This window comes from Mus musculus, chromosome 2 (genome assembly GCF_000001635.26).
Source record: "Mus musculus strain C57BL/6J chromosome 2, GRCm38.p6 C57BL/6J".
NCBI lineage: Eukaryota > Metazoa > Chordata > Mammalia > Rodentia > Muridae > Mus > Mus musculus.
The window spans coordinates 139,439,493-139,727,850 of NC_000068.7; the positions used below are offsets into that span (position 1 = coordinate 139,439,493).

A 288,358-nucleotide genomic window follows, 5' to 3' on the forward strand; every position below is an offset into this window, starting at 1 on the left:
CCTCCTCCTGGCTGAAGGTGAAGGCCCAAAACAGGATCTTTCCCAGAAGCTGTGTTGCTTTGGCCAGGAAGGTGGCCGGTTGTCTGGAGTCGAAGATGTCGCCACCTCAGAAGCTCTGTGGCTCTCGCCAGGAAGGTGGCCGGTTGTCTGGAGCTGAAGATGGCGCCGCCTCAGAAGCTCTGCGACTCTTGCCCGTACCAGAAACGGCTGGCCTCTGTATTCCACAGGGTCACCCGTGCAGCCTGCCCTCCACGGAGTCCCGGAGCCAAGAAGGCTCCCGCCGGCGCCTGTGACACAAACCTCTCAGGCCGGGCCAATAGTGATCACTTTTAAAGATAGTAATCTAGTCATGCAGGAATACTGGGTGTGGTGGTATGAGTATATGTGGTGGTATGATGTGTTTGAAAGCTTGACCCATAAGGAGTGGCACTATTAGACGATGCACCTTTTTAGTGTAAGTGTGGTCTTGTTGAAAGAAGTGTGTCACTGTGGAGGCAGGCTTTGAGGTGATAATATGCTCAAGCTGTGACCAGTGTTGTATACAGTCTACAGTCTTCTGTTGCCTGCAGATCAAGGCATAGAATTTTCAGCTCCTTCAGCACCAGACCTGGCTGCACAGGGATGATATTGGACAAGATTTCTTTTTTTTTTTTTTTTTGAGTTTTTATTATTATTTTATTTTTTAATTACGTATTTTCCTCAATTACATTTCAAATGCTATCCCAAAAGTCCCCCACACCCTCCCCCCTCCACTCTCCTACCCACCCACTCCCACTTTTTGGCCCTGGCGTTCCCCTGTACTGGGGCATATAAAGTTTGCCTGACCAATGGGCCTCTCTTTGCAGTGATGGCCGACTAGGTCATCTTTTGATACATATGCAGCTAGAGTCAAGAGCTCTGGGGTACTGGTTAGTTCATAATGTTGTTCCACCGATAGGGTCGCAGATCTCTTTAGCTCCATGGATACTTTCTCTAGCTCCTCCATTGGGGGCCCTGTGATCCATCGAATAGTTGACTGTGAGCATCCACTTCTGTGTTTGCTAGTCCCCAGCCTAGTCTCACAAGGGACAGCTATATCATGGTCCTTGCAACAAAGGCTTGCTAGTGTATGCAATGGTGTCATCGTTTGGAGGCTAATTATGGGATGGATCCCTGGATATGGCAGTCTCTAGATGGTCCATCCTTTTGCCTCAGCTCCAAACTTTGTCTCTGTAACTCCTTCCATGGCTGATTGTTTCCAATTCTAAGAAAGAGCAAAGTTGGACAAGATTTCATAAGTAAGCCAGATCCAAGTAAATGTTTTCCTTTATAAGAGTTACTGTGCTTATGGTATGTGTTCACAGCAATGAAACACTAAGTAAGACACTGGGAATCAAGCACGGTGCCCTGAGCACTAATTAAGGAAAATGACACCTTGACACTACCGCATCATAGTTCTTCTTGAACACTGAAAAGAAATGAAGCTCACTTCAATGAAAATTCAACCAACAATCACTACAATTCTCAACGCAAAAAGAAGAAAAACAAAGACAAGACATCTCCACAAATTACCAGTTCCAAAATAATGGTCCTAATGAGAATGAGTCAGATGAAATTCTAAATATAAAAAATAACAACAAAAATTCAAAAATGTTCAAAGAAAAAAAGGACATGAATAAACTTGTTAATTTGAAGAAAATGGTTAATAACGAAGTCAGCTGAGAGAAATATGAAAGTCAAAGTAGGGTATAAAAATGGAATTCAATAAAGATAGAAATACTGAAGAATATATCAAGCTGAGACGCTGGAAATGAAGATTTCAATGTCAAATTAAAAGTTCAGTGGAAGCCGGGTATAGTGGCACATGCCTTTAATCCCAGCACTTGAGAGGCAGGGGCAGGTGAACTTCTGAGTTCGAGGCCAGCCTGGTCTACAGAGTGAGTTCCAGGACAACCAGGAAGAAACCCTGTCTCGGCAAAAAAAAAAAGTTCAGTGGAAATTTTCACCACAAAGGACAATGTGGGGACAGAATATTTGGGCTTAAAGACATAGTAGAGGAACAGGAACTTGAGAGAGTGTCGGAGTAGTATGAACAGAAAAAATATGTGAACCTGAGCACAGAAGATTTTCATGCCAAAAGAATGGGAAACATTTTCAATAAAATTGTAGGAAAAAAATTCCAAACCTAGAGAGAAAAATACCCTAAGAGTAAGAGACTGATGTTTAGAGTACCAATAAGCCAAGAGAAGAAAATCATCACTATCTACTGTAGGTAAATTATTAAATGTGCTGAAACAATGAAAGTGCAGAAGTGCAAGAGAGAACCACTACACCACTTATAAAAGAGAGGGCCATCTAAACAACAGAAATGTTAAAAGCCAAAACCTCTTGAAATTGTACATTTTAAGTTCTGAAAGACACTGGCTGCAAACCAGTACTATTACAATCAGCAAAATAATTCTTGATCATTAAAGAAAGAAAACATGTCCCTGATGAGAAAACAAAGACTAAACGAGTTCATAACTACTAAGCCTCTCTAAAGAAGACTCTCTGAAGGCTCCTAGAGACACATAAATGAATGAAACTACAGGGAAAACCCACATAGAATAGCAGTTAAGAAAATGTAGACTATGAAATCACGAAACACTACAAATCAACAAAATAACAATAATTAATATGTACTTAAGTATGTTTTGAATATTAATGGTCTTAATTAACAAACCCAAAGATGCTGGCTACCAGATGGCACTAAGAGACAAAATGCATGTATTTATTGTCTCCAAGAAACGTGTCTCACCCTCAATAACAGGTTGCAAGATGGAAATTGTTATTACAGAAATAGAACTAGGAAACAAGCAGGTGTTGTTGATCAAATATTTGATGAAATTGACTTCAGACCAAAACTAGTTAGAGGGATTAAATTTGCTGATTAACACAAATCAAAAGATATTGCAGTTATAACCCTATATGCACAAAAATGTATACACCCAATTTCAAAAAAGACAAGCATTCCTAATGTAAACATTAACCAGTGCACAATAACAGTAGGTAAATTCAAAACTATACCCTCATCATAAAAAGCCCTTGACAAAAACTAGGCAGAGAAGCATCTATTAAATGACATCAAAGACATTTACAGAACATTTCATCTACATGTGACAGAATACACATTCTGCTCAGCAGTCATTAGAGTTTTCTCTAAAATACATCATCCAATGGGACACAAAATAAGTTCAACAAACATAGGAAAATGGAGAGAATTGTACTATATCTGAGCACAGTGGTGTAAAGCTAAAACTAGGCAAAAGAAACTAACAGACATATACAAGACACTGAAGATTTAACAGACATTTTCCAATCTGAGCAGCGCAGAAGCAGAGGTTCCTGATTGAAAAGGTTTCCTGTCCTGGACCATTATTAAACCTCCTGCCGTATTCTGAACCATTGATTCCCCTTCTTATGTATGGAAGAGGGGCTTAGGTGCTTCCTTCTGTCATTTCACCTGTTCCCTTCACTTCACTGTCTGATTCTTCATATGCTCTCCATGCTTAGTGTTAGCAGAGATCTCACATAACATGTGCTCTTTCTCACATGCTGCCTGCTGCAACAAAGAACAAGCCAAATCTTGCACCTCAACTTTTTTTCTACTTTTCCTGAAAAAACAAAAAATCACGGGGCAACGTAGAGGACAGTATCGTTGAATCCTTTTCTCATTGTGATTCCTCTATTACATGGGTTGTCAGCCCGGCCACTACTGTGTTTCTTATTATAAAAAGCAACAGGCATTCAACTGTAGCCATGGCCTGCTTACACTCCATTCCACACGTGCTACCTTCAGGGACAGTACCATTTTCTCTCTTGGCACTTTGAAAGACATTCCTATAATCCCATGACCAATCTCATTAATCAAGATGTCATACCATACCACAGTACATAGAGGAATATGGTCACCCAAAAATTCTCTTCAACGCATCTCCATTTTCAGACAGCTCAGAATTGCTTGCATGTCTTACAACAAATTCAGGGAGCGTGCATCTGACACTACAGGAAGGATGCATACCACATGGGAAAGGTTGCCATACTGGGATTGCCTCTGTGACTATTTATATCCCCAGGCAGGTCAGCCTTTATTATATGTCCTAACATCCATAACAAGGTACATACAACTGCTCCTCCACTACTCATGGCTTGGTTCTTTTGGTCTCTGTTCAGGCAGCAATAGTTTTATGTGGTTACTCCTGGAGGGACATGCATAAATGTTTATTAACCTTAGACAAGACACCATGCCAGACATCCAAATCTATCTTAGTGAAGCAGTGAATTTGCTGGAGAGTTACTAGGGAAGCATGTTTAAGGTATGATACCTTCTTTATAAAATTTATTTTCAGAAATTATGGAATAAATTCTTACTCAAATGAATTGATGCAAAGATTCACTAAGTAAACAATATTTATCCAATTATTTCCTAGATATAGTCAGAGAAAGATTTTTGATTTGGTTTAGTTTGATCTAGTTTGGTTAGTTGGTTTTGTTTTGTTTTGCTTATTTGTTTGTTTGTTTGCTTGCTTGCTTGCTTGCTTACTTGCTTGCTTTAGCAGCTGTGGCAGGGGATTCCCTGAATGCTGTCTGTCTCTGTCTCTGTCTCTGTCTCTGTCTCTCTCCCTCTCCCCTCTCCCCTCTCCCCTTCCCTCCCCCTCCCCCTCCCTCCCTTCCTCCCCCTTCTTCTCTCTCTCTCTCTCTCTCTCTCTCTCTCTCTCTCTCTCTCTCTCTCTCTCTCTCTCTCTCTTCTCTCTCTCTCTCTCTCTCTCTCTCTCTCTCTCTCTCTCTCTCTCTCATAAATAGAATCTTATCTTATTCGATGAATCCTAAGCACATTTCCTCCTCTCTCCAACCCTCCCAACTCCACCCTCCCTCCCATCTACCCCAGACACATTCTCCCTTCATTTCCACTTCAGAAAGGATCAGGCCTTCAAAACAAGTCAAAAGCTCTTATAGCAAGGTTGGACAAGGCAACCAACCCAATAGGAACTAAAGAGTCCCAATACCATGCAAAAGAGTCAGAGATTCATCTGCTGCTACTTGTAGAAGTCCCACAAAAACACCAAGCTTACAGCCATAACAAACACAGAGAACCTGGGTTTGCACCAGGTTCTCAGAGAAGCATTTTCAATTATATTTATTTTATTTATTTACTCTGTGTGTGTGTGTGTGTGTGTGTGTGTGTGTGTGTGTGTGTGTGTAAGTGATTAAATGTGTGTGCACAAATGCTGCAACACTTATGTAGAGGTCAAGGAAAAACTTGCTGGAGTAAGTTCTCTATTTGTACCACACGGATTCCAGGGATCAAACTTGGTTGTCAGGTTTGGTGGCCAGCACCTTCATCTACTGAGCCTCTAGTACCATTACACAATGATTCTGTATTATTCACAGTTGTTCTGCATTATTTTTCTCAACCTTCTCTCTCACTATTCTTCCCTGTTCCTTTAAATGTAACTTAGATAACTAGAGTTAACTATTGTCATAGCAATACAATGTCTCATCCTATAAATACAATGCAAACTCGGGTTTTATCTAGGCATTTTTTGTTACTTTTTGCTTATTGTTTAGGTTTTGTGGTTATTTTTTTCTACAAACAATTCAGTGAAAACATGATGCACATAGCTTTGAGATTTGGTGTGGCTGGTGACACATGATAGATTCTTAAAAGCAAGATCACTGGGATAAAGGACACATGTATTTTTATTTTATCAAGTGTTACACCTCTTCTATGTAGTAATATGAACTTTAAAAGATTAAAATCTATCATCTACTGCTTGTCAGAATCCCAAAATTCTTAGACCAGCCTGGAGCCCAGACTAAGAAAATACGAATTTCTACATTGAAGTCCTTAGGGGCTTTTTATTTTGTCTGTCAAGATAACCTAATATCAAATCAACCAGAAAACATTCTTATTTTATATTTGCTTTCAAAGTCCTCCTACATCTTCTAGACAACTTTATTTCCTTTATTAGAAAAAAATTTTTTTGCTTGAAACTTCCTCTTTCTGATTTGAAAAGCTGTGTTTTTCACAGCTTTAGTCTTGATTTCTGTTTCGGTTTCTTTCTTTTTATATTAATAAATGCTGTTCTTTGACAATTTCATACATTCTGGTTACTTTCTCCCAACCCCTTATTTTCCTTCAGGGCCTGCCAGTCTGACTCCTTCCATATAAATCCCTGCAACATTCATTTGGTTTTTGTTCTGTCTAGTATCCAGTGGGGTTTTACTAGGAACTGCCTGTATAATCCTGGGTTTTGCAACTAATTGTCAGAGATCTGTGGGCTCACTGGTGTGTATAAAACTGGGTGGTATCTATATTAGCTGCAAATAGATCAGCAGGAAGTTGAAGGCCCCAAGCCTCTTCTTAGTCATACATGACTTTTAATAAGACCTGATTTGCATGGAATCAATGCCAGTTGTCACACATACTCTTGAATTCATGATCTCTATGGCTGTGCTGTGCTGTGCTTGAAACATGGCAGTTTTGAAGCCCTTCTTCTTATCCTTCTGCTCTTCAATTTCAATCCTCTCTTCCGAAAGGTTCTCTAAACATTTAAAGGAGTGGAATGAACTTCCTTTTCAGCCATGTGCTTTTTCTATGTTTATGGCACTATACATAAATCTTCTCTTGTAGAGCAGGCCTCAAATTAAAGAAGGCAGTAGTTGGTTACCCCTGTAATAGAAATGCCATTATCACACAAAATATCTGTATCTTTACTGGCAGGTTTATATGTAATTCACAGAATTCACAGATTGATATGATCTTTGACCCCTTTATTGCTAACCTCCCAAAGCCTTTGTATTACATCCAACAATAGCTATAAGGGAAGAAATTTCTAGTTTGTTTAAAGCTAAATTTCTCTAGATATGGCATCCAAGGTATGTGGCATCTTCAGCAATAGAGCAGTGTCAACAGGTTCCAGTAATTGAGTAATCAGGATAAATAAGATGCTTCATTATTTTAGGAGCTTCTTAGATCTTCCTGTCAACAACTTCTATGGAGGTGTTCCACACCTTGCACTCAGTTTTTTTTAGTGAATCCAGAAACAGATAGAAAACTGTTGACTGATCTATTATCAGAAATCTTTTTCTAAAACAGTGTTGGTGAAGAAAGATCTGAAACAAAATTACAACCTTTATACTTTGCTAATTGCACATAAAGTATTTCTTCATCCAACTTGGAGAACAATCTGGCAATTTCTAAAACTGGGGTGCACAGATTTATGCAATTTCCTTCTATAACATTATGTTATTATGATCAACCATGCCAACTGCAGACTAAGCCCATGTCACTTGCTCATTCAGTCCATTCTTCTAGGATTCTAAGGCTGAAGTCCTCATTTAAACTCTTATACTCTGGCAGATATCCTAATCCACAAATCCATGATGTCAAAAACTAGTTGTAAAAAAAAAAATCTCTAAAGCCAAGTAAGATCAAGTTTGCTATTTTGGGCACATGAATGACTCTGATCATTTTATCATTAGCCAGTTCTTACTAGTAGAGACTAAATAATAAAACACAGAAAATGTGTTTGACATCAAAATGCTGTTTTAACTGCAAGCAAATATTTTGATCCTCACAATGTCTTTGAGCATGTGCAATTAATTTCTCTCTCAATTAGACAAATTTTGATCTCACACTTGTCTACAAAACAGAGGAGGCCTTCAGCATCAGTCCAAGGAAGACTTGACTTTGCAATTCTGTGAAATCACCTTGCTGGCTCATCCTGTGTGCTTATGCCAGCAGGTAAAGAGCACCCACAAGATATGGCACTGTCAAAGAAACCTGTCACAAGCATCTAACCATCACATTTCACTGCTGTACTAGTGTAGATTTGACTACCAAAAGTATAATGTCCTGTGCCTACATCCCACAGATTTGCAGAAAAGTCTTTGGGATTCTGAACAGAGGAGTCTGCATCTTTGTAATAATGTATATAAAATACCATTACTGAATTATGATGAGGTCTCAAAGGTTTCATACTTCAGTCTCAAATAAGTTTCACATAAACCTTCTAATATATCTGAGTTATTCTATGATTTATGTGGTGAGATACTACGATCAGGAAACTTGTAGAAGAGTTACAGTTTCATAGGATGAGTCCATGGCTGTCATGGTGGGGAACATGGCAGCAAGCAGGTAGACATAGGCTAGAGCAATCTCTGAGAGTTTACATCCTTATCCACAAGTAAGAGACAGGGAGCCACATGTCACTGCTGCCAATTTTGGCTGCTTGCTTATAAAGAGGCAGAGAGATGGATATACTGGGAAAGGGCTTTTTAAAACCTCAAAGTCTATTCCCAGTGACACACTTCCAAAAAGGCCACAAATCCTCCCCCTTTTCCAAACATTCCTACGAACTGGTGACCAAGTATTCCAGTATATGTACTTATGGAAGTTATTCTTGTTATAGTCACTACATTCTACTCTCTGTCCTCAAGAGGCTTATGGCCTTATCATAATTCAAAATACATTTAGTTCAACTCCAATAGTCTTTCAATGTCTTAACACAATTTAAAGGTTTAAAATCTCTTCTGAGGCTGGGCAGTGGTGGCGCACGCCTTTAATCCCAGCACTTGGGAGGCAGAGGCAGGTGGATTTCTAAGTTCGAGGCCAGCCTGGTCTACAGAGTGAATTCCAGGACAGCCAGGGCTACACAGAGGAAAAAGAAACTCTTCTGAGGTTAATTGTAACCCTCTATAAAATCAAAAGGCAAATTAAATCCTTCCAACATACAATGGCACAGAATATATATTACCATTCCGAGATGGTGGAATATGGCTATAGGGAGAAAATACTATACCAAACTCAGATGAGAACTCAGCAGATCAAACTCCAAATCCTGTAACTTCATGTCTGATGTTAAAGGACTTCACTGGCTCTACTCTTCCAGCTTTTCTTCCTGCAATCTGTTCCTCTGTCTCTCTTGGACTAGTTCCACAGCCTGTCTGCTGCAGTCCTTATGAGATATCTCAGGGCTCCATCATCTCCAGCATCTTTGGATCTCCAACACAATGGAAGCTTCACTTTCCCAGCTTTACACAGCGCCCTCTCTAGGCTTCTATGCACAAACTCCCCTACCAAACTCCTCCTGCCCATGGGACCATTCCTTAAACATGCAGGAAGGTTTCACAGCCCTTTGCCTTTTGCATTCTTCATAACTCAAAATGTGGAACGATAGGTCCTGCTGCTGCCAAGTTTGGCTGTTTGCCTGGCAAATAACCTGTTCTATCCTGAAATTATATTTGCATAAGCTTTGACATGTTGAGGCTTTTCCTTTCACAAGTTGAAAGATTGACTGGGTGGTGTCTTCTCCTTAGGGCTCCCTTTAGTGCATTACTCTTTGCTTCTTTCAGCACAAGCCTTTGCTCCAACATTAAATATTCTGGTGCCTCTTTTCAATTCAAACTGTACATTTTGTATTTCCTCTGCCCTTTATGCTTTTTTTTGTCACTGTAGATCGGCAAAAAAGTGTTTACCAATAACCAAGTAACAGATTCAATATTAGGCAATCTTAAAATCTCCTTTGCCAAGGAAAGTAGTCAATAGCTTTCCTATTCAGCCTCAGGCATAGTATTAAGACATTGACAATGTCAGCAATTTGTTGGTTTTTGTTTTTGTTTTGTTTTGTTTTGTTTTGCCAAAATAGCACAAGAATGTTTTTGAGCCAGTTACTATTATTGTTTGTCTCTGAAACCTTTTGGGTTGAGCCTCCAGAGTTCACACTACTACCAGCATCATTATCTCCTAAGCTCCTATTATGAAAGCTTATTTTATCCCACCTACAACATTAAAGTTCTTTCATAATCTAAAATCCCAAGGTCTTCCCCATTCCTTCAAAAAGTAGCATGGTCAGGCCTATGACAGCAATTGCCAACATCCTGGTATCAACGTCTGTCTTAATTAAATTTTAATTGCAGTGATAAGACACCATGAACAAGACAACTTGTAGAAGAGTTTATTGGGGAATAGTTACAGCGTGTTAGAATCCATGACCATCAAGATGGGGAGCATAGCTGAAGGATGGCAGGCATGGTGCTGGGGCAGCAGCTGAGAGCTTACAATTCCTATGCACAATCACAAGGCAGAGATTGTACCTGCAAATGTCATAGGCTTTTAAAACCTCAAAAACCAGTTTCCAGTGACCCACTTCCTCCAACCAGGCCATACTTCCTGTACCTTCCCAACTAGTTCCACCAACTGGGAACCAAGTATTCAAACATATGAGCCTCTGGGAACTATTCACATTCAAACCACACACAATACAAAGCATTCTGAATAGAATCATCTATCTGTCAGCTCAAATATTTACATATGATGTGTCACATGTCTAAGCAGACATATATTACCTTATTCAGTGCTTGGAAGCAAAGCAGAAAATGAGTAAAGTTTTATTTAACAAACAAAAAAATGGATATCTAGTGTAAGAAGTTGGATGAGATTTTATTTGAAGAGAGTCTGGAGGTTAAGGGAGATAGGCCTTGGCAAACCTGCCCCACTCAGACAAACTGGAAGATTCGGAATTTCATTATCTGTCAGATCTGGTAGAGGAAGGAATATAAATACTGTATCAAGCTGTGTCTTAAAAGACTTTCTCCCCATAAGGTTAGAGACCTGTTTACCTGACTGAGTGCCTTGGAATCCAGGGTCTGGGTTTATACTGGCTAAACTGCTCAGTCAGGTGTAGAGGTACCAAGAAAAAATCAAAATAGCTCCAGTCAGTGGGGGATCATTGAGTCTCTTCAAAACAGCTTCAAGGCAAATAGGTGGAGGAATTTAGAGCCCAAACTTGGGTTCTATAAACAGGTTTAGGAAATAGAAATCTATGTCTTGTCTTGGAGTTAAAGCATAAGTTGGAAAGTGGCCTGGGGAAAAGACTTTTTCCCCCTGAAACCTAAGCCAATCTTATGTCACTGTCCAGTGCTTTGACTCTGAAGCTCTTGGAAGATGCTTCCAGGACCAGAAAAGGATGCTTTAACAAAAGATCCACCAAGGTCCAGCTATCAAAGTATTGAATGAAGTCCAGTAACCAAAAGCTACCCGAATTATCATGCACAATCAAAATTAATCAACTCATTCTAACATAGGGCTCCCATTTTTCCTTCATAAACTGCCATTTCCCATGGACCATGTCTGTCTCCTCTGTATCCAAAGTCCTTCCTTTGTCCCTCCTGGGAACTTTTACTCCTTCTCTGTCTCCCCTATTCCATTTCCCTTCTCCCTTGGTCTTCTATATCTTATTTTTTCTTCTCTTATTCCCTGCCCTTTGTCCCACTGGGGAAAACTCTTTATACTGAGAAGTTGGTCTTGGAGTACTTAGGCTGACTTTTAGGTCCCTTGCAATGATAAAGCTTCTGTGGGTGGGGTGTGTGTGGGTGTGTTTTGTGTATTTACCTAAGAAAATAGAAATATATTTTAGAAAACCATTTCCACATAAAAACACATTATTTATACTCTCCAAAAAGATGAAAACAATCAATGTTCATAAGTTTGTAAATGGATAAAGTATGATCTATCTACATGATGTATTATTACTCAACTGAAGAAAGGAATAAAACATTCATGTACACTAAAATGTAGATGAGCATTAAAATATGCTGCTAAGTGAGAGAATAAGAAATGCCTTTCACACATACACACACAAAAAAAATTACTCTGGTTCTGTTTATATAAAATGTTCAGAATAAAGTAAAACTCTATAGGAAAAATAAATGAAATGGTGTCTGATAGAGAGTAGAGGTTAAGAAAAATGAGAGTTACTGCTAATAGATATGATGTTTCCTTTTGGTAGTGAGAAAAAAAAAACATTCTAAAAATGAACTCTGACTATCATGAGGGTGCTACATCAGAAACAAATATGAGTGTATTTGGGCCTTCCACATGTGAAATTTTTCCTGAATAGCAGTAATTCACAAGTTATGTTGGTTTCCATGGCAGCCATTTGCCAAGTAGTTACAGTTAGCCTAAAGGCTGGCTGAGACAAATTCAGGCTCTTTTATTTCAATACTAAAAATTAACACTAATTCTCAGGTCACATAAATTATGGAATTCACCTAGGTATAGATAGATAATTAGGAAGATAAAAATAGATAGATGGACAGACAGACAGACAGACAGACAGTGAGACAGATAGATGATATTACATTTGGGTTATGAAAGAACTTTTTATTGGATATTTTATTTATTTACATTTCAAATGCTATCTCCTTTCAAAGTTTCCCTTCCAGAAACCCCCTATCCCTCCTCCCTCCCCCTGCTTCTATGAGATTGCTCCCCCACAAATAAGTCCATACCCACCTCATCACCCTGACATTCCCCTACACTGGGGCATTGAGATTTCACCAAGGGAGCATGTGTCCTTGTTATATGTTAGAGCATCTTTTGAGTATATGCCCAGGAGAGGTATAGTTGGGTCTTCAGGTAGTACTAAGTCCAATTTCTATTGCACTGATCTACCCACCCATCTCTATACCAACACCATGCAGTTTTTATCACTATTGCTTTGTGGTAGAGCTTAAAGTCAGGGGTGGTGATTCCCCAAGAAGTTCTCTTATTATTGAAAATATTTTTTGCTATCCTGGGTTGTTTGTTGCTCCAAATGAATTTGAATATTGCTCTCCCTAGCTCTGTGAAGAATTTAGTTGGAATTTTGATGGGGATTGCACTGAATCTGTAGATTGCTTTTGATAAAATAGCCATTTTTACTATGTTAATCCTGCTGATCCATGAGCATGGGAGATCTTTCCATCTTCTGACTTCTTCAGTTTCTTCCTTCAGACACTTAGAATTCTTGTGATATAGTATAGATATTTTACTGGCTTGGTTAGAGTCACACCAATATATTTTATATTTTTTGTGACTATTGTGAAGGGTGTCGTTTCCCTAATTTCTTTCTCAGCCAGATTATCCTTTGAGTAGAGGAAAGCTACTGGTTTGTCTGAATTAAGTTTGTATTCATCCATTTTGCTGAAGTTGTTTATCAGATGTAAGAGTTCTCTGGTCAAATTTTTAAAGTCACTTAACTATACTATCATATCATCTTCAAATAGTGATATCTTGACTTCTTCCTTTTCATATTGCATCCTTTTGACCTCCATTTGTTGTCAAATTGCTCTGGTGGGTACTATATTGAATACATAGGGAGGTGGGGGACAACCTTCTTAATCCCTAATTTTAGTGGGATTGCTCAAGTTTCTTTCCATTTAGTTTAATGTTGGCTTTGGTTTGCTGTTTATTGCTTTTAGTATTCTTAGGTATGGGACTTAAATTCCTGATCTTTTCAAGTCTTTTAACATGAAGGGGTGTTGTATTTTGTCACAGCCTTTTTCAGCATCTAATGAGATGATCCTGTGTTTTTTTTTTCTTTGAGTGTGTTTATATAATAGATTACACTGATAGATTTCTGTATATTGAACCATTACTGCATCTCTGGGATGAAGCTTACTTGATCATGTTAAATGATCATTTTGATGTGTTCTTGGATTCAATTTGCAAGAATTTTATTGAGTATTTTTGCATCAATATTCAAAAGGAAAATTGGTCTCAAGTTCTTTTCTTTTGTTGGGTCTTTGAGTGGTTTAGGTATAAGCATAAATGTGACTTCATAGAAAGAATTGGGTACTATTCCTTCTGTTTCTATTTTGTGGAGTAGTTTAAAAACTATTGGTACTAGGTCTTATTTGAAGGTCCGGCAAAATTCTGCACTAAAACCATCTGGTCCTGGGGTTGGAGGTGGGGGATGGAAAACTTTTAATGACTACTTCTGTTTCTTTAGGGATTATGGGACTGTTTAGATGGTTTAATCTGATCCTGATCTAACTTTGGTACCCTGGTCTACAAATTTGTCCATTTCATCTAGACTTTCCAGTTTTGTTGAGTATAGGTGTTTGTAGTAGGATCTGATTATATTTTTTTTCAAAAACAATTTTTATTAGATATTTACATTACAAATGCTATCCCGAAAGTCCCCTGTACCCCACCAGCCCTGCTCCCCTACCCACCCACTCCCACTTCTTGGCCCTGGTGTTCCCCTGTACTGGGGCATATTAAGTTTACAAAGACAAGAACTTCTCCCCCCAATAATGGCCGACTAGGCCATCTTCTGCTACATATACAGCAAGAGACATGAGCTCTGGAGGGACTAATTAGTTCATATTGTTGTTTCTCCTATAGAGTTGCAGACCCCTGTACCTCCTTGGGTATTTTCTCTAGCTCCTCCATTAGGGACCCTGTGTTCCATCCAATAGATGACTGTGAGCATCCACTTCTGTATTTGCCAGACAAAGGCATAGTCTCACAAGAGCTTTATCAGATCCTGGCAGCAAAATCTTTCTGGCATATGCAATAATGTCTGGGTTTGGTGACAGTTTATGGGATGGATCCCTGGGTGGGGCAGTCTATGGATGGACCTTCCTTCCATCTCAGCTCCAAATTTGGCTCTGTAACTCCTTCCATGTGAATTTGTTCACCATTGTAAAAGAGAAATGAAGTATCCACTCTTTGGTCTTCCTTCTTCTTGAGTTTCATGTGTTTTGCAAATTGTATCTTGAGTATTCTAAGTTTCTGGGCTAATTTCCACTTATCAGTGAGTGCATATCATATGAGTTCTTTTGTGAATTGATTCCTTCACTCAGGATGATATCTTCCAGATCCATACATTTGCTTAAGAATAGAAAAAAAATTAATTGTTTTTAATAGCGGAGTAGTACTCCATTGTGTAAATGTACCACAATTTTTTTTTATCCATTCCTCTGTTGAGGAACATCTAGGTTCTTTCCAGCTTCTGGCTATTATAAATAAGTCTGCTATGAACGTAGTGGAGCATGTGTCCTTATTACAAGTTGGAACATCTTCTGGGTACATCCCCTGGAGAAGTATTTCTGGATCTTCTGGTAGTACTATGACAAATTTTCTGAGGAACTGCAAAACTGATTTCCAGAGTGGTTGTACCTGTTTGCAATCCCACCAGCAATGGAGGAGTGTTCCTCTTTCACTGCATCCTCACCAGCATCTGCTGTCACCTGAATTTTTGATCTTAGCCATTGTGACTGGTGTGAGGTGAAATCTCAGGGTTGTTTTGATTTTCATTTCCCTGATGATTGAAGATGTTGAACATTTTTTTCAGGTGCTTCTCAGCCATTTAGTATTCCTCACTTGAGAATTGTTTAGCTCTGTACTCCATTTTTAATGGGGTTATTTAATTTTCTGGAGTTTTTTGTATATATTGGATATTAGTCCCCTATTGGATTTATGACTAGTAAAGATCCTTTCCCAATCTTTTGGTGGCCTTTTTGTCTTATTGACAGTGTCTTTTGGTTACAGAAGAAGCTTTGCAATTTTATGAGGTCCTATTTGTCAATTCTCGATCTTACAGCACAAGACATTGCTGTTCTTCTCAGGAATTTTTCCCCTGTGTCCATATCTTTGAGACTTTTCCCTACTTCCTCCTCTATAACTTTCAGTGTCTCTGGTTTTAAGTGGAGTTCCTTGATCCACTTAGACTTGAGCCTTGTACAAGAAGATAAGAATGGATCAATCTACATTCCTCTACATGATAACCACCAGTTGTGCCAGCACCATTTGTTGAAGATGCTGTCTTTTTTTCCATTGGATGGTTTTAGCTCCCTTATCAAAGATCAATCAAGTGACCATAGGTGTGTGGGTTCATTTCTGGGTCTTCAATTCTATTATATTGATCTACCTGTCTGTAGCTGTACCAGTACCATGCAGTTTTTATCACAATTGCTCTGTAGTACAGCTTGAGGTCAGGCACGGTGATTACACCAGAGGTTTCTTTATTGTTGAGAATAGTTTTTGCTATCCTAGGTTTTTTATTATTCCAGATGAATTTGCAAATTGCCATTACTAACAGTGAAGAATTGAGTTGGAATTTTGAGGGGATTGCATTGAATCTGTAGATTGCTTTCAGCAGGATAGCCATTTTTACTATATTAATCTTGCCAATCCATGAGCATGGAAGATCTTTCCATCTTCTGAGATCTTGTTCAATTTCTTTCTTCAGAAACTTGAAGTTCTTATCATACAGATCTTTCACTTCCTTAGTTAGAGTCACACCAAGGTATTTTATGTTATTTGTGACTATTGAGAAGGGTGTTGTTTCTCTAATTTCTTTCTCAGCCTTTTTATTCTTGGTGTAGAGAAAGGCCATTGACTTGTTTGAGTTAATTTTATATCCAGATACTTCATTGAACCTCTTTATCAGGTTTAGGAGTTCTCTGGTGGAACTTTTAGGGTCACTTATATACTCTATCATATCATCTGCAAAAAGTGATATTTTAACTTCTTTTCCAATTTGTATCCCCTTGATCTCCTTTTGTTGTAGAATTGCTCTGGCTAGGACTTCAAGTACAATGTTGAATAGGTAGGGAGAAAGTGGGCAGCCTTGTCTAGACCCTGATTTTAGCAGGATTGCTTTAAGTTTTCTCCATTTAGTTGGATGTTGGCTACTGGTATGTTGTATATTGCTTTTATCATAGGCCTTGAATTCCTGATCTTTCCAAGACTTTTATCATGAATGGGTGTTGGATTTTGTCAAATGCTTTCTCTGCATCTAACAAGATGATCATGTGTTTTTTGTCTTTGAGTTTGTTTTATAATGTTGATGGATTTCCGCATATTAAACCATCCCTGCATCCCTGGGATGAAAGCTACTTGATCATGATGGATGATCATTTTGGTGTGTTCTTGGATATGGTTAGCAAGAATTTTATTATTTTTGCATCGATATTCATAAGGGAAATTGGTCTGAAATTCTCTTTCTTTGTTGGGTCTTTGTGTGGTTTAGGTATCAGAGTAATTTTGGCTTCATAGAATGAATCGGGTAGAATACCTTCTGTTTCTATTTTGTGAAATAGTTTGAGAAGAATGGGAATTAGGTCTTCTTTGAATGTCTAATAGAACTCTGCACTAAACCCATCTGGTCCTGGGCTTTTTTTGGTTGGGAGACTATTAATGACTGCTTCTATCTTTTTTTTTTTTTTTTTTTTAGGGGAAATGGGACTGTTTAAATCGTTAATCAGATCCTGTTTTAACTTTGGTACCTGGTATCTGTCTAGAAAATTGTCCATTTCACCCAGGTTTTCCAGTTTTGTTGAGTATAGCCTTTTTTTAGTAGGATGTGATGATATTTTGGATTTCCTCAGGATCTGTTGTTATGTCTTCTTTTTGATTTCTGATTTTGTTAATTAGGATACTGTCCCTGTGCACTCTAGTTGGTCTGGCTAAGGATTTACCTATCTTGTTGATTTTCTTAAAGAACCAGCTCCTGGTTTGGTTGATTCTTTGTATAGTTCTTTCCCCCACCCACACACACTTGGTTGATTTCAGCCCTGAGTTTAATTATTTCCTTCTGTCTACTCATCTCGGGTGAATTTGCTTCCTTTTGTTCTAGAACTTTCAGGTGTGCTGTCAAGCTGCTTGAGTATGCTCTCTCCAGTTTCTTTTTGGTGGCACTCAGAGCTATGAGTTTTCCTCTTAGGACTGCTTTCATTGTGCCCCATAAGTTTGGATATGTTGTGGCTTCATCTTCACTAAACTCTAAAGAGTCTTTAATCCCTTTCTTTATTTCTTCCTTGACCATGTTATCATTGAGTAGAGTGTTGTTCAGCTTCCATGAGAATGTTGGATTTCTATTATTTATGTTGTTATTGAAGATCAGTCTTAGTCCGTGGTGATCTGATAGGATGCATGAGATAATTTCAAAATTTTTATATCTGTTGAGGCTTCTTTTGTGACCAATTATATGGTCGATTTTGGAGAAGGTACCATGAGGTGCTAAGAAGAAGGTATATCCTTTTGTTTTAGGAAAGAATGTTACTTAGTTATCTGTTAAATCCATTTGTTTCATAGCTTCTATTAGTTTCCATGTGTCTCTGTTTAGTTTCTATTTCCAGGATCTGTCCATTGTTGAGAGTAGGGTGTTGAAGTCTCCCACTATTACTTTTTTTTAATTTTTTATTAGGTATTTAGCTCATTTACATTTCCAATGCTATACCAAAAGTCCCCCATACCCGCCCACCCCCACTCCCCTACCCACCCACTCCCCCTTTTTGGCCCTGGCGTTCCCCTGTACTGGGGCATATAAAATTTGCGTGTCCAATGGGCCTCTCTTTGCAGTGATGGCCGACTAGGCCATCTTTGGATACATATGCAGCTAGAGTCAAGAGCTCCGGGGTACTGGTTAGTTCATAATGTTGTTCCACCTATAGGGTTGCAGATCCCTTTAGCTCCTGGGGTACTTTCTCTAGCTCCTCCATTGGGAGCCCTATGATCCATCCATTAGCTGACTGTGAGCATCCACTTCTGTGTTTGCTAGGCCCCGGTATAGTCTCACAAGAGACAGCTACATCTGGGTCCTTTCGATAAAATCTTGCTAGTGTATGCAATGGTGTCAGCGTTTGGATGCTGATTATGGGGTGGATCCCTGGATATGGCAGTCTCTACATGGTCCATCCTTTCATCTCAGCTCCAAACTTTGTCTCTGTAACTCCTTCCAAGGGTGTTTTGTTCCCACTTCTAAGGAGGGGCATAGTGTCCACATTTCAGTCTTCATTTTTCTTGAGTTTCATGTGTTTAGGAAATTGTATCTTATATCTTGGGTATACTAGGTTTTGGGCTAATATCCACTTATCAGTGAGTACATATTGTGTGAGTTCCTTTGTGAATGTGTTACCTCACTCAGGATGATGCCCTCCAGGTCCATCCATTTGGCTACGAATTTCATAAATTCATTCTTTTTAATAACTGAGTAGTACTCCATTGTGTAGATGTACCACATTTTCTGTATCCATTCCTCTGTTGAGGGGCATCTGGGTTCTTTCCAGCTTCTGGCTATTATAAATAGGGCTGCTATGAACATAGTGGAGCATGTGTCCTTCTTACCAGTTGGGGCATCTTCTGGATATATGCCCAGGAGAGGTATTACTGGATCCTCCGGTAGTACTATGTCCAATTTTCTGAGGAACCGCCAGACTGATTTCCAGAGTGGTTGTACAAGCTTGCAATCCCACCAACAATGGAGGAGTGTTCCTCTTTCTCCACATCCACGCCAGCATCTGCTGTCACCTGAATTTTTGATCTTAGCCATTCTGACTGGTGTGAGGTGGAATCTCAGGGTTGTTTTGATTTGCATTTCCCTGATGATTAAGGATGTTGAACATTTTTTCAGGTGCTTCTCTGCCATTCGGTATTCCTCAGGTGAGAATTCTTTGTTCAGTTCTGAGCCCCATTTTTTAATGGGGTTATGTGATTTTCTGAAGTCCACCTTCTTGAGTTCTTTATATATGTTGGATATTAGTCCTCTATCTGATTTAGGATAGGTAAAGATCCCTCCCACTATTACTTTGTGAGGTGCAATGTGTGCTTTGAGCTTTACTAAAGTTTCTTTAATGAATGTGAGTGCCCTTGTATTTGGAGCATAGATATTCAGAATTGAGAGTTCATCTAGGTTAATTTTACCTTTAATGAGTATGAAGTGCCCCTCCTTGTCTTTTTTGATAACTTTGAGTTGGAAGTCTATTTTATTCGATATTAGAATGGCTACTCCAGCTTCTTTCTTCGGACTGTTTGCTTGGAAAATTGTTTCCCAGTCTTTTACTCTGAGGTAGTATCTGTCTTTGTCCCTGAGCTGGGTTTCCTGTGTGCGGCAAAATGTTGGGTCCTGTTTATGTAGGCAGTCTGTTAGTCTATGTCTTTTTATTTGGTAATTGAGTCCATTGATATTAAGAGATATTAAGGAAAAGTAATTGTTGCTTCCTGTTATTTTTGTTCTTAGAGTTGTAATTCTGTTCTTGTGGCTGTCATCTTTAAGGTTTGTTGAAGGATTACTTTCTTCCTTTTTCTAGGGCATAATTTCCCTGCTTATGTTGGTGTTTTCCCTTTATTATCCTTTGAAGAGCTGGATTCATGGAAAGATAATGTGTGAATTTGTTTTTGTCATGCAATACTTTGGTTTCTCCATCTATGATAATTGAAAGTTTTGTTGGTTATAGTACCCTGGGCTGGCATTTGTGTTCTCTTAGAGTCTGTATAACATCTCTCCAGGATCTTCTGGCTTTCATAGTCTCTGGTGATTAGTCTGGTGTAATTCTAATATGTCTGTCTTCATATGTTACTTGACCATTTTCCCTTATTGCTTTTAATATTCTATCTTTATTTAATGCATTTGTTGGTCTAATTATTATGTGTCTGGAGGAATTTCTTTTCTGGTCCAGTCTATTTGGAGTCCTGTAGGCTACTTGTATGTTCATGGGCATATCTTTCTTTAGGTTAGGGAAGTTTTCTTCTATAATTTTGTTGAAGATATTTACTGGCCCTTTAAGTTTAAAAACTTCATTCTCATCTATACCTATTATCCTTAGGTTTGGTCTTCTCATTGTGTCCTGCATTTCCTGGATGTTTTGAGTTAGGATTTTTTTTTTGCATTTTACGTTTTCTTTGATTGTTGTGTCCATGTTTTCTATGTAGTCTTCTGCACCTGAGATTCTCTCTTCCATCTCTTGTATTCTGTTGTTGATGCTTGCATCTATGGCTCCTGATTTCTTTCCTAGGATTTCTATCTCCAGAGTTGTCTCCCTTTGTGGTTTCTTTATTGTTTCTACTTCTGTTTTTAGATCTTGAATGGATTTGTTCAATTCTATCACCTGTTTAGCAGTGTTTTCCTGTAATTCTTTGAGGGATTTTTGTGCTTCCTCTTTAAGGACTTCTATCTGTTTAGCAGTGTTCTCCTGTATTTCTTTAAGTGAGTTATTAATGTCCTTCTTAAAATTGTCTACCAGCATCATGAGATGTGATTTTAAATCCGAATCTTGCTTTTAAGGTGTGTTGGGGTATCCAGGACTCGCTGTGGTGGGTGTAATGGATTCTGATAATGCTGAGTGGTCTTGGTTTCTGTTAGTAAGATTCTTACATTTGCCTTTCACCATCTGGTAATCTCTGGTGTTAGATGTTCTAGGTATCTTTTGCTGGAGCTTGTTCCTCCTGTGATTCTGTTAGCCTCTATCAGCACTACTGGGAGTCCAACTTTCTCCTGAGTTTCAGTGGTCGGAGCACTCTCAGCAGGCAAGCTCTCCTCTTGCAGGGAAGGTACACAGAGGTCTGACGTTCATACCTGCCTCCTGCCTGAAGATGAAGGCTGAAGGGGATCCTGACCAAGAAGCTCTGTTGCTTCTGAGGCCCACACAATCTCCTGTGGGGACTAGTCTCTGAGAGACCCTTGGATACAAGATGGCATTCTCACCTGAGTCCCAGGGTCAGAGCTCTCTCTGGAGGCTGACTCTCCTCAGTGATCCTAAGATCCTGGGTGTGCTAAGGCACCTTCGGTGTGGAGAAACCTCTTTGGACCATAGGACCATCCTCTGAGTTTGTGCCCAAGGTTGCGCAGGGCTGGTGCTGAGGATATTTTGAATTTCCTCAGTTTCTGTTGTTTTGTCTCTTTTTCATTCCTGATTTTGTTAATTTTCATACTGTCTCTGTGCCCTCTGGTTAGTCTCATAAAGTGTTTACCTATCTTGTTGATTTTCTCAAAGAACCAGCTCTTGGTTTTGTTGATTCTTTGAATAGTTCTTTTTGTTTCTACTAGGTTGATTTCAGCCCTGAATTTGATTGTTTTCTGCCACCTACTACTCTTTGGTGTATTTTCTTCTTTATGTTCTAGAGCTTTCAGGAGTTCTGTCAAGCTGCTAGTGTAGGCTCTCTCTGTTTTCTTTTTGGAGGAACTTAAAGCTATAAGTTTTCCTCTTAGCACTGCTTTCATTTTGTCCCATAAGTTTCAGTATAATACGCCTTCATTTTCATTAAATTATAAAAAAATCTTTAATTAATTAATTTATTTATTTCTTCCTTGACCAAGGTATCATTTAGTAGAGCATTGTTCAGCATCCATGTGTATGTGGGCTTTGGGTTGTTTTGGGTATTATTGAAGACTAGCCTGAGGGATTATTTCAATATTCTTGTATCTGTTAAGGCCTGTTTTGTGACCACTTATATGGTCAATTTTGGAGAAAGTACCATGAGGTGCTGAGAAGATAGCATATTGTTTTGTTTTAGGATGAAATGTTCTATAGATATCTGTTAAATCAGTTTGGTTCATAACTTCTGTTATTTTCACTCTTTCTCTGTTTAGTTTCTATTTATATGATCTGTCCATTGATGAGTGGGTTGTTGAAGTCTCGCACTATTACTGTGTGAGTTGCAATGTGTGCTTTGAGCTTTAGTAAAATTCCTTTAGGAATGTGGATGCCCTTGCATTTGGAGCAATTGAGAGTTCATCTTAGTAGATTTTTCCTTTGATGAGTATGAAGTGTTCTTCCTTATCTTTCTTGATAACTTGTGGTTAAAGTTGATTTTTTTAATATTTATAATAACTTTTTAATTAGGTATTTATTTCATTTACATTTCCAATGCTATTCCAAAAAATCCCCCACACCCTACCCCCTCCCACTCCCCCACCCACCCACTCCCACTTCTTGGTCCTGGTTTTCCCCTGTATTGAGGCATATAAAGTTTGCATGACCAATGGGCCTCTCTTTCCAGTGATGGCCAACTAGGCTATCATCTGATACATATACAGCTAGAGACACAAGCTCCGGGGGGTAGTGGTTAGTTAATATTTTTGTTCCACCTATAGGGTTGCAGATTCCCCCCAGCTCCTTGGGTACTTTCTCTAGCTCCTCCACTGGGAGCCCTATGATCCATTCAATAGCTGACTGTGAGCATCCACTTCTGTGTTTGCTAGGCCCCTGCATAATCTAACAAGCGACACCTATATCCGGGTCCTTTCAGCAAAATCTTGCTAGTGTATGCAATGGTGTTAGCGTTTGGTGGCTGATTATGGGATGGATCCCTGGGTATGGCAGTCTCTAGATGGTCCATCCTTTCATCTCTGCTCCAAACTTTCTCTCTGTAACTCCTTCCATGGGTGTTTTCTTTCCAATTCTAAAAAGGGGCAAAGTATCCACACTTTGGTCTTCATTCTTCTTGAGTTTCATGTGTTTCACAAATTGCATCTTATATCTTGAGTATTCTAAGTTTCTGGGCTAATATCCACTTATCAGTGAGTACATATCATGTGAGTTCTTTTGTGATTGGGTTACCTCACTCAGGATGATGCCCTCCAGGTCCATCCATTTACCTAGGAATTTCATAAATTCATTCTTTTTAATAGCTGAGTAGTACTCCATTGTGCAAAAGTACCATATTTTCTGTATCCATTCCTCTGTTGAGGGGCATCTGGGTTCTTTCCAGCTTCTGGCTATTATAAATAGGCTGCTATGAATGTAGTGGAGCATATGTCCTTCTTACCGGTTGGAACATCTTCTAGATATATGCCCAGGAGAGGTATTGCAGGATCCTCCAGTACTTCTATGTCCAATTTTCTGAGGAACCGCCAGACTGATTTCCAGAGTGGTTGTACAAGCTTGCAATCCCACCAACAATGGAGGAGTGTTCCTCTTTCTCCACATCCACGCCAGCATCTGCTGTCACCTGAATTTTTGATCTTAGCCATTCTGACTGGAATGAAGTGGAATCTCAGGGTTCTTTTGATTTGCATTTCCCTGATGATTAAGGATTCTGAACATTTTTTCAGGTGCTTCTCAGCCATTCGGTATTCCTCAGGTGAGAATTCTTTGTTTAGCTCTGAGCCCCATTTTTAATGGGGTTATTTGATTTTCTGGAGTCCACCTTCTTGAGTTCTTTATATATATTGGATATTAGTCCCGTATCTGATTTAGGATAGGTAAAGATCCTTTCCCAATCTGTTGGTGGTCTTTTTGTCTTATTGATGGTGTCTTTTGCCTTGCAGAAACTTTGGAGTTTCATTAGGTCCCATTTGTCAATTCTCGATCTTACAGCACAAGCCATTGCTGTTCTGTTCAGGAATTTTTCCCCTGTGCTCATCTCTTCGAGGCTTTTCCCCACTTTCTCCAGTATAAGTTTCAGTGTCTCTGGTTTTATGTGGAGTTCTTTGATCCACTTAGATTTGACCTTAGTACAAGGAGATAGGAATGGATCAATTTGCAGTCTTCTACATGATAACTGTCAGTTGTGCCAGCACCATTTGTTGAGAATGCTGTCTTTTTTCCACTGGATGGTTTTAGGTCCCTTGTCAAAGATCAAGTGACCATAGGAGTGTGGGTTCATTTCTGGGTCTTCAATTCTATTCCATTGGTCTACTTGTCTGTCGCTATACCAGAAACTAGGTGGAAATAACCATTCTAATATCGAATAAAATCAACTTTATGAATTTGGAGATTGCATTGAATCTATAGAAAGGCTATTTACAGCTATTTTCTTGGGAACCACTTGCTTGAAATTTTTTTCCAGCCTTTTACTCTGATTTAGTGTCACTGAGGTACATTTCCTGTATGCAGCAAAGTGCTGGGTCATGTTTATGTGTTCTGTCTGTTAGTCTATGTTTTTTTATTGGGGAAATGAGTCCATTGAGGTCAAGAGATATTAAGGAAAGGTGATTGTTGCTTCCTGTTATTTTGTTGTTGGAGGTAGAATTACATTTGTGTGACTATCTTCTTTTGGGCTTCTTGAAAGATTAATTTCTTGTTTATTCAAGGCTATAGTTTCCCTCCTTGTGTTGGAGTTTTCCAACTATTATCCTTTGTATGCCTGACTTTGCGGAGAGATATTGTGTAAATTTGGTTTTGTCATGGAATATATTGGTTTCTCCATCTATGGTGATTGAGAGTTTTGCTGGGTATAGTAGCCTGGGCTGGCATTTTTGTTCTCATAGGGTCTGTATGACATCTGCCCAAGATCTTCTGGTTGTTAGGGTTTCTAGTGAGAAATCTGGTGTAATTCTGATGAGTCTGCCTTTATATGTTACTTAACCTTTTCCCCTTATTTCTTTTAATATTCTTTGTTTTGTACATTTGGTGTTTTGATTATGATATGACAGGAGAAATTTCTTTTCTGGTCCAGTCTATTTGGAGTTCTGTAGGATTCTTGTATGTTCATGGCATCACTTTCTTTAGCTTAGCAAAGTTTTCTTCTAAAAATTTGTTAAAGATATTTACTGGCCCTTTAAGTTGGGCAACTTTGCTCTCTTCTATACCTATTTTCTTTAGGTTTGGTCTTCTTGTTGTGTCCTGGATTTCTTGGATGTTTTGGGTTAAGATCTTTTTGCATTTTGCATTTTCTTTGACTGTTGTGTTCATGTTTTCTATGGGATCTTCTGCACCTGAGATTCTCTCTTCTATCTCTTGCATTCTGTTGGTGATGCTTGCGTGTATGAATCCTGATTTCTTTCCTAGGTTTCCTATCTTCAGGGTTGCCTCCCTTTGTGATTTCTTTATTGCTTCTACTTCCGTTTTTAGATCCTGGATAGTTTTGTGCAATTTCTTCACCTGTTGGGTTGTGTTTCCTGTAACTCTTTAAGGGATTTTTGTGCTTCCTCTTTAAGGGCTTCTACCTGTTTACCTGTGTTCTCCTACATTTCTTTAAGGGAGTTATCTATGTTCTTCTTAAAGTCCTCTATCATCATCATGAGATATGATTTTTTAATCTGAATCTTGCTTTTTCTGGTGTGTTGGAGTGTCCAGGACTTGCTGTGGTAGAATAATTGATTTCTGATGATGCTAAGTATCCTTGGTTTCTGTTGCTTAGGTTCTTGTGCTTGCTTCTTGCCATCTGGTTATCTCTGGTATTAGTCAGTCTTCTGTCTCTGACTAAAGCTTGTACCTCCTGTGAGTCTGTGATCTTAGATGTGTCAGCCCACCTGGGAAACCAGCTCTTTCTGTGTGGGATTTGGGTGTAGAGAGCTGTGTCACAGGGCTAGCTCCAGGGTGCTGCTGGAAACCGGAATGATCCTGTCCCTGGCTGCTTCGTGGTACCTGTGCCCTCTGGGCTCCTGACAGGTCCCTCTTTGGCCAGTTATTGGAGCAAAAGTGGTGGTCTCACCTGTGAACTTAGGAGTGACAACACTCCAGGGAGACCAGCTCTCTCCAGGCGGGATATTCTGTTTCGACTTATGTATTCTTTGTAATCAGTCTCACATTTTCCATTCTGTTTTCATTTCTGTATTATGTCAGTTTACACTAAACAGGGACCTGTCTATTTTATTCACCTGTGCAGACTAGACCCAGAAATTATGATACTTGGTAGGTGCTCAATAAATATTGCTAAATGAATAGTTACAAGTGTACATATGAAGGAAATAAAAGAGACTCATGATGAGGGAGCATCCAAGACTGTCAAAGGATTAAAATGTGAGGAATGATAAATGGATCCTAAAGGTGGGTGATGAATAAGACAGTGGGCAGTTGTTAAGTACTTAGTCTTTAGTCCAACTCTCCAACAAGGGTCTCAGCAGCTGTGAATAGAAGTCCAAGAATCTAGCAGTTGCTCAGTCACACAAGGCAAGCAGGTGAAGAAGAAAGCATAGAACTTTAAAGTGTTAAACAGACCAGAGCAGTGTCAAAGAGTTCTAAATGACAAACAGAAACAGGAAGTGAATAGTAATACACAATACATCCCTGCTGTGTAGGCAGTGGGTTCTGTTGGAAGATTGCTGGAAGCATGCCTATAGACTCAAGCCTCAGGCTCAAGTAGACCTAGAAAAGTAAAATGTAGGACTCATGAGGACTTAGAGGTAAATGACTAGAACAGACACATATTTGTAGACAGGTGGATGAAGAGATAATAAGTTAAGTCGACCATGTCAACAATTAGGACCAAGTAGATCTGAAGTCCTAAGACAGAAAATTCCTCTACTTGTTGGTCTCTTGACACACACACTGGGTGACAGAAGACAAGTCAGTAAGGACCACAAGTTTCATGATAGGAGATTTCTTGTTTATTGGATCCCAGGAGGGTATTGTTTCTTTTCTTCAGTCTAGGGTGTCAATTCTTCAGCTTGGTGTGTCAGTAAGTCTGACTTTGACATTTTTATATGATTTTTAATCACCCTTGATTGACAAAAATGAGATGGTGGTATTCTTTTTCATTGTAAAAATATGTTATTTATCACTCAGTTCTTTGTAAATAGTAGTCGAGAGTATGTTAATCAGAAGCCCATTGAAGTACAGAACCATCCTGCCTCTGTGTTTGCACTCAAAATTAATCCCAAGTCTCAATTTAATAGAGATGGAGAAGCACGTGGAGTAGCATTTTCTTAGATACAACAGCAGAGAACATCTCCAGTGAAAACGTGAATGAGGTTGGAATCATTTTATCAAATTTCCACCATTAATTTGCATTGTCTTCACAAGAATCATATGTATTGTTTGACACTTTTTCCACCTTAAGTTCTTTTCATACAGAAGGATAGAATAATCAACAGAGAAGCAACAAAATAGAATAGAATCCTATCTTTATCAACATGATGCCTGCCCTCCAGGAGAATTATCTAGACTTTCATCTACTATCCACTAAAACAAACTTTGTCATTTCAATCATAATTTTTCACATAGCCCAATGCATGCATATATAGTTAGTTAGTTAGTTAGTTGGAAACTACTTAAAATATCTAAAATGCTATGCACCCATTTCAAATGTATAGTGAGATGATATATTTGTTGTCATGTTCGTGTTTGTTGTCAGGGGTAAGATAGGTAGGTGAGTTATCATAGACTATTAATCTAATCCACTAACTGACTGATATCATTTTCAGTTTTTCTTCCTTAACAGAAGATGAACCAATCTATTCTCCTTTAACTAGAAGGAAAAAATACACAACAGAATGCCATGGTAATAAAAAAAAAAAAAACAACAGCAAACCCTTTGGGATATGTGTATTACAAAAGTGAGTGCTTTAGGGTAGTGGTTTGCAACTTGTGGATTATGACCTGCTTTGGCAAACATCTAGCTACAAAAAAAATATTGATATTACAATTTGTAACAGTAGCAAAATTATACTTGTGTAGTAGTAACAAAAATAATTTTATGGTTGGAGGACACAATAGCACGAGAAACTGTGTTAAAAGGTCACGGAATTAGGAAGGTTGAGAATCACTGCTTTAAAGGAACACAGAGACAACATGAACGACAGTAGCAGGATTCAAGAAAAAGGAATACTGTCAGCGGACTGGAAAGGATGTCCCTCAGGGTTTGGGAGGGAATAAAAAGTGAAAAGTTAACTTTTATATCAATGAACAGCAATGTGCTCAGTGCAGAAGCATTAGTGAGCAGAAGCAGAAGGGCTTAATCTGTCTCTTAAGTATCAGAGAGGAGGGGTCCTGAATGGAGAATAGCTACAGAGGGATTCTATGTTAGACAGATCTTTTTTTCAAGCTAACTTTTTTGTGGTTTTGTTCTTATTTTTGTTTTTCCTGCATTCTTTTACCCTCTGGAAAATTACAACTTCCTGTTACATTCCTGTGATGAAGTGAAGCGCAACACGTCAGGACCTGTGTGGGACAAGGCCGTGGAGAATGCGATTTACAAGCTCATTCCTACTTGAGGGATGGCACCACCTGCAAGAGCTTAGAGAAGAACATCAGACTCATGATGCCACACACCTGTGGAAGGCTGTGAAGACTCTCTTCTCTGTTGTAACCAACTTGTCCTTTAGTCACTAGGTAGGTGGGTTCTAAAACAAGTGGCACATACCAAGTCCATGAACCCTATGATCCACAGACCTTGCTAATTTTCTGGCCTGTGCCTGTATATCTCAACTGTCACTGGAGGGGCGCTGATAGGAGCATAAAATAAATGGTTTTCTCTCTTTATCACAAGAGGTTTAATTTACCCAATCCCTTCCTTTTTATTTTTTTTAAAGTGTTCAGTTACAGTGATACACTTCAGAATTATAGCATACAATGAAATAGCAAGTTTCCCAATGTCTTTAAATTCCTGGCATTGCTATTCTCTGAGATTCAGGAATAATAAATCAGTATTCTTAGAAACTACAATATTATGATTACTTTAAATACTCCTCTAATAATCTTTATGCTCTGGTCTCTGTCTACTGATGTAGAAGCTCTTTTGATGAAAGGTGACAGGTACACTCATCTGTGGGTGTAAGAGTAAGTATTGAGAAGGCAGTTAAAAATTATACTGGTTTGGGGGATTATACTACCACTCATCACAAGTGCTGGACTACATTTATAGCACCAGGCATGATTTTCCTCCTACTGAGCTAGCCTTAAATCCAGTTGGACGATTCTTGGTTATATAAAGACTATAAGTGCTTTTAAGTCATAGATATCTTGTTGTGTCAGAGGCATCGTAGCTAAGTAGAGCTCTTGATTACTTTCTTCTCTTGTCAGTTTGCACCAGTCTAGTACTAGAAAAGCTAGTCCTCGGAGAGGAAGCTTTCAAAAGTCAGTGCCAGCTCAATTCCTCTTTATCCTGTGTCTAACATGCATAGTTATCATCAGTAATGGGGACTTACCATCAACTTCTGGAAGGCAACCAAGGGCAACAACAGTAGCTCCTCTTGGTTTTGAGAATTTCTTGGATTCTTCTGACCAGCAAATTGAAAAGAGGTTCCTCATATTTGCCAGGAAGAGTTTAATAGATGGTCTATGGACCCTTCAAAGTGCATTTTCTCCCCAAATGACATAACCTCATTTAATCTAAATACATATACACATATATCTGCACAGTTACACATTTTGTATATAATTTAAGTGAATATATAAAGTGATATGATTCCCTGCGGCTTTTCCAAATATCCTTAGTGCTTTTTATCATTTCTCCTTCTTTGTTATCTATTCTCTCCCATGCTCAATTAAAATACCATTTCCCCATTTTCTATTCACTTGTACCCTGCTATTTCCTTCCCTAATGACCTCTCCCATGTTTGTTGTTGATGTTTTGTTTGTTTGTTTGTTTGTTTGTATCACTTATTTCTACAGTTATTTTATGCTGTCAGATTTGGAGATTTGGAGCTAGCAACTACAGATGAGAGAGAACATGTAGTGTTTGTATTTCTGAGTCCGGCTTACCTCATTTGACATAATTTTCTAGTTCCATAGTCTAAAATTCATTTTGAAATTATTCCTCTTTCTTTTACAGCTGCAAATACACAGATACAAATCTCCAGAGGTGGATTATTTCTCAGACATTCCCATTTTTTCTATTGCTTCAGGGTCTCTTTTAGAGAAATTCATTGGATAAGGATGGATCATGTCAGGACATTGTGTGGTATCCTTTGTGTTTCTTTTAAAGTTTTATATACCTTTCATTTTGGCTTCCTCTTCCTGTGAGCCTCTTTGGATGTTTTGTTTTCCATGATTTTTTTCCTGAGGGATATCTTTATAAAGTTCAGCTATGAGGACTGATGAAATTTTGTGTCAAATGGCAATGGAGTCAGTGAGGTAAACTCATCTCAGCTATGTACCAACTAGGCTAAAGGGTAGATACACACAAGCCCTAAGGAAACCAAATAGAGTCAAAACCTCAGTCATCTCTTGGATTCTGTGAATCATCTAGGATAAGGAGACCAAATGTCAGATACATAGTTTCCTATGTTCTACTTGGGCCATGTGATTAGATTCAAAGTTCCATAATAGCCTTGAGGTCACAGTAAATAGACTCACAGTCTTTCAGTGACAACTGGAACCTCAGAAGTCAGAACTGCACACTCAAACTGATCTTATTGACCACAAGAGCAAAGTTCCAGTCTCTCAGGTGACCCTGGACACATGAGAGCTGAAGCTCTGACCCGGCACTGAACTCTGAAGCTATTGAGATTGGATGCCTGGTAGCAAGGTGCTCCTAGACCCTATTGGAGTTGGAAATCTACTCCTGGGGTGCACTCTTGCCCCTCTGGAGCAAGAAGCCTGATGGCAATTATTAATTATTTGGAATCTTTTTTTTTCCATTTTTTATTAGGTATTTAACTCATTTACATTTCCAATGCTATACCAAAAGTCCCCCATATCCAACCACCCCCACTCCCCTGCCCACCCACTCCCCCTTTTTGGCCCTGGTGTTCCCCTGTACTGGGGCATATAAAGTTTGCAAGTCCAATGGGCCTCTCTTTCCAGTGATGGCCGATTAGGCCATCTTTTGATATATATGCAGCTAGAGTCAAGAGCTCCGGGGTACTGGTTAGTTCATAATGTTGTTCCACCTATAGAGTTGCAGATCCCTTTAGCTCCTTGGCTACTTTCTCTAGCTCCTCCATTGGGAGCCCTATGATCCATCCATTAGCTGACTGTGAGCATCCACTTCTGTGTTTGCTAGGCCCCGGCATAGTCTCACAAGAGACAGCTACATCTGGGTCCTTTCAATAAAATCTTGCTAGTGTATGCAATGGTGTCAGCGTTTGGATGCTGATTATGGGGTGGATCCCTGGATATGGCAGTCTCTACATGGTCCATCCTTTCATCTCAGCTCCAAACTTTGTCTCTGTAACTCCTTCCATGGGTGTTTTGTTCCCAAATCTAAGGAGGGGCATAGATTCCACACTTCAGTCTTCATTCTTCTTGAGTTTCATGTGTTTAGCAAATTATATCTTATATCTTGGGTATCCTAGGTTTGGGGCTAATATCCACTTATCAGTGAATACATATTCTGTGAGTTTCTTTGTGAATGTGTTACCTCACTCAGGATGATGCCCTCCAGGTCCATCCATTTGGCTAGGAATTTCATAAATTCATTCTTTTTAATAGCTGAGTAGTACTCCATTGTGTAGATGTACCACATTTTCTGTATCCATTCCTCTGTTGAGGGGCATCTAGGTTCTTTCCAGCTTCTGGCTATTATAAATAAGGCTGCTATGAACATAGTGGAGCATGTGTCCTTCTTACCTGTTGGGGCATCTTCTGGATATATGCCCAGGAGAGGTATTGCTGGATCCTCCGGTAGTACTATGTCCAGTTTTCTGAGGAACCGCCAGACTGATTTCCAGAGTGGTTGTACAAGCCTGCACTCCCACCAACAATGGAGGAGTGTTCCTCTTTCTCCACATCCTCGCCAGCATCTGCTGTCACCTGAATTTTTGATCTTAGCCATTCTGACTGGTGTGAGGTGGAATCTCAGGGTTGTTTTGATTTGCATTTCCCTGATGATTAAGGATGTTGAACATTTTTTCAAGTGCTTCTCTGCCATCCGGTATTCCTCAGGTGAGAATTCTTTGTTCAGTTCTGAGCCCCATTTTTTAATGGGGTTATTTGATTTTCTGAAGTCCACCTTCTTGAGTTCTTTATATATGTTGGATATTAGTCCCCTATCTGATTTAGGATAGGTAAAGATCCTTTCCCAATCTGTTAGTGGTCTTTTTGTCTTATTGACGGTGTCTTTTGCCTTGCAGAAACTTTGGAGTTTCATTAGGTCCCATTTGTCAATTCTCGATCTTACAGCACAAGCCATTGCTGTTCTGTTCAGGAATTTTTCCCCTGTGCTCATCTCTTCGAGGCTTTTCCCCACTTTCTCCTCTATAAGTTTCAGTGTCTCTGGTTTTATGTGAAGTTCCTTGATCCACTTAGATTTGACCTTAGTACAAGGAGATAAGTATGGATCGATTCGCATTCTTCTACACGATAACAACCAGTTGTGCCAGCACCAATTGTTGAAAATGCTGTCTTTCTTCCACTGGATGGTTTTAGCTCCCTTGTCGAAGATCAAGTGACCATAATTGTGTGGGTTCATTTCTGGGTCTTCAATTCTATTCCATTGGTCTACTTGTCTGTCTCTATACCAGTACCATGCAGTTTTTATCACAATTGCTCTGTAGTAAAGCTTTAGGTCTGGCATGGTGATTCCGCCAGAAGTTCTTTTATCCTTGAGAAGACTTTTTGCTATCCTAGGTTTTTTGTTATTCCAGACAAATTTGCAAATTGCTCCTTCCAATTCGTTGAAGAATTGAGTTGGAATTTTGATGGGGATTGCATTGAATCTGTAGATTGCTTTTGGCAAGATAGCCATTTTTACAATGTTGATCCTGCCAATCCATGAGCATGGGAGATCTTTCCATCTTCTGAGATCTTCCTTAATTTCTTTCTTCAGAGATTTGAAGTTTTTATCATACAGATCTTTCACTTCCTTAGTTAGAGTCACGCCAAGATATTTTATATTATTTGTGACTATTGAGAAGGGTGTTGTTTCCCTAATTTCTTTCTCAGCCTGTTTATTCTTTGTATAGAGAAAGGCCATTGACTTGTTTGAGTTTATTTTATATCCAGCTAGTTCACCGAAGCTGTTTATCAGGTTTAGGAGTTCTCTGGTAGAATTTTTAGGGTCACTTATATATACTATCATATCATCTGCAAAAAGTGATATTTTGACTTCCTCTTTTCCAATTTGTATCCCCTTGATCTCCTTTTGTTGTCGAATTGCTCTGGCTAATACTTCAAGTACTATGTTGAAAAGGTAGGGAGAAAGTGGGCAGCCTTGTCTAGTCCCTGATTTTAGTGGGATTGCTTCCAGCTTCTCTCCATTTACTTTGATGTTGGCTACTGGTTTGCTGTAGATTGCTTTTATCATGTTTAGGTATGGGCCTTGAATTCCTGATCTTTCCAAAACTTTTATCATGAATGGGTGTTGGATCTTGTCAAATGCTTTTTCTGCATCTAACGAGATGATCATGTGGTTTTTGTCTTTGAGTTTGTTTATATAATGGATTACATTGATGGATTTTCGTATATTAAACCATCCCTGCATCCCTGGAATAAAACCTACTTGGTCAGGATGGATGATAGTTTTAATGTGTTCTTGGATTCGGTTAGCGAGAATTTTATTGAGGATTTTTGCATCGATATTCATAAGAGAAATTGGTCTGAAGTTCTCTATCTTTGTTGGATCTTTCTGTGGTTTAGGTATCAGAGTAATAGTGGCTTCATAAAATGAGTTGGGTAGAGTACCTTCTACTTCTATTTTGTGAAATAGTTTGTGCAGAATTGGAATTAGATCTTCTTTGAAGGTCTGATAGAACTCTGCACTAAACCCATTTGGTCCTGGGCTTTTTTTGGTTGGGAGACTATTAATAACTGCTTCTATTTCTTTAGGTGATATGGGACTGTTTAGATGGTCAACTTGATCCTGATTCAACTTTGGTACCTGGTATCTGTCCAGAAATTTGTCCATTTCGTCCAGGTTTTCCAGTTTTGTTGAGTATAGCCTTTTGTAGAAGGATCTGATGGTGTTTTGGATTTCTTCAGGATCTGTTGTTATGTCTCCCTTTTCATTTCTGATTTTGTTAATTAGGATTTTGTCCCTGTGCCCTTTAGTGAGTCTAGCTAAGGGTTTATCTATCTTGTTGATTTTCTCAAAGAACCAACTCCTCGTTTTGTTAATTCTTTGAATAGTTCTTCTTGTTTCCACTTGGTTGATTTCACCCCTGAGTTTGATTATTTCCTGCCGTCTACTCCTCTTGGGTGAATTTGCTTCCTTTTTTTCTAGGGCTTTTAGATGTGTTGTCAAGCTGCTAGTATGTGCTGTCTCCCGTTTCTTCTTGGAGGCACTCAGAGCTATGAGTTTCCCTCTTAGAAATGCTTTCATTGTGTCCCATAGGTTTGGGTACGTTGTGGCTTCATTTTCATTAAACTCTAAAAAGTCTTTAATTTCTTTCTTTATTCCTTCCTTGACCAAGGTATCATTGAGAAGAGTGATATTCAGTTTCCACGTGAATGTTGGCTTTCCATTATTTATGTTGTTATTGAAGACCCGTCTTAGGCCATGGTGGTCTGATAGGATACATGGGACAATTTCAATATTTTTGTATCTATTGAGGCCTGTTTTGTGACCAATTATATGGTCAATTTTGGAGAAGGTCCCGTGAGGTGCTGAGAAGAAGGTATATCCTTTTGTTTTAGGATAAAATGTTCTGTAGATATCTGTCAGGTCCATTTGTTTCATAACTTCTGTTAGTTTCACTGTGTCCCTGTTTAGTTTCTGTTTCCACGATCTGTCCTTTGAAGAAAGTGGTGTGTTGAAGTCTCCCACTATTATTGTGTGAGGTGCAATGTATGCTTTGAGCTTTACTAAAGTGTCTCTAATGAATGTGGCTGCCCTTGCATTTGGTGCGTAGATATTCAGAATTGAGAGTTCCTCTTGGAGGATTTTACCTTTGATGAGTATGAAGTGTCCCTCCTTGTCTTTTTTGATAACTTTGGGTTGGAAGTCGATTTTATCCGATATTAAAATGGCTACTCCAGCTTGTTTCTTCAGTCCATTTGCTTGGAAAATTGTTTTCCAGCCTTTCACTCTGAGGTAGTGTCTGTCTTTTTCCCTGAGATGGGTTTCCTGTAAGCAGCAGAATGTTGGGTCCTGTTTGTGTAGCCAGTCTGTTAGTCTATGTCTTTTTATTGGGGAATTGAGTCCATTGATATTAAGAGATATTAAGGAAAAGTAATTGTTGCTCCCTTTTATTTTTGTTGTTAGAGTTGGCATTCTGTTCTTGTGGCTGTCGTCTTTTTGGATTGTTGAATGATTACTTTCTTGGTTGTTCTAGGGCGTGATTTCCGTCCTTGTATTGCTTCTTTTCTGTTATTATCCTTTGAAGGGCTGGATTCGTGGAAAGATATTGTGTGAATTTGGTTTTGTCGTGGAATACTTTGGTTTCTCCATCTATGGTAATTGAGAGTTTGGCCGGGTATAGTAGCCTGGGCTGGCATTTGTGTTCTCTTAGTGTCTGTATAACATCTGTCCAGGCTCTTCTGGCTTTCATAGTCTCTGGTGAAAAGTCTGGTGTAATTCTGATAGGCCTTCCTTTATATGTTACTTGACCTTTCTCCCTTACTGCTTTTAATATTCTATCTTTATTTAGTGCATTTGTTGTTCTGATTATTATGTGTCGGGAGGAATTTCTTTTCTGGTCCAGTCTATTTGGAGTTCTGTAGGCTTCTTGTATGATCATGGGCATCTCTTTTTTTTATGTTTGGGAAGTTTTCTTCTATTATTTTGTTGAAGATATTAGCTGGCCCTTTAAGTTGAAAATCTTCATTCTCATCAATTCCTATTATCCGTAGGTTTGGTCTTCTCATTGTGTCCTGGATTACCTGGATGTTTTTAGTTAGGATCCTTTTGCATTTTGTATTTTCTTTGACTGTTGTGTCGATGTTCTCTATGGAATCTTCTGCACCTGAGATTCTCTCTTCCATTTCTTGTATTCTGTTGCTGATGCTCGCATCTATGGTTCCAGATCTCTTTCCTAGGGTTTCTATCTCCAGCGTTGCCTCACTTTGGGTTTTCTTTATTGTGTCTACTTCCCCTTTTAGTTCTAGTATGGTTTTGTTCATTTCCATCACCTGTTTGGATGTGTTTTCCTGTTTTTCTTTAATGATTTCTACCTGTTTGGCTGTGTTTTCCTGCTTTTCTTTAAGGGCCTGTAACTCTTTAGCAGTGCTCTCCTGTAATTCTTTAAGTGACTTATGAAAGTCCTTCTTGATGTCCTCTATCATCATCATGAGAAATGTTTTTAAATCTGGGTCTAGATTTTCAGTTGTGTTGGGGTGCCCAGGACTAGGTGGGGTGGGAGTGCTGCGTTCTGATGATGGTGAGTGGTCTTGATTTCTGTTAGTAGGATTCTTACGTTTGCCTTTTGCCATCTGGTAATCTCTGAAGCTAGCTGTTTTAGTTGTCACTGTTAAGAGCTTGTTCTTCAGGTGACTCTGTTAGCCTCTATGAGCAGACCTGGAGGGTAGCACTCTCCTTAGTTTCAGTGGGCAGAGTATTCTCTGCAGGCAAGCTCTCTTCTTGCAAGGCAGGTACCCAGATATCTGGTGTTCGAACCAGACTCCTGGCAGAAGTTGTGTTCCACTCACTAGAGGTCTTAGGATCACGTGTGGAATCCTGTGTGGGCCCTTGCGGGTGTCAGGCGACTCAGCTGGCAAGGTAGCCCGGGGCTCGAGTGGAGTGGAAGGGGTTTGTGCCCCATATTAAGCCCGGGTAGCCTGCTTCCCTATGTACCGCAGTCTCAAGTTCCGCGAGATTGGATTGGGGCAGGCGCTGTGTTCCACTCACCAGAGGTCTTAGGGTCCCGTGGGGAGTCCCGTGTGGGCCCTTGCGGGTGTTGGGCAAGACTCTGCTGGCAAGGTAGCCCGGGGCTCGAGTCTCGAGTCGAGCGGAAGGGCAATTATTTGGAATCTTAAATTTCAAACAAGTTTCTATCTTGAAAATAAAAACATTGAATTTAACCTTAAGATTTTTGTATTTAACTACTGTCAAGTCTATGTTATAATAGTAGCACACAAATCATAATGAGATGAGATACTTAAAGTATGTCCCAGCATATGGCCCAGTAAGCTTACATCTGGATAGGCATCCAATAGAAAGGCATTATATGGTTGTCAGTATTGATAATTTTAACTCCTAAAACTTTGAAATAGCTCAAATGACCAGAATACATTAAGGAATAAATTGTACTATGTACATAAAATACAGTATTATAGCACAATAAAAATAAGTAAGTGAATGTTACATATTTTTTCAGTTGCAAACTGAAAATTTTTCTCAAGCAAATTAGGAGAAAATAAGCAGGCAATAAGTATACTATGTAGTGTGTGTTTATGACAGAAGAGATAGCTCCATTGCTACGGTGCTTGCTATACAAGCACAAGCACCAGGAAGAAAGAAAGAAAGAAAGAAAGAAAGAAAGAAAGAAAGAAAGAAAGAAAGAAAGAAAGAGGGAGGGAGGGAGGGAGGGAGGGAGGGAGGGAGGGAGGGAGGGAGGAAGGAAGGAAGGAAGGAAGGAAGAAAGAAAGAAAGAAAGAAAGAAAGAAAGAAAGAAAGAAAGAAAGAAAGAAAAACCTGTACATGGCAACATGTCCTTATAATCTCAGTGCTGGGGAAGGGGAGATAGGAAGATTGCTGAAGCTCATTAACCAGCCAGTCCAGCCCAAACAGTAATCCCTAGGTGTAAAACATAAGGTAGAAAGTAATTAAGACATTCAGTATCAACCAACCTCCACATGTGCATACACACACACACACATTCAAGCAAGTATGTACAACCACAACCACACATACAGAGTAAAAATAATAAATTCTATGTAATTCTGTTTATATAGTATCAGACAGAAATCATATATGGCGTTATGGATTAAGACAGTAGTTTCTTTAGGATTATAGAATTTGTAAGTGGGGCATGGAATTAAGATATCTAAAATGATGAAAATATCCTATACATTGGTAAGGGTGGGAGTTCCCATGTGCACTTACATTTTTAAGTTTATTAATCTACATATTTAAACTGCATACTATTGTTTATGTAAATTCAATTGTAACAAAAAAAGTGCTAAAAGGTATTTGGGGTGCTCAACTTGACAATACAAATGTAACTTGTATAACCATTAATAATCTATATCTTCAAGCTGAAAGGATGGCTTACCACTTAAGAGCTCTTGCTGCTCTCACAGATGATCTGAATTCAGTTCCCAGTACCTCTATCAGAGGGCTTGCAACCACCTATTAATATTATGAAAATGTCTACACTAACAATATTAATTTGAAGAATCAATGCAATATCTATCAAATTCCCCATGTCAGAGTTCACAGCTTTAGGGAAAAAAAACAAGATTCATATGGGACCACAAAGAACACAAGCAATTAAAACAATCCTAATTAATAAGAACAATATTAGAGGCATTATAATGCTTGACCTCAAATTACACTATAGAGCTGTAATGATAAAGACAACCTGTTACTGGCATTAACAAAAAGACAGGTGAGTCAATGGAATAGAATGAAGGAAAAAATAAAATATTAAAGCTATATCCACTTAATTTTTGGTAAAGAGACAAAAATATGCTTTGGGATAAAGATAGCACAGTCAACAAATGATGATGGCAAAATTGAATTTCTATCTGCAGAATAATAAAATTCAATATATATCCTTCATCTTGTACAAAAGTCAAAATGGATCAAATTCCTTAATTTAAAAGAAACACTGACACTTTTAGAAGAAAACACAAGAGACACCTTTCAAGGTACTGGAATAAGTAAGAACCTTTTAAAGAGAATGCCAACCTTACAGGACCCAAGTCCAAGAACAACAGATAAGACTACAAGAAAATAAAAGGTTTCTGTATAGCCAAGGAAAAATCATCATAGTCAGCAGCCCATGGAATGGAAGAAAATCTTTGTCAGCTGCAGTTCAGACAAGAATTTAATGACCGGAACTTTTAAGGAACTGCAGAAATTAAATGCCAAGGGAAACTACATAGTCTTTAAAGGAAAAATCCACCAAGATGGCATTTCAATTCTTAATATCTATTCCCTAAATTAGGGCAGCCTAATTTGTGATGTAAACACTACTATAGCTTAAATCACATATTGACCCTCACACACTGATAATGGGAGACCCAACTCTCATCAATGGACAGATCATCCAGACAAACACTAAATGTAGAAATACTTGACCCAACAGACTGTATAAAACAAATGGGCCTTTACAGATTTCTACAGAATATTTCACCAAAATACAAAAGAATGTACCTTCTCCGTACCTCATGAAACTTTCTCCAAAACTGACCACATTTTCAGACACAAAACAAGTCTCAACAGATCAAAGAAACTGAAATAACTCCTTACTTTCTATCAAGCCACAGTGGATTAAAACTAGATATTAACAACAGAAATAACAGATGGCTTACAACTAATAGATATCAAACAACTCTCTACTAAGTAAAGTCTAGGTCAAGACAGAAATAAAGAAATTAAAATATTTCAAATAATGAAAACAAATGCACAGCATACACAAACTTATGGGGCACAATGAAAATGGTTCCAAGAGCAACATTTATAGCACTAAGAACCTGCATTAAAAAGTAAAGAAGGGATTGAGAGATGGTTCAGTGGTTAAGAGCACTGACTGCTCTTCCAGGCATGCTGAGTTCAATTCCCTGCAACCACATGGTGGCTCACAACCATCTGTAATGGGATCTGATGGCCTCTTCTGGTGTGTCTGAAGACAGCTACAGTGTACTCATATAAATAAAATAAATAAATATTATTTTTTAAAAAGAAGTTTCATAGTATCACACCGGAAAGCTCTAGAAGAAAAAGAAGTAAGCACAACCAAGACAAGTAGAGGTCAAGAAATGTACTGAGAGCTGAAATCAATAAAAATAGAAAAGAAACTAACAACACAAAGTATCAGTGAAACAAAGTGTTGATATTTTGAAAAAAATCAACAACCTATACAAGTCCTTATCCAAACCAACTCAAAGACAGAAAGTGAATATACAAATTAGCAAAATCGGAAAAAAAGGGGGGGACAGAAAAACAGACACCAAGGAAATCATAAAAACAGACTTTAAAAACATGTACTCCACAAAATTGTAAAATCTAAAAGAAATGGATAATTTTCTCAACAACTACCACTTATCTAAGTTAAATCAAAATCAGATGAACAATAAAACAAGTCTAAAACTTAAGGTTACACCTGTTACCCTTAAGGAAATAGAAGCAGTCATTAAAAGTCTCTCAACACCTTTAATCCCAGCACTTGGGAGACAGAGGCAGGTGGATTTCTAGTTCGAGACCAGCCTGGTCTACAGAGTGAGTTCTAAGACAGCCGGGGCTACACAGAGAAAGCCTGCCTCAAAAAAAAAAAAAAAAAAGAAAAAAGTCTTTGAACAACAAAAATTCTAGGGCCAGAAGGAACATTGTCCATTTCATTTTATGAAGCTACAGTTACTCTGATACCAAACCACATAAAATCTCAAAAAGAAAGAGAATTACAAATTTCTCTAGTTAACATACATGTAGCAGAATTTTCCCTAATTGATTAAAATAATAAGTACAAGAAGCCAATTACTGTGGCCAATGAAGAAGAAGGCAAGACTTCTGGGTCTGAGAGGAAGAGGGAAGGCAGGAGAGAGGACGGTCCTTTGGACTGTGGAAGCAAGGAGACACGATGTAGGCCAGAGGCTATTAGTTCGGGTGGCAGATCCACTAAGGTCCACCACTGGAAGATTTCTAACTTAGAATAGTTGGTGAAATTAGGATACTAGGTTCTGTGACCAGCGATTGTGTTCTGTTGATTCTAAACTAAGATTGTCTGGTGTTTTCCTTCTCACAGTGATTCAACTGCACTCCAGGGGAAGGTAACTGCGGCAGAGAGTGGGTTTGTGAAAGTGCACCCCAGCTAACCATGGAAATTTGAGAGTGCTGAGTGGATTTGGCAGCAGCCAGTGTGGAGAGGAGAGAGCAATCTCAGAGCTCTGGAAAGCAGAGCCAACTTAGGTGGGACAGGATTTGGCAAAGGGAAAACATGAGATTTCAGCCTGTGTGCTGGACTGGGAACAGACTGAGACCACCAGCCGGTGCCTAGCCGGCGATAGCGTGAGTTGATTTTTAATATTATGCACAACATATAGATGCAAAAATACTCTATAAAATACTTGCAAACTGAATCCAAGAATGCATCAAAAAGAGAAGAGACCATGGTAAATTAGGCTTTATCCCAGATTTGCAGGGATGGTTCAATATATGAAAATCATTAAGTCTACCCACCATATAAATAAATTGAAAGAAAAGAGCCACATGATCTTATTAGATTCAGAAAACGTCTTTGACATAATCCAACATGCCTTCATGACAAAAAATCATGGAGAGATTAAGAATACAAGGAACATACCTACACATAATAAAGGCCATTTACAACAATCCCAAAGCCAACATCAGATTAAATGGAAACTAGAAGCAACTCCACTAAAATTAGGAATGATATAAGGTTATCCACTCTCTACAAATATGGCCAATATAGTAATTGAAGTTTTAGCTAGAGAAATAAAACAACTGAAGGAGATCAAGGGTTTACAAATTGGAAAGGAAGAAGTAAAAGTATCGCTATTCACAGATCAGACAATCGCATGCATAAGTGACCACAAAATACCATCAGGGAATTGCTATAGCTGATAAACACTTTCAGTGAAGTGGCAAATTTTATAAGATTAAACCACAAATTAGTCATCTTCCTATTTTAAAATGATAAATGAACTGAGAAAGAAATCAGAAAAATGCCTTGCACAATAGCCTCAAATAAAATATCTTCGGTTACCTCAAACCAAGCAAGTGAAAGACTTTTAGAATACCAACTTTAAATCTTTAAAGAAGAAAATTGAAGAAGCTATAGAGAAGATGGAACAATCTCCTACACTCATGGATTGGTAAGATCAAAATAATAAAAATGGCCATCTTAGTACAGGGGAATGCCAGGGCCAAGAGGTGGGAGTGGGTGGGTGGGGGAGTGGGTGTGGGAGGGTGTGGGGGACTTTTGGGATAGCGTCGGAAATGTAAATGAAATAAATACCCAATAATAAATAAATAAATATTTTTTAAATGGCCATCTTACCAAAAGCAAACTACAGATTCAATGTATCAAGATTCCCCCATCAAGATTCAAATACAGTACTTTACAGACCTGGTAAGGACAATACTCAAGTTCATAAGGGGAAAAAAAAGGATATCTAAAGACAGTCCTGGCAATAAAAGAAGAACAGTAAAAGTACTACAGGTCTCACCATACTACAAAGCTATTGTAATAAAAACCACATGCTGTTGGAATAAAAATAGACACTGTGGTCAATGGAGTTGAACTGAAGACCAAGACATAAATCTACACTCATGTGGACACCTGATTTTTGATAAAGAAGCCAAAAACACACTGAGAAAAAGACATCTTCAACAAAAGATGCTGGTATAAATGGATGTCAGCATGTAGAAGAATGCAAATAGATCCATGTTTATCACCCTGCACAAAACTCAAGTTCAAGTGGATCAAAGACTTCAACATAAAACCAGACACACTGAACCCAATAAGAAAAAGCAGGAAATAGCCTAGAACACATTAGCACCTAAGGCAACTTCCTGAACAGGATTCTGATAACACAGGCACTAAGATCAACAATCAATAAATGGGACTTTATGAAACCAAAAGGCTTCTGTAAGGCAGAGGGCACCAACAATTGGACAAAGCAGGATCATGTAGAGTCGGAAAATATTTTTTTAAAAAACTCTATATCTGATAGCAGACTACTCTCCAAAATATATATTAAAAATTCAAGAAACTAGATATTAAAAAAGCAAATAATCTAATATTAAAATGAGATACAGATCTAAACAGAAAATTCTCAGTAAAGTAATCTCAAATGGCTAAAAAGCACTTACAGAAATACTCAACATCTTTAGCCATCATGGACATGCAAATCAAAACTACTTTCAGATTCCATCGTACACCTACCAGATGACTAAGATCTCACATGTGATAGCTAATGCCGAAGAGTATGAAAGCACAGAGACACTCTCCTCCACTACTAATGTGAATGAAAACATGTACAGCCACTATGTAAATCAATCTAGCAGAAAAATGAGACTCAACCTACCTCAAGATTCAGATAAGCCACTCTTGGTCACACACCCAAAAGACACTTCATTTTACCACTTGCTCAAACATGTTCAATGTGGCTTTATTCATAACAGCCAGAAACTGGAAACAACCTAGATTTTCCTCAACAGAAGAATGGATTTAAAATGTGATACATTTACACAGTTGAGTATTCCTCATCTGTTAAAAGAAAAATGACATCATGAAATTTACAGGCAAATGTTCAAACTAGAAAAAAAATCATTCTAAGTGAAGTAAAACAGATCCAGAAAGACAAATATGGTATTCATTCACTTATAAGCATATATTAGCAATTAAGAAAATGATAATCAAGCTACAGCCCATAGACTCGGAGAGGTCAAATAACGAGAAGGACTATGGTGGGGAATGCATGAATCCCCCTGGGAAGGGGAAATAGAATATATTTTATGGATGAACCAGAGATTGATAGAGACGGGGATGAGAGGGATTTGGTGTGTGCAAGGGGATGGGATGTGGGGAGAAAGTGCAGAGACAGATGATTAAATTTGGGGAGTATTTGGGTGGTGGCGTAGAAAGCTAGTGCAGTGGAAACGTCCTGGAATCTATAATGGTGACCCTAATGAGGACTCCTAGTGACGAGAGACACAGAGCCTCAACTAGCCTAATCTTACAGCAGGTCATGGCTTCAGGTAGAGAGACTGGGTTGCATCCAATTGAGTTGTTGGTCAAGGGGGTTCCATGGAAATCACCAAAACAAAACAAAACCAAACCAGGCATATGCTAAGACAAAGAGTTGCTCTCCTCAAACTGACAGTAGGCCCAATTGCCAAGGACAATATCCACACAACTCATTGAACATAGAGAAGACAAGGTAGTCTACATGGAGCCTTCACCCCTATTCTGAAGAAAGTTATTCTTCAGGCTACCAAAAGTGAAATATGAACAACAACATAGCCACAAAACCTTTGACCTACAATCTATCTAGCCTGCAAAGTATGCTAGCTCAGTGGTGGCACAGGACTCGTGTAAGTAACCAACTATTATCTGATTTGACTTAAGACTTGCTCCATGAGAAGGAACCCATATCTGACACTACTTGAGAAACCAAGACCCAGAGACTAGACAGTCCAGAGACCTAGGATAAAACCAATTTGTATTATTATTACTATTATTATTCTAAATAGTATTTTTCTATACTCATAGATCAGTGCTTTAGTCGGTCATCATCAGAGAAGCTTCCTCCAGCATCACATGGAAACAGGTGCAGAAACTCACAGCCAAATATTATGCAGAGAGAGTCTAAATAGTAGGTCTTTATCAAATCTCTCCTCTCAGATTTTAGGGACTCATGCAGAAGAGGAGGCATGAAGATTTTAGAAGTCAGAGGGGAGGAAAGAAACCAGGAAAACATGGCCTTCTGAGTCAACTAAGCAAGGTTCATGACACTGAAGCAGCAAGCACAGGCTCTATATGGATCTGTACTAGGTCCTCGGCATATAAGCTACAGATATTAGCTTAGTATTTCTATGGGACTCCTAATTATGAAAAAGTGGGTATTTGACTCTTTCACCTGCTCTTGGGACATCTTTCCTCCTGTTGGATTGCGTCTTCCAATTTTGATATGAAAAGTCTTTGCTTCACCTTTTTTAAAATTTTATTTTGTCATTTTTGGTTGTTACCTCTTAGAAACCTGTTTATTTCTAATGAGAAGCCCCAAGGACTAGATCCTGTGAGTAGGGAGAGGAACTGGGTAGAGTAAAGGAAGTGGAAACTATAATCTAGATATATTGCATGATAAAAGAATCTATCTTCAATAAAAAAGAAAAAAAAAGACTGAATGCAGGTAAATAACACAAATTATGTAAAAGTATATATAAAAGTATATATAACATATACAGAAAGTGTTTTTCTAGTTCTAATTCTGTCATGGATATTTGGGGTTTGGTGGTGGATAAATGTACAAAATATTTAATAATAAAGTGTAAAATTTGATGTGAAACCCCACAATTCAAATATGAATGCCTAGTCTAACTGTATAGAAATTCATTTAGTTGTATAGACTTTGGTCTACTTAATTTTGGGGTATGATGTTTTATTTATTTTCAATATTATAATAAAGTTTATTTTAAAATAAAATTTAATAAGTAAATATTAAAAATATACATTTCAAACATCCCTAATATGGATGATATACCGACCCTTTGTTATGCTTTACATACATAAAATTAATTGAAATAATAGTGTGGTCAGCAGAGTAACTCTTCCCTCAATTTTTCCATACCCCAATAACTGTATATTACCTTACATGATAAAATTGGTTTTAAAAAGTGTTAAAAGACACAAAAAAAATCAGTTAAATTGGAATGTTTGATAGATCTAATTCAATACGATGCTATAGTTAGAAGCAATGTACAATACACTGGCCAATTACTAAAAGATTAGCTGTTAAGTGTTGTCCCACACACAGTAAAGTGTGGTAAGAAAATATATGTCAATTATCTTGTCTATGCCATTCTACAGTGTATGAGTATGTTGCAAGACCCATCATGATGCACAATATAAATAGTAAATTTATTTTATTTTATAAAAGGGGAACTTGGTTGATCATAATAGATTATCCATATAATTACGCACTTCGGGCTTTTTCAAAGCACTCCACATTTTCTGGGAATATCAAACAGAGGTTTGTCACAAAAGAAAATAAAATATATGTGACATTCCTAGCTTGAATATGAGAGGAAGACACAATGGCTGAGTGATTTGAATGACCCAATAATGGTAGAAAACTGAGGAAACCAGATTCTCCCTGTCTGAGTGTACAGAGGGAGTACACTAGGGTTGGGCTGTTGTTCTTAGGGTAGTTAACTCCATCTACATTCACATCAAATACATCTGTTCCTGATGAAAGTGAACATTTCATTTATTTACCATGCCTTACTAAGTAGGAATAGAAATGGATTTTTTTCTAGGACAGTATTGGGAAAAAACAATTCATTTTATTTCTTTTCTATTCACAAAACTTGCTCTAGAAGATATTTCAGGACCTATACCTCATTCCAATTGTAGGTTTTCATATGATGATTCAAAGTCAATAATGTTCCTCTTCAATTCAGATTGTAGGCACTATCTCCATGTCCGGTTCACAGTTCTTTCTTATCAGAGACATAAGAGAACTTTGTTTCCAAATTTCCTGAGAGTTTATTCAAAGAATGTGTAGAACTTCCCATTCATGCCTCTCTCTTAATCTTCAGGGTAATCTAATATTGATCACTCAAAAAACAGTTATACTTCAGATCAACATATCTGACTGGACTATATGGAGTACATTTGTTCTAATTTAGGTTCATGCACATAGTCTCAGAGACAAAGATTTGAGCTCAAGGACTTACTTGGGAGGTGTTCAAGAAAAATGGGTAGGTAAAACAAAGAAACAATGCAAGCTGATAACAGTTTCACAAATATTGCTATTACTGAGGACAACTGGCTGCCATACCACTGGCCATTACATAAACACACGTCAGAATAAAGAAGAAGAGAACAGGGACAGATTCTTTGCTCATGACTCCTGTGCCCTCTTGGCACAACTCTGATGCCATAAATGTGAAATTCACAGTACACATGACTCACACTACAGAGCACAGGGCATCTATCGTCACATAACCTGCCCAGACAAAGAGAGAGACATGACACATAATAAACTGTCTCTCAAGTACCACCACCTAAGCTTAAGCAATCTAAAGGAAATGCCGGTAGAACCTGTAGCTATAGCTTTAGCCAGGGTGTATTTTGGAGCAAAGCTGTGAGAAGGATTTTTATTGCAGATAATCTTCCTAATCTCAGTAGGCCACAAAATCTGGAGATATGAAAACTAAATCTATCTTGATCTTTATTAAAAGCTCTAAACCTAAGCTGATTAAAATCTATAATTTCCATGAGAAAATAGGCAAGTTGATGTAGTTGCTTTCTGTTTTCTCAATCAATGTCAATGACTTCTGGCTCAATCCAGATTTGATATTTGGCCACATATAGTTTGTGGGGCAATGGGCTATACACAGACAGCTTGGACTCCGGTTGAGCTGAGGTCTGAACCCTGGTGAAACCTGGTGGTGATAATTCCCACCCACATGGGACGGTAGGCATTCCCTCATGTCTCCTGGATCCCTGGCTTCTGTCAAAGTCACTGCCCCCAAAGCCCCCCACAGGAGAAGCATGGCTTTTAATCCCGTACACAATGTCCCAAGCTTCTGACCTTCAGGCTAGACTCCTCCGAGTTACCTAGCAACTACAAGATAACACAGTCCACTATAATAGGGGCTGCTTGGCCCCACCTTGCTCTCTTTCCTCACTCTCTTAAGCTTTCACTTACTCTATTTAACATTTCTTACTCTCTAACTCTTTTTCTCTCTTTCCTTTCCCCCTTCTCTCCTCTTGGCCATGGCCGGTGTCTTAGAGTTTCTATTCCTGCACAAATATCATGACCAAGAAGCACTTGGGGAGGAAAGGGTTTATTCAGCTTACACTTCCATATGGCCATTCATCACCAAGGAAGTCAGGACTGGAACTTAAGCAGGTCAGGAAGCAGGAGCTGATGCAGAGGCCATGGAGGGATGTTTCTTTACTGGTTTGCTTCCCCTGGCTTGCTCAGCCTGCTCTGTTATAGAACCCAAGACTACCAGCCCAGAGATGGTCCCACCCACAAGGGGCCTTTTCCCCTTGATCACTAGTTAAGAAAATGCCTTACAGCTGGATCTCATGGAGGCATTTCCCCAACTGAAGCTCCTTTCTCTGTGTTAATTCCAGCTTGTGTCAAGTTGACACAAAACTAGCCAGTACAATTGACCCCTTGTCAACTTGACACACAAACACATCACTAGTAAGCCTCAACCCTTAGTTTCTTATTCATCCCCAAGATCTAAACAACTTTAAATATCCCACAGTCTTTACATATTAAAAGTTCAATCCTTCTAAAATATTCAATATCCTTTAAAATCCAATTAAAAGTCTCTTAACTGTGGAATCCACTAAAATACTTTCTTCCTTCAAGAGGGAAAAATAGCATGGTACAGTCACAATCAAAAGCAAAAATTAAACTCCAACTGCCCAATGTCTGGGATCCAACTCACCATCTTCTGAGCTCCTCCAAGGGCTTAGGTCACTTCTCCACCCCTGTCCTTTGTAGTGCACAGCTTGTCTTTTAGGCTCCAGCTGCCTATACTCCACTGCTGCTGCTGTTCTTGGTGGTCATCTCATGGTACTGGCATCTCCAAAACGCTGCTGTCTTCTACTGTAACTTGGCTTCAACAATAGCCTCTTATAGGCTCCCTTCATGGTGCCAAGCCTCAACTCCTTTGCATGGCCCTTCAGTCCTGGGCCATCAATTACAACTGAGGCTAAACCTTCACCAACGGCCTTCCATGGCATTTCATATTGCTAAGCCTCAGCGGTTCTTCATGACCCCTCATGCCTTCAAAACTAGTACCACCTGGGTAACTCTTACACATTACTAAGTCCAGCCACAGCACAAGGTACAACCTTGGATATCTCTGGAACACAGCCTCTCTGTGCTTTCAGAAAACATTTCCCAGAAGATGTCACCTCAATGATGCTGGTCTCTTCTTAATCATAGCTAATTTCTTAGCTCCAGCTAACCAGCATCAATAGTCCCAGTAATGCAAAGTTTTTGATTTAGTAGTTCTGGTATCTTGTTAATCACAGCTGATTCTTCAGGCCCAGTTAACCAGAACCACAGAATCTTCACAATCAAAATAGCAATGGCTCTGATAAGAGTCTTTAATCAGCTGGATCTCATGGAGGCATTTCCTCAACTGAAACTCCTTTCTCTGTGATAACTCCAGCCTGTGTCAAGTTGACACAAAACTAGCCAGTACAGCCAGTTTCTCTCTCTCTCACTCTCTCTCTCTCTCTCTTTCTCTCTCTCTCTCCTTCTCTTTCCCCCTGCCTTTCTACAATAAAGCTCTAAAACCATAGACTGTCTCTGTTCATCAAGGCCTGCTGTGCTTGGATGATAAGATAGGCTTTCTCCTAACTAGCCATGCCTAATCTCCCATCAGAAGGCCTTCCTGTATTCCAGCCATAGACTTGACTAAGGACTCTTGCCTGCATGGGGAACCTCCCTCCCTCTGCTTTCTCTCCCGTATCTCGGAGCTGAGGGTGTCGCCCTGGGGCCCCTGGTATCTGAGACTGCCCCTTGTCCACCCCCTGCCTTGTGGGGTCAGTGGCTTAGATGTTCACCCTGGGGCGGAGTGTAAACAACCAACAGCCCTCCCGCTTCCACCTGCCAAGAACACAGGAACTCTGGAGGGACACAGGCATTTTCTCCCTCCCCCTAATCCCCCACACCCCTCAGTCCAACAATAGTTTACATTTTTATGCCACTGTGACTAAATCTTGGTGTTGAGGCAGTTTTTGAAATGAAATTATCTACACCAATGAGAGTTTTTCCAGACTTAATATTTCAGGAAAATTAAGTTCTAGGTAGATTTATTAGGCAACACCAAGATGTCATTAATTCTTCATAACTACTTAATGTGTTGCAAGATTTTACTGTACTGGAAAGGCAAAATAAAGTATTTACCCATTGTTTGGTCACATTATTTCTTTCCTTGGTGGCTAATGCTCGTCAACTCTATATCCAAAGGAAAGGCATCCATGGTAGGTACACTGGTATCCAGATGTTTTAAGTTCGTGAGCTTCCTTTGCATATTATTCCCATGACATTGAGAAGTCACCTAACCTGTTGAAATGTTAGTTTCCACATCAAACCTGCTCTATCAAATAGATAAAGATTAATTGATGGATAAGTCGTAGATTTGCACTGATCTAATTTTGTACAATTCTAACCATTCATTTCCTTCACTTTGTAACAACTCTCATATAGTTAGAGCTTTCTTCAGAATATACTGAGAAACCTCTGAGCATCTCTTTATTGTCTTTCTACATTCTTTTGTCTTTCCTTGTGTCTGCTTAATTAACAGGTTTTTTTTGTTGTTGTTGTTGTTTTGTTTTTGTTTTTTTTTTTTTTGACACAGACTTCTGGGCAAAACAAAGAGTCATCAGAAAACATAAAACTATCATTGACTTGATTCATTTTTGCTATTTGCCATGCAGGGGCAGGCTTACTTTTATCTTCAATAATGACAACCATCTCAAATAGTGACTGTGAAGGCACTCCTAAATATTAATTCTTAGAAAGAGCCTGGGGGTGTTGCATTGATTGCTGTATCTGAAGACACAGCAGTAGTTATTCAAACCATTATCAGGTTTTCTGATTAACCTAAAATTCACTTAATTAATTAAAAGCACTAAAATTTTGCTAAATATTTACTATTTTACTGTTAAACCCAAAGGATCCCTTCATTTGAACAGAATGTCACATTTACTTTGATAGATGGTACAAAGCAATGACCCACCACTGACTTTACTCCCAGAAGTAAACCAATGCAAAGGATAGGTAAACTAAGGAGATTTTGAGCATGCTGCAATGCATATACATTGCAAAGTGTCAGAAAAGGTTCAGGAGTGAGGATGGGGAAAGACTCATTCAGCAAAATGCTTGCTGTATTCAAGCTTGCTGGTTACTTACATAAAAAGTCAACATTGGTAGAGACAGGGGATCATGACTCTGTCTCAAAAAAAAAAAAAAACGGAAAACAAAAAACAAAAAAAAACAAACAAAAAAACTAAGGGACATCAACAACAGACATACCAAAGTAGACAGGGGAAAGCTCACATGGCCTTAACCCTGCAAAAGCACTATGGACTACTAAGGAATGCAGAGAGCAGGAGAATTAGACTTCTCCAAGGAAGAGCACACTAATTGATTTTTCCAGTACAAAAATGGTCAACCCTGAAAACATACACATGAACAACAATGCACAAACAGAGCAGATTACATTTAGAAATATATATGCATATGTATGCACATATGGGCATGTGACAATAATTAATGAATAAAGAGGACATGAATTTGAAAGAGAGCTAGGAGAGCTATGGTAGGGGATGTGAAGAAGAAAGAGAAAAGAGAAATGACATAATTAGAATCTCAAAAACAAAACAAAAACAAAAACCTAAGTTGGAAAGAGATTGAAGACACCTAATACTGAACTCTCTCCTCCATGTACACCTGCTTACACATAACATATATAAACATACATGACTCCACATGCAAACACACATGTTCAAGACTGAGACCTTGTAATAGATCTCTCTTAAAGGCCTATGTGTAATTACAAAATTTGATACATGGGAACAGAGGGAAACTTAATGTGCTTTTGAGATGTTTTCTTTACATGTAACTTTTGACTCTGTATAGAAAGCAAGTAAAGAAAAATATGAGGATGAAGCGAAGTATAAATAAAATGGGAAACATGCAGAAGAGGAGAGGAAGAAAGATCTTCTGCTCTCTAAATTGTTAGTTTGATCTTAAAATTCCCCATTCAAAGTCTAGTTTTAGAAGTTATGGATAGTGCTTTATAAGAGTCACCACAACGAGCAGTTCAAGGCTCAAGGTTAAGTCTCCAGCATCAAGATTAAATTATCATTATCAATCCTGTACAGAACAATAGCACTCAGTCAAAAATAACATAATGTCTTCACATTATCTTTCTGGGTAATGTGAGGTAGTCAGTCAGGCCAACAACAGGCAGTACTTTCTCCTAGTTCTTTATCACTCTGTTGTGCAAAATTTAGTAGGAAGTGAGCCAGCAAAGATTTAATGCCCACTACCCACTGTAACAGCCTCAGAAGAAAGAAACCAGTAGAAAGTTCATTCTGCTCTGATGACAGTTGGGACAAATGCAATAAAAACTCTGAGATGGAAACAAATTTGTTGGACATAGACTTAGCATTTACTCAATATCATTGTGCTCCAGACTTTGTCTTACTCATCCAGACATAAGGGAAACAGGGATACTTGGATGAAATTTGTGGTCACATTATCATTATCATTGCTTCTTCTGGGAGACACTTTATTTTGCAGAGAAATAAGACAATTTACATCAGGATATAAGGCTCTGGCAACAGAAGTCATTATTTTATTTATTTGTTTGCTGTCTGTTCATTTATTTGTGTCATTGGCCCAATAAGTGGACTTCATTTCTATGTACTTGGTGTTTAAAAGTCTTGATTCTGTACTAAGACAGGAAAATGAGCAATCCCTTCCCTATACTAAAGGGTAGTAACATAGTAAATTAACAAGAAAACACAGCCAATATAATAAATTATAGATTTATATGACATAGTGTCATTCAAGTGGATGATTCAAAGATTCAAGGTAGATTGCCCAGAGTTTTGCTATTCATTTTACACTCGGTTAAGAAACTCAGCAAGACCTATAGATTCAGTCTTCTTAGTCTCTCTCTTAGCATCTTTCCTCCCAAGTATGGGACAAAGCACCTGAAAGAGAGTCATGTGGTCTACTGCAAGACGAAGTATGCCAGAGAAATTTATGGTGAGCTCCAAAACAGCAAGCATGTAAAGAAAGATTAATTGCTAAGACTCATCTCAAAAGCAGAAGCTTAGTTTCACATGTTCAGGAGAGGAATCAGACTGGGATGGGGTGAAGAAACAGAAATATAAAAAAAAAAAGTTAAGAGAGGGCCTCAATTTGTAGTGTGGTCTAGGCTGGAACTCACTATGTATTCTTTTTTCTTTTTTTTTTCAATTTATTTTTTTAATTAGGTATTTTCTTCATTTACATTTCAAATGATATCCCAAAAGTCCCCCAAACCCTACCCCCCCCAATCCCTTACCCACCCACTCCACTTCTTGGCCCTGGGGTTCCCCTGTACTGAGGCATATAAAGTTTGTAAGGCCAAGGGGCCTCTCTTCCCAATGATGGCCGACTAGGCCTTCTTCTGATACATATGCAGCTAGAGACACGAGCTCCGGGGGTACTGGTTAGTTCATATTGTTGTTCCACCTATAGGGTTGCAGACCCCTTTAGCTCCTTGGGTACTTTCTCTAACTCCTCCATTGGGGACCCTGTGTTCCATCCAATAGCTGACTGTGAGCATCCACTTCTGTGTGGAACTCACTATGTATTCTAAGCTGCCAAATTAACCTAGAATTAGCAATTGCTGTGCCTCCAGCTCCTCAATAATGGGATTACAGGAGTGTACCACCATACCCTGTTACTTCTTTAGTCTCAGATATAATTGTCTGATATCAACAGAGGAAAACCACAAAGATAGGCTCAGAAATATCAACAGGCTATATAAATGGTTGGTATTACACAACAAACCATAGTGCCCTTTGATGAAAACTGAAAGAAACAGGCCTCTGATGATTGTTGTATTGAAAGAATAGGGGTAGTGGGTAAACCAGAGGTATTTGTAGAGCATTAATCTATGGTCACCATATGCCTTACAATAACAGTCAATGGAAAACTTAAGTTCAAGCGTCATTTCCTACTGTGCTTCAGATATATTGTCTCATTTTATATACAGAAAACTGAAATATAGAAAAGATAAATGGCTCTTTTAAGGTCATACGATAAAAAATGATGCATTCCTCGAAAGAAATAGAGTGTTCTGATAGAGAAGGTAATGGCTCCTGTAAGGTTATAATATGATATATAAATTTCTTTTAAGAAATAGAATGTTCTGTTTCACAGATTTCTGTCTCTCCTAAATTTTAAATGCCCTGGGAGCCTTCATCATTTCATCCTTTGGTATGTTGTATGGTGCATATGTTTCTATGTGGGTTATGAATAATGCTGTTGCAATTTAATATTTACCATGGCCAGTGATAAGTGTTGACCATTTGAATCATGTTACATGATTTAGTCACCTTACATATATATTCACACATTTTTCAGTAAACAATGACCACCAGCTTTTCTCCCACCCCAATTGAAACCTGGTACCCACTGACCAATTCACTGCTCCTTTGTCCTGTAGCTCCTAGAAGTCACTTGCAAATGCAATTTTCTGGCACAAAGAATATTTGGGTTTTTTTTTTAAGTTTAGCTTAACAATGAAAAAAAACACTGTAACTTTATGCAAAGGGGAGAGGATTCATGAAAGAGAAAGCTTTGTAAGTACTTTGTGCTTCAGTACTTTGAACCCTTTGAGTGAGCTGTGTATATCTTTAAAAGTCTCTCCACCTCTCAGCCCGCCTCCTCAGTATTTGTCCCTGGATTTTTTTTTCTTTTGTCTCCAAATCACCTTAGCCTCAAAAAGCAGCTAGCAGGGTAAACTGTACTCTCAGAAACAGGTTTGTTGCCATGCAACACACAATGCCACTGGAGTAGACTAGTAAAAGGTAACAGCTAAAGATCTAGTCAATAGATAGGCTGTGGTTCTTCTTCTGGAAATTCCTGACCGGTTGGATTCCTTTAAAGGCTCTGCCCTACAGTGCTTTATGTCATTACTTCAGTTACTTGAAAACTGAAGTTCCAGGAGACTGCAGAAAGCGAACCTGCCTTGGCTCCAGCACATCCGACCAATGGCCAATCTGAACGACAGTGCTGTTACAAATGGGACTCTACACAATCCTAAGACCCAGCAAGGAAAAAGGCAAAGCACTGGTTGTGTGAAAAATGGAATCTCAAAGGAAGCCCAGGTAAGAGGCTATCTTTTACATCTCTAATCTACACAGCTAAAATATTTCCGTATTTCTTTGCAGCACTGTTTAAAACAGTTTTTTACTCAAAGGGGGAAAAAAAGTTTCTTTCTTGAGATGTTTTATTGTGTTGTTTCTCTGTTTTGTCTAATCCTTTATGTGTGGTTGCTACGAAGCTTTGAAGTGGAAACGGAACTTCTTCTCTAGACAAGAGAAGATGCGTACAGAGTCACAAGATCCTAGTGTGGACTTTGTAAGCTTTTTGTTTACCCTCGAGCATTTTGGGGGACATGATTGTAAAAAGATTAAACTCTTTGGCTCGTGCCAAACAGCCTTCTACACTCAGGATGCTTCCGAAGTAAAAGGGAAGTGAGGGTAAATCTTGCGGAGATTGTAATGGTAGATAACCCTTGTCCCTGATGGACATGAAATGTTGCTCTGGTTGGAAGGATCTTTTGGATGTTTAACAGAGCATTGTCACAGTCACTGCCTGATTACAGGCTACAGTCTCTCTTTGAAATTTGACACCCCCCACCCCACCCCCACCCCTAGTATTCTTTTCTTAAAAAACACTTCAGAAAGTGTAGCATAGGGTGTTCCGGAACTCTGAAAGCAAAGCAGCATCTTTAAAACAAACTTTTTAGTTATTTCCATACCACACTTTTCTTCCTCGTTTTTGGAATGAGGCTGGGGCTGTTGCAAAATATTTGAGGAGGTGTGCTAGGCAAGAGAAATTTAAGAACGTATTCAAAATAGTGTCCCAAACTTATAAGGTTCTTGAATAAAAGCAAGTGTGCGTGTTGCATACCAGGCCCGGACTCTCTGGTTTGAGTCCCATGGTGAGCTATTCTTCATTAAGACAAACTTGAATAGACAGATAGACAATCTAACTGGGGTAAATTAGGAAAGCTGTATATGGAACCCCATGCAATCTTTCCCTTGTTCAGTCACCCTAAGAAGCCAGCCTGTACTGGGGGAAAGTTCAGATTGTGTTAAGCACACAAAACAGACAAGGCTGGCTGAGAATCAAATTTGCTGGCCCAGTTGGGAGGTGCAAGAGAATGTACTCAAGAGTCTGGCTTGTGTAGTAAAATGATACAGTCCCCCAAACATATCCCTCTCTTACCAGAAGACATTGGGAAGCGTCTACCAAAAACCTCAGTCTGGAGCAGGATGAAGAGAATGGGCATAAGAGAAAGCACAGCACAACGCACCATCCACTCAGATCATTGCTAAGATGGCCCTTGCCCCTGAAGTACCTGTTTCACTAGCCTCTGTTTACCTTCTAGGTTATTCTGATCCGTGGGTATCTTATTTGAGCATAGATGCCTTCAAACAAGTTTTCCTTTTCTTTATTTATCATGGTTTTAAAACTACATTCTAGTGCTTGAAAATGGAAGGGTAAAGAGAAGAGAAGAGACAGTCATTAGATCCCAGAGGTACATAAGTATAACAACTGTACAAGACCACCACACCCTTAGTCATGGAAGCTTCCTTAGGAGCAGCTGACGGGGTCACTGCGGTGGCCTTTCTTGACAGCTCTTTCTGACTAGCCATCCTGATCCTGTTTGCTAAGATATATTTAGAAGTTTCTAAGTTGAAATTGGCTTCCACTGAGAACCTCAATTGTGCTTAAATATTTTCCTGAAATAATAAGCTTGCCTGAGATCCTGACAGGATGAAGCAACCAAAAGCCTATTTTCTCCTTCCAAAGTATGAATAAAGTTGTCTTTATTATCATGATCCTCAGGAAAAATTTGACCCCATGAGCCCCTTCACAAGCTATGCATTGACCAACAACCTTGCCTTTTGACAAAAACAATTCGAGCATGTAGGTACCTGAGGTCAGTGATCTTCCAAATGCTTTGCTGGGACTTAGGTCCTATGGGACAGTGCCTCAAACCCTTTCAGCTTCAAGGAAGATCCCTTTACAGTTTCTTTTTCTGCTTCTTTGTGCTCACACCAAATCACAGTTACCTTTTTCACATACAGCTACGATGTAAGATTTTGTTGGCTAAAGATTTCCCAGCATAGTAAACTAAACATAAACACTGGTAGGCAGTTTCTTAGGAATGTCCTTCATTTTCTTCCAGGGTAGATTGGTGTGACCTTTGTGGCTCCAGCATGTGGACTCAGTAGCCAAAATTCACAAATCACCAGAAGCCAGAACTGTTCCGTTTTGGAAATCATTTAGAGTTTTCTTTCTGGAGTTTTTCTGATCCTTAATCCTATTGCCTTTCTTTCCTCTTTCAGCCCCATATGCACCAGGGATGAGCTGAAACGGGCTTTTTATCGCTGGTTAAGCCCATTCTTTGTTTAAAAGGCATTGGAGGAATCAGAGGGACTGCTACCACTATCTTAGGAAAATGTGAATAACCAATGAGCTATGTAGACTGTGCTTGAGATGTAGTCATAAGCTAACCACCACAGGCTTATGCTATTAAGTAATGTAAAGAAAAAAATCAAGAAAAAATCTTACCCACTGAGTTTAAAGATAACATATCAAATTCAAATCATTTTCATGGATTTTCACCTTTGCACTAAAGCAGAAGGAATAGGCAAGAATGTGAAAAGATCAGCAATGTTTAAAGTATTTACAACTTTACACAGCATCATAAGATACTGAAAACTTCAAATGGACTGTAGAGTTGGCTCAGTGGATAATAGCACTTGCTTTTCTTTCAGAGGACCAGAGGTCAAGTCTTAGCACCCACACGGTGGCTCACAATCCCCCTAACTCTATTTCTAGGAGATCTGGCACCATCTTCTGGACTCCCCATCACTGGGGTCATGTGCTATACACCTTCATACATAGATGCAAAACACATAAAATAAAAGTAAATAAATCTTTAAAATATATTATTGAAGTGAGAAGTCCCTTTATAATAGCACCAAAATAAAAACGGGAATATTAAGACATTTTAAATTAGTAAAAAATAATTTAGAGAGTGACAAGATACTAGGGAGAGGCATAAAATAAAGCTAGAATAAAACAAAATCCATATAATATCAATAGAAACAACAAGATAAAACATTTGCAATTCTGTCTATGGCAGTTTATAAATTTCATGTGGGTAGAACATGTCTTCAAACAGGCAAATAACTTTAAAATTATGTAGAAAATAAATAGAAAAATTGCTTGAAAAAATAATGAGGAGTAATAAGCACTATGTTATACATGAAATAGCTAAAGACTTTTAATGATAACAAATGAGTATACCCTAAATATTAGAGGTGATTATAAATCCATACATAAAAGTAATGGAATATATAGGTTTTTAAAATAGTATTTACATAAAGAAAGCCATCATTTCTATAGCATAAAACTCAAGATCCACAAAAGAAGAGGTTTAAAATTTACCAAGAACATTTCTCTCTGAATGACATCAAAATTTTTAAAAAAACACATAAAATCAATAGGCATATTATAGTCTAGAAAAGTGTTTACAGTTCACAGCATAAAGTAAAAAAAAAAAAAAAAAACACAATCTACGAAGACATTTTAGAACCCAACATCTAAAAAGTCTAAATCCAGAGACAACAATGGGAAAATATATGAAAAAATATAGAAGGTGAGAGGGGCTGAAGAACAGATCATCATAGAATCACAAAGAAAGACCCACTTTCTCAGTGGTATCTATGAAGTGCAAAATCAAGATGGAATGTAGTTTAAAGAATCTAGTAATTTCTAGTGAGTACAGCACCAATGGTAAGACTAATAAAATTATCAGTCTCTGCTTGCTGTCACAAGCACATTTAGTATAATGTGCCTCACTTGATTCTCATAATCACACTGCTAAACCCCTATTTATTTCTATTATTTTTATATAGATAAGGAAGTTGAGGTGCTAAGAACATAAGTAACTTCTCAAGTTTATAAATGCTAGGGAAAAAGAAAAAAAGAAAAAAGAAAAAACAACTGTACCATGAGACCATTCTCCTGAGAAGCCTTGGACAGTGATTGTAAGCACAGGATCCAAGAACACTCTGCTGTTCTTCCTGCTCCACACATTCTGTAGTTGAAAGTGTTAAAGGTCATAAAAAAAATTATTATTATACTGCTCTCCAACATGGATTTAGCTGTTTGAGACCACTGGGTATTCTAAATGTTTTTCATCCACCATCTCATTACATTTCAACTTGACTTACTTCAGCAGTGAGGAAACAGTTTAATCAAGGTCATTCACTCATAATCAAACAAAGTTTGGAAATTAGGTTTGCCCAATCCCTAATCTCAAGGCTTTGTTCCTTAATTCACACTGCCTCTCTAAACACAAAATAGTATTAGGAATAAGATTCATTACTCCCATTATGAAGAAGCCCAAGGCATTCAACATTATAAAATAATGTTAGTATGGATTATGGGTATTATGGGTTGCTTTTTCCTTTCTATTTGGTTCTTCATAAAAATGTGAGATAATTTTCACAGATTACTCCAAACTCACATATTAGAGCTTTGTACATATAGCACGCCCAACCACAAACACACCACAGCAGTGACCTATTCTATGCTTCCCTTTAAACAATTCTGAGTTATAGACCGTAGTTACATTTGTGACCTTGTGTCATTTTGGATTCAGAGATAAGTACATAGGGAGTCCTGGAAATAAGTTGCCTGGTACTATAGAATGCCTGCCACTTCTAGAAGCATAGCTTCCCTGAATATGTGGCTCAGTGTATGCAATTTTTGTTCTGAAAAGATTGTTATCAGTAAATGATAGATGACAAAAGTAAATGAATGGTGAGTATAAATTATGTATGACATTTCTCATTTTTACCTCTCAAGGAGGTAGCATCTCATGTTGTTCCCATTGAACCTAGATGCCACCTAATGTTTTACATAGATAATAGAGTATGACTATAAGGAGCACTCTGGGACTCTTCAGGAAGACTTACAGCTTGAACCCATGAAATAATCACTCTTGGAACTTAGATAGCATTCTTGGCAGGAACTTCAGTAGCTAAGAACTCAAGTAGGAAGAACAAAGTGTTTGTGCTGCATTCTTATCTGAGATGTCTCAACAACTTGCCCACTATGGAGTAAGCTAGCTTCATGGTGGCTCCGCTCTCCTTGGAGCCTGTCTATTTCAATTGATCCTTGTGTCCCAACTGAGCTCTGACAAATGACAGATTTCCAAGTTGTGGTTCTTTTAAATGTGATGGCACTTTATGAGTCAGCAAAAGTAACTGAACATGTGAGCATTCTATTGGTTTGCAATATATAGGGAAATCACTCTTTCATAACCATTTTACATACTTGCACATATTTTGAGGAGTTTGTTTTATTACCCATTGCTCTCAAGTTTTGGTCATGATTCCTTCCCCTGTAAAGAAACATTTACCCTATTTTGCTCAGTTTTGTTTTGTTTAAAATAAAGGATTGTGTGTTTTAAGCTAGATATGTATCTGACTGTAAAATCCAAATACATCACCTCAAATATATTCTACACAAAATCAAAATTATTTGCATAATTGTTCATCCTGGGGAGACAATAAATGATTTGTCCATCTTCACCTTTCTGGGCTGTTGTACTAACCTCTGATGCTGGAATACACATGCTGGAAGAACTCTTTTGATTGTCTCCAGACAGCACTAAATGTCGTTAGGAAATTCATTTCTTTTTTACTATCTACAGGAGATACTTAGTTGTATCTATTAAACGTAGCCATTAAACCTTTCCCCTCTACTACTATTGTGGGAAAGTGCTCAATAATGTCTGAAATACAGTAGTAGCTTAGTAAATTCTAGACAGAAACTCTGAATTCCTTCATCCAATGGAAACTTATCAATCTTCACATTGTTTGGTATTTGTCACAAATATTCACTCTCCCTTACCACAATCTGAATATTGACTGAGTGTTTTCCCCAACAGTTGACATGTGTACTGATACTCAGTATGGTGGTACACAGGTAATGGGACTTTCAAGAACTAAGCCTAATGAAGTCATCACATGACTAGAGATAGCTCTTGGAGTAATAAAGATAGTTCTTTTGGCACCATGAGTTGGTTCTCATCAGATGGAACTACAAGCATAAATACAATCCCTAAGTCATTCTGTCTCTTTGTCTATATGTGATCTCTTGTTCTTCACCATGAGGTAATAGAAACAAGGGAGCCATTGTCAGGGCCAGCAATCTTATTTAAAGACTCAGTCTTCAAGACTGTCCATGATATAAACTTCTTTTTAAAATACTTAACGTCAAGTTTGCAATGAGCAATGAAAACAGATACATTTTTTCATTAAGACATTTCTTCTCTTGTTTTTTTTAAGATATACTACTCTTGTTTTTTTCTCCTTTATCAATAACTATTCTTTTCTAGCTTCTGATCTTATTTACTGCTCAGGTCTTTGACCTATAAACAATGGCAACCCAGGGGTCAACCCTTGCATCTTTACTCTTTTCCAATCCAATCGAATTGACTCTCATAGACTGTTTTTCATGATAATTTGACTTTGTCACCTCACTATACCTACAGTAGGTATTTACAAATGCTATCACACACACACACACACACACACACACACACACACACACACTTGATTCCCTACTTAATCTCTAACCTTGAATATTCAAAAAGTTCTTAAACATAACTTATGAACAACTGAGTTCTTCTTTCCATTCCTTAAACCTGCTCTGGTTATGGCCCTTCACTTCTCAGTAAACAACAACTCCATCCTTCTTGTGGCTCAGACCAAAAACCTAGGCATCAGTATTGATTTTCTTCTTTCATTCTATCCCTTTTACATTCAGTGTGTGTGTGTGTGTGTGTGTGTGTGTGTGTGTGTGTGTGTGTGTGTGTGTGCATATGTGTGCATTTGGAGTACAAAAGAGCACATTGGATTCTCTGGAACCTGTGAACTGCCTGGTATGTTGAGAATCAATATTCTGATCCTTTGCAAAAACAGTAAGTACTATGACTAATTTAGGATTAAATGTTTAAAAAAAACTGATTGAATTAATTGATTCATTGTAACTATCAAAATTCTATACCCTGCTATTATATATGCCGCTGTACTTGTAACATGATGACTAACAACTATCTTCTTCAACTGGAAATGATAGCCCACACCTATATCCCAGCACAGAGGAGAGAGAGATGTGAAAGTCAAAATATCAAAGCCATCTGAGCCTACAGACTGAGAATCTGTCAGAAGAAAAGAGGAAGGAAGGAAGGAAGGGAGGGAGGGAGAGAGGGAGGGAGGGAGGGAGGGAGGGAGGGAGGGAGGGAGGGAGGGAGGGAGGGAGGGAGGGAGGGAGGAGGGAAAATACCATCTTTGTAAAAGTCGCTAGGCACAAGATCATTTTTGATGACCAGGTACTAGAAACTTTGGGGTGGCATGTAGACACTACGTGTGTTCTAGCCCAAGCCCAGGGATAGGTTCGAGCCTTTAAAAGTAGGATGTTTTCAAGAAAATAAAGATAGAAATAAAATCTAATTCATCATGTCAATATAATTCTTATGGCTTCTTAGAAGAAAAAAAATGCCTAGATTAGCAAAGAAGCTGGCTAATCCCTCAGATATGTGTACCTGTCACCAGGTGCTAATAAATTCTGCATTCCTCAGAATCTGATATCTATGAAAAGTCAGTTTAATCTTTTATGATCAATTACTCCACATGCAAAATAATTTTATAAAAATATAACTAATAAACTTTTACATTGCCCTATAGTTAAGAACTTTACTAGTAATAATTTGTTCCATCCTCAATTAACCACGTGGGCTTAAAGTGGTTTTGTCCCATATTATAGATGAAGAAATAGAGTCTTAGCAAAGTTACCTGGCTAAACATCTAGTAATATATACAGGCTGGTCCTTTTGTCTAATTCTGTCATTAGACAAAAAGTTGTTTACGATAGCATTTTATTATAAATATTTGCAAATTTATGAATTTTTAAAAATTCTATAAGAAATGCTCAGATATCTATCATTTATATTCTACATCTGGTATTTTGTTATATTCTATTGTAAATCTACTCATTATCTCTCCTTCTACTCATTCATCAATCCACATATTTTATGTATTTTAAAGAAGTTGTAGAGCAATTATACTGTGTCCCTAAACCACTCAGCATGCATACCACTAACTAGACTTCAATATTGGCCCATAGTTCTCTTTATTTGAGGTAAAATTTATAAATATATATTGTATATATTTCAGTTAATTTTTACCTAGACTGTCTTCTGATTAATTTTACTAGATAGATTTTCCTAAGACCATTTGATTGGAGTCTTTCAACTTCTTAACATGGAAACCAATCTGTAACACAGGAACCAACTTACAGATTATCATCTGATTGGGTAGAGGAGGGACTTACTTGTTGATTTTTGACTAGAGAAATGTCGATTTTTTTTTAGATCCATAATCCCATTGGGATCAAAACTACTTTTATTTTTGTTTTTAGAGCATACCAGCTAGTGAAAGGTATTCTGAGGTTAGAAATCCTCACAATTCTAATACAGAGGAACAGCCATGTAACCAGGCGGCCACTGTCTTCCATTATCACCAATATGAGTCCTAGACTCTTGATATTTAGGACAAGGCCCTTCCTGGAAAGTTCCAGGAAGTTCCCTTTTTTAAATAAACAAAAAACAAACAAACAAAAAACAAAAACAAAAAAAAAAACTCAGTTTCACAACTGATATAATAAACCTAGAAGAGGCAGCATGAAAGAATGAAAAGAAATCCTATGATAGGGGAAAGAGGCACTTCCAAGGAAGCAGAGGGGAGCTACAAGGACAGGAGTGGGATATAACAGAGATAGGGTACAAGGGAGAGTCAACAAATGTGATGTGTGTATATGAAAACGCTATAGTAAAACTCTTTACTCTGTATGCCCATCTTGCCCGAGCTATAGACCAGCACTTAGGAAAAGTTAAAAATCACTAAAGAGAGACAGAACAATGTGAAAGGGTTGCTTCTACATTTGTCAAACTCTGATGCCACAGTTACTCACTCCTACATCTGTTTAAAACAACACCATTTTGCACCATTCCAGGGAAACACCACCTTGGTACACTCCTCTTCTTTCTGTTGTTGTGGCTTTTGTTTGAGTAAACAACTGCAGCCACTTGCCTAAGACCTCAAGATGACCTATGGGAAAATATATTTGTCCCATTAGCAGTTTCTAGTACCTGTAAACAACACACACCATGATATTGCCAAAAATCCCAAACCAAACCTTAGAGAAGCCTGGGATTTAATGTTTGTCAGGCAATGGGAATGGCTTAGTACAAGTGGGAGACTCCAATAAAAAATGGAACTTAGGCTTATAGTTAGCTAGGATAGCTAACTTTGTTTTCTATGGAGTCATGCTTCTTATTGATATTCTTATTGGATCAATGGACCAGATAGTTATATATCCACTCTAATACTCAGAAATAAAAGTCCTTCATGCCAGCCTGAGGAAATAATTTAGTAGCTAAAATAACAATCTGCCTGTACCAGTTTTTTTGGTCCAATCATTACTGTATTGCACCTATACAGTGCTTTATGATCAGAAGCCATGATGACTAAAAGTTACCTGTGTTTCCTACACTGGTTGTTCTGTGGGTGCAGGTAAATAAATACTTGTAAAAGTTAGACTTTTCTGACTTTTTTCTATATTATATGACACATGGTGAGAAAAACATAATGAGATAACTATAGTCTGGAAGCAAAGAAATAAATGATGCTGTGAATTTGTTATTTGAAGACAGTACATATACTTTCTGTATAAACAGAAAGCTTTCACAAAAATAAGGTAGTTGGACCCATTCAATGTTAAAAAGGTGATCCGGGTTTTGTGAGGTGTCAGTATTGAAGAAAAAACAAGGGAATAGATGTCTCAAACAAAGAACCAAATCTTTTTTTTTATATATTTTAATTAGGTATTTTCCTCATTTATATTTCCAATGCTATCCCAAAAGTCCCCCATAGCCTCCCCCCACCCACTCCCCTACCCACCCACTCCCACTTTTTGGCCCTGGCATTCCCCTGTACTGGGGCATATAAAGTTTACATGTCCAGTGGGCCTCTCTTTCCAGTGATGGCCAGCTAGGCCATCTTTTGATACATATGCAGCTAGAGTCAAGAGCTCCGGGGTACTGGTTAGTTCATAATGTTGTTCCACCTATAGAGTTGCAGATCCCTTTAGCTCCTTGGGTATTTTCTCTAGCTCCTCCATTGGGAGCCCTGTGATGCATCCAATAGCTGACTGTGAGCATCCACTTCTGTGTTTGCTAGGCCCTGGCATAGTCTCACAAGAGACAGCTATATAAGGGTCCTTTCAGCAAAATCTTGCTAATGTATGCAATGGTGTCAGCATTTGGAGGCTGATTATGGGATGGATCCCTGGATATGGCAGTCTCTAGATGGTCCATCCTTTCATCTCAGCTCCAAACTTTGTCTCTGTAACTCCTTCCATGGGTGTTTTGTTCCCAATTCTAAGAAGGGGCAAAGTGTCCACACTTTGGTCTTCGTTCTTCTTGAGTCAAAGAACCAAATCTTAATAAACACAGGACAGGAGAACAGTAGTCAAACTCAAAGAAAAATAGCAATTTCTTTTTCAGGCTCCAATGGATGTGTGCTTCTGTCAAATACCACTCCACATTTGGTCTAGTTTGGCAACCAGGATGTTTGGGGTATGCCCCCAAATACAGTATCTTAGAATCAAGGAAGAAACAAAAGAAATCAAATCATCTGAATTCAGAGCAAAATATTACTTGCAAACTCCATGCAATTCACTTATCTCAAACAGTGATTTCTCCAGCATCCAGTAGCCCTACTCATGTTATAACTCATCCATAAATCATTAGCTTCCCAGCATTGCAAAGGAATAGCTCAGTGCACACCACATTTTGATGTTCAAGACTTGTCTCTATTCATACTTCATTCCTGTGCAATTTAAGAGAATAGCCTTGTGACTTGGAGTCAAGCTGTCCACATGTTCAAATCAACTGAACAAGTTGGTCTCATTGAGTTTTCTTCTACAATAAACATTGAAGAGATATAAAATTACCACTTATGAAACACAATGAATCACTGAATGTATGGTCTCTTCTCCATACAATGTTCCAAGCATAACTTTGAATGTGCATATCTGGGTAGGCCATTGTTTGTTTAAACTCTCCAGCAGCTCCCTGTCCTAGGATCAAAACAGTAATCCTCACTTTCCTTCTCCCACCTTGCACACTGCTCAGCCTCCTTTATCAAATATCCACCCATAAGTAGTTGCTGGACACCTAGGACATGTCAGGAAGTTCTCTAAGCATTGGAACACTAAGAACAAATGAGTGGAAGAGCCTCTCCTCCTAGAAACTGCATATCCCATACACACTTGCCCTTCACTGTCTTGCAAGTCAGGTTATACACTGTCTTAGCTAGGGTTTCCATTACTGTAAAGAGACACCATGAGCAAAGCAACTCTTATAAAGGACATTTAATTGGGATGTTTACTGGTTCAGAAGTTCAGTCCATTATCATCGTGGTGGGAAGCATGGCAGAGTTCAGGCGGACATGGAGCTAGAGGAGCTCAGAGTTCTACACCTTGTTATGGGTAAGTAGAAGACTAGCTCCCAGGCACCTAGGAAGAAGTTCTCAAAGCCCACCACACAGTGCTTCCACCAACAAGGCCACATCTACTCCAACAAGGCCACAGTTCCTAATAGTGCCAATAGGGACAAGGATATTCAAACCAACACACACACACACACAGTTTGTAGCTATCCTGCTCTTTCATTTTCTGGGTAGTCTTTGTTCCTGATAAATACCTACTGATCCTTCAATTGTCATTTTAAACACTGATTTCTTGAGTTTGGCTTTTCTCCTTCCCTAGTATTTGTGACTATTGTGAAGGGTGTCATTTTTCTAATTTCTTTCTCAGCCAGATTATCTTTTGAGTAGAGGAGACTACTGATTTGTTTGAGTTAATTTTATATTCATCGATTTTGCTGAAGTTGTTTATCAGCTGTAGGAGTTCTTTGGTCAAATTTTTGTGGTCACTTAAGTATACTACCATATCATCTGCAAATAGTGGTATCTTGACTTCTTCCTTTTCAAATTGCATCCCTTTGACCTCCATTTGTTGCCTGATTGCTCAGGCAACAACTTTGAGTACTATATTGAATACATAAGGAGAGAGTGGGCAGCCTTCTCTAATTCCTGATTTTAGTGAGATTGCTTCAAGTTTCTCTCCATTTAGTTTAATGTGCTACTGGTTTGCTGCATATTGCATTTACTATGTTTAGGTATGGGCCTTAAATTTCTGATCTTTCCAAGACTTTTAACATGAAGAGGTGTTGTATTTTTTCAAACGCTTTCTCAGCATCTAATGAGTGGTTTTTTTCCCTTGAATTTATTTATGTAGTGGATTACACTGATGGATTTCCATATATTGATCCATCCCTGCATTTCTGGGATGAAGCCTTCTTGATCATGTTGAATGATAACTTTGATGTGTTCTTGGATTCATGTTGCGAAAATTTTATTGAATATTTTTAAATAGATAGTCATAAGGGAAATTGGTCTGAAGTTCTCTTTCTTTGTTGGGTCTTTCTGTGGCTTAAGTATCAGTGTATCTGTGGCTTCACAGAATGAATTGGGTAGTGTTCCTTCTGTTTCTATTTTGTGAAGTAGTTAGAAGAGTATTGGTATTAGGTCTTTTTTTGAAGGTCTGATAGAATTCTGCACTAAAACCATCTGGTCCTGAGATTTTTTGGTTGGGACACTTTTAGTGACTGCTTCTATTTCTTTAGAGGTTATGGAACTTGGTTTATCTGATCCTGATTTAACATTTGTACCTTGTATCTGTCTAGAAAATTATCCAATTCATCAAGATTTTCCAGTTTTGTTGAGTATATGCTTTTATAGTGAGATTTGATGGTTTCCTTTTTTAATTTCTTCTGTTTCTGTTGTTATGTCTCCCTTTTCATTTCTGATTCTCTTAACTTAGATACTGTCTCTGTGCCCTCTGGTTAGTCTGGGCTGTTCATCTATCTTGATGATTTTCTCAATGAACCAGCTCCTGGTTTTGTTGATTCTTTGTATAGTTCTCTTTGTTTCTACTTGATTGTTTTCAGCCCTGAGTTTGATTGTTTCCTGCCATCTAGTCCTATTGGGTGTATTTGCTTCTATTTGTTCTAGAATTTTCTGGTGTGCTGTTAAGCTGCTAGTGTATGCTCTCTCTAAATTCTTTATGGAGGTACTCAGAGCAATGAGCTTTCCTCTTAGCAGTGCTTTCATTGTGTCCCATATATTTTGTTTGTTGTGCCTTCGTTTTCATTAAATTCTAAAAAGTCTGTAATCTCTTTCTTTACTTCTTCCTTGACCAAGTTATCATTGAGTAGAGTATTGTTCAGCTTCCATGTGTATGTGGGTTTTCTGTTGTTTTTGTTGTTATTGAAGACCAGCCTTAGTCGGTGGTGATCTGATAGGATGCATGGGGTTATTTCAATCTTCTTATATCTGTTGAGACCTGTTTTGTGACCAATTAGATGGTGAGTTTTGGAGAAAGTACCATGAGGTGCTGAGAAGGTATATTCTTTTGTTTTAGGATAAAATGTTCTATAGGTATCTGTTATATCCATTTGTTTCATAACTTCTGTTAGTTTCACTGTGTCTCATCAGTGATCTGTCCATGTTTACTGGCCCTTTGAGTTGGGAATTTTCACTCTCTTCTATACATATTTTTCCTAGATTTGGTCTTTTCATTGTGTCTTGAATTTCCTGGATGTTTTGAGTTAGGAGCTTTTTGCATTTTGCATATTCTTTGATTGTTGTGTCAATGTTTTCTATGGTATCTACTACACCTGAGATTCTTCTATCTCTTGTATTTTGTTGACGATGATTATATAAATGATTCCTGATCTCTATCCTAGGTTTTCCATATTCAGAGTTGTCTCCCTTTGTGGTTTCTTTATTGTTTCTATTTCCGTTTTTAGATCCCGGATGGTTTTGTTCAATTTCTTGACCTGTTTGATTGTGTTTTCCTGTATTTCTTTAAGGGGTTTATGTGTTTCCACTTCAAGGGCTTCTACCTGTTTACGTATGTTCTTCTGTATTTCTTTAAGGGAGTTATTTATGTCCTTCTTTATTAAAATCCTCTATCATCATGAGATGTGATGTTAGATAAGAATCTTGCTTTTCAGTTGTGTTGAGGTATCCAGGGCTTGCTGTAGTGGGAGAATTGGGTTCTGTTGATGCCAAGTAGCCTTAATTTCTATTGCTTATATTCCTGTGCTTACTCTTCCCATCTTGTTATCTCTAGTGTTAGCTGGTCTTGCTGTCTCTGACTGGAGCTTGTCTCTCCTGTAAGCCTGTGAGGCTGTGAACTTAGGTGTGTCAGCACTCCTGGGGGGACAAGCTTTCTCCAAGAGGGATCGTGTTCCCCAACTGCACTGTGGTTCCAGGGTCCTCTGGGCCCCAAGCAGATCCCATTGGACCAGGTATTGGAGCAGTAGTGATGGTCTCACCTGTGAATCTAGGTGTGTCAGCACTCCTGGGGGACAAGGTTTCTCCAGGTGTGATTGGGATGCAGAGAACTGTGGCACAGGGTGGTTTCCCAGGAGCAGATGGAAAGCAGAAGCCCTGTACTTATTATTAGGTAAAAATGAACTTTAGATTTTGGTCATAGTGGTATAGATGTTTCTGACAGGGTAACTCAATTCTCAAACTTCTGAACCTTTCTTTTCCTTTTTAAAATTTATTTATTTATTTTTAGAGACAAGGTTTCTCTACATAGCCTTGGCTGTCCTGAAACTTACTCAGTAGACAAGGCTGACCTGGAACTCCCAGAGATCTGCCTCGTTAGTTCAAGGACTAAAAGAATTAAAGGCATAAGCCACCACTGCACAGCTTTTGAAACTTTCTAACCATAAACCCAAATGAAGTTTTGTTAATTAATTAATTTAATGCATGCTTCAGGAAAGGAAAGCAAGGAGAATTAATGAACTACAGTTGTCATCATTTTAGTATTTTAAAGTTTTCTATTTAATTTTTTAAAACCAAAATGAATTCTTGGAGGTTGTCGGGATTTGAACCTAGGTATTCACATGAGCTAGTCATGCCGTGCACCTGAGCTTTTAGCTTAGCCATGAAATAAGAGAGTTTCAATGACATTTGTCATTTTGTACATGTTTAAACAATATTGAATATCTTAGTACCGAAGGTGCCAAACTTCAATGATGCCATCAATGAAAATCTATTCCTCATTCATAAAAGACTCAACTACTCTCCACCCAGTTTCTTAAAAATTGCAAGTGTTCTGCAATTGTAAAGTATGTCTTTGGAGGTGACCTTGGCAAGTACCATTAAAATAAAGATACAATAAGAAATATTGTATTGGCTAGGGAAAGAAATGGCACTTTGTTTTTCTACCTACTTCATATTAACTAGAACTCAGCCATATTTGTCTCCAAGCAATATGAAAAATGTAAAAATTGGGATAACATTTAAACTGTCAATAAAGAAAATATCTAATAAAAAAAAGAAGAATGTAAGATCACTGTGAGTAGCTGGGAAAGGAAGTGAAGAGTCTGAACCACACTGACAATAGTAGTAAAATATTTCTAAATCCTTTATCAGAGATACAAAAGTTAGCCTTCATTTTAATTAACTGTAGGTCTTTAAGTAAATTCTATTTTTAAAAATAACTTGAATAAAGAATAAACATCACACACCAAAATTAACCTGACCCAAAAATCTCATTGAACTTTAATTAAAAGAGCCATTTCTAAGATGTGAAACTTCAGAGAATCTAACCAATACTATATCTATATATGTAGACAAATGTGCATGTAGGAACAGAATAGTCTGTAGAAAAAAGAAGAAAGGCTTAATGTTAGGAGATGTGATATAACAGAATGTAGGTGATAGACATGATTTAAGAAAAGATATAAACCTATTTTTTTTCTAGTTCTAATGCTGCCATGTTTTTAAGTAGAGTACATAAACTATATTCAATAGTAAAATATATAAAATCCAAAGTTAAACTTTATCATTTCAGAAGAAGGTGTTATCTTTGTGAGCAATATTTAGCTGTTTTTGTTAACAATTTTATTAAATTTTTTAAATATATTTTTGCTTTTTTTGTGCAGTGACTGGAAATCAAACCCAGGTCCCGGTGTCCTAGGCATTTTGGAGCATTTTGAAACAGTACTGTCATGCAGTATGATGAAATTAGGGAAGTTCCGTGTAGCAAGACTGCTTCAGGACAGGAAGCCAGAACTAGTCTCAATGTTGTCAAGGAGCATCTGGAGGCAGAGTGGAGATGAGCAAGAGATGACAAGAAGTCAGTCAGTAGAGGAAGTAAAAACTAAATAAACTACAAGAAACTCACAGCATGCAAAATGTTTGGGAACCGATATAATGCACAATATGGCATAAGCATACTTTATGCTGTATAATGATTAGAATGTGGAAACACGGAACCTGCCAGGGGTTAGCCTCATGCTAAACTATTCAGTTTAATGCTGGAAAGTGATTTCCCATGGCAGCTTTCAATCACTGAATAATGATACAGATAGAAGTGATGAAGAGGAAAGATGTGTCCCCTGGCTCTCATATCATGGCTTTTACACTCTGGGAGTCCCCAAGAGCTGGAAAATGTGGAGAACTCTTTCAAATATCATATTGCTTCACAATCATTTCAACAGGATCGCTTTGGACATTAGAGAATGAATTGATGTTTGGATGAAGAAGTTCTCTAGCAATTGATGAATGAATTAAAATTTGAGTACTCAAGGCGGAATAAAGAATCCATCAAGACAGTAAAAGCAGTAGTCTACAGTTAAAGGGACGCACACCTCCCCCAAATATCTCATTTCTCTCTGGGGCTCTTTCTTTCTACCCATTGCTACATGCCCTTATCTTTTGATTCATCATTCCAACTCTTGGTCCATCGTTTTCTAGTTGATGAAACATTTCCTCCCTTTTCTGGACAAAGTTACAGTATCTTTCTCCAAATTCCCACAATAACCTAAACATTTCTCTAATATTTCTGATTCTTTCCATCTGACAGAGCATTAAATGACAAATACCTATTGAAGTTTGGTTGAGTTTAAAATACAAATAAAAGAATAATAACAATACATAACAGAGATAATTGATGTTATAATTTTAGTATAGTATAAGAATTAAGTTTTTAAAATGTATGTTGTCTTACATATTAAAAAAAAAATCCTACTGGTCTAAGCTCCAGACTGCTTTGCTTGGACTTTATCAAGTGAAATATCTCTGTATTTTAGAGTCTTCAAACAGCTTCCAACATTAGTGACTATTATACCAGGTAACTAATCATTGAAAAATAATATTACCAGGAAATTGTTATATCCTCAAGGTTTTATAAGACATGACTGCCTGCAAAAGGACTCAGACGACATACTTAGGACAGAGGCAACCCCCTTATTTATAGATATTCATAGATATAATTTTAGTGATTATTATTAAATTAAGTGTAGGATGCAAAGTAAACTTTATTTTTAAAAGATAACTTGAATATAAAATAAACATCACATACCAAAATTAACCAGACTCAAAGTCTACACATCTCAACAAACTTTTATCTAGTTAAAATAGACAATATAGGGTAGAAGAGGATTATTTTATCTGGCATCACTGGGAGGGGAGCCCCTTGGTCTTAGTGGAGGCTTGATGACCCAGGATAGGGGAACTCTAGGCTGCTGAGGCAGGAGTCGGTGAGCGGGTGGGCAAGGACCCTCATAGAGGCAGCGGGTAGGGAGGAAGGAATAGGAGGCTTGTGCAGGGAAACCTAGGAGGGGGACAATATATGAGATGTAAATAAATAAAATAACCAATAAAAATTAAATAAATAAATAAATAAATAAATAAATAAATAGTGTGAAAAGACAGTATATATATATACAGGATAGAAAATTCATGAAGCTCTTTCCAGTTAGGTTATCCTAGTATCTTAAAACATACTGAAGGCTCTATAAAAATTATAACATTAATATTTATAAAGTATGATGAACTATAGAGTTGATTTGTATTTCATCTATTTTTTTCAATCTTATTTTTATCCCAGTTATGCAACACAGAATACTGAGCTGCATTTTGTTTGCTTTTACTTAAAATAGCATTTGTTAAAATTTTTATTTTCTACCTTCTTATTTCTAGTACATAGAGGGGGAATCTGGGAGGATTTGGGGAAGGTAAATGGTTATTAAGATGTATCACATAAAAAAAAAACCTATTTCAAAAAATTAATGTATAAAACAATTGAATTTCTCTGTACTATTAAAAAAAAAAGCAGGCGGAAAATAGAGGGTTTAACAACTCCCTTTTTTCTGAATGGCTAGTTTATTTGAAACATGAAGATGAATAAAGTATTCCTAAATTTTTTTATCTGTAAAGTACATGACACAATGCTATAGTCTATATACATTCATTACCTATTAGCCATGTTGGATTGTTTCAAGGACCAAAGATATCAAACTATACAATATTCAAGCCTCTTTACTGATAATACGTAAAATGCTGTGTTACAAAAGTGCTATGCTTTATGCAGTCTGTATGTGTTCTCCAATTACTTAATAGCACCTTAGAGTATTTATTATACCTAATAAAGATAAAGGGTATGCACATATTTGTCGTGTTATATTATTTAGAGAACAGTGACCAAAAATGATGTCTATGCTTGGTTCAGGTGCATTTTAAAAAATAGTTTTATCTAAGTTTGGTTGGATATAAAATTGACATAAGATTGGAGATGTCCAGGTAATAACTTATATCCCAAAATTCCCAGACAATTTAACAGAATTCAGGTCTTAAACAATGCAATTTAAATTGCACTTAAGGCCCTGCCAAGTAAAATAGAACATGCATTTTTCATTCTTATCCCAACTCCCTGATACAATCTCAGTGCTACGCCATTTGTATGCCTTCAGCAATATCAACTTCATATGCAACAGTCCTTTAGAAGGGCATAATAACAGCCTTGGAATCAATCAAATATTCAGCAGTTGAAAGTGGAGGAATTTTCATTGTATAAATCACCTGGTATGTGTTTAGTTGAATTCACCGGTGATGTTATCTGGGTCAAGACATTCTAGTTTTAAATCAGTAATTCAGTGTTTTTATTTGTTGTAGGAATACTCAGGTTTCCCTTATGAATGAAATTTTGGATCAAAGTCTTTCTTGGAATGTATTCATGTCACAAATGCTCTAACATGTTAACATATACTTACTTAGGGCATCCTCTTAGGATAGTACTCTCAGTACAATCAGTAGTAATGTCTCCTGTTCCTTTCTAACTTGTATAATTTGAGTATTCTTGCTTTGGTTCAGTCCAGCAAGATTAAGTTTATCTTTCATTTTGGTGGGGAGCATGGTGGGTACACAGAGTTTGGCTGTCCTGGAACTCACACTGTAGACCAGGGAACTAACAGGGATCCACCTGCCTCTGCCCATCTGTCCCTGAGTGCTGGGATTAAAAGCATGAGACATTTGAAGAACAAAATTCTCCATTGCATATTTAAGTTTCATTGTAATTTTTGTTGTTTTCTTTGTTTCCTTTAGCTTTAATTTATTCTACTTTTTCCAGTGTCTTAAGGTAAAGTGACAGAATATTTATGAGACTTTTTTTTCTTACATAGGCACCAGGGCTGTACATTTCACACAAAGGACTCCTTGCTTATATCTGATAACCACTTTTATTGACCTCAAAATGTTTTCTAACTTCCTTTCATTTCTTCTCTGACTCATATTCACATAATTGTAAGTTTTCCATTTTTTTCTGTTATTTACTTTTTAATTTCATTGCAGTTGGAGAAAAATGTACATAGAATGATTCCAATTGGGTTTTTTCTTTCTTTTTTTTTTTTTATTAGCCATTCCATTCATTTACATCTCAAATGATATCCCACTTCCTGATTACTCCTCCACAAACCTCCCATCCCACATCTGCTCTCTTCCCTCCTCCCCTTTGCCTCTTTGAGGTTGCCCCCAATCCACCCACCCTATCCAGCTCCAGCACTCCAGCATTCCCCTATGCTAGGGCATCAAACCTCCACAGGACCAAGGACATCCCCTCCAATTGATATCAGACAAAGCCATCCTCTGTTACATATGTATCTGGAGCCATGGATCCCTCCCTGTACACTCTTTGGTTGGTGGTCTAGACCTTGGGAGCACTGGGTGGTCTAGCCAGCTGATGTTGTTCTTCCTATGTGGTTGCAATCTCCCTCTGCTCCTCCGGTCCTTCCTCCAGCTCCCCCTCTGGGATCCCAGCACTCTGCCCAATGGTTGCCTCCAAGTGTCCACATCTGCATTGGTCAGTTGCTGGCCAAACCTCCCAAGGAACAGCCACACTGGTTCCTGTCAGCAAGTGCCTCTTGGCAAAAGTAACAGTGTTGGGCTTGGTGTCTGCAGACAGGTTGGATCCCCAGTTGGGGCAGTCCCTGGATGGCCCTTCCTTCAGTCTCTGCTCCAATTTTTGTCCCTGTTCTCCCTTTGGACAAGAACATTTCTGGGTTAAAATCTTTGACATGGTTGGGTGGCCATGGCCTCAACAGGGAGCAGTGCATATCTACTAGAGGTGGTCTCTACAGGATCTATCTCTGCGCATTTCTACTAAAGTCATCCCTGTTGGTTCCCTCTAGTCTCCCTGGTGTCAAGGACCCTCCACTGGCTATGTCCAGACCCTGATTTACTGCTACATATTTTTATTTGATTTCCTGAACCTCTGTACCTCTCTCTCCCATCCCCTCTAGTACCTGATACTACCCCCTTGTTTCTTCCTCCTCTTCTTTCTCTCCCAAGTCCCACCTCACACAATCATCCTGTCCCCTGCTCAATGCAGGACTAAAGCATCCACACCCTTGACTTCCTTCCTCCTAAGCTCCATATGGTCTGTGGGTTATGTCATGAGCACTGTGAGCATTTGGGCTAATATCCACTTATCAGTGAGTACATACCATGTGTGTTCTTTTGTATCTGGGCTACCTCACTCAGAATGATATTTTCTAGTTCCATCCATTTGCCTGTGAATTTCATGAAGCCATTGTTTTAGTAGGTGAGTAGTACTCCATTGTCAAAATGTACCACATTTTCTCTATCCATTCCTCTGTTGAGGGACATCTGTGTTGTTTCCGGCTTCTGGCTAATATAAATAAGGCTGCTATATGGTGGTGCATGCCTTTAATCCCAGCACTTGGGAGGTAGAAGCAGGCAGATTTCTGAGTTTGAGGCGAGCCTGGTCTAAAGAGTGAGTTCCAGGACAGCCAACGCTACACAGAAAAACTCGGTCTTGAAAAAACAAAAAATAAAATAAAATAAATAAAAATAAAAAATAAGGCTGCTATAAACATAGTGGAGCATATGTCCTTGTTATATCTTGGAGAATCTTTTGGGGAGATGCCCAGGAGTGATTTGGTGCTTAGGAAGTACTATTTCTAATTTCACAGAAACCACCATATTGATTTCCAAAGTGGTTTTACCAGCTTGCAGTCCCACCAGCAATAGAGGAGTGTTCTGCTCTCTGCATTCTGGCTGGCAAGTGCTATCACCTGTGGGGGGTTTTTCTCTTAGCCATTCTGATTGATGTGAGGTAGAATCTCGGGGTCGTTTTGATTTGGACTTCCTTGATGACTAATTATGTTCAACATTTCTTTAGATACTTCATGACCAATTGATATTCCTCAGTTGAGAATTCTCTGTTTAGCACTGTACTCCATTTTTAATAGGGTTATTTGGTTCTCTGGAGTCTAACTTCTTGAGTTCTTTGTATATTTTGGATATTAGCCCTCTATCAGATGTAGGATTGGTAAAGATCCTTTCCCAATCTGTAGGTTGCTGTTTTGTCCTAATTAAGAGTGTCCTTTGCATTACAGAAGCTTTGCGATTTTACAAGGACCCATTTGTCAACTATTGATCTTAGAGCATAAACCATTGGTGTTCTGTTCTGGAAATTTTTCCCTGTGCCCATGTGTTCAAGGCTCTTCCCCACTTTCGCTTCTATTAGATTCAGTGTTTCTGCTTTTACATGGAGGTTCTTGATCCACTTAGACTTGAGCTTTGTACAAGGAGATAAGAATAGATTGATTAGCATTTTTCTACATGATAACTGCCAGTTGAACCAGCACCATTTTTTGAAAATGCTCTCTTTTTTCCCAGTGGGTGGTTTTAGCTTCTTTGTCAAAGATCAAGTGACTATAGGTGTATGGGTTCATTTCTGGGTCTTCAGTTCTATTCCATTGATCTACTTGCCTGTCTCTGTATCAGTTCCATGCAGTTTTTATCACAATTGCTCTGTAGTACAGCTTAAGGTCAGAGATGGTGATTCCTCAAGAAGTTCTTTTATTGTTGAGAACAGTTTTTGCTGTCCTGGGTTTTTGGTTATTCCAACTGAATTTGAGAATTGCTCTTTCTAACTCTATGAAAAAATGAGTTGGAATTTTGATGGGGATTGCATTGAATCTGAACATTGCTTTCAGTAAGATAGCCATTATTACTATATTAATTCTGCTAATCCATGAGCATGGGAGCTCTTTCCATCTTCTGAGGTATTACTTGATTTCTTTCTTCCGGGACTTGAAGTTCTTGTCATACAGATCTTTCACTTGCTTGGTTAGAGTCACACCAAAATACTTTATATTATTTGTGACTATTGTGAAAGGTGTCATATCCCTAATTTCTTTCTCAGTCAGATTATCCTTTGAGTAGAGGAAGGATAGTGGTTTCTTTGAGTTAATTTTATATCCATCCACTTTGCTGAAGTTGTTTATCAGCTGTGGGAGTTACCTGTAGAAATTTTGGGCGTAGCTTATACTATCATATCATCTACAAATAGTGATATCTTGACTGCCTCCTCCTTCCCAATTTGTATCCCTTTGTTCTTCTTTTGTTGTCTAATTGTTCTGGCTATAACTTTGAGTACTGTATTGAATAGATAGGGAGACAGTGGGCAGCCTTATCTAGTCCCTGATTATAATGGGATTGCTTTGTGTTTCTCTACAATTAGTTTGATGTTGGCTATTGGTTTGCTGTATATTGCTTTTATTATACTTAGTTATGGGCCTTGAATTCATGATCAATACTTTTAACATAAAGGGATGTTGTATTTTGTCAAAGGATTTTTCAGCATCTAATGAGATGATTATGTGGCTTTTGTTTTACTTGAGTTTGTTTAGATAGTGGATTTCACTGATGGATTTCTGTATGTTGAACCATTCATGAATCTATTGGATAAAGCCTACTTGCTCATAGTGAGTGATCATTTTGATGTGTACTTGGATTCAGTTTGTGAGAATTTTATAGAATATTTTTGCATGGGTAGTCAAAAAATTGATTTGAAGTTCTCTTTCTTTGTTGGGACTTTTTGTGGTTTATGTATCAGTGTAATTATGGCTTCATATAAATAATTGGGTAGTGTTCCTTCTGTTTCTATTTTGTGGAATAGTTTGAAAAGTGTAGGTATTAAGTGATCTTTGAAGGTCTAATAGAATTCTGCACTAAAACCATCTGGTCCTGGAATTTTTTTGGTTGGGAGACTTCTGATGATTCCTTCCATTTCTCTAGGGCTTATGGGACTGTTTAGATGACTTATCTATTCCTGATTTAACTTTGGCATCTGGTATCTGTCTAGAAAATCATCCATTTCATTAGATTTTCCAGTTTTGTTGAATATAGAATTTGTAGTAGGACCTGATTATGTTGGGGATTTCCTCAGTTATGTCTCCCATTTCATTCCTGATTTTGTTAATTTGAATATTGTCTTTGTGCCCTCTAATTGTTTTGCTAAGGGTTTATCTGTCTTGTTGATTTTCTCAAACAACCAACTCCTGGTTTTGTTGATTCTTTGTACAGTTCTCTTTGTTCCTACTTGGTTGGTTTCAGCCTGGAGTTTGATTGTTTCCTGCTGTCTATTCCTCTTGGGTGTATTTTTTTCTTTTTCTTCTAGATCTTTCATATGTGCTGTTAAGCTGCTAGTGTATGCTCTCTCCAATTTCTTTATTGAGGCACTCAGAGCTATGAGCTTTCCTCTTAGCACTGCTTTCATTATGTCCCATAAGTTTGGACATGTTATGCCTTCATTTTCATTAAATTCTAAAAAGTTTTTAAAATTTTTTTGTGGTTATCCATTTTATTTTCATTTTTTATTAGGTATTTTCCTCATTTACATTTCCAACGCTATCCCAAAAGTCCCACATACCCTCCCACCCACCCACCCCCACTTTTTGGCCCTGGCTTTCCCCTGTACTGGGGCATATAAAGTTTACAAGTCCAATGGGCCTCTCTTACCAGTGATGGCCGACTAGGCCATCTTTTGATACATATGCAGCTAGAGTCAAGAGCTCCGGGGTACTGGTTAGTTCATAATGTTGTTCCACCTATAGGGTTGCAGTTCCCTTTAGCTCCTTGGGTACTTTCTCTAGCTCCTCCATTGGGGGCCTTGTGATCCATCCAATAGCTGACTGTGAGCATCCACTTCTGTGTTTGCTAGGCCCCGGCAAAGTCTCACAAGAGACAGCTATATCAGGGTCCTTTCAGCAAAACCTTGCTAGTGTATGCAATGGTGTCAGCGTTTGGATGCTGATTATGGGATGGATCCCCGGATATGGCAGTCTCTAGATGGTCCATCCTTTTGTCACAGCTCCAAACTTTGTCTTTGTAACTCCTTCCATGGGTGTTTTGTTCCGAATTCTAAGAAGGGGCACAGTGTCCACACTTTGGTCTTCGTTCTTCTTGAGTTTCATGCGTTTAGCAAATTGTATCTTATAACTTGGGTATCCTAAGTTTTTGGGCTAATATCCACTTATCAGTGAGTACATATTGTGTGAGTTCCTTTGTGATTGTGTTACCTCACTCAGGATGATGCCCTCCAGGTCCATCCATTTGCCTAGGAATTTCATAAATTCAATCTTTTTATTAGCTGAGTAGTACTCCATTGTGTAAATTTACCACATTTTCTGTATCCATTCCTCTGTTGAGGGGCATCTGGGTTCTTTCCAGCTTCTGGCTATTATAAATAAGGCTGCTATGAACATAGTAGAGCATGTGTCCTTCTTACCGGTTGGGACATCTTCTGGATATATGCCCAGGAGAGGTATTGCTGGATCCTCCTGTAGTACTATGTCCAATTTTCTGAGGAACCGCCAGACTGATTTCCAGAGTGGTTGTACAAGCTTGCAATCCCACCAACAATGGGAGTGTTATTTATTTCTTCTCTGACCAGGTTATCATTGAGTAGAAGTTGTTCAGTTTCCATGTGTATGTGAGCTATCTGTTTTGGTTTTTTGTTTTTTGTTTTTTGTTATTGAAGGTTGGCTTTAGTCTGTGGTGGTCCAATAGAACACATGGAATTAATTCAATATTCTTGTAACTTTTGAGGTTTGTTTTCTGTCTGATCATATGGTCGATTTTTGAGAAGGTACCATGAGGTGTTGAGAAGAAAGTATATTCTTTTGTTTTAGGGTGAAATGTTCTATAGATATCTGTTAAATCCATTTGTTTCATAACTTCTTTTAGTTTCAATGTGTCTGTGTTTAGTTTCTGTTTCCATGATCTGTTCATTGATGAGAGTGGGCTATTGAAATCTATTATTATTGGGTAAGGTTCAATGTGTGCTTTGAGCTTCAGTAATGTTTCTTTTACAAATGTGGTTTCCCTTCCATTTGGGGCATAGATGTTCAGAACTGAGAATTCATATTGGTAGGTTTTTCCTTTGATAATAAGTATGTAGTATCCTTTTCTCTCTCTTTCTCTCTCTCTCTCTCTCTCTCTCTCTCTCTCTCTCTCTCTCTCTCTCTCAATATCTTTTGGCTGAATGTCCATTTTATTGGATATTGCTACTCAAGCTTGTTTCTTGGAACCATTTTCTTAGAAAAATTCTTTCACAGTCTTTTTCTTTGAGGTAATGCCTGTCTTTGTCACTGAGGTACATTTCCTGTATGCAGCAAAATGCTGGGTTCTGTTTATGTACCCAGTCTGTTAGCCTATTTCTTTTTACTGGGGATTTGAGTTCTTACCTCTTTTAATACTTGTTCTTTGTTCTATGCATTTGGCATTTTGATTATTATGTGGCAGGATGAACTTCTTTTCCAGTTCAATCTACTTGGAGTTCTGTGGACTTCTTGTGTTTATGGGCACCTCTTTCTTTAGGTTAGGGAAGTTTTCTTCTATAACTTTGTTGGAAATATTTGCTGGCCCTTTGAGTTGGGAATCTTCACTCTCCTCTATACCTATTATTCTTAGGTTCGGTCTTTTCATTGTGTCCTAGGTTTCTTGAATATTTTGGGTTAGGAGCTGTTTGCTATTTGTATTTTCCTTGACTGGTGTGTCGATGTCTTCTATGGTATCTTCTATACCTGAGATTCTCTCTTCTATCTCTTGTATTCTATTGGTAACACTGGCATCTGTGACTTCTGATCTGTTTCCTAGGTTTTCCATTGCCAGGGTTGTCTCCCTTTGGTGTCTTCTTTAATGTTTCTATTTCCATTTTTCAATCCTGGACAGTATTGTTCAATTTTTCCACCTGTTTGATTGTGTTTCCTTGTATTTCTTTAAGGGATTTATGTGTTTCCTCTTTAAGGACTTCCACTTGTTTACCTGTGTTTTCCTGTATTTCTTTAAGCGAGTTATTTATGTCCTTAACTCTATTATCTTCATGAGATGAGAATTTAGATTTGAATCTTGCTTTACATGTGTGTTGGGATATCGAGAACTTGCTGTGGGGGGAGACCTAGGTTCTGATGTTGCTAAGTAGTAGTGGTTTCCTTTAATTATGTTCTTGCACTTACCTATTGCAATCTATTTATCTCTGGTTTTAACTGAACCTGCTGACTGACTGGAGCTTGTCCCTCCTGTGAGCCTGTGAGTTTGTGTACCTGTGCGCCTGTGAGCCTGGATGTGTCAGAACCCCTGGGGTTGAGCTGCAACTAGGGTGTGTGCTGAGTGGGTGGGGATTCAGAGAAGAGGTGCAAACTGGAAGGAACACAGGTCTCTGACTGGGCTGAGTACCTGTGGCTCAGGATCCTGGGGGTCTTGGTTAAGGCAACTATGGGGTAGGGTTTGGGCTCTCACCTGTTATCCTGGATGTGTCAGAACACCTGGGGAGTTGAGCTGGGACTGGGGTGTGTGCTGAGTGGGTGGGGATTAAAAGTCTGCTTTTACAGGTGTAACAGGGCTCCAAAGGGTCATGTTGCTGTAACTCTTCTGGTCATTCTTGTTCATGATTACTGTATTCTTCTTCCTCCAAAGCATGGCAGAAAAGGCCTCCTCTCCTCTATGTCTCATTTCCTCTGTGACCCAGAAGTCCCACCTATTGATTCCAATTGTTTTAAATGTACTGGAGCTTGTTTTATAGCTTGCATGTACATGCTTTTGAGAGTGTGTATTATTCTGTTTGGAGAAGAATTCTACAGATGTCTGCTGTTTTATCTATTATCAAGAGTAGAATACTGAAGTTCCTACTATTACTGTAGAATTTGTTCTTCTTCCATCTCTGTCTGGTTTTGTTTATGTATTTATGGGTTTTAGTAGCAATAAACATGTTTGTTGTTGTATTTCCTGGTGGGTTGCAATTTTACCACTCTACAGTTATTCTCCACAATAAAACAAAATGCCTCTTTCTCTCTTATTTTTGTTTTAATATTTTTTACTTATTCACTTTACATCCTGTTCACTGCCCTCCTCGCAGTCACCCCTCCCACAGTCCTTCCCCCATCACCCTCTCTCCTCCTCTGGTCAAGTGTGGATGCCCCTGAAATTCCCTCCATCCTGGCACTTCAAGTCTCTGTGAGACTAGGCACATCTTCTCCCACGGGGGCCAGACAAGGATAAATTTGGGGTTAAGAATTTTGTGGGTGGTCTTCCGCTCGACTCAAGACTCGAGCCCCGGGCTACCTTGCCAGCAGAGTCTTGCCCAACACCCGCAAGGGTCCACACAGGACTCCCCACGGGACCCTAAGACCTCTGGTGAGTGGATCACAGTGCCTGCCCCAATCCAATCACACGGAACTCGAGACTGCGGTACATAGGGAAGCAGGCTACCCGGGCCTGATCTGGGGCACAAGTCCCTTCCGCTCGACTCAAGACTCGAGCCCCGGGCTACCTTGCCAGCAGAGTCTTGCCCAACACCCGCAAGGGTCCACACGGGACTCCCCACGGGACCCTAAGACCTCTGGTGAGTGGATCACAGTGCCTGCCCCAATCCAATCGCGCGGAACTTGAGACTGCGGTACATAGGGAAGCAGGCTACCCGGGCCTGATCTGGGGCACAAGTCCCTTCCGCTCGACTCGTGACTCGAGCCCCGGGCTACCTTGCCAGCAGAGTCTTGCCCAACACCCGCAAGGGTCCACACGGGACTCCCCACGGGACCCTAAGACCTCTGGTGAGTGGAACACAGCGCCTACCCCAATCCAATCGCGTGGAACTTGAGACTGCGGTACATAGGGAAGCAGGCTACCCGGGCTTGATCTGGGGCACAAACCCCTTCCACTCCACTCGAGCCCCGGCTACCTTGCCAGCTGAGTCGCCTGACACCCGCAAGGGCCCACACAGGATTCCACACGTGATCCTAAGACCTCTAGTGAGTGGAACACAACTTCTGCCAGGAGTCTGGTTCGAACACCAGATATCTGGGTACCTGCCTTGCAAGAAGAGAGCTTGCCTGCAGAGAATACTCTGCCCACTGAAACTAAGGAGAGTGCTACCCTCCAGGTCTGCTCATAGAGGCTAACAGAGTCACCTGAAGAACAAGCTCTTAACAGTGACAACTAAAACAGCTAGCTTCAGAGATTACCAGATGGCAAAAGGCAAACGTAAGAATCCTACTAACAGAAATCAAGACCACTCACCATCATCAGAACGCAGCACTCCCACCCCACCTAGTCCTGGGCACCCCAACACAACCGAAAATCTAGACCCAGATTTAAAAACATTTCTCATGATGATGATAGAGGACATCAAGAAGGACTTTCATAAGTCACTTAAAGATTTACAGGAGAGCACTGCTAAAGAGTTACAGGCTCTTAAAGAAAAGCAGGAAAACACAGCCAAACAGGTGATGGAAATGAACAAAACCATACTAGAACTAAAAGGGGAAGTAGACACAATAAAGAAAACCCAAAGCGAGGCAACGCTGGAGATAGAAACCCTAGGAAAGAAATCTGGAACCATAGATGCAAGCATCAGCAACAGAATACAAGAAATGGAAGAGAGAATCTCAGGTGCAGAAGATTCCATAGAGAACATCGACACAACAGTCAAAGAAAATACAAAATGCAAAAGGATCCTAACTCAAAACATCCAGGTAATCCAGGACACAATGAGAAGACCAAACCTACGGATAATAGGAATTGATGAGAATGAAGATTTTCAACTTAAAGGGCCAGCTAATATCTTCAACAAAATAATAGAAGAAAACTTCCCAAACATAAAAAAAGAGATGCCCATGATCATACAAGAAGCATACAGAACTCCAAATAGACTGGACCAGAAAAGAAATTCCTCCCGACACATAATAATCAGAACAACAAATGCACTAAATAAAGATAGAATATTAAAAGCAGTAAGGGAGAAAGGTCAAGTAACATATAAAGGAAGGCCTATCAGAATTACACCAGACTTTTCACCAGAGACTATGAAAGCCAGAAGAGCCTGGACAGATGTTATACAGACACTAAGAGAACACAAATGCCAGCCCAGGCTACTATACCCGGCCAAACTCTCAATTACCATAGATGGAGAAACCAAAGTATTCCACGACAAAACCAAGTTCACACAATATCTTTCCACGAATCCAGCCCTTCAAAGGATAATAACAGAAAAGAAGCAATACAAGGACGGAAATCACGCCCTAGAACAACCAAGAAAGTAATCATTCAACAAACCAAAAAGAAGACAGCCACAAGAACAGAATGCCAACTCTAACAACAAAAATAAAAGGGAGCAACAATTACTTTTCCTTAATATCTCTTAATATCAATGGACTCAATTCCCCAATAAAAAGACATAGACTAACAGACTGGCTACACATACAGGACCCAACATTCTGCTGCTTACAGGAAACCCATCTCAGGGAAAAAGACAGACACTACCTCAGAGTGAAAGGCTGGAAAACAATTTTCCAAGCAAATGGACTGAAGAAACAAGCTGGAGTAGCCATTTTAATATCGGATAAAATCGACTTCCAACCCAAAGTTATCAAAAAAGACAAGGAGGGCACTTCATACTCATCAAAGGTAAAATCCTCCAAGAGGAACTCTCAATTCTGAATATCTACGCTCCAAATGCAAGGGCAGCCACATTCATTAGAGACACTTTAGTAAAGCTCAAAGCATACATTGCACCTCACACAATAATAGTGGGAGACTTCAACACACCACTTTCTTCAAAGGACAGATCGTGGAAACAGAAACTAAACAGGGACACAGTGAAACTAACAGAAGTTATGAAACAAATGGACCTGAGAGATATCTACAGAACATTTTATCCTAAAACAAAAGGATATACCTTCTTCTCAGCACCTCACGGGACCTTCTCCAAAATTGACCATATAATTGGTCACAAAACAGGCCTCAATAGATACAAAAATATTGAAATTGTCCCATGTATCCTATCAGACCACCATGGCCTAAGACTGATCTTCAATAACAACATAAATAATGGAAAGCCAACATTCACGTGGAAACTGAATAACACTCTTCTCAATGATACCTTGGTCAAGGAAGGAATAAAGAAAGAAATTAAAGACTTTTTAGAGTTTAATGAAAAAGAAGCCACAACGTACCCAAACCTATGGGACACAATGAAAGCATTTCTAAGAGGGAAACTCATAGCGCTGAGTGCCTCCAAGAAGAAACGGGAGACAGCACATACTAGCAGCTTGACAACACATCTAAAAGCCCTAGAAAAAAAGGAAGCAAATTCACCCAAGAGGAGTAGACGGCAGGAAATAATCAAACTCAGGGGTGAAATCAACCAAGTGGAAACAAGAAGAACTATTCAAAGAATTAACCAAACGAGGAGTTGGTTCTTTGAGAAAATCAACAAGATAGATAAACCCTTAGCTAGACTCACTAAAGGGCACAGGGACAAAATCCTAATTAACAAAATCAGAAATGAAAAGGGAGACATAACAACAGATCCTGAAGAAATCCAAAACACCATCAGATCCTTCTACAAAAGGCTATACTCAACAAAACTGGAAAACCTGGACGAAATGGACAAATTTCTGGACAGATACCAGGTACCAAAGTTGAATCAGGATCAAGTTGACCATCTAAACAGTCCCATATCACCTAAAGAAATAGAAGCAGTTATTAATAGTCTCCCAACCAAAAAAAGCCCAGGACCAGATGGGTTTAGTGCAGAGTTCTATCAGACCTTCAAAGAAGATCTAATTCCAATTCTGCACAAACTATTTCACAAAATAGAAGTAGAAGGTACTCTACCCAACTCATTTTATGAAGCCACTATTACTCTGATACCTAAACCACAGAATGATCCAACAAAGTTAGAGAACTTTAGACCAATTTCTCTTATGAATATCGATGCAAAAATCCTCAATAAAATTCTCGCTAACCGAATCCAAGAACACATTAAAGCAATCATCCATCCTGACCAAGTAGGTTTTATTCCAGGGATGCAGGGATGGTTTAATATACGAAAATCCATCAATGTAATCCATTATATAAACAAACTCAAAGACAAAAACCACATGATCATCTCGTTAGATGCAGAAAAAGCATTTGACAAGATCCAACACCCATTCATGATAAAAGTTTTGGAAAGATCAGGAATTCAAGGCCCATACCTAAACATGATAAAAGCAATCTACAGCAAACCAGTAGCCAACATCAAAGTAAATGGAGAGAAACTGGAAGCAATCCCACTAAAATCAGGGACTAGACAAGGCTGCCCACTTTCTCCCTACCTTTTCAACATAGTACTTGAAGTATTAGCCAGAGCAATTCGACAACAAAAGGAGATCAAGGGGATACAAATTGGAAAAGAGGAAGTCAAAATATCACTTTTTGCAGATGATATGATAGTATATATAAGTGACCCTAAAAATTCTACCAGAGAACTCCTAAACCTGATAAACAGCTTCGGTGAAGTAGCTGGATATAAAATAAACTCAAACAAGTCAATGGCCTTTCTCTATACAAAGAATAAACAGGCTGAGAAAGAAATTAGGGAAACAACACCCTTCTCAATAGTCACAAATAATATAAAATATCTTGGCGTGACTCTAACTAAGGAGGTGAAAGATCTGTATGATAAAAACTTCAAATCTCTGAAGAAAGAAATTAAAGAAGATCTCAGAAGATGGAAAGATCTCCCATGCTCATGGATTGGCAGGATCAACATTGTAAAAATGGCTATCTTGCCAAAAGCAATCTACAGATTCAATGCAATCCCCATCAAAATTCCAACTCAATTCTTCAACGAATTGGAAGGAGCAATTTGCAAATTTGTCTGGAATAACAAAAAACCTAGGATAGCAAAAAGTCTTCTCAAGGATAAAAGAACTTCTGGCGGAATCACCATGCCAGACCTAAAGCTTTACTACAGAGCAATTGTGATAAAAACTGCATGGTACTGGTATAGAGACAGACAAGTAGACCAATGGAATAGAATTGAAGATCCAGAAATGAACCCACACACCTATGGTCACTTGATCTTCGACAAGGGAGCTAAAACCATCCAGTGGAAGAAAGACAGCATTTTCAACAATTGGTGCTGGCACAACTGGTTGTTATTGTGTAGAAGAATGCGAATCGATCCATACTTATCTCCTTGTACTAAGGTCAAATCTAAGTGGATCAAGGAACTTCACATAAAACCAGAGACACTGAAACTTATAGAGGAGAAAGTGGGGAAAAGCCTTGAAGATATGGGCACAGGGGAAAAATTCCTGAACAGAACAGCAATGGCTTGTGCTGTAAGATCGAGAATCGACAAATGGGACCTAATGAAACTCCAAAGTTTCTGCAAGGCAAAAGACACCGTCAATAAGACAAAAAGACCACCAACAGATTGGGAAAGGATCTTTACCTATCCTAAATCAGATAGGGGACTAATATCCAACATATATAAAGAACTCAAGAAGGTGGACTTCAGAAAATCAAATAACCCCATTAAAAAATGGGGCTCAGAACTGAACAAAGAATTCTCACCTGAGGAATACCGAATGGCAGAGAAGCACTTGAAAAAATGTTCAACATCCTTAATCATCAGGGAAATGCAAATCAAAACAACCCTGAGATTCCACCTCACACCAGTCAGAATGGCTAAGATCAAAAATTCAGGTGACAGCAGATGCTGGCGTGGATGTGGAGAAAGAGGAACACTCCTCCATTGTTGGTGGGAGTGCAGGCTTGTACAACCACTCTGGAAATCAGTCTGGCGGTTCCTCAGAAAACTGGACATAGTACTACCGGAGGATCCAGCAATACCTCTCCTGGGCATATATCCAGAAGATGCCCCAACAGGTAAGAAGGACACATGCTCCACTATGTTCATAGCAGCCTTATTTATAATAGCCAGAAGCTGGAAAGAACCTAGATGCCCCTCAACAGAGGAATGGATACAGAAAATGTGGTACATCTACACAATGGAGTACTACTCAGCTATTAAAAAGAATGAATTTATGAAATTCCTAGCCAAATGGATGGACCTGGAGGGCATCATCCTGAGTGAGGTAACACATTCACAAAGAAACTCACACAATATGTATTCACTGATAAGTGGATATTAGCCCCAAACCTAGGATACCCAAGATATAAGATATAATTTGCTAAACACATGAAACTCAAGGAGAATGAAGACTGAAGTGTGGACACTATGCCCCTCCTTAGATTTGGGAACAAAACACCCATGGAAGGAGTTACAGAGACGGAGTTTGGAGCTGAGATGAAAGGATGGACCATGTAGAGACTGCCATAGCCAGGGATCCACCCCATAATCAGCATCCAAACGCTGACACCATTGCATACACTAGCAAGATTTTATTGAAAGGACGCAGATGTAGCTGTCTCTTGTGAGACTATGCCGGGGCCCAGCAAACACAGAAGTGGATGCTCACAGTCAGCTAATGGATGGATCATAGGGCTCCCAATGGAGGAGCTAGAGAAAGTAGCCAAGGAGCTAAAGGGATCTGCAACCCTATAGGTGGAACAACATTATGAGCTAACCAGTACCCCGGAGCTCTTGACTCTAGCTGCATATATATCAAAAGATGGCCTAGTCGGCCATCACTGGAAAGAGAGGCCCATTGGACTTGCAAACTTTATAGGCCCCAGTACAGGGGAATACCAGGGCCAAAAAGGGGGAGTGGGTGGGCAGGGGAGTGGGGGTGGGTGGATATGGGGGACTTTTGGTATAGCATTGGAAATGTAAATGAGTTAAATACCTAATAAAAAATGGAAAAAAAAAAAACAAAAAAAAAAAATAAAATTATACTGATTAACCTTTATTTAAAAAAAAAAAAAAAAAAAAAAAAAAAAAAAAAAAAAAAGAATTTTGTGGGTGGAGTGGGCTGGTGTCCCTGGGTGGCTTAGCAGTTAAGAGCACCGGTCTCTCCATTTCCTAGCACAGTTTGCTTCAGAGGTCGATGAGTTGTGAGTGCTAGTGCAGCAGCACAGCTCTGGTGGAGGCTATTCTTACAAACCAGCCTTTTCCACACCAGCAGTGTATTTACAACTGTGAGTCTGTGCTTTGACAGTGAATACGTAGATTTCACTTTGCTTTTATGCAGCTTGACAGTCAGCCACTTGATGGGATTGCTTCCTCCATTCACTTCTACTATGTGACAAGAATCACTGGGTTAACGATTGCCAGGTTTTCTGTTTTCTTTGGCTTGGCTTGGCTTTCTGGATGCCTGTATCTGGTCTAACTCTAATACTTCCTTTGGATTCAGTGAAGGCCCTAGTGTAATACTTTTATTACTTTAGTGATTTTCTTTTATTCTTGAGTTTTCTTCATATTTTCTTTGGTACTTAACATAAATATATAAAGCTGGCAATGCTGCTCTGTGGTAGAACACTTGCCTGTTGTGCATAAGGTTCTAGACTGAAGACACAGTACTCCAAAAATAAGTGGACAGAGCAAGAGGGACAGAGAAGTGTTAATTCCATTGATACCCATTTACCATTTCTTGTTCTACTCATCAGTTTCTGTGGACTCTCACTTGCACCTCGGATCCTTTCCTTACTCCAACATAGATTCAGTCATATCTAAGTACTTTGTGCCATTCTTTAGTTGTGTTCATCAACAGCATCACTAATAAACATGCACATATATTGTATAATATCTTTTTAAATCATTTGTTAGAAAAAAGAGAGAAATGTACACATTACATTTTAATGATTGTATAACAGAATCTTCCTTTGTTCTTGGGAGTGAAGATGACTATATTGAATTGCTGTTTGAGACTTTTAGGCTGAAGAATTGTTCTTTGGGTTAGATTCCTAAGAGCTTTCTTCTACTCATGAATTCTCCAAGTTATCATTTCTTTTGCAATGCCCTTATCCTACATTCATTTTTTATTCATAAACTCTCCCAGTTCTTGTTTATCTTGTAACTTTATTTTACAGTCACTTTTCAATCATGATTTTGCCAATCCTCATTTACTAATCTTTCTACATTTAGAATATTGCCTTCTGCACCATCATGTGTGCTGAGAGAGAGCTACCCACCTCACTGCCATCACTAGGGTGTGATGAGTTGCTTTTTCTTGCTCTTCATCTTTATCATCCACATTTTTACTATCACATTGATAGTGGATCTATTTGTCTTATATCTTATTTTAGATGGAAATAAGCATTTACATATGTAATCAATAAATGTCATGAAAATTGGGAGAGTTTCTGGCCAATATTCATATAATATTTTTCTAGAATTTTTCTATCTCCTTTCTTTTCTTTCAGCTTAAGAAACTGTTTCTGTTTTAAGTGCTATCTTACATTTTCTCCAAGTGGCCCTTGTCATTCCCCTTTATTTTTATTTATTTCTGTGCATTTAGGGGCTTTGGTTTGTATAAATCCTAACAACATTTTCTGATTATTTTTACTTAAATATACTACAAAGTCTCCATGCCAACTTTCTAGTTCAATTATTACACACCCTTCTGAAAGAATATCCCCTTGTTACCCATAGTAGCCTTGAATTCCTGGTCCTTCTGCCTCCATCTCCCAGTTGCTGGGTGTGTGTCAGCATGCCCAGCATTTGTACCATCTTATTCCACATTTTTCTTTGAGTCTTTTATTTGATTAGATACTGTTATCATGCCTTTCTATTTCTTTCAACCAAAGTGTCTTTTTGGCTTTTTGTAATTTCTTTATTTTTATTTTATGTGCACTGATGTTTTGACTGCATGTGTGTCTGTGTGAGGGCGTCAGATCCCCCAGAACAGGAGTTACAGGCAGTTGTGGATTCTAGGAATTGAACCTGGGTCCTCTGGAAGAGCAGCCAGTGCTCGTAACCACTTGAGAGATGGTTTACATCTCTCAAGCCCCCTTTTCTGCATTTTGAACATTTGTAATATGTCCATATGTTCATATTTTTGTAGTGACCTTTGCCTTTGCTCATTCACTCCTTTTTTGGAGTTGGTCTTAAGTTACTGTCTGAAGTTACTTGCTTTTTTCCCAAAGAGCTTTATTTTTTCTTTTAAGATTCACGTGTCTTTGCTAAGTCCAACATTTGGGATACTTCCATGGGCAGTTTCTCTTGGCAGCTCTCCCTTACTCTTTGTATAGGTTATGTTTTCCTATTTCTCTACATAGCTCCTGTTTTTCTTTTTACTAAATGAATATTTAAAATAATAATAATAATATATTGTTACATCCTCTGACCAAGAAGTTGTGTGGGTGTATCTCTGTTTATGTGACCTTGTGTGTACACCTGTGTGTCTGTACGTGTTTCTTTCTGTATATATGTCTGAGTGTGTCTTTGTGTGTATGTATCTTTGTGTGTCTGTGAGTTTGTTTGCTTTAGTGGCTTCCCTGAACTACTTTCATAAGATCTCTGGTCTTAGAACACAAAGCTCTAAATCTGCTCATATATGCCTTTGTATTGGCATTGGAATGACACTTCCACGACTTTCCAGTATGTCATCCTTTCCTCACTCTGGTGAGCTACCAGCCTTGATGTGCCTAACTCTTAGCTGTTTGTCCCCATACTTACAAGGCAGTTGTTTTATTGCCTGTTACCCTAGCAAGGCCCAAGCTGTCCCATAACCCATCTCAATCAAACATTACTTTCATGGGTATATTTTTGAAGCTATTGTTTGAGGTTTGGTCTGACTCCAAAAGGGCTCTTGTTAGCTGTGTACTTTCTCTGGTTCTCTGGAAAACCGACTCCTGACTACAGTTTAACTTGAAATTTCTGGAGCCACTGTTGTCTTCTATGCTGCTTATCACAGAAGCATATATATATATATATATATATATATATATATATATATATATATATATATATATATATATCTGAATTCTCCTGCTCTGTTTCCAAATAAAGTCAAGTATTTAAAGTATTGAATGCTTTGAAATTTTGTGTTTTTATGATCAAACTCTCCTCCTCAATAAAGTCAATAAATCATTGTTTCATAGCCATCTGCTGAACAGTTTCTGTGTCTCTGTGTTTTATGAACAGGACTCTGGGTGGCCTTTGGAGGTCTTGGCTTTCCTTTCTACCATAGAAATCATATCTGTCATACTGTGGTAATCATACTGTGATAGGATAAGGGAACTGGGGCTGCAGTTATCCCTGCCAAGTCAAGTGCAGTCTCCATCCAGAAGGTGGATAGTCAGTTGAGAAAAACATCTCCCTATCCTTTAGTCACATTTGCATAAAATTTAGTCATTATAGGGCAGTTTTGGAGCTTGATGAGAAAGCTGGCAGACTGGCATCTTCTCATGCCAGCTTCAAATTGAAGTAAGAAGGAAAAGCCTCATCTTTATAGCCACACCCACTCTCAAGGAAACTTTCCCAAGTTTCTGAGTGAAACAGTTGGAGGAAGTAAGTTATGGCTTGCTACCACAGACTTTCACTGATCTTTGAGGGTATTCCATTGATTATCTTGCATAAATACTGTATCATATTAATGTTCATACAATTTCCAAACACTTTATAAATTTGTATTTCTTTGTTTATTTTTACCATAGAGTACCCATGACACTATTAGGAAAAATGGATATATACCCACTCATGCACACACACACACACACACACACACACACACACACACACACACACAACCAACCCTATACTGAATGCAGAATAGTTTGACAGAGTTTTGAACTCCATGTCATTCCCAGTGATTTGTTTTTCTGCTCAGGAATCACTTAACTGCTCTAATATACACAGAGATAATCTCTCTGTCATCACTTATGAAAGCTTCATAAGCTCATCAGTGACAGCTCTTAAGTATAATATGCAAAATCTTCCTGCATTCCCCTGTAAGTAGGACAGTGAGCATTGCCTTATCTCCAGTCTTCTGGATTCCATTGGCATTTTACCATCCCAGAGTGGATTTCATAGCTTAGCTTCTTATCCCAGTAGAGTGAATAAGGCCTGAAACTTTCCCTAGGCCTTAGGCTAGCATAATTGAATGTGTGTCGTGTTCCGTGGGCTACTTCATCTTGAAACCTCTCTCTCTCTCTCTCTCTCTCTCTCTGTCTGTTTCTCTGTGAGTGTATGTATGGGATTGTGCATGTGTGTGTGTGTGTGTGTGTGTGTGTGTGTGTGTGTACATACATGAGCACTGAGGGTTCATTTCAGGGCACAAGAGAGATATGCTTTCTCCCTCCTTATCAAAAAAAAAAAAAAAAAAAAGAAAGCACTTACTAAATACTTTGAGATTAATTTGGGAGGGTACCCTCCAGAATGTACCAATGACCAGGGAGGTAAGAGACTCTCAAGAATCAAAAGGAGAGGCCTTAGACAAGATGCCCTACAGTGGGGAGAGGGAACTTGTAGAGTCCACCTCTAACAGAAAGTTGGGGCATCAAGTAGGGATGGATTGCAATCCCACAGTCAAAACTTTGACTCATAGTTGTTCCTGTCTGAAAGAAATGCAGGGATAGAAATGGAAAAGAGCCTGAGGAAAAGAAGGTCCAGTGACAAGCCCAAAGTGGGATCGAATGCCTGACACTATTACTGAGATGCTGACCCCTGTTGTTGAATTAGGGAAAAGCTGGAAGACGAGGAGGAAGAGGGCAATCCTGTGGGGAGACCAGCAGTCTCAATTAATCTGGACCCCCAAGATCTCTCAAACACTGGAACACCAAACAGGCAGCATACACCAGCTGATATGAGGCTCCCAACACATACACAACAGAGGACTGCAGGGTCTGGGTTCAGTCAGAGAAGATGTACCTAACCATCAAGAGACTGGAGGCCCAGGGAGTTTAGGGCTCTGGTGGGGTGAGGAGTGGGAGGTGGGGACATCCTCTTGAAGACAAGGGTCTGTGGATGAGGTATGGGATGCAGAACAGTCAGAGGGTGAATTGGGAGGGGAATAAAATCTGGATTCGCTAACCGAATCCAAGAACACATCAAATAATCTTCCATCCTGACCAAGTAGGTTTCATTCCAGGTATGCAGGGATGGTTTAATATACGGAAATCCATCAACGTAATCCACTATATAAACAAACTCAAAGACAAAAACCACATGATCATCTCCTTAGATGCTGAGAAAGCATTTGACAAAATCCAACACCCATTCATGATAAAAGTCTTGGAAAAATCAGGAATTCGAGTCCCATATCTAAACATGATAAAAACAATCTACAGCAAACCAGTTTCCAACATCAAAGTAAATGGTGATAAGCTGATAGCAATCCCACTAAAATCAGGGACTAGACATGGCTGCCCACTTTCTCCCTACCTATTCAACATAGTATTTGAAATCCTAGCCAGAGCAATTCGACAACAAAAGGAGATCAAGGGGATACAAATTGGAAAAGAGGAAGTCAAAATATCACCTTTTGCAGATGATATGATAGTATAGATAAGTGACCCTAAAAATTCCACCAGAGAACTCCTAAACCTGATAAACAGCTTCATTGAAGTAGCTGGATATAAAATTAACTCAAACAAGTCAATGGCCTTTCTCTATACAAAGGATAAACAGGCTGAGAAAGAAATTAGAGAAACAACACCCTTCACAATAGTCACAAATAATATAAAATACCTTGGCATGACTCTAACTAAGGAAGTAAAAGATCTGTATGATAAGAACTTCAAGTCTCTCAAGAAAGAAATTAAAGACCTCAGAAGATAGAAAGATCTCCCATGTTCATGGATTGGCAGGATCAATATAGTAAAAATGGCTATCTTGTCAAAAGCAATCTGCTGATTCAATGCAATCCCCATCATGATTCCAACTCAATTGAGCAACGAATTAGAAAAGGCAATCTGCAAATTCATCTGGAATAAGAAAAAACTTAGGATAGCAAAAACTCTTCTCAAGTATAAAAGAACCTCTGGTGGAATCTCCATGCCTGACCTAAAACTGTACTACAGAGGAATTGTGATTAAAAACTGCATGGTACTGGTATAGTGACAGACAAGTAGACCAATGGAATGGAATTGCAGACCCAAAAATGAACCCACACACCTATGTTCACTTGATCTTTGACAAGGGAGCTAAAACCATTAAGTGGAAAAAAGACAGCATTTTCAACAAATGGTGCTGGCACAACTGGAGGTTATCATGTAGAAGACTGAGAATTGATCCATTCCTATCCACTTGTACTAAGATCAAATCTAAGTGGATCAAGGAACTCCACATAAAACTAGAGACAGTGAAACTTATAGAGGAGAAAGCGGGGAAAAGCCTCAAAGATATGGGCACAGGGGGAAAATTCCTATATAGAACAGCAATGGCTTGTGCTGTAAGATTGAGAATTGACAAATGGGACCTCATGAAACTGCAAAGCTTCTGTAAGGCAAAAGACACCATCAATAAGACAACAGGCCACCAACAGATTGGGAAAAGATCTTTACCTATCCTAAATCAGATAGGGGACTAATATCCAATATATATAAAGAACTCAAGAAGGTGGACTCCAGAGAATTAAAGAACCCCATTAAAAAATGGGGCTCAAAGGAGCTAAAGGGATCTGCAACCCTATAGGTGGAACAACATTATGAACTAACCAGTACCCCGGAGCTCTTGACTCTAGCTGCATATATATCAAAAGATGGCCTAGTCGGCCATCACTGGAAAGAGAGGCCCATTGGACTTGCAAACTTTATATGCCCCAGTACAGGGGAACACCAGGGCCAAAAAGGGGGAGTGGGTGGGCAGGGGAGTGGGGGTGGGTGGATATGGGGGACTTTTGGTATAGCATTGGAAATGTAAATGAGTTAACTACCTAATAAAAAATGGAAAAAAAAAGATTTCTTATCAAAAATAAAACCATTATTACAACATAAAAAAAAAAAATGGGGCTCAGAGCTAAACAAAGAATTCTCACCTGAGGAATACCGAATGGCTGAGAAACACCTGAAAAAATGTTCAGCATCCTTAATCATCAGAGAAATGCAAATCAAAACAACCCTGAGATTCCATCTTACACCAGTCAGAATGGCTAAGATCAAGAATTCAGGTGACAGCAGATGCTGGCGAGGATGTGGAGAAAGAGGAACACTCCTCCATTGTTGGTGGGATTGCAAGCTTGTACAACCACTCTGGAAATCAGTCTGGCGGTTCCTCAGAAAATTGGACATGGTATTATTACTGGAGGATCCAGCAATACCTCTCCTGGGCATATATCCAGAAGATATTCCAACTAGTAAGTAAGACACATGCTCCACTATGTTCATAGCAGCCTTATTTATAATAGCCAGAAGCTGGAAAGAACTCAGATGCCCCTCAACAGAGGAATGGATGCAAAAAATAAGGTACATTTACACAGTGGAGTACTACTCAGCTATTAAAACGAATGAATTTATGAAATTCCTAGCCAAATGGATGGACCTGGAGGGCATCATCCTGAGTGAGATAACCCAATCACAAAAGAAGTCACATGATATGTACTCACTGATAAGTGGATATTAGCCCAGAAACTTAGAATACTCAAGATATAAGATGCAATTTGTGAAACACATGAAACTCAAGAAGAATGAAGACCAAAGTGTGGATACTTTGCCCCTTTTTAGAATTGGGAACAAAACACCCATGGAAGGAGTTACAGAGAGAAAGTTTGGAGCTGAGATGAAAGGATGGACCATCTAGAGACTGTCATACCCGGAGATCCATCCTATAATCAGCCTCCAAACGCTGACACCATTGCATACACTAGCAAGATTTTGCTGAAAGGACCCTTATATAGCTGTCTCTTGTGAGGCTATGTTGGGGCAGTCAGCTATTGGATGGATCACAAGGCCCCCAATGGAGGAGCTAGAGAAAGTACCCAAGGAGCTAAAGGGGTCTGCAACCCTATAGGTGAAACTACAATATGAACTAACCAGTAACTCCAGAGCTCGTGTCTCTAGCTGCACATGTAGCAGAAGATGGCCTAGTTGGCCATCATTGAGAAGAAAGACCCCTTGGTCTTGCAAACTTTATATGCCTTAGTACAGGGGAACACCAGGGGCAAGAAGTGGTAGTGCGTGGGTATTGGAGTGGGGGGAGGGTATGGGGGACTTTTGGGATAGCATTTGAAATGTTAATGAAGAAAATACCTAATAAATAAAAAAGAGTTATGAAATTATAAAAAAAGATAAAAATAAATAAACTTAGTTTTACCTGTAAACTATGCCATATACAAAGATAAAATCATGGCACTTTTTCTTTTCAACATGAAATAGCAGGAAATGATTTTCCTAGAATGCTTCTGTTGCCTCTTTCCTGAATTTGTTTGTGACTTTTTACAGAAACATACAAATTACTAGCAGTGTCCAGAGTTAGTATTTGGAGGGAGATACTGAGCATGGTCCCTACATCACAAGAATGTAGAGTGCTGAGTGTTCTTGTCATGTACATAAGAGGCTTAGGGGAGGCAGTGAGCCTGAGCTCACAATTAAGAAAGAATTTGTGGAGCTTCATTTTGGAATCTTAAGGGCATCCATTCTTGGAAAACTTTTCACCAAATTATTGTAAGGTAAATTTATGTTGCTGTTTATCCTTCTCAGTGATCAAATTCCAATGTCTTTCAAGCAGATTTAGTATCTTTTAATGAGTTCTTTAGCTTTTAAAGGTCAAAAGTTTAAAAATATACAAGTACCTTGATATATTCTCAGTGAGAGACTGCTGATCTTGGATTTTCTTTGTGTTTTCAGCAAAATAGGAAGGCATATGCTGAGGATAAGCCAGTCTTTGAGCCCTACCAGGAAGCACCACTTTATGTCTACGTTTTAACTTACATGGGATATGGAATTGGAATCCTATTCGGCTATCTCAGAGACTTTATGAGAAACTGGGGAATTGAAAAATGCAATGCAGCTGTAGAGCGAGAAGAACAAAAAGTAAGTATGCTTGCCACCCTGGATCTGTGTGAGTGTCTACATCTTCCCCTTCTCAAATAGTCATTCAGGCACAGACCCTAGAAACAAGGATATGTCCAGGAACCATTCACCATAAATTCCATTCATCTCCACTTACTAAGCCATCTTTGATGTATTTGTGGCCTTGGTGTTTGTTTGTTTGTTTTCTACAAACATTTATTGAAATACTATTAATTACCAGGTACAGAATTTAAGATTTCTTGTTCATTATCACATTTAACTTAGATAATATTACCATTATCAATATGATAAATGATCATTTTAATGATGAGTGAACCAATGAGAAAGACAGCAGTGGAAGCAAGGGCACCTGGGAAGTACTCATCTCTGTTCTTCTAGATTATTTGTGGTCTATTCCAAATTAAGAATAGGTGCCTTGGTGAGAAGTGACATTTTAATTTCATGTTGAACAGGATTTCTTAATATTTGCACTGCTGGTATAACTCATTGGATGATTTCCCTCTTTGGAAAGTCTTGTGCATTGAAGGAATTCAAACAGCATCCCTAACCTCCACACACTAGATTTGCCATTAGATTTGGCTGACACACATAGTAATGATCAAGTCACTGAATTTAGAACCATTTACATAGCTATTTGTAAAGTATCTGCATTGCCTTTTTTCTGTACTGACCTAGAAAATAAATGAAAAGATAATCAGAGATCTATCCTGTATGTATATATAATTAGTTCTTTGGGAAATTTGTACACATCTTGATCATATTCACAGCCTCCACCAACTCTTTTCACTTCAAACCCCTTCCTTATACACCCATCTTTGTACCCTTTTTCCCCCTGAACCTATCAAGTGCAATTTGTGATTATCAAATATTCTTGGCTGTGTGATCTTTCACACATAGAAATTTCCCATGGCTAACTTACCAGAAGATCTATACTCTTAAAGAAAACTGAATTTCCATCTTCCAGAAGCTAACAATTACCAATAGTTCCTCAGCACTAGTGTGCCTTCATGCACACATCTCTCAGTGTTGGAATTTGGTCTGTCTTGATCTTGTGTATGCTGTGATACCCTATGTGTTGCTACCTGCTGTATTTGTTTGTTTGTTTGAGGCCCTTCCTCTACAATGATCCATAAGCCTTGAGAGGAAAGAGTGCCTATATTAATGTTCCATTTAGTGTTGAGCATTCTTCAGCCTCTTATTGTCTGCACCTTGACTAATTGAAAGCCTCTCTTTGTGTTGACCACGATGTACTGCAAAAAGAGACTTCTCCAATGAAGGTTGAGAAATTCACTATTCTTTGGGTATATCTAATAGGAGACAATTAAGACAGATATAACCCCTACTTTCAAATAGCTAAACATAAAAAAAGATGCTGATAAGAAGCCAGATAAATAGGTAGAAGGCACTAGGAGAGCTTTTAAGAGTGCCTGACCTGAACGTGTTGCTGAGAAAAGGCTTCTGGGATGAACAAAATTAAATTATGAACAAAGAAGAGAGTAAGAGGTAAGGCAAATGGTAGGTATTCTTTAAAGAAAGGGACAGTGATACAAGATGGTCCAGGGATAAGAGGATAGTCAAAAACTTAAGGAACTCCAATGCTTGAGTATGAGACAAGGACCATGTGAAAGGCAAGTAGGATCAGACTAAAATCTTTTTTTATAATCCATGAATGTTTATTATAAGAACAATGAGAAAATACTGATGGATGCTGTACTGGCTAGTTTTGTGTCAACTTGACACAGCTGGAGTTATCACAGAGAAAGGAGCTTCAGTTGAGGAAATGCCTCCATGAGATCCAACTGTAAGGCATTTTCTCAATTAGTGATGGGGAAAGGCCCCTTGTGGGTGGGACAATTTCAGGGCTGGTAGTCTTGGTTCTATAAGAAAGCAGGCTGAGTAAGCCAGGGGAGGCAAGCTAGTAAGGAACATCCCTCCATGGCCTCTGCATCAGCTCCTGCTTTCTGACCTGCTTGAGTTCCAGGCCTGACATCCTTTGGTGATGAACAGCAGCATGGAAGTGTAAGCCGAATAAACCCTTTCCTCCCCAGCTTGCTTCTTGGTCATGATGTTTGTGCAGGAATAGAAACCCTGACTAAGACAAATTGGTACCAGCATAGTGGGGTATTCCTGTGACAACCTGACCATGTTTTGGGGAGGACTGTGGAAGGACTTTGGAACTTTGGGCTAGAAGATCCATTCGTTGTTAAGAGCTCTGTCAGATGTTGTGTAGGAGCTTGGAAGATAATGTTGAGAACAGTGCAGAAGATGGAGGCCTGGCTTGTGAAGTTTCAGAGGGAAAATTAAAGACTCTTTTCAGGGCCATTGCTATTTTGGAGTTTGATTATTCTGTGGTTCTGGTTAGCTGGAACTGAAGAATCAGTTGTGATTAACAAGATACCAGAACTACTAAAGCAAAACCTTTGCATTACTGGGACTATTGATGCTGGTTAGCTGGAGCTAAGAAATTAGCGGTGATTAAGAAGAGACCAGCATCATTGAGGTGACATCTTCTGGGAAGTGTTTTCTGAAAGCACAAAGAGGCTGTGTTCTAGAGATGGCCAAGGTTGTACTCCTGCTGCAGCGGGACTTGGTAATATGTAAGGGTCACCCAGGTGGTACTGGTTTTGAAGGCATGAAGGGGTCACGCAAAGCAGCTGAGGCTCGGCACTGTGAGAGGCCAGGGAAGGCCATTGGTGAAGGTGCAGCCTCAGTTGCAATTGAAGGCCCAGGACTGAAGGGGTCATGCAGTGTTTTGGAGATGCCAGTACCATGAGATGACCACCAAGAGCAGCAGCAGCAGTGGAGTACAGGCATCTGGAGCCTAGAGGATGATGTGTGTGCTACAAAGGGCCTGGCTGGAGAAGTGACCCAAGCCCTTGGAGGAGCCCAGAAGATCGTGAGTTGGATCCCAGACATTGGACGGTTGGAGATTGACTTTTGCTTTTGATTGTGACTGTGCCCTGATATTTTCCCTCTTGAAGGAAGAAACTGTTTTAGTGGAGCCCACAGTTAAGAGACTTTTAATTGTAAAAAAGACTTTGAATTTTAAAAGAGATGGATATTTTAAAGAGATTGAAAATTTAAGAATATGTAAAGACTGTGGGACTTTTAAAGTTATTTAGAATGGGGATGAATAAGATTGTAAGGGTTGAGGCTTACTAGTGATGTTTTTGTGTGTCAAGTTAACAAGGGGTCAATTGTACTGGCTAGTTTTGTGTCAACTTGACACAGCTGGAGTTATCACAGAGAAAGGAGCTTCAGTTGAGGAAATGCCTCCATGAGATCCAATTGTAAGGCATTTTCTCAATTAGTGATCAAGGGGGAAAGGCCCCTTGTGGGTGGGACAATTTCAGGGCTGGTAGTCTTGGTTCTATAAGAAAGCAGGCTGAGTAAGCCAGGGGAGGCAAGCTAGTAAGGAACATCCCTCCATGGCCTCTGCATCAGCTCCTGCTTTCTGACCTGCTTGAGTTCCAGTCCTGACTTCCTTTGGTGATGAACAGCAGCATGGAAGTGTAAGCCGAATAAACCCTTTCCTCCCCAGCTTGCTTCTTGGTCATGATGTTTATGCAGGAATAGAGACCCTGACTAAGACAGATGCAGAAGAATTCAGAGTCAAATTTGAGCACACACCCTAGACAGTTGGTCTGTCCAAAGGGTTTGTCATCAGCTTTCTTTCTCTACTACTACTGCTAGCAACTATACTTCATCCCTTCTCTTAAGGCCTCATTCACAAGATTTAAGCTCTTTCTATTCCCGTGTTCACTTTTTCCTGCCTCTATATGGTTTAAACTCCATGAGCTATGATACATACTCTACTTGATAAACATTCTTGCCTGGGAGAGGGGCTGATTTCCCTTTAAAGTGACAATTACTAAGTTGAGGTGGTTGCGTGGTGTCTATCAACCACATTAGTATATTTAGACACTGACTCTTGTCTACATTCATTTCCCTCTTCAAGCCCCCAGTACCTCTCGACTCTCTTGATGTTCAATAATAATCTATTGCTTCCTATTTTATTGAGAAAATGAAAGAGGTGAGTTCCTACACTCTTACTTCTCCTCTCCCAGTTGGACATCTGAGCTTCCACTTGAGGCATCTGCCTTCCACAATTTTTCCCCGATCAGTAAATTGTGACTCTGACAGTCCAGGTCTCTGTACAAAAGCCTCCAAGTCATCTTTGATGTTGCCTTTTCTCTTACACCCCAAGGCAAATCTGTTAATAATTATTGGTTGCCCTGTATTCAAAATATGTTTATCATCAGCTGTTCTTCAATGTCCACACTGCTGTAGGTCTGTCCAAACTGCTATTTTCTCTTACCCAATAAACTTGATGCTCACCCTCTAGCCCTATGAGCTCTTCTCAACAGACAGCCAATATGATTCTTTTAAACCTAAACCCTAAATACTCCTAAACCTAAACCCAAGTCAAGCCACATCCTATCTTTGTTCAGAACTCTCTAATGTTTTTCCAAGTCACTAACTAAAATCAGATCTGGGGGAAGCCCTGCAAAATGTGGTCCCTTCTTTTGCCTCTAATTTATCTCCTCTACCACTCTCTCCTGGTTTGCTCTACTTCAAACACTAAGATCTCCTAGATCTTTCTCTAACTCATCCTGATTATTCCATCTAACTTAGGAATTTTTAATTTCCATTTCATTCCTCTTGGAATGGTCTTCCCTTTGGTATTTATATAGCTCACTCTTGCCTGAACTGCCCCTATAAAACCAATAGCCAGTCATCAAGATGGCTCATCAGAAGAAGTTCCCCAATAACCACTGCTCAATGTGTCTGTTTCTATGTCAGTGCCATGCTATAACTATAACTCTGTAGTATAACCTAAAATCATGAACACTAATGCCTCCAGCAATTCTTTCATTGTTCAGAATTGTTTTGGTTATCTGGAATTTTTTTATTTTCACATGAAATTTAAGATATTTTTCTATTTAGATGAAGAAGTGCATTGAAATCTTGATGGGAAATTGTGTTCAGTGTATAAATTGGTTTTGGTAGAATGCCCATTTTTACAATAATAATAATCCTAATTCATGGGCATGGGAGATCTTTCCCTTTTCTTATATTTTCTTGAACTATTCTTCAATGCCTTAAAGTTTTTATTATTCTAGTCTTTCAACTCCTTACTTAGATTTATTCCAAGATTTCTTCTAGGTTAATATCAATGGGACTATTTTCTGATTCTATTCACAGGTATATGGTTTTTTTATATTAATTGTATATATTGTATATATTATTTCTTTTCTAAATGCATTTAAGCAGTTGTAGAAATTATCTAGTAGAGTCTTTAGTGTTTCTTATGTATAGAATCATATCATCAGGGAATAAGTATAGTTTGTCTCTGTCTTTCCCACTATATCCACTTTATATCTTTTTCATTTGTAGTGAGAACATTTAAAATCCTTTATTTTATCAAACTTAAAATACAGAGTGAATTATTATAAATATGGCAATAATCCTGCCCATTCATTCTTTAGCACTTACTCATCCTACAAAACTCAAAGTCTAGACTAGTCACAATTTCTACCTTACACAGCAACATTTTCTGACATTCTGTCACCTTTTCTATTGAGGCTTTTTCTTTGACACTTGGGAATTATTATTTTAACTAATCATATAACTTTAAAGAAAATAAAAGAATTTCCATAATGCAAAGGGATCTATATTATTTTATAACTATGGTTTTAGGTGAAATCCACTCTTTTCTAACTCATTGATTTGGGTCTATTCTCCTTCCACGAGTATTTATGAGCATTCTTTCCTACATAAAATCATAATTTTCCTCCTGAGAAATCATGACATTGTCACTGAGCACCATAGTGAGGAATAACAGAGAGGGTTGCTGCTGGGGTATAGCCATGGCCATCAAAAGTCACATATTCTCACTATTTTTCTTTCACATTGACCAACTCAAGGACGTGGTTGCCAACTCAAGTATGCAAATCAATAAATAGCACAAAGAGCTCATTCCCAATTATTCAGCACTTTCCCCATTGACTGTAGGATAGAGTTTAACCTAAGACAGCTGTATAAGTCTTCTTCACATTATGCCTAGGTTGCATAGTGTATCCACACTATAGGAGAAGTTAGAGGGCAGGATAAGAAAGATGACTAGAGGCCACATTAATCATGACACTGGCTTTGACTTTAAATGAAGTGGATTCTGAATAAAGGACAACCTGATACACCAGATGGTTTGTTCTCACTCATTCTTCTCAAATACTCTGTATTTCTAGCAAATAAGCCTACTCACAGACTTATTCTTGCTCATCATAACCTCATCTGCCTAAAGGCTACCTCCAAGGTTCTTTTTCCATAGTCTTCCCAACTATTCTAACAAATTATGATTCTCTCTCCTGCTCCAATTTTCTGAATGCCCAAAGCACTTGACTCAAGCCATAATTATGGCTTTTGTTTTTTCTGCCTACCATCAACTATTATGAGCCAAAAGATAAAATCACAGATGTTCTGTGTGTAGTTTGGCCCAGGGAGTGGCACTATTAGGAAATATAGCCTTGTTGGAGAAAGTGTGTCACTTTTGATGTAGGCTTTGAGACCCTTCTCCTAGCTGCCTGGAAGCCAGTCTTTTCCTTTTTGGGTTCAGAACAAGATGTAGAACTCTCAGCTCCTCCAACTCAATGCCTGCCTGAACTCTGCTATGCTTCCTACCATGATGATAATGGACTGAATCTCTGAACCTGTAAGCCAACCCCAACTAAATGTTGTCCTTAACAAGAGTTCCAAGAAAGATGACAAAGGGCACAGACCCACTAGGAATGAATGTATGGGTCACACTCCTCTAGGAAAAGAGTCAAGACTCGCTGAGGTGCTTGCAGAGGGTAGAGGAAATACAGAATGGATAGTAGAGAAAGGTATAAATACCATCTAAGACCACATGACCAGATGCAAAAATGAGTATTCTAAGTGGCATAATGAACTACAATCCAGAAATGGAGGGCACACCTGTGATCTAGATCTTGAAGTTGGAAGTTGTGGACGTTTGATCCATATCTTGAAGCATAGTGGCCATGAAAAGATTAAGTAATACATGCCATTAATCCAAGGAGACAGAAGCAAGCAGATTTCTGAATTCAAGACCAGCCTAGGATAGAACACATTCCAAATAAAGAACAGCTTAAATCCAGGCATGATGATACACACCATTATTCTAGGTCATGGCTTCTGTTAGAGGCCTACACAAGTACAATAGAAAAAGGAAGGCTTCCTTCTTCTTCACCAGCTTGCACTTACTTGCCAGCACTTTTGTTGGAACCTACTTTTCCAGAATCCCAGCTTATACAGAAGACCAGCCTTGTGTGACAGAGCAACTACTAGTTTTTTGAACTTTCCACTCATAAATGCCCATTGTTGGGCTAGTTGGAATACAGACTATAAGCCATTCCAATAATTTCTTTTAATATATAGAGACATTCCACAAGTTCTGTGACTCTAGAAAGCCCTGACTAAGACAGTCTGCTTTGAGAGGATGGCCTAGTCGGCCATCAATGGGAGGAGAGGCCCTTGGTCTTGCAAAGATTATATGCCCCAGTACAGGGGAATGCCAGATCCAGGAAAGGGGAGTGGGTAGGTTGGGGAGCATGGTGGTGGGTGGGGGGAGAGTATAGGGGATTTTCGGAGAGGAAACTAGGAAAGGGGATAGCATTTGAAATGTAAGTGGAAAAAAAAAGGCATTCTGCTTTGGACCTCAGCTCATCTGCAGATTTCACATTCATGGGTAACATTTTGTACAAGAACCTAAGCTGGTATCTCTGTTATAAGAGAGACTTGGTCCCTCCACAACTTTGTCACCTTAGTTCCTGCTCCTCAGCCCATCACAGCTAGCTAACTGCCAACTGTAGTTTTGCCAATGGTCTTCAAATAGTTTCCTCAAATCAATATGAAGTTTCTCATGATTAGTGAGGACTCCTATCATAGTTCACATCCACCCATACATCTTAAAACACAATGCATGAATCTATTTAGACAATATGTACTAATACCTCAACTATTTTTCCAACTTAGCTGTTTGAGCATCAATACATCCCATCCCTATAGCTGGAATAACCCCTTCTTATGGATAGTAAAGCAAACAAACAAACAAGCTTCCTTGTCTCTGCCACTTTCTCTTGAATTGAGCCAGCATCTTTGTTATCCTTTCATTTAACAGTACTGGGATTGAATGTAGGACGTTATATATCAAGTCTACCACAGAGACACCTCACCAGCCATTTGATTTTTTTTTTTTTTTTTTTTTTTTTTTTTGCTATGGCTAGTCTTAAATTTACTCTGCAGCCTAGGCTGGCTTTGAATTTGCAATCTCCCTAACTTAGGCTACTAAATAGCTATGATTACAAACATGTGCTACGAAGCCCACATTTTTCTTTCATACTTAGATGCTGGTTCTTTTGGCATAGAGGCCTCACAGTTTTGTGAACTCCGTTTGTCCATTTGTTCACCCATCCATCTGTCCTCCCTGAAATGAAAAAAAAACAAAAAACAAAAAAAACAAAAAACCTCTTCATTGATTAACCAGGCCCTTCCTCTTCTCTCAAATTTTAATTGCAAATAAGGTCTTTTTCCAGAGGAAAATAAAAAAGACTAAAGCTAAGCTTCTACCTCCACTTCTGTCCTAACAGGACTTTGTGCCGCTGTATCAGGACTTTGAGAACTTTTATAAGAGGAACCTTTACATGAGAATCAGAGACAGCTGGAGTCACACGGTCTGCAGTGCCCCAGAGCCTTACATGAATGTCATGGAGAAAGTGACTGATGACTATAACTGGACATTCAGGTGAAGCAGCTGGCTGCACAGGCTGGATGGGTAGAGACTCAAGGAAACTCTAGCATGGATACAAGGTTACAGTTCTGAAAAACCCAAGGGGTGAATGAGGTTGATCTTCTACTACTCAGCCCTTTGCAATTTCTCATGCTATGGTGGAAGAAAGGTACTTAAGTTTACCAAGTGTTTCCTTTACATTATAACATTATAATTAAGGTTAGACCTGTCTTGGCTGGTATACAACACACAGAGCCAACCTTGAAAAGCCTTTGTCATCTTCCTTGTCAAATTGTACCTTCCTGCATTCTCAATGATAGACTCGGTGATTACTGTGGCTTTTTTTTTTTCTTTAGAAGGTTTTGTAGCACTTTCAACCAGAACTTAAATGTCATAAAATCAATCATTTGGGGAAAACCACTGCCTAGTAATTTCTGGGGCCTGGAACTCTCACTAATGCTATGTCTCACTATCAGATTATATTCCCCTAATAAAAAAGAACACATTATACCCTGTATAGTACAGGTTAAAATGGAAAAGACAGTGTGAGGCTGGGATCAAAGTCTCTGAGGCAGTAGAATATTAGGTGAGATAGGCCTGTGTGTTCACTTCCTCATCTCCCTACAGGCATACTGGAAAAGTTATAGAAAATATCATCAACATGGCCTCCTACAACTACCTTGGGCTTGCAGGGAAATATGATGATTCGATGGTGAGAGTTAAGGATACTTTAGAAAAGTATGGTGTAGGTGTGGCCAGCACCAGAAATGAAATGGGTAAGTACATTGATTAATTTGGAATGTTGGCTTTTTGAGTCTCAGATTCATGGTACTATATATCAAATTCTGACAGTGTCAAGGCTGTGTGCCTCAAATAAACGTGATAAAATTGAAGAAGAAAAAGAGGAGGAAGAGGGGGGCAGAGAAGAGGAAAAAAGAAAAGGATAAAAAAGAAAAAGAAGAAAAATGTCAGCCATCCTGTTTTGGCCACACACTTTAAAATTTTTTATTATTATTTTATTTATTTACATCTCAAATGTTATCACCTTTCCTGGTTTCCCCTCCAAAAATCCCCTATTCCACTCCCCCTCCTCCCTGCTTCTATGAGGATGCTCCCCCACCCACCCATTCCCGCCTCACTGCTCTAGCATTCCCCTACTCTGGGCACTTTTTACAGTGTGTGCTTAATCCTTTTGAACATGTTTCAGAACCAAATGCCAAGTCTAATGCCTCCTTCAGGACATCCATTTTCTTTTCCTTCCCCCATTATTTTCTAATGACATTTATTACTAATTAAAGTAATAATCCTGCATGAGTTTGCCACACAAATGTAAATATCCTGAGCAGAGAAATTGCTCTTGTGGAATGCTGTGGTAAATGAATGAATGCATCCATGAATGAATGAATGAATGATGGATAGATAAATTACTGAGCATGCAAAATGGAGCAAACTATTTTCTTCTCTTTCAAGAGATAAAACAATGATTTCTCAGAAAAGGAGTAAAATTTATGGGAAAGAAATTATACTTCAGACAAAAACATAATGTCACTTGCACTTGCCAAATGCTTTATAAGTTTTTTTTTCATGTTGGTTTTTTATGTTGCATCTTATTTATTCCTTAAGAGTTCCTGTGCTCTAGGAAACTTGTGTAGTACTATTTCCTTAGTCTGGAGAAGAAAACTCAGGATCATGGCATCTAGGTGATAGATTCTGCAGGATTAATAGCCTACCATACATTTTGGTTCAGATCAGCTTCTATACTGTCTATAACAGGTAGCAAATGAAAGGGTTCACCCACTTGGTTCAGGCCTGCCTAAGATCATAGACAAATTCGATCAATGGGACTTACAATTAATGAATAACAAATGATAAGCTCCTCTCAGATAACCATTTGTCAGATAGGCTTTAAAAACAATATAGTTATCTAGAGGTGGCTATACTTTAAGGATTATTACACTATGCCAATAGACATTTTATGTATAATTATTCAGATATGTGCAACAAATAATCAAATTAAATATAGCAAATGCCTTCTAAGAATAGATTTGAATTTTTATTACCTAATTAACAATTTTATTAATTCTTTTGTTGGATATTTTCTTTATTTACATTTTAAATGATATCCCCTTTCACAGTTTCCCTCCCTCCTGGAAACACCCTATCCCATCCTCCCTCCTCCAGCTTCTATGAGGGTATTCCTCTACCCACTCACTCACTCCCACCTCCCCGCCCTTGATTCCCCTACACTGAGGCACCTATCAAGCCTTCATAGGACCAAGGACCTCTCCTCCCATTGATTCATAACAAGGCCATCCTCTGCTACATATGCACTTGGAGCCATGTGTACTCCTTTGCTGATGGCTTAGTCCCTGGGAGCTCTGGGGGTCTGGTAGGTTAATATTGGTGTTCTTCCTATGGGGTTGCAAACCCCTTCAGCTCCTTCAGGCTTTTCCCTAACTCCTTCATTGGGGACCCCATTGAGAACCTCATGCTCAGTCCAATGGATGGCTGCGAGCACCCACCTCTGTATTTGTCAGGCTCTGGCAGAGACTCTCAGGAGACAGCTATATCAGGTATTTGGTAACTGTATATGGGATGAGTCCCCAGGTGGGACAGTCTCTGGATGGCCTTTCCTTCAGTCTCTGCTCAACACTTTATCTCCATATTTGTTCCTGTAAGTATTTTGTTCTCCTTCTAAGAAGGAGTGAAGTACCCACACTTTGGCCTTCCTTATTATAGAGCTTCATGTGGTCTGTGAATTGTATCTTGGTTATTTGGAGCTTTTGAACTAATATCCATTTATCAGTGAGTGCATACCATGTGTGTTCTTTTGCAACTGGGTTACCTCACTGAGAATGCTATTTTCTAGTTCTATCCATTTGCCTAAGAATTTCATGAATTCATCATTTTTAATAGCTGGCTAGTACTCCATTGTGTAAATGTACCACATTTTCTGTATCCATTCCTCTGTTGAAGAACATCTAGGTTCTTTCCAGCTCCTGGCTATTATAAACAAGGCAGCTATGAACATAGTGGAGCATGTGTCCTTACTGTATGTGTCCTTATAACATGTTGGAGCATCTTGTTCAACATCCTTAGTAAACAGGGAAATGCAAATCAAAACAACCCTGAGATTCCACCTCACACCAGTCAAAATAGCTAAAATCAAAAGCTCAGGTGACAGCAGATGCTGGCAAGGATGTGGAGATGGAGAAAGTGAAACACTTCTCCATTGCTGATAGAATTGCAAGCTGGTACAACTACTCTGGAAATCAGTCTGGTGGTTCCTCAGAAAATTGGACATAGTACTACGTGAGGACCCAGTTATATCACTCCTAGGCATTTTATTAATTCTTTGAGAATTTTATAAAATGTATTTTGATCACATTCATCTCAACTTCTCTCCTTAGCTCTTCCCAGATCTACTCCTATTCCATGCCCCCTACCCCCATCCCCTACTCCTTATTCCCTACCCCATACCCCACCTCAACTTTCTATTCTGTTATATAAATATAATGTGTGTGTGTAAGATTCTTATAAAATAATAAGCTTTTATGTGGCTTTTTCAAATATCTTTAATATAAGATTTTATCCACAAATAGAGGAAATATTTAGCTAAAACTCCAGAGCCAATCATAATTGCTCATATTTCTTAATAAGATTATCTTTCTAATTTCCATTTGGCCTTTGAGTTAGGGATGTAAATGAGGCAGCACTATGTCATTGGGAAGTGGCAGTTCTACTCCACTTAGACAGGAGACATCCACAATGTTTCATCTGATGTTTAAGCAAACACTGGAGAAATAACCCCAGCTATAAAAAGCACAGAGTTAGTGACTTCTTGGGATGTTACTTCTAGAGCTAGTGATACCAGTACTAGTACTGTGAATAATCAAATCAGAAGACAGTCTCAAAAATAAATAACATTTCAACTCATCGTTCATCATAGACAGAAGCCGAATTAAGAAGGCAGATGGACAGAGACAATGATTTACCACCAGAGAAAACCACATAAAGACATATTCCTAGTTGTACATGTCAGAAAACCCAGAGAAATTAAACAGGGGTGAGTTTTTTGGTATTCTTTTACTATCTATTCATACCCTGAAATTTTTACATTCATTTTTCTGAGTCAAGTTCCAAGACATGGATGTTAACAGGCTTCATGTAAATAACGAAAGACCCAAAGATAAGCTACCTACACTAGTCATAAAAAAAAAAAACCAGGATGAAACATGAACCTAGACCATCAGTGATGGAATAAATAACTAAGATGGTTTATTTGAAAGCATCCTGCAACATAAAAAGTAATATCATTATTCTGGAAGCCATTCATCTGAAATAATTTCAAGTAACTGGATTAGAAAACATGCTTCATAATCTTAAGAAAAACGTTAAATGGTGAAAATTGGTTAACAACAGATCTGCCTCCTAAAAAGAGTTCCCCATACTGTGAGAGCTACCAGAAACTAGATAGCATGAATGACTTTCTCAAAGTACAGTGATCTTTTACTTTGTTCAGCATGAACACATATGCCTGGCAGATAATATCTATAAGTAGAAAATGGCAAGTAGCTAAGAAACACCCCAAAAATCAGTGAAGTGAGTTAGTTTCAATCTTTGAACATATCCTGACACATGCTGTTCCCATGTCTTCAAACCCAGGAAAAGTTAATTTTGGAGAAACCACGGAGAAGCATTTCTCTTCATTCCTCACATTAATTCTACCAAAATGTATATTTTCTCATCTTTCTTCCCCTGTACACACAAAGGTGATGACTGGATTACAGTAGAAGTGCATCATTTGTACATAACCCCAATGCCCTATGTGATGCTGTAGTATCACCCAATGCTCTTAATCAAATCACAAGTTCAAATCTAAGAAAATGCATGGAATTCCACAAAGCAATGCTTGCGTCAATAAGAGCTCATCTCAACTTGGTGATTTGTCAGCCCTTGGATGGAGGGAGGGGAACCAGCCTGGACTAAAAGTGAATTCTAGGACAGCCAGGACCATTCAGAGAAATTTTGCCTCAAAAGGAGGAGGAGGAGGAGGAGGAGGAGGAGGAGGAGGAGGAGGAGGAGGAGGAGGAAGAGAGAGAGAGAGGGAGAGAAAGAGAGAGAGAGAGAGGGGGGGAAGGGGGGAAAGGGAAAAGGAAAAGGGAAAAGAAAAGGAAAAGGAATAGGAAATCCTGCTTACTTTAAACACATGCCCATTTGGGAACATTCCTCCAACCACAATTATAGCTTTGGGGTGTACCCATGGATGCTTTCATTTTTCAAATCACCAAAATGAACACATCACATTGACTTAGGACCCAAAAAAAAAAAAAAAGGTACAAAAGACATATTTCTAAAGTTTCAGTTGCAATGCTCACATTATTAATAATGTACAACTTTGCTGAAATCTCTTTCTGTTCAGTTTAAGAACACTGCCCTTTATCACTAGTATGTAAATCCTACAGCATGGATTCATGACTCATCCTATACTGTCATTCACTTCAATTGCCAAGTCATCTCTTTGTTTTTTGCCAAGTGTTTTGAAGCTAAATAGGAAGGATACAGTTTCACTAATTCAAGCTACTGAAGAAAAGGTCAGCTTGTAGCAGCAAATCAGTAGAAATCAAACATACTTTAAATAAATATTAACTTCAGATGTTCAAGTTTCTTTTGTAATGAGTAGTTCCTAAGAAATTGCTATTGCCCTTCTGGTCCACAACAGCATGGGGTGCCTCGGGCACGGAGTCTGCAGACACCCACAAGGTACCGACAGGACCCTCCACAGGATCTTAAGACCTCTGGTGAGGGGAACACAGCTTCTGCTCCAATCCAATCACGCGGGACCTGAGACTGTATTAATTAGAAAAGCAGAAAACCCGGCCTGATCAGGGGCACAAGTCCCTTCCAGTCCACGCCAGCACCAGGGTGCCTTGGGTGCGGAGTCTGCAGACACCCACAAGGTACCCACAGGACCCTCCATGGGATCTTAAGACCTCTGTGAGTGGATCACAACTTCTGCCATGATGGCAGGTTTGAACACCAGATATCTGGGCACCTTCCCTGCAAGAAGAGAGCTTGCCTACAGAGAGTACTCTGACCACTGAATCTCAGGAGAGATCTAGTCTCCCAGGTCTGCTGATAGAGGCTAACATAATCACCTGAGGAACAAGCTCTAACCAGAGACAACTACAACAACTAACTCCAGAGATTATCAGATGGGGAAAGGCAAATGTAAGAATCTTACTAACAGAAACCAAGACCACTCACCATCATCAGAACGCAGCACTCCCACCCCACCCAGTCCTGGGCACCCCAACAACCCAAAAAGATAGTCCCTGATTTAAAAGCATATCTCATGATGATGGTAGAGGACATCAAGAAGTACTTTAATAACTCACTTAAAGAAATACAGAAGAACACTGCTAAACAGGTGGAAGACCTTAAAGAGGAAACACAAAAATCCCTTAAAGAATTGCAGGAAAACATGACCAAACAGGTGATGGAATTAAATAAAACCATCCAAGACCTAAAAAGGGAAGAAGACAAAATAAAGAAAACCCAAAGTGGGGCAACGCTGGAGATAGAAACCCTAGGAAAGAAATCTGGAACCATAGATGCAAGCATCAGCAACAGAACACAAGAGATGGAAGAGAGAATCTCAGGTGCAGAAGATTCCATAGAGAACATTGGCACAACAATCAAAAAAATTCAAAATGCAAAAAGATCCTAACTCAATCCAGGAAATCCAGGACACAATGAGAAAACCAAACCTACAGATAATAGGAGTAGATAAGAATGAAGATTTTTCAACTTAAAGGGCCAGCAAATATCTTCAACAAAATTATAGAAGAAAATTTCCCAAACCTAAAGAAAGAGATGCCCATGAACATAAAAGAAGACTACAGAACTCCAAATAGACTGGACCAAAAATTTCCCAAACCTAAAGAAAGAGATGCCCATGAACATAAAAGAAGACTACAGAACTCCAAATAGACTGGACCAAAAAAGAAATTCCTCCCGACACATAATAATCAGAACAACAAATGCACTAAATAAAGAGAGAATATTAAAAGCAGTAAGGAAAAAAGGTCAAGTAACATATAAAGGCAGGCCTATCAGAATTACACGAGACTTTTCACCAGAGACTATGAAAGCCAGAAGAGCCTGGACAAATGTTATACAGACTCTAAGAGAACACAAATGTCTACCCAGGCTACTATACCCAGCAAAACTCTCAATTACCATAGATAGAGAAACCAAAGTATTCCACGGCAAAACCAAATTCACACCTTATCTTTACATGAATCCAGCACTTCAAAGGATAATAACAGAAAAAAAACCAATACAAGGAGGGAAACAACGCCCTAGAAAAAGCAAGAAAGTAATCCCTCAACAAAGCAAAATGAAGACAGCCACAAGAACACAATGTCAACTATAACAACAAAAATAATAAGAAGCAACAATTACTTTTCCTTAATATCTCTTAATATCAATGGACTCAATTCCCCAATAAAAGACATAGACTAACAGACTGGCTACACAAACAGGACCCAACATTCTGCTGCTTACAGGAAACCCATCTCAGGGAAAAAGACAGACACTAACTCAGAATGAAAGGCTGGAAAACAAATTTCCAAGCAAATGGTCTGAAGAATCAAGCTGGAGTAGCCATTCTAATATTGAATAAAATCGATTTCCAACACAAAGTTATCAAAAAAGACAAGGAGGTACACTTCATTCTCATCAAAGGTAAAATCCTCCAAGAGGAACTCTCAAATCTGAATATCTATGCTACAAATGCAAGGGCAGCCACATTCATTAAAGAAACTTTAGTAAAGCTCAAAGCACATATTGCATGTCACAGAATAATAGTGGGAAACTTCAACACACCACTTTCATCAATGGACAGATCGTGGAAACAGAAACTAAACAGGGACACAGTGAAACTAACAAAAGTTATGAAACAAATGGATTTAACAGTTATTTACTAAACATTTTATCCTAAAACAAAAGGATATAGCTTATGCTCAGCACCTCATGGTACCTTCTCCAAAACTGACCATATAATTGGTCAAAAAACAGGCCTGAACAGATACAAAAATATTGAAATTGTCCCATGCATCCTATCTGATCACCATGGACTAAGGCTGATCTTCAATAACAACATAAATAATGGAAAGCCAACATTCACGTGGAAACTGAACAACACTCTTCTCAATGATACCTTGGTCAAGGAAGGAATAAAGAAAGAAATGAAAGAAGTTTTAGAGTTTAATGAAAATGAAGCTAAAACATACCCAAACTTATGGGACACAATAAAAGCATTTCTAAGAGGGAAGCTCATAGCTCTGAGTGCCTCCAAAAAGAAACTAGAGAAAGCACACACTAGCAGCTGGACAACACACCTAAAATCTCTAGAAAAAAAGAAAGCAAATTCACCCAAGAGGAGTAGAAAGCAGGAAATAATCAAACTCAGGGGCGAAATCAACCAAGTGGAAACAAGACCTATTCAAAGAATCAACCAAACAAGGAGCTGGTTCTTTGAGGAAAAAACTGGAAAACCTGGACGACATGGACAAATTTCTAGACAGATACCAGATACCAAAGTTAAATCAGGATCAAGTTAATGATCTAAACAGTCCTATATCCCCTAAAGAAATACAAGCAGTCATTAATAGTCTCCCAACCAAAAAAGGCCCAGGACCAGATGGGTTCAGTGCAGAGTTCTATCAGACCTTCAAAGGAGATCTAATTCCAGATCTCCACAAATTATTCCACAAAATAGAAGTAGAAGGTATTCTACCCAACTCATTCTATGAAGCCACAATTACTCTAATGCCTAAACCACACAAAGATCCATTAAAGATAGAGAAATTCAGACCAATTTCCCTTATGAATATTGATGCAAAAATACTCAATAAAATTCTCGCTAACCAAATCCAAGAACACATTAAAACAATCATCCATCCTGACCAAGTAGGTTTTATTCCTGGGATGCAGGGATGGTTTAATATACGGAAATCCATCAACGTAATCCATTATATAAACAAACTCAAAGACAAAAACCACATGATCATCTCGTTAGATTCAGAGAAAGCATTTGACAAAATCCAACACCCATTCATGATAAAAGTCTTGGAAATATCAGAAATTCAAGGCCCATACCTAAACATGATAAAAGCAATCTACAGCAAACCAGTAGCCAACATCAAAGTAAATGGTGAGAAGCTGGAAGCAATCCCACTAAAATCAGGGACTAGACAAGGCTGCCCACTTTCTCCCTACCTATTCAACATTGTACTTGAAGTCCTAGCCAGAGCAATTCGACAACAAAAGGAGATAAAGGGGATACAAATTGGAAAAGAAAAAGTCAAAATATCACTTTTTGCAGATGATATGATAGTATATATAAGTGACCCTAAAAATTCCACCAGAGAACTCCTAAACCTGATAAACAGCTTTGGTGAAGTAGCTGGATATAAAATTAACTCAAACAAGTCAATGGCCTTTCTCTACACAAAGAATAAACAGGCTGAGAAAGAAATTAGGGAAACAACACCCTTCTCAATAGTCACAAATAATATAAAATACCTTGGCGTGACTCTAACTAAGGAAGTGAAAGATCCGTATGATAAGAACTTCAAGTCTCTGAAGAAAGAAATTAAAGAAGGTCTCAGAAGATGGAAAGATCTCCCATGCTCATGGATTGGCAGGATCAACATTGTAAAAATAGCTATCTTGCCAAAAGCAATCTACAGATTCAATGCAATCCCCATCAAAATTCCAACTCAATTCTTCAATGAATTAGAAAGAGCAATCTGCAAATTGATCTGGAATAACAAAAAACCTAGGATAGCAAAAACTATTCCAAACAATAAAAGAATCTCTGGTGGAATCACCATGCCTGACACAAAGCTTTACTACAGAGCAAGTGTGATAAAAAACTGCATGGTACTGGTATAGTGACAGACAAGTAGACCAATGGAATAGAATTGAAGACCCATTTATGAACCCACACACCTATGGTCACTTGATCTTCGACAAGGGAGTTAAAAACATTCAGTGAAAAAAAGACAGCATTTTCAACAGAGGGTGCTGGCACAACTGGTGGTTATCATGTAGAAGAATGTGAATTGATCCATTCCTATCTCCTTGGACTAAGGTCAAATCTAAATGGATCAAGGAGCTCCACATAAAACCAGAGAAACTGAAACTTATAGAGGAGAAAGTGGGGGAAAGCTTCAAAGATATTGGCACAGGGGAAAAATTCCTGAATAGAACATCAATGGCTTGTGCTGTAAGATTGAGAATTGACAAATGGACCTCATGAAACTGCAAAGCTTCTGTAAGGCAAAAGACACCATCAATAAGACAAAAAGGCCAGCAACAGATTGGGAAAGGATCTTTACCTATCCTACATCAGATAGAGGACTAATATCCAATATATATAAAGAACTCAAAAAGGTGGACTCCAGAAAATCAAATAACCTCATTAAAAAATGGGGCTCAGAGCTAAACAAAGAATTCTCACCTGAGGAATACCGAATGGCTGAGAAACACCTGAAAAAATGTTCAGCATCCTTAATCATCAGGGAAATGCAAATCAAAACAACCCTGATATTCCATCTCACACCAGTCAGAATGGCTAAGATCAAGAATTCAGGTGACAGCAGATGCTGGCGAGGATGTGGAGAAAGAGGAACACTCCTCCATTGTTGGTGGGATTACAAGCTTGTACAACCACTCTAGAAATCAGTCTGGCGGTTCCTCAGAAAATTGGACATGGTATTACCGGAGGATCCCGCAATACCTCTCCTGGGCATATATCCAGAAGATGTTCCAACTAGTAAAAAAGACACATGTTCCACTATGTTCATAGCAGCCTTACTTATAATAGCCAGAAGCTGGAAAGAACCCAGATGCCCCTCTACAGAGGAATGGATACAAAAAATAAGGTACATTTACACAATGGAGTACTACTCAGCTATTTAAAAAAATGAATTTATGAAATTCCTAGGCAAATGGATGGACCTGGAGGGCATTATCCTGAGTGAGGTAACTCAATCACAAAAGAACTCAAATGATATGTACTCACTGATAAGTGGATATTAGCCCAGAAACTTAGAATACCCAAGATAGAAGTTACAATTTGCAAAACACATGAAACTCAAGAAGAACGAAGACCAAAGTGTGGACACTTTGCCCCTTCTTAGAATTCGGAACAAAACACCCATGGAAGGAGTTACAGAGACAAGTCTGAAGCTGAGACAAAAGGATGGACCATCTAGAGACTGCCATATCCAGGGATCCATCCCATAATCAGCCTCCAAACGCTGACACCATTGCATATACTAGCAAGATTTTGCTGAAAGAACCCTGATATAGCTGTCTCTTGTGAGACTAGGCCAGGGCCTAGCAATCACATAAGTTGATGCTCACAGTCAGCTATTGGATGGATCACAGAGCTGCCAATGGAGGAGCTAGAAAAAGTACTCAAGGTGCTAAAGGGATATGCAACCCTATAGATGGAACAACATTATGAATTAACCAGTACCCTGGAGCTCTTGACTCCAGCTGCATATGTATCAAAAGATGGCCTAGTCGGCCATCACTGGAAAGAGAGGCCCATTGGACATGCAAACTTTATATGCCCCAGTACAGGGGAATGCCAGGGCCAAAAAGTGGGAGTGGGTGGGTAGGGGAGTGGGGGGAAGGGTATGGGGGACTTTGGGGATAGCATTAGAAATGTAAATGAGGAAAATACCTTATTAAAAATATATAAAAAAGAAAATAATGCCAAAAAATTTCATTAGTATATATTTTGAACCAATCCCATGTTAAATTAATAATACTTTGCTTAAATAATTGCTTATATGTTTGAGGAAATGTTTCCTAGATATTTCAATAAAATATTTTTAGATATAAAAAAAAGAAATTGCTATCAAGTAAAGATCTTTTTTTTTTAAGTGACTCCAGGAGAGGTACACTAGAGATATAGTTCAGTGTTGGAGTACTTTTCTAGCATGAACAAGGCAGACTACTACAAGAGATTTTTAAATGAAAACAATTTTATGCAAATCGATGCTTACAAAGATGTTTATAAACAATTTGTTTCACTGTATAAGTTACAGAGATTCTCCATTCCAATTATTTTACTTCTATAGCAAACCCCTTTTTTAAAAATGGCACGAGTTCCTCTCAGAACAAATTATTGTAAATTCTGATTAATGAAATGTCATTGCCTTATTCTCAAGCCTTATTTTTCTCTAAGGGTCCTCATAAAGAATATGGTACTCTCAGAGATATTGTTTGGGAGTAGAAACATGAAAATATGTCTTTGTTTCTGAAAGCCTCTTGGCAATTTCCTGAGCCCTAATAGAGTTCTGACAATGTAATTGCCCTTCCCCTAACAGCATTAGGAATTACACACAAGCCAAATTTCAACAAGCACAGTTATCTCCAAAAGTGTAGAAATTGGCCCTGTAGGTTCAACAGAGCCAAGCAAGTATAATACATCAGCGTGACGTACCAATAGTTTTACTTCAGTGTAGTATATGCCCCAAAAGGCACAACTGGTGTGACATGAGTTGAGATTCACAGAAGTTGATAATCTGCAGATAAACTTCTTCTACCTCCTGACTCAAGAAGATAAAACACATAGCCTAGGCATATTTCTAATGACTTACCATTCAAAGATTGCTAGATTCCATATGCTGAGAACTCAAAACTAAGAGTAATTCTCTTGGGTGTCATTGCCTAATACTAAAGTTCTCGTTGGTAAAACCAAAAGTCCACTCATTTGAGGCTCACTAAGGAATCGAGGAGCTCTCTGGTCTGTACTTTTGCAAAGTAAAACTTATGTTTCTATTTTACTAATTTGACAAAAGGAACAGGAAGAGTAGATGAAATTATAATTCAGCTATTTATAAATAAAGTTTCATCCACCACTACCTTCCTTTAAATCCTTCTAATACCTTAAACTCACCCCTCTCCTGTCGAGGTTTATGTCTCCTTGACTCAGAATGACCATCATCAGGAATACAAATGATAACCAATACTGGTATGGATGTGGTTAAGGTGGAACATTTATACATTGTTGCTAGAGTGTAAACTAGTGCAACTATTTTGGATAGCACTCTGGAGGGGTCTTGGCAAGCTAGAACTCAAAGTCTAGCTTGCCACTCCTGGGAATATACCAAAGGGTATTGTATCTTACTACGGAATACTTGTAGATCCAAGTCCACTGGTGCTCTATTTACAATAGTGCAATCGATTTATGTTTATTAACTGATTAAATATAGAATGTATAGATAGCAGAATTTTACTTGAATGTAAAGAAAAGAAAAATCATAAAATGATCAGATAAATGGATGGAAGTGAAAAAGAAATTATACTCAGTACAGTAACCTGGTCTCAAAAAGATAAGCATCTCATGTTATCTTTCATAGGAAACCCAGATTTAAAACACACACCCCACACACTCACATACACACCACACATACACACACACACACACCCATACACACACCCATACACACACCCACACACACACACCACACACACACACACACCACACATACACACACACACCCATGCTCACATACAATAGTGTTACTATGTGAACCAGTGAGCATGTTGATTTGCTTGATATTTTCACTGAAAATAAAAAGAATCCCAGAGGCAAAAAGATTCAAACATGGAAAGGAGTGAAAGTGAGAAAAACGAGGGAGTGGGGAAGACTTAACAGGAGTGGAAAAAAAAGCTGTACAGAAATTTACATCATCACTGTAGAACACAGGTGACACAGAATAACAGGGGGAAATACTCTAGAGTTAAATGGTTAAGTGAGTATAGGAGTTTTGAGATAGGAAAGAAAAAGGACTAGGGGATGAGCTAACCAAAACTCTAAAGAAGCTTAACAGAAACCCATGAGATGATGAGCTAACTTTTCAAATACAGTATGTTGTAAAAGGAATTTGAATAGATCTACCCTGCATGGATAGAGTGTGCTGCTCCCATGAAACATGAATTATTAAGTGAAAAATCTCTATTCCAGGCGTGGAGGTGGGGGTTGCTCTCCCTTTGAGTTATTAGTCAGGAAGGCCTCAAAGGCACTCCTAACAACACAGAATATTGTTACTGATTTTAGTTGCCCATCAAAACTAAATGGTAAGCGCATATTGCTGAAGACACCGCTTACTTTGGGATTGAGGATATTGAGAAATCAACATTGAATGTCAAGAAAATTTTCTCCCGGCTTGATAGATTTCATAGAGCTGGACAAGTCTTAGCACACTTCTGGGAAAGACAACAGTGCTCTCACCAAGCAGTAAGCCCTGTATGCTACAGCCTCGTTTCTAATTTTGTCAGTACTAAGGACTGAATTCAGTATGCGGCATAAGTATTTTAACAACTGAGATATATCCATCACCCCCAAATCAGAATATATTGCTTAAGAAATGTATTCTAGAGGCCTTACACACACACACACACACACACACACACACACACACACACACACACAAGAGTTACTATGAGAACCACTGAGCGTGTTGATTTACTTGATATTTTACTGTCTAAATGTATAGCAAAATATTCTGTTTATATAAAAAAGTAAAAAAAAAAGTAATCTGTTGCAAGATAGTGTCTTCTATATATGACCGACAACTGAATTCATGAAATCTCAATAATTTGATTACCTAATTAAAACCTGAAAGAATACACAACACCAATTGACATATCAACATGGATGAGGAAATCTCTCAAAGCACCATCCCAAAATAGAGATCTGTGAACAATTAATGGTTACTGAGGATGGGAGATCAGTCTTCTTCCCTAGGTTATGCAGCCCAAAGTACATACACATATGAGCAACATTAAATGAACTCAACCAGTTGTATATATAAATGTGTGTGTGTGTGTGTGTGTGTGTGTGTGCGTGCATAACAATAATAATTAAAGAATAAGATGTCATGAAGTTGAGAAGAAGTAAGAGGAAAAGATCTGGAGGGAAGAGAGAAAATTATGGCAATACATTATTACTCATAGATGAAGTTCTCAAGATATGAAAAGTTAAAAAAAAAATAACAGAAATAAAAGAATAAAAACATGGGCTAGAGAGATGGCTAAGCAGTTAATTGCACTGTCTGCTGTTCTAGAGGTCCTGAGTTCAATTCCTAGCAACCACATGGTGACTCTAAACCATTCGTAATATGATCTTGATGCCCTTTTTGACATGCAAGGGTATATGCAGATAGAACACTGGTACATTAAATAAATAAATCTTTTTTTAAAAAATGAATGAAAACACAAAGTGAAAAAGTCATTTTGTTAGCTTAATGCCTCCTTCTTTTGTCATCAGTATTACGATGAAAATGTGTCGCAATTGCCCAACTATGCCTCCCTTAGACACTTGACCTGCATCTCATTCTAATTATCTACTAATGTTTAATTTAGCAAGAGGTAGTGAGTGTTCCGTTTAAAGTGAAATTCTAAGTAGGCGTGGCAATGCAAGTTCCTTCTGCTGTTTGTCTCTGAACAAAGTGGCCAGACAAGCCATCTGGTTTTACATCTTTCTCTGAATGCTTAACATGAAATAAATTCAACCAAGAGTCAATTTAACCCTACAGAACCAGGTACCCAATGACTTCTGTGTGATTCCTTTAGGCACAAGGACCGATGCTGGCTTGGATGTAGGAATCCTCAGTGTATGCAAAGTGGCACAGATGTGAACTGATCTGCAACACCATTAGAACAGGCAGATGGGAAGAGCTGGCAGATCTTCATGTTAAATGACAACCCGTGCTGAGGCCAATTCTAGAAACAGTCTGAAAACAGGCTATTATAAACCAAATGTGACTAGTCACAGTTAGGGAAATAGCTTCACACGTGATACAGAGGAATAATTGGTAACTGAGAAATGGACTTCTCAATAATCCCTTTACCCAATTGATATCAATCAGTGTTAGCATCCAGTATTAAAGCCAGCAATCTGTACACTTTGGTTGAGGGTGAACCAGTCAGCATCACTAAAAATCCAACAGAAACATGTAGTCTATGCCCAGAGTATTGGTCATTTATCCTGAATCTACTTTTTATTCACTTGACTTATGACAATGAACTCGATGTTTGGCATCAGAAAATATCACTTAGTGAGCTGCCAAAAGGATAGACCCAGTTCATATTTATTCTTTTATTCATGAAGCAGATGTTAGTAGCCTGCTGGATAAAGAAAACATCAAAGTAAAAACAGGAGTCAATATATACTAGCCAAATGAAAATGATTGTGTGTTTGTCCCTTCAACTAGGATGATAGTTATGCATTATGCAGATTTACAAAAGACAATATTTATATACCAAAGACAGACTATTGAATGGTATTTTTTAAACTATCCAACTATTTGGACCACTAGCTAAACTTAACACCTGCACTGGATTGAGGCACAGCCCAATGTCTGTAGAAAGAAAGCTCATCAACTTTCTAACAACTACTTCGTTCTCTTGAATCATCCTTTATTTTTAGCATAGAGTAAATAGAAAGTAGAATGTAATTAATTTTAAAAGTGGTGTTCTCATTAATACATATGGAATTCCTTACTCTGGGAAACCTCCCAAGAGAGTCTTTGGCACATGCACATCCCATAGTTGCTTGGCTGTCTGTTTGCCTAACAGCACATCCCACACCGTCCTACAGACCTTCAGTGATTCAATTAGCTAAACATGTGGAACAGCAGGTTTAGAAAGAACAAAGGTGCAGATTTATCTTAATTATCCGTCCACGTATGTCCAGGTGATTTAGTTGTGACATAGTTACTCAGTTGATCCCCTGAACAGGAAAGACTTATGAGGAAAGTTACTGAGTTGACTAATTTGGCCTCCTATCTTTAAGCAGTTTCTCTAAATATTGATATTTGCTGCCTAGTTACTTTGTTGCTTTGGTTCCATGTAGATCTTTGATCTTCCTAAGTGCATCCTTTACTCTTATCTCTTCATTCTCCACAAAAAGACTCCATATAACTCTCTAGGTCTATACTGAATGTTAGTGCTAGACAGGGCATTGTGCTCACCAGGACAAAACATCCACTATAGTATCACAATGAATGTTACTCCCATGAACATTCTGATGTCTTTAGTTTCTGTAGAAGTCACGGGTCTTGTATGTCTGTCTGCACCCTTTGTGTACCTTTTGTAATGGAGATTTTTCCAACTTCTGGAATCAACTTAGTAATACTAATCATTGTGGAATAATGATGATATAATTAATCTGAGTAGTTTTGCCTTGGGCAGCTAGAAGGGAGGCAGAGAATGACTCACACATTGGGTGGAGATGAGAAAGTGAGTGGGAGACGCCACTATGACAGGATGGATTCTAAATTGATGAAAGAGCATGTGTAATGTCAGAAGATCCAAAACCATATCTTCTAATCTCTTTACCAACTTTCAGGGACAATAGCCAAAGACTATTCTAGCTATCAGTGGCAGATCTAGAGAAAGTCTCCTAACTTTTAGTTGCCTACTCCTGCAACTATTTCCTTGGGGAGGCAATGTCTTCTAAATAAATAAAAATGAATCCCAGTACATGATCCTATGTTCATGTTTTCATCTTCAAAGTTAATTTACTCTTTATGTTGTGTGTGGAATATATTTATTTAATATGTATATTTACTGATTTATTTCAAATATGTATCAAACATATTTGATATATATCAAACATATTTTATGTTTGATGATACAAATATTATATTAAAATTCCTACTTTTGTACATTTTATTATGCTTTGTGTGTATGTGTGACATATGTGTGGAAATCAGGAAATTACTTCTTAGAGTTGGTTCTCTCCTTCCACTGAGTTCTGGGCTAAGAAGTCATATTATTAGGTTTGCATGATAAATTCTTTTATCATCAGATCCATGTCTCCAGTGTGACAATTAAGCTGTTCCACTGAACCTTGAGTAAAAATGACTGTACTATGTGTTGTTCTGACAGCTGCGGGGTTGAATGAACTCGGGTTTGAGAAGGCCACCAACTAGCTTTGGTATAATACTGTGGTTTTTTTCATAAAGGACAAAGATTGCTCCTCAAAAATCCTACTTAATATTAAATACAAAAATCTTAAGAATTAACTCTTTGACCTGACCACTTAATACTTTCTAAAATTTATCTTCAACCATTTTGGCATAATAATGGTGCTAACATACCAGTGAGGATAGAATCCTAATATTTCATCCTGAATAGTAATATATATTGATTGTTTCACTGAAGGAAATGTGTTTATAATGGATGTGGCAACAATATTGCTCTTTCTTAAATCTCAACAGCAGCTTTTACATCCTGTAGGTGCAATTTACATCTCACCACTTCTATTCTCAAACTTGAATTCATGTATCCACAGAGTGTTAGAAGTGGCACACAGTATAGTCATTCTTATTCAAAGTTTGCCAGTAGGGTTAAAAGTTTAAGTTGTCACATTAGAGAGAGAGCTTAGTGGATATTATCATTTACCATGCATACCTAACCAAATATATCTTCCAGGGAAACTAACAAGTAAAAATATAATAAAATATCTATCATTTTTAATTTACTAATTAAACATATATAATCAATTTAAAATCTCCTGGTGTGTTTAATATTCATATTACATCTCAATGCACGTACCAAATTTTCAAGAATGGAGTCAAGTGAAACCCTATTCAAATACTAATAAGGTGTTTGGTTGGAAATATTTTTGAAGGACTTTAATTTTAAATTTGAAACCAAGTTAGTAAAATTAAATATAGTTTGGAGCTCAGCTCTTCAATTTCACAAACTACATAAGCTAGTAGCTATGACACTAGCTGCTGTAGATCTAAAAGGTAAAATGATTGCAAACGAAATTTAGAAAGCATTAATCTTTGCTACCAGAAAGGAGTAATATGATTATAATATTTAAGAAGAGATCAGTAAACAAGAATATAAAATGTTATAGTCTTAGCATGGTGATACATCTCTAACTGAGAACTCGGAGAATTGAGATAGGAATCTCACCAATTTGAAGGCAGCAGGTCTATGTAATAAGAGATGACATTAAAGAAGAAAAGGAGAGAAGGTGGTGGGAAGATGAAGAAGAAAAGGATGAGAGAGAAGAGGAAAAAGAGAGGAAGAGAAGTCATGAGAAATAAAACAAACATTCAGAGTTAAGTTGGATTATCTGTTGAGTTTTCTCTGAAACATTTTTAATATATTTTTATTAGGTATTTTCCTCATTTACATTTCCAGTGCTATCCCAAAAGTCCCCCATACCCTCCCCAACACTCCCCTACACACCCACTCCCACTTTTTGGCCCTGGTGTTCCCCTGTACTAGGGCATTTTTTTTTCTTCTCTGTAAAATAATATTACCTGCACTAATCAAAGTCTAAGATTAAATGAAATCATTTAGATAGCAGACTTATCAGAGAATCTAATACTTTCCAAAGATGTAATAAACACACCACTGGTAGCTATAAAAGTTGTAGAATCTGTGCACATTTAGGTAAATGCAGTCTCTAAGAGGATTGTAACAATTCCTTGTAGGATGTAGGAATTGTGGTGTATTTTATAAGTTCTATTTCATTGTAAAATGCATATGGGAGCAGCCATAAGTATATAGCTCAAATCAGCCATATGTGTATAACTCGATGGATTTTTTACAAAGCAAACATACATGTGTATCCGACAACATCCAAATACAGAGCATTCAGAGAATCCCAACTGTCATGCACAAAACAAAAACAAAAACAAAACAAAAACAGAAAACAAAACTGCCCTAATGTGTTTGCAAACTTTATCCACATCACTGTGTGAGGCAGTGTTTTTGTTTTTCAATAGGCTACATTCAACTGTGTTTCCAAAATTAATACATTCACTTTATAGCAAATGAAATTTGAGTTGTTTCTAGATTGAAACTATGACAAAGATTCTTGCTATGCTACAGGTCTGTGTTGGTGTATGTATAGTAGAATTTAAGTTTTTAAACTTGGGCTTGTTCAAAAGCAAGGATCACTCCTCATGTAACTTCTATTTAGGTACCTTGGATATACACAAGGAGTTGGAGGATCTCATGGCTGAGTTCTTGAATGTAGAAGCAGTGATGTCTTTTGGAATGGGATTCGCAACCAACGCAATGAATATCCCTGTATTTGTTGGAAAGGTAAGAATTTGTTGCCATGTGTCTTCTGCTATACCACTCCCAAGAATTACACCTTTGGATAAATCCTTTATCAAAAGCGTTGGCAAAAGGATCCTTTTCTCAACATCAAAATCTTTCAGTAATATATCAGCATAAGTCTAGAAAATCTTTTGATTGTGATACTCCCAGGTATTGAGTTGCTACACTAAATGTGGGTCAAATGTCATCTTCAATAGTAGCTTAGAAAAGCCCTTTTTATGGATTTTTGTCTACATTTGTCTTGCAGCAAATACTTAATAAGCACTAGTTTAGACCAAAAAAAAAAAATCCTCTTTCATCCATTTGTTCATTTGGTTGACTAATTATTGAGATTCTGAATATCATGGTATGAAATCATATACATAAGAGGATGAACAAGACCTGTGCCCTGTAAATTTAAAAGTTTGAAGTCCAGTGGAGAAACAATATACTAGATAAAATTGAATAGGTACTCCAGGACAAGAACATAAATACATGAGGAATGATAAGAGCAGCCAGCTGTTGTTGAGATAGCTTGCAATACCTGTACTAGAATCATAAGAACAGAACTTTGATAGATAAGCACATTGTTTATTGGAACAATGAAGAAGGGACTGCATGTGCAAAGCATAAAGCAGGAAGGAACTAGAACACAGGTTCATGATCCAAGAAGAGATCAACAATGAAGGCATACACCAAATCACATAGAACCTCATTGTAAATCATGCCAGAGTGGGTGAGGATTCTCTGGAGGAAAAAAAAATGAGAAGTTAGCTACTTTATCTTAAATAAACAGGTGTGATAATCAGATTTATGGGATTTTTTTTTGGTTGGTTGGTTGGTTGGTTGGATGGTTTGGTTTTTCGAGACAGGGTTTCTCTGTATAGCCCTGGCTGTCCTGGAACTCACTTTGTAAACCAGGCTGGCCTCGAACTCAGAAATCCGCCTGCCTCTGCCTCCCAAGTGCTGGGATTAAAGGCATGTGCCACCATGGCCGGCTCAGATTTATGTTTTTTTAAATGCAATGACAGCTAAATGTGATATATTATTTTAAATTGGATTCTGTGAAAGTTCATTGAAGAAATGAATATAAGACCATTAAAATTATAGTTGGGTAAATGTTAATTGTAATGATATATTAGCTGCTGATATAATAAATATATAACATTTAATATAAAAATATGGAACTTTTTGGAAGTAACAGCTGCCTTATTTATAATAGTTACATGGCTAAAGAATATAGAGATAAGGTGTCATGAGGTTTACAATAATTCTTAAATGTTTCCAAAGGAAAATTACCAGTATACATATATTTTTTATATAAGACCATTTTTCTAGCATTATCCTCAAAAAACTAAAACATATTGTATGTGAATTACCAAAATATAAAGAAGAATTCAATTACAGGTGACCACAGAAAATAAAAGAGAGCTATCATTACTCCGAATTTTGGGTATTCTTGAACAGCTCTCTAATGTATGCATTTTTTAAAAGAAAAACAAATTTACATAATACATAAGCAGTAACATTATCTGCTCACCTCACACTGACTTTCCATGCACAGTTTTACAAATACAAAGTTTTTAACTGCAAAACACAGATGCTTTTGTCTCCATGGGATGTTAGCACAGGAAGACTGAGAACCCAAGGTAAGACTTTGAAATACCTTACTCTAAAAAGCCCTAGGCTGCCAGAAGAGCTAATGAGAACCATCAAAATAATCTGCACAGAACCAGGAACGAAGCAAGCGTACAGCCCTCCACAAAGTATCAGTCTTCCAGTCAAAGCTCCATCCTATAGACTCTTGCTAATGCTTAAAGACAATCTTGCTGTTGAAAACTATTTGTAATGTTCCAGGGGGAAAAAATGCAATGTCTTACAAACAGCTGCCATCACCATGAGCTAGCTGAAAGATTAGATTTTGTCCATATAAATACCAGCTGGAATTCAACCTTTTCAAATTAAGTAGAGTTCTGATTTAACATAGATTTTGGTGTTTTCTAGTTCTCATCTGTTGCCTTTTCTCTCATTATCTTCTGGTTTGTGTTTGTTTTCTGCACAGGGATGCCTCATTTTAAGTGATGAGTTTAACCACACTTCAGTCATCCTAGGATCTCGACTCTCAGGTGCAGTCATAAGACCCTTCAAACACAATAGTGAGTATCTGAACATTTACTCAGAATTCACTGCCTTGGTCCTAAACAAAGATCAAGATTATTCAGAGGACTTTGTCATTGCTTTTCAAACTGGCAACGTATACTAATGAAAGACAGTTATGCTCATATTCACTGCTGCCTTGTTAACCTCTGGTGATCTGGAACAAATGGCTGAAGTGTATTAAACATTCAGATTCCTAAGTGTTACCATAATACTTTAATGTCACTGTTAGTGGTCTTTTAATGTTGCCTTTAAAGATGTGATTGATATCCTAGGATGCTATTTGGTTCTCAGACGTGTTGTAATTCTCCCTTTCATGTAACCTTGTCTTGAGAAAGTCCTAATACTTTAAATTTTGAGCTGTGCTTAAGTAAAAAGTTAGGGGTTTTTTCTTGGCATAATGCCTGCTTTCCCTGTTCCTATATACAAAATGCTCATATCTCCAAATAGTCTTAGGTGACATTAAAATTCCTGACAGAGACTGGAGAGATGGCTCAGCAGTTTAGAGTACTTATTTGTTTTGTAGAGAACCCAGGTTCAATTCCCAGCACACATGATATCTTACAACCATCTGAAATTCCAACAGGGGATCTGATATTCTCTTTTGACTGTTGGGGGCATGAGGCACACATGTGGTGCACATACTACATACATACATACATACATACATATACATATACATACATACATGCAGGCAAGCAGGCAAAGCATTCATAGACATAAAACAAAATGAAAAATAAATCTAAAAAATTTTAAATGTCCTTCCAGGCTCTGTGCTGCATGGTTGAGTGGCAAGAATGATGCAGAAGGCTAGTCCTTCACCCTTTATAGATCAGATCATACACCATCAAAACTCTTAGGAAAACACCTTAAAAGAAGCAGGTCATGTTTGGTGACATCTATGTCCTCTGATCCAACTATGTCCCCAATTTGTGCCACTTTCTGTAAAGACTTTGATCTTTTTCAAATTCAATGCCCTTATTGGTAAAAGTAAGGAATGCATTGCCATTTGTGATCTGTTAGTTCTGCTTCTGTCACATTGACATCAGAGTCCTCATTCATTTGTATGCATGATCATGCAAGTAAGCACACACACACACACACACACACACACACACTTTGTAAAAAGTTTCTTACCACAGTTCTCTCTCTCCATTCCACTCAATTTTTTTTATTTCTAGTCCTTAGTACACCCCTTCCTTTCAGGAGTTCACAAAAAGTCAATAAAAAGAAGACTTATAACAAGCAGTAAGGATAGCCTTGGTTCTTTTATGCACACCTCAGAGCAATCTCAAGCCATAGAACAATTGTCTCATGGAAGTGATTCTTCAGGGATCCACTGTAGTATAATCTAAAACAAGCAACACAAACCACACATACAAGCAACCATTTAGACTCTTCCTTCAGTTTCTACTCCCAGGATAACAATCCCAGTGAAACTACACTCAGACACAGAATAGTAGAATAGTAATTCTATCAGGAAGAAGTCACACAATCTAGAGACTGCCATATCTAGGGATCCATCCCATAATCAGCCTCCAAACGCTGACAGCATTGCATACACTAGCAAGTTTTTGCTGAAAGGACCCAGATATAGCTGTCTCTTGTGAGACTATGCTGGGGCCAAGCAAACACTGAAGTGGATGCTCACAGTCAGCTATTGGATGGATCACAGGGCCCCCAATGGAGGAGCTAGAGAAAGCAAAGAGCTAAAGGGATCTGCAACCCTATAGGTGGAACAACAATATGAACTAACCAGTACCCCCGGAGCTCGTGTCTCTAGCTGCATATATATCAGAAGATGGCCTAGTCAGCCATCAGTGGAAAAAGAGGCCCATTGGTCGTGCAAACTTTATATGCCTCAGTACAGGGGAACGCCAGGGCCAAGAAGTGGGAGTGGGAGGGTGGGGGAGTGGGTGGAGGAGCATGTGGGAGACTTTGGGATAGCATTGGAAATGTAACTGAAATAAATACCTAATTAAAAAAAAAAAGAACTTAACACACACACACACAAAAAAGAAGTCACACAATGCTTGGACAGCTGGGAAATACAACAACACTATTGGTGATGGACACATGGACATTTTGTATTTAAACGGGATATCTGAGGATTCTCCATCATTTACACAGGATACAAAGCAGGAAACCCCAAATTAGATGCATGATAAAAGCCAAGGACTTGCTTTGTCAAAATCATAAAGGACAAAAACAAGCAGAGAAAATAGTTCACTATAAAAGATACTGAAGATGGTGACAACTATACCTCATCTTAGATCCTGGATGACATGAGATAATGTTACTTCTGAGCCAATTTGCAAATTTAGATGATAGACAAATGGTACTAAACTTAATGGTACTAAATAAGAGTAATGTATCATGGTGGGTAACTATACTATCAGCTGCAAGCTTACTTTTGTAAAGGTTTGTGTAGAAAACAAAGAGGAGTGTGTAACAAAGAGCATATGTAGTTCATAAAGCCTAAACCACTACATTCTGAGTCCTTATAGGATTAGTCAGCTGGCCCTGCTATGGCCCAATAAAGGTATACCTCTGTTCTTAAGGAAAATATGGTGAACTATTTAGAGGTTCAGGACATATGTATATGTAGCTTAGTCTCAATTAAAAGAAATAATTAGGTAGATGGAGGATGGATAGATAGATGATAGATAGATAGATAGATAGATAGATAGATAGATAGATAGATAGATGTAGCTGATAGATAATTGATGTTAGATACATAGATACACAAATACCTCAATATATAGAGCAAGGGGGATAATGCATTGAAAAACTAATCTGTGTCAGGTGAATAAGTGGTGTTGATTATTCCTATTCTTAATTTTTCCAAAGTTTAAAAAATATATTCTAATATATTTCTGTTCTTAAGTCTTCAACTCTTCTGAGACTATAATTGGTATCAATTTTTAATCATCTAGATTTTTATAAAGCTTTTCAAATATTCGACCTATTCAACAACTTTCTCTTCATACTGCCTTTTTTCCCAGAAAAATAGATGACACTTTGTATTCATAATAAATGCCAGCTGTGGTGATTTTGTACCAGAAACTAGCACTTATTAACAATTTATTGTATAACAGATGTCTAGCTGTTGACATTGCCTTCACATTTATTTGCTCATTTAATTAGTCCTGCAGAAAACATAATGAGATAGGAGCTAATTAATAAATGAAGGGATGAAAGTTTGGAGGTATTTAGGAAATTCTCCAAAATACTCTGGGGAAGGGAAGGACCTCAAAGGAAGTGTGTGTGAAAAAGCCATAGGGAGACCTATGCATTGGATGCTAATTTTAAGTTGTTAAATGATCCTACAAATACAATAGCATAACCTGGAACTCTTTGAGAAAATGTTGTCCTTCCCAATTCATTAGAACTATGCAATTCGGTCATCATTTGCCACCTCGTAATCCACAGACATGCAGTATGAATGAGCTGCTCTTGTTTAGTTTTCTGTGGAAGGCAAATAATAAATAAATAAATAAATAAATAAATAAATAAATAAATACCTAAAATATGCCAATGCTTTAATCCCCAGAACCTATGGATGCCTTGTTATCTGGAAATGGAGTTAAAATTACAGAGAGAATTCTGTGTGTCAACTAATTAACTTTAAAATTAAGCCTCTACATACATGGGTCTGGTATAATAATCGGGTCCCTACAAATGAAGCAAAATGAAAGCTGTCAGAGTAATGTAATATAAGAAAGACTGCAACTGTCGTTTTTAGTTTTGAAGATGGAAGAACATGTTCTCAGAGAAGGCAAGACCTAGAAGCAGGAAAATGTGAGGAAGCATAATCCAATGGATCTAAAATGTTCAGAAAGCTACCAGTCCTGCTGAAGCTGTGAAATCGCTCAGGCAGACAGACTTCTGATAGCCAGATTTGTTAAGACCTTAAGTCTGTGCTATTTTAGTTAATTAATCTGGTCAATTTTCTTGCAACATCGATAAAAAACAGTACAAGGCCTTTACTCCCTCTTAGCAGTACACGTGGTGCAGTTTTGTGTTCTATACACATCTTGAAAGCAGCATCTTAGGGAGCAGAGCTAGATCCAGGGTCCTCTGAGCGACTACTTTCTTGAGAGGTGAAGGGAATGAGAGTGCATATGGAGTGGGAAAGAATTAGATGGGGCAACAATACAAATAATACTCATTTCTGCTAGCTCCACTTGCAGCTTTGTGATTCTCCTGAACACTCTTCCATAGATTAGAATGACATAGCTATTTAAGGTTCTGTAGAAAATGCCATTTTGCATGCATGACACATGGAACCAGGCCAAATAAAAGCCAATAACATGAAACCAAGAACATGAAACCCACCAGATTCTTTTATTTTTAGCTCTGAAGATTTTTTTACTCTTTTGAATTAATTAATTAATTTTAATTTTACATCCCAATTGCAGCTTCCTCTCCCTTCTCTCCTCCTAGTCCCTCCCTCTCACCTCTTCTGGACAACCTCCAGTTCTCCCTTTCTACTCAGAAAAGGAGAGGTCTCCCATTTATCAATCTGCCTTGGCACATCAAGTTGCAGTAGGACTAGAAGCGTCTTCTCCTATTGAGGCTAGACAAATGTGGGGAAAGGGATCCAAGGGCAGGCAATAGAGTCAGAGACAGCCCCTGCTCCTGCTGTGAGGAGTTCCACATTAAGACTGAGATGTATAAATGTTACATACGTGCAGAGAGCCTAGGTCCATCCCATGCAAGCTTCCATGATGGTTCAGTCTCTGTGGGCCCCTATGGGCCCAGGTTTGTTGATTCTGTAGGTTTTCTTGTGGTGTCCTTGACCTCTCTGGCTCCTTCAGTCTTTCCTCTCCCAATTCCACAAGATGTGCTAGGTTCCTGTCTGCAAGTATAGGAAAATACCATTAACTGTGTCAGAGGTGGGCACTCTCTCATGGCATAGGTTTCAAGACAGGCCAGTCATTGGTTAACCTTTCCCTCAATTTCTGCTCCATTGTTACTCTGGCATCTCTTGTAAGCAGGACAAGTTGTAGGTCTAAAGTTTTATAGCTGGGCTAGTGTCCCAGTCTCTACATTGAAAGTCTTCCCTAGTTACAGGAAATGACCATTTCAGGCTCCATATCATGCATTGCTAGGAGTCTGAGCTAGGATCACCCTCATAGATTCCTGGGAATTCCATTGTCCTAGGTTTCTAGCTCTTCCCAGAGATGCTCCAGACCCTATGGATTCCAGTACTCTCTCCCTCCACTTCCCCCCAACTCAATACCTGCTGATTGCCCCAACCTTTCCCCTACCCAGTTCTCTCTATCCATTCACCATGATATCTATTCTATTTCCCCTACTCAGTGAGATTTAAGCATCCTCGTGGGCCCTCTTATTACTTAGCTTCTTTGGTCTGTAAATCATACCATTGTTATCCTGTAGTTTATGGCTAATATCCACTTATACATGAGTACATAGCATGTTTGTCTTTCAGGGCCTGGGTTACCTCACTCAAAATTATATTGTCTAGTTCAATCCATTTGCCTGAAAATTTCATGATGTCATTAGTTTTAATAGCTGAGTAATATTCCATTGTGTAAGTGCACCACATTTTCTTTATCCATTCTTCAGTTGAGAAACATCTAGGTTTCCAGATTCTGTCTATTACAAATTAAGCTGCTATGAACATAGTTGAGCAAGTGTCCTTTTGTTATGTTGGACCATCTTTTGGATATATGCCCAGGAGTGGTATAGCTCGGTCCTCAGAATCATTCCCAGTTTTCTGAGAGCTGCAAAATTGATTTCCAAAGTGGTTAGACAAGTTTACACTCCCACAAGCAATGGAGGAGTGTTCCCCTTGCTCCACATCCTCACCAACATATACTGACACTTGAGTTTCTGATCTTAGACATTCTGACAGGTGGAAGGTAAAATCTCACTGTTGTTTTGATTTGCATTTCCCTGATGACTAAGGATGCTGAATATTTCTTTCAGTGCTTCTCAGCTATTAGATATTCCTCTCTTGGGAATTATCTGTTTACATCTGTACCCCATTTTTTAAAAATCACATTCTTCCTTAATTTATTTTATGTATATGAGTATACTTGTGCTGTCTTCATACACACCAGAAAAGGGCATCTGATCCCATTACAGATGGGTGTGAGCCACCTGTGGTTGCTGGGAATTGAACTCAGGACCTCTGGAAGAACAGTCAATGCTCTTAACCACTGAGCCATCTATCTAGTCCTGTACCCCATTTTGAATTATGTTATTTGGTTTGTTGATGTCTAGTTTCTTGAGTTATTTATAAATTTTGAATATCAGCCCTTTGTTGGATGCAGGGTTGGTAAAAATATTTTCCATTCTGTAGGTTACCATGTCCTTTTTGATAGTGTCCTTGGCCTTATAGAAGCTTTTCAGTTTCATGAGGTCCCATTTATTAACTGTTAACCTTAGTGCCTGAGCTGTTAGTGTTCTACTTTGGAAGTTGTCTCCTGTGTCAATGGATTCAAGGCTATGCCCCACTTTCTCTTCTGGCAGATTTAATGTATCCAGTTTTATGTTGATGCCTTTGATCCACTTGAACTTGTGTTTTGTGCAGGGTGATAAATATGAATCTATTTGAATCCTTCTACAAGCATGCATCCAGTTAGACCAGCACTATTTGTTGAAGATGGTTTGGTTTTTTTTTCCATTCCATAATTTTGGCTTCTTTGTCAAAAATCAAGTGTCCATAGGTGTGTGGCTTTACTTCTGGGTTTTCAATTCAATTCCATTGATCAACATGCCTGTTTCTATGCCAATACCATATTTTTTATTACTATTGCTTAAAATCGGGGATGGAGATACAGCAAGATTTTCTTTTATTGTATAGAATTGTTTAACTATCTTGAATTTTTTGTTTTTCCACATGAAATTGAGTATCATTCTTTTAAGGTCCATAAAGAATTCTTTTGAAATTTTGATAGGAATTACACTGAATCTGTAGATAGCATTTGGTAAGATGACCATTTTTACTATGTCAATCCAACCTATCCATGACTGTAAGAAATCTTTCCATCTTCTGATATATTCTTCTATTTCTTTCCTTAAAATACTTGAATTTCTTGTCATGTAGGCCTTTCACTTGCTTGATTAGAGGTACACTAAGATACTTTTTATTATTTTCATCTATTGTGAAGGGTATTGTTTCTCTAAATTCTTTCTCATCCTGTTTATCATTTGTACATAGTAGGGACAGTGATTGTATCCAGCCACTTTGCTGAAGGTGTTTTCAAATGTAGAAGTTCCCTGGTTGAATTTTTGGAGCTACTTACATATACTATTATATCATCAACAAATAGCAATACTTTGACTTCTTCTTTTCCAATTTTAATCCCCTTGATCTCCTTTAATTACCTTACTGCTCTAGCTAAAACTTCAAGTACTTTATTAAATAGACAGTGAGAGAGTGGACAGCCTTGTCTTGTCCCTGATTTTAGTAGAATTCCGTTAAGTTTCTCTTCATTTAATTTGATGTTTGCTATGTATACAGATGTGGGTTTGTTGTATATTGCCTTTGTTGTGTTTAGGGATGCACCTTGTGTCTATGATCTCTCTCTCTCTCTCTCTCTCTCTCTCTCTCTCTCTCTCTAAGACTTTTCAAATGTATGGGTGCTAATGAAGGCAATCCTAAGAAGAAAACTCATAGCCCTGAGTGCCTCCAAAAAGAAACTAGAGAGAGCATACATGAGCAGACTGACAACACAACTAGAAGCTCTAGAACTAAAGGAAGCAAATTTAATCAAGAGGAGTGGATGGTAGGAAATAATCAAACTCAGGGCTGAAATCAACCAAGTGGAAACAAAAGAACTACTCAAAGAAACAACCAAACCAGGAGCTGGTTCTTTGAGAAAATCAACAAGATAGATAAACCGTTAGCCAGACTAACTAGAGGGCACAGGGACAGTATCCCAATTAACAAAATCAAAAATGAAGAAGGAGACATAACAACAGAACCTGAGGAAATCCAAAACATCTTCAGATCCTACTACAAAAGGCTATACTCAACAGAACAAGAAAATCTGGATGAAATGGACAACTTCCTAGACAGATACCAGGTACCAAAGTTAAATCAGGATCAGATTAACAATCTAAACAGTCCCATTTCCCCTAAAGAAATAGAAGCAGTATTCAATAGTCTCCCAACCAAAAAAAGCCCAGGACCAGATGGGTTTAGTGCAGAGTTCTATCAGATCTTCAAAGAAGACCTAATTCCAACTCTTCTCAAACTAGTCCACAAAATAGAAACAGAAGGTACTCTATCCAATTCATTCTATGAAGCCGCAATTACTCTGATACCTAAACCACACAAAGATCCAACAAAGAAAGAGAACTTCAGACCAATTTCCCTTATGAATATCGGTGCAAAAATGCTCAATAAAATCCTCACAAACCAAATCCAAGAACACATCATCCATCATGACCAAGTAGGCTTCATCCCAGGGATGTGGGGATGGTTTAATATACAGAAATATATCAATATAATCCACTATATAAACAAACTCAAAGACAAAAACCACAAAGTTTTATTATTCAATTCCCACCCAACTTTGTATCCTCCTTTTTTTAAAAACCTATCAGCCATATGCTGCGAATCTACCTTTAGTTATGTAGCCATTAGTTGGAAAATAGTGAATCTACTAAAAGATACACCATTAAAGAGAAGTAACTCTTCATTTCCTGGCAGCTCTCAATTTTCAATAGCTCCTTAGCTAAGGATGGGGTTCTGTCCTCATCTCCCCTTCATTCCGAGATTTTGTCTATCTAGATTTTTCATACAACTTGTGCATGGTATCACAGCTGCTTAGAATTCATATATGCAACTGCCTTGTTATATCTAGAAGACAGTATTTCCTTGTAGTCACCCATCACCCCCTCCTCTTACAATCTTTCTGCCCCATCTTCCACAATGATCCAATGAGCAATTAGAAAGAAGCGTGTACTGGCTAGTTTTGTGTCAACTTGACACAGCTGGAGTTATCACAGAGAAAGGAGCTTCAGTTGAGGAAATGCCTCCATGAGATCCAGCTGTAAGGCATTTTCTCAATTAATGATCAAGGGTGAAAGGCCCCTTGTGGGTAGGACCATCTCTGGGCTGGTAGTCTTGGGTTCTATAAAAGAGCAGGATGAACAAGCCAGGGGAAGCAAGCCAGTAAGGAACATCCCTCCATGGCCTCTGCATCAGCTCCTGCTTTCTGACCTGCTTGAGTTCCAGTCCTGACTTCCTTGGTGATGAACAGCAGTATGGTAGTGTAAGCCGAATAAACCCCTTCCTCCCCAACTTGCTTCTTGCTCACGATGTTTGTGCAGGAGTAGAAACCCTGACTAAGACAAAGGGGTATGATACGATGCCTGATTTAGGGATGAGCATTCCAAACTCTCTTATTTTCAGCACATTGGCCAGTTGTCTCTGTGTTGAGCATCATCTACTGCAAAAAAAGAAGTGTCTCTGATGAAGCTTGGGAGAAGCACTAACATATAGAATGGCTGCTAGGAGTTAGTTTAGCACTATGTTCACTTAGCAGAGGAATAGTAGTACCTTCCTGCTGAGGACGTAGGGCTTGTCTAACCATAGGCTTTGGGCTTTGAAAATTATTCTAGGAATGGGTTCCACCTTGTAGAACAGGCCTTAAGTACAATGATAAAGTAGTTGATTACCCCCATATCAGTACCCCTATTGCCCAGGAGCTGTATCAGGCTGGCAATTACTAGAGCTTTCAGAGTTCACAGCTGGATAAAATTCATGATTACTTTTCTTCTCCCGCCACATACACAGTTCCTTTTTGCACTATGAAAGTAGAGATGACACTTCCAGGATAGAACCAGCGTGCTCGGAGACTCAAATATGTCGTGTTTCCAGTAACAGTCACTTACCATCCATTTCTGGAAGATAATCAAAACAATGATAGTAGCCTATAATATTTGGGGTTCTATGGGACCTCACTTGCCAACAACTCTATTAGAGGTCGTCTACTAATGACACGGGAGTTTCTACTTGTCATCTGTGGTGTCTAATAAAGGCATTGTTTCCCCATTAGAGTTAACTCCATTTAAACTCTTTGTATGTACTTTATGTATATATTTATATTTTAGAATGCCTACACATAGCAGGTCCTCATGACATTTTCAGAAGTTCATTAGTGTTAATTATCCCTCCCTGTACTTCCCTCTTTACATTGCCTTACCACTCCCAACCCCATTTAATGTTTTCTGTTCCATTATTCTCCTTTATACAGAAACAGCTATTAAAATGAGCATTCTTTTATGTCACTGTGTTAAAATGACATCTAGTTTATTTCAATTGGACTAACTTTTATTAGGATGTCATTAAAGCCACCCTCATTGTGTCTCATTTCTGAACCAAAAAAAATAATAATTAGAAAAGGCAGTGTTTTTTAAAACATAAATTCTTGTTCATCATCTCTGTTCATTCATAAGTCAACAGCCTGCAGTAGATTATAAAACAAAGAGCTATCTCCTTTGCTACTAGACATTCAGCCTAAAACAAAGTGCAAACAAGCCAGCAATATCTGTGGGGATTTATGAGCCCTGAGAATTTGAAACAGGAAAGCTGCCTTTTTTTTTTCTTTTTTTTTTCTTTTTTTTTTTTTTTTTGTCTCTTTGGCTGCCATCTAGTGGTGAACGATGTGAAAGACTTCTTGAAACAAAAACAAACAGTAGTTTGCTAAGAAAACCTTAGTTCCAAACAAAGTGCCATTGTCTTTTCTAGAAACTCTTACCTAAATAGATCCAATCCTCCTCGTGTCCACGATCTTCATAAAAAATAAATGTGAGTCAATCATCCAAAATTTATGCAATAGCATACAATGCCATGGCGTACTTGCATGGAGTAGAGAGAACAGTAATAACAAGTTACACAATAAGTGTTTCGAAGAGGAATAGGTTACTTATGACAGGAAAGGGGGAGAGAGAGAGACTCTTGCTCAGGTACGTATCATGTCTAAAGTGAGGCTTCGGTGATAAGCGGATGCCTTTCAGACAGATAAGAGCTGGACACTGTGTTGGAGGCCACAAGAAGCTGTCTCAGGGGAGTGTTCAAAGACTAGTTCAGAAAAGACTTTCCGATACTTTACTAGCTTACAATTATAACAAAAAAAAATAGTTTAAAATCTCAATAGCACATACCAGTCAGAAGTTAATTGGCATTCAGCATTCTGGCTGAGCTCAGATAGCTTCCCTACCTGACATCTTCCCTTGGGTCTATCCAAGGGCCAGCAGATTTTCTTGAGCAAAACTGGAGTACAAATATATCAGTCTAAATAAACATGCACATTATTCTCTATGATTTTTCACTCACTTTGGCTTTAAAAGGTAAATTTTAAATAACCCATAAAACACCCAATAGCTGAGTTGATTCCTAAATCTTTCTAGATGGCTCACACCCAGCCATCTTCCTCCTACTGAAAATAAATGATGTGTCTCCGCTTTCGCTAGGTTTTTGTTTGAGGTTTTGGTTTTTTTGTTTGTTTGTTTTTTGTTTTTGTATTTGTTTTTTTTTTTTTTTGGCATTAAACGTGAACAAAGATGCTCTACCAGACATTAACCTTCCATCCTGCCCTGCAGCATTTTGGAGTTTGAGAAAGTAGTGCAAAGGCTCTCATAAAAGGCAGCAAAAGGTTGTGGTTACAAATGTGGAACATAGTAAAGATTCAAAGTCCAACTCTGCTGTTGGACCTTAGACCAGCACTTAGACCATAGGCCTTAGACCAGCACTTCTCAACCTGTGGGTCACAACACCTTTAGAGGGATTAAATGATTATTTCATAGGGGTTGCATATCAGATATTTACACTATGATTTATAACAGTAGCAAAATTAGTTATGGAGAAGCAACAAAAATAATTTTATGGTTTGGGGATCACTACAGCATGAGGAAATTTATTAAAGGGTCACAGGCTAGGAATATTGAAAACCACTGCCTTACTAAATCCCCTGTGACCCAGTTGCCTGACCCACAATATGAAAAACCATGTAGGACATTTTCCACAGGTGTCCTTGGAGAATTAAAATGACCTACAACAAAGAATACAGTTAGAAAGTATCAGGCACAAAAAAAATGGAGCTCAGCAATTGTCAACTACTAGTAATGTGTCCAGAGCTCTCAAATATTTCACAGAAGACTGCCAATTATGTAACAACCTGAACAGTGCTGAAATATCTTACAATTCAAAGTTCAAGCCCCCAAAAATAATGAATGAGATCTCTAGCACCATGCAGGTACCCTACGCAAACCCCTAACATACTCAGGTCTAAACAACTGAGGGATGCCTGTCAATTGCATCTCTCAGAGTTCATTTTCTGCCTAGCAGCCAAGGTTCGGCTCCACTGGATACTTCTCTGTAGTCTGGGCTTCCAAGTTCTCTCAGGCAAGCAGAGGAATGACCAGAGCTTTAAACTGATTCAGCCTGTTTGTAATGATGTGCCTATTCATCCTACCAGAGTTAAGTTTTAATAGAAAATGAACCCCTATATCTCACAGGAGTTCTCTGATGTCAACTTTACCTCCTCAAAGTCCAGGCCTGAGTGTGAGCCTAGAAAAGAATAAGCAAATAATTCTGATACCCTCTCAAGAAACAAAAGGAGCAAAGCAACCGAAAGCCCTCTTGTAACTCAATTTCTCTTTTTCACGTTATTTAAAGATGCAGAAAACCTAGAGAAGCTCCTGAGAGAAGCTATCATCCGTGGCCAGCCTGGCACAGGGAGAGCTTGGAAAAAGATTCTCATCGTGGTAGAGGGCGTCTACAGGTGCGTAAATACGTGAAGGCATGTGGCATTCAGAGGCTCACAGCAAACTGTCCAAAGGAGAAGAGATTACCTTTCTGGCAAAAGAAAGGAGTTGCTTATAGATACCATGGAGGAAGGTCATATAGATCTACTGGTAGGAGTGGGCCAGATCTAGGTCCTCCCTCTGCAGCCCATCCTCTTGTCTGGAGAGTAAACAACTTATCTACAGCTCTGTGCATTTGTTGGAATACTATGGGGTTGACATGCTGGTGAAACCTTCCTTGGTAATGTCCTCATGGCTGATCTGTGTTGCTTTTCTAAGACATTGTGCCTGGGATATTCAACATTGGAATGTCCCAAGACATGTCTTATCATAGATGTGTTGGTGGGTGTCCCCAAATTCCTTATGTGGACAGTGAACTCAAGCCCTTCGCCAATCATTAACCAATTAGGTTAATGACTGGCATCACAATACAGGGGACTAACCTCAAGACAATACCTCCTCCAGAGTGAGGACAGGGATGTGTTGATCTCAACCTTTGGTGATATTCCCAAGATCATTTTCCTGCCTTCTTCAAGCTGAGCAGGCAAAATACCCACTAAGTCATTCAGAACAGCACTTTTATATTGCTGGCTGTGATTGAATTTGCTTCATTCTCTGCCTAAATCGATTACTGTGGCTCAAATGAAAATTGCGCCCAAGCACTTCTGTTTACACCCTATTCTGTAAAGCCAAGGAAATATTATCTCAGAGCACCCTTTTTAAATCAATTCCCAAGCAATCCTTACAGCAGAGAAACATGGGGCTGTATTCCCTATGAGTTGCTTATAGAGACGTGAACTATAAAGAGTGGAAGTGAGGAGTTGGGTAACCCCTAGCGGAGAGTATGTCTGCAAAGGAGACATGAGAACAGCAACAGCATTGTGGGTCCTCCCTCTGCAGCCCATCCTCTTGTCTGAAGAGTAAACAATATTATTTCTATCATAATTAAACCCTGTTATGAGTCAATACTGAGTAACAAAATAAATAACAAAATAAATGTGCCCCTATCCCTTTTGGGGAGCAGGAGAGTGAATTCTCCCAAATAGATGATAATATAAAAACTGGAGTCATGTTTTCTTTTACCTTTAGATGATTAGAGTTCTGTACATTCTGAGCACTGCTGTGGGGTTGCAGTGATATCCGTTCCTAGTAGATCGCTTTCCACACCCTCATAATTATTTCCTAAGATCAGCCCCAGGGGGTGTGTGGTGCTTACGAACTCTCTAAAACAGTGGCATTTATAAAGCTGGAGTGACTTTTTGCTCCTATCCCCAACCAGGGAGCATTTGGCCGGTTTTATTGGCCACACATGAAGTAGAATACTATTGACATCTAGTGGGGGAGGCAGAGAATGCTCCTGAAGATTCTGCAAAGCATGTAGCATTCAGAAGAATTCTGTAGTTCAAAACAGCAGCAGTGCCAGGGCTGTATAAGTCCTGTTCTAGGATCAGTATGGGCTCAGTGGCCCAAAACTTGATACTTTCGAGAGTAATCTCGTGCTGAGCCTGTGCTGTCATTATAACCTTACATGGAAAGTATTCTCCCTGTGTGGTTTGTAGCAACCGCCAGCCTGGGAGGGATTCAAGCACCCCTTATCTAAACACCTGTCATTCAGGTTTGGACCCATGGTAGAATGAATTGGCTGACGGAAGGCAGACTGGCCATCTCCATTAACCAGAGTCAAAAGAACACCGCTTCAAACAAACAGAATGTATTTCCACTGAAGGAAAGTTAAGCACTTTTAAGTGCTTAGGTCATGGCTGAAATTAGAAGCCCATCAGTGGTTTCAAGACAAATATTCTCATCAGAAATCACTCCAGCAGCAGAACTTATTAGGGGCTAGGCTTAGCTTTGTGTTATCCTATCGGGAGGAGAGAAATTGCAGGTATGGAGTCCTAGCCCCAAGTCAATGAGACACTAAACCACAATTTAGCAAGGGCAACCCCTCAGCTAACTACTGCTGTGTAACAATCCACTCCAAAGATGAAAGATTTATGGGGATCATTTCTTGTTTTCCTTTGTCCTGTGAGTCAGGTCTGCTGCACACGGTATTCATTGAGCTCATTCACAAGGCTGCCATCAGTCAAGCGTTCAAATACAAATGGAATATCCAACATTTCCTTATTCACACATGTAGCACTGTCCTTTAGGAGGGCACTGTGGTGCCTTTTTCTCATTCACATGAACCTGCTTGTATTCAGTCATCTATTCAGAGTTCCCTTACAACACAGCCCCTGGCTTCCAAGACAAAAAACCCCAAAGTTGGCACTGTTGAGAGAGTGGCCCCAAACTGAAGCTCTGCCCTATTGGCCAAACACATGACAGAACTAACCTTGACTCTAGGACAGGTGAATTACACCTTCGCTTTTGATGGAAAGATCAGATTGTGTGTGCAGCAATGGGAAGCGTACAGGTTTCTATCTTTGCATCAGGCTATTTCAGATCAATCAATTTAGGATGTACAAAAAGCAAAGCTTCCATGTCCATGAACTTAATACCACAGAAAGCTTCCTCTTATCTTCTCTGTGTAATAACTATGATACCCCAACAACCTCTGTCCTTCAGAAAGGCTCAGAGTCTTCCCTTGTAAACTAAGACCAACCTAACATGAATTCTAGAGCAAAAATCCCATCAAAAAGCCTTCACACACGCATTTAAACTATCACTAGAAAATTAAAACTATCACTAGAAAATTACTTTCCATTGGATTTTCCAAAAAGTCAGAGTTAAGAGTATGAGATCGATAGTTCCCAAGGCCACTTCCATGCTTGAGAAGTGTGCTATAGAGACATACCTGGTTAGTAGCTACCAAAGCCTCTTTTGAATTTTAGCTCCTAAGGTTGTTTTGGTGGCAGTGGTTGTTGTTACTGTTGTTTTGTCTCTTGTCTACTCTACAAGCTAAGTATCTCACCACACATTGCTGCACCACAGCACTTTTTTTCATAACTTCTAAAGAGAAAGTTAACCAAGCTAGAAAGTTTGAAGTAGGCTTCAAAATAGAAAAGGCAGATGTCTAAACTACGAATCTAGAACACTTCACAAAATAAATAGCAACCAATGATATTTTTATTGCTTTATCTGAAAGTGTTACTATGTTTTTTAAAGAATATAGAGGAGTCCAGATTTGGGGCTATATCTAGGATCTGGATTCCAATCCTGGTATTGGTGCCCATTGGTGCGTTCCCTCCATAGAACATATATGCAGGTATTAAGAAAGATAATGCAAGTCAGTCTCTGATCATATAAACATATCATATAAGCAGAGTCCCCCCCACAACAAAGAATAACTATCTTCATAATCTTGTTTGTTTTTAGTTGAAGAGATTTCAAGTTGGAAAACAATAAACTGTCTATGTAGCAAAATTGTTTGCTCTTCAGACAGAAGAGGACGGGCTCCAGAAGGAGGACTACTACTGCCTATGTGTCTACTCCTTGCTAAACATCTCAGGTGTACAAATTACACAGCTTGCTGAGATCATTAAAAGATGAAACAGGACTCTGAGGCCAAAATAAATTGTCCTGGGGCAGACTAATAAAATGAAGCAGAGTTGAGGTTACAAACCAGATGGCCCTAGTGGAGCAAGGCTCATTGTAGATAGAACAGGCAACCTATCTGTCAGTATCTAATTCATAAACAGAGAGTGCAAAGTCACTCTGACTTATAGTAATCCTATCTAGGCTTCAATTTCTCCATTTGTAAATTAGGGGGGTTGAAAATTGAAGTCTAAAGTTCTATAAATCCTCAATTTATGCTTTAAATGTCAAATATTAATACTGTGTTAAACATGCATTGCTGTGGGTTGGAGACTATCCCTCTAATCCTAACACTAGCAACAGTCTAGGATCTTCCCAAAGGAGAAGAATTCACACCAGGATGCAGATAGTACAAGCAAATAATCAAGATTTATTGTAGCCAGTGAGGAAGCAAAAGGTAAATACATGTTGGCTCAAGCAGAGCTGAACTAAAAAGTAGTCACAAAAGACTTTCTCTAGTATCTGGGCTCATAAGTCTTGGTCTACCACCCAAGAGGCAGTCTTGAATGGTCTCCTACCAAGAACAGTGAAGACTTTCTTAGAAGCCATTCTTACCTATAATTCAGTCTATTACCATTAAGTATGCTAGATGCAAGAGTATGTTTAGAAGCCTAAGTATTCATAAAGCTGAGGTTACTAGGACACGGGAACTTCCTGTTACTGGGACTGACTGGCCAAAGCCTGCCAAGACTAGCCTCATTGTTTTTCTCTGAGTCCTGTCCTTCTTCCTCACACCTGGTCAAGATGGCTGTCTCATACCCAACTAAAAGTCCTCTTACTTCCCCAACTTTGTTGTTTTAACTCTAAAAATTCTTTTAACTCTAACATTTGAGTTTTAACTATATCATTTTTGTAGTATCTGAGGAAAATAAATTCCTTTTCAATTCATAATGTGTAAAAAAAATCTCAAAATGATTCAAAAACATGCTGATGGCATAGTTGGAGCCTAGATTTTCAAAATCAAAAGAATTAGCCAGGCCTTCCCATTTAGAAAGTGCTGGAGCTATAATCTAAGCTCAAGGTAGGCAGATAGCCACATACAAGTAACTGGTAAATTACCAGAATAGACTAAGAGGCCTTCTCCCTCCAAATATGAACATTTAAGAATAATGGCAGCCCAGTTCTCTATGATTTTAACATGTAAAGACAAAAAATAAGATGAATTTATCTAAAACCCCTTTCCTCCTGTCTCCTTGTTGTCTTTCTATCTCAGTCTCTTTCCTCTCCCCTTCCCTTTCCTTTTCTCTGAATCCCCCCTTCTCTTTTTTCTTCTCAACCTCTCTGTCTCTAGCTCCCTTTCTCTTGTTTCTCTTCTCCTTTCTCTCAGCTTAAACCCTGAGCCTGACATGGAGGCTTCCCACCATACAAGGTGTCTGAACTTGTGCCATAGTTTCCATGTGGAGGGGAGGGAGATGAGAGGAACATTTCAAAAAAAATATAAGAAGTAATTCATTGACTTGAGGGTTAACGAATAATTCAGGTCCCTAGGCAGAGCCTCAAATTAACTGATGTCATTATCTTTATTTATAGCTGTATTTTATTTCTTTTTCTTCTATTAAAATCAAAAGAAAAGCAGAACCTTCTATCCAGGAAAAATGACAATGTGCTATCTGTTTTTTCTTTATTGCTTTTGGTCCTGATTGTTTTGACAGAAGCTAGTGGTGCTATGACAGATAACCATGTTCTACCTGTATTCAGACTCATCATCCTACTCTAGAAAAATGTTCAATGGAAATCAATAATACTGAAAAAAAAATGAAAACTTGGTGTGGATGAATATAGCTATGTAGAAGCTGAGTTCTCTTTAGGACTTTATGTGTGCCTGGCATGAACTCTAAAAATCAGCAGTACTGTAGAGTCATTAATCTTGGAGGACAAAATACAAACCAGGTGGGCAGTTTCCTTGCATCAGCTAAAGCAGCCCATTGAAAGATGGCTAATTAGCTGTGGAGACTGTCTATAAACACTGTTGAATGTTAACCTTGCCTACTGCCAGACTCAGTTCCAGAAAAAAAAAATGAATGGCTGCTTGTGTCATGTCAGGTTTCTAGCATGTTTGTGTTACCAAATTACAGCACTTTATAGACAAGAAGGAAGTATAAGGATTCTGAGGGTCTGATGCCATTTATCATGTTTGACCCCTACAATGGCACCCACATGCCTCATTTTAGAAGATCCAACATAGAACATTGTTAAGGGCTCCCATTTTCTCAGGTCAGGCCTCAGTGAAACTCTCTTTCCAAGCTCACTGAGGGCCTAGGAGGGTCTGGCAGTTGGCATGCATGATGATTGATCCTGTGAGGATCACCATCATGCTTAAAACCCATAAGATTGAAGTCTAGGATAATAGAAGACATCATATAGGCTGCCCAAATTCCCACTGAGAAAGAGGTGTGGCTATAATCTAAGCCCAAGGTAGGGACTTAGCCATATTACCACCCCTCAGTGGAGACCACCTTTAATAAGGAATTTAAAGTAGTGCCAGAAGCAACTCATAGACACACATAGAGAAGTCGACCATTTGATCTTCCATTAAAAGCAGACCTTGGCCATGCAAAATGTCCTTGTGAAGTACCCACATGCTGTATCCATCAATGGTTAAACTCAGCTCTTTTGGTCAGGGTAGCTGTGAGACTCAATGGATTGTTTTGACTGAATCAACCTAACACTTAAACTTATTTTTAATGGATTATATACAATCTGATATGTAACAGGGGACGGGGGAAGAAGTTCAATGCTCTTCAAATGATTAGCCTTGAACTAAATTGAAAGGTTTCTTGAATTGTTTGACAAGCTGCATTGTGTCATAAACATACAAATCTGTTTCCATAGAACCAGCCTGTCTGTACAGTCTGAACTGAGCTATGTAGAACAGCTGACAGCATTCTGAAGGCCAAGTAGAGTCAATGTTCTTTTAAAACACATGGAGATCCAGAGGTGCCATGCAAATATAAAATTTAATTTTACTTAGTAGTTGGCTTTATATTACCCTTTTCTAAGGACTAGAAACATATTACAATTTGCAATATCATGGGAAATAAAAACACCTAGGCACTCTTGATCAGTACACACATTAAATTTGAGATGACAGAGATGAGCATGACCCTGAGCAAGAATGACATGCCAATCTGTGAAACCACTCATAGCCTTTTTTTAAAACCCACATAAAGTGTACAACACAAAAAGTAAACCTTAAACTGTGGGGCTTAATTAATGTATCAATATTAGCTCATCAAATTGTAAAAAAAAAAAAAAAAAAAAAAAAAAAAAAAAAAAAAGAAAGAAAGAAAGAAAAGGTGCCCCCACACTCATAGGTGACATTAGTGTCAGGAGAAACTTGGTAAGACTGAGGATACAAGAATCCTCTTTATCTTTCATCCAGTAATTCTACAAATCTAAAGCTGTTATTACAAGAAATTCTGTCAATTTAAGGTTATTTAAAAAAAACTGAAATGTAAAACTTAGAAAACTAAAATAAATAATAAAATAGGTCTAAAGCAAAGGATAGGTTAGTAGCGATAAATGTCCCCAAAGTGTTGTTCCCAGATACTAGTGTGAGATCATCCTGGATGCTTCCGTAAACCATTCCCCTCCCTCCCACCCTCCCCTCCCACCATCCCCCTCCCCCCCCCCACCCCCATGCACCTCTGGGATCTCTGTAGGAGGAACCCAGAGACCTGTGCCATAAAACTATCAGGCGATTTTAAAGCCTGATAAACTTCCGTTCTATCACTCTGAAGAAATATGGAGAAAGGGTGCCGGCAGGTGCCTCACATAGACTGAGTTGTGGTGAGTGGGGAACTAAAGGGTGTTTTACTGTGCACTAATTAATAGTATGGTGTCTGAAGCTCTGTGTGTTTTCAATTCCCCACTTTAATCTTTAGCAGTTCAGATCTGGCAGACCTGGTTAAACAAACTGAAAAAAAAAAAAAAGGCAGCTAGATCAAGGTGATTCGGGGTGGTGCACTTTTCTTAAAGCTATCCTAAAAGCATTTCTCTAACTGCAATAACCAGCTTTACAAACAAATTAGCAATATGGCTAGTTCATTTTTCAGTTGAGAATCAAGGTTGACAACCCAATCCACTCAATCCATCAAACATAAAGTATTTTTATTCAAGTAGAGTAGACACCCAGAGAAATGTTACAAGACTGAAATGTTGTCTTTGCTGAATAAAAAACATGCTATGTGAAGAGAGGTGTGACTGCTCCTTGTCAGCAGCCTGACACTGACTTTCTAGGGTGCGCTGGAAGGACACTAACGGAGCTTTCCAGAAAACTATTCACTACTTACCAAGCCTTTTTTCTTTTGTGCTAGCATGGAAGGTTCCATTGTGAACCTTGCCCAGATAGTGGCTCTAAAGAAGAAATACAAGGCTTACCTGTACATTGATGAAGCTCACAGTATTGGCTGTACAGGCCCCACGGGACGAGGCGTCAGAGAGTTATTTGGACTGGACCCTGAAGATATTGACGTATACATGGGTACATTCACCAAGAGCTTCTCGGGCTCAGGAGGATATATAGGCGGGAAAAAGGTAAGAACGGAACCTCTTGTGTTAGGAGAGACCCTGGATACAGATTTCTGGAAGCAGAAATCAGGACCCCCCTGAAGTTCATGTCTGTTTCAGTTCAGCTCACGTGCAGCACAGAGTAAAGAAAAGTGTGGAAAGAATCGTCACATAACAAACTGTGTAGAGTACCTGGGAGAGATTAGCTCCGCCGGACTATGTCTGGGAAGTATTGTAGAATAACCACCATTCAGCCTTGTAGACAAATAGTCGGGGGTGGGGGAGTCAATTTCAGAAAGAAGCAATAGAATATACTGAGCCACAGAAGTAATAAGGAACCTTACATGAACTATGAGGGAGTGGGGTGGAGAGAAGGATGGCTCAGCAGTTAAGAGTACTGATTGCCTGTCAGGGCTCAACTCCTAGCGCCCCCTGGAGGCCTACTACTATCTGTACCTCCAGTCTCAGGGATCTGAAGCCTCAGCTGAACCTGGACAAATATAGCATGCAGACACACATGCAGGCAAGACATGCATACAATTTTTAAATTCAAAAATTAAAGAACTAGGAGTGTGCGTGTGTGTGCACATGTGCGTGTGTTGTAACAGCAACAGTGGAGAAAGTTCAGGTATTCAAGAGGCTAGCCTCATGGATTTTACAAGTTTTCACCTAAATGACAGCAGCATAAAAAATGGACTTTTAAGATTATTTTTCTGAGAAATAACTCTTTTCTATGATGTTAGATAAGCCATCTTCTCTAGTCTCTAAATGATTTTAAAAAATTGGTTCAGATGACATGATGAGATGAGAGAGCGTATGTCCTGTCCCTTTTCCAAATCATGTCAGTTGTCTCTCCAAGCCCACATCTGTCCCAAAGAGACTGTGGTGTAGCTCCAACTAGTAGGGCATTTCAGGCCCCAAATTAGTGCATGGAGGTGCTCTTAACAAGATATCTAACATTTCTAGTTCCTTACCCACTGACCAGAAGAAACAAAAATTCTGCCCACTGCTCAACCAGTTAGACAAATCGGGGTATGCTAGCAGAAAGCATACTATCACTAAAAGTCAGTGGTTTAAAACAATAGATTGCGTCTTATCCACCTACCATGAGACATACAGACGCCTAAAATTCTGTTCTAAGTGTTCTTTGCCCTCTTGTAACTGCTACTTTCTCCCATGGCCAAAGCTTTGTACTTCCACCTTCCTGTGCTTTCCTGTGGGGATGAGCTAGGTAATGCCAGAAACACGGGGAATGCCAGGCCCTCAAAGGCTTCAGCAAAGTCTAGTGAGAGGTTAAATATTTCCTTCTTAACTGTCACATCAGCAGGATCAGAGGGTCTCAAATTTAGGAGCTGTCTGATCCGGATTACCTTGCTTTGTGAGGCTGTGGGCTTTGATTACTTTAGCAGCAGTTCTGAGCCACAAAACTTTTAACCGAGCGTAACTCTGTTTCCTGAGCCAAAGGCACCTGAATAAACTAAAGCAAGCAGATCCTTGAAATGGTGTCAGACTTGTTAGATGTCACATTTTTCTCCTCAGAGTGCCTTTATTTGATACCTACTTTAAACAAAGGCCCAGGACTAGCCGCAGGAAGGACAATTCCCTGGGATCCTGTTCTCTGTTCTGAAGGCAGGTGCAGGGTTTCAAAAATGGAATACTCTTGTCTACATGACCTCTGATCCTTTGGGTTAAAGATCGGGCAATTGTAAAAATTATCATTATTACATTAATCAGAACTCCTACACTCCTACCCACTTCCTCCTCCTAACCTAACAGTATAACTGTGTTATACTGCAGTATCTCAATTAACCACCAGGTGGCATCATGAATTAGAGCGTGTTTGGCAGGGGCTCATTAGCCATACTGAGATACACTACCCTAAAACACCAACGTATAAAACCTTGGAGAAACAGACAACAATTCAATACACGGAACTGAGCAAGAGAATGGAGAGCACGAATCCTGAAGACAATCAAGTGGGTTCAAAACTCTAGAAAAAGATAAAAATGCCTGGCTCTGAAATGTCTTGTTAATCTTGGTATACAGTGACAACATTCCTAAAAACTACACCTGGGATGTCCTGGGACTCTTGGTGGAGCCAAGTTTTGCACATTATGGACCAGATGAATACATCTTGGAAAAAAGTGAAGGGGGAAAAAATAGCTGGTGCTAAGATTTCAGTAAGCAGAGGTTTGATGGGGAGTCTCCGGTTTCCCCCTTAGTTGTTACTAAGTAACAAACTCACCTTGGCTGATCAGGATTAATTCCAAGACAAAGTATTTTCTCAAAAGCCTATGGGGCTTTTGTCTTTTGCAATTTGAGCTCTGCTGACGGACAGTAAACAATTCACTGCCGAGGCTATCCTTCCATGAAGGTCCAGGTGAAAATTCAGATAATCACTCTTCACGTCAGGACTATCAGTGTCTATGAACAAGGCGGGAGTTGATAGGGTCGGGTTCTTTTCTTTTACCATTTTCAATTTCAGTTATTTCTCTAGCTGCTGGGAGGATGTACGCAGCATTCCTCATCCTCTATTCTCCTGTAAGCATGGGTCCTGCAACTTCTTACATGTCCGCTGTCACTTGCTGCCTTCTCCCAGCCTCCGTGAGGATTGGCAAATAAGTGAGGCAGAGATTGTCCTTGTGACCGATAGACGGCAGGGTTGTAATTCTAGAGGAGGGAAATGGGAAACAAGGCTAGGTTTGGAAGGTGATAGTTAGCTCCAACAGCCTGAGAAGCAAGGAAAGGCAATTCTCTTACAGAAGCCTTTCTGTTCTGGTATTCTCAGCCCTGCCTGCACTTAACAGTCCTTTGAAGTAAATGGGGTCATGGACTAAGCATCACGATGTTTATTCTAAAGCCTCCTGTCTGATTCCCTCCCCAAAACCCACCCTTGCCCTTGAACTCCAGGCCTATGGGTAAAGAAAATAATCAAGGTTTTGGACTTAAAAAAAAGGACTTGGAAAACTGTCCCTGGGAGAACCTCTAACTCATTCCAAAGAAAGACACAATACAGACACACCTTGCAAGGGACCAAAGTCAACCCTTAATTCACGACTTGTACCCAGTCAGGAGATAAATAGAAGAAATCAGTAGACTTTCCTTGACACTCTCCAGAAGTTACTACAGAACTCCACTTCCTCAGCCACACAAGGAAAACACCCTTTACCCAGCCTGGGACAAAATGGACTCAGTCCAAAGTAATTATATTGTAGGACAGACACTCTTCATGTTCAAGGGAGTGATTATACGCTGATGCGGTCGTGTTCAAACTAAAGATGCTTATGACTGACCTATGGGATTCCTCAGTTTTTGAAAGGAAATTAGAGTTAGGGGCATTTCGATCAAAGGAGGCTTTGCTTTGTTTCTTTGTCTGATCTTTGTGCTGAATGCTTCCCAACTGAGATGTTACTACGCTTGATCTAAGAGTTCAGTTTCTTGTCATTAATGCATCAGGGGACTGTTCATCCTCCCTCAATCTCTAAAGTTCCTTGGCTTCCCATTAAACAAACTGTCAGAATGTACAGGTCTCTGCTAAGACCCTACTACTATGAACTTTAAGAATATACATATATCTTTAGTTACTTTCTTTCTGAGGACACACTCATTGATTAAATTAAGATTAGACATAAAAGCCTTTAAACCCCAAAACAGCAATGTATGCAAATTGGGGGAAGCACTACAGGCTAAGCATAAAGGGAGCTGGTCTCTATACACTCCAGGACTCACTTCTCCTCATCCTGAGGCCAATCTCTGGTTTTGAAGATGTGATAAGCATAGTGTTAAAGATGGAAACACCTGAACCAGAGTCATTGTGTCTACATCCTTACCTTACCTAATCTTTATGGAGAATTTCCAGGATGTCTGTGCCTCAATTATCCAATCTATAAATTTGGGATTAAAGGGTGTTTCCTACTTCTGAGTTATTTTAAGTGCATTAACATATACGTTGTTCTGAAAATGAACTCAAAAGTATCCCATGGATGTTGGCTGTGGTGTTAGTTTCTGGTCCCATTTTCTGCTCTCTGAGTTATTCAATAACTCAAGTTAATGCTCTCCATTCTTCCAAAGGCCTGTCTGTTTTCTTGTGGTTGGTAATAGTTAGGATAGGTTTGGCTTGGTTTTACTCTTACTGCCACTATCCCTTGTGGGATGGAGGAAGAAGCAAGCTAAGTATCCTTGGTTTGGTGCTTTGCGGCTTCCCTTATACAGGTAATTTAACCTTAGATTATTTCCTTTACAAATCAAAAAACAAAATCATAAAATCACAAGAAGTTTCATGTTTTGGTCCCTGTCTCCACAACCCCCCACCATGTTCTACAAATCTTTAAACTGACAACCCAACAATAGTCATCAACTTCATTGGGTACCATATTGTACCTTTTCTATTAGATAGATAGATAGATAGATAGATAATAGATGAGATGATAGATAGATAGATAGATAGATAGATAGATAGATAGATAGATAAATAGATAGGCATTGTGTGTGTATATATATATATATACATATATATATATATATATATATATAATCGTTATAATGAATCTTAGGAAGGTATCACTGTTATCGCACTTTGCAAAGAAGAAAACTGAGATTAAAAAAAAAAAAACCTAGTTATCTGCTCATGGTCACATAGCCATTAGTAACAAGCCAGGATTTGGACTAAGCAATTCAGTCCCAGAACCTTTGCTTCAATTCTGGAACATACTATCACTCAAGGGAACAACTCCTGACCACCTAGTCCCCAAACCACTAGCTTCTCTTTCTACACCCAACTGGCTCTTCCATCCTTTGCTCAGACATTCTACCCTTAATCCTTATTTTAGCAAGCCCGTGTGCTTTTTCCTTCCTCTGTATTCTTCCAAGTCCACTCATCCACTGTGGGCAGATCACCCCTTGAACTACCCCTCCATTGACACAGGAACATCTAAGTCTCCATTGTCTAGTGCCTGTGACTCTCTCACTGTCCCCCTCCTTGACTCCCTTGCAGCCTATGGGAAAATATTTAATCTCAAAGAAGCTGGAAATGCCTATTGCCACTATTGGGCAGAACACAAACTCTGAAGGACAGTGTGTCTGTAATTCTTGGGGAATCATCAAAGATCTCTCTTTGAGGGGCTCCAGATCCTCCAGAGTAAACTTCCTTAAGTATTACATAGCTAATGCTTCAAGGCCTGCCATGGTCATCTACAGTCTTCAAGAGCAGGGAAAGCACTCCTGAACACTTTTATATGATTCGGGGAAGGGGAGGAGAAAATAGTCAAAGATGTCAGACTAGAATATGACCTCAGTCTTCCTGTCTCTGAGACTCACTCATGAATCTAGGACATAGTCCAGCATAGGTCTTTTATATATTTGCTGGAAGGAAAAGTAGAAGGGAGAAGAGAAGGATAAAAAGGAAGGATAGAAAGCAAGAGGTAAATACATATTAATAAAGAAAAAATAATAAATGAGTAATTTGAAGTCTTTTTAAAAGGAGAATGAAGTGAAGGGAAAAGAATGAATCTGGAAGGAAGGAAAGAAAAGAAACAAACCGTTTGGAGTGCTCAACAAAAGTGCCCACAGCCTTTTGAGAAAGGCTCAGAACCAGTATAGTATTATTATTATTATTATTATTATTATTATTATTATTATTATTATTCTGAAAGCGGGCCATGAGACCAACTCAGGCTCATTGACTATTTGAATGTTGGTGGATACCAAGAGTGGCAGTCATTTTCATGTACCTTGCACATCTCTCCTTCCAAGTTTTCTTTTCTTCCACCTCAGTCTTCATGTTTCAGAGCTTCACAGATCACTGGAACATGCGCTGACAGCGCTCCTAGAAGTACCTGCTCTCTCTCCTCTGCACCTTGCCATCTAATGCATGAGTCCTTCCACAAGCGTGGCTCGTTTTCACAGCACAATTGCTAATATTCTCAATGCACAAAGAACCAGATTTTGTATTGTCAGCCATTCCTGGGCATTTGCTCTTGTACATGGCAGCTATTTCATGATTCACTGTTCCTTCCTATACGTGGTCTTACTTTATAGAACAGCTCGCAGTCTGTAGCTCCCTCCAACTTTTGTGCAGTTTCTAGGAATTAATGGGAAAGACTAAGGAAAGGGAGAAGCAGACTAGGTAGTTGTCTGTTAACCACTGAAGGCTGGTTGTTGTCTTTTGAGGACCTAAGCAAATGTTTTGCTGTCATGTACAAAGGACAAGCTCTGAAAATTGTTTGCTTCCATTTTTTATTTCTGTCTTTATTCTAGGAAATTGTGGATTATTTACGGATGCAGTCACATAGCACTACTTATGCTACATCCATGAGTCCCGTAGTAGCAGCACAACTCATCAGATCATTGAAGATAACTATGGGATATGAGGGGAACATTGGAGGTAAGGAATCTATGGAGACCTCAGCTCCCAAGAACTCTCCCAGGCTGCCTGTCAATATCCCACCTTTTCAAGTATATCCTTGTGTCTCCTGAAGCTCAACTTTTTAGTGGAATAAGGTGATGAGCATACTAGAACTATCACCACACACACACACACACACACCATAACCACCACCACCACCACCACCACCACTACCATAAACCCTTCACTAAAATAAGTACATGCAGTCTTCAACAACACATTAGTATGATCATCAAATTTGGATCATTTTTGTGTGATCAGCAGTTAAAATGAAATAAACAGTGTCTCTGGGTATATGTATATGTTTGGGTGAATATATATAAGTATGTATATTTGTATGTCTGTATGTGTCTTATGTGTTTGTATATATGTATAGGCATATATACATAAATTATATATATGTGTGTGTGTATGTATATGTATGTGTATGTGTATGTGTATGTGTATGTGTATGTGTATGTGTATGTGTATGTGTATGTGTATGTGTATATGTATATGTATATGTATATGTATATGTATATGTATATGTATATGTATATGTATATGTATATGCTTGCTTGCTGTCCGTTGTGCTTCTCTGAGATGAGTATCATCAGTTAATTATTTTATATGTTCTATTGCCGGAGGTTGGGCAAGGGAAAACCACAACTGGCCATATAAAGACATTTAAACTCTCAATATCATCCCAGTCATTCATTTGCCACTGTGTCACTTCAGCTAATATGTGCTACTTTGTCTAACTCAAATGAACTTACTCTGCTCTTTGGAGAATTGTTTCATTGAAGGCTTATAGACTACTCATTCTATCTTTCAGATCCAATCTCTAAAGCTTCTACTAAATGTTATAATAAATAAGGCAGATCTTGAAACCAGGGAGCTGCTAGAGTACAAGTGAGAAATGGCAAATTATACTGACATATAAATATAGATGATATAGATATGGGTGTAGATTACAGAGATAAATATATCATATATCATCATATAATGTAGCATATACATATATACATACATACATATATATGTATGATATATATGTGTGTGTGTGTGTGTGTGTGTGTGTGTGTGTGGGTGTGTGTGTGTGGGTGTGGGTGTGTGTGTGTGGGTGTGGGTGTGTGTGTATGTTTGCCACCCATCTGGGACCAAACCCTATATTGTTTACTGCAACCATCTAGACCCACTTTATATGATGTAAGTAAATATCTATCGTTATAGTATTAAAGAATACTGGCAAATGTGTTTTACCAAAAACATTTTTTTTTCTTTTACTTCAAGCCGAACATCCACCCCAGTCTGAACTGGAATGTTCTGCAATCTGAAACATGTTACGCACTGACTCAAGTGGGGCTCTAAGTGGAACATTCCACACTCACTCTCATATGGCAGGACATGCAAAATGCAGGAACACTAAAAATATTTTGTAAAATTGTCTGTTCTGTGGGTCCAAGGCATAGCAGCATGCACCGTAATCTCAGCACTTGAGTGGCAGGTAGATTATGGGTTCGAGGCCAACCTGGGTTACAGAATGATATCCTATGTCAAAAAAAAAAATCTGAAGATTATATGTGTATGAAATATCAATTAATTTTGTGGTTAGACATGGATCCTCAAGATATCTCAGGAGATATATGCAAATATTCTCAAAAAAACTCAAAATCCAAAATCCTTCTGGTCCTAAGTTGATCAGGAACAACCTATATTCCTTATGTAAATCAGATAAGAAGAAAACTTGTCAGTTGAAATAAGGTCTCCACTCATCTCCACACTAACAATCACTGTGGCTCTTCACTGAGCCTTACTGCTGGCCAGAATATTTTTTAAAATGTAAGATGGAGTTTGTTTTATCACTAAAGCTGAAAAATGACCCACAGATGGTTCTTTTTCTACCATGTGAAATAAAATGGCTGGAGGATCTTTTTTAGACTCGTGTGTGTGTGTGTGTGTGTGTGTGTGTGTGTGTGTGTGTGTGTGTATGTGTGTGTGTGTGTGTATGTGTGTGTATGTGTGTGCTGTGTATGTGGGATGTGTGTGTCTGTGTTGTATGTATGTTGTGTGTATGTGGGATGTGTGTGTGTTGTTTGTATGTGGGATGTGTGTGTGTGTGTGTGTGTGTGTGTGTGTGTGTTTGTGTGTGTGTGTGTTTTAATGTTTTATTTTTTGACTGAAATGTATTGAAAGGCTAAGAACCCAGTTTAGGGAGTCCTGACAATACAAATAGAAGGTAACTGCTAGAATTGCTTTCTGTGGTGCTACTTAGGATCACATGATGTTCTGCAAGTGAATGGCTTACCCAACTTTGGCCAAGTGACTTAACTTTTCTTTGCTTCCATTCTCCCAGCTATGAAATGGGAGTAAGAACATTTATGCATTGCGATCTTATGACAGTTTGGTGAGTTAATCCATGTAAAGTACCCAGGAATGTCTGGAAACAATGATGGATTTTATATAATTGTCTGCTGTTATTTGCTATTGTTTCTGTGGCATTCAAAAAAATATGTGAAAACTCTTTGATTCTGTAGAAAACGTCTTAGAGAAGAAATGACATAGGACTGAATGTCATCCCAGGTCTTGGATTAGTCAGGATGAGCAAAGTTGAGCTTCCATAACAACACTTGAAAGATCTTGTTACCTTAACAAAGCTAAGGCTTATTTCTTGTATTCTGATGGTGATATCATTTTGTTTGTTTGTTTTTAATGTATCCTGGTTTAGTTTGGTTTTATTTGTTTTTGTTTGTTGTTGATGTTTGTTTGGTTTTTGTTTGGTTTTTCAAGACAGGGTTTCTCTGGGTAGCTCTGGCTATCCTGGAACTCCTCAAACTCAAAGCTCCACCTGCCTGACTCCCAAGCGCTGGGATTAAAGGCATGCACCACCACTGCCTGGCTTTTCTTTCTTTCCTTCTTTCTTTCATTCTTTCTAATATATTCTTTGACAATCAGTAAGGGAGTCCACCTCTGAGAGGCTAATTTCCTGCTCCCAACAATCACTAGTTGTCAGGATTCTTTGTCTAGGGATGGGATATCATGAAATTCCCCTCCTTCCACATTAACAGGTCCTTATATTCTTAGCACCACAATTGAAATACTTTCCCTCTTGTCTCTTGCCATCTTATGAGTTAAAAGAAAACAGAATGCTGTGTATCAAAATAGATATAGGAAGAAACTTAAGACAGTTTTTTTTTTCCAAGTAAATGAACAAAGAGAAGTGGTTCCCTTTGAAAGAATCATCAGCCAAGTCTCAGGTAACTCTGTCTGGCACATCTTTTGAAGGATTCAAAGGCACTCTGAGAATGATCACATTGACCTCATTTGTAACAATACCTGCTCAAATGAATAAGATAACCTACTGCAGGTTAGCCTTCTCTACAAAGATGTACTCAGAATCAAGTTGCCCAAAGCTCCAAGAGATGCATCATTTCTAGATCTGCCACACAAGTTTTGAGAAAGAGGAGTCTGGCTCCAAGCCTTCTTCAGCCTACTGCAACTGTGACTGGAGCCTTTCAAGGCTTTGTTACAGGCAAGTTTGGGGAGTGGTTGGCCAGATCCCGTTCCTTGATGAATGTCTTTACTTTAATCTGCAATGCAAAGCCATACGCTTCAAAGAGAGGAGAGCTACAGAAATAAGGTCAGTGTTCCTTTGATGCCAAGGTTCAAAGATGAAATAGCAGCCCCAGCGAAATGACAATGTTTATGCACAAACAGCTACCTTCACTCTGCAACCAGGCCGCTGGTGGAGTTAATGCACACAGGCTGAGGGTCTGCAGGCCGGGTGTGTGTTCCATATGCACCAGGGCCCGTTTAATCTCCTAGCCTGTCACTCTGGAGTACACTGAGCCCAATGTGGAGATTTGATTTCTCCATCCTAATGGTTGTTGGGTGGTCTCCCAGCTAAACCAATGTTGTAAGCTCCTTAAGGGCAAGAAATGTGTCTTGAATTAATTCTGTGTTCCTCTGAGTGTCAAACTCAGTGCTCAGCTTAATAAATACGTCATGACTCAATTTCCATCTTGCCAGCCTTCTGGATTTCAGGTCATGTTTATGCCGTATAAGATTATGGGGGATCTTTATCTCAGGGGACTGGGAGCCAGAATCCAGTCCACACCAGTGCAGCACCTGAAGGGATCTTTCAGTAGAGGGGGGGGGGGGACGGGATACTTTAGGAGAGGTCTAGAAAGATTACAGTTCTGTCACTGGCTTAATCTAGATGTCAAGCAAGCAACTACAAGGGATAGAGCCCCTCAAAACCACACCAACAGCTTTCCTACAGAAAACAATGTCATCCGTTGTCTCATTTGATTTAATTCTTTAATGGACTTTTTTTTTTCCCCAATCAGTCAGTCTCTTTCAAATCCCAATCTCTACCACTCATCCCTAAACCCTTTTTTCCCAACTGTGGACAGTCTTCCACTTCTCAAAGAAATAAAATGGAGGTTGAATTGTACAAATACTTAAGAGGCATCCACTGCAGCCAGATCACCCGTTGCCCTGAGTCTGATGTGCTTCCTCTCTTAGCTCAGCTCCTCCACTCAAAGTGGAGACAGGGAAAGGACTAGGTGAGATGGTGTAGGGATTGACTATTACATGGCCCTGATACGAAGTAAGAACATAAGAAAGCCGCGATGATTGTTTTAACTTACCTGCTCTCTTCCCTTCCTTCTCCAAATACTTTCAGCAGTTTTTGCCCACTTTGGAATTCTCTCTTGTTCTACAACTTGATGATTACTCTTCCACAAATCCTACAACACGTACTTTAAAATATCCCTATAATCTGGTCACCACTCAAACTCCACCCCCACCCCCCAGGAGAGCTGGAATACCTTTGGTAATATTCTGCCCATTTCTGTCTTGGCTATTTATGCTTTGTTCTCTGCACAAATCGTGCTCTTTAGCAAGTATTTTGATTGCAAAAATTTACAGGGTGCAGTATAAGGATTTAACATAGGCACACAATGTGAGTGATGGACAAATCAGGGCTGTTAGTATTTCCATTTCTTTGTAGATCTTAAAAGCTTTGGCTAACATATAATAATTGTATATTTATGGGATACAGAGTAACATTTCGGTACATGTGGACAATATACTCAGAAATTTGAGGTGGTTAACATTTCTAACTCTTCAACACTTTTTTTTTTTTTTTTGCATTTGAACTCCTGTTTTCTAGTTACTCATAAATAATGGAGCATTGTAGAATGCATTCCCGTGGCTCTTTAACACTAAAATTTATTCAGTCTATGATTGGGTATCTGCTCTCCATCATCTCTTTGTCCCTTTTTCCTTAACCCTTCTCAGCCTCTAATAAGTCTATTCTGTGTTCTTACTGACATTGTAAAATAGCATCTATCTGAGAGAAACTCTAACCAGTTAAAAGGAGAAAATATGCCATGCAGACCCAACATCATCAGTTTCCCACTCACTCCATATGCGCTCCAGTGGCCCACAGGCTCTCCAAACTTCTTCACACTTCACAGGCTCTTTCCCTTGATCTCCTGAGGCCTGGAATTCAGGAGCACTCAAAGCAACTTCCACAGGAAAGCCTTTGCACTTTCCGGTTTCTCTAGAATAGCTCTTCTATGTCTCCACTGTTTGCCACCCATCTCTGCTCAGAGTCAGTCCTCTGGAAGATCTGTCCCACCCTATGTGCTTCAGCCTTGTCTCTCCCCTTCCCTTCACTTTAGTTTTCATTCTATTCACGTGCATTCTTTCTTTTCTCTCACTGGAGTGCAAACCCCAAGAGAAGTGACTCTTTTCATTAAGCATGCCAAGAACAGCACCCTGCGATCACCGTGGTTCCTCAGCAAAGATTTATTGAGCGGCAGTGATGTTCTCCTTGCCCTTTTGTCTGAACAAATAAATGCCTCTGATCTCCTTTGCATCACTGTGCTAGGGATTCCTCTTTTTGAAAAGCACTGATCCCTTTCCGCAGCATGGTCTTGCTGGTATCCTTCCAAAACAAACATCCCTTCCTTCTTTTTCCTTTACAACCACCAAGCTGCAGCAAACCTCTGAGGGGTGCACTACCCAGCCTGCTGGCTCTGATGTCTGAAGATGGCTTGCCTTGACTCCTCCCCTCCATTCTGGGGATTTTGCTCTCCTACTGCCCTCCCGGTCTTCATCCTGCCCAGCTGACCTTGACTTCTTGACACGCTTCTCCCTTTAATAACAATCTTGAGGTACTATTGTCCTCTGGTTTTCCTTGTGTTTTTTCCCCATCTCCTTTTCTGTAGGGCCTCTTCCTCTGTCTGCCCTCGTGTGAATCCTAGTCTGTGTTTCTTCTACAATTCCCTAACCCAAGTGTCTTCTCATGGTTCCTTCCTTTTATATAACAATGTGATTCCACATCAGACTCACCTGAAAGAATGGTTAAGACAGCTTGCTGATGCCAAAATAGTTCTGCATGGGTGCTTGTTGTGTTTATCAAAAGCCAGAGTGCTGCTGACAGGATTGGTTTCTGGGGCCACCTTTTGAGAATCCCCATTGGATAATAAACTCATCCTAGTTATTCTCACCTCCCCAGCCAACCCTAATGACTGTGGATTTCTTACAGATAGAAGCCTTCATCTTCACATCATTGGCTATCAGCACATATATGACACATAATAAACTGTTGAAACATGCATTCAAATTGAATTGCAAGGCAATATGTCCAGTTCCAGTTATGCTGTGATATAGATGCTGATAAAATAGCTATTGGAACATTTTGGAAACCATCTATTCATCAAAAGAATTGATCTCTGAATGCTTCATATCAGCCATCTAAGTAACTGAACTTGCTCACCAAGGTCAGCCTTTGCCTTATAATTATTATGTCCAGGTCTCCCTTTGCTCATAACATTTGTATGTTTATTGTTATGCCTTCAGGAGGTTGGTGTCCATCTGTCTTCCATCATTACTTCATGTTTCAGGAAGATGAGAGAGCAGGGTGGGAGGAGGAAGAGATGACTGCATACTTAGTATACTTTGGTAGTTCTCAAAGGGTGGTCCCTAGACAAGCGTATCAACATCACCTAGGGCATGTTAGAACTGTACTAGACATTTTCATTTGGAGTCAGAAACTCTAGGGGCGGGGTCAACGAGCAGTCTAAGCATCCCTCCAGGGGCTTGGGAAGCAGCCTCATTTGAAAACCACATTTCCATATAAAAGGAAGGAACCAGGTAAGGGTATTTTGTGGAGGAAAAAAAAAGAACAGAGGACTGTTTTCTGGCAAACATAGACAGAGCTAGACAACCTTTCATACAGGAAGCCTGAGGACTGGAAAATGAGAGAACCAGAAAAAGAAAAGTACGAAATATGTTTTGATCCACTCTCTTAAGGCACTATTTAAAGCCAAGCATGAACCCAGTTCACTCAGTTACCATGAGTGCTTGTCCATCATCCCTGGTATGGGTGACCACTTGGCAAGAAGAATAGCAAAGTGCTTTTGCCCACAGAACTGTGTGTTCTTCATAACAAGCCCTCCTGTAAACCTGCACTTTCATAAAAACCCCCACAGATCTATAAAGTCATAAGAGTTAATGGTTACAACCCTAGTTATATCCTTCCCTTTGATCATCACTGTCTGACTGCCTGAGACATTATTTCTTTAGTAATTCATCCTCCTTGGGATACAAAGGATGATGTCCATAAAAGCCATTTTAATTCTTGTCTGTGTAGATCTGGGGTACCATTGGTAAAGGGGAGACATCATTTAGATCCGCCAGAGCTACATTTAAAAAGACCACTGTGGTAGTGCAACCTGATGATTCCACTGTTGAAGAAGCAAAGACAGGTAGATCCCTAGGCTTCTGATCTGAGACCAGTGAGAGACCCTGTCTGAACAAAAAAGAAAACAGTGAATGGGACCTGAGCAAGAACACCCAAGACTGTTCTCTGACCTCCACACAAACATGCGCACATAGACACAAAAAATAATTCTTCATTACGTATGCATAATGATGAATATGTGTTAATTCCAGCATTCAGGAGACTGAAGCAAGAGGATCTTCATTGTGAAACTAGCCTGGGCTATAATAGTAACTTTTTTTGTTTTTGTTTTTTGAGACAGGGTTTCTCTGTATAGCCCTGGCTGTCCTGGAACTCACTTTGGAGATCAGGCTGGCCTCGAACTCAGAAATTCACCTAGCTTCTGCCTCCCAAGTGCTGGGATTAAAGGCGTGCATCACCACTGCCCAGCTAATAGTAACTTTGATGCGATCCTGGGCAACTTACTGAGACCCTACCTCAGTAAGCCATAAGAAGCAAGACAGAGGGCTCAACGATTAGGAATAATTGCTGCTCTTGCAGCTGTTCTGGATTAAGTTCCCAGCACTCACACCAGGCAGCTCACAACCAGTTGTAATTTCCAGGAAATGCAGTTCCCTCTTCTGGTCTCCACAGGGACCTTCACACAAATGATGCTTATACGTGTACCCAGGCACATACATATACACATAAAATAATTTTTAAAGCAACAGTAATAGTAACAGTTGCCTAAATAATACTATTATTACATAAATTATTCCATCAGTGTATCTACAGTAGGACTGGTCATTTTGGTTAGTAAGGAGATCTACAGTGCTAAGTCTGATACATGTTGATTATTTATTTAGTAACTTATGGTCATATGTTTCATAGTCATCACTTGAAAGAATGGATTTTCCTACCATTATGTAGGATTTGCTTAGTTTTGCACTGTGATTATCATAGCCCTTTCAACTACTTATCTTCTTGAAATGACTGTCACATTTTTGTCATCATGGCATTGAAGTGATATGGGCACGGTTTTAAGAAAAAATAATATGCTCAATCTAATGTGACATGGAGATTTATATCCCAAGGGAAGAACAGCTGAAGATCCCATTGGACACTTAAGTAGCCTCTTTGATAGTGTGTAGTCTTTCAAGCTGTGTATCCATTTATTTGATGATCCATTCCTTTTCATATTATAGAACTTTGTGACTTCAGTTCTTTAACCTAAAAAGGTTAACTGGAAACAGGAGTGTGACATGATTCTAGCAGTAATTAACAGATCTAACTGGGATACTTGATTGACTAGCTAGTTCCTTATGTGATGAAAATGGCTATAATCTTATCACATAATCCACATCTATGATCTTATCATCGATCTCCAAGCTGTGACTTCAGCGTCAAGCTGCTAAGATAAGCTGGAAGTTTCTGAACCACAAAATGATCCTTTGTCATCACATGCCTAGAAATAGTTTAACAGCTAAGACACCAGTAATATCTATTAACAGGAAAAGGACAGTGGAAATTCACTCCAAAATATACATGCAGAACTCTAATTCCTTCCGTGTGCTATTTTATTTCATGAGGTTATATCTGCATCATTCTCAAATTTCCTGTCCTTAATGGACAAACTTATGAAAGGTAGAACTTGCTGTTGTCTTCAAAGTCCTATGTTAGCTGAATGACTTCATTCAGTTTGAGCTTTGGCCAGTCTCATTGGCTACTCTCAGGTATTTTTACCTCCCAAGACATATTCAATGTTTTAACTCCACCTAAATAGCTTTTATTCCTCCCCATAACCTACCAAACCTCTCTCTGCCAACTTGAATGCATGACTGTCTTTCTAAGTCCTAGTTCATGCCCCTAGACAAAATAATAATAATAATAATAATAATAATAATAATCTCAACTTTGTCCAGTTTTCAGCAGTTTTATTTTGTTTAGTTGTTATTTATTCCAGTTATTTAGTCACACACATACTAATGAAGCTCTTCAAATCAGTAGTGATGATCAGGTCTTAAATCATGTCTTGAAGCATCAAACTTGTGAATGACTGCATACTAAATGTTGGCTTTGGTATAAATCAGATCCCCTCAACCTTTGCCACCTGCATACCATCTAAAAGCACTTGTACCGCCCTTCCCTTAAATATCATCTATAAAGCTATTTTGGTTCAAATGCTAGAATTAGAATCACTCGCTGGGTGGATCCATGCATGAGTCCAAATTTAGATTCACTGTTCTAGCCTTTTGATAAATGAATGCTTTTACATTATGTCCACTAGGATTTGTCTAGACATAGAAGTGAAGTAGGTAGACTAATTCCAGCCAACACTACCCAAATAGCAGAAGCCAAAACAGAACTGTGCCTTTAATTATCCAAGCAGGCTAACAGAATCCCTCACTTAGCACTTCCTATGGAGACACCATCTAAAACTCAAAGGTGCATTTGACTTTTTAATACATAGTAATCAACAGGAGTTGTGCCCCATCTAACCCTGTCTGTCCAAGAGACTAGATTTCTGAAATAAAGGTGAGTAGACTGACTCTAGCATCTGATCTTTTGCTCCCTCCTTCCCTCTCTTCCTCTGTCCTAACAAGCATTTGCACTTCAATGTCTTTTTCTGTGGGGTTATGCTGTGCATGGTAATGAGAAGTTGAGAAACTAAAATTCCACAGGAAAATGTGGGGTTACTTTTATACTCCACAGCTAATAAAAGGTAGCCAGGCATTAGAATTCTGGATTCTTGATAGCTTTTTATAGTAATCACTCATTACAGATTTTTGGATCGGTGGCAGTATCTTGGTTGAGAGAACAGACAACCCTCAACATATCCCAACATATCATTCATTTAGCACAATAGTAACTTACTACTTCCTTGAGTTAAAAGGTGGAGACACAGAATTGCAAGTTCAGTGCCAGCCTGGACAACATAGCGAGACTCTGTCTCTAAACAAAAAGTAACAAGAAGCCTGGGAGTGTAGAGACATACACTTGCCTTGCATGTAGCACCCTCAGCTCAATCTGTAGTACAGTAAGGGAGGGCGGATGAAGACTCTTTCAAAAGAGATTCCCAACCTTGCCAACAGTGCAAGGAACTTGAACTATGCATGCCACTTTCATGGGCTGTGACTGGAGGCGTAAATTACCTTTCTCCTCCAAAATTCACTGGCCATCACCCAGTCACATGATTTTGCTGAACCACATTGAGGCCTGGAAGGGAACATGAAACCATCTACCCAGGAGATTAAAAAAAAAAGGTTACCAACATCTTCGCCATCCTCAGACTTCCTGAGTGGCGTTACAATCCTGTACATTTTAGGCAGTTATCCAGTCTCTCTCCAATGGCTGAATAGATGAACTCTTGAACTGGATATAATATGATTAGGTAAGAACAAAGAGGAAATGGTACCTAGAGGACTAGAAAGATCTCTTTTTCACGTAAGTTCTCAGGGCTACTAGCTCTGTTTGACTACAACCACTTCTCTTCATTCTCACAGAACTGTGTTCCACCATAGTGCATAGTAGTAGTGGTACCACTGGGTTATAAACTCTGAAGCACCATATACTTTATGGTGGTGGAAAATGGACCCTGAGGATAATACTTCACTAGAAAAAAATTAAAATTGACACAAAATTAGAAAAGGTCTTAAATTTATACAGAAACAGTGAAAAAGGGTTTTTTGGAAAAATTTTAAGGGCTATAATGAAACAGAAAATGGTACCATTATAAGAAATTTACAAATTGTAATTTAAGAAGATGACCACTTGGGTTAATTATCTGAACTTGGATGGATTTATTTTCTAGTCAGTGCCTCTTCACCCACTTAGTTCTCCTTGAGTTCTTTTGAGAGCAGAGACTAAGGGAAGCTAATATCTAAGGAGGGATAGAGCCTCAAGTGTTCATATTGTGGCTATAGCCAACCTTTGGCTTAGTGACCAAACACATAAGTCTGAATTTTGAACCCAGAGAATGGGACCTGGATATCCCTTACCAAGACTGAGTTCATAAGAAAACACTCTGATCAGCTTCACCCTAAGCATTTCAGGGTCTTAGAAAACAACCATTTCTTACTATCGTTATAGGGTTAAGGGAGCAAGTTCCTGTCAAATAGTTCATTCTGACACTTATGTAAAATTTCTAAAGCTTAAATATCTGGGTTTCACTCAATTGCTAAGATAAGTGTTAAATAAAATGCCAAAGTCTTTCATGTAACCTCATTATTTTTTTTGAAACTCGTTTTTTTAATGAACCTTTTAGAGAGAAGACAAAGAAAAGAGAAAAAAATAAGTGACTGATATTTAGAATATATTTAACCTAAAACAACAACAACAACAACAACCATGTTTCATTTCTAAATCGTTTTGTCTAGATTATTCCGTTCATTCTGATCATTTGAAAGGTTACCATGAGAGGGGCAAGTGAGGCATTGACCCTGCTCCTAACCTAACAGTGGACTTGGAGAAACTGGCACCAGCCCCTTCCAGCTGTGACCTTCAACCTTTGCTCTGATCACTGGAACAGGACACGTATATTTTTACACTTGAGTTTGATAGGTTTAAAGACAACAGTGCCTGAGTGCAAAGATTTAGGGCATTGAGACTGAGAAAGAAGGGAGCAGGGTGGGTGACAGCCATTAGCTCTCAAGAGGAATTTAGTCTCTTCACAGTTTGTGTTTTTCATGAGATGCAGTACAAACTTCTTGCATCAGACGTTGCTTTGCTCCCATGCTAGTTGTTTGCTAGCTCCTAAGCATGCTTATTCATTGCTATCACTAAGCTTATCTTGCCTGTGTTTCTCTGGAAATTTAATTTTCATTCAAAACTCTGTCCCTTCTGCTACGAAAAGATAGTAAGAAGGCAAAAGGGACTGTGGTCCGTGGGATAAACAGTCTGTCTTTAAGCACGCAGTTTAAAAGGTCTTCTCACATTGCTCATTGTCTTTCGCAGCAAAGAGCTCAGAGAATAGAAAATGGGCCCTCCTGCCGGTTCTTTTTTTCCCCTTCCAGTCAAACTCAGCAACATGTTTGTTCTGTTCCTCTGAGATCCCTTGCTGAATGTAAGAGGCATTGACAGAATTCCATGCAAAGTACACTGTCTGAGGGCCCTGGCATTGAAGGCCCTTGGCATTGTTGAGGGAGGAATTAGCTGCTGCTTCCTAAATATATTTGCCACTTGGTTACCAGCTGGAGACAGAGAAAGAAGCCGAGAAGGAAGCAGAGGGCACGGAGAGCTGCGTTTTCTAAATGGTTTCAGGCCACTGGCATTTCGGCAATAGCTAATACAAACCAGATGTCAAGTGCTACGCTCCACTGGCTTTCAACTGAGGGCCTGCCTCGGTCCGTGATTAATCACCTGTGCTGGTGGGTAGAGAAGTTCTACCTGGTTTTTTTGTGTGAGCAGACCTAAGGTCGGGGTCAGCGATCAAGGTGGCAGGCATGTGACTCCCTGCCTTATTTCTGTTCGTATACGCACGGGACAATTTGAGTTTGTCCAATGAACACAAAATTAGCCAAAACACTGAACTCTTGGATAGGAAGCGAACATTTGCCTGATTACACAGAAACGCCCGGCAAACTTTTCCAGGGCCTTATGCCTCCTCATTTGCTTCATCTTAGGGGTTAGCTAATGATAGAATTTTTATGTCAGTCTAGTGAAATCAGCCCTGGCTTGGGAGTCCTTACAAAGTTTCCCTAGCAAAGCTTAAAGGGGGAAGTGTTTGGTTTTTAGATGATACAGGGGCCAAGATCCTGTGGCCCCTTCCTCTCAGCCATTTGAAACCCCCGCTGATGCTTCCTCCTCCTCTTAGGCTTTCAGTGAAAAGGCTCTGAGACAGGGGAGTTGCGATGTAACACACATAGAATCGCATACTGTTTCAGTACAAATAGAGAAGCAAAGAAGAGAACTCTATCCATAATTCTACAGTGAAAACGAGCGAGTATCCACACAAACCCTTGTTTCTCTCATCATGGACTCATTTACAACTGTGCAGCAGCGAAACGTGCTCAGCCTCACTCTGGTTTGCAGAATTTCATAGAGGAAACCAGCTCCCTCACCAGCCACAGCTGGGGAGGATTAAGCAGGTGGATTCATGCCTAATGAAGCCCAGCGTGTGTGAGTTTGAGCTATAAGGAATGTATTAGCTTTCTGTTTCTGCATAACAAATTGTCCTAAGTGGCCGCTTAAAACAATGCCCCGTTTATTATCAGTTACCTTGGTGAGACTCTGAGCAGAGCCTCCCCAGGAGGCTAAAGTAAGATGGCACCATCTACCCTTTCCAGCAACTCAGGCTGCTCTCCCATAACCAAACTCAGTCCTTTGGGGATGCATTTGGACTGAGGTCCCCATTTTCTTGTTGGCTGAATGCCAGAGTCATTCTCCACATATGGGGTCACTCAATTCCTTAGCAGGTAGCTCCTTCATCCTCAAAAAACAGTAGAAGAGTCTCCTGAGCCAGGCCTCTTTCCTCAAGTCTCTCTCTTCTAGAAGACCCTCTTCTAAGGGGTCAGTCACTGCAGCAAGGTGTCAATACTTGTTCATATCTCTAGAGCTTTAAGGAGTGTGTGTGTGTGTGTGTGTGTGTGTGTGTGTGTGTGTGTATGCACACATGTCTGTGAGATGACTGCAAGGGTTACATTCCCAGCAATGATCTGCTTCAAACTGAATACTTAAGAGTGAAAATTACTCCAGGGAACAATAAATTCTGAAAGACAAAAAATAATGAAAGCAAATCTCTGTTTTCCCGCAAAAAAAAAAAAAAAAAATCTAGAAGAACTAAAGGACAGCCTGATAAACTGTAGTGACACTGGCCATGAGGATAGCCTTTGGGAGCAAATCCAACTCAAACAGCCAGGTTTTAGCTCAAACTAATGATTTTTACTATTTTTGAACTGTGGAATTTTTTGGAAGCCCACTATATAAAACACACATTTTTGTTTAATTTTACAACATTGAATTTCTTCTGTGCCTGTCGCTCCACTAAGTGATTAAATATTTAATCTTCATACTAGAAAGAAATGTGCTGTGTAGCTAGCATTATTCCTGCTTTGACAGGTGAAGAAGGGAAGATGTGGAGTGAGGAGATAGAGACTGGTGGTGGTGGAGTCACTTCTGAAACTTGGAAATTGGGTTCACAGCCCTCTGGCACTTGACCCTGGTGCTGGTGTTACATGGGGGAAGGATCAGGACTGGGCTCCATCAGTACCCCACATCTGAGCTAATAGTAAAAACCAAAGGTTTTTAAATGAGCTATCTGGCTGCCCCTCCCTATAGGGACCACTTGCTTGCTGGTGACCACTTTGATTTGTCTGACTTCTAGGAGTCCTTTTTAGAGGGTCTTATCAACTCAGTTACTCAGTCCAGGACTTTTTTTGGACACATCCTTTGCTGTTATCTATATATGAAAAGTCATACATCAGAAAATCCTGAGTTGCCATCCTCCTACAACCCGGAAAGTATATACATCAGTGATTACCATCACCCCCATCATCACCATCATCACCATCATCACCATCATCCCCATCACCCAGACTGGTGATCAGACAGGTCCCAGAAACTCTTTTGATTGTTCTCTGCTGTCTTCAGTTACAATTAATTTCATTGTTATTATTATCCTTGTCATCATTATTATTGTTATTGAATCAACAACCTCAACGTAATGTGTCACTTTGAGCCATGGTTCTTAACTAAAGATAGACATCGCAACTGTCCCATGAGCTCTTTGAAAAGGTCAACCCCAGACCTTCTAGAACATAATCTCTGAAGTGGAAGGTTGATATGTCTGCTAGTTTCTTTACTTGATGTATAAGATAATGGCTTTCATTATTTTCATACATTATCCTTATATCCATTCCCATCACCTTCCCTTGTTCCTCTTCCTGATGGTCTCCATCTTCCTTCAAAATACAGTCTTCTTTATACTTTCATATGATCACACACATGCACACACACACACATGTCTCTCTGTGTGTGTGTCTGTGTGTGTGTGTGTGTGTGTGTGTGTGTGTGTGTGTGTGTAGAGAGAGAGCTGGGGGGGCAGAAATTGATTCTGCATATAAGAGAATTTGTCTTATTTTCCTATTACCCTTAATTTTTAAAATTCCAGAAACCTTTGGCATGTTAAAAGTCACTAATTCATAAGGACTCTGGGAAGTCCATCCTTTCTTTAATGTATTAAATTCTACTATTAGAGCCTTGCTAAGATACTACTCTTCATTTAAATGCAAATTAACCATTCAACCAATAATATTCATGAGACAGTATCCTGGTGATACACACGTCAAATGGCATGCGTTACTCTGTGCATTCTACTTTCTATCTGCCTCTTGATTAGATCATTTCTCTTCAAAGTGCTCCAGAATTCCATCACCCATTCCTGCTTCCATGGCCGGCCCAACTTCTGCATGTCTTAAGAGCTTTCTGTGTGCAAGATGCGTGTATACTTATGTCATGGGACTAACACATAGCCAATGAGCTAACTCTTGAGAATCTTATAGAACAGATCCAGTTCCCACATTATCTTGGCAATATTTTCATAACCCTCAAGCCTCAGTCTCCACATCTGTAAAGGATTCCAAAACATCACTCTCCGGCTCCTCCTTAACGTGCAGATGATCTTTCTCATCCTGCTTGGTGAGGTAAATCGCTGTCAGTGTGTGTGAGAAGCTTCGTAGTGTTAGCTCTTCTTCAGAGCCCTTGAAATTAGGCCACGACGATAGCTGCTCCTGCCTCAAGTCCAATCTGCTCCTCTGTGTACATTCCCAAGGGCCAGGACTGTGCAGACTAAAGAGCCCCTGGCACATGTGTATGTAGCTATAAAACATGCTGTAACCTTGGAATCCTGACATCAAAAGGGAGAGCTCCACTGCCTTATAAAAATGTGTGCTTCTCTAAGCAAACCACTCCAAACGCCGTTGTCTCCACCCCACTGGGAAGTCTGTCACTGCTAATGCAGTTCTTACGGTTCTCACCACCCGTAGCCTCTTCATCTTCCCTGAGATCTCTCTGCCCCTGAGTGTCTTGGAAACAAAATGTCCTGTCTGGTGTCCAGTGCTTAAAAATAACAGACACTGGGTTCCTGCTGCCACATGGAAACTTTACTGCCAGGGCTGCTCAGCATCCCACACTCTGGGTCATGCCAGGGAAGCAGTCAGGGGAACGCCAGGACTAAGAAAGGGTTTATACTACTGTAGGCATTCTCTAACGTCAATTTGATTTTCCACTGGCTAATTTTTCTGAAATACCAACTGCTTAAATGGTGAGAAATGTTTTACAGAAAGATACTTTCCATCTATGGAGACAAGGACCTCATTTTTCAAGTAATACTACCCAAGCTGGAATGTTAGATTGCCCAAGTCAGTGTTCGGACAGTAGTGGTGTGCTAAATAATTTAAGCGAGGGTAGGTTGTGTGTATTCCCATGTGTCCATTTTTAAGCATGAGAAATGCTAAAATAAGCCACCCATTGGCATCTGGGTATATATGTGTCTCTGCTGACAGTGACACTGTGTTGGCCCAGGAGAGTATCAACCCGTCTCTTTTTCTTTCTCAATTGTAGAAATCAATGCCTGCCCACCCACTCTCTCCACCCCTGAGCATGCCAGAGATTTGGTGGAGAAGAAATTTTTCTCCTTCAAGACAGGTCACTCTGACAGCTTCCACGATCTGCAATTCCTTCTGCTCCTCCCGGAGACTGAGTTGTGCTAAACATATTTCTGGAAACGCCACAAACCATTGTTTTTATTAGGGGACTGCAATGCTTTGTAGTGAGAGGCTTTGTGTTTTATTTGTTTTTCCTTCCTCTGCCCCAGCTGTTTTTGTTTTAACAGCATTGGAGTGAAGGTTAAAGTATTCGTGGCCTCTGTTAACCTAGCTAATCTCTCAAGGGGGTAAGGCTGAAAATCTGAATGGCAAGAATGGCAGCACATAGCTCATTTTGCAGGCACAGGTTCATCCCTAGCCCCACCTACTTTCTGAAGGGATGAGACAGATGAGGGGTCTGATCTCAAGCTGAGTGAGCACCTTGAAGCACATAACTCCCAGGAAAGCAGGTTACCCCAGCAAAGGAAACCAGGATTCAATAGCTACCTAGATAGGATATCAAGGGAGAGGCTGCTGCTGTGGCTGCTGCTGTGGCTGCTGCTGCTGCTGCTGCTGCTGCTGCTGCTGCTGCTGCTGCCTTTCCATTTTTTTATTTTCAAATCCAACTTTAGGGTCATAAAATAGCCAGGTACCTGCCACAAGCATGCACAACCTTAAGGGTGAACTGGCAATAGCGCCAGTTTCTGAAATTACCAACTCTCCTTTTGAAAATCAAAATGCATCCCCCGTGCCATCCCCAGAGTCTACAATGAAATGGGTCTTGGGTGCAGCCTAGGCATGTGAGTGATTCTACAACCTCTCCAGGTAATGCCAAGGTGACACTGAGGCTGCTGAAAACTAAGGAAACTGAGAATTAACTCCCAAGTATGTCCTGGATGCCAGTTGCTGTATCAATCAGGTTTCTTGCTTTAAAAGTCTTCATTTCTCCCCATCTTCCTAAGATACTCTTATCTTTACCTTGCAGATAACAGTAAGGTTTTTTTAGGGACTAAAGTTATCCAGGTCCAACTTGATGGTAATTGACTTAACTCTGAAGCCTATTCCTTCCCCTGATAACACTCAGCTCCGAGTTTAGAAAAACAAACACATAAATTCTCTAGAAGCCTGTGTTAGAATCATCTCATTCATTTCTTTAGCTGACTGGGTCCTTCTCTGTCTTGTATGGAATCTGCAGCAGAAGAGGCTGAACCTCTGTAATTAGCGGCTTTATGCCTTTCAAACAGGATCTGGCTGCAGTACCCAGTCTGCAGAGTGCCTGGGTGCTGTCTCGACAGCAACCATTCCCGTGCCCAAGGACCCTGCCAAATATTTCTTCTGCTTTTACCAAGCTCTCTTCAAGCACGGATCTCAAAGCACACCATAATTAGTACAATCACCCACATCCTGTCTAGATGAGCAGCGTTTTATATGTACAAATTCCCCTTTGCCCCCAGGCCCTTCAGGAGAATGCAAATGTTTTCAACTTTAAAGAGTGGGGCATCAAGTAATTGAAAGGAGCTGTATCTTGGCCAATACCAAAGACCTCAAAGGCATTTATAGTTGACCTGTATAAGAAAGCATGGTCACTACAAAGTGTGTCAATAGTGGTTAATCAGCCATATCTGCTGATAAGTGGTTCAAAGACAGGAACGACAGGACAAGAATGACCCTTCCAGTTCTTACAAATCAGATAAACTCAGAACCAAAATTCTGACCAGTTTTATTAAGTTCGAAAAGCTTCTAGAAGTAGTGAAGTGGTGACACTGGCTTATGATCCAGTGACTTGGGTTAATTGAGGAAGAGAAGACAGACGGGGCCAATTAAGTAGCTGGGCTGTCCAGTGATAGATGAGTCACTGTAGGCATGTGCAAAGATAATGCCACTGGGAAAAGCAATTTAAATCATCTGTGTATTTCCCGACCAGGAAATCCTCCGAGTCTTTAAGGGGGAACATTTAGGGACCATCAGGCTGAGCCCAATGAAGTCATCTGTTCACCCTGTAGCTAACCATCAACAAAGTGCTGAGCACACAAGAAGACAGGCCAGATGGAATACATTTGGGTGGCTGGGATGTGTATCCATGTCTTCTTTTCAATCACCTTCATATCACATCTTACCACATCCCTCTTCTAGTCCATTGGCCCATTCTCTCACTCTATACTCTTATCTCCCTAGGCATGGCGTTTCAAAGACTAGGTGAATTTTTAAGGCAAACAGCACCCCTCCTAATTTCTTGTTTTATACTTCAGAAAAGACACTTCCATGTGCACATACAAGTTCCCAGGAGACATTTCAGCATATTATAAGGCAATTGTTATTTCTTTCATAATTAAAAATTGTATTAGATATTTTCTTTATTTGCATTTCAAATGTTATCCCCTTTCCTAGTTTCCCCTTTGAAAATTCCCTATCCTCTCCTCCCTCCCCTTGCTCTCCAACCCACCCACTCCCACTTCCTGGCCCAGGCATTCCCCTATACTGGGGCATAGAACCTTCACAGGACCAAGGGCCTCTCCTCCCACTGATGGCCCACTAGGACATCTTCTCCTACATATGCAGCTAGAGCCATAAGTCCCACCATGTATTTTCGTTGATTGGTAGTTTAGTCCCAGGGAGCTCAGGGGGTATTGGTTAGTTCATATTGTTGTTCCTCCTATGGGACTGCAAAACCCTTCAGCTCCTTGGGTACTTTCTATGGATCTTTAATTGGGGACCCTGTGCTCCATCTAATGTAGACTGTGAGCATCCACTTCTGTATTAGGCAGGCACTGGCAGAGCCTCTCAGGAGACAGCTATATCAGACTCCTGTCAGCAAGCTCTTGTTGGCATCTGCAAAGGTGTCTGAGTTTGGTGGATGTTTTTGGGATGCATCCCCAGGTGGGGCAGTTTCTGGATGGTCATTCCTTCAGTCTTTGCTTCAAAATTTGTCTCTGTAACTCCTTCCATGGGTATGTGTTCCCCCTTCTAAGAAGGATCAAAGTGTCCACATTTTGTCTTCCTTCCTCTTGAGTTTCATGTGTTTTACAAATTGTATCTTGGGTATTCTGAGTTTCTGGGCTAATATCCACTTATCAGTGAGTGCATATCATGTATGTCCTTTTGTGATTAGGTTACCTCACTTAGAATGATATCCTCCAGATCCAACCATTTGTCTAAGAATTTCATGAATTCATTGATTTTAATAGCTGAATAGTACTCCATTGTGTAAATGTACCACACTTTCTATATCCATTCCTCTGTTGAGGGACATCTTGATTCTTTCCAGCTACTGGCTATTATAAATAAGGCTGCTATGAACACAGTGGAGCATGTGTCCTTATTCCAAGTTGGGACATCTTCTCATCTTCTGGGTATATGCCCAGGAGTGGTATTGCTGGATCTTCCAGTAGAATTATATCCAGTTTTCTGAGGAACCGCCAAACTGATTTCCAGAGTAGTTGTACCAGCTTGCAATCCCACCAGCAATGGAAAAGTGTTCCTCTTACTCCACATCCTTGCCAGCATCTGCTGTTATGTGAGTTTTTGATCTTACCCACTCTGACTGGTGTGAGGTCGAATCTCAAGGTTGTTTTGATTTGCATTTCCCTGATGATTAAGTATGTTGAACATTTTTTAGGTGGTTCTCAGCCATCTGGTATTCCTCAGTTAAGGATTCCTTGTTTAGCTCTGTACCCCATTTTTAACAGGGTTATTTGGTTTTCTGGAGTCAACCTTCTTGAGTTCTTTATATATATTGGATATTAGTCCCCTATCTGATTTAGGATTGGCAAGAATCTTTTCCCAATCTGTTGGTTGCCGTTTTGTCTTATTGACAGTGTCCTTTGCTTTACAGAAGCTTTGTAATTTTATGAGGTCCCATTTGTTGATTCTTGATCTTATAGCACACATCACTGCTGTTCTGTCCAGAATTTTTTACCCTGTGCCCTTATCTTCGAGGCTTTTCCCCACTTTCTCCTCTATAAGTTTCAGTGTGTCTGGTTTTATGTGGGGTTACTTGATCCATTTAGACTTGAGCTTTGTATAAGGAGATAAGAATGGATCAATTTGCATTCTTCTACATTCTAACTGCCAGTTAAGCCAGCACCATTTGTTGAAAATGCTGTCTTCTTTTCACTGGATGGTTTTAGTTCCAAGGTCAAAGTTCAAGTGACCATAGGTGTGTAGGTTCATTTCTGGGTCTTCAGTTCTACTTTATTGATCTCCTGTCTGAAACTGTACCAGTAACATGCAGTTTTTATCACAATTGCACTGTAGTACAGCTTGAGCTCAGGTATGGTGATTCCACCAGAGGTTCTTTTATTGTTGAGAATAGTTTTTTTTATCCTAGGGTTTTTTGTTATTCCAGATGAATTTGCAAATTGCCCTTTCTAACTCTGTGAAGAATTGAGTTGGAATTTTGATGGGAATTGCATTGAATCTGTAGATTGCTTTCGGAAAGATAGCCATTTTGACGATATTAATCCTGCCAACCCATGAGCATGGGAGATCTTTCCATCTTAAGAGATCTTCTTAATTTCTTTCTTCAGAGACTTGAAGTTCTTATCATACAGATATTTCAATTCCTTGGTTAGAGTCACACCTAAGTATTTTATATTTTTTGTGACTATTTTGAAGGGTGTTGTTTCCCTAATTTCTTTCTCAACCTGTTTATCCTTTCTGTAGAGAGAGGCCATTGACTTGTTTGAGTTAATTTTATATCCAGCTACTTCACTGAAGCTGTTTATCAGGTTTTGTTCTCTGGTGGAATTTTTTCATCTGCAAATAGTGATATTTTGACTTCTTCCTTTCCAATTTGTATTCCTTTGATCTCCTTTTGTTGTCAAATTGCTCTGGCTAGAACTTCAAGTACTATATTGAATAGGTAGGGAGAAAGTGGACAGCCTTGTCTAGTCCCTGATTTTAGTGGGATTGCTTCAAGTTTCTCTCCATTTAGTTTATGTTGGCTACTGGTTTGCTGTATATTGCTTTTATTATGTTTAGACCTTGAATTCCTGATCTTTCTAAGACTTTTATCATGACTGGGTGTTGGATTTTGTCAAATGCTTTCTCAGCATCTAATGAGATGATCATGTGGTTTTTGTCTTTGAGTTTGTTTATATAGTGGATTATGTTGATGGATTTCTGTATATTGAACCATCCCTGCATCCCTGGGATGAAGCCTACTTGATCATGATGGATGATTGTTTTGATGTGTTCTTCAATTTGTTTTTCGAGAAGTTTTTTGAGTATTTTTGCATCGCTATTCATAAGGGAAATTGGTCTGAAGTTCTCTTTCTTTGTTGGGTCTTTGTGTGGTTTAGGTATCAGAGTAATTGTGGCTTCATAGAATGAATTGGGAAGAGTACCTTCTGTTTCTATTTTGTGGAATAGTTTGAGGAGTATTGGAATTAGGTCTTCTTTGAAGGTCTGATAGAACTCTGCACTAAACCCATCTGGTCCTGGGCTTTTTTTGGTTGGGAGAATATTAATGACTGCTTCTATTTCTTTAGGGGAAATGGGACTGTTTAGGTCGTTAATCTGATCCTGATTTAACTTTGGTACCTGGTATCTGTCTAGGAAGTTGTCCATTTCATCCAGGTTTTCTTGTTTTGTTGAGTATAGCCTTTTGTAGTAGGATCTGATGATGTTTTGGATTTCCTCAGGTTCTATTATTATGTCTCCTTCTTCATTTTGATTTTGTTAATTGGGATACTATCCCTGTGCCCTCTAGTTAGTCTGGCTAAGGGTTTATCTATCTTGTTGATTTTCTCAAAGAACCAGCTCCTGGTTTGGTTGATTCTTTATATAGTTCTTTTTGTTTGTATTTGGTTGATTTCAGCCCTGAGTTTGTTTATTTCCTGCTGTCTACTCCTCTTGGTGAATTTGCTTCCTTTCGTTCTAGAGCTTTTAGGTGCGCTGTCAAGCTGCTCATGTATGCTCTCTCTAGTTTCTTTGTGGAGGCACTCAGAGCTATGAGTTTTCCTCTTAGGACTGCTTTCATTGTGTCCCATAAGTTTGGATATGTTGTGGCTTCATTTTCATTAAGCTCTAAAAAGTCTTTAATTTCTTTCTTTATTTCTTCCTTGACCAAGGTATCATTGAGTAGAGTGCTGTGCTGCTTCCACATGTATGTGGGCTTTCTACTATTTATGTTGTTATTGAAGATCAGCCTTAGTCCATGGTGATCTGATAGAATGCATGGTATTACTTCAATTTTTTTTTAATCTGTTGGGGCCTGTTTTGTGACCAATTATATGGTCAATTTTGGAGAAAGTACCATGAGGTGCTGAGAAAAAAGGTATATCCTTTTGTTTTAGGATAAAACATTCTATAGATATCAGTTAAAGCCATTTGTTTCATAACTTCTGTTAGTTTCACTGGGCTTCTGTGTAGTTCTGTTTCCAGGATCTGTCCATTGATGAGAGTAGGGTGTTGAAGTCTCCCACTATTATTGTGTGCAGTGCAATGTGTGTTTTGAGCTTTACTAAAGTTTCTTTAATGAATGTGGATGCCCTTGCATTTGGAGCATAGATGTTCAGAATTGAGAGTTTATCTTGGTAAACTTTACCTTTGGTGAGTTTTTAGTGTCCTCCTTATCTTTTTTTGATAACTTTAGGTTGAAAGTCAATTTTATTTGATATTAGAATGGCTATTCCAGCTTGTTTCTTGGGACCATTTACTTGGAAAATTGTTTTCCAGCCTTTTACTCTGAGGTAATGTCTGTCTTTGTCACTGAGGTGGTTTTTCCTGTATGCAGCAAAATGTTGGGTCCTGGGATGAAGTAGACTTCATCCCAAGGATGCATAGACCTATCAAGTCTCTTGGTCTATGTCTTTTTTGGGGGGAATTGAGTCCATTAATACTAAGAGATATTAAGGAAAAGTAATTGTTGCTTCCTGTTATTTTTGTTGTTACAGTTGGAATTTTGTTCAAGTGGCTATCTTCTTTTAGATTTGTTGAAAGATTACTTTCTTGCTTTTTCTAGAGCATAGTTTCTCTCCTTCTGTTGGAGTTTTCCCTTTATTATCCTTTGAATGGGCTGGATTTGTGGAAAGATATTAGGTAAATTTGGTTTTGTCATGGAATACCTTGGTTTTCTGTCTATGGTAATTGAGAGTTTTGTTGGGTATAGTAGCCTGGGCTGGCATTTGTGCTCTCTTAGGATCTGTATGACATCTGCCCAGAATCTTCTAGCTTTCATAGTCTCTGGGTAGAAGTCAGGTGTAATTCTGATAGGTCTGCATTTATATGTTACTTGACCTTTTTCCCTTACTACTTTTAATATTCTTTCTTTGTTTTGTGCATTTGGTGTTTTGATTATTATGTGACGGGAGGAATTTGTTTTCTGGTCCAAACTATTTGGAGTTCTGTTCGCTTCTTGCATGTTCATGGGCATATCTTTCTTTAAGTTGGGGAAGTTTTCTTCTATAATTTTGTTGAAGATATTTACTGGCCCTTTAAGTTGGAAATCTTTCTTCTCATCTATACCTACTATCCATAGGTTTGATCTTCTCATTGTGTGCTGGATTTCCTGGATGTTTTGGGTTAGTGTCCTTTTGTATTTTGCATTTTCTTTGATTGTTGTATCAATGTTTTCTATGGCATCTTCTGCACCTGAGATTCTCTCTTCTATCTTTTGTATTCTGTTTGTTATGCTTGCATCTATGGCTCCTGACTTCTTTCTTAAGTTTTCTATTTCCAGAATTGTCTCCCTTTGTGATTTCTTTATTGTTTCTACTTCCATTTTTAGATTCTGGATGTTTTTGTTCAATTTTTTCTCCTGTTTAGATGTATTTTCTTGTATTTCTTTAAGGGAGTTATTTATGTCCTTCTTATAGTCCTCCGTCATCATCATGAGAAGTGACTTTAGATCCATATCTTGCTTTTCTGGTGTGATGGTGTATCCAGGACTTACTATGGTGGGAGAGTTGGGTTCTGGTGATACCAAGTAATCTTGGTTTCTGTTGCTTCTGTTCTTATGCTTGTCTCCTGCCATCTGATTATCTCAAGTGCTCCCTGCACTTGATATATCTGATTGGAGCCTGTCCTTCCTGTAATCCCAGTTGAGTCAGAACTTCTCAGAGTCCAGCTTTCTTTGTGATCCTGTGATTTTGGGATCCTGTGATGCTGAGATTCTGGGTATGGCAGTCAAGCTTCCTCTGAGACCCTGAGATCCTGGTGTGACAAAGCTTCTGGGATCCTGGGATTCTGGAATCCTGAGATCCTAAGATCCTGGACATGTTAGAGTGCCTAGAAATGGTACCTCCTCTGGGGACAGTGGGACTGTCCGCTGAGTTCAAAACCAATGTAAACCATCTCCAACCGGAAGGAACCTAAGCCACTGGTTGGGCAGGGTTTCTATGTCCTTGCTCCAGCTGTCCCCAGGTACCTCCAGTTCTGTTGGAACAGATTTTGTGTTCCACTCACCAGTGATCCTAAGACCGTGGGCATGGTAGGGTGCCTGTGGGTGGAGAGTCCTCTGGACAAGACAATTATTTTTAAAATGACTTAAGAAGCTGTGTTTACTCAGTAGAATTTATAGAGTTGGCCCTGCATATTTTCAGATTTCACATAATTGATAAATCTAGAACTGGAGAGCAGAGAAATCAGGAGTTTTTTGGTTTTGTTTTTGTTGTTGCTCCTTTTGTTTCTTGAAGGATGAGTGAGTATGGGGAAAGATTATATATGTAAAAGTAAACCATTCCTCCAACTCCCTGTCTCTTACAATCCAATGGCCTTCCCAGAATCTCAGAGTAAAGGTTGTTATCAGTGATTGCCATGTTAAGAAAAATCCCAGGAATATTATTTCATCTCCTGCATTCTCAATCTCTCTCTCTCTCTCTCTCTCTCTCTCTCTCTCTCTCTCTCTCTCTCTCCCTCCCTCCCTCTCCCGCTCTCTCTCTCTTCCCTTTTAGGTTCACCCTCATCACAACATTTAAATGTTGGATTCTTTCATCCATCTACACAAATCCCTCCTCTTTTTCTTCAGACAATCTTCCCTTGCTCTGGCTCATCTTAACTCACTTAGTTCTCTCCCAACTTCCTATGGTATCCATCATTGCACCCTTGCATTGCCTTCTCTAACTCTCTAACTGGCTGTTCTTCTCTACCTAATAACTCACCACACTTCAGATCCAAGCCCTATCATCACTGGAGCCAGGCTACCTTATTTTTGTTCTAATCTCCCTGGTGCAAACTATGATAACAACCACTTAACTTTCCTTTATGGTGTTTATTAGAGTCCTGGTTCATCTATACCTATCTATATCTATATCTATCATATCCATATCTATCCAATCGGACTGTTTGATTTCACACCTACCTTGCCACCAATCATAATCCTTTTCTGCTTATGAATCTTCTCTTCTCATTGCTACCAGTGAACTTTGTTTGCCCTCACTTTTCTAAACCAGTTACTCGCTCTACCTCATGGATTCTGCTACAACTTTTTCTCCCCTTTCCTCTAATTATGTTCTATCAACTGTTAGCTTTTTAGCTTTTCATATCTAAACTCTACTAGCAAGGAGATATGGCTGACTTAATTAGTATCTATCATCTCTTTGTAATTACAGACAACATCATGATCCCCTGACCAATATCCAAATAAACTTTCCTTAGGTCTAGGGAATCTCTACCCTCTATCTATGTCCAAGATTAGGGAACTAAAATGCAACAGATATTTTGGTTTTGTATTTTGTTTTTGTTTTTTGTTTTTTCCTCTTATAATCTCCCTACCAGGAACTAGAATGCTTGGGAAAGGATCTTCCTTGAAAACTGGAGTTAGATAAGGAACAATTACAGAAAAGAAGCATGGACAAACGAGAGTCATTTAACATCTCACTTCTTCATGTTCTATTTGAGAAAATATCCATTCCTTTGCATGTACAGTTGACACAATTAGGCAATTAATGTTAGGTCCCTTTAGAACTAATGATCAAAGAAAATTTGTGAAAGAAGAGCTAATGTATTTGGGGAATGACTGATCTTATCATTAAACACACCAGAAGACTAGATAAACAAGTGACTTCAGGAGGACAGTCTACAAGTTCACTTTACTCCTTGTGTCTATACCTTCAGGCCCCACAACCAAAGTGGAAGGACTTCACAAGGTCTGCCCTTTATCAGGCTTTGGATTCTTAATCCTCGATGTCTGTTCAACCCTTTACAACATGAGTCCTTTGACTTCTCCACTTTCTCTACTATAAAATATGGGCATAATTATGATCAATTATTATTGTAGAGATTAGAATTTTATTACAGATTAGAAAAGGTGGCCACCATCTATTCATTATGTAGTCAGAACACTAGTGTAGAGGTTAACAAACCAAATTCTAGAACCCAATTTGTTGGGCTAAATTCTAGCTTGAATAGCCACAAACTTTATAAATTTAAGTAAGTACTTGCTTCCCCTTGTGTATTATATAAGATTACAGTACCTACCTTGATATTGTCATAATAAAGTAGTAATAGATAAGTTACTATATGGTACCTGCCTATAACTGTGATGAATATAAATATATGTGTGTGTGTGTATATATATATATATATATATATATATATATATATATACACACATATATAATAATCATTGATACTACTGCTGTATTTTCAATATTTATTTAATTCTCTCTGTGTCTATGTCTCTTTTTCTGTCTATCTCTCACTCTCTTTCTCTCTCTCCCTCTCTCTCTCTCTCTGCACACTTGGACATGAAGGTGCATGCTCACACATGTGCATGCACATGCATGTGTGTGTGTGTGTGTGTGTAGATCAGTAGATCAGAGGTCAACTCTCAGAAGTTATTTCTTTCCTGCCACCTTGTGTGATCCGGGGATCAAACTAAGGTCATCAGACTTGTGCCTATAACCACTGATCTATTCATAGTATTTATTGAGAATGTTGTATTCTGCCTGATCAAAGTAGTGGCCATCTGCCACTAAGAACATTTGCTCACAGACACTTTCTGGTTCACATAACAGAAAGTCCAAATGATGTCCTAACTTACCCATGGCTAGATGCAAGTGTTTTATTTAAGACACTCACTACCTGTGCCTTGGGTTTTATCAGCGTCAAAAACATTCTTGACAGGTTCCTTGATGAGTTGACAAAGATCTAGCTTCCCATTCTTTCCCTTCTTCAGCGGATCTGAGACAAAGACTGATATTTCCAATTTTTTTTTCCATCATTGAGCCAACTATCAGAAGAGTAGAGTATCCCAACTGGCCAAGTCAATGTAACAAGAGGAGAAATGTATCGAGCTCACTCAAATGTCAACATCTACTGGAGGAAAGATGCTGAACCAAAGATTCCACAGCTCAACCACTTTTCAAGAACCATGATGACCACAATTAACACAATTTCTGAAGTTTTCACATTTGTTCTCTGGAGAGTTACAAACACCCACCAGTGATATTCAAACTGTTGAATAACTTCTTGTGCATGACCTAGGTCTAACCAATAAGAGTGGAAGTCAGCTAGAGACAGCCACAACTACAGTAACCCATTCCTGCAGAATAGCAACCTTTTCCCAAAGGCTAACATTGAGTTAATTTCTAGGGTACTTAAGTATTGAATCCCATTCATTCTCATTGAGCAAACACCTGCTAATTCTGGCTTGTTTGTTCACCTATATCCACTAAGGGAAGAACTGGTGTAAACAGATGTCTTCAGAACTTTTTCTTTTCTTTATGAGACTGGCACACTACCTACTGCACTAATGAGGTACCTTTCTTCTTCTCTTTCATTCCTTTTGTCATCTTGTATATGCGACCATAGGAATGGGACCCTTTGGACAGAGGATTTTTTTGAACTTAACTAAGGCATCAGTATGTTTGACATAGACATACATGTTTGCCTGCCCTGATTCAATCCAATGTTGTGTTTACTTTCTGGCTGAGAAAAGCTTAGAAGTCTTCTGTCCCATCCTTACTCTAACACTACCAAATGCTTATGAAACAAACCTGGTCTCAGCTGGCCCCCTCCTTACTTAGTGGCATATTACTTCTTTAAATTGAGATTAGATAAATTTCCCTTTCATTAGAGGCTTAGGCTATAAATGTAATGGGCTGGTTCAATTTGGATAAAGAATGTTACCAACAACTGATTGTTTGTTTGTGTGTGTGTGTGTGTGTGTGTGTGTGTGTGTGTGTGTGTGTGTACATTTCTTATTACACTCCCTTCTCCTGAGTTAATGATTAAAACACTTGACATAGAGTCTATACACAAGAGGTGCTTGCTCCCACTAGTCCTACATTACTTAACACACCCTTCTCCCATATTGTCTCCTAGGCACAACACAGTACTTGTGTCTGATCACCCTATTTCCAACTCTTAGCTAATAAGCAAGCCCACCAGGGGGCGGGGTGAAGTGGAGTTTGCCAGGTTGATCTAACCTTTACTTCCTGATGGCAACTGAAGGGTTTTGTGTCTGTGTCCTTTCAGGTATGGAGAGAATACAGCAACTTAAGGAAAACATAAAATACTTCCGACGGCGACTGAAAGAGATGGGATTCATCATCTATGGCAATGATTTCTCTCCGGTGATCCCTGTGCTCCTCTATATGCCCGCTAAAGTGTCGTGAGTATCCATCAACCCTCAGAATCTGCCAACGTCCAGTGTGTCAGGACAGAAATGGCATGTTTGATACCAGGAGGTTTTCCTTTGCATGAACTAGATTGTGTGCTTGGTGAGGTACTTGAGTTCTGACCTCAGACACATGACTTCTCAGAAGCCATCTGCCAGCATCTTTAGGAGGTTTTTCCATGTACCTTTAAGAATATTTAGTGAATTGGTGAAAGGTACACAAAATGTGAACAGGAAGAATTTCAAATTAAGATAATGCAAATTAAATGATAGTGATAAATTTTAAAATTTTAAATAAATAAATGTTTATTGAATAAGAAAAAAAAAAGAATAGGAGACTGGTGCTAAGGCCCACCTCTCTATACCATTTTCAAGCTCTAGAAATTTGGGGAAATGGTTTATCTGAATTTTAAGATAGATGATCTTGAGTCTCCTTCTGACACAAGACTGTCCCTCTAACACATAACCCCAGTATCGGAGCTTTCTGTTTGACCCACCATTTATCTACCTGAACAGATTTTAAAAATTATATAGAACCTAGCCTGTTGAGAACTCATCCTGAGTAGAAGTGAATCATAAATTCTCAAAAGGCTCATTCTTCTAAATATATTCTTGTGTGATTTTTGCCACAACAAAATATCAAGCACTTGAAACACACATGTGAATGAGTTTTTAGTAAGCCACACCATCAGCATTAGTCAGCCCTTTGTTCACAAATGTATGTCAAAGAAACAATGCCCAGAGTGTCCAAGGAGACCGAATACAACACCAACCAACTCAGTGCAATGGCAGGGGAGGAATGACAATGGAGATTCTACACAGCCACTAATCTAATCTGACACTACCTTCTAATTTTTGAGGGCACAAAAGAACACATGCACATATTTTTTAAAATGACTGGGTAAATAGCATGCTCTAGAAGGAAGGTTTCAAACTTAGAGCATGTCTACCTAATATTTCATTATTAGCTCAAAAGAAGGCATTCAATATAAATGTGTGGAAGTTCACGATCAGTGGAAACAGAGTAAGAGCAGAAGATGGAGAGCAGAATTAGAGTCTTAACAAGTTGGATGAGTGAATAATCCATTGAGGAGTTCATTAATAGTAAAAAAATAAGTGCACATTTTAAGTAAATTTGTTTTTATGCTGATACATAAAATATAAAAATTGTGCACATTAATAGGGTATCACATAATGTTTATATATATACATATAAATATATAGACATATATATTTACATGTTATTTAAATCGGAGGAAATGTGCCTTTTTCCACAAACATTTATCATTTCTTCATAATGAAAGTGTTTTTTGAGATACACAATATGTTATTGTGATGCACAGTCAGTCAATAGTGTACTAACAGGACTGAATTTCAAATGTATTTCAAATTTACTACCACAATCTATTTCATGTAACAGTTATTCTTAATGTTGTAGTAAGAAGTTCAGAATGAATCAGTTTTGGCTCATCTTCTCTCTTGGGAAATCTTGTACAAGTGAGCCAACAACCTTAACAACCTTCTGAATACCAGTTTCCTCCTGACAAAATAAGATAGATTAGTGCTCCCTTCCTGAGATTAAATACAATAAAGGACTGAAGATATAATTCAGTAGTGGAACAGTTACCCGACACACACAAAATCCTGGTTCCCCTCTGCAGTACTAAAGAAAAAGAAAAGAAGCGATATCCACAGCGTCTGGAATGATGCTTTTCATGTAAGAGTTACTTAAATCTTCTGTGATTAATAACTTTAATCACACGTACTATGCCTAATACAGCTCTTAATGTAATGTAAGTATCCCATCATTGCGGCCATTATACGCTGTACTAATTAGTAGTAGTTTCAACTGAAAAGAAAGTTAAGTTGCCGTGGTTGCATGGCTCCCCAGGATAATTATTGTAGTTAATAAAAACAGAATTCCTAGAAAAGTACTGAACAGGCTGCTACTCTGCAGTAGTTATCCTATATCGGACCATGGATCCTAGTTCCCTGCATCGTATGATTGTTCTTCAGGAGAAGCTAACATTGCTCATGTTGATTATATTCCACATAAGGCTTTTTAACCTTTCTGAACACTAACCATAGATGTGGTGCTTGACCCTAGTTTACGACCGGGACCATGAGACTAAGAAGGTTTAGCTTAGCTGCTTAGATTCACCCAGGTTGTAATCAGGAACCTAAGAATCCAATGCCATTTTCCTTTGCCCATGGACCGAAGCTCTGAAACCTGTGACACAGTCTTTCAAGCTTTAGTTTACATCTCATTAAAGCAACAGAGCGTTGGGTTAACAGTTATAAATGTTGTCTTTGACAGCCCAAAATGCATCAGTCATTTTGACAGAGAGAAAAAAAAATAATAAAAGCCTATTTAGGTTCCCTGAGGAAACCCAAGACAGGTGGCATAGAAAGTCATGGTGTCTATTTGCGGGGACATATTTGCAGGATTCGCTCACCTATCTGGCTTTGTTTCCTTCTTAGATGCTCCTTCTGTTGAGAGGTTGTATGTGAAGAGGCTTTCAAAATAGGGAGTAAATTGTATCAGCCAGTGTCAGTGTGCTTGTTTTCATTTTCATGTTTAAAGCCTTTGATGCCAGGGGCTGAGGAGACACAGAGCAGTTGCTAAAATGACTCCCTGATTCCCCGCACTCTGGTAAAAGCAAGGAGTGCACAGCTGTACTCATAAGTCTAGGAATACGGAGGCAGCAGACCCTTGGCACTCCTTGGCCAATCAGCCCCACCAAACTGATGAGCTCTAGGTGCAGTAAGCGACTACCTCAAAATAGTAATTAAAAAGAAGGGAGGTGATAGAGTTTAGAGGGAGTGGCAGGATTTGGACGTCGTTAAAAAAAGAAGTGCAGGTGGGAATAGTGTAAATGCAGTACTAATGTGGAAAGTTGCCAAAATTCATAATAAAATACATATTGAAAACGAAAGTGAAACAGACTTGGAGAGGACAGCCCAAACCCACCCCTGCTCCCACGTGCATACATGTCTACATACATACACATGTACACAGAAAATTTTTAAATTTTTTGACATTTAAACCATTGATGTTCTTAAAACTTAAGAATGCTTCATATTCTCCTACCCACATGAGGTTTAAAAAATAATCTCAGGTATGGTGTAGTTTTGAGTATATTGCAACAGTACAATCATCTGCAGTGTGTAGTACACTATAATTGCAGCCATAAAATATATAAATCAGGCTGGCAAGATGGCTAAGCAGGTATAGACGTTTGCTGCCATGCCTGTTGATCTGAGTTCAATTCCTGAAATCCACAGGGTGGAAGGAAAAGAACAACTCTAAAAAGCTGTCCTCTGACCTACATACATATGCCGTGACACACATGCCTGTACATATACACACAAAGTAAATAAACAGGTATAAAAAAATCCAAGCATACACCTAAGGAGTATATTACTTTCAGCCTGAGGTTCAAGGTTTATAATTTTCTTCGCTGTCATTGCCACTTGGGAGACTTTGGTATATAAGTTGTTATAATGTTGCATTCACTGCAGTGCTAATGTTTATTATTATTAATTATTATTATTAACATTATCATTGTTGCCATTATTATTCTGGTTTATAATTGGTTACCTCTAGCCTATGGCAACTCTGACTTCCTTTGAGGGTTACATATCCAGAGACTCATTACATAAAATGTAATCATCTATGTCCCTAAAGTAGATGTTCCTGGGAGACCCCAGATTATCCTAATGAACAAACAGTTATAGATATTTTCAACATTCTTTGACAAAACTCATTCCCTTTGATACAAAGGGACCTGTGCAGACAGTGAAAATGTCTTCCAGGAGCCCCAAAACCTAGCCTGAGATCATGGGTCAGGTGGTTTGTGTCTAGCAATAAAGCACTTGCCTTGTTTCTCAGACAATTCTGCGCTCTCATCCTGTGCAGCGCTGTGGGCAGCCTTCCGTAGGGTGATCAAGAAGGCAGAAAGAACAGCCCCTGTTTTCAAACCTTCTCAGCTAGAAAGTTTTGCTGCCTTGTGGCCTTCTAAGTAGAAATCAAAGGGAGAAATGTTGCCTAACCCAAGCCAGTGGGGCAGAAGGATTGTGTATTCAGTAGGTTTTGTACTCTCCACTGTTTTATTTGATAACATGAATTCTGCACGAGGCAACCAAAGCACGGATAACTAAGTACCAAGGTGGATGAATGCATGGCAGTCTGGTTCAGTTTTGGTTTTTTTTGTTGTTGTTGTTGTTGTTTTTTCCCTTAGCTAAAGCTAGAGGTTTCTATGCTGCTGTCGGCTTCCAGCCTAACATAGAATGCCAGAAAGCACTTAATGCTAAGAACAAACATGAAACCATGAAACCTTGACATCACTTGTGGGTAGAGCCACTCAGCAATTAATATTTCCTGCAGAGAGCAACAGAGCCCCAAAAGAACTCATGGTGGGGTGTGGGGTGTAATATTCCTTTTAAATCTGTCTTCGGCTCTTAGAGTGAGTGATTTAGAGACTTGGAGTTTAATATTCTGGGATCATTACTGAAATTAACCTTGAAATAAACAAAAAGCAGAAGGATGGAGGGAAGGGGGGACTTAAAAAGGTTTCTGTACCTCCAAGAGCTTTGTAGTTAGTCTTAGGACTGACATTCTATAGGTTGCAAGTACCCATGAGGGTCTCTTATCTCCCCAATCGCCTCATCCCTTGAGGCCAGACAATAGATTATCCCTCTCGTACACACCTCTGTATGTTCACTCACAAATAAAAAAAATAAAAATAAATAAATGAAAATAAGAGGAGATTTTTGCCAATGCTTGCTTTTCATTTGATGTGGCATGTAGTCATCATTTCTGGTGTAGGAATATCAAATCCTGATCTTCAAATTATAGTCGCCAAGTATCCCTTCTTGAAATGTCCACAATTAATTCCGTTCAACTTTTTAAAACACACAGGTTTACATTTAATAAACATTATTTCCAGTTTCATTATATCGTACTAGCTGTTTTGCTTTCTAGTCCATGGACTCTGCAGGTCAGAGAGTCCATGCCAGTTCAGGCTTCGCAGACACCAGCATTTCCTGCTCAGTATCAAAGGCTCTGTACTGACAGCTCTCCAACCTCTGTGTCAAGTTCCATAAAAAGCACATCCTCAGCTATGAGGGACAGCAAGCAATTGCCCTTTTCTTGATGTGTTGTGTGGGAGAAAGATTAATCTTCCTCTCCTTAATATCATTTTTAAAAAGAACAAGTCAACTAACCATATTCTTTTTTCAGCAGGATAATTCTATCTTCCCTCAGTGAACATTTTTTTTCTCTCTCTCTCTCTTTCCCTAAGTGCTTTCAGCAGATTTTTGCTTAAGAAAAAGATCTCAGTGGTGGTTGTTGGATTTCCAGCTACTTCCCTGCCAGAAGGTCGGGCCAGGTTCAGCATGTCCTCTGCACATACTCGGGAGATGTTAGACACAGTGAGTATCCATCTAATAGAGTGACCACGTCTGATACCCTGGGATCTGAGCGAGTACTTTTATTGAGCATCATAGGGCTTTCTAGAGCGGCTTAGGAAAAGAAAACTAATGACAAATAAAACTCACTGCTAAATGTTTGAAAAAAACCAAACAAACTAGAAAACAAATAAACAACAACAAACCACTGTGGTATGTCAGCAATATCCAACAACGTGCCAAATCAACAGATAGAAAAGAAAATCCAATTCCTCAAGGCTTGATTAAAGTCAGAATTTTGGTTTCATAGAAAAGCCTATGCCCCTCCTTAGAAGTGGGAACAAAACACCCATGGAAGGAGTTACAGAAACAAAGTTTGGAGCTGAGATGAAAGGATGGACCATGTAGAGACTGCCATATCCAGGGATCCACCCCATAATCAGCATCCAAACGCTGACACCATTGCATATACTAGCAAGATTTTATCGAAAGGACCCAGATGTAGCTGTCTCTTGTGAGACTATGCCGGGGCCTAGCAAACACAGAAGTGAATGCTCACAGTCAGCTAATGGATGGATCACAGGGCTCCCAATGGAGGAGCTAGAGAAAGTACCCAAGGAGCTAAAGGGATCTTCAACCCTATAGGTGGAACAACATTATGAACTAACCAGTACCCCTGAGCTCTTGACTCTAGCTGCATATGTATCAAAAGATGGTCTAGTCGGCCATCACTGGAAAGAGAGGCCCATTGGACACGCAGACTTTGTGTGCCCCGGTACAGGGGAACGCCAGGGCCAAAGGGGGGGAGTGGGTGGGTAGGGGAGTGGGGGTGGGTGGGTAAGGGGGACTTTTGGTATAGCATTGGAAATGTAAATGAGCTAAATACCTAATAAAAAATGAAAAAAAAAAAAAAAAAAAAAAGAAAAGCCTGAGTAGTCAAATGTTCTATTTATCTGCTCTGAACAGTGAAGTTCCTCTTACATGCACCTTAAGCATTACAGCCTGGTTTGTTTGGGGGGTTGTTTTTTGGTTTTTTTGTGGGGTTTTTTTTTTGCAGGTATAAAAGCTTCTGTAATAAAATATGAGTTAAAATAAACAAATATTTATAGGAAAAATGATAAAGACTTTTCCTATATAATATCAATCACACTTGAGTGAGGAAGTAGCCATTTAAAATGTATTTTATTGCCACTTCATTTTAAGTTTTCAGAACACTAAGCCATCGTGGTCAGTCTGAAGTTAACTATCCCATAATACGAATGCATTTTCATAAACAATGATGTGTACGAATCATATTCAAAACCTGGAACAAAAAGATGAGGCAATATTTACAAGCTAGATTAATAACAAACTAATGATAATTCCAGACAGAATAAGTTGACCATGAGAAGACAGCAGGGAACTCTGTGGAATCACAAAAGTGAGGCTCATTATTATAGTAGTGAATCTTCACAAGGAAAGTGACTTTTCAGATGGGCACTGTTAAATAACAATTATGAAGCATCACTGGGTCTTTCTGACCACTAGAGAAACAGGATCAGTCACGGTGAAGTAAATGTGAAAGAGGGTTAAGAGAGGAAAGACCCGGTGAAAGGGACATGAAATGGAGCCATCTAAACTAAATAAGAGTTGACAAGTTGTTTCCATCCAGTGGCAATGGAAACAACAACAATTCAAAGATGAATCTACAACTACACACTATGAATACGTGACTTGCCAAGGCTGGGCAAGTGATTAAATGGGGTGAGGATGGGGCTAAGCAGACAACACCAAGGGTAGTTCTCTAGCTCTCCGGGCTTAGGGAGCAGAAAGATGGGCACATAGTACATGGAAGGAAATGCAGAGTATGTGTCAAAGCATCTTTATTGAGAGTGCAGGAATACAGCAAACTCAGACCTGGACCCTAAGAGTATGTCTGTGCCTCTGGACTACAGATAAAAGTGAAAACTGATTCTAGAGCTCAGGAAGGCCTGCAAACCTGGAGCTACTGGAGTTGATGGAACTGTGGTCATGTTCAAGCCAAAGATAAAAGATCTAATTGTTGAGAAAAAAAACAACAGTGGTCAGGGGAAAGGGAGACTCTAGGAGAACACCTACTTCCTGAGACATGGAATTGCAGGAGGGAAATAGGTAGGACGTAGGTAGAGCTAAAACTGCCAGAAAGGATATGTGCTACTATAGTACTCTAAACATCAAACAGTTTCCAGGGGGAAAACAAAGATGGAAAAGTTACCTAAATATAAGAAAGTTCAAATAGGGTAAGAGATGAGAAGAAACTTTTAGACTAGCAATTACTGGGAGCTCAGTGTTCCTTAGAGTGGGCGGTTTTATGAGAATGCAATGAACAAAAAGGAAAGCACAATGAATAAAAGGGTGAAAAGTATCCTTTGAGCTTGAATTACACACATAAACACTAGAGAGAGAGAGGTGGATGCAGATGTGGGGAGGAGGGGAGAAGGAGAAACAGGTGGGGAAAGGGAGAGACTGAGACAAATACAGAGACAGAAGAGGGGCAATGAAAGATGAGAGAGAAAGAGCTAGGGGAGAAACAGAGCTAGAGAGACAGGGAGATGGCAACAGAGAAACAGAGGGGACATAAGAGAGGAGTGAGAGACAGAGGCAGAGGCAAAAAGAGATAGAAACAGAAATAGAGACATTGATTAATAGAGAGACAAAGTAGGGAGGAAAGGAGAGAGAAAGAAATGGGGGAGGAAGCAAGAGAAAGATAGACAGAGGAGGCAATAAGGAGAGACAAGGGGGATGAATGGAGAGAGAGAGAGAGAGAGAGAGAGAGAGAGAGAGAGAGAGGCTGACAGAGGAAGGAGAGTAGAGAGAGAAAACCAGAGAGAGAGAGAGAGAAAGAGAGAGAGAGAGAGAGAGAGAGAGAGAGAGAGGGGCTGACAGAGGAAGGAGAGTAGAGAGAGAAAACCAGAGAGAGAGACAGAAGGAGAGAGAAGGAAAGAAACGGAGGGAGAAGTTGAAAGGTGGGGGAAGAAGAGAGGGGAGGGGGAAGGAAGGAAGCCGGAAGAAAGAAGGCTTGTACTGTTTACACAAGGAAACAAGAAGACGGCAACGAGGAAAACTTACAAAGTGAAAATGAACAGGGAGTAAGCTTCAAAAGGTGACTGAAATGAAGTGGATAGCAGAGAAGATATCTTACCCCTTCTTGTCCAAACAGCATTAAGACCTCAAATATAGCTGACTCTGTAGTAACCGGACATTGGGCTCACGTTGACAGATTCTTCATTGCTATAAAATACCTGGCATGCAAGGAGCACTGCTACATCAACTCAACAGTTACTCCTGAGATCACACATGCATGGCAGTGTAAACCCCTGAGCCACTGTTTAAGATAACATAGAGTGAAACTTGAACCTGTTCAACAGCTAGGGGGCTAAAGTAGCAACTGGACCTGAACACTCATAGATATAAACAATAGTACACAAAAGCAGTCGGAGGTCTGGGCAGATGGGGAGTTGGCAAAGTGCTCACTGTCAGTCTGAAAGCACTAGGACCCAAGCGTGGACCCAAGGTATTCATGTAAGAAGCTGGGTATGGTAACATGAGTGCCTGAAATCCTTGCACTGGAGGAGCAGACCTTAGCAGAGCCTAGGAACTTGTTAAATTGATAACCTTCAGGTTCAGTGAGAGACCCTGTCTCAAAAATTAAAGTGAAGAACAATACAGAAAGTATTGATCTGGCCTATGCCTGGCCTTCAGGCACATATACACATGTGCATGCCTTGGACGTGTGTGTATACATGTGAGTACACACACATGTGCAAAACATACACAAAGAAAAGGGGAGAAAGGGGGAGGTATCATTCAGAGATCAGGTTGGGAACAGAAAAGGCACAGGCTAGTGTAACATCTTCCCTTTGTGGCTCCTTCGACAGCGATAACTTTCTTTTCTCTTCTGGGAGAAAGATGATAAACACATACCCAGCCACTGGCTTCTTGATAGTACCCAAGGAGAATACACGTCTGCTTCCTTAAAATCACCTCCAGTGTAAATCCAATGGATTAAGAATGTCCTCCCTTACGGGGCAATGGTGGCATACACCTTTAATCCCAGCACTTGGGAGGCAGAGGCAGGCAGATTTCTGAGTTCAAGACCAGCCTGGTCTACAGAGTGAGTTCCAGGACAGCCAGGGCTACACAGAGAAAACTTGTCTTGAAGAAAGAAGAAAGAAAGAAAGAAAGAAAGAAAGAAAGAAAGAAAGAAAGAAAGGAGGGAGGGAGGGAGGGAGGGAGGGAGGGAGGGAGGGAGGGAGGGAGGGAGGGAGGGAGGGAGGGAGGGAGGGAGGGAGGAAGAAAGAAAGAAAAAGAAAGAAAGAGAGAGAGAGAGAGAGAGAGAGAGAGAGAGAGAGGAAGAGAGAGAAAGAGAGAGAAAGAGAGAAAGAGAGAGAGAATGTCTTCCCTTCTAACCCATCTCAGAGATGCCCATGGCTCTACTGTACTATTCCATACCTCAGCAAGGACTTTAATTTAAAACTGAAACGTGTGTGGCCTTGATTCTTTTTGAGTCTAAAAGTGTAGAGATGAGTATTTTAAAAATGAGTATTGGGAGTAAGTTTTGGGAGGATTGAAGAGGTAGCTATTAGCACCCCAAAACAGCCTACTTTGTTGGTTTACTATATTTGAAGACATAATCTCAAATGTATTCTGCAACTCTATCATTTTCTTCTATGAGGTTATATGCAAGTCTTAAGATAAAGAAAAGGTTTAGATGGGTCATAGGTCTTAAGCCCCTCTCATTTCACTCCTAAAACAGAACACTCACAATGTTGAGTTAGAGCATTAGATAGAATTATCATCCATTACTTCTCTAGAATGCTAAGGGAGATTAGCTCAATTGATAAAAATACTTACATGTAAGCATGAGGACCTGAGTTCAGTTCCCAGAACCCACTTTTAAAAAGCTTAGTGTAATGACAGGTGCTTGTGATGCCAGCTCACGGGAGGCAGATAAAGAAGAATTACTGGAGCATACTGGCCAGCAAGCTGCAGAGCGGCAAGAGACCCTGTCTCAATAAACAAGATAGATGACTCCTGAAAGTTGACACCCATGGTTGTCCTCTGGCATCGTACACATGTGCACACACATGCAGGTACACCTCTACACATACATGTACCCACAGAGACCAGTTAATTAAAGTTCTTCTAGGACTTACAAACCAAAACCTAATGCCATGGATTTTTGCTGGAAAACCATTACTATGGGTCTTTGGGGAGCTTACCACTAACCTGGACTCTGCAAAGCGGACCGCTGAGGAGTTGAAAGCTAACTTACAAAGGGCTTCTCTTGTTGCAGGTTTTGGAAGTCGTTGATGAGCTCGGTGATCTCCTGAACGTGAAATATTTCCCACTCAAGAAATCAGGGCGTGCTATACTCTACAATAAGGAGGGTTTTGACAATGAAGCAAGCTTTGAAGAGATGCACTCTGAACCGGAAGCCTAAGTTCCTGACTCCAAATGGAACATAAAGACTGCCAGAAAGACCTCCCTCCCTCTTTATCTCGAAAGTAATATAATTGTATTTTACCCCTTCTGAGGACAATTTCATTTTCCAAACAGGCTTAATTGGAAAAGGGAAATAATCATTTATTTAATGTCTCAAGCCTGCTGCTACAAAGCAAAATAATATAATTCTAGATTTCAGTTTTCCCTCTCCTTTGCTATAAATACACACATGCGTACAAATGGCAGTGACCCTGTGTTTCAGTTGCTTTTGGGTCAGGTCTTTTCAAGGGCTTCAACTAAAATGAAAGTATTTTGATTTTTAGTTTGATAATCTTCCTGGGTACCATCTGCACATAAGAAAAAAGAGTGTCAGAGAAGGATTTGTGTCCCTTGTTCCACCAGTAACAGTTCATATGTATTGTGCGAAGCTCCAGGAAAGGCAGAGGCGACATGGCTTCTGTTTGTCACATTTGGACTTTCTCCAAGGACAGGTGTCAAAAGACACAATTAATGCTTGGGAGAGAATGCAGAGCTGGCCTGTGGTGAGCAGAGATGTCTTTGAAGCAAACCGTCCTTTTCCTCTTGATGTCCTGCTACAACTTTATTGTTAAGCTTTAAGGACTGGAAAGATTGTGGCTCTTGTTTTCTAAAGAGGAGGGAGAAAAGCAATCACAAGCCAGTTTTGGACCTAGACTAAAACTATAAAATTAAACCAACCCAAATGATGCTGGTGCGTGCAGAGTGAGCTTAGCATGCTTGGCCTTTGTTGCTTTAAGGAATATCTTCCCATTTTTCTATTGAATTCTGAGCACATAGTGAAACTCAAATTCCCTTATAACACGTTCCCAAATTACACTTAAAAAATGGACTAGTTCATTATTTAAGGTATTTAAAAGTCTCTTTTAAGGGTATACAGATTCAGGTCCAGTTAATCATATCCTCCCTGGCACACCTACTCAGATTTGGTGAGAAGTGGCATTGCATTCTTTTGTGTAACTGTGATTCACTCTCCTCATACTCACAAGACGACACACTCGTCTCTGAAAAATTAGTCCTCTGCTAATTGGTTCTAGTTGGTATGGAAAAAGCCAGTGGAAAACCTTATCTTTAACAAGCTCCCAGATGGTGCCCAGACTTGGAAACTCCAAAGAGCAGTGGTGACCTTTTAGCCAAGCTTCTGTAACAGTTCGAATGAGTTACAGAACATTCCACTCCATCAAATGACACTGTAAACAAATCACTTCAAAAGAGGTTTGGCTCTGTGTGACACAGATGGGCCCAAGCTTTCAAGCTGTGCAGGGAGACAGAAATTCAACCTGCAACAACCAGTGCTGGACAGGCCAACACTGATGCTCAAAGACCATTCAAGAAGAAAGTGATCACTGTGTGAAGCGTTTTAAAAAGTATAGCCCACTGATGGATTATAGTGTTTTTAGTGAATCCTGTGGGGCTGTGGAGATGACTCAGCAGTTGAGAGAGCATTTGCTGCTCCTTCAGAGAGAACCTGAGTTTAGTTCCCAGCACTCAGGTTGGATTGTTCAGAACCACCTGTAACTCCAGCCCTGGGTTATCTGATGGCTCTGGAATCTGTGGGCACCAGAACTCACATGACCAAAACCCCCACACCCAGACTTGCACACATACACATAGTTAAAATATAAGAAAAGTAAATATTTTAAAAAGCAGTTTCCAGTTATAAAGTGCCTCACAAACGGCGAGAAGCTAAAGGAATGCTGTGGTGAAGGAGAAAAAGAAACTGCTATTATACACACAGCTAGCTGCCCATCTGAAGACTGATCTGATACCTGGACTCCAATCCTTCCAAGTAAACTGGTGCAGCATTACTTCTGCAGAGAAAATGCATGTCGTATAGATGCATAAAGATAGTAAGATATGTAGGTCTTTTTCTTTTTAATATGTGTATCCAATGATGTTGTTCTTAGTAAATCATCTAAAGAAAATGCAGACTACCTGGAGTTCAAAACAGGAGATGGAAGGTAAGATGGCAGAAGGAGCTTGCACCCAAGCTCCACCAAGCAGAAAGCATCCCCTTCTTCTCCAGTCTGTGATCTCCCTCTACAGTGCCATGCCTGCTCTAAGATTTTAAGCCACCAGATGGACAGGTATCTTCCTAGGCAAGAATGCCCATGCTTATTACTTGCATAGAGGAACTCAAATTCAATTCACCACAAAGAAGTTATTTTCCTGCCTAGCACACAGAACAAGGAAGAGGTTCTTCGTTTTTCATTAAGAGTCGAAGGTCCTGAGGCAACTTGTTACCTTCCCATACACATAGAAAAGACTTACTTTTGTCAGAGTCTATGATGAACATACACTTAGGAGAACTATAATTCCAGTGGAGTGCTTCCTGAGTGAGGAGAGATCCTGAATTCATCGGGTAGCAATATGACTATAGATCATATAGAAAGTTGTGAATTATAAGAAATGCTGATTTTTAGAAGAAAAAAAAATCCGCAACCACTAAGGTTAGTTAAGACTGATTTCAACTTCAAAAAATACAGATTTTTATTAGAGTTTGAGCCTGCTGGGATTAAGGATTCCTGAAGTATAGTCCCAACCATTTTATGTGCATGGTACCCAAACACACACATACATATGTATGGATACTTTTATTATTCTTTTTAGAAAGGAAGCAAGGCAACCAATAGAGAGATAACTATCTGACTGACTGACTGACTGACTGACTGACTGACTGACTGATTGATTGATTGATTGATTGAGAAATAGATGTTCTAGAAATGAGCTTGTGAGAAAACAGAAGCTGAAGGTTTCAGACTGATATTTGTAAGGAAGAAAATTTTGTATAATGAAAAAAATGATAAAGTCCTAACTCCAATCTTATCGTGGTATGACAGTGTCATGTATACTCAGCCTTACTGCCTTTCACCATGTTTCAGTCTGACAGAGATCACAGGCTTCAGAATTTATTAGGAAGCTTGTTAACATGACAAACCATGTGACTCACACCAGACCACCACTGAATCTGATTGCAGTGGTGCCCAGGGGACTACATTTTAACAAGCCTCTCCAGGTAATTCCACTGGATGCCAGAATTTGTAAACGATTATTAGAGCTTTTGGTAGACCAGTTGGCTCCTATAACATAGCAGGGAACTTTTCTGATTCTTTGTTGATGTTTAAGGGTGTTTATACTAGTAAGCTGAAGTGAATTTAGTCCATGTGCTTCCTTCCCTTCTCAAGAACCGTTTTCTAAGGAGTGTCTCTTTTCTCTTTTTCCCTTGTATTTGTTTTCTTTCTTTTTTAACATTGTCCTCCCATCTCTCCATACCTTTAAAAAGAAAATCCAACCTTCAACTATTACAGCTTTGTGGTAGGATGTTACTCTTCCCAGCTCTTTGAACATTCAATGATAATCTTCTACATCTTTTTTTCAGAAGTAGCAGAGGCATAAAATCTTAGCTCTTGTTTTAAAATCTAAGATCTGAACAATACTTGAACTATCTTGAATACATACTTTGATTTATGGCAACCATAATTTTGAAAACAGTAAAAATGTATGTGTAGTCTATTCTCTTAGAACACCACACCCTGCTGTGTAGTGTTTTGTAAATGAAGAAGGGAGTATTTCCCTGGTGCTGACAAGAGAGCTCATTGGTAATGCATTTCCCATGCAAACATGAGGATCTATCTGAGCTTACTTATACTAAAGTTCAGCACTTACATAAAAAGCCAAGCATTGTGGTGTATGCTCATAATCCTAGAGCTAAAAAGGCAAAAGCAGGTAGATTTCTGGGACTTGCTGGCCAATCGTCCTAGCCTTACTGGGGAGCTCCAGGTCCTAATGAGAGACCCTCTTTCTAAAAATAAGTGTACAGCTCCTGTGGAACAGCACTTAATATTAACCTCTGGCCTACACACACACAAACACACACACACACACAGAGTAGACTATTTCTAGGCAACTACTGTGGTATTGTAAAATGAAGTATATAGGGTGTGAACATAAAGTTTATGTTCCACTGAAACATTTGAGATGACCAGTTTCACTTTATTCTGCCTATAAAATATTACTTTAATAAATACATCACTAAAATTGACAGAATAAAAATCATAAATGTTTTCATGTTGGTGTCAATCTGGGATGTGAGGGACATTGGAGTAGAAATTTGCATCTAAGATTTTTACTGGAGGCCATTGGTGGAGGTAACTATAGCTAGAGAAGCAAGTACTTTCCTGAGAACCAGTTGTATAAAGCTCCTTCCGCATCCTTCAGTGACAGCACAGTGGGAGTTTAGAAGTGGCCACATTAGGAGAAGTGGCACCCCAGAAATTAGAAAACACTAGAAATCACAGCTCTGGAGGCCTCACTTTTAAAGTTCCAGCAGCAGACCACTGAAACCACACTCGATGGATGGGCAATGAATAGACAATAGTATAATCATTATGCATTGATTGATAGCACAGATCTCAGTCAAATCCATGAGGAGCCAGGAAGTTAGGTTGTCCCTTAGTATTAATTCAAACTGAAGGATACACATGAGCTTCCCATTGACCAAACAACGCTCCCAGGAAGAAGCACAGGGACAGGGCATCAGCACAAGCAAGCTAATTCTGTGCAGTTGGAGAGGATTCTTCTCACCTAGCATTTAAGATTCATTTCTGAGATAGCCACTTAAAATCAATAATGGAAAATATAAACAGAGTAAAATAGGAGAGCATCGCAAACCTTGTCCACCTATCCGCACGCTCAGAGCATTGGCACTTCGGGATTGGGTTTTTTAACCCTCCCTTTCACCCCCTCTCAAATTAGATTGCTTTAAAGTGAACCCTGGAAATCATTTCATTTCATGACTAAGTATTTCCTGGAGTCTTTGAAAAGGCAATGATGTCTTAATTTGTTCCTCCTTTCAACCTCATTAAAATACAACTCTTTGGAATAACATCAGCATCAAAATGAATCAAACATGAACCCTTGCTGTCACTATCCCCTTAGCAAGTCGTGGGCTCCATGGTTTAAAACTAAGAATACATTCTGAAATAGGCATATGATGTCCTGAGAGCTAATCAGCCATTCCTCTTTAGACACAGTGCTAAGCACTTCTGTAAACACAGTCTCCCGGGCATTGTTGTATAAGTTAACAGAGATTTCTTGGAAGGTATTTGGTATTCATTCACAGAGCATAAAGAGGAGTTCCAGGACTCTGGTGGTACTATGTTTACCTAGGCACGTGCTCTCTTCCTTACAAAAGGGACTTTCTTTCGGGGTTATTTCAGTTAATCTTCGCATATTAGCAAAGGTAACTCAATCAAAAGTGAAAGAACAAGTCAAACCAGTTTACTTGTTGGAAAAGGTTGATGCCTATGCCAGGTTGGGATTAAGGTAGGACTTGTAATTATAATTCTGCTTTCAGCTTTCGGTTCAAATGAGGAGCTGAAAGCCAAAATTTGCAAGTCAACTGCACCAAAACCTTATCATCAAAATAAATCAGTAAAATACCTAACAGAAGGTCAGAATAGAAGGGAAAGGAGGTTTTTTTTTTCCTGCAGCATGAAACAGTACGGCCTTTTATTCAGGCCAGATGCTAATTTTTATATCAAAAATATTGATTGAAGAAACTAGTGATTTTGGCTCACACCCAAGTTTATTCAGGATCTTTCTTAATTAGGTTTGGGTCGGCTGCAATGCCCATGGCCAAGGGTAAGTCTGGCTCCAATCACCAAGATGTGTTCTCTACTTCCTCATGGGCCAAGGACTAAGGCAAGGAAATTGCAGCTTCTTTGTTTCTCCAACCCCAAAGTTTGTTTTTTCCAAATTCAAAGCATGCATGTAGAAAATTTGTAAGGAAGACCAAAAGGAGCAGAGTAGTAGTAGATTAAACGTGGTGAGATCTGTCTACCCTGAATCTTAAAGGTGGTGAAATCGGTCTGCCCTGCCCCATGCCTGTGTCAATACCCACTTGACATCATTTATACACGTCTTTTAAAATTTTTTACACACATAAAACATCGATAAATCATGGCCACAAATTATAGACTTCTCTAACAAAATGAATTTTCCACTGTATATAAAGTAGCATGTTAATGTGTGTGTATATATATATATATATATATATATATATATATATATATATGTATGTATATGTATATATATATATACACACATATATATATATATATATATATGAATGTGTATGTGGTGTGTGTGTGTGTGTAACTTAATTCTGCTTTAAAAAAAAAGTCTGACAAAATAGCTATGAAGACTTTTTGACTCTAACAATGTTAAGTACACCTTCAAAATAAAAACTTATAAAATATTTTATTAATAAGAAAATCTAAGTAAGACCAGGTAAATATTATACATTTCCTATTATTAAATGCATCCACTAAATGTAGTAAGATGAAAACTTTTTTGAAAAGAAATAAATTGAATTTTTATTAAACATGTTTTATTTATAAGTGTCAAACAGAAAGGAAACATGACTGGTTAATTTGCATTAATCAATACAGCCCTTTATTGTAAGGATAGAAGTCCAGGGATTTTCAGATATTCGAGGAAGATTAGCAACAGCCAAATGAGTAGCCAAAGTGAAAAGGGAAAACGTTCACTGGCAGACACAGACAATTCGAAGAAAAGAGAAATTTCTGGATGTTCCAGATATGAACCATGTAGGTTAATATTACCAAGACACACCCATAAGGATAGGCTGTCTAAAAAGAAAACAGAGCTCGAGAAAATTAAAAATTACCTAGCATTTAAGTGTTTGATGAACATAAATCAATAGAAAACAAAGATGCATATTTAAATATCCCTTAGAATATAAAGCAAAGAACGAAGAGAAACATGAAAAGATGCAGGCTATCAATAAGGAGAGCAAGCATCCATCCGATAAGCTAAAATGGATGAATAGGAAACGTGGAACACCGAAAAGAAATCAAGTACGTAATAAAAGAACCATTTCCCTGGAGCTGTAACAAAAGCAAGAGAAACAGGCTAGTAGGTGCTAAGAAGAAGGCTAAAAGGTTTTCACATAAATATGCCTCCAGGAATTGTTTGCTCCCAAGAATAAACAGAAGGATTTTGGTGTTTATAGCAAAAGAAACAACGAAACAATCACACATAAAACGGTAGGAGTAACTGGTTTTACTATTGAATGTTACAAGCATGTCCTTCAGACAGTTCATATCAACCTTGCCACCCCCTGACATTATGTAGCACCGCCATTCCTTCCATGTACCAATGCCACTAGCATTTTATAATCATTATCGATAGAAAAAGTGACTCTCATTGATCTCTGATGGCCATTTAAAAGGGACAACCCTTTTTCATATACATGTTGCCTGCTTGTCTTTTGCACTTTTCTTGTTTGTAGTCCCTCATACAGATTGTATTACAAAATCTGATGCTAGAAGACAGAGAAGCAATGTCTGCAGAATTCACAGGAAATAGGTTTCAATTTAAAACTCTACCTAATAAAAGGAGAGCAAAAAAGGAGCATGCAAGCCAAAAAAAAAAATGCTCTAGACAACTACAATCAGATTTTCACTTATTTTTATGTGTGAGCTAAGTTGCCCAAGCCAGCCTAACATTGACTCTATAAAGTCAGGATGGCCCTTAACTTGCCCTCTTCCTGCCTCAACTTTCTAAATAGCTGAAATTACTGGCTTCTGGCATCATGCTTAGATTTTTAACATGAATATGTCTTTCTTTTTTAAAAAAAAAATCACTTACAAATATTCCAATAAATACTTCCAAGCTAAAAGAAGACACAGTAGCCAAGAAACCAAGAGTAGAATTCAGTAACAGGCAATGATCCCTCAGAATAATCATATATAGTTTTTTAAAGGGGGTGAGGCTCTATTTTGCTCCAAATGGAATTCTAATTTGGTATCCCTGGTTGTAAATCCTCATGATACTTCAGGTCCATGGTATTTCTAACCTGTGGGTCTACCAACTCTGATGCCTTGGTCCTAGCGTGAATGACTTAGGCTCCCATTCCAGTATATGGAAAAGAAAAAGTAGAAGAGACAGCTAGTTATCCCTGCCTGATGGCTGACTTAACTCTGACACTGGACACATTTAGAGAGAGTAAAAAAAATCCTGATTCCATGGTCTAAAAGGTAATCCTCCAGTACCTAAAGATCCAGCTATTTTTCCAATATTGCCGCTAGACCCACTTCACCTACTTATATGAAAAATGAAGGCCTGTAAGTCCTCTCCATTTACAGAGGCCACACCTAATCTGTTACCCAAAGCTGCACACCCAGACATTCATCCCATCTTTCCATTTCATTACCCTTGGATATGTTCAGAGTTCCTCAGAAATGCTATAGTTCTGATCACAGTTTCCAAGGTAATTATCTCTTGTGCATGCTTACAACAAAGACACCTTAGAAAATCTTGAGTGGAGAGGAGGAGGTGACACTGCATCTGTTGTGTCCTGGTGACCAGATCCATGAGCATGTTCTGTCTGGCCCATATGCTCCTTGGGATATGAAAAGAGAGGTGATAATCTTCTCACCTCTGTGATCTTCCCCCTGCCTTTCAGATTGTCACACCTCACTGCAGGACACTCCTGGGTTTCATTAGTTGTGGAGAAAGCAAGCAAGTGGTTTTTGTTCAGATTGGCTCTTTTAAATTTCACTTTCACCCGGTAATAGCCTGGAGTCAGCACTCTAGTGAAATGCTAGAAAAGAGAAACCACAGTCTACTTTATGGCTTGTTTACCCATCTGCATCTTCCTTGCACACGTTCCTAGAGTGCCCTGCTCCTGGGTTATGACCTTTCAGAGCTCTGCAGCTGGTTCAAAGCTACTCTTCAGTGACAGTTTTAGAGCTAGGAGAAGTAGACACTAAAAAATAACAGCGCATACAAAAATGTGCTTCTGCCCCCATCCCTGTGAAGTGCCTTCCTGTTTCCACCATCTAGCCTTCAGCATGAATACATGTGATTGATAGGACAAGAGAATTTATATGTGTTAGGTCCTCACCTTGTAGAAGAATATATAGGTGGGTGCTTTCACAGAGTTTCTGCTCCACATGATTCTGTGGGCATATTCTGGTATTTTTGGATTTATACTTCCAAAATTTATGATGAAACAGATGTTCTGTAGAAGGATAAAGCTTAAAACAAGAGAGAAACAAGTTAAATCCATTTAAGAAATTATTTAAAAGCTATCTCATGCTCATTATTCTATTCTTGAATTATAAAATATTGCAAAGAAGAAAACCCTTTAGTATTCTATGGTGCATTCTATGGTATTTATCATTTCTATGTGTGATATTAAAAGTGGATTTCTCAAATGTGCAATCCCACTTCTGAACATTTTGTACTCAAAGGGGAGAAGTGCATATGTACATTTGTATAAAAGGAGCCATTATAGAAGAAGGAGTGGAAAGATTGTAAGAGACAGAGGCACAGGAAGCTTTTGTTGAGGTTGTGTCTCCTGAGAATGTCAAAAGCTATACCTAGGAAGTCTCGCCAATATGGCTGCCTAGACATTAGCTGTGAAAGAAGGACACCAAAGGGCATGCTAATATGAATTGGGGGAAAGCTAGGAGACCTCAAACTTAGGTGAACAACTACAGGCAACTAAGGAATGCAAAGCATGGGAGATACAGTCCTCCAGAGACAAGAGGATGCCAGTTGGTTATCTACTACTAAATAATCATACATACATAAAAGTAACATTATATGTGCACTTTTTAAAGAGAGGCCATGAATTTGAAAACAGCAAGGAGGAGTACATGGGAGGATTTGGAAGGAAGAAAGGAAGGGCAAAAATGACGTAATTATAATTTCAAAAGACTCATATGTAATAATGAAAGCTGCCATTTCATACAATTAATATAATCTATTTTTAAAAGAAATATTTAAGAGCTTTAGCTATATAAAGCTTAGTTTTTGTTAATACTATGGTCTTAATAATCAGAAAGGTTCCCATTACAGAGAGAACTACTAGACCGCTGTCACATTCATTTAAATGTGGGGAAACCTAACCTGTAGGAAAGTTAGAAAATCAGTGGTGGTGAGAAACGAAGAAACTGAAAACTTAAACTGTAACAGAGAACCTGAAACTCTACCCCCGGTCTCCAGAACACAGAGTTTTAATGCCTACATAATAAAGAACAAGGAGGACTTGGACCAAGTAAAAAGAGAGAAGTTAGGCTCCAATAACTAACTAATATAGTGCTAAAATGAAGCTTTTTCTGTCTAGATTTTAGATGGAGGAAAAAATGATGTAGCTTGAGAAAGCATAACCTCGTGAGTTTGATTTGCAGATATTTATTGCAGAATGTTAGAGAAAAATAAATTAATATACAATATGTCCTATGTTGTAATGAGGTTGGAAGAGGCCAAAATTCAGTGGAGAGATGATTCACAATGAGCAAGAGGAGTGGAAACAGATTTGAAAAATTCTCTAGACATCTCCCAATAGACAGGACCCGAAAATTCTACATACACGATTGAAGATAGAAAGAAGAAACAGAATCGGTGTGTGAAATAAGACTTAATAACATAGAGGGATGCTTGAAAGCACAATCTTAATGGGTGGCTAAACCAGAAGGTTAGGCATAGCTTAATAAAGACTGAGTGCAAGAAACAAATCCACTCAGAGTTTAATTCAAAGAGCTAGATAGAAAAACATAAAAGTGCAAGAGAGGATGTAAAAATATATTACAAAGATCTAGCAAAAGGAACCACAGTACTTTGCTAAAAGCTAAATGTTTTAAATAAATGTAAGTTTCTACAAATAGGAGACTTATTTTAGTTTTAATATTTTTATTTAAGATGTATTTGGATTTAACTTAAAAGTACTTACCTATTATTTGATAGTTATGAAGATACACATATTTCTGTTGACAGTATAATCAGCTTTGCAAACTAAGGATTTAAAGTGTACTTAAAGGCTGGGAAGACGGGTCTGTTAGTGTTTCCTGTGGAAGCATGAGGACCTAGGTCTGACGCCAGAACCTCCCCCACCAAAAAAAAAAAAAATGCTGGACGCGAACTCTTTTATTCCCAACACTGAGGAAGTAAAGACATGAAGATCACTGGGGCTTTCTGGCCATCCAGTCTACCTAATTGATGAGCTCCAGGCCAATGAGAGACTGGATGTTGTTCCTGAAGATAAAGTCTGAGGTTGTCCTCTGCTCTCCATAGGCATATGCACACACAAACACACACAGAGACACACACATGCACATACATTTGTACATACCCATTAAACATAAAAGGACCTAAGAGATCATATTATTCTTGCTGAAGATTCAAGTTCAGTTCTTAGCATCCACTTAGTTGGGTAACTCACAATGGCCTGTAACTCCAGTTCTTGTAGACCTTGTAGATTATCTGGCCTCCACAGGCACCTGTACTCATGTACATATACCCGTACATATAGACATACACATACAACTAAACAATTTTTTTAAATCCTTTAAAAATGAAATGTGTTGATATAAATGCACAGAGAAAGGTCTAAATTTTTCATTTCCCATTTTTTTCTACTTAAGTAGGAAATCGTGTGTGTGTGTGTGTGTGTGTGTGTGTTCATATGTGTGTCCATGTCTTTGTGTTTACGTGCACACAACACATATATATGTACAAGTGTGTATGCAATTATCTACAATTAGAAAATAAAGTAAGTTAATCTTATGGAAAGCAATTCAAAATGCTGCTTTCAGATTTGCAGTTCTTTCTTGACCCAAATGGCTGGGTGCTAAGCACTGAGGACTGTGGTTTTGTGCTGCTCGTTGTTTTGTGGCTATACATTCAGAGACAAATGTGTAGAACCCCTAAATAGGGTTTGGAGCTAAGCAGAGTGAAACATGGACATCAGATATAGAGTAGCTCTCACAAAGAGCTATCATCTGGACTCTGTGGGACCCCTGCCAGTTTGTCCCTCCTTAGAACCATCTACCCTGGAGAGCCTCCCGTAAGTTTTATAGGACACTTAGGTTCTGTGAAGACATTCACAGTTGTACCCTACCATGTTTTGTAGAATAAACATGATTCCCCGGTGCACTAAGTTTCCCCCATCTATGCTGTAGGGGAACAATGGTGGCTATTTCCAGTATTCAAAGTAGGCAGTCTTCCAGGTAGTCACCACCCCTCTTTGCTTTGGCTGGGTTCTCACACTCCTGAATCCTTATTCCAGGGGATGAAGTTCACTCATAAGCAGCCAGATGCTTGCAAGCAAGAAGGCTATAGAGAAAAAATAAGTTCCAGGTATAAATTCTTCGTAGAATAAGAGGCTCCCAAACCCTGCCCTAGGCACCTAGATGCTATAGCTGCAGCGCCAATGGGCATCCTAAGAGTTTCTTCACTCTGCCCACTAGTCCTTCACCTGTTGTTTTGTTTTTGTTTTTTTTAAATCTTCAACCAAGTAAAACCCAATTCCTGTTTGTTTGTTTTTTTTTTCTTCCAGCTAAGGTGCTGTCATTTCTAAATTTTCTTGATAATGAAATTCTAAGGCTGGCAGGGAACACTTGTTAACTCATTTGTTTTACTATCATTTTATGGAGTTTGTACTGGTTTCCGTATCCATCTGTCTTTTATACCCCCTACAATACTGACATCATCATGAGGCCAGATTTCTTTACACACACATGAAGGTACCTAGAAACCACACAGCTAAATATTTTCTCATGGATGTGTTAAATTTAAAATAGAAAGAATAAGACACCTAGCATGCTCTCATTTGTTTTACTTTGATGCAATTGACTGGCCATGCGTTTATTCGAACATGATGATTTAATTGGTGACAACCAACCAAGGCCCCATCCCTAAGAACAGGAGCCATTCCACAAGGAGAGCAAACTGCACAGCTGTACAGGAGAGGGGTGGGCTGGGATGCAAGGAAGGCAGCCAGGATTTCACCAAAGCCTCTGCATTGCTTCACCATCTGTGAGCACAGTAGGATTCCTCCCTCATAACATATGACTAGGAAGCCTTACTCAGCCACCCCTCAAGGGCCTCATAAGGATAAAATAAGACAATTTACATAGCAGTACTTGATAAACTGTAAAGCATTGAGCAGTGAAGCAAGCTTCTGGGTGAATTCGCAGGGTGAGCATTACACAGCTGCTGAAGTGGCCTGTGCAGATCTTTCTCATTCCTATATGCAGCAATCAGCTGCCAACGGCAGGCGCCCACGTCCCTTTGTCTGGAGGTTTTCTCTGGCCCCTGGTTGAGCGAGATTCTGTCCGTGTGCATTACAGGATGACAGTCATTTTTCCCTAACCCAGGAGCAGCAAGGCTGTGGCAGAGATAGCTTAGGATGTGTATCTCCAGAGCTGAGATAGTTCTGAGACAGGAAATGTGCCTTTGCAGATCTGGAGTGGTACAACATGATGAGGCGCTCATGATCCTTTGCATGCATGTATTGTGTGTGTGTGCGTGTGTGTGTGTGTATTTTTGTTTTTATTATCATGCCCTCCTGATGTGGGTCCTACCTCTGCTTCTAGGAATCAACACCAAAATCAACCTCTATGCTTCTATTCTGATCTTGGAATTGGTTTCTGAAGAATAAAAATAAAGATGCATATCAAACTAGTCTTACATAGATAATAGAATGCTGATGGGCATGAACGTTGTAGACCAGACAATTACTCCAGAATATATCCAACACTTCTTTTTAAGTTATTTCTGAGTGAGTTTTCATTGTCTATGTATAGGGTACCTTTGTTTCTAATTAATTCATTATGTTGCTGGGCTGAGGGTCAGACTTGGCCTGCCTCCAGAGAAAGATAAAACACAAGCAATGGTACCCAGATGTATTTTTCTCAAAGCCCTGTCCTGAAGATAGATAATGCTATTAGAAAGTAGAACCTACAATTAGTATATTTATCAGTAAAATACTCCACGAGACTGTGATAAATTTCTGTTTGAAGGTAAAAGAGAAAATATGTTCAAGATGCATTTCCTTAGCTGCCATTAAAAAAAAAAGTTCTGCTTTGCACTGAGTTCATTTCTATTGTAACAAGCTATTAAACTATACTGAACTAGCCTTTTAATTGAGGTTCATAAGAAATGGTGGCTGGTCATGTTCTGTGAACATTTTAAAGGCACGATTTAATTTCCAGCAAGAATGCACAGAAATATCGTAAAGTGGGTATCTAGCTGTATTTATTGTTGCATTTTATAATTGAATTCAATTTTTGTTAAACCTTTATCCATCCTCAGGCTCAGGACATTCCATCTTGCTATTCCCACTACCTGGAATGTGTGTCTCTAAATGACTGGCTTTAGGTAGTAGAATATTTTTCTACTACTAAAAATTGTGACTTCCACTATAGTAGACACTTGCCCAGTGTGGATAGGGCGATGGCGGAAGTGCCATACATGTCTGTGCATGTATGCCCAGAATATAATGTAGATTGGACTTAGAAGACAATGTGAGAAAGAACTAGTAAGACGGGGTTGAGTTCAGGTGTGTGTATGTACACATGCTTACACTCGGGGACACAAATGTGTGGATATGAATGTAAATGGAGGCCAGAGGTTGACACTGGGTGCCTTCTTCTGTTGCTCTTCAACCTATCTCTTGAAGCAAAGTTTCCCACTAAACTCAGAGCTCACTGTTTCAAGATATCCAAATTTCTCTAGCAATCCCTGGCTCTTCCTCCCAAGTGTTGGCATTATAGGCACCTACCAAGCCTGCTCAGCTATATGTGGGTCCCAGAAATCCAAACTCTAGTTTTCAAGCTTGAATAGCAAGTGCTTTATTTAGGGAGTCATCTACCCAGCTCACTAGTAAGTTTTGAACTGAGTATATGTTGAAATATTTTGGGATATACTGAGTTTAATATTTATAACCTCATCTCTTTTTTTCCTTGATATGGCCCTCAGACAGTTTTAGAGTGTGTATGTGGTTCTTATTTGTGGGCAACATCATATTTCTGCCATTCAATGAAGACCTTAAGTCATTCCCAAACCACCCTTACAGCTCTTTTGGTCATGAAAGCACTGATCCTTTTCAGGAATGATGCAAATAAGTCACCAGTTGTTTACCTATTTAAGTTCCAAGGAGTTTATCCAACAACTCTATTCTTCACTAGTGACTGGCTCATAGCAGAGTAGGTAGCATAGTTCACAAAATAAGTAGTAGACAAAATAAAGGTGTGAGTGGCCAAGGGCTGGTGACTCTACATCTCTGGCATGCTCAGTGGGTTAATGAGCTACCTTAAATGTTCCTGGAAGGACAGGGGTAGTTATACAAAAGAACTATAATGGGCCATTGGTGAGTTATTTTTTTTTATAATATCACACTAAAAATGTAAGGCTCTTCACTTATCTGGTAAAAACAAATATCATCCATTCACCCAACACATATGCAGCTCAGCAAAGACTGTCAGCTCTGGAGAAGCCAATGACTGAAAATCAAAAACTGAGATGAGAAATTTGGATCAAAAACTCTCTCTAACTGACCTTCTACAAAGCCAGCAATGATGACAACTATAAAGAAAGGAGAGGTACTGCTTTGGGCCAGAAGAAGTCACTAATTACCGGCTTCTGTACCCCATAACAGCCCTGAGCGATCAGCCTTGTGTAATGTAAGTGGTATAACTAAGCTTCAGAGTTGACAACCCTACTGAGTCGAATGGGAAAGTGCACGCTCTGATCCCTCCCGTTACTTTTAGATTTTCCAATCTGCTGACAAAGACTTTGTCCAGACCAGCTCAAAACCTACTTACTTACGCTTTGCTCCAATTAGCTCTGTTCTGTGCAGAAAGAGAACAGCGGGGACTGGTCAAGAGTAATGCTCTATATACCGTATATGATAAAGTCTATGCTCTCTGCTTGCTCTCTAAAACTCAAGACTCTCATCATCAGAGAAGAAGAAAGCCATGTATTTTTCAATTTGTTTCCAAATTTCTTGGGTTCAAATTCTATCCTGGCCGATGACTTATCAAGAGGCTTTTAAATAATCTTAACCCCTATGTGTTCCTAATTTCTGATTTGGCTGACAAATACATTGGTTACAATGAAGGAAACAAAACAGGGTTTTCCTTGTAGGTATCTGCCATTGTAATTATAGCCTCCCTAAGATAGAAAGTATTTCAAAAGAAAGGTTTTTAAGCTCGCCATCTATCCTGAAGGAAAAAAAATCCTCTTTAGAGTTTTGACCAGTTGATATTAGGAGCCTGGACATTTTCATCCTGTCGTTTTAATATTAGTCTCTGTATAATAAACATTTAGTTACTTGGGAATGCCTACATGTTTTAAGTGTAGGAAGGGCATCATCAGTCAAAACTGTTACAAGTCTGTACCACAGGCTAGGAGGCTTACAAACACGAGGGTTTATTTATCCAGCTTTGAAGGCTGAAAGTCCAGGAGCAGAGTAACACTGCTGTCTAGTTTCCACAAAGACCCTGTTCCAGGGTGTAGACTGCCAACTTCTCATTATATTAAAGTAGAAAATGAAAGGAGGATACAAAAGATAAGAAGGAAGAGGGGGAAAAAGAAGAGAAAATAATAAGTTCTCTATGCACATCCTATTCCCCATTTTTCAGGGCTGGAAACTGAAGCCAGGGCACAGTATGTGCCAGACAAGTGAGCTAAATCCTTAGTCCTGAATGTCCCTTTTCAAAAAGCACAAATCTTAAGAGCTCTTATCTCATGATGTAATTGCCACCGAAGTCCCTAGTGATGCCTACTAATGGCATCACATGGGGGAAGGAGGAGGAGATACAATGCCACGTTAATGGAGAAGAGGATACATGCATTCGACCCATTCATACATTGCGAACATTTAATATCATAGATACCTGCTTGACCAATTTTAAATGAATACTTATTTATGATTTCTATACCATCTCACAAATCTTTATTATTACTCCTGTTTTTTTATAAATGGTTTCTATCTGAGTAACAGCACAGCATATTTTATTCTATACCTCTATCAACTTCCCCTTCCCTGGATGCATAGCCAACTCTAACCAGTCCATCACCCTAAACTAAACTCATCCTAACCCAAGTCTAATCTTAACACTAGTCCAACCATAACATTCACCCAACCCCAACCCTAACACGAATGCTAACCTTAACCCTAGCGATACACGATGTTCTGCACTTTCATGAATTCAGCCCCACCAGTACATATAAAAGACCCGGATCCTGCACTCACAAGACTGCTCTAGGAAAAAAGAAAACAAGTCTGTTTTGTCTCTGAATTCAACTTGAATGCTCCTTGATGGGAAGGACCAGTTTCCATCTTACAGCACAAAGATGATCAGAAATGCCTCTGAAGGGGTGAATAGGTGGCTCAGTGGTTAAGAGTACTTGTTGCTCTTGCAGAGGATCTCAGGTTCAATTCCCAGCCCCCACGTGGTTGCTCACCACTATCTGTAATCCCAGTTCTAGGGGATCCAATGTCCTCATCTGGCCTCTGAGAGCACCAGACATGCATATGTTACACATATTTACATGTGGGCAAAGACACTTATAATAAAATAAACCTTTAATAATAATTTTAAGGTACTACCTCTGAAAATAGACAATAACTCACAAATGGATTTTCCAACTACGTACAAAACTGACTTTGCATATTAGCTGATAAGACTTCCAGTTGAGACTCTCATGGAAGATGATATCTATTGGCTCTGGAGTCCTCATGATTGCTGCTTTGTGGGTTTCTGTGACAGTCTTCATTTGTTGTAAAGAAAAGCTTATTTGATGAGGGATTATAGCTACACTTATCTGTGGATTAAATGATAAGGGTCGAATGTAGTTGAAATTACACTCATCTATCAAAGTGGTGGTAATAGATTCTCTTCTACAATCCATGAACTCACTACCACTGGGGAAATTGGCAAGATTTTCAGGATAAGGTATGAGTTTTCTCATATGTTGTGAACCTGTAAGTTCTATTAGACAGCTGTTGGTTAACACCGCCATGAGAGTGCCTCTCATTGCACCTTTAGATATTTTGGCATCCTGGTTATTGTTGCGGTTCACAGGTGTTACAGCTCGGCAGAACTTCTTCCCTCCCTTGGCAGATTACACAATTCTCTCTGATACTGTGGAAACTAGACCAAAGGAGGCTTTCAGAATAGGTCCATCTTGAATCATCTAAGTCCCTTGTCTCTCATGCCATAAGATTTTATTGTCTTCAGCAATAGAGACTTACCTTCAACTTCCAAGGGGGTGCCAAGGGCAACAGCAATATCCTATATTGTTTGGAGCACTCGAATTGCCCTAACCAATTACTCAAAAGGAGATCTCTCATGCCTGAAACTCGGAGTTTTGTTAGTGTATGGTTCGTGTCAGCTACAGTAGCAACATAACTTCATTTAGGATTTATATAGAGAGATAGATGTCAGGTAAATATAAAACAATATGATTCCTTAAAGTTTTATCCAACAACCTTGGTGTTTGGTACTGACCTTCCTCCCTCCCTCCCCAGTTGGTGTTCCCTCCCTGTTTTTAGACACATCAGCAGCACAGCTTCTGCCTCTATGATTCAGAGAATATCACAGAAGAGTGGCTGGAAAGATTGTAAGAGCTAGACTAGCAGGAAGTCCGGTGTGAGACTCTCTCCTAGCAATGGCTTCATAAACAAGACAGGAATAATGAGAATATCAATAGACAGGCTAATGCAAGTGGGGAAGGATTCTCGGGGAGTCCCACCGCTAGACAGAAGACTACAGGCGACTGGCGTGAAGAGAGGAAATAACCTCTCCCAGGAATGAGCTCCATTATTGGGTAATCAGTACAAAGTGGTCATCCCTGAAACCATATATAAGTAACAAAAACGGACTCAGTAGATTGTAACTTTTGATCATACACATAATAAATAAATAATACATATGTAACAATTATAATTAAAGAAAAAGAGGCTATAAATCTGAGAAAGTGGGAGACTTGGGAGGATTAGAGAGAAGGAGCATAGGACAGGGTTGGGGGAGGAAAGAGAAAGGCTGAAGTGATGCAATTACATTTTAATTATAAATATATTAAAAATAAAATCAGAAGACACACACACAAGAAAATTATTTGCTTGAGATGGAAAAAAAGATTTTCATCGAAGAACTGAACAGTAAGCCTTGGGATTTGGAGTGACTAATATGTCAGGTGTGAAACAGGCAGAGCCTCCACTTAAGCAGCTTCTTGGCCTGGACCCAGGACTCTAGAGACTAAGAGTCAAGCTACTGCTGTATCTCTGTGTACCTCTGTGTCAGGGCTTCTAGCTCCCTGATGGGGTTCTGCACTGGCAACCGCTGCACTGTTATAGGAGCCCCATCCAAAGCACTTAGAGTTACCCAGCATTACCTCAGTCGCATCAATGACTCTCAGCAAACAGGTGCCTAAGGTTCTAGATCTTTATTGTAACTAAAGTTTCCCTTTTCAAAAAGACTCTAAGTGAATGAAGCAGCAAGATTCCTCTCCGAACACATTAATATAAGTTTATTTTCCTAAACTTAAAAAAAATAGATTTAATAACAATTTTAAAAACCTATGGTTTGACCTTTGGGCAGGGCTGGGGAGCAAGCCCCAGCATCTTGGGCATGGTAAGAAAGTACTCCAGCACTTAGTTACAGCCCAACCTTAGCTTTTTGAGACAGGTCCCACTAGGTTGCCCAAGCTGGCCTCCAACTTGGAGTCATTCTGCCTCCACCCCTTGTCATGTTAAGCTGTACTTCTCCTAAACCAGTAACACCATGACTGTCTTCTCTACTGCAATTAACCTTAGATTCTGTCCTGGAGTTGATCAATCTCAAGGACAACTAATATTCCTCATCAACTCAAGAACCATCCCCGTCTGTCTCCCAGCCTCGCTCTTACATGATTCTCTCTGAGGCTGTCTGGCTCCCTCTGCCCTGCTAAGGAAGCTGTGGAGTGCTGCATTTGAAGCTGGAAAAAAGCACCATTCATAACTAGTTTGAAACAACCCATCTAAATCTAGCACATAGAGTAAAAATAAATAATTAGATAGATAGAACTGGAAAACATCAATAAAGTAATCATAAAAGGAAAGTACGATTTGGGGTGATTTTGTCCTGATTTAGATTCTCTTACCCAGGGCAGCTCCAGTGTCCCATACCCCCATGAGAAGGAGGAGCTAGGCTGAGGCTTCATTAGCCATAATGATAATTGCATCCCATTTTCAAAGAAGCTATTATCCCCAAGGCTTGAAGTGCGCTATAAACATTAATTAATTTGAGCTCTGTGTAGCCCAGTACCATTCCGCCTTTTGTAAAGAAGAGTAAACAGAAGTGAGTAGCGATCAAAAGTTAAGTGGTTTCCCAGAGCTCATTCAGCCAGCCAGTAGAGCTGGCTGTAAACAAAACTCAACCTGAATGACAACCCCAATAGCCCTCAATGGCCCAGGAGGCCAGCAGCAGAGGCAGAGGGATTGAGGCCATAGCTACATTGTAATCAGACTTGGAACAAATTTCACTTATTGTATTTAATGGTGAGCAAACACTGTGACCGGACCAAAAAATGGACCGCCCCTTGTGGCCGACAGCTACCTCCTCTTTCCAGTTTCTTTTTAAAGCAAGACTTCTCAAACTTGACTCTGCACCCACATCGCCTGGGAGTCTTGTTCACCTGCAGATCCATCCGGAGCACACATATTGGTGATAAGGCCAGAGTCATCACAGAAGCACGCACCTTACCATGCTGACGTTGCTGGCAGATGCCTTGTGTGATAACTTCCTGTGTTGTTTTCTTTCTTGGTGGGTTTTTTTTTTCTCCCTATCCAACCCTGTTCTGTTTGACTTTTTCCAGTACCCATGTGTTATAGTTTTATGCCTCCTACCCCTTCAATATTGGTGTATCATATTTATAGAGGGGAGCAGGTCTTCGGAGCTCAGTTCTAGGAATTTTGACCTTATTTGGAATTTAGAGGCAGAGTTGAGAGCATAGTGTGCTGCCACTAATCAGGCTGAGATCTGGCTCACCTGCCCTTTGATCCCAGCATGGAGACTGCCAGTCCTTTGAGCAGCTTGGCCTTGGCTCTTCCTACAAAATGCACAAGGGGAATTTCACTTTGTGATATTTATTATACAATATAAGTATTTTTAGTATTTCTCAGCCTTCCCCTTAAAGAGGAAGCACTCAACTAAAAAGAAGCATCAGAGCGTACACAAATTTATATTGTTTGAGCAATGAACAAATATGATTAAGAAACAAAGCATGGATTGCACTTAAACAATCTCAAGGCACAAAGATGGGAAAATATTTAATCAGCCAGTCATGGTTCTCCTTTTTCTTTTTTTTTTTTTTTTTTTTTTTTTTTCCTTCCATGAAGATCAGTGTCTGGACATTTTAAAACCTTTGAGTAAAATTTTCCAGTTTTTACCATAAACTAATTTACTGAGGGCAGAGTTATCTCTAACAGAAACAGCTAGTTGTCTAAGATATAGAGTTGAGTTGAGCTCAGAAAAACTCATAGTCTAGTTTATAATCGCATGCATAGAGGTAAGAGATCTCAGGAAGACCCCCATTGAGGAGTGGGGAGGACCCTTATAGGACACACTGAGCCTAGAATTTCCCAAGCAAGGGGAGAATGGAGCCAGATGAGGTGGAGCCCACTCTCACACAACAGAGAAATTCTTGGTTAGCCTTAGAGGCTCATTATTACAAATCATCCATCATACACTGCACACATAAGGGAGAAGGGAGGGAGGACCAGAGTATTGAGGGGACCCTGGTCAGAGATGGCAAAGACCTGGCTTGAAAGGCCAGCCGAGGGGAGCAGAAGATGATGAACTTTGATCCTGTCTGGAAGCAAAGACTGAGGAAGACTTGTTCATAGATGAGCTGTGTGAGGTGTAGAACTGCCACTTAGAGTTTTACACGTCATAATTGTTAACACAAATCTTTATTCACTGTCAACCAATTTTAAAAGAAGATCAATAGTGCCCGATTTCCATCAAAATTCTCCACATGCTCCTTATACTACTGAAAGTAGAAGCTGCTTATGCACTGACAGCACACATGTTTATGTGAAAAGAAAGACAAGGAGAAGAAGAAATACAACCAGATATTTCCCTGTGGCTATTCAGAAGTATCCCACCAAGATGTGTTTAACCTTCTCTGAAAACATAAACTGTAAAAACTTAAACATGAAGAAAACTTCGAGATGAAGCAGTACCAACTTATAGGCTATTAGTAAGTTTGTGAAGCTATCCTCCTTTCCTGACCAAAGTCTACCTACAGCTCTGATGCAGACAGACACATGTTGACCAATATCCAGTAAACGGTTCTATAAGGTATGCAGGGGGAACACGCTAGTGAGCCATGGTTGGTGACAGTACTAATCACTATGGTATAGTTATCAGAATCTCTGTGACCAATTTCAGACCGTCAACAAGGTATCCCTAAACACAGTGTGGGGAAGCAGTGTGGCGCTCACTCTTCAACACCGTCTAGTGTTTCCCTTACACACACAACAGCTCCCAATATGTTCAAGAGTACAAGGTAATCACAATATGTAAAGCAATAAGGAAATATGGGTGTGGCCTTTGGTCTTAATATAGTTTATGTAATTGCACACCTTTTGTAATTCCGTTCTGATCAATGGGTGCAGTTTCAAAGAAGCTTGCAAACTGGGGGGAATTGAACCGCTAGCTCTCAAAAGTCCTGACAGCACTGCTACTTCCCTGACACACAGGACTGCGTGTTGACTAGGTTTCTTTGGACTCCCTTAGCAAATGAAAGTATTGAGCTTACTCTTGGATTCTGGAAAAGGTCCGTCTTCCCAGAATCTTATGGATAGCTCCTAGCCAAATTGTACATACAGCAACTAGTCGTGTTCTGCTGGATGTCAGTGTCACGGTTTCAGATGGATTCACATTAATGCAGATTAATGCACACAACACCCAGAAGAAGCTATTATCACTGTGAGGAGAACTACAGTAAAGAGGTGGTTTGGACATTGATAATGCCACTTTGAACCCTCTCTCTAAGGTTGATAGATACATTAAAATATAGACTATCTCTGCCACCTTAACTGTACTTAGATCTGGATCTGTAATACAAACACCCATCTCACTGCTTATGAACCAGGATTTAGGCTCCTGTAACGCTACTGGGAGAATTTACATTTTCACCTGCCTCAGAGCACTTGGAATAATCATCCACTTTAATCATGTATATCTATCGATAAGAAATGATTGCAACATGACAATGTGGTTATTTGATTCAGTTAATGTGGAAAATAGCTACGGGTTTAATTAGGAGCAATTTAGCATACATTTTTATGACTAATGCCTATTTCTCTTCATGCCACAACTTGCAGGGAATTAAGTTATAAGAATAGTTCATATGCCGATAAAAACCGCAAGCTCTGCTAGATTGAAAACAAAGAAGGTAATTTGTACTGTCAAAGGATCTTCTTCAAACTTCGGATGAGGGATGGAGGGTTGAGGTGCTGGGCGGTTCAGAGCAAGAGATACAAAATCTGTAAGGATAAGCTCACCTTCTGAAACAAGCTTTGGCCCAGTTCCTTAAACTCAGCTTGAAGCTACAATAAATGGAGTGTCCAAAAGCTCCAACCTTGCAAGCCGGTGTGCTCAGCTTCTCAAGCCCCTTCCCAAGAGGCTTAGGGATGCTCCAAGATATGGAAGTGTCCTCATGAATATAATAACTCAGTACTTCTCACTATGCTCACAGAAAAACTTAGCCTTTTGAGTGCTAATTGCATTCGGATTCCCTGGTTTATTTCAGGTGTTTTAATTTCAAGTTTAAAATCACCCAACTGCTTTCACACCAGAATCCCCCCACCTCTGAAGGGTGGCAGGTGACACGGACTCCTCAGAGGTCCAGACTGTCCTCCCTATCTGAATTACTTGGATTCAATTAGTTTACCTCTACAGCTCAGTTTTCCTCTGCTCTTTTCAGGATCCCTTGTTGACCTTTCTCCAGGGCCTGTTCTAGCTATTTTTTTTAAATGTTTTTCTCTTACTTGACCACAAAAATACCGCTGGCACCACCTTTAACAACTTTAATGGTGTGTTGTGTAAGAAGGTATCTGTTTTGTGTGCTGGAGGTGTGGGCAAAACATTTTCATCCTTGTAGGATTGTATTTTCTTACAAGGCAAACTAATTCCACTGTAGAATTGAGAGAAGTGGTTGGTAGGTTAAAGGCCTTAAGAAGGATAGGGCCTAAGATACTCTGTCTGAGAAGCAGGGAGGCACCTTCATCAACCCAGGGCTATCTTCAGGAGAACCTGACTGGAGAACAGGAGTAAGGGAAAGTAGACAGCAGTGGCCATCACTGGGCCCAAAGGCAATGGGCTTCATCACGTTGTATTGCCTCCTGCCAAAAAGGTTTGCGTATTTTCCAAAAAGGTCTGTTCGTGACATCTTCTCCACATCTCTCTCATCCCTTTTGAAACAGTAGATGCCCCAAGGCAAAAGTTCAAGAATCATACTTTTTTGTTTTAAGTCTAGTCTCACACTGACATGCCATTGATGCCACATGCCACTACTCAATAAAGTCACATGGCCAGTTAGAGTCATCCAGAGAGACACAGCCAGTGGGGCGTGTATATGATTAGAAATTATGGCTATAAATATCAACATTGGCAAAGATACCGGTAGAAATTTTGTTACAAGGAATTTAACATGTAAGTATGAGCTAAGAAGTCTCTTTTTCTATGCTTCAAGAGATAAAAACTCAACAAAGACAATAGAGGTAGATGTATTCTCTGCTTGATGGATGGAACTGGGACCTCAGTCTTCTGCCCTTAACTGACATTTAAACCATCAGTTTTCCAGGATGGTAGACTGTAAAAGCAATCACCTCTCCTCCTCTTCTCATTTTCTATGTCTCTGCAATGTACCTTCATAGCTCTTCTCATAGGGAACCTGTGGCTACTTGCTCTTACTCTGAGTCTGCCCTAGTTTTGTGATTGTTGTTGACACAGAATTCAGCATGTTTTGAGCCTCCACTCAAGAGCCTTTTGCCTATTGAACATTACTAAAAGAAAAATCCAAGCTAGCCTGATAGGCAATGAGACACCTAGAGCTCTGTGGCCCACACTTAGGCCCAATAGCACCTAGCCTCCATTGAACCTGATTATAGTTGCATGGTGAGTAACTCACAAACTTGGGAAACATATTGTTTTGACACATTCAATTTTAGGATTGCTTTGTGTTACATTATTTATATTAGTTAATTTTCTGCTACTGTGATTAAAAATACCATGACTAAGGCAACTTAGGGAAGAAACAGTTTATTTTGGCTTATGAGGCTCCAGACGGGTACAAGTCTATCCTAGCAGGAGAGCATGGCAGCAAGCTACATGCAGAACAGCAGAAGTGGGACGGTGAGAAGTCACATATTGTAAACCATAAGCCTGAAGCGAAAGTGAGCTGGAAATGGGGAACAGCTATTAACTCTCAAAACCTACCTCCAGTTGATGCACTTCCTCCAATAAGCCCACACATGGTGCCACCAACTGGGAGCCAAGTGCTCAAATGTCTGAGCCTAAGGAGACATTTCTCATTTAAGCCATCACATGCTAGTCAGACAGACAGTCATTGTTGATACAGAGAGAACACATCAACCCAGTCTTCCACAACTCCTCTGAACCTATACAATGTGCTAATGTTGCCTTTTCTCATGGTGCGTTTTTCAGCGGTAGACTAACCGATGTGATATATGCTGAGACTTTAAATGTATGTGGAAAGGCCTCTTAGAATTTCCATCCTCTACCATGAAGTCCCAAGTTAGGAAGTTATTGTTCCTTCTATATATGTCCTTGGATGCAGGCACAAATGAACAGACTTGAAGACTTGAAACCTGTAGTCTCCCTGAACCAGCAAGGTAAGTCTGATCAAATTTGCCTGAAGGTATATGTGTATGCATGGGTGCATGTTTGTGTGTGTGTGTTAAAATGTTTGGCTTTGTAATCTGCTGAGATTTTGCTGTGTTTTTTTTTAATATCCTAGACATTGCTTTATTTGATTAAAAAAAATAAGACTTCTGTATACATGGATGTTTTACCTACATGTGTGGCGGGTTGCCACATATGTGCAGTGCCCACAGAGAAAAGAGGGCATTGTATCCCTTAGAACCCCATTTATAGATTGTTTTGAGCCATGGTGTGGATGCTGAGAATCAATCCCCGTCCTCTGAGAGAGCAACCAGTTCTCTGAACCACTGAGCCATCTCTGCAGCCTCAGATGTTACCATTTTTGTTTAGCAATATTAAGAAAGCAGAAACGTATGTAATGAGAATGGCCCCTATAGGCTTCTGTGTTTGGATGCTTGGTCATTCGTTGTCTAACCCTTTGAAAAGGATTTGGAGGTGTGGCTTTGTTGGAGGAGGTGTGGCCCTGTTGGAGAAGGTGTGTCACTAGGAGTAAATTTTGAGGTTTCAAAAGCTCTCTCTCTCTCTCTCTCTCTCTCTCTCTCTCTGCCTGTTGCCTGTGGATCAGGATGAAGCTCTCAGTTATTCCTCTGTACCATGCCTGCCTGCCTGCTGCCATGCTCCCCTCCATGATAACAGTGACTAACCCTCTGAAAGTCTAAGCAAGCCCTCAATTAAATACCTTTCTAACCATAGCCTTGGTCATGGTGTCACATCATGGAAATAGAACATAAAGATACTAATATAGAGTATTTACTATAGGGTACATATTATGATGATCCATGAGCTACCAACATCTTTGAAAACAGAATGCAGTTACTTAATTTTAAATTCTTCCAAATGTTCCCAAGAATCAAATCCAGGGCTTCACACATACCAGGCCAGCATTTTACCACTGAGCTACCTCAGCCCCATGCTTATTTATTCATTATGTCATAACTGAACTCTCCTAAGAAATTTTACAAGATAAAGAATCCTACTGAGAATCAACCTTAATACCATAGTTCCTGGAACTTCTTCAATTATATTGGTGTTTGACTTTAGATCTTATACAGTCAATGCCAAGTATGTTGTTCTGTTGTCCAAACAACAGTAAGTGTCCTCGTCAAGACTCACCACTGAATTATCCTTTGGAATAATTCACAAATAATTCAGCATCACAGAGATTCTGTCCTTCATCTAGTGTGCCAGACTTACTTGATAGACATCATACATTTTCAGGGGGAAAAAAATTAACATTTAATTCAATTGGCATTTTTTAAATATATGAGCTCATTCTATTATAAAGAGCTAAGAGAGCGACCAAACTCCTTTTTTTTCTCTCAAAGTCTATTTATTCATCTGTAATCTTTGTCTCAGAAATACACATTAACAAAAATTTTGAAACTCAATTTTGTTGATTTTCCTTATGGAGTATTCAAACAAAACAGGACAATTACATTTGTGCAGAAGCAATAATAATAATGTAAGAGAGGTATTGGCTTCAAGTTCATGGCTAAAGATAACTCACAGATGGGATTCTTATGTTGGACCAATATCCTTTGAGAAATGACTCTGGGATAACTTGCTTCTATAACTCGATTGGTCATAATATGTTCTTTTTTAAATATTTTTATCAGGTATTTTCCTCATTTACATTTCCAATGCTATCCCAAAAGTCCCCCAAACCCTCCCCCACCCACTCCCCTCCCCACCCACTCCCCTCCCCACCCACTCCCCTCCCCACCCACTCCCCTCCCCACCCACTCCCCTCCCCACCCACTCCCACTTTTTGGCCCTGGCGTTCCCCTGTACTGGGGCATATAAAGTTTGCAAGTCCAATGGGCCTCTCTTTCCAGTGATGGCCGACTAAGCCATTTTTTGATACATATGCAGCTAGAGTCAAGAGCTCCGGGGTACTGGTTAGTTCATATTGTTGTTCCACCTATAGGGTTGCAGATCCCTTTAGCTCCTTGGGTACTTTCTCTAGCTCCTCCATTGGGAGCCCTGTGATCCATCCAGTAGCTGACTGTGAGCTTCCACTTCTGTGTTTGTTAGGCCCCGGAATAGTCTCACAAGAGACAGCTATATCTGGGTCCTTTCAGCAAAATCTTGCTAGTGTATGCAATGGTGTCACATGTGGAAGCTGATTTTGGGATGGATCCCCAGATATGGCAGTCTCTACATGGTCCATCCTTTCGTCACAGCTACAAACTTTGTCTCTGTAACTCCTTCCATGGGTGTTTTGTTCCCAATTCTAAGGAGGGGCAAAGTGTTTCATGCGTTTAGCAAATTGTAACTTATATCTTGGGTATCCTAAGTTTCTGGGCTAATATCCACTTATCAGTGAGAACATATTGTGTGAGTTCCTTTGTGAATGTGTTACCTCACTCAGGATGATGCCCTCCAGGTCCAACCATTTGCCTAGGAATTTCATAAATTCATTCTTTTTAATAGCTGAGTAGTACTCCATTCTGTAAATGTACCTTATTTTTTGTATCCATTCCTCTGTTGAGGGGCATCTGGGTTCTTTCCAGCTTCTGGCTATTATAAATAAGGCTGCTATGAACATAGTGGAGCATGTGTCCTTCTTACTGGTTGGGACATCTTCTGGATATATGCCCAGGAGAGGTATTGCGGGATCCTCCGGTAGTACTATGTCCAATTTTCTGAGGAACCGCCAGACTGATTTCCAGAGTGGTTGTACAAGCTTGCAATCCCACCAACAATGGAGGAGTGTTCCTCTTTCTCTACATCCTCGCCAGCATCTGCTGTCACCTGAATTTTTGATCTTAGCCATTCTGACTGGTGTGAGGTGGAATCTCAGGGTTGTTTTGATTTGCATTTCTCTGATGATTAAGGATGTTGAACATTTTTTCAGGTGCTTCTCTGCCATTCAGTATTCCTCACGTGAGAATTCTTTGTTCAGCTCTGAGCCCCATTTTTAATGGGGTTATTTGATTTTCTGGAGCCCACCTTCTTGAGTTCTTTATATATATTGGATATTAGTCCCCTATCTGATTTAGGATAGGTAAAAATCCTTTCCCAATCTGTTGGTGGTCTTTTTGTCTTATTGACGGTGTCTTTTGCCTTGCAGATGCTTTGCAACTTTATGAGGTCCCATTTATCGATTCTCGATCTTACAGCACAAGCCATTGCTGTTGTATTCAGGAATTTTTCCCCTGTACCCATGTCTTCGAGGCTTTTCCCTACTTTCTCCTCTATAAGTTTCAGTGTCTCTGGTTTTATGTGGAGTTCCTTAATCCACTTAGATTTGACCTTAGTTCAAGGAGATAGGAATGGATCAATTCGTATTCTTCTACATGATAACAGCCAGTTGTGCCAGCACCATTTGTTGAAAGTGCTCTCTTTTTACCACTGGATGGCTTTAGCTCCCTTGTCAAAGATCAAGTGACCATAGGTGTGTGGGTTTATCTCTGGGTCTTCAATTCTGTTCCATTGGTCTACTTGTCTGTCACTATACCAGTACCATGCAGTTTTGATCACAATTGCTCTGTAGTACAGCTTAATGTCAGGCATGGTGATTCCACCAGAGGTTCTTTTATCCTTGAGAAGAGTTTTTGCTACCCTAGGTTTTTTGTAATTCCAGATGAATCTGCCGTTTGTCCTTTCTAATTCGTTGAAGAATTGAGTTGGAATTTTGATGGGGATTGCATTGAATCTGTAGATTGCTTTTGGCAAGATAGCCATTTTTACTATATTGATCCTGCAAATCCATGAGCATGGGAGATCTTTCCATCCTCTGAGATCTTCTTTAATTTCTTTCTTCAGAGACTTGAAGTTCTTATCATACAGGCAACCAAACTCTTATCTTCAGCCAGGCATCAAGAGTGTTTGCACCTTTATTCTATGTGTTGAAATCAAACTTGCGCATGCTCAATCCACAGATGTTAGACAACTGATTTTCACATATACGTGCATTAGCATTTAAATCAAGACATGAAACACACTGGGTACTCAGAAAGTTTCATTGTAATCCAAACCAGATAACAACTATCTTTATAGTCCCCTAAAGGTCTATTCTGATCTCTCATTTCCTGACTTGCTATAGCTTTTCTTGAATTTCACACAAACAAAATATACCAAATGTATTCTGATGTATGATTTTTCCGTTAAACACTATGTCTGTGAAAATCATACATATTGTTCCATGTAACAGTCAACTGCTCATTCATTTACACTGACAATTGGTATTATACTATGTGGTTATATTGAAGTGTGTTTATCCATTCTAAAATTGATATATACATCTGAATTGCTCCCAGCTGTGCAATATTATAAAAAAAATCCACTATGGATATTCTCACACGTGTCCTTTTGCTCTTATAAGCACTCATTTAGTTGGGCATATTTTTCTTAATAGTATTTTAATGAAGTCAATTTTATCCAACATTAGTGTTCAAACATAGTAATTAAGCAAAATAATCTATGATAATATAAAAGAATATGCTGCCATCTTTAAGACTCTTTCTATAAGATTTTAATAGCCGTGTATAATATTAATTCAGTCATGCCTTTAGATTGTAAAAACATATAAATGTGTATGGGTTCTGTGCATACTAATGGATACACATAAATGTATGTGTTTAAGGTACCATATACCCAACATAAGCACTTCTTTCTATAAGAGGTCAGAATCTGCTCAGGTCCCCCAAGACCAAGTTCTTAGCACAATGGAGATTTATTTGCTTCAGAAGGTCAAAGGGCAGAGAATGAGAGACAAAGACAGGAGATAAAGGACTAGGGAGAAGGAAAAGGGAACAGGAGAGAGAGAGCAAGGGATATTTATTCCTAGGACAAATTTGGGACTGCCTCTAGATAGAGATGAAATAGACATGGCCCATAGACAAATGGTGTCTTATAAAAGTAAAATGGGAAACCCTGTGTTAGGATGAGGTGTTGAATTTTAGCTGGGCATGTTAATTAGGTGAGCCAAAGGGGGCTTCTGATTTCTGGACTTCAATAATTTGACAGCTGGATCTTGGTAGTCAGCCTCAGGGGGAGGAATTGGCCAAATAAGGGAATAGACCTTGGTGACTAGCTTTAGGAATGCAATCCCATGGTTTTTGAAAGGCAGAGGGAATGAGGGAGAAGGACAAGGCCTGCCAGAGCCACGTGCTCCAGTGGGCTGGTTTGCCTTCCCTTTTCCTCCTAGGTATGCAGGAAGGCTGTATCCCCCAAACATCCCTGTAGCTAGGTAATGACCTCTGAGGTCTGCTTAAGCATCTCCCCAGAGATTTTTCTCATCACTATGAAATAAGCAACAAGAAAGCTCATGGCAAATTAAGGCTTTGAGTTTGAAGAACTGTCTGTTACAACTAACATCTCTTCTCTGTGCACTACAAATATGATGTTTTCTAAAACCGCTATGCTTTATAGTACCACCATACAACACATGCACAAACACAAAGCAATACACACCACACGCCCATACAGACACATACATACACACACACAAACATACACTACACAGACACACACATATACCCACAAACATCCAGACACACACACACACACACACACACACACACACACACAAAGTATATGAAAATAGCTTATCCTTCAATTTTCAGTGAACAACCGGAACATCCCTCTAAAGTATTATTTTACTTTCTTGGTACCAAAAATAAAATATACATTAGAAACCCCTATTGATTTTGGTTGGTCGATAACTACAGGTGAAGAGCCAGCAATTACTCATTGAACTACACTTTCAGAAGCAAGTTAGATTGAGGTAAATAAGGGGAAGTCTTGACCTTTGTGACTGACAACCCCCACCCCCACTTCAAAGGTTTATTAACAAAGATGATGTGGGTATTCCTCCACAGGCCAGTTCTCATCTAACATTCCTCCTGCTTAGAGTTTATGAGACGGAATCTTCCGATTTTAATTTAGACACATCTGGCACACAAATGAGGCGCCACAGCCCTCCATCATTGTGAAATCCTCACCACAGCCTGGATGATGAGGTCCTGTGTTTATTAGTAAAGATGTTAGAGCCAGTCGATTGCACTGCTCTTTTGAGTGGAGACATCTCAGAGGTGGCATTTTTGGAGGTGTTAGTTTCTTCATTCTTTGCTAAGGAACTACTGGGTTAAGTTCACTTTTAACTGGAAGCTAACCAGAGTCAGTTTTGACTCAGAGGTAGCCTTACCTGCAGTCACTGAAGAGATTATTTCAACTAGTTTTACTGTTAGAGAATAGTTAACATTCCCAGCTTATTTTTTTCTTTTCTTCTTTTTTATTTGATGGAGTTCTTAACTGCCATAAGATATATTTAGATCTGTTGCTTTTTTAAAAAAAAAAGATTGTAAATATGAAATGCTTTTTAAAATCCCTGAACATAACCAGGATTAGTAACAACTTTCTCTTTTGTCTAAAATAAAGCCTTACTTGCTTCTAAAACTAAACCAAGAATTTCAGGCCGATTTATTATTACTATTGATAATGACCTTTGATTAGAACCACCAAAATAGCTGATTCACAGAGTTCATGCTGAGGACACTCAGCCTCTCCTATGGTCCAAGCCACTGCCCTGAAGGAGCTAGGACAAGGATGACAAACATCTTGGAAGAAAATGAAGTACATTCCCAGAAAAGTAGATAAATGCATGCTTCCTCTCTTTCCACACTCAAAAAGTCATATTCTTCATCATATTCTTCATCAGCAACCCTAACCGATTTAACCCCATAAAAGAAGTAACTCTGGGGGAATGGGTTTCCCCCCTTTAAAAATTTAGACTCAAGAATTAAAGTTGACCCTGGATCAGAGAAAAAAAAAAGTAACTCTGATTCCCTGTATCTGGAGTCATATTCCCCAACAACTGGTCAAATTAACACCACAGAACCCACATGATGTCTTCAGAAGAACACAGAATTAACTGGCTAGAATTCCTCCCTTAAAGTATGATATATGAAATTGGTCCAGGAGAAGCAACCAGGCAAATTTAAAAATTAAGGGTCATGCTGCAACTTCAACTGCCCAGACTTAACAGTAATGACACAAGAAGTGGGGAGCGGGGAGTAAGAAGTGATGGAGACGAAAGCTGTACAGAAACAGAAGCAGGACAGTATAATGTGATCAACACTTCTCCCACAGCTTCTAAGTGGAAATGAAACCTGACAGGTGCTGTATGAACTACTGGAGTGTAAGTTTGTATTTTAAATTAAATGGTAAGGTACTGAAGCAAAATGTCTTGAGGATGAGAACTGTATTGTGGTGGTGTGGAGTCTCCTTGTTCTTAGGAGGCACATACTGGAGTATCTGAAGCAAAGCTCGATGAAAAGTTCTATGCTAAACTATCCAGTATAACAATTATTTATTTAGCTTGTTGTCTATTTAGACTAGGCTCATCTGGGTGGTCTTAGGAGCTGGCTGGGCTTCCTTCTGTGTTTCTGATCAGATACAGTGGCTCTATTTCTGGAGATGGGCTGTGTTTGCTTAGTAACAGAGCTGCAAAGGAGGCTAAGTTCCTGATTAATCTAAGCATGGATTATTCACATGGGAGAGCCACCACATAAACCAGAGAGAGAGAGAGAGAGAGAGAGAGACAGACAGACAGACAGACAGACAGACAGACAGACAGACAGACACAGAGAGACAGATAGGGACAAAGACAGAGAGACAGAGATTCAGAGAGGCAGAGACACAGAGAGACAGACAGAAAAAGAGAAAACAGAGACAGAGACAAAGACAGAATTCTTGAAACCTAGCTGCAGAACTCTCTCTTCGCCCCACTAGTCAGACTAAATACCAAGGTCAGTGTGTGGTTAAGGATGATGCTCCCACCTTGTAAGAGAGGGGTCTGCCAAGTTGCTTCATAAAAAGCCTTGCTAGAATACAGGGGCGGGGCTAGCAACAGAATGCAAGAGCATGCATTCATAACTCCTCCGTGGGTTTGAAAATCTCCAATCTTTAAAAATTGTGGTGAGGAACAGAAGGTAGGAATAGAAGCTAGTCAAAGAGTGTGTATTCAACGTATATTCATTTTTCAAAAAGCAAATCAAAGGCAGGCGTATAGAAATCAGAACACTAGCAACATTTGGGTGTCGGTTTCTAGAGAGTAAAGCATTTACCTTCTGGATCTGAGCCATGAGGATTCCACCGAGTTACATTCATAAAAGTGTACTCCTTTTGTATACTAACCACGTAGAGAAAATTACCTTGAAAAGTAGAAAGAGCATTAGTCATCTGGTTCCTGTTCAGATACTGCCTCCAAGTCCCTATTCAATGTTGAGAACATATCCTCTAGGCCTCATTTGGAAACTGACAGCTCCACTCTGAGTTTAAATTGTGACTCAATTGTATACTTTCTTCTGGGCATAGATGTTCTCAGAAGTTCAAGGATGACACATCTGATATATATATATATATATATATATATGTATCAGATACATATATATATATATCTCATAAGTTATAATTGGAAAGTCCTCCTCCAACTAGAACATGGTTTGTTTTGCTTTCCAGAATTGATACAGAAACTATTATCATAAAGCAAAAGCAATGAAAAGAATTTCGTAGTTCAGGTAAGAGATTAAAGGGTTGGTATGTAAAGAAGCCAGTGGAGAAACAGAACCTAATATATTTTAACATTATACCAGAAATATGACAAGAGGAGCCTCCCACATAAGGAAGAATCATCTCAGAGTTTCCAAAAACCCAATCAGATTTGTCACCGATAAGCTCTGGTTAACCAGAGTCCTGACTTCCTCAGAGAAAAGTACTCCATGATCTCTTGGGGTCCTGTACACTTCGGCCTTTGTGGGTAAAGCAGAGAGAGCCACAGGTGTCCTCTCAGTGTTCACACTTTGTGTGTGTGTGTGTGTGTGTGTGTGTGTGTGTGTGTGTGTGTGTGTGTACTGCTGGGAACAGCATCACCAGAGGTCCAGGTGTCCAGCAAACCCAGCAGCTGCCATCAGGGGAGGAGCCCCTGAGAGTGCCTCAGAGGGCGTGATTTTCTCACTTCTGAGCACTCTGACCCCTTCCCAGTTCAAAGGAGAGAAGAAACGGAACAACATGTCAGCTGTTTTGTTTGCATTTCCACGAGAGCTTTGAGTTTACGCCCAGGGCTCATTTGAACTATGATGTCCAGAAGTTTTGTGGAAATTTGTGTTCTTTGATTAGCTATTTAAATACCCTCCACTATGTGTATTTAGAAGCAAAGGAGGCAAAGCAGCCCCTGCCCTCCTGGGCAGAGCATCGGGTACTTTATCTAATGGAGTCACAGGACTACTTAGCTTTCTTATATGTGGACATGACAGCTGAACTTCACAGCAGTCCTGGAAGAGGCATTCTTAGCCCCAATTTACAGTCAGGGAAACCAAGACTCAAAAGTAGAGTATGGCTGTGGATAGAGTGAACTCCACTGTAATATAATGCCTTCAAGGAACCTAAGAGGAAGTGGTGAGACACACTAGTCTCCCACAACAATAGTGGCTGCTTTCGAACTGAAACAGTGAAGCTGCATATGTGACAGGAACCTTATTTGGAGGAAAGGGATCAAAATGATTGCTATGGAGTCCCCTAAAGAAAAAGTGAGCCATCTTCCTTTTTTGAGAACCTTGTCTCCCGCAGTAGTCGATGTCTCAAGAACAAGCCTCTATAACAAACTCTAAAACATCAGTGACATAACACATCAAAAGAAGTTTTCTTTTAAATCAGACAATAGTTCCTTCAGCAAATGTAGGGTTGGGTAAAATATCTGCTCCAAGGACTCAGCTGATAATGCTCGAGGGATAACTTGGCAGAAACATGCAACCAACAGACAAAGAAAAAGAAGACCACCCATCTGAAGGGCTTTAAACTCTAGGTCTGGAAGGGGCACTCATATTATCTCCAATCACCTTCTACTGGCCAGATCACAGTCATGTGACTACCTAACTACAATGGACACTGGGGATGCAGTCAATGTGTGCTAAGGAAGAAGGGAAAGAGGTTGCGGTGAACACATAACAGCTTCCACTTACCATTTATACACTCAGAGGAAGACTAGGTTTCCTTTCTGACTTCCTTTAAAGCCCATAGAAATTATGCACATTTATTTTTGCTCAGTTGAGCAGCTGGCACACGTGTTAAACAGAAATGTATGCATGAAATGCTATGGTGTAACAGTTTGCTTCACAATACTCTTAGAAAATTTGTGAGAATTTGGTAGTACCTCTTTGTCTCCCAATGGGTGTCTGAAACTCCAGACACTCCCAAAGGATACCTCTGATGTTCCTTCCTATACACACATTCCTACATACAAATTAAAATTGAACAAGTATAACAATGGACAATAATAACTTCATATGAACATCATCTCTCAAAATGCCTTATTTTACCTTACTCACTCTTTCTGGGATGGGCCAGATGATGCTGTGTCTACCTAGGGAGATGATGTCAGATCAGAGACAAAATTATTGTGACATAGTGTGAGACTGCTCCTAGTATAATTTCTAGTATAACACAAACACTGGAATAGCACGTGAGGTGATCTAATAGCCAAGAAGCTACCATGTTACTGACGGGAAGGGGAACATACCCAGGGTACGGTGGATAGAAATAGGATCCAGCCCAGGTAGGATGGAGTCGAGCACTCAGAGGTTTCATCATGCTGCTCAAATCACCCACAATTTGAAAATTCTTAAATATTTATTTCTGACATTTACTAATTTTTAGTAATATTTTCAGACTACAGTTGATCTGAGATCACTAAAACTACAGAAAACAAACTGAAAGCAAGAAGACTACTGTTTAGGTAACAAGACCAGCTGTGGCTTTTATTGAAGTTCATCAAGGTTATAAGGGAAGTTCTTATGTTTTCCCTTTGTTTCTGCATATATTTATAATATGTTATATATATGTAAGTTTTAATAGAATTTAACATAAAAACATTCATCTTTGCACCATAAAAGATCTTAATGAAACCATGGTGTCATTAATGAGAATATCTATAGGCTTTGTAGCTTGATTTCTTTTATTTTCTTCACGTATTAGAGTCAGATATGCAGACCTGCCCTGTAAATGCAATTGATAATAAGTATAAAAATCTATGAGAATACATACAATAAAGACACAGAAGGGTTAACAGTATTAACATCCAGATAGCAACAAAAGAGAGTCCAATAAAGGCAGATTAGTAAGTATAGTCAAAAGAGACACCCAACTTAGAATATCCAATATTCTTAGCTTTCAAGGAAATGCAAACCAAACTATACTGAAACTGCATCTCACTCTGCTCAGAATGACTGTCAATAAGAACAACAACAACAACAACAAAAACAGCATATATTGGCAAGAACATAGGGAAATATAAGTTAATCTGATACTATAGGAGGCTCTATCAAAAGAATTAGATTAGATTTATCATATGATACAGTTACAACACTCTTGGGCATAGTCTTCTTTACATGAAGACTATACAGTGACACAAACCCTCCTTCTTAAGGTGCTTTTGGTCACACTGTCTATCTCAGCAATGGGAAACCAATGATGCCAGGAGGGCAGTCTTCCTCAAGTAATCTGATTAAGAAAATCCATCACAGACACTTGGATTTCAGTTGATTCCAGATGCAGTCAAGTTGACAAAAAAAAAAAAAATACCCATTGGAAGTTATAAAATCCCACTCTGTGTCAGCCAGTGTCCTTACTTTTAACTGACTGCACCCGCTGAGCTTGGGGCTGAATTTTCATTGTCACTTGGTCACTCTTACAACGAGGGCTTGGGCTTGACTTTCAACAACTCGAGCTGTATGTCTGCCAGGAAGAAGATCCTCTTCCAGGGCACAGGTAGGAACGTTTAGACTGCTTGTGTCCATCTGAGCCAGTTCATTTTATCACAAGCTCATTCTTTCCCTTTGTCACTTCATTTCCAGATGCTAGAAGCCACCAGCTTGCATCATTGGGTTCCTGGTGGTTTTTTTTCCACAAAATATCAATATCTTTACACATGGATAGTGTCACTAGACTTCTTGCTCCTCACAAGAGGTGAATACAGCTCAAGTTGGTTTATCTAGTTAACATCTTTAAATACAAAAGATCTTGTGGATTAACAAAGAAAAAACTCATTGTTTAATAATGATGCATTTGTGTGTCAGGTTGACAAAGACTCAGATGTATTGTTTAACTTTTTTTGTCAACTTGACACAAGCCAAGATCATCTAAGAAGAGGATTGTCTCATTTCAGTTGAGGAAATGTCTCTATCAGATTAGCCTGTGGGTATCTCTCTGTGGAATTTTCTTAGTTGCTAAGGAGAGGCCAGCTCCCTGTGAGCAGTACCATCCCTGGGCAGATGAGCCCGTGATATACAGGAAAGCAGGCTGAGCAAGAAAGCAACACTCCTCCATGACCTCTGCCTCCCTTCCTGTCTTGAATTCCTGCCCTGCCTTCCCTTCATTATGTACTATGAGCTGTAAGATGAAATAAACCCTTTCTTCCCCAAGTTTCATTAGTCCTGGGGCTTATCATAGCAATAGAACTCTAACTATGAGGAGGGGGAAAGGTGGGAAGGAGGACAAAGGATAGGAAAGGGTTACAAAGTGTGAATATGATTAAAGTACATCATATGCGTGTGTCTTAATGAAGCTCCTTGCCTTGCGTAAGTCCTGTACTCAAGTCTAGAAATAGTAGTGATGATCTGGGAAGATTGTACCTGTCTTGGGAGGTAATGATAGTTGGGAATATCAGAAAATCATGTGTATTTGAATAAGAAAGGGGTATTTTTTTTTCACTTGAACAAAGTGCATATATTTCTAGTTCAATGGCTCTCTTCTGAACAACAATCTGAATAAGGTCACCTTATATCTCTCAGGCTTGCCATACTGCAAGGGAAGGCTGAGTATGTCTTGATAATCACTCAGGAGTCTTAAAACTCCCAAGACTCCACAATCCTTAGATCCAAATGTGGCTGGAAAATGTCTTCTAGCTATAAATTTAGGTAGAAAGAAATAGTATATTGGGGGTTGAGTGGGCTTCTAAAATGCTCTACCACAAAGATGGCCCAATCCAGGTCTTTTGGGAATACAGACAGAATAACAGACACCTTCTATGGGAATATAGTAAGGCCAGTGATAAAGGTATGAATATAGTCCCTTGGGAAATTTGAAGGATGTAGTATTGTTTTCAAACTTTCATCAGCTCCTGGGACAATTTCAGAAATGTGCTTTAAACGGTACTTGGTGGTGCAGTAGACACATGGCTCCCCTTTCGTATAATGTGTGAGCCAATGTTCCCTAAGCCCTCAGCTGCAGGATGTTGCTGGTATCGTTGCTTTGAGAATGCAACCGGTATGTCCTTACCAGAGTATGAATGCATCTGGAATTTGGGTTGCCCAGATTGAAGAGACTTCAGTAGCATTCATTCATACATTTGTTCAACATTTAATAAAAACATCTGACCCCCAAACTCAATTTACAATTTTACAACATTTTACAAAGACTTTGATCTCAAAATCTCCATCTATAATTTTATAAGAATGTACATTCCTTGCAACAGTTTCTTTCCACATTTTTTTTCTTTAGTCATTTTTCCTTAGGAGAAAAAAATATAACTTTTGGATGAGAGAAATGCAGTCGAGGCTCACATGGGGAGACTGGGGGGGGGGGAGACAAAATACAGCATCCTCTCAGCTCTAATCTAGAACAGCCTGCTTTTGGCAACAGGAGTCATTTGTCGCTGTGTGTCCACATTACCACCTGGAAAGTCCACATATCTATGGCCACAGGATTCTAGTTTGCCGTCTTAATTTATCTATTCCACCTGTGTGCTGATTCGGCTGCCTGATACTCTTAAGTGATTCTAATTAGAAAACACGCAGGGGAATCCTTCTGGGATTCCAAAGCTGCTAGAATCCCCTTTGATCTCCCATCTGAACCACCAAGGTTTATTGTTTCAATTTCTCCCCTCAGCGCTCCAGTTGACAATTATTGGTATTTTAGAGCCTAGAGATAGCAATGGGAAGCCAGGCAGCCTAACAGTTGAAAGAGAGCTCTCTGCCAGAGAGGGGAAACCCACCCTTAGTGAAAAGGAAAAGATGCCCATCCCGCACTTTATAAATAGCTGCCAATTTATTAATGAGCTGCTGGGTTTGGCTAGAATTTTAAAGATGTTTTCCAGCATTTTCAAAGAGGCAATAAGTTAACTGGATACAAACAGATGCAAACAGCATGCTGAACCACAACTAGTTAAATTCTGGAAAATGCTAAGACGACCTGAGGAACGTTTGGAGTGGCGAAGAAATTCATCTTAGAGTTTCCAAAGAAAGATTTTAACTCTAAAGACAGTTTAATTAGGAATCTTCTGTCCGTTTCTAGTGATTGTAGAAAGAGGTAGGAAAAGAGAGAAAAGTGGCGTGCCGGTAAGAAAGTTTTATTTGTTTGTTTGATTTCATTCACCTAAGGAGATTTGTGCAACGGTCCTGGGTTGCGGATGAGAAATGGCAATGTGTGACAAGGGTTGTGGGAACGTGTGCTCACGCTTGACTAGGGCTGGGCTCACCGAGAGGGAAGGGCTGAGCTGGCTCAGGGGAGGAAGGAGGCGGAGGGAACACAGTATAAAAGTCTCCAGCCTAACAGAGTGCCCGTCACTCGAGCCACTTGGGGAAGGCAGGAGCCAGAGCCACGCTGGACCCAGTTCTCTCTAGCCTCGTTGGCAAGGATCCCGCGCTCTCCAGATATATCACCCAGCCGTTCTGCTCGCCAGCCGCACCACTTGCAAGGCATGAGTCGCTCCCGGGAGCCCGAGGCTGGAGCGCGGTCATGAGGCGGTGGCGCTGTTGCAGCGGCTGCGTTTCGGCAGCCCCCAAGTCCCCTCCAGGCGCAGCACCCCCAGGATGAGCCCCCAGACTCGAGTCTACCAAGCTGAGAGTCACCCAGCATCCCACTGACGTCCGAGCGCCTTCGCAGCGCACACCGTGTTCTTCGCAGCCTCCCACGCGACACCTGCGCACTTAAGTAGACGCGCGCGGATTGAATCCAACTCACCCGCCTTTCCGACGCTCCAGGGCGCTGTAGGCGCACGGTCTGCTGCACCCAGTGATCAGCCAGCCCAGAGCCCCGCAGCTAGTGTCAAGACCCTTCCGGACCGACAGACACCGTGTCACCCCACCCCCTACCCCCCAAACTCGCTGCTCAAGGTCAGGGTGCGTGGTGGGGTCGCAGACACCTGGTTTGTCTGGCCCCTCCGTTCTCCACTCCTATAACTCCAGCTCTACTTTGCCCATAAACTTTTCTCAGGTGGCCTGGGCGACCCCCACTCGCCCGCAGCCCCAAGCACTAGAGCGAGCAGAGGGCTAGTTCCTTTGCCACAGCGACCTCGGCAGCAAGCACTTAGCACAGCCGAGAAGGCGGACGCAGGCGCCGGCGGGGCGCCCCCAGTTATCCTCAAACGGTGACAACCTCGGTGACCCGGAGCCAGCCCATCCGGGGACTGAGCGAGCGGGGCGACGAAGCTAGAGGTCCCAAGGAACTTGGAGTGAGGAAGGTGGTGGCCCCGAGGGTGAGTGGCTCCCGGCAGCGGGGGCGGGGGAGCCGAGAGTGGAGGTAACTCCGGGCGGCCTCTGAAGCCCTCCTCCTCCTTCTCCTCCTCCGCCTCTAACCCCGCGCTCCTCTGGCGGCCGCTCCCGCTCCAGCTGCGGCACCGCGGCCACATCTGGGGAGCCCATGTGCGCTCGGGGGCTCGGCTGCGCCCGCCCCGCCGCCGCCCCCGCAGTTCCCTGCCCGAAGGGTGGACCCTGGCCGGGCCTGGGTCGCGGACAGCCCCGGGTCCCCATCGCCGCCGCCGGACAGCTCCTGGGATTGCTCCGCCACCGGCTTGGACGTCCCCGGCCCCGCGGTGGCTCCGCTGTGGTGTGGCGGCGGCGTTGGCGGCTGCTCCTGTTCCCCGGGCCCCGTGCGCTCGGCCGAGCCCAGAGCCAGCCCTGCCGGCCCGGGGAGCGGGGCCCCGGTGGGGGCCGAGGCGGGAGCCGCTCAGTCGAGCTCGGGGGCTCCGACTCCTCCTCCCCCGGCGGCGGCGCCGCCGCCGCCGCCGCCAGTCGCGCGGGGTCCTAAAGCCGCGCGACTCAAGAGGATGGTGCGCCTGGCTGCGGAACTGCTCCTGCTGCTGGGGCTACTGCTGCTCACGCTGCACATCACGGTTCTGCGCGGATCCGGAGCCTCCGACCGGCAGGACGCGGCCGCCGGCAACGTCAGCGGGTCCCAGTTGCAGGTGAGTGCGCCGCCGGAGGGGGCGTGCGTGGTTGAACGAAGCTGGGTGGCCCGCAAGGTACTAAGCAAGAGAGCTTGGTACATTGCAGAAGGCGGGTCCTCCGTTCCACCAAGGAGCACTTTTGCCTAGGCAACCGGGTTTAAGCAGAAAAGTTTGGACTAGGGGATCGGGCGGAAGGTGGGTGGGTGGAAGGGTTATGTGTAGAGGCCAGGCCTGCTTCAAAGTTTACCTAGAGAAAGCCTCAGATCTGTCACAGGTTTGGCACCAGGAAGAAGTCTTAGGCTTGGGAGGCATAAGCTGGCTGGAGGATGCTTTTGATGCTGAGTACTGCCAGAGACTTAGAAGTTTGTCTTGAGGCAAGAGAGACTGAGGTGAGGCGACATAAAGAGGCCTTATAAGATAAATCTCCAAGCTATATTTAGGAGAAAGTATTCTGTTGGGTGTGCAAGCAGTGTCAGAGGTCAAGACATTATTTCTGGAGACTAGCCAGACACCCCACCTTTGCCTGAGTGATTCCTTCACCTCTTATGCCCCTATGTACCAGGCAAAGGGCCATAGTCAAGGCACCTGTAGGAATTTGGTCTGGAGTTACTTGGGACTTTTAAACTTCTTCCCGGTGAACATCTGCTTTGAAGGTTCTTTTAGTAACAGGATTCTGTTTCGGCTCCAGGGGGAGAGATGAGGCCAGGGGGCATATATTAGGTCTTGAGATGCCAAATGAATATTGCTGAGTAAAGGTTGCCCACATGGGCTTTTCTATTATGACTTTGGAAAGCCTGCCTCATGGTTTTAGAGGTAGAGCATGCATTAAACCAGAACTAGTAGAAGTGAGCTGGGATTTTCTTCAGGGAACAGCCAGGATTCTACACTCTCTAAAGAAACCAAGCCAGGCCCTACTAAAACTAGTCACTGTGCAATGTTGAGATTTTTACATCTTTGTGCCATTAAAAGACTAATAACCTGTTGCTGAAAAGAGCGTTTATTTAAACACGTCTACATCAGGTGTTTACCACGATACTGTTTTAAGAGTGTTGCAGGGGCTAACTCATTTAATCTCATCCTAACCCTCATTACAAGATTGTTAATCTCTCTGCCTTACAGATTGCGAAACTGAGGCACCGAGTGATTAAGAAACTTGTTAGAATTCACACATTCCCACCTGTTGGTTAATTATATCAAGCTTGCTGTCTGCCAGACTAAAGCAAGGTGACCCTTACAAATGCAAACCAGGCCTGCAAAAATGCAAACCTTAAGCTTAAAAGTTCTCAAACCCTTCTAAAAACAATCTGGGTTTGGAGGAGCCTCTCACATTACCCTTCGGGTAACCCTGAACAGCAACAGATATTTCCCCCATGCCAAACACTGAAGAAATAATCCTCACTATCATGAAGGCTTCTGGAAATTGTATTTTATATGTGATGCTTTCTTTCCTCGTGGACTCATGAAAACCTGTAAAAAAAAATGATGTTCTATGGAAAAGTAAATTTGGCAGATTTCTTTATGAGGTGCTTGCTATCATTAGAATAATCTCCGGTTGGCCTTTTCCACCCCAACAGTACTTTAATGAGAGAAGCAGCTGGTAGAACTGGATGGGATTCTCAGAGGGCTTTTGCTGAAGAACAGCCCCCCCCCCCACCTCCACCCCCGATCAAAAAAAAAAAAAAAGAAAGAAAGAAAGAAAAACAGAAGAAATGGGGGATTTGGAAACAGTTCTGCTCCCAGGAATATCTGGAGCCCTAAGTAGCTGCTAATCCAGTAGCTTCAGTTTATCTTGTTACAGTGTTCAATTATGGTGAGCATCCAAAGCCTTCACTTAACTAAGCCTACTGATGACTTTAACAGTTTAGCTTGTAATTTTATTCTTTTTTTTTTTTGTAATTTCTTCTTATAAAAGTTTTATATTCTTCCTGACCAAAGTTATTTCTTGGGCTCAAGGCAGTATAATTCAAATGGACATAGCCAGTTAAACCTGCAAAAGACATTTATCTGCTGTCTACCGGATAGGAAAGAATGCATTTGCTAGCAGCAGGTGTACTTGAAGACAAAACTGTGATGTCAAAATTCTTTCTGTTTTCTGGACACTTTGAGCTCAAGCTTAAATTCCCATCTAAATTGTTTGATTCTGTAATGTCTATACTACCAAAATCCTTCTTAGATGTCAGAAATTCAGAGCATCCCTTCCATTATAAAGCAGGCACTGGTGAGTTTGGCTCAGCTACACTGTATTTAGAATTATTTAAAAAGAGATACACCTTTATTTAAGATTGGACATCCAACAAAAGTACTCAAAATAGCAACAACAAGAGCTAAAGATTTGAGTGCCTTTTGAATGACAAGCAATGCCCTACCACTGTACACATACTAATTTCTCTAAGCTAAAAAAAAAAAGAATAAGAAGAAGAACCCCAATAAAGAACCCCACGAATTAGGTACTGTTATCATCCCACTTTTAAGTGGGGAAACTGAGTTAGGTAGCTCACTCTATAACTGAAGAGCTAGAAGCTCCTTAATTTGTATTTCTTATTTTATAGTATAAAAATGTATGCCTTATATTTTGTGTATTGTATATCAAATGATATATCCATATTCCAAGTTCTTGGTAAACTCCATAATACTGGCTACAAAAGAGGGGCAACTTTTAAATGTTGCATTTTCTGACACACATGTATAGTTTTACTGTACCGGCTACCAATGCATACATGTTTATATAGCATCTGTGCTTATATCTATACAGAAACATATTTAGAATCCTTAACAAGATTTCTTTGGCAGTGCCAGGGAGTTCTAAGAAATTGGTTTTTTGTTGTGTTTTCCTTTGTGACTTCCGTCGCTGCAGATATGCTACTATGAAGTAGCAATAAATGTTTTGAGAACATAATCTTTCTGTTGGTTTGTGGGTCAGAAAATATCCAGTAAGACATTTTTGATTGTCAGCACTCACTGTATAAAAATTCATAGAACTGTCAAGTTTGTTGACTTGTGAATGACTTTTTTTTTCTGACATAACTTTATCTTGTGAAATACTCTGGTTAGTCTTTTCACTTGTCTTTAATTAAATGATAATGAGAACACAATTATATAAATTATAAAAGCAGCCTGAGAGACAGAACACACAGGCTCCATAGCCAATAACAATTATAATCGAAATAATGCTATCTCTTTTTTAAACAGAACTCTCATGTATCATCTAATAAATCTCAGTCAAATTTAGAATTGTGATTTTTTTTAATGGTAAAACCTGACCTCATGAAAGCAATGAGATTTAAGCAAGTTTAATAAGAAGCCAAATTGGTTATTTTTACAATAGCATGAAAGGAAACCAAACTCTGAGCTTCAATGAAAAGATTCTGTTCTTGATCCGTCATCTTTACAAGCAAGCGTGCTGCCTCTTTATTCGCCTGTTGCCTTCAATAAAACAGTGTAGCTTCATGTACTCCCTGCTTTATCTGAGCCATATAGTGCTAGAAGAAAAACCACGCTTAAGTGAATCTCCTCACAGTGACTCCAAAGGGCTGACAGTCATCTCCTTATCCTTGGTGGATTCCATCTGAGACCTTGGTGAATGCTCAGAACCCTAGGTAGCAGCAAGCCCTGCAAACAGTTTCTCCTCCACCCACACACCTATGGTAAAGAAAGAACAAAAACGTTCAATGAGATAGAACCATTATAACGTTATGCTGCCAGATATTCCATCACTTTAGTTAGTATAGCATGCCATTTAAAGCTTTAAAATTAGCTTTTGTTTATATTTTCCATTTAGTGTTTTAGACAATGTTTGATTGCTGCCAACTAAAACCAAAGAGGTGAAACCAGTGACGAGGAAGGCCTGGTGTCCATTCCACAGATGAGGATATGGAGAACTGAAGACATTGAAGTTACTTGCTCAGTGCTACACAGCTGGGGTAGGGGAAGGTCAGGTCCAGGATTTAGACCCAGACAGGCTGACTATAGGGTCCAAGTTTCTGTTCCCGTCTGTCAACAAGATTCCTCCAGCTTTGATTCAAGTTAATAGGCATCTGTCTCTTGTTTCCCAACTTGCACGTCCACTTTCCAGTCAGGCAATTGCTCTTATCACTGGAAGCCTTTGTAAGTGATGTATAATTGTCCCACTTCCCTACTGGAGCATAGCAAACCACTCTACAATTTAGTGGCTTGAATGCAGCCAATTTTATTTGCTCATGAGTTTGTAGGGCAGCATCTAGCTCTGGGCCCAGCTGGGCGGTTCTCCTGTTCACCTCTCCTTAAATTATTCATGTATTTAAGCCCTCTGTTGGTGTAATGTGGATGAGGTAGTGCAATGACCTCATTCATAAGTCTGGTTGCTACAAGTTGTCGCCCACCTGTTCTCTCTCCATACCCTCCTCTCACCTTCATCCCCACATGGCGGGCTCAGAGCAGCAAGCAAATGAAAGCAGGTGTAAAACCCCTTCACACATGTTCATGTCTTGAGGTCAGGTTTGAGTCTCAAGGACAGGAAACAGATTCTGGTTCTAATGGGGAGGAGTCACCAAGTTATGTTCCTAAGACCTATGTGAATCTGCAGGAATTCTTGGAAAATACAAGATTGATTTTTTTTTTTTATTTCATATGCTTTGTGAGTGTCTTGGCCAACTTGCTTTGTTTATGCTACTTTTGGCCATGGCTTTCTTGAATCTATTCAATTCCCAAACTTTTCCCTAATGACTTTTTGTTAAAGATTATAAAAATCTTTAAACTACATTTTGTTCAAATAGGTTTGTAGTTACACTATTTTAGAAAAGCAATCTACTTTGAGGTTATTTCTGGGTTTCAAATATATAACTATTTATTTTTGCCAAAGGGAATAACCAGCTGTCTTGTCAAAACTGCTAAATGTTCCACTTTGTCACATGTACTAAAATTCACATGTCTAAGTCTGCTTCTTCACATATCTGTTCATGTACAAATAATACCATGTTTTGTGTAATATAGTCATGTAATGTGTTTTAATAGAGTGAATATCCTGTTTTAGTGTGTGTGTGTGTGTGTGTGTGTGTGTGAGAGAGAGAGAGAGAGAGAGAGAGAGAGAGACAGAGACAGAGACACAGAGACACAGAGACACAGAGACAGAGACAGACAGAGAGAGAGAGAGAACTCAGCAGGTAAAGGCTCTTGCCTCCAAGCCTGAGCATCTCTGAGGACATGAGTTTATTTCAGGAATTCACACTTTGGAAGCAGAGAACCAGCTCCTCATAAGATGTCTTCTGACCTCCTCAAGCACACTGTGATATGGGAGTACATGCATACTACAAACACACACACACACACACATTACACATGGACATGTAAACACTACATTCACACACTGTATACACACACACTCACACACATTCAGACACTACACACACACATTACACATTCACACATAAACACTATACTGCCCCCACACATGCACACATGTACACACACACACAATTGATCAATTAATCGATGTTTAAAACAATCCTTGGAAATTTACACTATATATATTTCAGTGAACCTCAGAGCTATTTTGCTCTAAATTACTAAAATGTTAATTGGAATTTTATTTTAATGTCTTATGACTTTCATTCTTCTAACTAGGACAAAAAGCAGAGGAGTCATTTCTTGAGAAAGCTTTTATGTTTGTTTTTCAAGTTTGATTTTTAAGTTAAAAGTGATTTTTTTTTTCATATAACGTGTTCTGATCATGGTCTCCCTTCCCTTATCTCCTCCCACACCCTCCTCACCTCCCCACCCTTCCAACCCCATGACTTCTTTCTCTCTCTTTTTCGAAAACAAACAGGGAAATTTTTTTTCACATTTTTTGCTTTATAGATTATTTTCTTGATTTGAATGCTTTAGAGAATAGAATATTAGTCTTTCCCTTTACACTTTGGTAACAGTATCCTTTCACACACTCGTGGCAAGGATTCAATTTTCCTTCATATTTTTACTAGCACTTTAAATAAAAATTGAATGTCAATTAAAATAGTGTTAGAATACCCCTAAAATCTTCTTTATTTTGCTATCTTCTTGATTGGAATCTCTGATTCATATTCTGGCTATTCCACTGTCAGTGGCCTATTCAAGTTATACAATATTTCCTTAGCTGGTTGTAGTGATTTGTGTTTCTGAGAATATCATACACTCTCAAAGGAAGTTTAATTTTAATAGTATAAGGTTTATGCATGTGTTTTGCAACTTTTGCATGTTTTTCAGTATATATGTTATATAATATATATATAGTATATAAATGTCTTACATGATCAGACCTATGGGACTAAGGTTGTTAGTTTCAAAGATATGCCCTCCATATCTTGATTTATCTGATGAATCCAGAAGCAAAATCACTATGCTCTTACCCTGCTATTGTGCCCTTTTCTCTTCTTTTAACATGAAATTCTGTTCATTTTTATATGTATATGTCTATAATTCATAGTGTTAGGACATAAATGTCTTTGGGATGTTGTAGTTTTATTGAAATGAAATTTCTCATTACTCTCTTTTATTGTGTGTATATTAGAACTGTCTTGACTTTAATGTTGTTGATCTGACTCCATTTGGGGGTTTGTGGGCTTTTTGGGGAGGTATAATTTTCAACCTTCTGTTTCAAGCATTTTCTGCTTTTTTTTTTTAATTTCTAATATTGGTGAGCTATGCCTCAATTTTCTGTATCTGTGAAATCAATGGACTAACCACTTATAATTACATTGCTTCCTGATAATTTTGAAGATAAGTTTTCATTGTGTTGATTCTTCACAAATTTCCAGTTGTTTCTTCTCTCCCACCATCAGCTTGGCTGTATGACTCCAGCAAGAGCTAACCCCTCCTATTAGGTCACTGTGAGCATAACCTGATATTTACAGATATTTATTTTATTTGCTTTCCCTCAAATATGGAAGCTATCCGTCCCATTTCTATTATTTTAAAAAATCTTACAAACATATTTTTGCTTCACACACTTCTATCAATGCTGAAAATCAGTCTGCCTCTGTAGGCTACATTCTCCTGGAAAACAGGATTCTTACTCTTTTTCTGTCTTGTCTGTAGGTTGTCTCTAGATTTTTCTTTTTAAAAAATTATATTTTCTAAATGTCTAGTGTTGGGATTTCCTTTTGTTTTCTTTAGCCTTTTTCTTGCACCTGGTGATCAGGTGTTGCCAGTTTTATTATGCTCATAAGACTTACTTTGCTTGAACTATGAGATGTCTTAACTTCTTAACTCTGCTCTCTTCATAGAGCTCACATTTTCATCTTATATGCTGTTGAATACATTCTACAAAAAGACTTTTTAAAAATAGCTCATCAACTACAAAAGTCTCCAAGAACTTACATTTTCAGACACCTTTATTTGGTTCTTACATGGAATGCCAATTTGGCAGCAGGCTGAGTTCTATTATTTACTCTCAGAATTTTGAAGATATTCGCTTTATTACACTACTTCATGTCTCCCAGGAAAATGTAATACAATTTCTTAGCATTTGGCTTCTGAAACATGGTAGACAAGAGTTCTACCACTGTAGTGATCCCAGGCTTTTAACGTTTTTCTGTTTACTCATATTTCATCAGATTTGCTTAGATTTGGGGACTGGCTTTAAGTGCTTTCCAGCATATGGTGTATACACCCTTTCCATATGAAGTCCCAAGCTTATTCTGTTTTCAGAGAATTTCTTTAGTCATTTCTTTATTTCCAGTTTCCATGACCTGTTCTTCTGGGTCTCTTATCCAAGTATGAAGCTAATATTGAGATTTCAAAGACCGTCTTCAGTGTCTCCTTTTCCTCCTATGCTCTTACATCTGTTTTGAAAACATCCCTTACATCCTATCTGCATCTTCTTCAGTGATTTGTCCAGAGGCCGCTCCTACTTAAGCTGCCATAGTGTACGGCAGGTGAAGTGTCACATCCACACACCCTGAACCCCAGGACTGAACAAGGCAATGCTTTCTCTCAGGCTGCCCCCAAACTCCACAGCCCCCTTATATCTTGCTTCATTATCTCCACTTCCTGTCTCTCCTCCTCTTTTTCCCTTTTCCAATTGTTCCTTTGTTTCTTCTCTTTCCTTTCTAAATTTAAAAAGTATTTAAAACAATGTATGACTTGCATGCAATAAAGTGAACAAACTCAAGAGTTCTTTTGCACTTTTGATAGTTGTGTATGTATGTGTTGATAGTGTTGATAGTGTGTGATAGTTGTGTGTGGCCATATAGCTGCCGTCAATGTTAGGGTATAGAGCATTCGCTGTGAACCTATAAGGCTTTCAAATGACTGTACATCTGTAGGCAATCATCCTTCTTTTGATACCCACCACTGCAGCTTTGCCTGTCCCAGGGCTCACATGCATAGAATTGTACATTTCTTCTGTGTATCTGTTGTCTTTTATTTAACGCACTATTTTTGAGATTCTTTGAAAACTTGTGTATCTGGGTAGATTTCCCTTCTTTAGTACTGAGTGATATTCCACTCAATTATTTTATTTTATTTATTTACACCTCACCGGTGAATGTGACTTGGAGAGTTTCCAAATCTTTGTCTAACATAGGTAAGATTTGTTCAGGTCCTTTTATGAACAGTGTTCTCATTTTTGGTCAGTAGATTTCTAGTAACTAAAAGTAAACTGTTCTTGATACTATTAAAGACTTTTTCTCAGGGTCTTAAGTTTTCTAAAATCCATTCTACTGTGGCCTTATCCCTGAAATATCTCCCTTTTGACTGGTTGTCATTGTATTATACCAAAACCCTGTGCCCACTCCCAGGTCACCGTTCTATTTCTTCTGACATCTCAGTATAATTTATAGATCACACACATGCTTGTTTGGACACATTTAACGAAAACACTACAATTTTATATCTTTTGTTTTTAGAACAAAGAGCTCTACCATTTATGCAAGCTCTTAATCATTTCCTGAAAGCCATGTTCTATCAGGTATATTGAACTTTGAGATTGAAGGATGTCCTGAAAATTGTCTGAAGATTATATCTGGGGTATCAAACTTCCAAGTTACCCCCAAAATATCTTCTTTATGACATCCAGATATTTTCAATCCTCATTTTTTTTTCAGAACACACTTATTTTGATATGCCTGTAGGTACCTTGGGCTATAACTTAATTCCGTTTTTACTTTTAATCTCCCTGGTGTTCATAAGCTGGTACCTGCTCTCTTTCCTAGACTGGCCTCTCTACATTCCAATTTCAATCATCTGTTTCTTTAGCTTGTTTTATTTGGGTTTGTTTTACAATAGTTTAGTGGTTGGGGGGATGTCATTTTTCCTCTCATCTCCTATGAGCATTCTTTTCAACCATCTTTGATTCAGCATTTTGTAACTTGGACTGGTGGTGAGGAAGCCCTTCTTCAGTGACAATGAAAAATGTTTCTCTCTGTATGAGTCAGGATTCTCGAGAGGAATGAAATATATATTGTCTTGTTATATATCATTTGAGGTAGGATTTATTATATTATATACTATGTAGTAGATAATATGTAATATGATATAAAATATATTGTATAATTATATATACTTATACATGATATAATAATATATAATTTTAAAATTATTATATATATAAAATATATAAAATAAATTCTACCTCAAATGATCCAAGTAACTAAAATTCCCTCAGAGGTATACTCAGCAGCTTGGGTTTTTAGTTAATTCCAGATGTAGTTAAGTTAACAACCCAGAATAACCACCACACTACCCCTGCTCCTGTCCCCTAAAACAGTTTTTGTTTGTTTGTTTGTTTGTTTGTTTTTTAGCAGTTAGGACAGTAGCATCTGGCTAATCTTGTATTAAATGCATAAGTTCAAAGAAATGACAAAGACTTTTTTGTTGGGGAAAGGGGGTCTTATTTTGCATCTTTCAAAACCTTATGTATGAAGTTCAAACAAATCTGTGAACATAGAATATATAAAATTGTCTTCTTGGATAGAAACATGGCTCTTCAATTAAGAGCTCTTGCAGAGTACCAAGGTTTGTTTCCTAGCACCCACATGGCAGCTCACAGACATTTGTAACCCCAGTTCCAAGAGATCTGACACTCTCTGGCCCCCATGGGCACCAGATTTCTCACATGGTATACATGCAAGCAAAACATTCAGGTACATAAAAGAAAAAGAGAGAAACAATTTACTGTTTTCTATGCACATCAGTCAAGAAGCAAGATCAAGTACTATGGCAATCAAGCCAAGATGGTAATGTCCAACATTCTTCTTACTGCTAAGCATTACAGTCCATGATAGCTCCTTTTCCTAGTAATATAATATGCCCTTTTCCCTTCCCTTCCCTTCCCTTCCCTTCCCTTCCCTTCCCTTCCCTTCCCTTCCCTTCCCTTCCCTTCCCTTCCCTTCCCTTCCCTTCCCTTCCCTTCCTGCCTTCTTCCCTTCTAGGAATTCCTGGAGTCATGTCTAGGGTGTATCTCAGGTTTGCTTTTGGAAGAACCAAACATACTATACACCTAAACATTAGTCATTGGAGTGACTTCCTGTCTAGATAGCATCATAGTAGTCCACCACTGGAAAGACATAGAGGAGCACTTCCATGAGACACCTGTTTGTTGTCAGTAACAAAAATAGGGTTTTTAAGCCTCCGAAAGGGCTGTCTTATGGGCAATAAGAGTATTCAACATCTCATACCTTCCAATAGCTAAGAAAATTTATGGATATCAAAGGTCAGAATTAGATTAAAAACTACAAGTTCCTGATGCTTAAAGATATCGCTGACCCATTTTCCCTTGAGAAATTAACCTTTGTGGACATTTACTATTTTAAATGAGAGGATGGGTGACTGTGAGCACTCCCCAGAGTTCTGTGTGGCTGTCATCTAATGCCTGAGAAGGCAGGGCATGGTACCTTGATAAACAGCATCCACTCCCCAAGCAAAGACCAGCAGATGTCACTGGAAAGTTATTTCTGTAAACCTAGCAGAAGGGAAAACAGTAGGTTAACAACTCCTTCTTCCTGTAGGCATTGACCTTTGCCCATCTTAGGAAAGCAAATCATCTTGCATTAAGTGTTGTCTGTGACTAACATCCCACTGGGAGAGAGCAGCCTTGCTAGGCTTCCTGGAAGACACACTGAAGCAGGACCCATGAAACTGGACTCATGACTTGATGTTTGGGTTCCTGAGCTGCTGGACTTACAATCTGACAATCTGAAGCAATCCAATCTCCAGGTATTCAACAGCAGTGACCTGGAAAAGAGACTATGGACATAGAGGGCAGCAGGCCAGTCGTGTCCTGATGAACACTACATATTTACTTTTAAACATCAAGATAGATTTACATGAAGAATGCAGGAATCTAGAATAATGCCATATCTACCCCAAGCATGAACTTACTTCTACAGTATCCAAACAACTTACTCATGTCAATGAGAATAATTCATACACACACACACACACACACACACACACACACACACACACTTCACACTTTAGCTCAAAGCTATGTTTTGGAGATGATAGTGAAAAGAAGAGAAGTAGTCATTTTATTACTTTCTAAAATACAGCATTTTTAGACATATTTGGTAAGTGATGAAATATATATGTGAATAGATAGATAGATATTCAATATGACTATTTTGACAATATAGACACCTGAGATGACATCACCATCATGAAGGTGATAAACTTCCACACATTTCTTTGTGCCCCTTTGTGATTTCCTGCAATCTCTAGGCAGTCACTGACCTGCCTTCTGTCACCATAGATTCATCTTGTATTTCCTGGGTCTTTTGTAAGTGCATTCATACACATTATATGGCTTCTTTACTCACAGAATAAATTTGACAATTATCCTTGTTTTGTTCATAAGAAATTTGTTCCTTTTATTGTCAATTAGTATTCTATTGTATGGCTCTGTGTACAGTAAGCTAATCCATTGGCTCACTGAAAAGCATTTAAGTTGTTTCCTATTTGGGAACTATTAAAATGGAAATGTAGTGAACATTTGTGTAAACATATGCTTTCATTTCTGTTGGGTGTATATTTAGGAGAAAAATGGTTGGGTCATATGGATGTTGCATGTTTAACTTATTAAGAAATCATGGCAATATTTTTAATGCACTTACATAATGTTCTTAGGATCCCCAGCAACCCTGTGGAACCTTTGAAGAACCTCACAGAGTTTGGAAGTTGAATTTTAGATAGACATTTTCCCCAGTTAAAATATCGGTGTTTCTCCGGTGGATTGTGAGAATCTGAAGGAGAGAAAAAAAAAAAAAAAAAAAAACCTGTATCCTTGGAAAGAGTTTTCCTTTCCTTTCAAGGCAACCAAAGTACAAGATCCCGTATGGCTCACTTATCTGTGTGACATAATGACAGTGGTGCCGTGGTGTCGTGGTCACAGTGGAGTAAAGAGGCAGAATGAACGGGTGGGTGCTGGACCGGAAAACAAGTTAGACATGTGGCCAATGTGCTGCTGCTGCCCTCCTCCAAGTGCCATGCTCATCATCCTCCCCATTCATGTCTGCCATAGAACTGAGAAAGCCATGGGAAGCCTTTCTATCTCACCTGAGTAGTACCTTAAAGTCCAGTATGGGTTGTGAGCTCAGAATGAATGGTCAGCTAGACCGGGTCCTATGAAACATTAAAATCCAAGAAACAGAGAGTATAACAACTAAAAGACAGATAATCCCAGAAGACAGACTGAGGAACTATTAACACAGGCTTACCTAGCCAAGATGGATGTTAGAGCAAGTGGAGTATATCAGACTCACACAGGATTTTCAACAAGGGCTTGGATTGCTCTTATACACAGATGGTGAGCCATCTAGTGCCTAAGTGTTCAACAAAGCAGGTTGTGGTCCAGAAGCCCACAGGAGAAGCCCAGGATGACTTTGTAGCCCTTTACCCAGAGTCGCTGTGGGCCAGCAACAATAGCACCTCCTTGTGTCCATCCCAGAACCACTGAATCAGAACCTGTGTTTTGACAAGGTCCCCAGCTTAATCACAGGCAGATCACAATTCAAGAAGCAGTAGTCCAGAGGTGTGTTTCTGAATACCCTGAAAACATTTACATGGGTTCTATATTATTCAGCTACCCCCTAAAAATGTCACAGGACCAATTGCACATTCAACTCAGCAGTCTACAACAATTAGCTTGCATCTGCACCGTTATTGACCAGTATGTCAGCTAGAGTTCAGACTTGGGCAAGAGCCCCAACAAGTCCTGGCTTAGGTTTGCCTCCATGAGCATTTTCCAACTTCTCTAGGCCTTCGGGCTCCTTGCTAAACCTTTATCGCCTAGTGATAAAAATGTACAGAAAGCCAAAAAGTAGGCATGTGTGTGCTACACAGTTTAGCGTTTCGCTTGAGTTACACATGCCTGTTAATATTCCATCAACTAAATCAAGTCACAGGCTCCCACAGAGTGGCCAAGGAGTGGCTGATGCCTGTTCTGGTTCTTATTTAAGGGTATGCCCTAAGCAGAAACATTTGCCTCTGCATCCCATTCAGTAAAACTGAACAAAAATAGCTACATCGCAGGGAGGTTATAATGTTGTAATGCCTTTTGCGTCACATAGTAAAGTTTTAGCATATAGGTGTCGTTAGTACTGAATTCTGTGACCTTGGGCAAATCACATCATGTCTCTGGACTTCATTTTCTCATCTAGAAACAGACATTCTGGTGGGGAGGCGGAGCTCTATTAATCTATAGATTTCACCTTCAAAACCAGTGGTGGCGATACTGGTGATACAGAGGCTGACACTGAGCGTTTACACTGTGACAAGCCTTGCTTTGGAGGACTTGATGGGTGTTTACTCCTCCATTCCTTAATTTCTCAATGAAAATTGTCCCCACTTGGTAGTTGAAAATCTTGATAATGGCCATGCTATAACTTCAAGATTTAGCAGTATGTTCTTGTGAGCACTTCCTGTGGAGGAAAACACTTGGCAGAAGTGTTATGGTCCAAGCTGGTCCATGCAGCTGCCTGCTATCTGAAGGCTCATCATTAACTTCAGGTCAATGCTGGTGCTTCTGTTGTCTCCTGTGGGATAAGAAAGGAAGAAAACAAGGAAGTTACCTTTTCTGCCATGTGGAAACAAGGAATAAAATTTCCAGTGTTCCCAGCCACCTTCCAAGGCTGTAAAATAAGCCTACTCAGTGTAGACTTTGGGTGAGCGAAGAAAACCATAAGGCCCAAAGGAGTCCTTTTCCTGAGAAGTTAGCCATGGCGTAGACTGGAGCAGGGCTGGAATAGATGTTTTCTCTCACAGGTTTTCTGTCAGCAGAGGATTCAACCCCAGCAAGTGTCATTTCTGAGTCAAGGTATACATATCCATCTCTTTCCGTCCTTCTTCATAATAGTTGTCCTTTCTGTGCTTGAGCATGATGTACCACATGATAGCAATAAAACTGTTCTCACAAATAATGTTATTCATCATCACTCACTCACTGAGCTTTAGCCATTTAAGCCTGAAGCCACTACCACTTACCCTGGTGAAGATGTACCCTTTTGTTTGATCTCTTCCTATCCCCAACATAACAGGAGAAACAGGACATGCCAGGGAGCAGGTGTTCCACAAGCTCTGGGAGTTTACATTCTACTTCTTAGTTACTGCTACTGCCCAGAAGGGTTTCTTCTTGTGATGAGTCAGGTCCCCGTTTTCCTCGGTACGCCACAAGTTCATCTTCTCATGGTCTTTTCAGAAGCAGGTGATCAGAAGTTAGAAATGTCTTCTCTACTCAACAGTGTCATATTCTCTTTTATAGTTCCAGCTTTCTCTATGATGTCTAGTCAGCACGTGGGCCACTTTGATCATTTTCTGCTATATTCTCTCTGTCTCTGACTTTCCTGTACCTGCAAAGAACTTTAATCTTTATTTTGTTTTGTTTCCTTCTCAATGGACTGAGTCCTCCTGTTTATTGAGCACAACCTTTTGAATTCCATCACACATTAACTTTCTTCATGTGACTCAACTGTGAACTTGGAATCAGTCTCGCTCAAGTTTCCAAGCACAATGTACTCATTTGGTGGCTGTCACAGAACTGATCACTGACTAAAGTACAGTGAAACCATGACTTCTGTTTTGCATTGCTGGAGGTTAAGCCCAAGACCATGCATATACTAGCAAACACTACCATAGAAAGACATAGAGAATGGCATTCCCTCCACTCCCCCACCCCCGAGAAAAAAATGCTAAAGGAATATATGACCACTGAAAACATAAAACAACTACACTATCGAATTGGAATGATAAAATGAAAAAATAAAATCTTTGTAGGTACTAGTGTTGATAATAACATTGAGCAACCCAGTAGTCTAGTTCAAGTGTAGACTGATATAAATATTGTGGGAAATAGTTCTTCCAAAGGAACTTAACTGAAAATGAAATCTACACATACTGCTGTCCCATCAATTCCATTCTTCTGTGGTATCCACGGCCGGTACACTGAAAGACTGACAAAACAATTGTCATAATGTTAATAAAGTCATCCCAAGCTCGTGCCAAACAAAATGTCACGAATAATAGAATGGATAAGGTGGCAATCGAGGACATGCTTAGGATGAATAAATAAGAGCTACACCCAGTGCATTCACTGGAATAATATTGTGTGAGAGAAGCCAGCCACAAAGCACTATCAGCTATTAGTCCTGTCTATATCAAGATCAGACCCATGACAAATGAGTGGAGGAAGGTGAAAGGGAGGATACAGGTGGAGAGAGGACAATGGTTACCATCTTCAAGAAAGTGCCTAGAAGGGCTGGCTGCTGAGTATATTCTCTCTGTTGATCTGAGTGCTGCTGGTTACACAGGTGGCCTCTGTTCATGTATTTTACTGAACATTACTGAAATTATGTATATACAGTTATCTTGTGAATATCATACTTGGCTAAAAATATAGCCAAAAAAAAACCCCAACACACACGAAAGAAAGAAAGAAAGAAAGAAAGAAAGAAAGAAAGAAAGAAAGAAAGAAAGAAAGAAAGAAAGAAAGAAAGAAAGCCAGGAAGCATGGCGAACAGCTCCCTGTTCTATGCTGCCCTGCAAGCTGGGTATCCACATTTTAATGAACGTAGACTAGTCTGTGTGCTATAAGAGTGCTACTCAGCCTTCTAAGCCCACTGCTATTGTTAGGACATCAAAGACCAACTGCTGACTAAGATACTGTTCTTATGAAAAGAGTGACCAGCAAATTTACTGCTTAACTTCATTCCCTTTAAATGAAGCTGGCCCCGTGGTCCTCTTTGAAAGTTCAATTGTGGACATATATCTTCTTTATAGGACATCGTGTACAATAAAGAGAAGCAATAACTTCAGATAATAAAAAAAAAATACCTTTGAGAATGTGGTGAGGTGGACATTCTCTTTAATAAACATTACTGTGGTTACATACTCCCAAACTGCCTAATGTTTGGCCATTGGCTCAAGGGCCTTCCATCTGACACATGGGGTTCTTTTGGACTGGTTGATTTATTATATTTTATGCCCCAATTTTTTCCTCAGCTCTGTAAGACCTTGGGAATAAACCAAGCTTATCTACTGCAGAGGACCACCACACCGAAATTGGGCAAAATGGAAATTTTCTATCCTATTGCACTTACTAGTTTATTAGGAGCTGCCCTTCAGTAAACACTTATCAAGGGTTGAGACCAAACTAATCTCCTGTGTCTATTATATGATGTCCCCTGATAGACATCACTTCTCATAACCCTGGTGTGAAAAACTCTTGGTGTTAGCTATTAGAATTTTCAGATACTAGGACAGGATTAGAATAGAATGGACTATTCTATACCTACTAAAAAGTAAAGATGGTTGCTAATTATCTATGAGAGAAATAGAAAAACTACTTATGAAGGATGTAGTTAGCTTAACATGAAGCATGAACCAGGTGGTGAAAAAAGAGAAATCTATAATCAGAACCACTAGCCTGCTCAAAACTAAATAAACCAGAATGATCCTTTCAAAATGTTTACATACTGCAGAAGTTTCCAGTGCATGGCACATAAAGCAACCTCTACAATAACCAAGTCTCTGAGTGTGTTGGTGCACATGATAAATGGAGGAAGAGGAGCAGTAGCTCAAGGACAGTTGTGGCTACAGAATGAGTCTAAAGACAGCCTGGGCTACAAGAGACCGTAGCTGAAAAGATAAAGTACCACGTGAGCCATCCAATTCTGAACCAATCACTCCTGCAGAGGTTTGGTGTGCCACAGTTGGCCCATTTGGTTGGAAACAGGATGCTGAGTGGATCCTTGCCTTTTTTTTTTTTCCTCTGCAATTTGGTCCATTCAAGAAAATGTACAAGCTCCTTGAAGTGATTGAGAGTCCCCTGTTGAAATTTTGATGGAGATAAAGAACTCTACTTAAAAAAAAAAAAAAAACTATAAAATAAAAGCATTAAAAAAAATAAAACCCTTCACAATCTTTGTTGAGCAGTAGGACCTCAAGAAAAGATACTCTTATACTCCAAACATTGGGTGGGAATAAGGAGGCAGGCTCTGCATAATATACAAGTAGAGAATAGTTTTTCTGCTCTAGACTCTTCCCCACAACCTCACAGCCCTGAAACTCACCCACAACTTCTTCTAGAATCTAAGATAATCCAAAAATGAATATCAATTTCTTCAGCTCTAATTTTGCTTATAAATAATGAGACAGAAAGAAAAGATGAGAAATGGTTGGACCAAAGCTAGCTGATTTGATTTTAGAAGACATAACCCCCAATAAGGATGAGATTGTGTGGTGTGGAGCCAAGGACAGGATTCCCGCCTTCCTTATGTGAGCAGAGGATAAACAAAGAGGACAGGGTCACACCTTGAAAGAGCTACCCTCTAATTATGGGGCTGTATCTTTTCTCCGGGCCTCTGAATGGTTGCTCCCAGATTGCTCAAACCATTAACTTAATTTACTTTACTTTAAGGGCTCCTGTATGTGTCTGTTGTTCCTTTGGGTTGGCTTTTTCATGCCACTTAGAATGTGGTGTAAATAGAAATGCCATGGCAACCTGCCAGTATGGTGGAGCCTGCCCAGATGGGAAGAGCGTCTGGTGGCTACAGAGGCTTCCTTTAAAAGAACAACTCAATATTCACAGAACCCTAGGCATCCAGGCTATAGAGACATCAGGAAGCCATCTGCAGCCCACTGCACATGAGATCTAAAGCAAACTTCTCCCTGGTTATTTCATCATAAGGTGGATGCTGGTGGGAGAATTACAATGGGTGTGGCCTAAGTTCTGAGTTCTGGCCAACTGTCTAAATGAAATGCCTTTAAGGGTATATGAGCACATGGCAGGTACTTGTATGCCCTTACAGCAGAGGTGTTAACCATTCTGCTTAATGAGCTGAATCAAGCCTTCATCTGGACCTACTACTACTCATGAGTCACACTGTTTAGAAGATAGATACTTGAAAATACTCACCTAATCTATAGATGTTTTTCATTGCTAAGAAAGCCTCATGTTTGCCTTTCATTAGTGAAGAATCTAAAGTCTAAAACAATGAAGGGACTTTTCCAAATTTTAACACTTATAATGGTTAAGCTTGACTGTCAGCTTGATTGGATTAAGAAAGGCCTAAGTGGTTTGTAAAGAATACCTCTGGGTGAGAGACAGTGAGATCATGAGGGCTCAGATCTAATCATTGGATTTATAATATGGTGAATTATTGAGAGACAGTGAAAGGGAGAAGGTGGGGCCTGGCTGGAAGAAGTAGGTCAAAGGGAATGTGGGCTTGGGGCTATCTTGCTTTGGCCTATTTCTCTAGACTCTTCTGCCTATGTCCACTATAATATGATGTCTATCACATCCTTTCTGCGTACCACACCCTTTCCACAATGCTAACATGTCAGGAACCATCAACCAAAGCAAACCTTTCCTCCCTTTATCTTGATCACTTACGGCATCCTAGCACTGTGAATAACAACTACAACCAATACACTTGATGAAGAGTTCAGAATCTGGAGAAATGAAAGAATTTAGCCAAGACTATACCAATCATTTTACATACAGCCAACATAGTATTACAGGTTGACTAAATCCTGAGCAAATTGTCTTATATAAGCCACATTTCTGAACTGTTCATTGGCCTATGTACATGAAGTGAATCACAGCGTGTGTACTTCTAAAGGACCTGGATTCTGTGACATTACAGTTGGCATTACATTTAATGTTAGGGCATTACAGGACCTGAGAAGGAAGGACTAAGCAAGAATTGTGTCTCTTTTATTTCAGAGTAACCACTCAGATAAAGAAAAGAATGTGTAGCTAAGTATAAAGCATTGCCCAACCATCTTACAACTGAGTCAATTCGCTCATCACTGGGTATATCCAACTGCCATTGTGAAGAGGCATTATGCTAGATGCTAAAGACTCAAGAGAGAAAACACTTATGTTCTAGAAGGAGAAAACTGAGAACAATTCATATTAAGAGTCATCATGATAGATTATGATAGGTGCTCAGCAGGCCAGTCACAGGGAATTACATATAGGGAATACTAAAAGAGAATAGCCAAGAGTGGCTTGCTGGAACTTTATCTGCCTCAGTACAGGGGAATGCCAGGGCCAAGAAGTGGGAGTGGGAGGGTGGGGGAGTGGGTGGAGGAACGGGTGGGGGACTTTTGGGATAGCATTGGAAATGTAAATGAAATAAATACCTAATTAAAAAAACAAAAACAAAAGAGTGGCTTGCTGGGAAGTTAACAGTGGAATCCTGAGCTGAAGGGTAAGAAAGGACCAGTTGCACATAGAACCAGAATGGAAAGGTAGTTCAGGCAGATACAATCAGAAACAGCAGAGCCTTGAGAGGAAAGGGTTTTTGCTTGACTAAGACATGGAAAAGAGACTGAAGAAAAGTTGTCAAGAAAAATATGTAGCAAATGAACACATAGGAAAAGGCATGGGCTATGGAGACCTGGTTAAACAACCTCGCTGTTCTTACGCTGAGAAGGAGGAAGCCACTGAAGAGATTTTGAATGATGGCTCTAGCTATAACACAGAGAATGGAAAGGAACAGCAGAGACATGGTAAGAAGTCTTGTAAACCCAAGCAACAGATGATATGATACAGATGAGCGTGGGGAGCAGTGGATGGACACAAGACACAGTTCTAGGACAGATGCAGAAGGGCATGCAGATGACTGAACCTCAGAGGATAGATTTATATTGAACTCTTAGACATTCCACTGACATCTTATACTCTAAGTAAAGATAATGAGTGGGGAGGTGGTCAAGAGGACCAGGAATGGAGACTGAAGTGCTATGGCTAAAATGGTGGGTGGATTCAAAGAGTTGTGTGATCACAGGAACAAGGAGAGGAGAATGTCTTAAGGAGAAAAGTGCCATAACCTATCCAGTGCTGCTATGACAACAAAAGAGGAAGACAAAGAAATGTGTGTACACTTACTGCTTCTGAGGGGAGCTCAGGGGTGTTCAGGGGACACTAAAGGAGAACTTATAGTGTGGACCAGGTAGAGCAATTGTGGGGAGAAAGCTGAGACAGAACTATAGATAAGACATGAAAACTTTTTGCTTTGAAAAAGAGATATGAATATAGGATCCTGTGAGTTTAAAATTTCACTTAAGATTAGAAAGACCAGGCCATTTTGGATGCTGGTGAGAAAGATCCAGTAGAAAAAGAGAGACTTACATTGTAAATTAGTAGAGAAGGGACCGCCTCCTTCGTGAAGGATGGAGCTTGAGTATGAGAAATGGCTTTTACTTTTACTTTTAGAATTCGCCTTTGTTAAGAGCAGGAAAACCCATTCTATGCAGCTGTTGAAAGATGAACTGTCCAGGTGGGAGTGTGGATGCATGATGGGAATATGAGAGTTGCCAAGCAGTGGTTCTTTTGTCATCTGTGAGACTGGAGGCGAGAGCAAGGAACACAAGAAGGGGCTGTAGAGATGGATGGGAAACGGTTATCTGTGGCCCTGCTAGAGATGAGTTTGTGAGAAGGAAGAGGAATCATTTAGGGGTGGTGATTAAGCCCTCATTTACTTGATGTTTAAAGACATGGATCAAGATCAAAGTGTATTTGCCAAATTGGATGATTTTCTTTTACTGTGTTTCTTCTCTCACCTGTATGGCTTTCAAGCTTATCAAAATGTAGGTATTTTTCCCCAGTCTCAAGGACCAGAGGGAGAGAGAGGGAAAAAGGAGAGCTGAAAGGAGTTGCCATAAATGTTTATTGTAGGGGGCATGAATGAACACAGAAGAAAATGGAAGTGGTCGAGGGCAGAAAGGTAGTGAGGTTGCTGGCAGTTTCCTTAAAAGCGTAGGATCTTGGAAAGGAAGATGAACTTCCTTTTCAGACTTTCAGAGAGTGTGGGGTTTTTGTTTGTTTGTTTGTTTGTTTTGTTTTGTTTTGTTTTGTTTTGTTTTATTGGTTTTTCAAGACAGGGTTTCTCTGTATAGCCCTGGCTGTCCTGGAACTCACTTTGTAGACCAGGCTGACCTCGAACTCAGAAATCTGCCTGCCGCTGCCTCCTGAGTGCTGGGATTAAAGGTGTGTGCCACCACGCTCAGCTTGAGAGTGCATCTTCTTTATGCTGTTGGTGGGTGAACAAGAGAATGCTCATCTTTAGCTTCCCTCTCTGTGGGAGCTGCTGACTCATCTGCCAGATATACAGATAATGCAAACAATGGGCCTTACTACAGTCTCACATATATCACATATCACGTGTCATATATATCACATATCACTGCACACAAAAGAATGACAGAAAAACTGTGAAGGATGAAAAGTTTATTTTGGCCCTGGTTTTAGTAGCTATACATGGGTCTGTAAGTGGAGCAGCAGTGCCAGCAACTCTGTCTGTTAGTTGAGACAGCACTTTACAGCTTGGTGAACCAAGAAGCAGAGAGCTGGTAGCAGAATCAGTACTAGTGGGCTCTGTCCCATGTTTTGTTCTGCAACCTCTCAAAACAGCACCACCTACTGGAGACTTGTGTTCAAACACATCATCCTGTGAGGGACATTTCAGTTCAAACATCCTCCCTCCCTTCAGCCAGGCAAGATAAACCCAGGCAAATAAACATTTAGCCTCAATCTTGGATAAGTGCAAAGGTCTGTTTGCATGTTCAGAGGTTAAATTAAAAGTCTACAACAACAGGAGGCTTGACTCAGAACAGCTTTTTTCTCACCGGTTTGCTGTAACCAGAGGAATTCTTAGCCACTATCTTGGCTCACTATATGTGAGCACAGTTCTCCATGGGTGTCTAGCTACAGTGTGACTGATCTGTGTGACATCATTATGAAGAGGTCTGGTGGTTACTTGCTTGACATTGTGTGCCTCAAAGTCGCACAGGTTGCAAGGCAATGCAGTTTTGCAACTATGCTTTGCTTGTTTCTGTTTCTCACAGTAAAAGCATTGAAAAGAACTTAATTTTAAGCAACACATTGTACATAAAAACATGTTAAAGCTATTTAGCATTGGGGACTGAATTGACAGACATAGTATTCACTTTGCTGCTCAATTCCATAACTCAGACATTAATAAGGAGTCAATGTGGCTTTGGTTTTTTTCCCCAACATCTCTCATCTAGGTTTTTTGTTAACCATCATTCATGCATTTTGGTAAAGCTAATGCATTTGTGGTATGACCTATTTTGTACAAAGAAGGTATTTCCCCTTCCTCAATCTAGAAGATACTTGAGTTATTGATACAAAAATCATACTTGAGGAAGATGTGTCCAAGGAAGTAAGGTGTGTTTCTCCTTTGTCAGATTCAGGACTCCCTGTTTTGCCTTGTACACATGGTGATAATTTTCCTGCCATTATCCACTGGACTGTCTCCCTGAGCCATTAAAAATCAGCCATTAAAAATAATCAAACATTTCTTTAATCAGTTCCAGGAAATGATAAGATAAAGAAGTGGCAGCAAGATCTCATCATTTGAAAAGTAACCACGATGCTCAAAACAATGGTTCTTCACCTGTGGGTTGGAACCTCTTTGGAAGCCCTCTATGTATATTTACATTATAATTTATGACTGTAGCAAAATTACAGTTATCAAGTAGCAACAAAAATAATTTATAGTTGGAGGTCACTACAACGTGAGGAACGATATTAAAGGGTTGCGACATTAGGAGGTTGAGAACCATTGCCTGAGAAGAAAGGGAGTATGCAACTTTGGGACATAATCCTGAGATTTGAATCTCAAAGAGAATTTGTTCTCTACTCTCTCCTTTATCTACCACATTAAATATCTTATACAGTAGGTTACAGACACCTACTGCTGTGTAACAAATTGCCTTAGAATCTAGAAGATTAAGAGGGTCCACATTTATTATCTCAGCGTTTCTGTGCATCAGGAAGTCAGTCCTTACAAGATACAATTAAGGTATCAGACAGGACTATAATGTTGGACAAGCTTTAGACCTTTTTCCTGGGGCATTGACAGAATTGAGTTTCCCATGTATTATTGACTGGAGGGGACCCTCGGTTTCTTTATCATGTAGCCTCTGTACAGTGCAATTCACAAGAACAGAGCTGCCTTGTTTTGTTTTCAGAACAAGGAAGTGAATAGAACCAGAAGGAGGAAAAAAAAAAAAACTTTTTTGTTGTTTTGTTTGTAATCTTGTCGGAGTGACACCCCTATTACTTTTGTCACATTCTGGTTCTTAAAAACAGATCTCTTGCTTCATCTGCATCCAAAAGGAAAGTATCACACTATGCACGCTGAGGATGGGGACACTGAAGGACATTTCAAAAGTTGCTGTAGTGTTTCCCAGACCACCACGTGCCTGTACATGTGCTCATTCCTGTCCCCACAGACAGTGACAGTTCGCCTGCACTCTAGTGTGGTGACCTGTATGCTTACTTCTCCAGATTTCTTGATTTTATTTCTGGTTTCTGTCACCTCACTTCAATTCAAACTACAGTCCTCCAGTTTCTGGCTCTAAATAGTTGTTTTTCCTTGCACAGGAACATTTGATGGCTCCCTATTTCTTGGCCCAGTACAGGTGTTAAGAATGTCTGTATATGGGATTAACCTTATTTCCTACCCTGCATTTCAACAGGCTGCATGCAGCCAGGTCAGAAGCTGCATGTTCCTTTCCCTCAGCTGTTACCTTAGCTTATTTCATTCCCCTTCTCAAATGTGAACACCCTAAACGTATCACGGGAGAATTTTCTGCAATGCTGGGGTGACAATTGGCTCGTTTCTGAGCTCTCTCTCTCTCTCTCTCTCTCTCTCTCTCTCTCTCTCTCTCTCTCTCATTCCATGTCCATTAAACAATTGCTATATTCTTATTCCCATATAATCATAAAGGACATAAATAGTCCTATTGCCTGCTCTGCATGCCAATTAGACGACAGGGCAGTGTAGCTTCCCATCGTTCTCTTGCATATAGCAAGGGATTGATAAAGTCTAAAGAGTCAAGGACTGCTTTCCAAAATGCCATTCTCACAATTAGGAACACTGACTCCATGTTATTTTCCTGTTATAAATGATAAAACTGTAATGAAAACAGTTTACCTGCTCGTGTAAGAGCACACCATGAACCCTGATTTGGGAGTCCTCATTCATTCGGTTTATTTTATTCTTTTAAACGTAAAACCATCTGACTTGACCTGATATGTATTTGCTTAGCAGTACCAGAGATTGAACATGGAGCCTCACACATGCTAAAAGCATGCTAACTCTAAGCTACGCCTCAGCCTTAATTTTATCCTAATTTTGAGACAAAGTCTTGCTAATTTGTCCTTGAAATTATTAATATTTCTACCTTGACTTCCTGACTGCTTGGATCACACGTCCGCACCAGGAAGCCTGGCTTTGATCATTTTTTTTTTGTATAACAATTTAATGCTAACACATAATTATGTGTATACACACACACACACACACACATATATATATGAAAATATATACTTATATATTCTTTCATTAGTCATTGACTAGTTGTTATCAATCTAGTAGAATATAGAATCCTTCAGATATATACCAAAACGTGATATATCTGGGACCTCTGGTAATGCTATTTCCATTGCTTCTAAGAAACTTTACGTTGATTTTCATAATGACTGTGGCCCCACCAGAGGTGGGTGAAAATTCCTTTGTATGCACACCATCTCAGCATTTGTTGAATTTGTTTTCTTTATCTTAGCCATTCTGACTGATGTAAGATGAAATCTCAAAGCAGCTGAATTTTTCATTTTCTTATTGGCTAATAATTTTCAACTATTTTAAAAACGCTGCATAGCAATTTCAGGACTCCAGTGTTTAGCTTACTACCCCCCCCCCATTTTTTTTAATTAGGTATTTTCCTCATTTACATTTCCAATGCTATCCCAAAAGTCCCCCATACCCACCCCCCCACTCCCCTACCCACCCACTCCCCCTTTTTGGCCCTGGCATTCCCCTGTACTGGGGCATATAAAGTTTGCAAGTCTAATGGGCCTCTCTTTCCAGTGATGGCCAACTAGGCCATCTTTTGATACATATGCAGCTAGAGACAAGAGCTCCAGGGTACTGGTTAGTTCATATTGTTGTTCCACCTATAGGGTTGCAGTTCCCTTTAGCATTTATTTTTTATTTTTTACATATGTATGCTTTGCCTACATGCATGTGTATCTTGCCTCTGTACATGGCCATGGAAGCCAGAAAAGGGCATTGGATCTCCTGGGACTGGAATTATAGGCAGTTGTGAGGCACCATGTGGGTGCTGGGAATAGAACCCAGGGCCCCTACAAAAGCAACAAGTGCTCTTAACCACTAAGCCATCTCTCCCGACCCCCTAGCTTTTCTTTTATTGATTGATTGATTGATTGATTGATTGATAAAACAATTCAGAGTCATTCAACAACTCTTACATTGTCATTTTTTTTAAAAAGCATCCTTAATGAAAAGGGGGACTAAAAGATGTTTAAAATAAAATGAGCTTCCTGGGCAGAAAGAAGGCCCAGGTCTGCTACTTCTTGCTTGTCTATGAATTAACTTTTTCAAGTTAACAAACACACCAATGTCAGGAAGTTCCATGTGGATAAACATCAGTGTGTGTCCTGCTGTCCTCAACTCACTTTGGCATGCCGTGATGTTACCATGTGGCCACAGCCTGCACATTTAAGAGAACTCTAGTGGCCTGGATACTGTAGCTAGAACTATGAACACATCTGCCAGCCAAGTGGAGTGTGTGTGTGTGTGTGTGTGTGTGTGTGTGTGTGTGTGTGTTACAAAGAGAACTGACATATGAAGGATAATTACTTCCCAAAAGTCATTGTCCAGACCTCTACAGGCAATATTCTGAATTCAAAAGGACTTCCAGCCAAGTCCTGTTTGCACCTGGGAACTATGAGCAGTATTGAAAGCTTCATAAAGAAGATGAAACTTGACCAGGACAGGAAGTGACTTACAGCCGGCAGGCTCAGATGTATTGACACAAGGTAGTGAAGTAGGAAATTATGGTTTTCAAAGAGAAGTCAGATCTTAGTTTCTCTTTTATCTCAGTATGATGTGTGTGTCCTTGAATCAAATCCCCTAACCACAGTGCAAACGTGACATTCATGCAACAGGAGTGGCTGGAATCCCTGGCTTTTGTGAGTCTCATACACAGGAAAGTCAGACTTCCTTTATGACTTGTTCATCGTGTGTCAGTATTGTGGTTTCCAAATGCTCTTGGAAGCTGAGTTTCCAAGTTCCAGGTGGGCTCTGGGCCATGGCAGCAGCCAGAAGTGCTGAAGGCATTAGCCTGAGCCAGCGAGTTTCTTGGAGTCTAAGACTGGGGCAACCTGTTTCACATTAGTGTATTTCTTTGTACATGAATTATCAAAACCCTTCATTCCCTAGCATTTCTTCACCGCCTCTCCATTCATGGCACGTCTTGATACTTCTGCATGAGCTGGGATATCCAGCGATAAATGGTTATTCCAAGACACTAAGCTGAGACTGCACTGCTGGGGGAACCATTTCCAAGGGAATGTGATCAACTGGAAATTTTGATAGAATTTTGACAGGTTGATAGGTCATGATCTTCATCTCTTGAGCCAGTCCCCATAACACCAATTTCTACTGTGTTCTTGAGTGTCCTTGCTGGTTTTATTGGTTGTGCTGATTTTATTTTCCCGCCTCTTTCCCACTTCTTCACCCCAGTTTCAGTACTAAGGGAAACTATCTGAAAGAGTCTGAAAGAGTGACGCACGATCAACTGTGCTCTCTCTTGTTCTCCTCCTCCTCACTTTCTCTCATATGTGTGTGTGCATGTGTGTACATATATGTATGTGTGTGTGTGTGTGTGTGTGTGTATACACTAATCAGGCCTGATAATGGGTCTCATTCTGACAGTTTCATACATATATAGTCATTTAACCAAAAAGATGACTTTTGGCCCATTTCCTATTGATCCCAATATCTATTGATGACCCAAATCTCAACTCTTTGCCTGGTCTGCTACTTAGAAGAGATGGAAACAACAAAATAAAAATATTGTATCTGCAAAGCTTAGCAGTGACTTTGAATTAACCTAAAGATGCAAATGGAAAACAATGTAAAAGTATATGACAGGATGTAGTTGGTCAACAGGAAAATGGCAGGCAGGGCTGTTTCTTAAGCATCTGTAGGAGAAATGGCTATCTCTATTTGGATGAGATTGGTCCAACTACTTGGGCTAAATTCTGGCTCTAAATACATGTGGTCAGCCCAAGAGCCCTGAAAAGAATCTGGCTTTGTTTTAGTCCAAATATTAGTCATTGTTGGGTGGATTTTCTTTAAGGATAATTTTTGAAAAGATAAAATATGGACACAAAACCTGGAAGGAAAGCCAAGTGTCACAAAAAAGCATGGTGACCCACTCTCTTCATCAAAAGGATAAAAAAGCAGGTGACCATGAGGGTTGGTGATGAGCCTGCCTTGTTCACAGATGAATCTGAGTTCAGAGGCTGTTGTAGGCAATGAAGCCTAGCACCTCCTGATCCAACCAATGCCTACTGCTGCCAGATAGGAAGAAACCGAAGGTCATCTAGATCCCCTCTTTGACCTGAATAGAGAGACACAGTGGGACCATATGGGGTCCATTCTTTTCCCACAAAGTAGTGATGTGTTCCAGGCAAAAACCCAATTTGGGATGTTTTGGCCCAAAGGAAACATTTACAACCAAATTATACACCTCGGAAAATAAATGAGCTTTCATTCTGGAAAGAAACCCTGCCGGGTTCTTTATTATTTGTACCACAATCATAAAGTTGGTTTTAATCTCTGCAGTGGAATGCCATTGGGTTGGCCAAGTAGCAAGTTCGGTGGTTGGAGTAGGGACCATTTCACCCTGCAGTAACACAGTGGGAATTAAAGGGAATTATTGCTCCTGAAACTGTTCTCAGGACATTGGCTTGGGAGGTGATATCTTTTTCTGGCACATTCATTGAAACTTCAAAATTGGTTCCTCTTTTCTTTTCTTTTCTTTTCTTTTCTTTTCTTTTCTTTTCTTCTCCTCTTCAAAAATTCCAGGGACTGACTGGGAGGAAAATGTGGCCTTTTTATATGAATGAAAATCTAGGAGTAGACCCAAGAAAGTCTATAATGGATTTCTTCCATAGTTCATAGGAGAATGGGATACTGAAGCTGCCTGAGACTTGGGGCAAGGCTGGGAAACATGCTTCCTTATTTCCCTTAACAAAGAAATTTGGAGAAATCTGATGAGCATCTGTTCCCAGGATCCATGCCATGAAGCAACTATGGTGTAGAGAAAGTGGCCAGGGGTCTACAGGCTTATGAAATGGTCTGGGCTTTATGTGTTTTAAACTACTATGGGATAAGATGGTGAGTATCATGTACTGGACTAGTATAGAATTAAAAACAAAAATTAAAAGATCTCCAACACCTTTCAAGGATGTGACCAAATAGTTTGGGTTAGGAATGTCTTTCATAAACCGAATCACTGACTGACCTTACATGGAACTTCCTACTAGTCTGAAGACGCTGAGATGGAGTTTTTGTGGGCGTAGAGAGGTGTAGAAAGCAGAGCATGACAGGATCTGGTCGTGGGAAGAAGAATTCATGACAAGGCTTTGGCTCATGGGTCGGCAGTTAAGAAAGGCAGCGTTGTTTTTAAAGTCTACTTGTCTTGAATGTCCTGCTGTCGGCATCCTTTCTGTGACACCGTGATTTAAACAGCTTTGGGTTTACCTAAAATGCCATTGTCTAGGCTTCCACAGCCTGTAATATCAATGAGGAAAAGGACCATGTTTGACTTGCTTCCCATTGAATCCCCAGCCCTTGAGTCATTAGCTAAAAGCAATTAAATGAATAAGTGAAAAAGAGCCCTGTAGCTCATCTGCCCACACACCATCAAAACAGATCCCAGCTAATTAGATGATTTCAGCTCTTAACCATTTGCGGTGGTTGAATGTAGAGTGTGGCTTAAGTTTTGGGTCTTCTTTGTCCCACTGCTGTCTTCCCTTTGCTTCTCCTGAATTAAAACTTCCCAAGAATGAGTTTTATAATCTCTTCAGGCCATATATTATAGTCATGCCCTGGCAGTTCTTAACTTATGACTTTTGATCACTTTGTATTTTCCATGAATGGGGAATTTATGTCTGAGCTCCTCTCCTTCTGGGATTTCCTTATCCCTTCCAGTAATACTCGTTATTCAGAGGTCTCGGTCATTCTTCACCAGTGAAACCCTGGGAGCATCTCTCACTTGTCCCCTTGTTCTGACATTGAAGGCTTCCATTTCCCAGTGTCTGCCTTCATTCTATCTCACCCCCTTTCCATAGACACCAAATTCTGGCAGTGGATAAGTCAGCTTTTATTATGAAAATGTTTATGGAGACTGTCAGTTCTTAACCTTAAAGCTGAACCGTGCTGTTTGTATTTTTCTAAGTGATGGAGAGTGTGAACGACTGATGGAAATGGAGCGTGAAGAGATCAAACATGGGTCTTGGAATCTTTGTTCAAGACCTGGAATAGGAGAAATTCCACTTGTGTGTGTATGGGTGGGGGGGGGGGGTCAAATTCCAAAGGAAAAAAATCCTCTATGGACTGAGCTCAAAGCCTGATGTGAGAGAAAGTGGGGTGCAGGGAGAGAGGGATGTGAAGGGTTAGAGTCATACGATGTTCCTAAAAATAAACAAATTTTTTTTTCCAAAAAGAGCTAGAAATATGTTTTGGTCAGAGAGCAAATGAATTCACTTGCAACAAACTCTATCTTCTGAACTTCTGAAGCCTGCTTTCCAATGTTGGGAGTTTGAAAGAAGCCATTCATACATGTGTGTGACATTCTGTGTTGCAGACCATTTTGTTTACCATGGGACTTTTCTGTGGACCACTGGGGAGGGTGAACATTTGAAACTGGGAGTTCAGCTCTTAGTAATTGAATCCTTAGGACATTGAGGACATTGTTTTGTTTTGTTTTGTTTTGTTTTGTTTTAAAAAAAATGGGCCTGGATCTAACTAAAAGGCTAGCCTTTGTGTCTGCAGACTTGGGTATATGAAGAGGCTGAGCGGAGATCAGCAAAGGGTATCTTCACAGGATGAGTTATAAACCTGCTGAAGAAGAGTGAGACTACAGTTGATACACAAGTGTTCTAGTTGGGGCCTCTGCAATCAGTTTGGCAAGAGCTTTGTCTAGGGTTGGTTCTTGGCAGAATTTGCCCTTGTCTATGGGGTCTCTTGTCTTTCTTCTGTGTTCCACCAGCTTTGTTTCCACATTTGTCCTGTCCTAATGGATTGTTATCCCTTCTTAGTCTGTCTGAGGCCCCAGGACCCTCTTAGGTCTTGTGTGGCCTGTTACCTCTAAGCTGGGAATAGCTTTCCAGTAGCCATGTGAAGGCATGTCTATCCTTTTCCAGGACCTTGGGTTTAGGAGAGGAAATTGCATTGGGGTGAGATGGGAGAGTTGAAGAACTTTTACTGCCTTGTATGAGGTGATTGCCACACAAACCAGCCCAGAAAGGCCAGATTATGGTGACACTAGGGAAAAGCAGAAGGAAGTTCACCTCCACCTTTGTAGGTTGTGATCTTTTGCCTTTGGGGGTCCTTATCATTCAGGATACTTTAGTAGTAACAGTTCAGAGAATCTCACTCTGACTGGGCTTAATAGCTTGTGTTTATTCATCAATTGTTTGATTATGTTTTCTCAAGATAAAGCATTTCAACAAGTCGAGAGCCCTTCATTTTCTAACAGCCACATCCCTTTGCCTACCACTCCTTAGAATTAACTGGTCCCTGGCCACCTGCTCTTTCTTCTGAAGCAAGCAGGATTGCCAGTAATATTGTGAGACACTAGCTGTAAATCCTAGGGCTAGCACATGGACATGGTAGAGTATGATTGTAATCCCATGATTCCAGAAGCTGAGGAAGGAGGGTTATAAATTCAAGATGACTCTGAACTATACAGTAAGGCACTATATCAAGCAGGGAAAGCTATTTCAGTTACCATAAGTTTAAATAAAATATTAAAATAAAAATTAGTAAAGTGCAGATATTGCTATCTGCATATATAAATATATAAATACATGTTACCATTCATACATATGTCTGTATACAATCACATGTTTATATGTGCTAATAGATATAAATTTATAAATAGGTAAAATACACATGTATACCTTTTCAACATCTCAAAACTCTGCCATCTCCTGCTGTTCTACTAGAACTGTTCTTCACTAGCTGAGCACTGAATGTGACAGAGACAGAGGCAATAGCCACTAGTTCCTTCCATAGTGTTTTTCTTGTCCCTCTAGAAGTGGACATGCCATCATTTGAAGGCAAATGACTATGCTGTTGTACCTGGACTTGAAGTTATCACACAAGATAGGGCCAAGCCAAGAACAGGGTCAGAAAGACTTTGTCTTGTATCTGTAAGAGTTCCTTACCCTCCCACATTTTGGGAACCAAATTCTGTTCCATAGATAACAGGATGAGTCAACCATATCTACACCTATCAAGCTTCCATCCCTTGTGTCTTAGTTAGGGTTTTATTGCTGTGAAGAGACACCATGACCAAAGCAACTTTTATAAGGGACAACATTTAATTAGGTCTGGCTTACAGGTTCAGAGGTTCAGTACATTATCATCAAGGCTGGAAGCATGGAGGCTGGAGAAGAAGCAGAGAATTCTACATCTTGTTCCGAAGGCAAACAGGAGGAAACTGGCTTCTAAGCAGTTAGGAGAAGGGTCTCAAAGCCCACCCCCATAGTGACACACCTACTCCAACAAGGCCACACCTCCTAATAGTGCCATTTCCTGGGCCAAGCATATTCAAACCACCACATCTGGTCTGTTCATTCCTTCCTTCAATCATTAACCCATTAACCTATCTCTGCCTATTCAATAACCCATTTATTCATGCAGAGGGCTTTAAATGAAGGCCAATTAGGTGTCAGACTCCTAGCCTTGTGCCAAGTATACAAAGTTGCAAAAGAAATCTAATATCTGCCTTAAGGAACTGATATTTGGATTGAGAGGAGTATCACAAATAGCACATCCCCTAAAATATTGGCTTATTGTAAAAATATCTTCAAAGGGAAGAAGCAGAAAGAATAGAGGAAATTACTGAGGGATTGGAAGGGTTACTGATAATAAAAGGTGATGTTGCTAAAGTTTCTTCCCAGTGGGAAGACATAGGCAATGTCTACCTCTCCTGCTAAGATCCCAATGATAAACCAAGGGCTAACTCAACCAAAGTTCACTAAGGGAAACCAATGAGTTTATTGGGCTTCTGTCCAGAGCTTAGGTGAAGGATTACTTATAGGTGTATGGTACCCAGCCCCAACAGCCAGTTCCTGGATAGCCTTCACCCAACAGAAATAAGAGCTTCTCCATTGCTTTATAAATTAAGTTCCTCCTCTCCTAGTTACTGCTGACCTACAAACTGTAGCCCTTCCCCAGGGCCACATGCAGTTTAAGCAGCTATATACAACAGGTGGTAGGGAGCAGCTGGATACCCAGGTGAGGGTCTCATGACCCTCTGTCTGAGTGACTGTAACTAGGTTAAGCCTTTCACAAGAGAGCACAGCTGAACTCCACAAGATTGCTTGACTCAGAGGATAGAAATTCACAACAGGTGACAGGTGATCAGGGAAATCTGTTCACTCCTAAAGTGACATTTTAAAAAAAGGAGAGGAGTGTAGTCTGGACCAGCTGGCAACAAAGGAGTTGTGTAAAAGGATCCACAGTCCGTGAATATGAATGGATTTGAAGACATTACTGTGGCTAGTACAACACACCCTTTGTACAGCTCACTTTGTCTTTCAATTACTGTGTCGTTTTGGCTAGAGATTATAACCAAGTGAAAAGAAGCTCTAAGAATGTAAATAAATGCTACAAAGGAACCCACGTGTAAGGTAGAGCAGTAATGCAGAAGAGGGACTCATCTGGCAACAAATCAAGGAATGTTTCTCAGAGAAGGAAGCACCTAAGCAAGGCTGTTCAAAAACACAGAGCAATTCTCTGTGGCTGACAAAAGGAGCAGAGACAAGCGTGGCACAGAGGCATCTGCCAGCATCTAAGCCTCTGTATGAGTTACAAACGGCATAGTAATGCCCCTTCCTGCAGTCTGGACCTCAACCGTTACATGTCCCTTCAACAGACTCCCTCCTGGCTTGTACGCTTTATACAACATAATGAAACCACAGAGGGTCACCGCTACCCTGCGTCTCAAGCTTTCGTTTCCGGTTCATTCCACCAGCAAGACATCTGTTTACTCACTATACAGTGAAAGTAGGAATTAAGAAATTATTGCTAAAGGAGTTACAGAGACAACGTTTGGAGCTAAGACGAAAGGATGGACTATCCAGAGACTACCCCACCTGGGAATCAATCCCATAATCAGCCACCAAACCAGACACTATTGCATATGCCAGCAAGATTTTGCTGAAGGGACCCTGGTATAGCTGTCTCATATGAGGCTATGCCAGTGCCTGGCAAATACAGAAGTGGATACTCACAGTCATCTATAAGATGGAACACAGGGCCCCCAATGGAGAAGCTAGAGAAAGTACCCAAGGAGCTGAAGGGGTCTGCAACCCTATAGGTGGAGCAACAATATGAACTAACCAGTACCCCTAGAGCTCGTGTCTCTAGCTGCATATGTAGCAGAAGATGGCCTAGTCGGCCATCACTGGGAAGAGTGGCCCCTTGGTATTGCAAAAGTTATATGCCCCAGTACAGGGGAAAGCCAGGACCAAGAAGCGGGAGTGGGTGGGTAGGGGAGCAGGGTGGGGGAAGGGTATAGGGGACTTTCAGGATAGCATTTGAAATGTATATAAAGAAAATATCTAATAAAAAATTATTGCTACATTTAATATGGAAATGATATCAATTCTTGGCATAGAGGTGACAGTACCTAATTATTAAAAGAATTTCTACTTTTAATGACTATTATTCACTGACAGATTTGTTCTTATGTATAATGAATTTTAGTCCATCTTGAACCCTATTATTACCCTGTCTCATTCTTCCTCCTTCTCCTTCTGAACCCCCTTTTCTTCCAAGTCCCCATCCTACTTTCACACTGTGTATTTGTGTCTGTGTCTGTGTCTGTGTCTGTGTCTTTGTCTTTGTCTGTGTGTCTGTGTCTGTGTCTGTGTTTTTGTCTGTGTGTCTGTGTGTATTTGTGTCCCACTGAATTTGAGCAGGGTTTCTGTTCCTGAGTAAGTTTGAGCAGAAGGTTATTTACTGGACCATGTACAAATTATTAATGATTACAAACCCCTGGAGAAAGAAACACTCCCCCTTTTTCTTCCCATGATGACATGTTGATGGACCCAGTCTTGGGCAGGGCTAGTGCAGGTGACCACAGCTGTAGTGAATGCATGAGCCTACCCTCCATGTTATGTCCAAAAGACAACTGTTTCAAAGCAATCCTCCCCAATGTCTAGCTCTTAGAACCGCCCTCCTTCCCGACGTACTTCTGTAATATCCCTGAGTCCTGATAGGCAGTATGATATAGATGTGCCATCTAATACCAAGTACTCTCTAGTCCCTTATTCTCTGCACTTTGACTAATCCTTAGTCTTTGTATTAACCACTGTCCAGTGGGGCAGTGGGGTGAAGCAAGCATCCGATGGGGTGGGAACCGCACTGATCTATAGGTATAAAGAGAAGCATTTAGAAAGCAGTTTGATACTATATTCACCTAGCAAAATAACAGTAATAGGTTCTCTGCCTATTACCCTCTGAACTGCATGTTATTGGGCAGGTTTATAGTATCAGGCATGAGCTTTGTCCTATGGAACAGACCCATCAAAAAGCAGTTGGTTGCTACCATACCATTCATGCCATTATTGTACCAATGGCTATATCTTTCCAGGCTGGTCACTATTATAGCTTTCAGGGTTCACAGAGGGTCCTCAGCAGTCTGCATAGAACTTTCCAGAACTATGAAAGCTAGCCCTCAGGGAGGAAGCTCAATTTTGCAACATCCTTTGGCAAAAGTATCACTTGATACTTTTTTTTTTTTTTGTCTTCAGCAATGGGGTCTTATAACCAAGTTCTGGTGTGCAACCAAGAGCAATAGCAGTAACCTATATAGAATAGTTTTATGACCCCTTCATAAATCATATGTTTTAGTGAGATTACATAATAAAGGGGGAAAAAGGCTATATTGTGATTTACTCACAGAAAACTGTGAAGGACCAAGAGCCACCAAAGGAGACAGGAGAAGAGTATACGCCTGGAACTCTGCATCTGAGCTCTGACTCACCTACCTCCCTCTTCTGCATCAAAGGCTGGGAACCTCTGACTCAGCCCTTTCTCTTCTTTCTAACAGCTTTTAACACGTGGTCATTGGAAAGGGTATTTGTTCTTCACCAACACCAGCTTCCTTCTCATGTTGTTGCCTGACGGCTGTTAATGGCTACAAATGGCTGGCCAGGCTTAACACATTGAAAACCTTTTTGACCCTTGACAAAATGAACAAATTTAAATGGACCCTAAACTTCAACTTCTCATACATGCAGTGGAGGGGATGATAATCATGCCAATTTGGTGTGGAGCTTTGAGAGGCAGTTGATTAAGAATAATGCATAAAAAGTGTTAGGACAGAGACGGTCTAGAGATTTTCTTTTAAGGGAGAAGGTAGAAGTTTGGTTGGTAAGAGAAAGAAGGTAGCTGACCCCTAGGAGAAAGTCACTCACAGAAAGAACCAGTTTAAGAAGAACACCAGGAAGACAAGTGAGAGTGAGGAATCAGAGGAAGAAAAGACATCTATTTCTTCTCAAACTGATACCCGTTTTATGGGCGAGCCCCAAGAAAACAATGTCTCCGATGTGAAGCCACTTATTTATTTATTATTTTTACCGTGTTGAAGATCAAACCCTTTGGGCCTTGCACATGCTAGGCAAGTGTTTCCAGTGGCAACATCCCTAACAGCTGCTCTTCTGTTTTCAAATATTGTGTTTACCTGCATTCTTTCTTAGTCAAAGCACAAAAGAACAAGAATAGAAACTGAGTTTTTTTTGTAGGAATTATATTTGACCTTGCCATGTGCCATTTCTCTCTGATTCCTTTCCTTGCTTCTTCTGTGATCTCTGTAGTTATATACACGCTGTTCATAATTAACTTACAGACACAGAGAGACAGAGACAGAGAGCACAAATCATATGTGTGGCACCCAGTGAATTTTCAAAAAAGTGAACACATTCATGAATCTATGTCCTGGATCAAGTAGCAGAACATAGCTGTACTCCGTGAGTCTCCCTCCCAAGGGCGTCCTTCTCTTCACTAGCTCTCCCAGGCTGCCACAATCCTGACTTCTAAGACTGTTGGTTAGTTTTGCCTGCTTTTGAACTTTATATAAATAGAATCTTAAGTCATATGTTCTTTTGTACTTGACTTCCTTTGTTCTCTACGATGTTTGTGAAATTTGTCTGTTATTAGATGTGGTTATAATTTGTTCATTCTCATTGCTGTATAGTTATTCATTCTATATTTTAGGTATACATTTTAATTGTACCTTCAACTACTACAATTCAGCCAATGTGTTTAGTGGGTCTTAAGAAAAATGTGATAGCCCCACCTGTTAATACCCAAAGCTATCCATATTTGGGACCCAGGGTCTCCTTTGCCCCTGGAGTAGCTCTCTTGATGTTTGAATGAAGTACTATGTGACATTTTGCTTCTGCCTCTTGTGTGAGGGTTGGTCACCATCTGTTTTGTTTCCTCTTCGTTGTATGTTCTGCTTTTGTTGACTGAATCCAATTTTCCCTGTGAAGTTGTCAGATTGCACCAATCAGACAACATTGGGCTACATTGGCATTTCTCTAAAAAAAGGGGAGGCCAGGATTTTCCCAGTACCAAACAAAATGTGGGGACTGAGTTGAGGGTTTCATGTATAGTGTGCTACACTAGGATAGTCTTCTTAGTGCTGTTACTCTGGGTAGGGGAGAATGGCGAATTCAGAATAGCTATAGACTTTCTTATTCTAGACAACACCTCCAGGGGAAAAATTAGGAAGGCTTTGGGGATTGTTTTTTTAGCAATGGACTTCTCAGCCTCTTCATTTATAGAATTTGAGTTCTCACATTTAACTCAAATAGAAGATTGTGTTAATGCACGGAACCTAGGATATTTAAATAATGCTTTATCTACCCAATCTCCAGTATTCTCCAGATTCTCCCATTTTTCTCTCTAAATCCACTTGTAGCTTTCAATGCTCAAATTTATGCCTGGGCAAATGTTCTGTATGCACTGAATCAAGTAAGCATTGCAGCAGCTTCTTGCTCTGGCTTCAGGTTGGCTTTGGTCAATGGTAAACACGGCAGGCATAAGGAGAGACTACTTGATAAACCTTGTATATCCCCCACACCCACACACATAGCTCTCTACTTTCCTTATAGCAACAGTGACCTCTCCCTTTCTTTAAATCTTCAGAGCAGTGGTATAAGATCTTCATTGACCAAGAGATAACTGGTGGTTTCTGGCCTCTTTGCCCAGAAATGTATAAACTGTTCTTTTATTGAGTTTTCTTCAGTTCCCAAGCTTAAGAGTAGCACGAGTGTTCTGCTCATACTCAGACCGATGTATTCTAATATGATAATGTTGATACTTGTGTGATAGTTAATCTTTAATTCTAGCTTGACTGGATTAAAAAAAAATTAAAAATACATACCTCCAAGTGTTCCTGTGAAAATCAGAGACTGCTAGACCCTGAGATCTCTGATCCAATGAGTAGGTGAGTTAATCCCTTGGGGGAATTCATGGTATGATAGCAGTATTGAGTGGTCAGAAATGGAGGAGATGGAGTCTAGTTGAATGAAGTAGGTAACTGAGGGCAGGTGGAGTCCTCAGGGATCTATCTTCTCCTGATAACTTCCTGCACCCCACTTCTCTGGGCTGCTTTAACATTCCTTTGCCACCATGACAGACTGAGACCTTTGAAACAGTAAGCCAAAATAAATCACTCCTCTCCTTACATAGATTCTCTTAACTATTTGATGGCAGTGATGAGCAAAGTGAAAAATACAACTGGGAAGAACAGTAGGTGGATATATAACTTCCCTGCTGCATCCCACTCTCCACAGCCAGCAAAGGATATGCAGTTCTCTTTCTTAAACCTCAACTAACAGGAGTTCAGATGGGATATTTCTCTTGTGAGACTAAACCCAAGAAATGCTTTGTGTCTCCAGATCGGAATAGGAATATGTATGGTGACAGAGAGGTTGAAAGTAAATTTTGCACCTGGTGGCAGGCCTTCTGTCTTTTGAGAAGACATGACAAGGGAAGTCTTTTTCACACACTATCGTTCTCCATTCTTGTTTCAGCTTGTTCAATGTGTTTCAGACACATTGGATATGATTAAAGGACATAGTGAATACTATGAGAGAGTCATTAGGTGGATATAACAGTCCACACTGTGGTATGTGTTCTATAGTTCCTCCTGTGGTTCCATGTCCTCCATTTCCTCCCTCTCTAGGTGTCCAAATGCTGCTTCATACCAGGCTAGAAGGATGAATATGTGGGGTCTTCTCTGAGGACTTTAGTAAAACAGCTCAATTAGACAATCTTAGTTTGTGAACATACCTTTATTTGGGGTGGGTGTGTATGCAGAGGGTAAGCAAGGGATATTATTTATGTATGTATATATACATATATATGTCTCATATATATACACACACACACACACACACACACACACACATGAACTTTGGAGAACGGGAAGGGGCTCTTCATGAGGTGAAGTTTCATTGACTAGAATTTAAAGTACTGGGAAGGCCTCTTTTGTATGGAGAGGCATTCCAAGAATCCCAGGTATTTGCAGGAAAGGTTCCTATCAGGAAAGAGGAAGTTGAACTTGTAGGTTTGCCAAGGGCTTTATGACCTTCCTCTGGGAGGTCAGGCTCCCCAAACAAGGTCAGAGAAGGGGAAGCCCTGCTGATAGAGGGAGTTCTCCATTTTTCCACCAAGATTAGAGGAGCTATCTAGACATGGTAGACTGTGACCCTAATTAGCAGGGCTTCCCCACAGCACACTTTTAATCCTAGCATGCTGGATCTCTTTGAGTTCTAGGCTGACCTCCTCTACACAGCAAGTTTCAGGCCAGCCAGGAATAGGATACATAGTGAAAGTTAAACCCTGTCTCAGAGAGAGAGAGAGAGAGAGAGAGAGAGAGAGAGAGAGAGAGAGAGAGTCACTATATGGTAAGTTGTGAAGAGTCTGAGTCTTGATAACTTACCTTCTTTAAACAAAAACTATTCTACCTTTCAGGATTTCTATCTTTCCACCTTGCACTTTCTAGTGAATAAACATTTTTAAATTTCCCCTTCAGAACTTCTTAAAACAAACAAACAAACAAAAATCTATCTATAGAAAATTTGCATGTAATTAAAGACACGATTCTGCTACTAATATAGAATAAACATCTCAAATTAATGTTAGTTCATGGCATTTAAAGAACAGATTATAAAACAAGTTGGGAAAATAATTAAGTACATTTTTAGATATGAACAAAACTGATTAATATACTAGACAACCATAAAGTCATAAGCCTTGAGTATTTTTTGCTGAACCAAAACCATTTAAATTTCTATAGGATGAAGATCTCTAAGTACGCATGTAACATTTAACCTATCACTGTATTCAATAACACCTCAAAGATATAGTCTCCCAGATAATTAATTAATTAATATTATGCCTAAGAAAGAACTGATAAATTTTCTCTCCTCTTATGCTTCATTTCCAAGTTTGGATAACTTTCCTTAGCAATCCATGTGTGATCTGAACTGTCACAGTGCCTTGTACATTATAGAAGATGGAAGAAGTATTTGATGGGAGAATTCATGAATTTAACAAACACCCTAGATTACCTAAGCTTTTTCACCTGCAAGGATCAGACTGCGTTTCCCTAGAGAACATAAACTTAGCCAGGACTGTCTGGATAGGCAGGTGGGATAGGGAGCAGGTCCTGGTGACTTACAGCTTTCTCCTCACCTCAGACCACATTTGATCTATGACAGCTCTGTAATTAGCTCATGTTACCTGGCATGGCTATCTAATAGATGAGCCTGAGTTGTTTCTGGCAACCATACCGGGTGCATCTCGAAGTGCAAGGAACAACTGTTGAGGCTCAGCTCTGACTCTTTGAAAGGCTGACTGTGGAGCTGTTAACAAAGAAGTGCATATGAGTGAAGTAGATGGTGAACCTTCCAATAGCTTTCACCCACCTTGAGTTAATATAAGAAAGAAGACAGTGAGGGTCACTGAAGGCAGCATCTGCACTTGGTGCACTTACAGCCATTGGGTTTTTATTTTATCATGCTACCCATCAATTTGATGCTTTGGGCATTTTTGATAGGCTTTTAAAATAAAACACATTGCCCTAGGTTTCTACCTCATTCCAGAGATGCCCACAGCCCCACCCAATTGTCCCTCATAATACTCTCTTCCTCTGTCCTCCCCGACCCTCTCCCCAACTCAGTCCCCTCCTTCTATCCACCCCACTCCATGTCTAATCTATTTCCCCTTCTCAGTGAGATTCAAGAATCCTCCCTTGGGCCCTCCTTGTTATTTGGTTTCTTTGAGTCTATGGATTGTAGCATGGTTATTCTGTACTTTATGACTAATATCCACTTACAAGTGAGTATATACCATGTTTTTCTTTTGGGTTCTGGGTTCCCTCACTCAGGATGATCTTTTCTAGTTCCATTCATTTGCCTGAAAATGGTTGAATAATACTCCATTTTGTAAATGTAAAGCCCTCTGCACATATGAACAGTAGTGCAGCTGGGTCTTCATGTAGGAATCCAGAAGCCAGAGCGAGCCCTGTCTTTGACTTCATTGCCTGCCTTTGGATCTCTTTTCCCTAACTGGGCTGCCATGTCTAGGCAATAAAAATATGTGCCTAATCTTACTGCAACTTGATATGCCAAGGCTGGTTGATATCAATGGGAGGCCTCCCCTTTTCTAAGGAGAATGGAAGAAAGGGAGAAGAGATGGTTTTCTAAGGAGAATGGAAGAAAAGAAGAAAAGATGGGTTGAAGGGAGTGGGAGGGACTGGGAGGAGAAGAGGGAGGGGAAGCTGCAATTGGAGTGTAAATAAATAATAAGAATAAAATAAAACACATTGAAGCAGTTAAGAGCATGTACTACTGTTGTAAAGAACCTGAGTTGAATTCCCATCATCTATATCAAGTGGTCCATAAGCACCTACAACTCCATCCCCAGGAGGATCCAATGCCTGTAGCATTCACAGGCATCTGTACTTGTGTGCACTGTACATACCTGCACTCTCACCTATATTCACACAGGCACGCACACACACACCCCTCAACTCACTCATTCACAAACACATAATTTAAAAATAATAAACATTTTTAAATGTTTAAAACCACGTTGCTCTGATATGATTTCTCCAGACAACTATACCATAAGGATTCCAACCAAAGGACATCAAAACTGATGGACTGAGAGCTCTTCTGAAATTCTTATCCTACTTCATAAGACCATCCTACAAAACAAACAAAACAAAACTGTATCAGTTAGCTGTTGCTGTGTAACAAGCGACTATGAGTTTGGTAACTTAAAAACCACAAGAGCATATTCTTCATGATTCTCTTAATCTCCACTGGGCTGTCTCAACTCGCCTTGAGGGGACCTGGATCTCCAGGTGAGGATTGCCATTCGGCAAACTGATTAACGTGGAATATAATGGCCCTTTCCCTACATGTCTTCAGTTTCAGCAGCTTAGTTCTAGCTTCTTGGCATACTCCAAAGAGCAACTAAAACAGACAATACTAAAGCACAAGTTCTTTGAGGTCTCTGCATCCTGTTGTGCCTAAGCAGCATGGCAAAGCTCACAATCAGCAGTGTGGTCAAGCTCAAAGGTTACACACAGAGTGTGCCTGCTCAAGGCAGGGTTATTTAGAAAGGAAGAATTTGTAGATATCTTTAAAACCATTCTACCATAGATGCAAACCACTATAGTTTACCCAAACTTACAGTGAAGCAAGGTCGGGCAGGGATACAGGCCCCACTCTGAATCCAGCACATCTTCAATACCATGAACTCCTTTCTAAAATTCCAAGGTTAGGGTACCATTCATCTTAAGTACCATTTATAAGAACTTAGAATAGAGAGATTTCCAGAAGTAAAAAGTATTGACCTTAAATGTTGAGAAGACTCTACCATTTTACTTGGTACAGTAATTGGAGAGGACCAGACCAGCCTCAGGCTTAAGCTTCTGAGCAAACATTCTATGTGATGGGGCTTACCTTATGGGATTTCCCTTCCAAACGCAGAATCCCAGCTTTGGCCTACATCTGTCTACCCTTCATTCTATATGGGAGATACTGATTTGCTGCCTGAGCCTTCTTGATCTACTGAACCCCTTCTCCTGATCAAAGCAAGATTTAGATAGTTGGTACCTGCTGTCCTGGTTTACTTTACTCTTTCAGTGATAAACACTGAGTCCAAAGGCAATGTGGTAAGGAAAGGGTTTCTTACATCTTACACTTCATAGTCCCTCATTTAGGGAAGCCTGGACAGGAATTCAGTGCGGGAGTCAAGAGGCAGGAATGGAATCAAAGACCTTGGAGAAGTGTTGCTTAATGTCTTACTTCCCGTGGCTTGCCCAGGAACCTTTCTTACACATCCCAGACCCACCTGCCCAGGGATAGTACCATATGTTTAACCATTCTACATAAATTAACAGTCAAGAAAGTGCCTAGACTGAGATTCCCACAAGTCAACCTTAGAGGCAATTCCTCAATTGCGATTCTTCTTCCCAGGTGATTATGGTTTGTGTCAAGCACTATGGAGAACACGGCACACTAGTGAATGCCTCTTTGGGCTGGGTCCTGGAAAACAAGTCTATATCAGTGGTTCTGAACCTGTGAGTCAAGACCCCTTAGGGATTGACTAAGCCCATTAAAAAAATTACTGATATTTACCTCATGTAACAAACAGTAGCAAAATTACAGTTATGAAGTAGCAATACAAATATTTTATGGTTGGGGGTCACTACAACAGGAGACACTGTATTAAATGACCACAGCATTAGGAAGCTTGAGAACCACTGGTCTAGATAGATTATCACTGTTTTCGTTCTTCCTTTTTAAATATTTGTTGAGAATTTCATATATAAATACTGTATTCCCATGTGTCCCTCTCCTCTCCAAACTCCTACAGTGTCCTCTCAATTTCATGATCTCTTCTTCTTTGTCATTGTTGGCATGCAGAGAGAGAGGGAGGAGGGAGAGAGAAAAAAGGGAGAGGGGAAGAGAGGGAAGAAAGGAGGGAGGGAGGGAGAGAGATAGAGAACCTATTGAGTCCATTTAATGCTATTCATGTGCGTATGTGTTTGAGATTGACAGCTGGATAACCGGTCAGCAAGCCCATCCCTAAAGAAGACTGATTCTCCTTCTGTCAGCAGCCATTGATTGCCTATAGCTCCTTGCCTAGGGGTGCAGCTTGTGGGATTTCTCCTCTCTGTGTGGGCATGCCAAGTGGTGGTGTCGTGATGCATGTCTTGTTTGGGCAACCATATTGTTGAGAGGTTATGAGTGCAGATTCCCCGTCACATCCAGACACGATCTAGCAGCAAGCATTCTGGTCCTCTGGCTCTTACAATCTTTCCACCCCTTAAGTGGTTATGGCCAAAATGCACAAAGTCACTCTGTCTTCTTCCCTAGCAATAGAGAAAGCACCATTTGAAACATCAATCATCCATACTCTGTAACATTTACTCAGATTGCAACTTTCAGGAGATGCCCAGCTCCAGAGTGACCAAAGGACAGTGACTGACGCCCCCTGGTGGCCAGCCCAGGCCTATCCATTATACACCTTGGCAAATGAGATCTGGCCTCAAATTTGAGTAACCAAGGACTCAGCCTCATGAGAGCTAGCTTTATTATCTGTCCTTTCTATGTTTGTCTACATAAGCCTAAGGAGAACTCTAGAAAATACAAAATGTTTTACCTTATATTTTCATTGATGTTTTATATCATGAGTAAAGATTCTTTATGTTAAAAACTGGCTTTCCAGCCTTGTCATTATGTCCTATATGTTATCTTAGAGTTGAAAGGGTGATTTCAGTTCATTTTTTAACTAACAGAACATAAAAGAAGTGGGTCCTGGAAAAATTACCCCTCTGTTTTCGGTGCCAGCAGTGGGGAAAACACAACTTGAAATGCCACTAATAATCTACACAGTTTTAAGATCAAAGCAACACAGAAGTATTAGAGATAAGTCAGCAACATGCTGACTACCAGCTGGCCCCGAAGCATTAGGAAAGATGCACAGAGATGGACAGCCCCTCCCCCAGGAGCCAGCTCCTGCCCTGTTGCAGAAAATTGACTATCCTTCCTCTCTTCTAAAGCATCGCCTGAGATCATAAGTGAGGTCACTCCCATGCCCTAAAGTAAACATCCTCCTGATACATTTCTGCCACCACAACCAGAGATTCCCCAGCTATTAGTCAGACTTTGAACAGAGAGTTCTGCTGGTTCCCAGCCAGGACCGTGACACTCCTGCCTTCTTGAAACATGATGTGACTGTGTCACCAACTCCCAGGGTTGTCTTCTGGAGCCCCTAACAAAGACTGAAGCATGTGTCTGGCCATCTCTTCTCTGCCAGGACAGTCCCTAAAGAGTAGTTGCTTTTTTCCCACTTGGTTTAAAATAGGGGCATCTATAAAATAATTATTCACTTTGTTCCTGCTGTTTGCATCGCATGCAGGTACAAGAACAGGTTCTAAGTAAACCTTAGGACCCAAGCATCCACATTGGATGGTGTCTCCCCAGTGGGTCTTAATTGCCTCTTCTCAGTACCCACTGCTACCACTCCTAGGGTACCCCTCTCCATTCTGTCTTCCTGAGCATCAAGAACAAGTGTGCCCCTGGAGTAAGAGATGCTGAGATTTGCAGCTTATTTTATTTATTCTCTAGCTTTTCTCTCCCCAGGAGTATTTGGTCTTCAATCATGTGTGAAAATAATCAATGTGTCCTTTATCCTTTTATCTCTCCCCAAATGGAGAACTTTGGCTCTTCCCTTTGAAACCCCACCAGTGGCATTCTCGAATTTATTTTTAGATCTGTAGAAGTTTTCCAGACAAAATCGATGCCCAGCACAGATAAAAAAAAAAAAAAAAAAAAAAAAAAAAAAAAAAGTATGATTATTCCGGGTACAAGGAACAGAGTGTTTTAATATGGAAGAAGTGTAGCCATATGTCTGGGTGCAGTATGGCTTCCTTTAATCTGGAAAAGGGAAACAAGCATTGTTGATAATAATATGCAGATGTCCAGCTGCAAATGAGGACATATTGCTAATTAGCTATATTGTTAGTGTGTTTTCAGGAGAGAGACTACAGTGACGTTAATTACAATCTCTGTTGTTTGTTGTTCAAAGCCTGTGAGACCAAATGCGTTGCTAATAATATCTTCTTTAATATCTTCAATAGAAGATGCTCAGATTCTTTCTTTAGGATCCCACATTAAAGCCACATTAGGAGTAATGAGGCCTAGAGCCTGAGCCTAATTAAAACAAAATCTAACAAGACATAGCAATCATTATCATTAGCTAGTACTTACTTGTGCCCCCTTAGCAGTTGGAATTGGGGGTTGGGACTCAGACATTGTCAATACAGCCTTTTTTTGCCCCCAGAAATTTACCATGTAGTCTGACTCCTGAGAAGTATTAATCTGGGAATAGTATTCACAGCCTTAAAAATAAAATAAAATAAAGCACTAAACCTTTCTAGCTGACCGGTTTGTTACTAGTGTGATCCTCTCCTGGAGGCTTGGGAAGGGGCCAGAGCAGCCGTGGTTTTCACACAACAGCCATTGGCTGATATTTGCAGAATAGAGAGGGTGCTATTTACAGACAGGGACAACAGCGCTTAGGTCATTTTTCCTAGAATTGGATCTACAGCCCATTTCCTCACCCTCATCCTCCCTATTCTGATCATCTTCCCTACTGGATGATCACCATCTCAATTTGTCCTGAGGTTTAGCCGACCAAAGAACCTTATTTTTAATCCCTTGTATTTATTGCCATTGATGTGGCTGTGGAAATCCACCTTGACCACAAGGGACCCACAGTGAGCAGCTTGAGCCACATAGTGGTAAAATGTCATGACTGAACATCCTTGGTCTGGAACCAGAGATATACCCAGCATAAGGGACACAATAAAAACTACCTCAGAAAACAGTCTCATTCATCCCCATATAGATCTCCCAGGGGTATGCAGGACCAGGTTCTGAGAGTGAAGGGAGATAGAAGAGATCGGAGTGCTGAGGTGATCCAACAAGCCTCCAACTGACCTGCAGAATGCCACCAGAGAAGCAGTACCTAGTAGAAAATCACAGGACAAGCTGGTATTTACATCTGTCAGCTGTGCTACAGTAGGGCTGCAGGGGGCAGGCTCGAGTCTTCCTCGTTCACCTTCCCACTTCCTGTTCCTTTCACCTGTTGGACTTGTACTTCCTTTGGATCTCAGCTCATAAGTTACCCCCTCAGAATTGGGTTACAACTACTTCAAAGAACCTTATTCTTTCTCCCTTGTAGTCATTGTCTGTACCAAATGACCAGCTGGGACCCTGAGGTCATTTTCTGGGATTTTTTTTTCTTATATGTACCATTATATGCCCATACTCTTTCAGATCCAGCGTGTCTGTTGTGTAATTTTGCTTTTTTATGTCCAAATTGTATAATCTTACAGCCCCTCAAGTCAGTTCCTTTTTTTTTCAAGATAACTCCATTAGGCACTGAAAATGTCCTTGCCTTCTGTCACAGCAAAGTATTCTGAACTCTTATATATGCCCAAGCTCTCAGCTCAGCCATTTGTCCAAGGAGCAGTTCATTTGAATGAGAGAGGAAAAGCCCTAGATGTTATTGAAAGCACTCCAGTACAATGTAAAGGAAATACTGCATAGTGCAGTCAGCAAGATTTGAGGAATGCAACACATAAATGCAGAAGCAATGAAGATTCAGTAAAGATGTATAGAGGAGTGCAAGTTTAGAATGGGATGCTGTGAGAGGTTGCAGAGTATCTTACTGGCTGGCATGGAGGTCACTGTCATCTTATGCTCTGCCAATTATTCTGTCATTTAAGGATTGAGTTCAGTCACAAAGATCAGAAACTGGACACAGTTAATTAACTAAAATAGGTGTTCACTTTTTTATTGAAAATAATTTTTTCAAATAACATATTCTGATCATGGTTTTTCTTCCTCCATTTGAGCATCTTATTTTATTAATATAGAGCATTTGTGTATACTTAGAGTGTAGTATGATGATTCAAAATAAATATGCAGTGTGTGATGATAATTAGCCTCAAATACCTATTACTTATATATCATATCTATGTTTTAGGACTGTTTGGGCTTCTCTGGTTATTTTGAAACATATGATAAATTGTTGTTCCCCTCCTGTGCTATAAAACAACAGACCTAGTTGGCCCTGTCAACTGTACTTATGTACCCATTATCTAACGTCTCCTGTACTCACTCCCTAGCTTTCCCAGTCCCTGGCAACCAGTATATTCACTACTCCATCGAAATTAAGAGTTTTAACTTCCACCAATGAGCAACAACAGGCAGTATTTGTCTTTCTTTACTTAGCTCAGTTCAGTTAACACAGTTCCACATTCCATCAACATTTCTATAAATGGCAGGTCCTGGCATAAAGCTGACACATAAACCATAAAAGCAGAGCATTTAACTTTTAAATAATAGTCACAGCTCTAAAAACTACAATTGAATTTACAGAAGGGAACACTGCTCTTGTAGCATTGTTCCTATGTGAACCTGACACATGCTAGCACCACCAAAGAGAAGAGAGCCTCGACTGAGAAAATGCCTTCATAAAATCCAGCTTTAGGATAGTTTCTTCATTATTTAATAAGTTATTAATTATTGGATTAATTGATTCATGGGTAAACAGCCAATCCATAATGGTTGAGATCACCCCTGGCCTGGGATCTATAAGAAAGGAGGCTGAGCAAGCCATGATGATCAAGCCAGTAAGTAGCACTCCTCCATGGCCTCTGCATCTGCTCCTGCTTCTGGATTCCTGTCCTGCTTGAGTTCCTGTCCTGATGTTCTTTGATGATGTACTTTGATATGGAAGTATAAGCCTAATATATCCTTTCCTCCCCACGCAGCTTTGGTCATGGTGTTTCATCACAGCAATAGTAACCCTACTAGGACAATTATCAATGATAATGATAATGGGAAAACATTTAGGGAATCAATAATCAAGGACTGATGTGATGAGACTGGTGTTGCTCTCAGTTCTCAATATGGGTGAACGTGGGAGAGAGAAGGGTGAAGAGCATACCGGATCTACTTCCCTGCTAGCAGTTCAAGCCCTCACCTCTCCTTAACCCTAACTGGACAGCCTGTGTCACGCAATCTCCCCTCAGCTCTAATAGAGTTTGGAAAATACAGTTTTAGGAACTGTCTTCTCACCTGAAACAAGCACCAAATAAAAAGCAGACAGGAAGGGTCATTGGGGAAGTGATCATAATGTCTACTATTGCATTGCTATCCAAAGCAAAACATTAACATACAACAGCATGATGTTTTTTGTGCCATCCTATGTTAACTCCAACTGCTTGTAGAGTAACAAAGGGATTCCTGTGCACGAGGGTAGAGTGTATGAAGCCATAGCCAGCTAATTTGACCTATCTAACATTAACTTCTTCAACTTTCAGTCTTCATTGTCAGTGGGAGTAACAGCTCTGCCATTAGAACCACT

The 288,358-nt window shown here is 39.6% G+C and overlaps 2 protein-coding genes across 4 annotated transcripts in view; both read left to right on the forward strand.

Annotated features, from left to right (window-relative positions):
* Positions 1–54,420: 54,420 nt before the first annotated feature.
* On the forward strand, positions 54,421–197,569 carry Sptlc3 (serine palmitoyltransferase, long chain base subunit 3). Of its 2 annotated transcripts, NM_175467.4 has the most exons (13): positions 54,421–54,530; positions 54,610–54,830; positions 98,067–98,252; positions 106,901–107,055; positions 107,668–107,816; positions 127,082–127,206; positions 129,266–129,359; positions 142,022–142,127; positions 150,000–150,219; positions 156,448–156,574; positions 186,311–186,446; positions 191,756–191,885; positions 197,176–197,569. In NM_175467.4, the coding sequence occupies exons 2-13, from the start codon at positions 54,714–54,716 to the stop codon at positions 197,320–197,322; spliced, it is 1,692 nt and encodes a 563-aa protein (NP_780676.1). In that variant the 5' UTR covers positions 54,421–54,530; positions 54,610–54,713; the 3' UTR covers positions 197,323–197,569. The 2 variants fall into 2 exon arrangements, with proteins under 2 accessions (NP_780676.1, NP_001343436.1); NM_001356507.1 differs by having other exon boundaries at positions 54,421–54,830.
* A 36,297-nt stretch (positions 197,570–233,866) lies between these two features.
* Positions 233,867–288,358, forward strand: part of Ism1 (isthmin 1, angiogenesis inhibitor) — an 85,223-nt gene continuing 30,731 nt past the window's right edge. The window contains exon 1 of one of the 2 annotated variants that reach the window (XR_374478.4): positions 233,867–239,315. Coding sequence is in view for 1 of the 2 variants with exons in the window: in NM_001276489.1 (NP_001263418.1) it covers positions 239,178–239,315 (138 nt within the window). In the remaining variant the exon portion in view is untranslated. The remainder of the gene's footprint in view (positions 239,316–288,358) is intronic. The other variant, NM_001276489.1, reaches the window with a different exon arrangement.

What these genes read in the sequence shown, in the direction of transcription:
- Sptlc3 (NM_001356507.1), top strand. Translation starts at nt 54,714, where the DNA reads ATGGCCAATCTGAACGACAGTGCTGTTACAAATGGGACTCTACACAAT. An exon ending in GTGGTAGAGGGCGTCTACAG is followed by an intron (nt 142,128 to 149,999) that starts GTGCGTAAATAC and finishes CTTTTGTGCTAG; the next exon opens with CATGGAAGGTTCCATTGTGA. An exon ending in GATATATAGGCGGGAAAAAG is followed by an intron (nt 150,220 to 156,447) that starts GTAAGAACGGAA and finishes TCTTTATTCTAG; the next exon opens with GAAATTGTGGATTATTTACG.